General features: G+C 37.1%; 2 protein-coding genes, 2 long non-coding RNA genes and 1 pseudogene across 7 annotated transcripts; 3 read left to right on the forward strand and 2 right to left on the reverse strand.

Annotated features, from left to right (window-relative positions):
* Positions 1-8,086: 8,086 nt before the first annotated feature.
* Positions 8,087-129,034, reverse strand: TRPM7 (transient receptor potential cation channel subfamily M member 7). Of its 4 annotated transcripts, none has more exons than XM_067746824.1 (39): positions 128,903-129,034; positions 103,663-103,742; positions 99,469-99,507; positions 97,526-97,724; positions 95,194-95,407; positions 92,701-92,825; positions 91,721-91,892; positions 82,246-82,420; positions 81,042-81,165; positions 78,258-78,330; positions 76,370-76,470; positions 69,298-69,432; positions 65,884-65,937; positions 63,186-63,326; positions 62,762-62,896; positions 61,896-62,176; positions 60,644-60,872; positions 59,402-59,557; positions 59,181-59,324; positions 52,962-53,090; positions 51,207-51,485; positions 45,129-45,303; positions 42,653-42,779; positions 41,391-41,575; positions 40,247-40,379; positions 38,545-39,260; positions 36,467-36,534; positions 31,967-32,063; positions 29,606-29,676; positions 26,339-26,373; positions 24,374-24,399; positions 22,826-22,876; positions 22,674-22,739; positions 21,773-22,056; positions 21,565-21,647; positions 21,013-21,218; positions 18,352-18,403; positions 18,144-18,250; positions 8,087-9,575 (listed from the first exon to the last, which is right to left on the reverse strand). In XM_067746824.1, the coding sequence occupies exons 1-39, from the start codon at positions 128,903-128,905 to the stop codon at positions 9,445-9,447; spliced, it is 5,601 nt and encodes a 1,866-aa protein (XP_067602925.1). In that variant the 5' UTR covers positions 128,906-129,034; the 3' UTR covers positions 8,087-9,444. The 4 variants fall into 4 exon arrangements, with proteins under 4 accessions (XP_067602925.1, XP_067602931.1, XP_067602912.1 ...); XM_067746830.1 differs by lacking the exon at positions 128,903-129,034 and adding an exon at positions 128,724-128,814 and having other exon boundaries at positions 8,087-9,528; XM_067746811.1 differs by lacking the exon at positions 128,903-129,034 and adding an exon at positions 128,724-128,811.
* Positions 129,035-142,804: 13,770 nt separating this feature from the next.
* SPPL2A (signal peptide peptidase like 2A) lies at positions 142,805-195,495 on the reverse strand. Its single transcript, XM_067746923.1, has 15 exons — positions 195,276-195,495; positions 177,899-178,018; positions 176,986-177,168; positions 176,469-176,558; positions 175,850-175,983; positions 171,780-171,931; positions 167,206-167,302; positions 166,681-166,782; positions 165,618-165,699; positions 164,564-164,638; positions 160,673-160,729; positions 159,886-159,988; positions 157,285-157,359; positions 155,334-155,494; positions 142,805-146,603 (listed from the first exon to the last, which is right to left on the reverse strand). Exons 1-15 carry the CDS (start codon positions 195,342-195,344, stop codon positions 146,532-146,534), a joined length of 1,572 nt encoding a protein of 523 aa, XP_067603024.1. The 5' UTR covers positions 195,345-195,495; the 3' UTR covers positions 142,805-146,531.
* On the forward strand, positions 195,116-205,068 carry LOC137229282 (uncharacterized). Its single transcript, XR_010945618.1, has 2 exons — positions 195,116-195,355; positions 204,783-205,068. It is a non-coding gene; the product is annotated as an uncharacterized lncRNA (long non-coding RNA).
* A 30,276-nt stretch (positions 205,069-235,344) lies between these two features.
* Positions 235,345-236,277, forward strand: LOC137229278 (large ribosomal subunit protein eL32-like; annotated as a pseudogene).
* A 5,641-nt stretch (positions 236,278-241,918) lies between these two features.
* LOC137229286 (uncharacterized) lies at positions 241,919-252,245 on the forward strand. The gene is made up of 3 exons (XR_010945621.1): positions 241,919-242,004; positions 247,601-247,693; positions 251,565-252,245. It is a non-coding gene; the product is annotated as an uncharacterized lncRNA (long non-coding RNA).
* The last annotated feature ends 29,732 nt before the right edge of the window (positions 252,246-281,977 follow it).

Here is a 281,977-nt window from a genome sequence, read left to right on the forward strand (position 1 = left end):
GGTCAAGATTAATTAAAAATTGAAATGAACTTTTTAAGAAAAACTGTGGCATGAAAGTGAAGACTATAATGAACAATAGTACAGTTTGGTGCTACTGTCTTGATTCATGCTAAGGTCCAGCAGCTTTACCCATCAATAATTTTGCTACATCAATAAAACTTTCAACACATTGAAAAAGGTAAATAATAACTTAGAGTTATGAGGAGTTTTGACCTTGTACGCCCCGTGAAAGTGTCCTGGGGACTCTCAGGGTCTATGGTCCACTTTGAGAACCACTGACCTAATTAATACATCTAAGCAATGACCACCAAAAAGACAAGACCTGTGTCTCCTAGTGGAAGTACACACCACAACCAACGAAGCATCCTTCTCAAAACATCAATCTTGAATTTGACCAAGCCGCTAAACATAACAACTAGTTTATGGCATATACAGGAAACATAAACATAAAATGACAACTAAGGAAATAATCAGCAAAACCTTTTATGTGGGAAACTTTTTAGAATGAATGAGCTGGTTCTTCAAAAAATAAACTGGAAGAAAAAAGGTGGGAGGAGAAACCTATATATTAAAAGAAAATTTAAAGACAAATCAAGCAACTGCAAAACATGAATCTTATCTGGGTCCTGATTCAAGCAAATTATAAAAAATATTTTTTGAGAATGACTATATTATCTGATATTAAGTAACTTAAGTTTTTTAGATGTGAAGATACTACAGTTCCTGTATTTTAGAAACATATACTAAAACATGTAGTTCCATAATGCAGGACTCCAAACAAATTCCAATGAAAAAACAAGGGTGAGAGCTAAATGTGGGGTGGGACAGTGCATGAAAGAAAGTACCCTGATGAAAAGTACTGTTTACTGTAAACTGGCGCATGTCGCTTTTCTGAAGAATAACCATACCCTTTCCCACCCCTCTCATGCCCAATAAGGTAGAATCAAGAAACCCAGGAAGAAACTCTGCTTTGAGGAATTTCCAAAAGGCCTAGAAGGAGGAAAACATATTCCAGAGAGGATCAGAACCTTACCTTGGGATTTCTCCTAAGAAAAAGCTCACAGATCATCTAATATTGGAAATCTTCTGTGGTACTTCTTCAATACGTACTTATTGATTACCTATATTGTATGCTACAAAATCCAGCAAGGATCCAAGGGAAATACAAAAATAAGACAACTCTTTGTTGGTAACACAGACAATCTAGTTTTGAGAGACACACATAGTGGGTGAGTAGTTTTATTCCAATATAAAATTACTGAGTATTTAACTAGGTGTTTAACTGTGACAGATCTGAGGAACTGGGTTCCTCAAATACAGATGCCTTGTGTGAAATCTAGCTAGGAAACAATCAGAACAGATGTGGTAAACAAGGAGTACTCAAAAATCCCTCCCTGCCCATAGATGCGCCCCTTCCTGCAAATAATTATTTCATCTCTCTTGTGATAAACAGCTGGGTCTGCACTGGGTGCTTCTGCCTTGTCTACATAAATACACAAGATGGTATCATTTTGATCTATCTTCAAGAGAAAGTTTGATATTGTGGAAAAACACTTAAAAACTCAATTATTTTTACAAAATGTCTGTCACAAGGCCATGTGGTATACAAGGTGGTGGGTGCTACAGGAGCAAAAAATCTTAAGGGTCCTTTCCTCTGTGAATTGTACAGTCTAATGGGGTATAAAGACACATGGTAACTATGAAAGCAACATAGTTCAACTTAAAGGTCAAAAAGGAGGGTAATTCTATATTTTTCTTTACATTTAAAATTGTTTCCATATGTTCCAATACAATCAACGTGCATTACTTTTAAAATAATAGTGGCTCACATATACCACCAGACCAAGGAAGGCACATTATTAGAGAACATCTGCAGAAGATATTTTATGAAGTAATATTTGGTAAAGAGGTGGAGCTCTGTTCTAAGTAGGATGAGACTGACAAGAAATGTTAAAGAGATTAAAGTAAATGACACTTTCAGACCATGGAGTAATAATGAACTTGAGTAATCTAAAAACAACACTTCTTTGGAATGAGAAATGTGGTTTTCAGGTAAACTGTTACTTTCTACAATTAACAAAAAAAGTTAATGGAGTAAATCTGTTTCAGAAAAGTGACTAGGAACTGGTACAGAAATCATCATTGGTCATTACGCTTGAAAGTTAATACGGCACGGGGCTTAAAAGCATAGATAAAAGCCTATCTGCCGCTCATCCACCAGAGGGGAGAGAGCAAAAGCAAGAAGAACTAAAATCTTGCAGGCTGTGGAACAAAAAACACATTCCCATAAAGATAGACAAGATGAAAAGGCAGAGGGCTATGTACCAGATGAAAGAACAAGATAAAACCCCAGAAAAACAACTAAATGAAGTGGAGATCAGCAACCTTCCAGAAAGAGAATTCAGAATAATGATAATGAAGATGATCCAGGACCTCAGAAAAAGAATGGAGGCAAAGATCGAGAAGATGCAAGAAATGTTGAACAAAGACCTAGAAGAATTAAAGAACAAATAAACAGAGATGAACAATACAATAACTGAAATGAAAACTATACTAGAAGGAATCAATACCAGAATAACTGAGGCAGAAGAATGGATAAGTGACCTGGAAGACAGAATGGTGGAATTCACTGCTGCAGAACAGAATAAAGAAAAAAGAAAGAAAAGAAATGAAGAAAGCCTAAGAGACCTCTGGAACAACACTAAAGTCAACAACATTCGCATTACAGGGGTCCCAGAAGGAGAAGAAAGGACCCGAGAAAATCTTTGAAGAGATTATAGTCGAAAACTTCCCTAACATGGGAAAGGAAACAGCCACCCAAGTCCAGGAAGCGCAGTCCTATACAGGATAAACCCAAGAAGAAACATGCCGAGACACATAATAATCAAATTGGCAAAAATTAAAGACAAAGAAAAATTATTGAAAGCAGAAAGGGAAAAACGACAAATAACATACAAGGGAACTCCATGAGGTTACCATCTGATGTCTCACCAGAAACTCTACAAGCCACAAGGGAGTGGCATGATATACTTAAAGTGATGAAAGGGAAGAACTTACAACCAAGATTACTCTACCCGGCAAGGATATCATTCAGATTCGATGGAGAAATCAAAAGGTTTACAGACAAGCAAAAGCTAACAGAATTCAGCACCACCAAACCAGCTCTACAGCAAATGCTAAAGGAACTTCTGTAAGCGGGAAACACAAGAGAAGAAAAGGACCTACAAAAACAAACCCAAAACAATTCAGAAAATGGTCATAGTAACATACATATCGAAAATTACCTTAAACATGAATGGATTAAATACTCCAACCAAAAGACACAGGCTTGCTGAATGGATACAAAAACAAGACCCATCTATATGCTGTCTACAAGAGACCCACTTCAGACCTAGGGACACAAACAGACTGAAAGTGAGGGGATGGAAAAAGGTATTCCATGCAAATGAGAATCAAAAGAAAGCTGGAGTAGCTATACTCATATCAGATAAAATACACATTAAAATAAAGAACGTTACAAGATACAACGAAGGACTCTACATAATGATCAAGGGATCAATCCAAGAAGAAGATGTAACAATTATAAACATACATGCACCCAACATAGGAGCACCTCAGTACAAAAGGCAACTGCTAACAGCTATAAAAGAGGAAATCTACAGTAACACAGTAATAGTGAGGGACTTTAACACCTCACTTACACCAATGGACCAGATCATCCAAAATGAAAATAAATAAGGAAACAGAAGCTTTAAATGACACAACAGACCAGATAGATTTAATTGATATTTATAAGACATTCCATCCAAAAACAGCAGATTACACTTCCTTCTCAAGTGTGCATAGAACATTCTCCAGGATAGGCCACACCTTGGGTCACAAATCAAGCCTCAGTAAATTTAAGAAAACTGAAATCATATCAGCATCTTTTCTGACCACAACGCTATGATTAGAAATGAATTACAGGGAAAAAACTGTAAAAAACACAAACACATGGAGGCTAAATAATACTTTACTAAATAAACAAGAGATCACTGAAGAAATCAAAGAGGAAATCAAAAAATACCTAGAGACAAATGACAATGAAAGCACAATGAATCAAAACCTATGGGATGCAGCAAAAGCAGTTCTAAGAGGGAAGTTTATAGTTATACAAGCCTACCTCAAGAAACAAGAAAAATCTCAGTAAACAATCTAACTTTACACCTAAAGGAACTAGAGAAAGAAGAACAAACAAAACCCAAAATTAGCAGAAGGAAAGAAATCATAAAGATCAGAGCAGAAATAAATGAAATACAAACAAAAAAACAATAGCAAAGATCAATAAAACTAAAAGCTGGTTCTTTGAGAAGATAAACAAAATTGATAAACCATTAGCCAGACTCATCGAGAAAAAGAAGGAGAGGACTCAAATCAATAAAAGTAGAAATGAAAAAGGAGAAGTTACAACAGACACCGCAGAAATACAAAGCATCCTAAGAGACTACTACAAGCAACTGTATGCCAATAAAATGGACAACCTGGAAGAAATGGACAAATTCTTACAAAGGTATAACCTTCCAAGACTGAACCAGGAAGAAACAGAAAATACGAACAGACCAATCACAAGTAATGAAATTGAAACTGTGAATAAAAATCTTCCAACAAACAAAAGTCCAGGACCAGATGGCTTCATAACTGAATTCTATCAAACATTTAGAGAAGAGCTAACACCCATCCTTCTCAAACTCTTCCAAAAAATTGCACAGGAAGGAACACTCCCAAACTCATTCTATGAAGCCACCATCACCCTGATACCAAAACCAAAGACACTACAAAAAAAGAAAATTACAGACTAATATCACTGATGAATATACATGCAAAAATCCTCAGCAAAATACTAGCAAACAGAATCCAACAACACATTAAAAGGATCATACACCATGATCAAGTGGGTTTTATCCCAGGGATGCAAGGATTCAATATAGGCAAATCAATCAATGTGATACACCATATTAACAAGTTGAATAAAAACCATATGGTCATCTCAATAGATGCAGAAAAAGCTTTTGAAAAATTCAACACCCTTTTATGATAAAAACTCTCCAGAAAGTGGGCATAGAGGGAACCTACCTCAACATAATGAAGGCCATATAGGACAAACCCATAGCAAACATCATTCTCAATGGTGAAAACCTGAAAGCATTTCCTCTCAGATCAGGAACGAGACAAGGATGTCCACACTCACCACTATTATTCAACATAGTTTTGGAAGTCCTAGCCATGGCAATCAGAGAAGAAAAAGAAATAAAAGGAATACAAATTGGAAAAGAAGTAAAACTGTCACTGTTTGCAGATGACATGATACTATACATAGAGAATCCTAAAAATGCCACCAGAAAACTACTAGAGCTAATCAATGAATTTGGTAAAGTTGCAGGATACAAAATTAATGCACAGAAATCTCTTGCATTCCTATACACTAATGATGAAAAATCTGAAAGAGAAATTATGGAAACACTCCCATTTACCATTGCAACAAAAAGAATAAAATATCTAGGAATAAACCTACCTAGGGAAACAAAAGACCTGTATGCAGAAAACTATAAGACACTGATGAAAGAAATTAAAGATGATACCAACAGATGGAGAGATACACCATGTTCTTGGATTGGAAGAATCAATACTGTGAAAATGACTACACTACCCAAAGCAATCTACAGATTCAATGCAATTCCTATGAAATTACTAATGGCATTTTTTATGGAACTAGAACAAATCATCTTAAAATTTGTATGGAGACATAAAATACCCCGAATAGTCACAGCAGTGTTCAGGGAAAAAAATGGAGCTGGAGGAATCGGACTCCCTGACTTCAGACTATACTACAAAGCTATAGTAATCAAGACAATATTGTACTGGCACATAAACAGAAACATAGATCAATGGAACAAGATAGAAAGCCCAGAGATAAACACACTTATGGTCAACTAATCTATGAAAATGGAGGCAAGGATATACAATGGAGAAAAGACAGTCTCTTCAATAAGTGGTGCTGGGACAACTGGACAGCTACATGTAAAAGAATGAAACTAGAATACTCCCTAACACCAAACACAAAAGTAAACTCAAAGTGGATTCGAGACCTAAATGTAAGACCAAACACTCTAAAACTCTTAGAGGAAAACATAGGAAGAACACTCTTTGACATAAATCACAGCAAGATCTTTTTTGACCCACCTCCTAGAGTAATGGAAATAAAACCAAGAATAAACAAATGGGACCTAATGAAAGTTAAAAGCTTTTGCACAGCAAAGGAAACTATAAACAAGATGAAAAGACAACCCTCAGAATGGGAGAAAATATTTGCAAACGAATCAACGGACAAAGGATTAATCTCCAAAATATATAAATAGCACATGCAGCTCCATATTAAAGAAACGAACAACCCAATCCAAAAATGGGCAGAAGACATAAATACACATTTCTCCAAAGAAGACATACAGATGGCCAAGAAGCACATGAAAAGCTGCTCAACATCACTGATTATTAGAGGAATGCAAATCAAAACTACAATGAGGTATCACCTCACAGCAGTTAGAATGGCTATCATCAGAAAATCTACAAACAACAAATGCTGGAGAGGGTGTGGAGAAAAGGGAACCCTCTTGCACTGATGGTGGGAATGTAAATTCATACAGCCACTAGGGAGAACAGTATGGAGGTTCCTTAAAAAACTAAAAATAGAATTACCATATGATCCAGCAATCCCACCACTGGGCATATACCTAGAGAAAACCATAGATCAAAAAGACACATACACCCCAATGTTCATTGCAGCACTATTTACAATAGCTAGGTCATGGAAGCAACCTAAATGCCTATCGACAGATGAATGGATAAAGAAGATGTGGTACCTATATACAATGGAATATTACTCAGCCATAAAAAAGAATGAAATTGAGTCATTTGTTGCAACGTGGATGGATCTAGGGATTTTCACACAGAGTGAAGTAAGTCAGAAAGAGAAAAACAAATATCATATATTAACGCATGTATGTGGAAGCTAGAAAAATGGTATGGATGAACCAGTTTGCAGGGCACAAGTTGAGACACAGATGTAGAGAACAAACGTATGGACATCAACGGGGGAAAACCGTGGTGGGGTGCGGATCATGGTGTGCTGAATTGGACGATTGGGATTGACATGTATACACTGATGTGTATAAAATTGATGACTAATAAGAACTTACAGAATAAAAAAACAAACAAACAAAAAAGCCTATCTGCCTGTGTTCAAATTCTAGTGCTGCTACTTACTAAGTATAAGAATCTGAGGAAAGTTACTTTACCTAATGCTGTGATCTTCTAATCAGCATCACAGATAATAATAATACCTATTTCATAAAGGATTAAAAGGGTTAATGTATGTGAAGTACTTAGAATAGTACATGACACATATTAAGTACTAAATAAGTGTTTAACTACTATTATTATTATTTGTTTTTAAATTAATTAATTTTATTTATTTTTGGCTGCGTTTAGTCTTCCTTGCTGTGTGCGTGCTTTCTCCAGTTGCGGCGAGCGGGGGCTACCCTTCATTGTGGTGTGCGGGCTTCTCATTGCAGTGGCTTCTCTTGTTGCGGAGCACGGGCTCTAGGCATGCGGGCGTCCGTAGTTGTGGCTCGCGGGCTCTAGAGTGCAGGCTCAGTAGTTGCGGCTCACGGGCTTCGTTGCTCCGCAGCATGTGGGAACTTCCCGGACCAGGGCTTGAACCCACGTCCGTTGCATTGGCAGGCAGATTCTTAACCACTGAGCCACCAGGGAAGCCCTCAACTACTATTATTATCATGTGAAAATAATCAACAAAATATTAAATATCAGTAGACAATTCATATCCCTCTTTTCTGACATAACAAGAAACAGATCCAAAAATAAATAACTAAAAACACAGTAGGAAATCAAGATCACTTTAAACACTGTACAGGACAGGAGATCAAAATGCACAGGCATACAATTGGTTCATTTGAAAAGAACCTGATATTCTGAAAAAAAATTAACAGTGAAAATATTAATTTTTCAGAATGATTATACTCAGTAAAACATCTTTAAACAAGAATAAATTTATTTAATTTCTTTTAAAGATTTAATGACATACAAAATGTATATTGTATAATATCTTTAATACATTTTTTCTTTCTCCCCCCCATCAATATTAAACACTATTTGAACAGCTTATCTCTTTTTCCCTTGTCTGTATCTATGAGATACACTACTGAATACATATAAGATTTACACTGCTCCCTCCCAAATAAAAATTAAAATTAGTACCTAGGGGAAAAAAAAAGAAAGAAAAATAGTCAAAGCACAGTACTTCAGACAGATTGAAAGCTTTTCTTGTTGTTGAGTATTCAACAATATCTGGGGCAGTTAAGTTACATTTTATTGGCATAAAGTTGCATTGCAATCTCCCAACATCACAAAATGATAATCCAATTCAATTTCTTAAGTACCACAAACAATATTCATGTTCAGATGTTCCTACACAATTTTAAATATATGCAAGAATTCATGTTTACATTCTGATTTGATATACTGGTCAATAAAATCTTTTGAGAAGTATGTAACTTCCAAGTTGTAACTATAGTAGATATGATAAGAAAAAAGCACTTTAACTTTTCTCACAGGGTAACTTCTCTTGGACAGTGAGTTAAGTTTCTCCTTTGATATATTTAGGTTATACCAGTCTACCATGGCTTTCTTCTACTTAACAATGTTTAAAAAAAAAAAAAAACACTAATACTTTGCACAATTTGGGCTCTATTTAACGAAAAAACTGGCTCTACCTTTTAAATAGGAGCCTAACCCTGATTCATAAGGTCCCTCTTAGAAAATGGTTTTCTGCTTGGGCTTTCTATATCCCTGTAGATCTAGAATTGTAACAAGCCATCTCCTTTCCCATGAGATGGGAAACAACAAGCATCTAGCTGGGCACTAGTGACATCATCACTGAACACACTGAAACACACTGAGGAAGACACCTGACTGCCATTTAACCAAAAGACTGGGTGATTTCTTCATTTTGCTAGCTGAATGGCAGTAAACCAGCTGCCAATAAAATCTGCACGGACACCTAACTTTGGTTAATGGTATTGCACCACATGAAGAGAGGGTATTACCCTCATCAGAACAAAGTCAAATGAAATCCTCTGTTAAAAAGAGCCCTTTAAAAAGTTATAAATACTAATTTTTCTTTACCTTTAAAATTTAACAGCTGCCAGCTGTATTGTATAGGGAGTTCCCGACTAATCTAATCAGGTCAAAAGAATATTGACCTTTTAAATGTGCCAGTTCAGCATATTCAATTAGCACACGCTTTTCTTTATTACCAAACAGTTCCCTCCTAAATGAAAAGTGACAGTAACATTTTTGTGAGATGTAGGCAAAACCAATGATTCAGTAATATTATAACATCAGACGAATAGAATTAGTTGATTCTGATTCTTTGGTGGAATTTCCAGGCTGAAGAGTCAAATCAGAAGGCTCATCCTGAGGAAATATAATTTTGTCAGGTGTATAGTCATTCCTCTTCAGATCTATATTCATGACCCCCAACAAAAAAAGAAAAAAAGAGTATCGCTTAGAAACAAAAAATTAAGAACATTTTCTAAATCAATTTCCCTCTAAACATGCCAGATCTATTTTCTACAAGGTTGTTATAAATTCAAAAGTCACAAAATTTATACACATAAAAATGAAATCATTCAACAAATAATTATTACACTCCGACCATGAGTCAGTAACTCATGTAAGTGTAGAAATGCAGCAGTGAACAAGGCAGGTAAGGTCCCTGTTCTCATGGAGCTTATATTCTTGTAGGTGAAGAAAAACAAATAGAAAAATGACAATTATAAGTAGTAGCAAGTGCTTTGAAGAAAATAGTGTGATGAGGGTCAGGTGGGAGACGGTATGAGGTGATTCTTTTAGATAGGGCTGGGCAGAAAAGCCACAGGAGGTAACATATAAGACCTGAATACTAAGAAATGACCTATCAAAGTCCCAGGAAGAGTACTCTATGCAGAGAAAGTTAACTGCAGACTGCAAAAAGGAAATGGACTTGGTGTGTTCCAAGAATGGCAAGAAGCAGCATGGCTTGCATGTAGTGAATGAGGGAAAGACTAAGAGAAAATGAGGTCAAACAATCATTAACGGTCAGCAGTTGTCAAACTACAGCCTGTGCGCCAAATCTGGCCTACTTGTTTTTGTAAATAGTTTTACTGGAATGCAACCATAGAAATTTGTTTACAGATTGTCTATGGCTGTTTTTGTACTACAATGAGAGAGTTGGGTAGCTGTGACACAGGCCATATGGCCCACAAAGCCTAAAATGTATACTTCCTTTGTTTGCCTTTTACAGAAAAGTTTGCTGACCTCTGATTCATGGTTTGCAAACTAAGTATAGATTACGGTGAAAACCCACTGGAAGGTATTAAGAAGTCTTAAGGGAGGAATGTAATCAAATTTGTTTAAAATGACCATTCCAATCGTCACATGAAGTCATGTTAGAGGGCTACTGGTAAGAATCCAGGAAACAAAATGGTGGCAATGATGATGAAGAGAAATTGATAAATTCTAGGGAGATTTCAGAATTTGAGCAGACAGAATTTGACAGATTGGTTATGAAAAGTAAGAGAACAGGGCTTCCCTGGTGGCGCAGTGGTTGAGAGTCCGCCTGCCGATGCAGGGGGCGTGGGTTCACGCCCCGGTCCGGGAGGATCCCATGTGCCGCGGAGTGGCTGGGCCCGTGAGCTGTGGCCGCTGGGCCTGCGCGTCCGGAGCCTGTGCTCCGCGGCGGGAGAGACTGTGACAGTGAGAGGCCCGCGTACCGCAAAAAAAAAAAAAAACAAACAAAGTAAGAGAACAAAGGAACTGGCTAGCTTTTAGGTTTTGAGCCTGAGCAACTGGGTAACCATTAATGAGACAGGGAAGCAGAATTTCGTGGGTAGGGGTGGAAAATGAAAGTCAAGAGTTCTGGAGTGAAAGTGTTACTTAAAAGTAATTCAAGTAGCAATGTAGGAAACTCAATATAGAAACAGGAGCTCAGGAAAGAAGTTAGTCTTCAATTAAATTTGGTACTATCAGGATGTAGACTGCCTTTATAGCTATGGGATAGGATGAACTCAGGGAGTAATAGACATATATGACAATGGTTGCAGAACTGGAAAACAATGCAGTAGTATCAAATTTATACTTTATAAACAAACCATAGTCGTGTATATACCCTTATACTTTTATCTCCATGTAAAATAGAACACTCAGAATATGAACTGTTAATTTTAATTTCAGTAATAGTCTATATTCAATGATCCAAATACATATTTGCTACAGTATGAACAATTTTTTTTTTGCGATATGCGGGCCTCTCACTGTTGTGGCCTCTCCTGTTGCGGAGCACAGGCTCCGGACGCGCAGGCTCAGCGGCCATGGCTCACGGGCCCAGCCGCTCCGCAGCATGTGGGATCTTCCCGGACTGGGGCACGAACCCGTGTCCCCTGCATCGGCAGGCGGACTCTCAACCACTGCGTGACAAGGGAAGCCCCAGTATGAACAATTTTTGATAAACTTTAAATTCAAGACTTTGCCAGTAAGGCCTTAGGGAATGCAAATTAATTTGTAGCTGAAGTGTACACAAAGAACAATGGACAGAAACACAATTATAATTCAAACACAATTATAATTCAATTCACAATTATAATGCTGTTAACTAATGGTGTAACCATGGGCAAATCATGTAAACTCTTATTTTATGTTCTGTAAAACGATGGACTTGGACTGGGTTGCTTTTAAGGTCCCTTCCAAGCTGTAAAATCCTTTAAATGACAATTTAAAAAACAGATATGCTATTAAATATTGCATTGTATCAAAACCAAATAAAAATTATATCTGGGCTGCCTGTTAAATTCATCATTGTGTGTTCTACTTCTGGCTTAAATGGACTAAGCATATTTCATCCTCTCTCTCTCTCTCACTGATTACAAATAAAAACTGATTACAAGTAAAAACATGATACATAAAGCAACTATCTCAGATTTCTGAAAAGTAACAGCAGACATATAGGAGAAGGAAATCAGAACTTGAAGAACGATTTATATGGTGGTGAGCTTCCTGTTTTTTCCCATCTCTTATTTCTGGGCTTAGACTTGAAAATAGCTCAATCATAGAAACATACAGTGAGCATGGACACAAAAAGCTCCAAGACCTTCTGGCCACAGGATAAGGAAGGAGGACCCTGTGGGATGGAAAATGTTGAGGGGAATTCCCTCTTTTTAATTATTCTTTTTGCTCTTCTGCCCTTTACCTAAGCCCTGGTCATGAAGAGGCATTCCTACAGTGGTGGCAGTTGGGCAAGAACCTACAACTCCAAGAGAAAACCCTTCTCTCTGACCAGAAGAACTGAGAATATGTACCTCTATGATCCAAAAAGTATTATTTTCAGCACCAGAAACAGACCTAATTGCAGAATGTGTGTGACAGCACAGGGATGCCAAAATCCTGGCTTTCTAGTCAGTGTACCAAAAAAAAAAAAAAAAAGGAAAGAAGAGGCCCCCAGGAGTCACAAAGTTTGGAAGAAATCATGGAGAGGAGGAAAATGGAGAGAGAGATACCCTAAATTTATGTATGAAATCCCAGACTCAGGCTTGAGTGGCACATATATGGAAAGACGGCATAGCATAGGCTTTGAGAACTAAACTATGGTGCAGACCTTCACTTGTGTCCCAGACTTGCCCTTGTTTGACACACATGTGAAAGAGACCTGGTTAATAATGCAAAGCCTTTAAAAACTAAACTGACAGTAGAGGGACAGCCACACAGAAAACAGACTGGGACTTGTGAACTGAATTTAACTGAGTTGATTGCCTACTAACACCAAAAATCTCAAGGATTCAAAATTCAAAATTCTCTATAGAGGATTTTTAATAAGACCTCAAAAATCTTATAATATTCAAAATATCCAGGACACATTCTAAAATTACTAGAGATACAACAAACAGGAACATTTCAAAGATTCTCAAAGATTCTCAAAATCTTATAACATAATATTCAAAATATCCAGGACACATTCTAAAATTACTAGAGATACAACAAACAGGAACATTTCAAAGATTCTCAAAGAAAATCTTTGAATTCTCAAAGATTCTCAAAGAAAAATTCTTGAAAGAAAAACAATCTTTCAAAAGATTCTCAAAGAAAACCAAGAGAATCCAATCCCAAGGTTACTCAGATGGTAGAATAATTAAAAGACTTTAAACTACTAGAACCATACTCCATGACGCAGGACAAACAGACTTGAAATGAAAGGAAAAGTAAGTTTTCAGCAGAGAAATAATCAGTATAAAAAGACCAACAGGAAATTATAGTACTGAAAAATATAACTTAAATAAAAAATTCAGTGTATGAGCTTAATAGCAGAATGAAGGAATAAAGAATGAGGAGTCAGTGAATTTGTGTGTAGATCAATAGAAATTATCCAATCTGAACTAAAGAAAAAAATTAATTTTTAAGGAAGTAATCAGAGCCACAAGTTCCTGGGTGACAATATCAAAAGGTCTAACATTCTTTTTATGAGAGTCCAGAAAGAGAAGAGATTGATGCGGACAAATATTTGATGAACTAAGAGCTAAAACTCCCCAAATGTGATAAAAGTCATAAATTGGCAAATTCAAGAAGCTTAGTAAAACTGAAACAGGATAAACTCAGAGAAAGCTACAACTAGACATAACTGCTAACTACAGTTAACATAACCACAGAATCAAACTGCTCAAAACCAAAGATAAAGAATAAATCTTGAAAGAAGATAGATTATAATGATACATTATGTATAAGGGAAGAACAATTCAAATGACTGGAGTTTTCATCATAAATAACAGAGGCTAGAAGACAGCAGAACATTTTTTAAGTGCTGAAAGAAAGAAATGTCAAGCTAAAATTCTAGATCCAGTGAAAATACCCTTCAGGAATGAAAGCGAAATACATTCTTAGGTAAGGGGAACTAAGATCAACCACTAAAAGAACTAAACATAAAGATAAAACAGAATACTAAAACAGAGCAAGGGCTGTGGGGTGTGTGGGGGAGAAAACAACAAAAAAACCAAACCAGAGACATCAAACAGAAAACAATAAAACAGCAAATCAAAATCTAACCATATCAATAATTACATTAAATGTAAAGGGTCTAAAACAGCTATTATAAGATGGAAATGGTTAGATTTTAAAACACAAACCTAGGAACTAACTATACGCTGTCTACAAGAAAACCACTTTAAATAGAATTAATATATACAGGTAAAAAGAATGGGAAAAGATACCTGATGAAACCACTAATCACAAGCTATGTTAATATCAGACAAAGCAGACTGTAGAACAAGGAGAATTACCATGGCATTAATTTAATAAAAATTAAATCACCAAGAAGTCATAACAACTGTAAATCTGTATGTATCTAAGAGCAAAGCTTCAAAATACATGCAGGAAAAATTGATAGAACTGAAAGCAAAGCAGATAAATCAACAATTATACTTAGAGACCTTTCTTCTAAGTAATAAATAGAATAGACAGAAAATCAGCAAGGATATTAAAAACCAGAACAACACTATCAAAAAACTTTCCTTCATTGGGACTTCCCTGGTGGCCCAGTGGTTAAGAATCCACCTGACAATGCAAGGGACATGGGTTTGAGCCCTGGTCTGAGAAGATCCCACAGGCCGCAGAGCAACTAAGCCCGTGTACCACCACTGCTGAATCTGCGCTCTAGAGCCTGTGAGCTACAACTACTGAGCCTGCGTACTGCACCTACTGAAGCCCGCGCACCTAGAGCCCCTGCTCTACAAGAGAAGCCACCACAATGAGAAGCCCGCACACCGCAATTTAGAGTAGCCCCCACTCGCCAAAACTAGAGAAAGCCCGTGCATAGCAATGAAGACCCAATGCAGCCAAAAATAAACAAACAAAAAAGACACCTGTAATTAATCCATAGGTCAAAGAAGAAATCTCAAAGGAAATAAGAAATATTTAAAAAATAAAACTAAAACATACCAAAAAAAATTTTTTTTAAATACCAAAATTTGTGGGATGCAGCTAACACAATGCTTAGACGAAAATTTACAGCACTAAAATGTTTTGTTAGAGAAAAAGTCTCAAATGAATATTTTAAATTTTTACCCTAACAAACTAGAGAAAAAACAAACTAAACCCAAAGCAATCAGAAACATGGACATAACAGAGAATAAATCAATGAAACTGACAACAGAAAATAGAGTAAAACAATGAAAACAAAAAGTGGTTCTTTGAAAGTATCAATAAAACTGATACACCTTAGCCACACTGACCAAAAAAACAAAAAGCACAAATTACCCTAATGAAAGATGGGATTAACCACAGACCCCCCCACAGACAAAAAAAAAAAGATGATAGTATCATTGACTCTATGTCCATAAGTTAGACAATTTAAATAAAATGAAGACAAATATTGTATGATCTCACTTATACATGGAACCTAAAAAAACAAACAAACTCACAGAAACAGATGACTTGTGGTTACCAGAGGTAGAGGGGTGAGGGGAGGGAGAACTGGAGGAAGGTGGTCAAAAGGTACAAATTTCCGGGCTTCCCTGATGGCGCAGTGGTTGAGAGTCCGCCTGCTGATGCAGGGGACACGGGTTCGTGCCCCGGTCTGGGAAGATCCCACATGCCACGGAGTGGCTGGGCCCATGAGCCATGGCTGCTGAGCCTGCGCGTCCGGAGCCTGTGCTCTGCAACGGGAGAGGCCACAACAGTGAGAGGCCCACGTACCGCAAAAAAAAAAAAAAAAAGTACAAACTTCCAGTTATAAGATAAATAAGTACTACGGACGTAATGTACAACATGGTGACTACAGCTAACACTGTTGTATGATATACAGGAAAGCTGTTAAGAGAGTAAATACTAAGAGTTATCGTGAGGAAAAACATTTTTTTTCTTTCTTTTTATTCTATCTATACAAGAAGATGGATGTTAGCTTAATCTAGTGTGGTAATCATTTCACAATATATGTAAATCAAACCATCATGCTATCCACTCTAAACTTATAGATATGTATATCAATTATTTCTCAATGAAAGTGGAAAAAAAAAATAAAATGGACCAATTCCCCGAAAGACACACAGTACTAAAACTCACTCAAGAAACTGACATCTATTTTAAAAAACTAAAAATTAAAAAGCATCTGACTAAACTTCAGACTGAGATGGTTTTGCTAGACAATTCTATCAAACATTTGAAGTTGGGATAATATCAATTCTATACAATCTATTCCCCAAAACAAAAGAGGTATAAACACTTAAAACTTATTTTTAAGGTCAGTATTATCCTGACACCAAACAAGACAAAGACAGTACAAGGAAAAAAACCCCATAGACCAATATTCTTCATGAACATAGATATAAAAATCATCAACAAATATTAGAAAATTGAACCCAACAACACATAAAAAAGATAATATACCATGACAGGGACTTCCCTGGTGGCGCAGTGGTGAAGACTCTGCACTCCCAATGCAGGGGATCCGGGTTCAATCCCTGGTCAGGGAACTAGATCCCACATGCATGCTGCAACTAAGAGTTCACATGCCGAAACTAAGGAGCCCGTGAGCTGCAACTAAGAAGCCTGCCTGCCACAACAAAGACCCAGCACAACAACAACAACAAAAATATATATATATTATAATAATATAATATTATATATAATAATATTTTATATATATATATATATATATATATATATAAAAAAATATACCATGACAAAGTGGAGTTTGTCCTCGGAATACAAGACTGGCTCAAAGTTTAAAAAGTCAATCAATGTAATTCGATGTAATACTAACCAGTTGAAGAAAAACCAAATGATCATACAAACAGATGCAGAAAAGACATCTGACAAATTCAGTGAACATTTAGGATAAGTGTCTTCAAGAAATGAGGCATGGAAGATTAGTCTACTCTCACTACTCCTATTCAACATTGTACTTGAATTCCTTGCCATTACAAAAAGTCAAGAAAAAGAAATAAAAGGCATACAGATTGGAAAGGAAGTAATAAAACTGTCTCTATTGTCTACCCAGAAAATTCCAAGGAATTTACAAACAATAAACAAGAACCAAACAAACAAAAACCTCCTAGAAGTGAGTTTAGCAAGAACACAGAATACAAGGTCAATATACAAAAATAAATAATTTCTGTATCTATTAATAATGAACAATTTTTAAAAATTTACAGATAGTAGTATTAACATGCTTACTATGTGCCTGTCACTGTTCTAAGTACGTCACAAATACCAACTAATTTAATCCTCAAACAAACAAAAAACAACAAACCTCTATGATGTAGGTATTCTCTGAGGCCCTGGAGTCTGGCTCCCAGGTCCAAGCTCTTAACTACTACTATATTATTGGTCATAATGAGAGGGACTTTTAAAAATACAGCTCAAGGATGAGTGCCAGGCACGTGTAATTTTGAAAAAGTTCCACAGGGGATTCTGACACACACCAAAGGGTGAGAACAACTGGTTTGTGATACAACTTATGATTCAATAATAACTTGTAATTCTTCAAATATAAGATGAAGTTACTATCGTGAGAGACTGTATCTTCAGTTCCTCTTCCAGTTTCACAGAATACTCTTTTCCCAACTCTTTTCCAGGCTAACTTGAAAGTCTATTCATCCTTCAGTTTTAGGCAAATCTGTTAGTTCCCCAGGTAGCATTCCCTGACTTCTAAGTTTGTGTTAGGTGATCTGCTTACCTGTTCTATTTTTTCTGCTTGGCATTTATGATAGTCCTATAATTCTCTGTTAATCTTGTCAGTATCCAAGACCTGGGTAAACTCCACCGAGTGCAGGGACCATGTTTGTCTTGTTCACTGTGCATTGTTAATATCTAACACAATTCCTGGCATCCAGCAGACACATAATAAATATGTATTAAGTGAATGGACTTTGTGTTTTTATAAGTAATAAATGAAAGCACAGATCCACTTATAACCAAAAATATGTATTTATGCTTCTGGCCTTATGAAGTTCTGTAGTAATTAACTTTGCTAACAATTTATATATTATACTGATTAAGAAAATGCTTACCTGGAAGTTTAAGCTTTCTACAGCAAGAATTACAGTGATGTTTTGCTCTGAAGTTTTTTATTGCATCTTCTCCTAGGTTTGCTGGGCCAAAAACCATATCACAGGATCTGTGGAATTGGTAGTTAGAAGAAAAAGTCAGTTAATGAAAATAGAAATGTAGAATTTGAAATTACAAAAATGTCTTAATGAAATTATTAAAACTTATTACCTCTTTTCTTCTGCCTTTATCACAGATGGGTCAGTCAAATTTTCACCCACACCTTTATATGTATATATTAAAAAGACAATTTTATTATATAATTGATATAAATACATAAGTATAATAAAAAGTCACAAGAGATTCTATAGCATCATCAACCATTACATGATGTTAAATTATTCAAAAGAGGATAGGTTTTTCACTCTTGATATTTCATAACTTGACTTATGACCTCAACATTGCACTAGGAACAAACACAGTTCCTTTGACATGAACAACAGTTAAATGTCAGAATAGGTAGGTAGGCATGTAATCTCCTGGTGACACCAGTTTCTGATGCAACAAGGCCAAGCTGGAAGTAAATATCTCCTTATTTACAATTTGCCCTTGTTTCACCTTAGTTAGCGAAGAACAATTAGGTACATGAAGGCATGATCTATAAGTCATTTTACAAGTCTTTTGGATTTTTTAAAATCACAGGCTAATTACATTTTCTTGCAAAAGATTTAGATTACATAAAGAGTAAGATTGTGAACATCTTCCTTCACCTCCAGCCCTCTCCAGAGGTGTTAAAAGTGTGGTTAAATCTTTTCAGTCTCATCTATTCATTCGTATAAAGAACAACTACTGATATTTGAATAATCATAAAATATTTAACCCATTAGAATGAAACCTAATAAAACAGGTAGAATTTCACAATAGGAAAAGCTAGAATTAAAACATGAGTCTAATTTCTACTCAGATTGGCAAAAATTAAGTAAATATTCAGTAATGAAGAGATGGCGAAGAAATGGGCGCAGTGATGAGTGCTCACAGTGCTGAGTATGAATTCACATAACCTTTTGGAAAAGTAACCTGGCCATTGCTATTGAAATTGTACTATCTCTAAAATTAAAAATAGGATGACTGTCTCGTAATAGAGGATGTAAATCATGCTATGCCTCCATACTACAGCTGTTAAAAGGAATGCCTCAGATTTATCAATAATGATCCAAAAGATGGCCATCATGTATTATTAGGTAGAAAAAAAAAAAAGTGAAATACACACACACACATACATATATATAGCATGATCCCAGCTGAAGGAAAATCACAACACAAAATGATTAAAAGTAAGTTTAAAAATTTGTAATTTGTCTTCACAAAGGTAGAGGAACAGTAAAGATGGGAACATTTTGTTCTTTATATTTCTATATTGTTTAACTTGTTTGTAGTAACTGTCTAAAATATTTCTATGAAAAAAATGGCTCCATGAACACATTAATTTTGTAGAGAACATCACTATTACTCTGCTTGTTAAAAATAACTGCCATCTTTTAATTAACAGTTTGGCCTCACTTCCTAGGCATATTTTAAGATGGACTAGCCCGTCTAATAATATACATCAGAAATTTCACTATATATATCACTTAATCATTTATGTAAAATGATGAATTTACTGAAAAAAGGATAGCTATTTTTACAAAGATTTTCTTTCTTGAGTTGGTATTGAAAATCAATACCAACTGTTTGCTTTTCAACAAATTGTTTATATTTGGGAGTATCTATATAATGAAAGAAGTTATCAAGTGATAAATATTCTAAGCAATTGTTTTTATGTGATTGGAAATCTGGTCTTTGTTGACATTTGAAATTAAAGCTGCTCTTTAGGGGCAAAAAAAAATGGAACCTATAATGTGAAAGTGCCATCCAGGCAGAGCTGGCAATTTGCTCAATTTCATTTTTCTTTGACCCTGCTGTGAAGCTGCATAAATATTACTCTAAGCAAATCACTGCTCTCTCCTAGTCATAATTTCTTTTTTTTCTCCCTTTTACATGTATGAAGGAATCTGTCTACAAAGATGGCTATGCTCAGTTTTCCCCTCCTTGTATACATGCTGCTCTACCTTCCAAGTGCTTGAATCTATTCTCTACCTCTTAAATCTGAGCTGTCCTTATAACTTACCTTGACCGGTAAAATGTGGCAGAAGGGATATGGGCCCATTCTGGTCCTAACCTAAGAGTTTCTGCTTTCTCTCTGGAGGAAGCCAGCTGTCATGTAAGAAGTCTAATTACCTGAAACTACCATGCTACAAAAAGTCCAAGCTACCCAGCCATGTGGAAAAATCACTTTGTGGTGAACTGAGGAATTCAGCTGTCTTGAACAGAGACCTAAGACATTTGGCTCCAGTCAAGCTGTCCAAACTAGTCTCCAGCCATTCAAACCCTCCAAGGGGACAGTAGAGATGAGCCATCCCCAAATTCCTTAACCAAAGAAGTGTAAGCAAGCAAAATGGTTGTTTTAATCCACTATTAGGTAGTTTAGTTCACAGTAATAGATAACATAAACACCAGGAACAATACAGATAGTTGTTATTGTTTTAAAGAAATGGTCTTTATACTTTTAAAGAAATTAAGGCTACAGATCTATGAGTGGAATAGGGGATTTCACATGATTTTGCTTATTAAAACATCTGTATTACCTAAATAACAATTAAGATAGCATCTCACTCTTCAGGGCCCTGACAGCTATATACTATGGCTGTTATTGACTTGCTTTTTTAACAGCTTCTGCTGACCTAAGATTTTACCTATCCATAAATTAGCAGATTTCTGTATATTGCTCATAACACATGAATAGATGAGAACCTAATGCATAATTCCCTTTTAGCAATATTTTAATAAATTTACCTTGTAAATCAAGTACCAGTAACTCCCCTCTTGTATATTCATAAGTCCAATGGCTAAAGGCTAGCATGATCTCTTCCAGTGTATTTGTTGGAATAATCTCATCACCATTATTGTTGTTGTATTTTCTAAATTCTCCAGTCATACATTCTTCCACAGCGAACCACTGTCCTGCTGAATGGCAATACAGCAGGAAAACTTCAAGGAACCTTATGAAAAACAGTTATAGATATTACTAATAGTTTTTTTTTATGATAAACAACCGAATGACAATTTTTATTGATTTAATCTTAACCAATACACAATCTATGCCATATATAATTCTTTCAGCTCTGCAACCACCTACACTTATTCTCATTTTTCAACTCAAGTTCAGTGCCCTCAGAAAGGTTCCTGCTCAATTTAGTCATTTTATCCTATACTAGTTTTCTTAATAAAATTCTAATCCATCTTTAAAATGGGTAAATAATGAAATATTCAGCATCAATAATGAAGGTCAAAAGAGAATGCTATCCACATAACACTAAAAGATCTCAAAAATTTTAAGAGATTTACCTTGGAGAATATGGTATGGATTTGGGTTTCATTTGGTTGAAGGCAAATGTGAGCTTTTGTGCTGCTCTCTGTTGTTGAATTTCCTACAGAACAGAAAAAAGAAACCCTCATTCAACACTGAAATTAAGATTACTTGATTTATCATACTTTAGAAGTGAAAACATGAAGCTCAAATAATGCTTCACTGTATGCATTCACTAGCACTTACTCTAAGACAAAGATGCAGAACTGTATCTTCTTTATAAATACTTGACCATGTATTAACCACCTCAGGAAGAAAAGATTTGATAATATAAAGATGTCCTGATTTGAGGATATCATGTTCTGACCAAGTACACTGTACTTTGACAGCTCTTCGTAAACCTCCTCCCATCTCCTCTTTACTTAAAAACTCTATTTTGGCACAGAGGCCTAGCTGTGACCACGAAGACATGCTGTTATTCAGTATGTTGGGAGAACTCTCTTCCAAGCGATACACTGTGACAGGCTCACCTGCAACATGAACAGACATATTTTAAGGTCAAAGTATGACTCTGAAAATCACAAGGTAGAAATTGGCAGGTATCTTTGGTTAAGATTAAGTGAGGAATAGAATACGAGATGGACCAAGTTGTAGTTTTATAAAAGAAGTTTAAGGGCAAGAAATACTCAGAAACCAAGGATCTAATATCTCTAAATTCACCTGTATTTGGTAATAATAAGCATTTTTGAAATCATGAACATTTTCGAGAAAAACTTTTAGAAAGCAATTAGACGTCTAAACACTTCTAAACTTTTTAACAGGAGGTTAGATCTGTTCCACAAACCCTGTGATATCAATTTATTAATGCTTTCATTGCTAAACTACAGATCAAGAGCTTTTCTGAATTAAAATACACCACTGCTTCCGATATGCCAGAAAGAGAGAAAATCAATACTTCTGATGCTTCCTTCAGTTTAAACATACCTGAATCTTGTAGTAATCAGACTGATTAAAATTTATATGAAATTAACAATTCTTAATGTGATCCTTCCTCTTTCTGTCACCACCCATGTTCTATATTACAGTTAAAACCACATGTTAATTAAGGGTTTATTTTCCCTCTTATTTCTTTACTTTTTGGATTTACCTCTTGGAGGCACAGGTGTAAATGGAATGCTCTGGGATAATCTCATCAAGTTATTTCTTTCCACAGCTGCATAAAAATGAGAGAGAAATAATGAAATCCCTAAAAGCTCAAAGAGCTACTAAATTTTGTTTTTAATATTTACTATTACTAACCTGAGTAATAGTAATTTGTATCCATAACTGGTTTAAATGGAGAAGCAAGACCTAAAATGGTAAATAAACAAATGAGACCCTTTTAAAAGTACTAATGCAGCATAAATTTTTGTTCAAGCATTCTCATTTAATCATCCCAAGTTTCCTTCATGTAAGCTCTGTTCACAAAAACAGAAAAAAACAAGTAATAAATTATGTCCATCATGTGCTTTATTACCCTACTTCATTATGCCAGATTAGTGGTTAACTGTGTAGTATGACACCTGGAAGGGAAAAAGCACATGATGGTTCACACTCTCCTGTTATAAACTGCATTCTTCCCTTATTCCCTACTCAAAAAGAAAAGTGTCAGACCTTTGGGGTGTGGGGCTGTAGCCCTGTAACCATTTTAATGGGTTGACCATGAGAAGATATAAAATAACAAAAAAGCCCCTCTTCCATCTCTAAGTATATCTGAGGACTTTACTTTTTTTAATTTTTTTATTGAGGTATAGTTGATTTACAATGTTGTGTTAGTTTCTGTGAGGACTTCACTTTTTTTTTTTTTTTTTTTGCAGTACGCAGGCCTCTCACTGTTGTGGCCTCTCCCGCTGCGGAGCACAGGCTCCAGATGCGCAGGCCCAGCAGCCATGGCTCACGGGCCCAGCCGCTCCACGGCATGTGGGATCTTCCCGGACCGGGACACGAACTCTTGTCCCCTGCCATCGGCAGGCGGACTCTCAACAACTGCACCACCAGGGAAGCTCAGGACTTCACTTTTTTATTTTTTGGCCACGCCGCGCAGTTTGCAGGATCTCAGTTCCCCAAACAGGGATTGAACCTGGGGCCATGGCAGTGAAATCCTGGAATCCTAACCACTAGGCCACCAGGGAACTCCCGAGGACTTCACTTTTTAACTGTACTGAGAAAGATGGAGAATAAATTGAACCAGGAGAATAAATTGAACCTGCTACGTGTTAAGTTTCTAGAATATAAATGAAAAAGAACCTATCGTCTTGCAGAAGAAGAAAGCTAGTTAACAGTTGTATCATTGTGTGAGAAGTATAAAATATAGTGTGTGTGTGTGTGTATGTGTGTATGTGTGTGCATGTGTATGTGTGTTCTCACACATGCACACAATACAGGACTGTAGAGGAGGGGTACCAAATGTCTCCTGGTTGAAGAAAGGTTGAAGGATATCTCAGAGGAAGAGGGCTTTGTGAGTGCAAGGTCAAGGGGGTCAAGAATACCTCCTGCTCAGGTTTCACTTAGCTGACTGAAAAAGTACCATTCACTAACACACGGAATATAAGGGAAGAAGCAACCTGGGTAGCAAGGATAAAGGGGAGTGGGGAGACTTTTGTAAAACGATCATCATTCCCACGGTGAGTTCTTGTATTTGTGAAACACTTATAATGAAGAGAAACAAGCTGAAGGGAGAACTTTCTACTACCTTGGCTTTTTCAAATATGAAGTCTAAAATTTCTTCCTTAGGACAATGTAGTATTTGCTAAAGTATATCATATACAATCCTCAGTTTTTCGCATTAAATCTACCACACAGACTCACCATTCAACGTTCCTTCTTCAGATGGCCTAAAGAAACAACAAAAAATATAAGTTACAATTTTAGTAACTTAAAATTAGTTTTGGCTACCACAAAATTTTTTATTTTATGAAGTTACTGTTATTTAATATAACATTATTAAAGGAATTCTGAGATTCAGATTCACTTTTGTTTGAATATTTGCCACTTCCCTTAAGCTTGTACCAAATTCATACACGGATATGTATAAATCCATATGCATATACTTTATCAACAACTTTTACCTCCAATTTATGCCTACATAAGTATTACTAGTAGTTTGATGCCAAACTGAAGGTTCAGTACTAATACAGTAAAATATTCCATGACTCCTCTATTTGTGGAGATTCATTCCAGTACTTTAATAATGCCTTGAAATGACTTTGCAGGATTCTAAAAATACTTCAACAGAACTGATGGGCAAAGAACAGAGAGAACAGCAATTGTATATCATTTTGCAAAATTCAACTGCTAATGTTGAAAAAAATTTTTTTCCAGTGTGAATATGTTTATTTATAACAACATATACTGGTACCAAGTGTAGGTTCTATTAATCCCAAAGATTCCAGTGCAAATTAGAGACAAGTGTAGTGGAAAGGAAAGGGGAATGGGAATCAAGAAAAATAGATTAGAAGCTTAGCTCTCCCATTATACAGTTATGTGGCCTTGCTCAGGACTAGAAGGACTAGATCTAGAAAGAACCACTTGAGCAGGAGACATTGGTAATCTCTTTCTAGCTCTTACATTCTATCTGATCCTAATATTTCCCGTTGGCTTTCACCTTAGTAACATCAATATTTCCTATAGGAAATACTTTGACCCTAGCATCAGCCCTTTGTCTACTGCTGATAAACCACTGTTAGCACATCCAAAGAGTACTGACCAACTCCACCTTTCTGGGTACTTCTATGGGTCAGCATTCTGTAACTCAAAGTTCTCTTGTTAGCCGAATTAACATCAACTTTAAGTACTGATTCTGCATTTCCATCCTACAGTTCTACTTATAAAAGACATTATTCTCTGAAGAGGTCTGATTATAAATAGATTTTCCAAATGCCATTCAGGGCCAGGATACCTCCACAATTTGAACAACTGCATACCCACATAGCACCTGGTTTATTCTCTTCTCCATATATTCACATCTATTTCTGATACAGAGAAGGAAATAGGGAAAACACTATATAATATATGATAAATTCCCTCAAATTGGCCTCCCTTCTCAAGCAGTTCACATTGGAGAGTAACTTTACCATGCTTCTAGTATCAAATGGGTGTCAAAACAAGATTACTTTTTTAATTACTCTTTTTTAATGTCCTTTGGAATCCTAAAATACTAATTTCGAGGCTGGAAAACAGAGATTATCTTTGATTCTTCTTTATCGTTATGTTTAATCTGTACTGAAAATTTTCACTTTCTGGGGATGACTACTTGTAAGATTGCCTTTTGTTTCTACTTTTGGTTCTGGATTATCACATCAGCTTTCTCGTGGAGCTTCCTGTATGCAGGCTTTCTAATGTACACTGTGTATTACTGCTCTAATTATCAAAGTGCTTCCCAAAAGCAGAAGAAAGGCTTGTTGATTAGAACGATGGGCAGAGAAATTATTAGCTAAAGTGTCAAACTAAGTTGTTGAACAAGTTTCTTCAAAAGCAAGTTGGAAACAGGACTAAATAATAAAATCATAACTGTATCATTATAATGAAAATTTTATTTGAGTTGTGGTTATAATATGACTAATGTAACTATATAAAATCATAAATTAAAATATATACATTAACTTATAATAAATGATTCCCTAATCTCTTCTATGTAAAGACAGGAGATCACAAAATAAATAATCAGCAATAATTTCAAGAAGTGTTAAAAAAGATGATGCAAAGAGCAGGAAAAAAACAACATTCAATACCTATGATACTTTTCACACTAACGATGAGAAAAGGCTTACTTACATTTCTCTATTTGATGGTCTATCTTGTAGCCAATCCTTTAGTCAGAAACAAACAGAAAGTTAAAGAAAAAAGTCTCTAGATAAAGCATAACTGTTTATCTGTTTTGTATCCTACATGTTTGATGAATGAAGGGTTGAAAAGTTAATATGAATTTGTTTTATACAACTGAATAAAATAAAAAACTGGTATAAAAGCTACCATAAGGCCATTCCACAAAGTAGAATAAACAATTTCATGAGTGTTATTTCCTACAACATAACTGTAATTGTCTGCTGACAATTTTATTTTCTTAAAATACATATTTGTTTCTATGACTCTAAAAAAAAATATGTGCCTGGTGCCAAAACACATCAAAGTATAAAGATAAAAATTAAAATCATGCAAACTGTGACAAAGAAATCACTAATAACAGGCATATTTCATTGAAGCCCTTTTGTGTGTGTACGTGGTAGGCTTTATTCTGCAGTTTTATAATTATTTTTCTAGGTGTGGATTTATTTTTACCTCCCCACTTTGGGACTTATGCTTCCTGAATTTGAATCTTCATATATTTCATCAATTTGGAAAATTCTAAGTCATTTATAATCTCTTCAAATTGTCTACTCTCTCAAGGCCAATTTAGAGGTATTTTTCCATCTCTTTACGCTTAACACATTTTCCACCTAATTATAATTCTATGTTACATTGTGGTCCAATTTAGCAAAATTCTCCATTCAGCTGTGCCCAATCTGTTATTTTAACCCCCACCGAGATTTTTTTTTTTTAATTAACTTATTTTATTTTTGGCTGCTTTGGGTCTTTGTTGCTACGTGTGGGCTTTTATCTAGTTGTGGCAAGCAGGGACTACTCTTTGTTGCGGTGCGCGGGCTTCTCATTGCGGTGGCTTCTCTTGTTGAGGAGCACGGGCTCTAGGCATGCAGGCTCAGTATTTGTGGCACACGGGCTTAGCTGCTCCACGGCATGTGAGATCTTCCTGGACCAGGGCTCGAACCCATGTCCCCTGCATTGGCAAGCAAATTCTCAACCACTGCGCCACCACGGAAACCCCTGAGATTTTTTATTTTTTCCCAAATTTTCCAGTATTTCTGAGTAATATCTTTTCTTTTTTAGAAATATTTATAATACTTTTTAATGGCTTTAATCAGACTTATAATCTGTAACCAATAATTCTACTATCTCAAGTTGTCAGAGATCTAATATGTTTGTATAAGCTGGCTCCCACAAGTTTTGTAATTTGGCATCGTGAGGTCATCTTCAATGGAACCTTATTTGTAGCAAAACTGTGCAGCTTAGGTTCAGGATGAGTCCTTCAAGAAAGGAGGATTTGTTACTGTGAAACTCTGAGTTCACTAAACACCCTTCCCACTGAAATAATTTTTTTAATAAAATGATTTTTAATAATACAATCTATCTCCTTATAGCACACTGTAAGTTAATATGGTTAATATGTTCTTTTTTTCTTTTCTTCAGGCTTCTAAAATGTTTTAATAAGAATGGGCATCTGGGGGACTTCCCTGGTGGTCCAGAGGTTAAGAATGCGCCTTCCAACGCAGGGGATGCGGATTCGATCCCTGGTTGGGGAACTAAGATCCACATGCCACAGGGCAACTAAGCCCAAGTGCCGCAACTACTGAGCCCGCACGCTGCAATGAAGATCCCGCGTGCCTCAACTAAGACCCAACGCAGCCAAATAAATACATAAATATTTTTTTAAAAAAAAAAAAGAAGAGAAAAAGAATGGGCATCTGGGACAACCGGCAGGCAAGTGAGCAGGGCAAACTGGGATCACTGGGCGGCTGGAACTCCTTGCTGGACCCGATCCTCCTGGTGAGCATTTCTCCGCTCAGGGTCATAGACTGCAGACTGGGCAACACTTTTCTCAAATGTTCCTGGGCAAGGTACGACTGCCAGGGAGGGGATGGATTCCTCACTCCCCATGCTGGGCCGGTTATGGGCACTGGAATTCACTTCCAAGATTCACTGCTGGCTGGCCTCAGCTGGTGCGAGTGTCGAAAAATTTTTCCCATCATCTTCAGTAAACATTGCAACCTTTGTGCATGCGTGAAGAAAGTTTCCTCTCCCCCAACCCCCTTGCTGTCGCCACAACAAAGGAACATGCATAAATGAGATGAATAAAAATACAGTAATATTTTTTTTAAAAAAAGAATGGGCATCTGATGGACTTAGAAGATCCTCTTGTTTCCTTTCTGCATTAGATGATGGAAATGAGTGTAACAATAGCAGCAGCAGGTCAAAGGCTTCTAACAGGATAAGATAAAAAAAAAAAAAAACCTGGTGTACAAATACACTGACTGGAATATCCAAGGGGTTTCCCTTTCAGTTTATCACAGAAATGAATCCACATCCCATTCGCACACTGAACCACTTATAGTGCCCAGTTCTATGCACAACCTGGGATTTCTCCCCTGCCTGCTCTGGCAGCTTCCTGGAATCTTCTCCATCACCTTTGCTTGCCCCACCTGGGGCTGATAACACCTGGTTGAATGACTTCTTTGTCTTCTGAAGAACCTCCAGGCTCTCATGGTTGCCTTGCTTGCCAGGGTGGGAGCAAGCAAGAGGGTGTGAGTACATGTGTAGCGTTCAGTCCAGGGGGATGGGGCCAAGTTAATATGTTCTTGATGATCCAGGATCATAATTATGAGCACTAATTTCTATACTTGACTAGAAAGGAGCAACTGTTTTTGCTTTCTCCCAAGCTATTTGTCTCGGTTGCCAAAGTCTGCTTTTAAAGAGTGTTTGTAAAATCAAATATTACTCCAGTTGGCTGGGAATAATTTCATATCATTAGCTTCAATTCAAACAGAGATTCCTACCTTTCTTTCTTCTGCACACATTTTTCTTTAATAATTCCTGACTATTCACTACAGGAAGAAACTCTTTTCCATAACTGCTACTATGCACTGAGGTCAGTTTTCTAATGTTAAAAATTTTTTGAAAGCTAGATATAATCTCAGATAAAATATCACCATCTTTTAGCTCTTATCTAATAAATAATTTTTTTTTTTTGCGATACGCGGGCCTCTCACTGTTGTGGCCTCTCCCGTTGCGGAGCACAGGCTCCGGACACGCAGGCTCAGCAGCCATGGCTCACGGGCCCAGCCGCTCTGCGGCATGTGGGATCTTCCCGGACCGGGGCACAAACCCGTGTCCCCTGCATCGGCAGGCGAACTCTCAATGACTGCGCCACCAAGGAAGCCCTAAGTAAGTATTTTTAAATACGCATATGTTTAATTGAAATGTACAAACCGGTAGTAAAGCTGCTTTGGAATCTACTTCATGACTGTCTTCTATAGATGGCCTTCTACTGTTACTTTCCACTAAAAGAAAATTTAAAAAAATAAAAAAGTTATACAAGTAAAACAAATTTTTTTTAATACCAACTAACCAAACACAAAGTGTTTCGAGGCATAATATAACTTACCTAAGATAACTTATCCTCTCCCCAACACTGATGAATGTAAGAGTTATATGAGTCTCACGGGTCTCTTGACAGGATATCAAAATTATTCAATTTATTTTTGTGAAAAGGCAATATGAAATAAAAGAGTATGGGGAAAAAAAGTGTCTTGCTCTTCCTCTGTTCCCAAATTTCTTCTGTATCCTTCCAAAGATATTTTGTGTTTCTATATATACCCCTGAATCTTCTTTTTTAACATAAATGCTAGTATAATATATATATCCTCAGGTTTTTTGTTGTTGGTTTTTTAAATTTAAGCTTGGAGATCTTTCAGTATCAGTACACAGAGGATTTCTCTATTCTACTTTGATATTATGCTGAACTTCATACAATGGATATACAATACTTTATTTAACCAAACTCCTATTGATGGACATTTGGCCTGATTTCAATCTCTTGCTGTAACAATGTTGCAATTAATAATCTTAAACATCATTTTACAGTAATGGAAAAAAAATAGTTCATCTTTCCCCCCATTTAAGATGCCACTTTTGTCACATTTTGCTTGTTTATGCTAAACAAACTTTAGAATTAAGCCTATTTTCCAAAAAAAGTGAGGATGTTAAATTTTAAATTAATTTAGAATTTACAACCTCATGATACAATAAAGGAAAACCTCAGAAAGAACAGTGAAGAGAAATCTTAGAACGAAAGAATGAACGGTGAAAGGAAATCTTAGAACATTCCAGGTATAGAGGGCAAAAAGAGCAGATTGAGATATATTAGGGGACTCTGGGCAAAAGTTTTTCAAGATGATGAAACTGAATATTTTGAAAAAATTTATTCAAAGAGCAGAGAATCCAGTGTTGATCTAACCAAAATCATGACATAACTACACTGGTGGGACAGGGTAAAGACATCTGTGCATGCATGTGGGCTAGGGAATAGAGAGGGGTGGGGACTGCGGTAGGGAAGAGCTCAATCCTTGTCTTCTTTAAGTGGGAGGTCAATAGATACTGCCTAAAACTGAAATACGAGGATATAAAATTACAGGCATCCTAACTTTAGAAATAATATCCATGTTATCCAAAAATAGTGAGTTTTATTTCTTCCCTCCTAACCCTTCTACCATTTATTTTTCTTCCTTTTCTTCTTTGGCTAAAATGTTAAATAGAATCCTTGTCTTGTTCTCCTTCTGAGGTGTTCAATATTTCACTATGAAGTATGGTATCCGTGGCAAGTTTTTGTTAGATACCCTTTATTCAGATTAAGGACACTCCATTCTATACTTACTTTGCTAGGAGTTTTAATCATGAATGGATGTTGAATTTCATCAAATTCAGCCTTTTCTGCAGCTATTAAGATAACCATATGATTTTCTTCTTTAATTTGTTACTATCATGCCTTATATTTTTGAATGTTAAACTAATTTGCACTCCTGGAATAAACCCAACTTGAAGAGAATAAAAGGAGAAATGATGGTGAGGGGAATAAGGAAGTACTGCTTTTCTTAAGGAACCTTATAAAGATTAAATGTACATAACTGAAAAGTTAGATAACAATAAATTTATACGCATATAACTATGATCCCAAAAAAGCATGATATGGAAACATCTCCAGATCATCCAACTTTTTAAATGAAAAATTAAAGGTGCAGGACAACATGTATGGTATGCTACCTTTTGTGTAAAAGATGAACAAGTAAAAAAGACTACTGTCACACATGACTACATAAGCATGAAACCAGAGAAAAAACAAAAATAACAGTGGTTACACATGGGGTTGGTGTGAGACTGAGACTGATTTTCAAAGTGCTTGTGTGTGTATTTTAATTTTGAACCAAATAAATGTATTAATTATTTTTAAAGGTTAAAGCAGAAAAATAAGTTGATGAAATGACTATACAGATTAAAATACAACCGATTCATTTGTAAAAAAGTCAGCATATTTGTAAAAAGTGAGTCTTTGCCTTTCATCTTTTAAGTCTAAACAATCTGTTGAAAAATATTAGAATATTCAGATTATGTATTATTCAAGGTTAAGAACAACAATGATGGACCAGAATCGTCATTTTCTTACTTCTGCAACATTCACTGCTCAAGCGTGTGACATACATAAAATACATTTAAAGTTTAATGATGTCCATAAAATACCTGTAAAGCTTAAATGAGTATATTTGTTAGCATAATTCATGAAGTCAAAATACTCACCTTGCTCTGAATGAAGAGGAACAGAAGTTTTGTGACACTCAGTAAATCCAGCATGAGAACTCACATGTTTCAGAGTGTTTTCAGAAGGAATATCATTCTGCATATTATACATATACACAATTTTAAAACAATTGAACTAAATTTCAAATCATTGCTCTAAGTAGTATAAGAGCCTCTGGATCTATTTAGCTCAATATGCTTTAATCTACCTGGATTCCAAGGGGTATATTACAAATTACAGTTATTTTCTTCAATGTCAATTTCAAAAACTGCCATCAAAACACCTTACTTGCTTATTGTTCATAAATCCATCTGAATGAGTTCTTTTTCATAGCAATACAAGTTCATTTAAAAAATTGGAGGAAAATAGGAAACTGTAGGGAAAATAATAAAACATTTATCAATTCACCTTAAAAAGAAAAAAACTATTTTACACTAAAATTGAAACAGCAATACTTTCTTCTTTGGAGAGTAAAAAAGTGGAGGGGAAATTTATTTTGGGGAGTTTTGGTAGCTTTCTTATTGCTTTGTATAAGCTATTTGTATAACAAAGATCTATCTGGTCATTATTTGTCAAATTTCAATTTTTTTCATATTTGTTTTATCTATGCTTTTATATTTTTAGGTACTCATCTCTTTTCATCCTTCCCTTAATATTTGTTCTAAAACCCCTCCTGGCTTTACTGACTTAATATTTCTATTTTCTTAAGTTTGTTTATACTTTGAATTTTTATATTTAAATCCAGAATTCATCTGAGCTTATGAAGCGATATGAAACAGACGTTTCCTAATTTCTACCCAGTTGTCCAATCTGTGTGTTTACTGACAAAGCATTCCTTTTCTCATCAATTTCTAATCCAACTCTTATTAAATTTGTATTTGTAGAAGGGTTATTTTGGAGTCACCAAAATGTTTCACTAAATATTCATGTTTCAATTATACCACTTGTATAGATATTTTAGAATCTAACAACTAATTCTCCCCCATTTTCTTCTTTTTACCTATTCGTTTTTCCAGATGAACTAACGAAATTCATTAAACTAATGCAGAAGATCTGATACCTTCACCCTGTTTTTTTTTTCAGCTATACACAGGTCATACTACTATGTAACTTTAAAATATTTCCAAACCTCTACCACCGCTCAGAAACAATGAGTTTTAAAATGTTACTACCACAATAAGCTATTACTTTCATTAAATAAATTTAACTTAAACGTCTCAAGAAAATTAAGTTTTTCTACCTTTGATGTTTCACATTCTTCACATTACAGCTGATTTATTGATATATAGCCAAGCAAAAAGTGCTAACCTTTTTCCTATTGTCACAAAGCAACTCTGATTTCCTTTCTGATTTTAGTTGTTCCTTTTGGAACCAGTTCTAGCTATTTCTTGATTGTTTTACTTAAGTATTTTCCTTCATATATACTCTTTGATACAATGACACATCAATTTCATAGAACCGTCTTTGATAGAAATTCTAGTGTGGGACTGATGAGTGGGCTCCAAGGTATTTGTAAAACTCTATACTTTAAAAGAAAAAAGTTTGTATATGTGCATTTGCCTGGGAAGGTGGTCTGTAGTTTTCATTAAATTTTCAAAGGGATGTATAACCCACAAATGTTCAAGAACTCAAAACCTCTAACCGTCATGAGCTAGAGCTCATTATTCTATTATTACAGTTCTTTTCCTCTAAGTAAAGTACTCACAGTTGTTAAATTTAAAACATAGCCACCACTTTTCTTCCCACTCACAGAAACTTGTTATTTCTTCTTGTTTTTACCAGGAAGTTATTTGCTCACTTAAAAATTTTCAGCATACTCCTGTTTTAAGTTCATTTAATAGGTTCATTGTTAAAAGGTGCAATCTGTGGGGAAACCCTAACATCTACCATTTACCATTAGGAAATGTCCATTCATTATAAATGATTTCCCACCATATATCAAGTGCTTCACAACAGCAAAATGCCCTCAGAGTGTCATCAAATTCCTTCAACTACTGTTGTGACACCTTGTTAAAGATACCTTAAAAGTTCAATGAAATATAAATTAGAGAATTAACAGCCTAAGTCAGGGTAACTATAACTACTATAACTAAGGATTGAGAAAAGTAGAGGCACTAAAAAAGTATTTAGGAAGCAAAACCAGGTAGACTTGGCTGTTGACTGGAAGGGTAGGATGCTGATGCTATTAACAGAGGTAGGAAATACAGGAGGAAAAGAAATATGTCTGCTGAGAAGGGAGATGACGGTGAATTTGAGGTTTTGACATGATGAGTTTAACAACTCTCAGAGTTCCAGCTAGTTAGCAGTTCTAACCTTTTACTGTGGTGTCATGTCAATTCTCTAAGTCATAATCACTCCAAAGATTTACTTTCTCCATATCCATTCCTAGCCCTCAGAATTTTCCTGGCTAAAATTGAAGTGTACAGGTTTAGAGTCAAACTTGGGGTCAAATGCCACTTAGGCACTAATGCCCCTATTACTAAGTTTTATTACTAACTGCTAAAAGGTATCAATAAATATCTCTAAAATTCTAGGATACCAAGTACTCAACTATAATATTTAAACATTTAAAAAATTACTTTCACTAATAAAAAGTGAACAAATATACTACCCAAATTATCACGTACATCTCTCTTGAACAACTAATTATACTATAAGGAAGGACTAAAATAAGAGGCATTGGGCTCTCTTACACTGACATAAATGGACTCTACAATTGAGTAATATAACATACTGGGTCCATATTTTTAATTAAAGGGTATCTGCATATAGGAGAAAGAGAGTGTGATAGAAATTTTATTAAACTTAAATAATTCCAAATTACAAAAAAACTCTATTAAAAGTTACGAAGGTCCATAAAAAACTTCATTTACTATAAAATCCACTTCAGTTAAAACCTGTTCAAGAAAAACCCCATATGGAATGTAGATATATCACGTCTACATTTTAAGAATTATAAAACCAACTCTGGTAGAGCTTTGTCAGTTCTTCTTTCTACTTATTACTTTTTCTCATTCATTTATTCTTCCCTTGTTTTTCATCATCATGTGTCAGCTAATGCTACCTAAATGCATTCAACCTATTTATTTAGTTCTCTTCTTCTCTGTAAGGCATCATATATAATGGAAAATTCAGATCGTTAGAAGTATGTCACAGAATTAAAATGGTTAGAATACATCATGCAAATTAGTCTTATGGTAAGTTTATCTTACCTACTTCCTCCATCTAAATGTATATGTATATTTTAAGTTAACTTTTTGACTCCCACAAGTACTAAAGAGACTTTACCTGATATTTACGCATCTTTGAATACTCCATAATCGTTATTTCTTACATCATTCTGATGGTCTTATTTGAGTTAAGAAATACAAACTTAAAGGCAAATATGGAAAGAAAGGGACCTCATGGAATCACTACATCTCAATTTCCATATAGTCACCAATTAAATCCAAAGTTAACAAAATCTAGTTAATAGACATTAAATTATTCACTTTCATACAATAATTCAATCAAAATATATGCTATTAAAAATACAAATGTTGGGGAATTCCTGGCGGTCCAGTGGTTAGGACTCTGTGCTTTTACTACCAAGGGCGCAGGTTCAATCCCTGGTCAGGGAACTAAGATCTTGCAAGCTGAGTGGCACGGCACCCCCCCCCCCCTCAAAAAAAGTCGGCATTTATATTATAAAAAATGCACTTGAGTCTACCTTTTAGATGTAGGGTAATAAGTAACATGTCCTGACAGCAATTTCACAATTAACTATAGATCATATGAGAAATAATCATTTATAAAAGCTTATATTATATCATTATCATTTCCTTGACTCTAGTTTTAGGAAAAACTTTATTGCCGTTATATTTATCACTTGATCATTTCTACAACTTAAGTTCTTAAGGGATGGAGAAGCTTAGCACTTTTCCAGGTCTTCCTAATTATCTCGATGTAGCTGTTATTACCCTTAAAGCTCAAATTAGTTATTGGTAATTTATGAAAGCAACAGTTGAAAATTTTCAGCCAGGAAACACACCTTTTTGCTAGTTGTTCTGTATACTTTAAAACTCATTTAACCAACATTTACTGAACAGCTTACACTTGCACGCGATACTGTAGTTACTGGCATATTCAGCTTTTTATTACTAGACCACAGGGTCCTTGAGAAGCAAGGTTATATTCTAATGAATTTTGGGGCCTGGGAAAGAGTTGAGTTCAATGAGTAGTCTGTGGAAACCATACAGGGAGAAGCATTTTTTAAGAGAAATATTAAATAGGTGATTTTTAACTTCAGTTAAAAAATGCAAGCTATTTGTACATTTTTTCATATTCTTCAACTGTTTCTTCTTTTTTTCAAATTATGTATAAGCTTCAAATATTTGGAACTCTCATGTTGATGATGGTTTCTGCTAACACTGTATTTTTCCTGAAAAATATGTTTAATTCTATTTTGAACTAAACTCCAAAATAGCAAAATAATCGCACTGCTATAAGGATTTACTTACGGATAATATTTCTTTTATCTTGTTTGACGTTTCTTTAAACCTCTGTAAATCCATGCTATCTCTGTGTCCTTAAAAAAGAAAAAAGAAAAGATTACAACAAAAAATACTTGTTTTTTTTAGTTCTATCAAAATAATGTCATTGCCTAGTCTATTCAAACAAGTGACGTATGTTGTCTTGTGAGTAGTTTTGATGGCTCTGAAGTTTCCTGTAGCTTTCCTGATAAATACTGAAAATAGGTATCAAAAAGCTGGAGAAGATGAGTAGTTCAAGTTTACAGTAACAGGATCCTAAAAGAATCCAACATGTGATATGAAGTAAACTGCTTGAAATTTAGAAGAGGGGGAGCAGTCATTTTTACTCTCAATAAAAAAAGCATTATATATAATTATTATACATATATACATATTACATATAAATATAGACATCAAACATATGGATATCTATATCTACATATCCATACCAGTGGCAATATATTAACAAACAGACTAAAATATGTTTTTAAAAAATAAATTGGGATAGATTTTATGTAGGAAAAGTTGTCTCTATAAACCCACAGTGAACTCACATAGCCTAGCAGTAGAGATCAGCAGGCTCAGTACCTAGATAATCCATGGGGTTGGCCCTAATGTGGAGAATTTTACATGGACATAACATTCTGTGAACCATCTCTATACATGTTCTGTGACTAGGTAAATTCCTAGGCTGGGAAGGCTCATATAAGTGTTAAAGACAAGGTTGGGAAGCCACCTGAAGGAAAAATTCTAACTTGAAGAGACAGAGGGCCTTCTTCAAACCTTGGAACATTCTGGTTATGTCCACGAACAACCCAAGTTGTTTTCTAAGAATTCTTTGTTAAATACTTTTATCTTTAATAATCTAAGAGGAAGGCTGTTAGAACACTATATTCTACAAATATTTGGGGCTTAGCTAGCTCTACAAAGCATTCCCTCTTCATCTTTTCCTTCCACGTGGCATAATGTCAACATTTAAATAACAAAACATCATCATTAAAAACAAAACAAATAAAACCTTAAACATACAAACCACAATATTACTTCTTTCTTTCTGCCTTCATTGCCAAGCTTTTGAGTCGCCCCCCCATCACTCTCCACATTCACTCCCATTTGTACTTTATTTCACTATAATCAGGCTTCTTCCTCTATCACTTCCTTCACTGAAACAGTTTTCACCAAGGTTATTAACATGTTATCATTGCCAAAATAAATATATTTTCAGTCCTTATTTTACTTGAGGTGAGGTATAAGAATGAATCATTCCTTTCTGAAATGATCTCTAGGTATATACTCTCTGGGTATATAAATGGGTTGACCATAAATACTCATTTTCCAAGTAGAGTCTTGGCTTTCCCTATTATCCTAATGTAAATATCAGTAACATACCCTTTCACTCTCAAAAGCGTACTGGCTTGGATGAAAAACTATATGGTCAGCCTATTTATAAAACACTGTTCTTTTCCAGTTACTTCTAGCCTCCCCTATACCTTTGTCTTGCAACACTTACACATCACTCAAATTCTTTCAACAAAAGTTGATCAAATTCAAGAGACTATGCTTAAATTCAAAAGACAGAGCCCAGGGCTTCCCTGGTGGCACAATGGTTGAGAGTCCGCCTGCCGATGCAGGGGACACGGGTTCGTGCCCCGGTCCGGGAAGATCCCACATGCCACAAAGTAGCTGGGCCCGTGAGCCATGGCCGCTGAGCCTGCGCATCCGGAGCCTGTGCTCCGCAACGGGAGAGGCCACAACAGTGAGAGGCCCGCATATTGGAGGAAAAAAAAAAAAAAAAAAGTCCAAATAAGTTTTCCATACAATTGTTATTATAGTAAGTTGCACCAAAGAGGTATGTGCTAATATAACTAGTATAGCCCAATTCAACCTACTTCCCCGACTTCTGACTCCTTAAAAAATTTTTAGAACTATACTCTATGAAAAGGTAATCCACTTGTCACACAAGTACATGATTTTATTAATTAGCAATTTATTTTTATTTCTAAGGTGATAATTATAATTAAAAAATAAATAATATTGATATACAAATATCAGTTTGCCAAACTTACCTACGAATGCGCCAAATTCTACATTATCTCCTTCTGCAGCTTTAGAACAAACAGTTTCTTGATCTTTGGTTATAGTTTCCAAGTGGCTTTTGCAACTTGGCTGGGATGGTGTACTAACAAAAAATTTGGTTGGTGGGGATGATAAATGTGGTATGCTATTAGACGAACTGCCTGATTTTTGATTTTTACTAAACATTTTTAAGGTTTCTACTCCATGTTGTCTCTGTCGCAGTTCTGGAGGAGAGACAGCACTTGGGAATAAGGCACCACAAGAGGAAGCAGCCTCTGGAAAATTGAATTCTTTTCTCTGGGGTATTACAGGTAAATCCTGACCTGATATGTTAAATTGGGAATCTTTTTCATCTTTCATAAAAATATTACAAAGAAAAGGATTATTACTTTCAAGACCACCTTGAGGAAGAGAGGAGCTAAGTGTATTTACAACACTGTGCTTTTTCCATACAGAAGGTCTTACAGGACCATCATCAATAAGGTTTTGAGCCAAATGTTTGGAAATGCTCAATTCTCGTGTGATTTCATTGTGAACTTTGCTAGCTTCTGAAGCTTTCTGGGCAGTGAGTGTTTTTAATGTATCTACAGTCAGGGCCGAAAGATCTTGCAAATGGCCAATTTGAGAATCTAATGATTGTAATGATCTTTTGATATAGTTGACACGATCTCCAACTTCTTTAATCTGAATGGACATCTGCTCCACTCTGTAAGGGAAACACAGGAGTTTTACAAATGTTAAAAATTAATGGTTTCGAAATATCCGCCTGCCAATGCAGGGAACATGGGTTCGATCCCTGGTCAGGTAACTAAGATCCCACGTGCTGTGGGGCAACTAAGCCCGCGTGCTGCAACTACTGAGCCCACAAGCTCTGGAGCCCACACACCATGACTAGAGAGCCCACGCACCATAACGACTGAGCCCACACACTCTTGAGTCCGCACGCCTCAACTAAGACCCAACGTGGCCAAAAATAAATAAATAAATAAATATTAAAAAAAAAGGATCAGGGCTTCCCTGGTGGCGCAGTGGTTGAGAGTCCGCCTGCCGATGGAGGGGACATAGGTTCGTGCCCCGGTCCGGGAAGATCCCACATGCCGCGGAGCCGGCTGGGCCCGTGAGCCATGGCCGCTGAGCCTGCGCGTCCAGAGCCTGTGCTCCGCAACGGGAGAGGCCACAGCAGTGAGAGGCCCACGTACCGCAAAAAAAAAAAAAAAAAAAAAGGATCAAGTGCTAATCCTATTATAATAAAAATATAAGATTTTAAAACACACTTTTGTACCATAGGCTATTTATTCCCCCATCAGAGTAACACAAAACTGTGTATTCAGCTACATACACATAAACTACTATTACCATTATTGTACCTACACAAATACCATATACTTTTAGAACGTAGCAAAACTAATGGAAAGAAACATGTTTTAAAATAATTAAGACAGTTTAACTTTTCTCCACCAACTCTTTTCTGCCCTCTGTAACAAGGGTCAAAAAACAGTTAAGAGACTGACTGACTGACTTACATGAAGTCTTAGAAGTTAAGAACTGAACTGTCTCACAATATATTATGTAAAACCATTACTAAACTTACTTGTTTGACAAGCATAAATTGAACAATGACCATGTGTAAGAGACATAACTAAGAGAACCCACTCTGACATAAAATCAGTTATAATTAAAGAGTTTCTGAACCTTTCAAAAGTGACACGAATTCTCTCTTCACTCCCAGAATGGAATTTGTCATCTTTTTCATTAAAATACATCTCAACACACTGCTCTTCAAAATCATGAAGTTTCTTTTGATCTTCTTCTGTTAAAAAAAGTTCTAAGGAGGGAAAAGAAAAAAAAAAATCAACAGAGACATCAAGATAAACTTTAGCTCATGAGTTTTATGTTATTTAGAGTTCATAAGGCTATGTAAATCATCAGCATTTTTTTTTCTTTTTACTGGTGTGTTTCTAAAGCCCTAAACAAGTATTTCTACTTCTTTCTTCACTCACAGTGTGATGTTGGAAGAATAGTTTCCAGTATTTCCTCCTTTTCGAATCTCCTTTTCCTATAAAATACCCTACCCCATCTATCTCTCACACCTCTCCTTCGCATACCCAGGTACAAGAATATAAGAACTGATTTGATAGAATAAAAAGCCACTGTAAAATTTTAGGCAGAGTTTATTATGTCTCACGTAGTATACAGAATGTACTAAAAGTGTTATTGTTTACACAGCAGTCAAAATGGTTTGTAGAATGGCAAGTGTTATGGTTTACACTAGCATTTTAACAAAACCGAATTGAGATGCCATACCAAAAAGGAAGTTTAATGCTAAATTTACTTTTATAGATAAACATATTGCACTTTAAATTCTTTTATGTTTAGGCAAATTCAACAAAAGCCTTTACAATAACATTAACCAGTTAAGTCTTCTGAATAAAATTAATACTTAGCTTTCAGGGACTTCCCTGGTGGCACAATGGTTAAGAATCTGTCTGCCAACGCAGGGGACACAGGTTCGAGCCCTGGTCTGGGAAGATCCCACATGCCGCGGAGCAACTAAGCCCGTGCGCCACAACTACTGGGCCTGCACTCTAGAGGCCGCATGCCGAGAGCCTGTGCTCCACAACAAGAGAAGCCACCACAATGAGAAGCCCGCGCACCGCAACGAAGAGTAGCCCCACTTCACCGCAACTAGAGAAAGCCTGCGTGCAGCAACGAAGACCCAACGCAGCCAAAGATAAATAAATAAATAAATAAATGTATTTAAAAAAAATACTTAGCTTTCAGTGTGATACTGATAAGTGATAAAATAAAAACATTTGCCTTAATATATTTTACTTACTTGGTCCATCCGAAGTCTTGTCTTTTTTTCTTCTTTTACATATGCAGCAAAACAGAGAAACTATATGGCTGAGAATGATAAGTGGTGGAGGCAGAACTGGTTTCTCATGATAAGCCATAATAAAATGATAACGTTGGTACTTCCATACAATATTGGAAATTGCCTTCACTTGTAAATACACATTGCTTGAATAACAAAGAATAAAAATAAACAAACTTAGCTAATCACATTTTAAAATTTTAAATACTAAAATTTTATTGTAATTCTACTCTAAACAAGGATTCAAAGGAGTACTCCACCATAAACAAGACTAAAAGGTAAATGCGAAACCGGAAAAAAACACATGCAACAGTATAAGGCAAAGTTTGATACTGCTGAGGGTCTTAATTATAAACTCCCAGAAAAATAGGCAGAAAATATGATTTTAAGCTTTTTAAATTACATATAAATGACAAAAACAGAAGAAAATATTCAATCTGAGTAGTAACAAAATAAGTGCAAATAAAAACAAGACTCTTATGTACTGTCAAATTAGCAACCATTAAAAAGATAATACCTACTGTTAGCAGAGATTTGGAGACACAAGGCCTATTTTGACTTAAATAGAAGAAGTCTGAAATATACATATATTGAATAGTTCTGCTTTTAGGAAAACACTCTAAGGAAATACATAAGGATTAATAAAAAATTTAACCACAATGTGGTTTTGGGGAACAAAAAATTATAAACAATCGAATGGAGCAATATAACATATTGGCTTAAAAATTACAGTCTATATCATGGAATATGAGGTAGTCATTAAAAAACTGGAGAGGGATATTTATTAATGTAGGATAATATTCATGTTTTGCTTAGTTAAAAACAGTATACAAAATATAAGAAAATTATTTTTAAAAAGAAAAAGTGGTTCATATATATAAAAAGGATGTATACCAAAATACTAAGAATGGGATTACTGAAGAATTTTCTATTTGCCTTTCTGTTTTGTATACTGCATGTGTATTCCCTGGCCACCTTGTAATAAATACAAAATAAAGATTAAATTTATAAAAGAACTGTATGTTGAAAGATAGAGTCTCAAATTTAGAATTAATTTGATTTTGAAAATGCATGCTTTCTTATTTGTAATTTTCAAAAATAATTTTTAGTAGTTTAAGCCTCAATAAAATCTTTATATACTTTAAATTTTGTATAGTTCCTTCAAAAAGAGAACTATATATTAAATGATCTCATTACAATAAGCAACCAAATAAAATTCTTACTTGAAAAATGCAATAAGAAGATTGACCATAATGATATACTGTACAAAGAGGTAGACTGCTTGAAGAAATGGAGTCAACCATGTCCCAGGACCACAGATTTCAGTGATAGTGGAATCCTTTGCACAAACTTGAGAAAGAAAAAAAAAAAAAATTAAAACAGTAATTTACCAGTTACTGCTTCTAGTCAATATTTGTGTACGTTTGTTTGAAGGAAGTTTTGATTATGTACATATCTGTTTCACAGATTCTAGCAAAAGCTTCTGGGCAGGCAGCCATACAAACACCAACTTAACAGTATTCCAAAAGAGAAGAATTTTGTGAAGGATGTGGGTACTATTCTACGACTCTACTCCATACAAGGAAGTATATATTTCTGTATTATGTCTACCCTCCAAGGTAGGGTTTAGCCAGAGGAGCATTAAGAAGAATAAAACTCCCAGATTCAGCCACACATTTCTATAAGAAAAATAACTGAACCAGAATAGAGTATGATAAACTCATAGTAAATCTACAAACATAATGATTACTGACTTTAGCTTATTATGCCACAAAGGAGGGTTGAAGGAATGGTTAAAGTGCCTCTTAAATATACAATGATTAGATTTGAATTCCTTGCATTTCATTGCCTCCATCTGGAATGTTTCTGAAGCCATAACACAGCTGAATTAAGGAAGGGAAGAGCTTTAATACCCACCAGAGTTACGAGGAATAAAGTAAAATAAATTCAAGTAGGGCAAGGATTTGAATTAAATAGTCTTGAATTAGTGACAAGTTTTATACAAATATTTATAATACACTTAGCACCTGGTGTTTTGTAAGCATTGAAAAAATATACATCATTGAAATTCTCATCATGGCTGTATCATTCCTTTCACATAAAATGGTTTTACGGGCAAACTGATGCATAAGGTCCTTTCACTCCTAAAAAAAAATTTTTTTTTTTTTTTTGCGGTACGCGGGCCTCTCACTGTTGTGGCCTCTCCCGTTGCAGAGCACAGGATCCAGAAGCGCAGGCTCAGCGGCCATGGCTCACGGGCGCAGCCGCTCTGCGGCATGTGGGATCTTCCCGGACCAGGGCACAAACCGTGTCCCCTGCATCAGCAGGCGGACTCTCAACCACTGCGCCACCAGGGAAGCCCCTAAAAAATTTTATGAATCTATTTCCACTCTATTCAGATTAGTTTGATGAAGCAAATACCCAAGAAAGAGAATGCAGGAGAGTAAAAAACTATATCCAATGCTGTATAACTAAACTAGAGCCACATAAGAAAAAGCAGACAATAAAAACCTGGAAATGACACTAAACAGGAAGCCATTAAACACAAAATTTTACCAGGCTGGTAAAAACCTCACTGTTTTAACCAACATCTCATAACAACTGATGCCTACTATGTGACCATCCCCTGATCTAATCACCTATAAATAGGTGGGTAAGGAGCAACACAGAATGGGGGTGATGGAGGAGTAAAGTAAGATGGGTGAGAGAGAGCAAGAGAGAACATGAGCAAACTAACAAAATAAAGATTCTATAACTCAATGTGAAGGTCAGAAGAACATCCTTGAAAGTTGGCAGTATCAACTATGTCCACAAGTTATCTAGCCTTTTTAACTAAAACAACAGAATAGCTTTATGAAGAGAATGTATTCAGAGTTGAATTTTACAATTCAAGAATATACAATCCGGGCTTCCCTGGTGGCGCAGTGGTTGAGAGTCCGCCTGCCGATGCAGGGGTCACGGGTTCGTGCCCCAGTCTGGGAAGATCCCACATGCCTCAGAGCAGCTGGGCCCATGAGCCATGGCCACTGAGCCTGCGTGTCCAGAGCCTGTGCTCTGCAACGGGAGAGGCCACAACAGTGAGAGGCCCGCATACCGCAAAAAAAAAAAAAAAAAAAAAAAAAGAGTATATACAATCCAACTAATCAGTGTAATTCCGTTACCCTTGCCCTGGACAGGTAGACTGAAGCCAATCTGAGCTAATGAGATTAAAAAATAGGTTCAATAGAAGGCATCTGGGAAAGGGACTTTTTCCCCTGAAGAGAACCAATGGAAAACAGTGTCTCTTTCCTCCTGTTGCTTGTGACAGAGTCTTACAATTGTAAAGGAAAACCTGTATGAATCAGACACTTATTATAGAGGACTGGGATGAAAAAGAATGTGTCCTTAGCATGAATTAACCAGTCCCAAAGACCACAGACCACTCTACCTCTGAACTTTCTGTTATGTGAGCTAATGTATGTCCTTATTGTGTAAGCCAGTTTAGGCCAGATTCCATTATTTGCAGCTAAAAAGAATTCTGAAATACTTTTTTTTCAATTAATTTTTGTTATGTTTCTTCTGGGATTAACTAATGTATCATGGGAGGACTTAGGCTAGTTAACAGTTTGATTTGTGAAAATTTGTAATATTACTATAATGCAATTTTGACTTTGAAATATGAAATAACCAAAAGATATATCTGTACACATAAATCCTTACCATCAATTTCATATGCATAAACTTCACCAAAAATCATCCAGTATGGATGAAAAACTATGTCTTTAGCAAGAGTCCAAGATGGTGCTTCGCGAGGATAAAGTATTGCCTTTCTGGGAACACCAAAACTAAGTAATACAAGAGCCATAATCACTACAATGTAGAACATATTGGCCACCTGTTAAAAAATGAACACTGTTAAAATACATGGGAATTTAAACACAAAGACAATTCTTCATCTTAAAAAACAGTTTCTAATGTTCCAACAGATAACTTGAATCTTTGAGTTTCTTTTTATTCCTAGCCATTAGCATTCAAGAAACCTCATCACTACATAAAACTTAACATCCAGGAAATTATGTAAAAACTGATCTGAACATCAGGTAAGTCATAGGCATCTTCTACATAATGAACCATATCACAGGCTCAAACTGGAGTCTGCCTATCTCATGTCCATGAAGATTTTAAAGAAGTAAAGACATAAGGGGCAGATTCAGGGAACCAATTTCCATGAGAGTTCTTTCCTAAAACTGTTCTGTTCTTATACAGGAGGTGCAGACTATCTTTTCTACCTTCCTTTGATAGTCTCTTTTGCCCACTTCACAAAAGAAAGGCATTCTTCTCACCCATCGTGAACCCTACCATGGTGCCTTGTCTCCTGGGCTGTGAAAACCTCCTAGGAGGTAAATAAAACAACAAACTGAATTATCAGTATGGGTGTTGAAAAAATTAGTGATACACGTATCTGGTTAACAAATTCTTTTGCAAGTCACGTAGTTTGCAATTCTTTAATTTCAACAAAATTGAAAAAGAGCCTAACTGAACTATCACATAATAAACCATTAAAAAACAATTTTTATTACTAAATCACAATGTGAATTTTGACATCATCACTCAGGAATTCAAAGAATTAAGTGAAATGCTATAATGAAACTTCAATTTCTATCCACTTATTTATGTGTACAAGTGTTCAGCACTTACATCTAAGAAAGTGAATGTAGTGTCACTCTGGTAATATGTAATAATATTCATCCACAAATAATAATCTAAGGGGAAAATCCCATGGAGATCAAGAGACTACATTTACAATAAATCTGTACTTTAATCTACTATGAACTAACAATAATTGCAGTAATAAATCTATCTAAAAGAAATTACTAAGACATTTTCATATGTTTTGAACAAGTATATAGTGAGAGTAGAAATGGAAGGCAGGACTGTGAAAAGTAAAGAGGACAGTAAGTCTACACTAGATGGAGAAATTATAAAATATTTATTTATAAATAATCATTTAGTCTTGATCCTTTACCTTTAAAATTGTTAGATCTGCCAATAAATTTTTTTAAAATTAAGTTAGAGTTGAGTCCCTGTGACTTACAATAAAAAAATCCCATACACCGCCCAAGATTCAGTTTTTTTCTTTGTAAAATGGTTAAATAATGCCTTATTTGACCACTTAAGAGAACTACTAAAAGAATATATGTTTTCAATAAACAAAATCTTGGGATAAAAGATTTTTAAAGGCAAATAATTCATCAAAACATTACTTGCGGCATTTGCTGTAATTTGGAATCCAAATTAAATAAAGAAAAAGCCCAACTCAAAAGTTCAAATCAAAACCCAAACCTGAAATATTCTAAATTTATTCAAGGTCTGTTGGCTGATGATTCAGAGTTCTCTGGATTTCATACCTTTCGCATAAAGCCTATTTGACAATCTTCCTTATATTTGATCTAAATTTAACTAATTAAAATATCTGAATATTCCATTTCTTATATCTAAAATGAGGGTTCCTAGCTTGAATGTATAGGTATATGGAGTGAGTAGGACGAGTTCAGCATTTACCATGTAATTTTCATCAGTCTGATCTCTATTAAAGATGTCAAATGTGAAGATTTCTTCTACTTTAATCTTTCATATCTTTATGAAAGATATGAAGCTGTTTTCTCTGATTAGAAATTCCCTGCTCAGGAAAAATTCCTACCTATTTTCTAAACTTTTTTCAAATACCATGTTCCTTGTGAAAGCTTTGTCTTCACAAAACAGCTTATCATATCTTTCTCTATCTGCTCACATGCTTGTCTTATATACTAGACTGTGAATTCCATGAGGATCTGGACCACGTCTTATTCATCTTTGTAGTCTCAGCTTAGTATAATGCATAACATAACAAATACCCAATGATTAAAAAATGTTAAGTTACTCTAGGAATTTACTACATACTATAAAATCATCTCCTTTATTCATTAAAGCTATACTTTAATGAAGGATTTCTTATACTTTGCAGCATCTACTTTAAGCAGATAATTAGAACATTAACCATCTGAGAGTAATGAAGGAGGTAGAAAGGGAAGATGGCACTAGGAGAAAAGAGATAATGATATGATAAATAAATGGTTGACAAGGGGAAAGACATAATCCTGGTGGAGGGTGGTTCTAAAGAAGATCAAAGGTAAAGAAGAAAATGAAATATATATTTCAGCTCCCTATAATTGGGATGGGAGAACCGGTGGGAGTGTTGGGAGTACATTAGAGGTAAGATTCAGATGGAAATCCAGACAGCTCCACTCTCTCTTGGCTTCCTTACTTTTCCCATCTCCATCTGTTATTAAGATTGTTCACTTTTATACTTCCTGCACCTTCCATTTACTGTATATCACCATTAAATTAACCCAATAACACTAAGTCACTAAATAATCTGGTAGACAATGAGAGCTAGAGTGGTTTTTTGCCCTAAAACTTTAGGCTAAAACCAGTTCCTCCCCCAAAACCTTAACTCCCCTAACTTTTCCTGGAAATATCACTACTTCATGAAAGAATGCAAAATGGATAATAAGTACTTCTTTGATGTGACAAATAATAAACCAGTAATTCTTAACTGGGGAGAGTAGGATACACTCTCCTAGAGGGAAAATGTGTAGTGCGGAAAATCAAGTATAATAATGAAACTCTGTATTCAAAAAATGTAAAAATTTTGTCTTCATGATGCAAAGCAATGCTGATAATCCTGTGAGCTAGTGGGGTTACTTAAAAGATAAATTTAATCTAGAAGACCAATTTTAAAAAGAACTGAGAAACAGCATACACATAATGAGCCCATTTCGATAAAACTATTATATACATTTATTCGTGTGAAGTTTGACACAAATAAACACACGTATTCATATATATGTCTTGAAGGATGGAAAGGTATACATCAAACTGTTAATATTGGATGTCTCTGGAGGGTAGTTTGTCTGCACTTGCTAAAATTTTCTGCAATGAATAGTAATTTTAGAATAAGGAAAGAAAAGTTACGTTCACAAAAGCAACAGAAGCATAATAGAGTTTGCCTTTTTCAACTTAAAACCGGAAGTAATTTATGGCAGGAGTAGGCCCAAATTTATGGCAGGAGTAGGCCCAGTACATTTTAGATTTTTTCAGCTCAGTGCATAAAATACTGCACATTAAACCTGACATCTGTATTTTAAAAACAAAACCTGCCAGTTGGTTAAGCCTATGGGAAAGAGCAAAATATTGGGCATATTATATCAGGAAAAGATTAGATGTTCTGGATATAAATTTTAAAAACAGTCTGGGTCAGTAAAGATAGGAGGAAAGAGATACCTAAAGATATAAACCACTGACGGTATTTGTTTAGTTAGCATTATCTTGCAAAGTGCATTAATAAGGGACAAGATTAGTGTGGTGGGCTGGAACTGAGCATGAGGAACCCTTGTGAGACTTCTTCAGACTGCCCCACTGGTTGAAAATCATCATAATGAACAATCTGACTAGCTGCTTTCAATATCCATACACTGAAAAGTCACTCCAAGATGATAAGGAAAGACAGAGAAATGTCAACCTACTTCTTTTATGGTAAAGAAAAATCAAAAATTGGCGGGAAAACTCTTCAATGGTTTCCCCTATATTTTTCTTCTCTAAAGTCCTAGTTTTCAATGTTCTATATACTCCAAGCTACTACGCCCTGTCTAACCAATTTGCTAACAAACTATACCTCATCACAAAAAAATTTCCAGTCAGTCTGTTCCTTTTTACTCCCATCTCTCTCAAGCTTTCGAAGAATGGCTCAGATTCCACTGCTTTAACAAAAACCTCCACAAATTTCTCTCTTTCCATGAATCCCTATATCCCCTACTCATTAACTTAATCAATAAACCACATTGATAGTTTTACTAATATCTCATATAATTTCCTAAAATACTTTATGTAGGATAGGCTCCTCAAGCTAGATTATGTAACTGTTAAAAATAACTAGAGGACTGATAAAGTCAAAAAAGAGAAATGTGGTTTCACAAAGTTCAGGGACAATATCCTAATAACCAATCTGCACTGTCTTGCGTAACAGTGAAAATATAATAAACATTAAAAACTACTTGGTGAACAATTACAGTTTTTTAATTTATAATCTGCTGCTAAGGATATAAAAATAAGAGAAAAAAATCTTAACTACCAACCTATGAAAATACAATTAATGTTCAGTATTTTTATGTTGTTTTTTTCCTACTTGAAATGGCTTATCCACCCAACGAACAAATATTTACTAAGGAGGAATCTACTAAAGTGATAAGTATTGAGATACTAGAGATATAAAGGTGACCAACACCAGACAAGGTTTCTACTCCAAGGAATTTAAAGTCTAGAGGAGAATATAAATAATACAATAAGAATGTAGTTTAAAATACAGTTAGACACAGATAAATATTCTGAAGGGAAAAACATGGGTCCCATAAAATTATACAGCAAATAAACTTGATCTAGTTGAAAAAGATCAAAAAAGCTTCCCTGAAAAAAAACATGCTGAAGCCAAGATCTGGAGGACAAAACTAAGTTAATTAATGAAAAAAGCTAAGGATATGAGTGTAGATGAGGGTGATCATTTTACACAGAAAGAACATGAGCTATTCTTGGTTCTCTGATAGGGGCTGTGTTAAAGGAAAAAGATAAAGGTTTGTGTGACTAGAACACAAATAAGATGTCAAAAATGGTAAGAGGTGAGACTTAAGAAAGCAAGGAAGATGTTACTACTGGAGGAAACTAGGTAAAGAGTACACAGAATCGTTCTGTATTATTTCTTACAACTGCATGTTAATCTGTAACTATCTCAAAATTTAAAGGGAGGGAGGGACAGAAGAAGGGAAGGAGGGAGGAAGAAAGGAAGGAAAGCAACAGTCAAATTGGACAAGGCTTATGGGTTTCATTATTAAGTACACTGATTTCTAGCAGTAATGCAAAATCATTAAAAGATGTTTTTAAGAAGGAGAACTGACATATACAGATTTGCATTTTGAAATATTACTCTGGCTATAATATAGATTGAAGACAGGCCAGAGTGCTTGTGAGTAAACAGATTACTATACTACTGCCAGTGCCAGATGATGACAGATTGGGTTTAGGGTAGTGGCAGTAAAGATGAAAAGAAACTCATAGATTGGAGCTGGCAAGTTCATATTTTTCAAATAGCCCTAGCAAGTAACATTTAAAAATTAAAGTATTTCAAGAGAAAACAAATAAAATAAGGTATCCTAACTTTATCCCCTCAAATATTTTCTTCAAAAGTTAATATCCTGGGCTTTCCTGGTGGCACAGTGGCTAAGAATCCACCTGCCAATGCAGGGGACACAGGTTCGAGCCCTGGTCCGGGAAGATCCCACATGACATGGAGCAACGAAGCCTGTGAGCGACAACTACTAAGCCTGCACTCTAGAGCCCGTAAGCCACAATCACTGAGCCCACATGCCACAACTACTGAAGCCCATGCACCTAGAGTCCATGCTCTGCAACAAGAGAAGCCACCGCAATGAGAAGTCCGCACATCACAACAAAGGGTAGCCCCCGCTCACTGCAACTAGAGAAAGACCACGGGCAGCAACAAAGACCCAACTCAGCCAAAAACAAATAAATAAATAAATTTTTAAAAAAGCTAATATCCTTAGGAATGGGTCTATTTGCAATATGAGGCAAATAAACATGAACTATCATTCTCTGGTTCAAGTAAAACTATATTAATAACATATTTTTATGATTTTAAGAAAAAATATCAATAAACCCATGAGTATTGTCAGACACCTCTCAACTTACCATTTTTCCAATCATCATTACATAAGGTCCTGCCTGTTGATTTACAGCTAGAAAATCTAGCAAACGCACATACCAAAATATTATGTTAAGACAGTAAATTAATCTTCCAGCCACAAAAACATGATTATCATATGCATTCTCAAAGTTCCATTTTGCTCCAAATCTTAGTCCAAATCCAATGAAGAAAGAAATTACGGCAATTGTATCACTGATATTGAAGTAATCACTAAACCACACTTTAATCTTCTGGCTTATTTTTCCAGCTTCAGACATAAAGATCTACAGGTTTAAAAAAAAAAAAAAAAAAAAGGTTTCATCACTTTCTTCCTATTAAAACATATACCAGAATTCAATTATACTGTCAGAGCAGAATTTTATATATCATTTAATATTTCAAAGTATTTTGACTGTCTTGGCATTTGATCACCAAAACAATTCAATAAGATATCAAAGGCAGATACTTCTTATCCTCATTCTCTATACATAGGGGAAAAAAAGGTAAAAAAAAGACCCACAAATAAATGACCTGCTCAACCAAGGTCATCCAACTAAGACACTGAAAATCCTGGATTAGAACACAATTCTCTAGACTTGGAATGTGAGATACCTATCAAAAGTTGTTTTATTTTTCACTGAAACAACACTAGGATATCCAGGTAGGATCTTCCAAAGGTGCCTTATTTGCAGAAAGTAAACAACTCAATGGTTTAAGTAGCTATACTTAGCTCTTTAATATAAAAAATATTTTAAATTTTTTGTGGGGAATGGTAATACATTTAGAGCTTCAAAATCATAGTGTATCAAAAGTAAATACTGAAAAGTCTCCCTTCCACTCTTCAACCCAGCCAACTAATTCTCCTTCCCACTAGAGGCAATCACTTTTATTACTATCTAATAAATCCTTGCAGAACTGTTTTATGAATAAAAAAATTATATGCAACTTGCTTTCACAATTTAACAACTTAATTTCTTCAAACATGTTAGTAAAACAACAGATTTCATAAACATATGGGCTGTGGCACTCAAAGGCATTTAAAATGCATAAGCTATTAAATTCCTATTATACCTAAGTGGGAGGGAAGTAAAATGCCTTCTATTTTTGCAAGTTCATGTACTCTCTAAATGTAGAGACATGAAATAATTCATATGTATTTAAATAACTGTGTTATAAAACAACATTTATATAGGTACTAGATTAAACAGAAAGTATAGAACTTTTTTAAAAACGTTTTTTTCCAAAATCAGGATATTAGAAAATTTACAATTTTAAACTGAAAACTCTGATAGACATAGGGATCTAAATCTAAATGATAATTCAATGGGCAATACAGTACACTTTAGAGCAGTACAACCTAAGAGCAAAGTAAGAATATACTTATAATTTATCTACCTTATTGGCTATATGTATATTTAATACTTTTTGAGAATGGCAAAGAACACAAATATGAATGTTGAGGAAGTAAGACAAAAACAAATCTATTTTTTGAGACAAATCATTATCTTTGTAATTGTGACAAAGTTAACCACACAATCTCTATTCTTTGGCCATCACTTTTAGAACAGCAAAACCAAACAATCTATATACTTCAATAACATCACCTACTGGGTGATATAGGTGGGTATATGAATATACTCACCTACATCATGGTTATGTGTGTGGGTATGAATAACATATACCCACACACATAACCAAAACAAAACGTAACACCCTCCATATATACACTAAGTTATTGGTAGGAAAAACTAAAGACATACCTCACGGACTTTCTCAATAGCATAGGTAAAAATATAAGCAATAACAATCCATTCTTGAACTGAAGGTAATTGTTCCATTTGTACAAGAACGACAAATGTATAAAGCATCAGAAATCCTAAGTATGCCAACTAATAAAAAAAGAAAATACAAGATATGAATAAAATTTATTATAAAATACAATTTCCTATGAAAATTTCCAAGCATACACAAAAAAAGAGACGAAATGAGCCCCTGTGAAGTATCTCCCAGCTTCAATCATTAAAAAAGTTTCGGAAGTAACTCTTCTTCCATGCAGACATTTCATTTATCAATCAACCATTTATAAATGGTCCCCAGGGTAAAAGTGTGTTATTCTAGGCTTTAGTTGACTTTTTAGTACTTCTCATAGGAAGAATTTTATAATACCAGGTTTATGTTCTCAGTATAGTCCACATAATTCCACTTAACTTATATTATACCTCAAGTATCATACTATAGAACTTCATCACCATCAAGAAACACATAATATGTGGCTCCTCCTTCCCCCAACCAAGTAGTGTTCCTAAGAAAGACAACTGGTATTGGATTAGCCAAACAGTTCCTTTGGTTTTTAAGTAAAAATAAAAGACACATTTTTCATTTTCACCAAGAACTTTATTGAACAACGTAGTCACCCTTTTGTTCTACTACCTTCTGCCATTTTTCAGGCAACTTCATAATTCCATCTTCCCAAAATTTTTGTATTTTTGAGCAAAGAACTGTTCCAGATGCCTTTTACAGTCTCCCAGGGAATGGACATTTTTTCCATTAAGAGAAGTTTGCAAAGGCCAAAATAAATGGAAATCTGAATGTGCATGTCTGGTGAATACGACGGATGAATGAGAACTACTCAGCCAAGCCATAAGAGTTCTTGCCTGGTCATCAAAGAAACATGTGGTCTTGTGGTATCCTGATGGAAGATTATGCATTTTCTGTTGACTAATTCCAGAAGCTTTTCATTGAGTGCTGCTTTCAGTTGGTCTAACTGGGAGCAGTACTTGTTGGAATTAATTGTTTGGTTTTCTGTAAGGAGCCCATAATAGAGGACTCCCTTCCAATCCCACCATATACACAACATCGCCTTCTCTGGATGAAGACCAGCCTTTGGTGTGGTTGGTGGTGGTTCATTTCACTTGCCCCATGATCTTTTCCAGTCCACATTATTGTACAGTATCCAGTTTTCATTGCCTGTCACATTTTAAAAACGGAATATTTTCGTTACATTTAAGTAGGGAATCGCATGCAGAAATACGGTCAAGAAGATTTTTTCCACTTATGTGGAATCCAAACATCAAAGTGATTAACATAACCAAGCTGGTGCAAATGATTTTCAACGCTTGATTTGGATATTTTGAATATGTCAGCTATCTCCCATGTGGTATAACGTTGATTGTTCTCGATGTCTTGATTTGATCATCATCAACTTCAACTGTCTACCTGACCATGGAGCATCGTCCAGCGAGAAATCTCCAGCATGAAACTTCGCAAACCACTTCTGACATATTCAATCAGTCACAGCACCTTCTCCATACACTGCAAGAATCTTTTTTTGCATTTCAGTTGTTTTTATCTTTCTTGAAACAATAAAACATAATATGCTGAAAATGTTGCTTTTTTTCTTCCGTCTTCAATATTAAAATGGCTACACAAAAATTCACCAATTTTGATAAGCTTTTTTTAAATGCACGCTGATATGACAGCTGTCACAATACAGCCTAACAAAATTGTTTTGAATGAAGTTGAAGACAACTAAGTGCTACTACAGCCATCTTACAGAAAAGACCCAACGAATTTTTTGGCCAACCCAATATTTTCTTAGCTCCCAATCACTGAGGTTGAATCCCAAGAAATGTAAACAAATATGGAAAACATTCTCCCTAGGTAAGAGAACATCCCACCTTTGAGACTCTTAACAAGAAAGGTTATAAGGAGATGATAAGGAACAATATATAATAACATTTGAAGAGTCATTTCATTTCAGAGGAAAACCCAGACTCTCTGACCCTTGAACAATTGTGGCTGAGAATTCTCTCATCGTTTTCCTTGCCTCTACCAGTTTTAAAATAAGCCATATCTTTGATTTGAACTATGGTGGAGTAGAGAAGTAAACTGCAATATGCAAAGAAAGAAGAAAGAAATTCCTAGAGCCACCTGAATTGTCCATTTTTAAATAGTTGTTCATACGAATGCAAACATATGAAACCTATGTTATTTCCATTAGTGGAGACAGAATTTGGGGATTATATTAGGTAATTCAGATTTACAATTTCAACATCTGAACAAGATGGAGCAAGAAAATTTTCGTATTGGAAAGGAAGCGTAATGAATTAGTCTCAGGTTAATGGGTATGTGTGTAGGTGAGAAAGCAATGGTTGAAGGAACAAATTCTCAAGTGTTCATATTAGCATAAAGTTAACAGAGAACTAACATTTGCATACTTTGGCAATTCAAAAAAAGCCTGATAATGATGAAAATGAAACACAACAAACATGACAACAAAAACCAAAAACAACTTAAAAGTTTTCCTGGGGAGTAAAAACTCATTCACTCGGCCCCTGGAAAAAAGTAGGCACCAATCTCATGTGTTTCTCAGATGGAGTCCATTCCTCTATGGACATGTATGCTCTTTAACCTGGTAGTAAAATTTGTTCTTCCACTGGCAAGGGAAAAACCAATTATGTGACAGATAACCAAACATGTACTATGATTAAAGAAATAAGCTATCATACCACTGAAAAATAAAACTATATGAATAATCTAGATTACTTTTCACCATCAACTAACACTGCAGAAAGGTTTATTTCCAAAATTTTAACATTATCTGCAAAATCCAAAAGCACGAAGAAATTATAATTGTGTATCAGAGAACGTACTATTCTTTTAAGTGGAAAATGGATTTCCAGTGATCTAAGTTATATCAAGATTAGTATGGACTCTAAACCAAAGGTACCCTTAAAGCCTATCTTTTAAAAACATTTTGCTGGCTCTGCGGGGACCTGGGCTCCAGCTCCATTCCGGGCGGGGGGTGGGGGGCAGTGAGGGTGGGGCCGCTCCGCCCTCAGTCATTTGGGGGAGAGTGCAGAATGCATGGCCCCATCCCTAGAGGGTTCCTGGAGGGGGTGCCCCAAGCCGGAGGTGGGGGGCGGGCACCCACTGCAGCCACAGCCCCAGCCAAATAATACCTAAATGTTGGAGTTTGGAGCAGAGAAAGGTTTACTGCAGGGCAATGCAAGAAGACTGGTGGCTCATGCCCCCAAAAACCCAAACTCCTGAAAGGGTTTCAGCAAAGCATTTTTAAAGGCCAGGAGCTGGTTATTCCTGGGACAAAGGATGAGAGAAATTGGCCTTTTCAGCATTTCAAAGTCAATTATGAAAGTTCGGCTTGTGGGTAGGAGCTGGTGAGGGAGATGTGCTGACACCTTTGAAGGTATATTCTCAAGATGCTGATGTGTTTCTTCAACATAATATTGATGAAAAAACAACCCAGAGCAGGAGGAAGAACAGGAGGAAATGGCAGCTTCTCAGGGACTGCTGACATTCCAAGATGTGGCCATAGATTTCTCTCAAGAGGAATGGGAATGACTGGACTTTGATCAATGGGAATTGTACAGGGACAGATGTTAGAGAGCTATAGGGATCTGGTCACCTTTTTGGAGCAAAAAAAGGATCTCTAGGATGTAAAGGAAATGGAGACAGTAGCCACATACCCAACTATGTCTTCTTACGACACCCAGATTTTGATGACCACAAAGTAGGCACGGAAGATTTATTCCAAAAAATGCTGCTGGGAAAACATGAAAGTTGTCGACTTGGAAATTTAAACTGCAATAAACTGTGTATGGTCTTAACCAAGAGCTCTATTTTTCAATAACTACAACAGCATTTATAATGGAACAACAAGCTATCCCTGCATTGAATCAGACAATAACTTTGACCAAGACTCAAGTCTTATGAAACATCAGGGCACTGAATTTTCAGAAAACCATTCTAAAAGTAATAAATACAGGAATGTCTTTTATCAAAGCTCAAATATTACTACATATAAGAGGATTCATATTGGAGAGAAGACTTACAAATGTAGTGAATGTGATAAAGGTTTTAATCAGTCTTCAACATCAACTTACTCAACATCAGAGTATTCATACTAGAGAGGAATATTACAAGTGTAATAAATGTAGGAAAGTCTTTAATCAATCATTAAATCTAAGTAGACAAAGGAAAATTCATACTGGAGGGAAACTTTATAAATGTAAAGACTGTGGAAAAGCCTTCAAATGGTGCTCAAAACGTACTCAACATCAGAGAATTCATACTGGGGAGAAACTATACAAATGTAAAGAATGTGGCAAAGCCTTTACCCAGGGCTCAAATCTTAAGCAGCATCAGATAATTCACACTGCAGAGAAGACTTACAAAAGTACAGAATGTGGCAGTACCTTTAATCAGCATTCATATCTTATTCAGCAGAGATCTCATACTGGAAAGAAACCTTACAAATGTAGCAAATGTGGCAAAGCCTTTAACTGGCTCTCAAAAACATCAGAAAATAACAGTAGAAAAAGTAGAAAAAAACCATAATAGCAAAAAACATACAAATGTAGAGAATGTGACAAAGCCTTCAACCAGACCTGTTACCTCGCTCAACATCAGAGAATCCATAGTGGAGAGAAACCCTACAAATGTAATAAGTGATGAAAGACATCAGTCCTAAATGTATCCTTCAGAAAACACCTGAAGAGTTCACAGTGGAAAGAAACTTGAATGATGAAAAAAATGTGAAAGTACTTAATCAAAAATCAAATCTAAACAAATATCAGAATACATAGTAGAAAACATTAAAGTCAGTAACTTTTCTGGCGTTACTCTAATTGAGAATATTACAGAAAATAATCTAAAGTTAAAACACTTATAAAATTTGTTTGTGGTATTGATCACAGGATCACAGGGAATGATGTTTGGGCAGATGTAATTATTATCAGCATCTTTTTTATACTGGCATTATTTGAGATTATTTGAAAATAATATTAGGTAGGAATCATTTATTTTTACTACTCCATGGATGTTTAAAGAGCCTGTAATGTAAAATGTACAATGAAAATCTAAATGGAGATGACATCTGTCATTGATTTAAATCATTCCTATAGATCACCATTAGTTAAGTGTTCAGGGAATCATTCTTTGTATTAAAGACAGAGGATCACTGTAAATTTTAAATAGTTGTGACCATTTGCTTTTAGGATAAAAGGATGTTAATTCATTAAAATCTTGATAAACATTCATTAAATCAACAGAAAGTCATGAATATAAGTTGGCATATTTGAAACAAATACATCTTCATCAATAACTAAGAAAAATACAGGTAACCCTTCCATAAGAAGTTATAAAATTACTGTACATCCATGTTTACTAAATAACTAGGCTTCTTTGTGTAAATCAAAAAAATCACAATTCTCAGATCATTCTATCCAAAGAACAAGAATTCTTCTGAATTACTGTAATCTGTATTTTGATAGAGAATCATAGATGGATTGTTAAAGGTTTATTTAGACCATGTAGGAACTTAATACGTTAACTAATAAAACTGAATGGTTTTTAATGTGGTAAAAACAATTTTTGCTCAATTTTAAAATATACCATGTTACTAATTCAAAAAGATACATGCACCCCAATGTTCATAGCAGCATTATTTACAATTGCTAAGATATGGAAGCAACCTAAGTGTCCATCAACAGATGAATGGACAAAGATGTGGTAAATATATACAATGGAATATTACTAAGCCATAAAAAAGAATGAAGTTTTGCCATTTGCAGCAACATGGATGGACTTGGAGGGTATTATCTTAAGTGAAGTCAGACAGAGAAAGACAAGTATTGTATGATATCACTTATACGTGGAATCTTAAAAATACAACAAACTAGTGAATATAACAAAAAAGAAGCAGACTCACAGATATAGAGAACAAACTAGTAGTTACCAGTGGGGAGAGGGAAGGGGGGGAGGGGCAATATAAAGGTAGGGGATTAAGAAGTACAAGCTATTAGGTATAAAATAAGCTACAAGGATATATTGTACAACATGGGGACTATAGCCAATATTTTATAATTTTATAAATGGAGTATAACCTTTAAAATTGTGAATCACTATATTATACACTGTAACATATAGTATCAATTATACTTCAATAAAAAAAATCATACCGTGTTAAACCAGAATTTTACAATTGGTGCATGATAAAAGGCATAAAACTTCCGTGTGATTGGAAGCTTTTTTGATTTTATTTGTATCTCCAATTCATTCTTCCCTTCATTCCTGTCCAATATTCTTACTTCTTTAAATACTTCCTAAAATAAAAAGAACATTTATTGTACATTTATTCACAACAAATTTATATTTACTTTAAATTTTTTCTCCTCCTTACCATGGGAATCTCTTCTGTTATGTTTTGAAAGTTGTTCTCACTATCTTCCATTGTCATTTGATGAGCATCTTGAGATTGTGGAATATGAGACATTTCAGCCTTAGTTTTATATTCTAACATTAATATGGCAGGTGGAACTAAAATGCTTAGTATGACCTAAAAATTTTAGAAACACAAAAGTTTACATTTTAAAATTAATGGCCTTCAAGAATATAATAAAGGCAATAAAAAGGTATACAATCTCCTGATTATTAGTTAGCCATTTTTCCCCTGGTGGTGCAGGGAAAAAAAACTTCATTTTACTTATATATAAAGAGGCCAGGTTGAATTGTTTTAAAGAGTAACAAAACATTTGAGTATTATGATATAAGGGTATAGAAAAGATTTAATAATTATTATACACTTGTCCTGTTAAAAAATCAGGTTACAATTTGTTCAGAAAATACATTTTTGTCTAAATAAAATGTAAGCCTTATGAAGTTAATATGTGCTTAATTTTATCCTAAATCTCTCTGCAAGTGTTCCATGTCACAACGTGATTACTCAGCTTGTGCCTCTATAAACAAAAAGGTTTATTTCCAAAATTTTATGTATTACCTGCAAAATCCTCAAGCACAAAGAAATTATAATTGTGTGTCAGGGTTTCTATTATAATTGTATATCAGGGTTAATCCTTCACCATTATTTTTAGTATATGATCAGTATTTATTATCCACTTACAATGATCAGTGATTAAACTACTTGCCTGATTTCTGCCTTCTATATTTCTATACCTTTTTTCAGACATAAAATAACAAAAAGGAAAGTTTAAAGTAAAGTCTCTCACTAATGAAACTGAAAGTACCAGACAACATTTTACCCCAATTTTTAACCATAAAAACCGAGCAGATCCAATATACTTCAAGCAAATTAAAAGTAACAGATTATTAAGTTAGTAGATAGGTCCTGAATTTTAGAATTTGGGAATCATCTTTTCATAAAGCAACAACTTTTTTTTCATGGCTGCTATAAATGCCAATACTCCCATTTGTTGCTCTCATGCTCCTGGCTCAGACTGGGGAAACAATCACTATACACCACACCTGAAAAGGATTCAGAGTGAAGACTAAGAGGGATAAAATGCCAACACCGCAACCCCTACCACCCTCACAAATCAAGGCGTTTTACTATACAGCTGAGCTAATTCCTCTGTTCTTTTTTATCTAATCACACACTTTATATTAAATTATTTCTAAGGTATACCTTGTACCAGGAATTTTTCCTCATATTCAGCCTTCCCATCCACATATCAGATAACAACATTTGTGTACAGGTGTGGGCTACAAAAGGTCTAAGTCTTGAAGAAACTGCTAACTTAAGACAGGTGGAATTACTCCAATTTTTCAGTTCGTAAGTGAGCAATTTCATAGCCATGGTTTCATCTTGTCTGAAGGATTGCTCTAATAATTCAACTGCCAGTTGACCAAAATCACTATCAAAAGATAAAAGCCAAAACATATTCAGATTACCAAATTGCAGTTTTAAACCATTATCCTTAAGTCATTCATAACATGTTCCAGTTTTTAGTATTTTCACACACACACTTAGGGAAATGTGAGGCATCAGAATCATAGTAGCCCTACGTTTTCAGATATCCACTACTATGTGAAAATCACAAAATATTAAAATATGCCACATTAGGAACAAGACTGAAAATGTGACTCCGGAGCACTTTCCCCTGGTCCTAGAAATAAACCTATAGACTCACAGGAAACCAAAACTGACAATATTCAGATGCTCTGTTCAGAAAGTCTCTATATAATATTTCAAACACAGAAGAGGGTTGGTACCCAGTAGAGAGGAAGAATAATGTGAATAGGGACTAACCTAATATGAAGAACATCTTAATCTTAAATCCCTGGTAACATGATCACAGGATCTCTATTTGAGTTATTTCCAGTAACAACTCTTACTCTCTTCCAAAGACAGCCCATTTTTGGGGAATGTGGTCCTATTCTCTATTATAAAGCTTCCTACAAACTACCTTTCTAGCTTAATATTCTATTACTCCCCTAAGTAGACTGTAAAACTTGTGAACTATTTTATTCTTCTACGTATGTAGTCCCACCAGCTGAAATGCCCTTCCAGCTGAATTAAATTTATTTCCTTAGACTACAGCTCAAACCTCACTTTCTTCCTTTCCCCACCACTTCAAATGGAACTTTTCCTAATCTAATTGCTATTATGTACAACTAATTATTAAACTGATTTCTGGCATTTCTTCTTTCTTGTTGAGATATTTAACTCTTGAACTGCAAACAATATACATGCCTAGGCAGCAAAGTTTCTTTTTGAGTTTTTTAAAAAAAACTTAAACATTTAGAAAGTGGGTTTCTCTTAATTTTTCCAGTAAAATTATAATATGTAACCTAATTAGTGCATGGCACTATAATCTCCACTTAAACCCCCTCTATTTTGTATTTTAAAATGTTTCAAATGATAAAATGTAACTTACTTGGAATATTGTTTCAATTCCTCTGAAGTATCATCTACGAGGTCACTCTGCTTTGCTTCATATGCCATTGAACGATAGATCTTACAGGCAACTAATGCTTTAGCCATTGATTCTTCACCATGCTGCCACAAAAAACGGGCCATGACCTGCCTCTTCATAAGGCAAGCCCAAATTAGCAGTTCATTAAGTGGATAAGGAAAGCGCTTGGTTTCTGGATCATCAATATCTACAATTTCATCTTTGGTTCTTTTCTTCTTTCCTTCTTCCACAGCTGTATCAATCTTTAAGAGAAAATAAATGTTATAAGGCTCATCAAAATAAGGCCATAAGACATTCATGTGAGAATTTTAATAAAATACCCTTTATTATTCAATTTCATACAGCTGCACAAATCAAAATAGCATAAATTTTACACACTTGATTTTTATTATAGCTATTCATTTTGTAGAAATGTCATTTCCAAAAAAATGTCTTTGCAACGAAGTTTTCCAGGATTAAAGAAAGGGCCTAAATATTTCAACTAATATCCAATAAAACACAGTATTAATGAAAGGAAAGTTTGGATAACACCTCTGTCTTGCATGTTGTTAATCAAGTAAATATGGAATAAAAGGAGGCAGTTAAGCAATAATCAAAGCATCTAAAAATTCTGGTCATTATCATAGTTAAATACTAAAAAATAACAGAATTATTAACAATGAATATCTTTTGGCATATAGGAAAATGAAGAATCAAGGATATAATACCATATCTAAAAACAAAAGATAATTCTTACTAAAACAAGTAGTTTTTTGCTTCATAATACTAAGTAATTTAGAAAGAACAAAATGTGAAAGCCAGAAAGGGTAATATTTAAACAAATATACCTTTGGTCGGTAGGGCTGTGCTGTTTTAATGAAATGATTATGCCTCATTTTTTCCTTTTTATCTGCTCTATTGCCAAAAGATTCCTGACTCTTTCGCAATTGAGGAGTGCTGCTGGAGGTATTTCTGCCAGACCTCTGAAAACAAAAGCTTATTAGATTTTATAGATTTAAATACGCTGTTATGCTATAAAAAAATCAGTTTTTACTCATGTATGTATATATAAATATGTGTACGCACACCAAAAAAAATATATAGTTTCTTCAGGATTTCAATTACAAAATATTTCTAAGTACTCTTAGTTTAAAATCTCATATTTTTAAGGCAATCCCACTTTTACCATTCTAAGTAATTTTTAACTTTTAAAGTGTGTAAGTTCATTTTAAAGCACATCTATAGACTTCCCCCCAAATATTAATTACATACCCGATTATTTCCACCAAGACTATTATATATTAATCGAAAACGTTTCCGAGTGTAGGTGCATCTATAGGTTCCTCCCATAAGATATTCAATAACAAGTCCTATATCAATTAGAGTGATCTTATATCCTGGAGGAAGATTCCCCTGAAAACAAAGCATTAGTTTTAAAAAGACAAAATAGTATTTCTCAATATTTCCATGCCATGCCTAGAAATGTGCCTACTACTCTCCAAAATAACAAATGTTTACTTGTTACAGGAAGCTGGAGTTGCCAGCAGCTAACTTTACAGAAGAAGGGAGTGATTTGTTTCTGTTTCCTTTTGTAAGAAGAGAGATTCTGAAGTTTTGAAGTCCCAACGGTGTGGCTCAGGACAGGAGTATGGCTTACAACAGGAAGATAATTCGATCTCTCCACTGTACTAATACTTCACACACACAGGCAAAGAAACCTCTAAGTGCCAAGTATGCTGTTTCGCCGTGGCACATAAGTTGCATTTTCCTGCATAAATAATGCTATAAATGTTTCCTGAGGGGCCCATTAATACTTATAAATATTTTTAACCAAAATTATATTGGCCATATTGTAGATTACACGTTTTTATAGCCTTGACTAGAATTCAACTGCCGCCTATAACATTGTTCAGAGATAAAAATTCATTTTCCCAGGGTATCAATTTACAAATGAACTTTTGGAACATAATCCATTTGTGAGTTTGGAAAGACAGTTTCAGAATGAATTATTGGTTAAAGGGTTTAATCATCAGATGAGTTATATATGTTAACCAATTCTGCCCTCTTACACCATCCATCACCATTCTTTTCATTTCCCTAATTATAACTTCATGAACTTAGTACTTTTTAAAATGCTTATACTTTTTATATTTTGGCTGCATCTGTGAAGTTTCTAATTTCTAGATACCTATATTCTTTAGATCGCTAATTTAAAAACTAATCAAAAAACATATTTTCACCTTAAATACAAGATTTTTGTTTTTATTTCATCTTAAGCAATCTCAAAATATGCTCTATGATTAAGGATGTCAGGTATGATAGATATTTTAGTTTTATTTTTTTTTTAAATCTGACAAATACCCTTATGTTATGAATTCACTTGTATGGGAAATACTTAATTTAAGGAAAATAATGTGAGTTATCTAAAAAAAAGATAAGCAATTTCTCAAGCTATACAAATAACTCTTAGAAAACTCATTAATTTGAATTAGAAAATATTCAATTACTGCTTTTACTTCAGGATTTTTCACTTATGCAAGTAGAAAAACTGGGCTTATTATTATAGCCATCAATGTAAAAGAAGTTAACATATAACAAATCTCCTATGTGAGGTTCCCAGAATTAATAACTATAGTTCTGCTAAACCACATAAGTAAATCATAATGCAAATGTGTTTAAGAAATCCCTGGACTGAAGGTCTCCCTCATTATTCAAGCTTTCTGGGAAGAAAAAAAAAAAAAAGAAAGCTTTAGTTACTTCAACAAAACAAACAAAAATTAATGTGAACTGTCCAGAATAGGAAAATCCACAGAGATAGAAAAAAATTAACAGTTGCTTAGGGCGGGCTCAGAGGCAAGGAGTAGACAAGTAGCAGGAATGGGGAGAGACTGCTAATGGGTATGAAGTTACTTTGGGGGGTACTGTAAATACTCTAAAATTGTGGTGACGGTGGCACTACCCTAAATATAGAAAGTCACTGAACTATATATACACTTCACATGGATGAATGTTATGGTATGTGAAATACATTTCAATAAAGCTACAAAGAAAAGCACATGGAAAAAAATAAAAAAAATTTTAAGTATGACAAAGTCTAAGTTCTTTCTATGAAATGTTAGTTTAGTATTAAACATATTACAAAACACAGAAAATGACATTTCTATCAAGTTTTCCATTTTTTAATAGTATACCCACACTTAATGGCAAGTAAAACATTTGAATGAAGAATTCTAGAAGGAAAGCATTTCAGTTCAGAAACTTTAAAAATAATTCAGTTAACTAAATATGAGTACTTTTTCATCAAGGGAAATAAAACTATTGGATATCAATAGTTTAAATTGTTATAATTTTTAAATAAGCGTTTAAAACTATTAATTCACAGAGAATTCAGTAGAAAAGAAGAGGAATATCAGTGTATCAAATTTAGTCACCACAGAATGGCTTCAGACCATATGAGAGCCTTATATATGAAATCACTACCAATACTGAATATAAAAGAAGGGGGAAGAGGGAGAGAGACAGAGATGGTGGCGGGGGGCGGGAGAAAGACATACACAGAAAGAAAGACAGAACATTTACAGCCTTTTTATTGGCAAAATCTGCCATTGAAGATCACCAATCTGTGTTTCTCTCAATGTCCTTTACATGCCCAGGGAACAAATTTCTTCTTAACACAGACAAAGAAGACCTTCCTTTATGAACAAATGAGCATTAAGAAATTCATCATACTGTATCCTGGATGACTAGAAGCTCAGATTTTAATTTCATAAACTTTCCTTTCTCTTGATTTCTGATACATTATGCTCTTTACTCCTGTATTACTACAAATTTATCCCTTATTTTAATCTCGATCTAAAAAAAGTCACTTTATTGCTAATTTTAAGATGCACTGAAATGCTTTCTAGAAACAGATGAAGTATAAATGACTTTTTAAAAATAACATTTTTCGAAAACAAAAATAATCTTTTACCTGTTTGACATCTCGAACAAGATGAAATAGCATTGGATTAGTTGGGCCTTGTTTCTTTAAGGAGAAAATAATTAGAGCAAACTATTATTTTTCTTCTAAAATAACTTAAACAACTTCCTTTTTGTTACAGGACTTTTGTTCTTACACAAATTATATTGTTTTTGAGTTATACAAGTTCTGTTCATAAAATGGAACAAAGAAAAAGATGTAACTATTTCATGTTGTCATATTTACCTTTAACAAGATATATAATTTCTTATGCTCTTACATTTTTACTTATGCAAAACACAAAAGCTTTTCTTTTCTAAAAGTCATGCAAACATTGCAAGCTTCACAATTATATGTTAAATTTAATTTATATTTCATTGATAATGGAGGCATACATTCTCTTTCCTCTTGTTAAAATGTCTGTACCTCTGTTTCTGCCACTAATCATCAAGCTGTAGCAATACATTAAATATTTTGGGTAACAAACTTTTAACATTTATATTGGCCATCTTTTCCCTATTATCTTAATTCTATTTAAATATAATATTACAGTAGACTAATGACAAGTTTCATTTTTACATTAATCTTATTTTGATGGTATCCTGTATTTTGAAAAAATACCCAGGAGTATATGTTCCCCCATCAAAACTGAGATAAATGGGCCAAAAAGATATTCTTCTAAACTTTTTGGACAGTGCTCTGACCTATATGAAATTTACTGCAATTGATTCTATGTAGCACAAATCAAGAGAATTATTGTCAATACTTTAAATCTATTGTTTAAAAGAAATACCAAATGAGATTTTTCTCCCACCACTGTGTTACTGTTAATTTTTATGAGGTCATTGTAGTAATCAATTCAATGTACTTCTCCATTTTGATTACATATACTTGGTAATACATTTTCAAATCTAAGTGGGTAAACTTATTATTCCTTTGAAAACAATATTATTTTCTTTGATTTTACTGGCTTTCAAATTCTATATAATATCTAAAGATGGCTATAACTGATACTGCATTCTTTTTACAGTATTTAGTCTACAGACTTAAGAGCTGAGTTCCCTCAGCTCATTCTCCCCTGTAAGTTAATTTTTTTTATTTAAAATGTCATTTATTTTTAACATAAAGAAACTTAGTAGAAATATTTACAAAAAATTGGTAATATTTTAGTGCACTTAGCCTTACAAAATATTTACAGCTCAAACATTTCTGAAATGCAAAGGATTATAAAAAATAAAGACAGAAGGCCTGTAAGTTAATTTTTTAAAAATAAATGTGTCTTCTAAGTGAATGTGAATTATTTCATAGTTTTTAAGTATTACGAAGCTTCATTGTATTTTCTCTAATAATATATAATCAGAGAGAAATGCAATTTTTGTAATTCTATTTTATCTTAATTCATTAATGTTTATTCATTAAATATAACTTCTTAGTAAAAAATAAGTATACTTTAACACAGCAGTTCTCAAAAGTACAATCTGGGGACTCCTGAAGGCCCCCAAGACCCTTTTAGGAGGCCCACAAGATCAAAAGTGTTTTCAGAATCATGTTAAAATGTTATTTGCATTTATTCATTCTCATTCTCTCAGTGTTCAGTGGAGTTTTCCAGAGGCTTCATGATGTGTGATATTAAATTCAAAAGCAAACATGAGAATCCAGCTGCCTTCTATGAAACCAGACATTAAAGAGATTTGTAAGCCATAAAAGTATTCTACTCTCCTCATTAATTCTTTTTTGTTTTCTTGGGAAATGTTATATACATTAACATGTAATGGATTTATTATTTGTATTGAAGTACAAATTAATAAATATTTTTAAAATTTCTTGGTGTTACATTCCAATATGGTACATATCAACACACATAAGCAAAACCTCTCTAGAACAGCTCTTTGATGTCCTCAATAATTTTATGTAATAGGATCTTGATAACAAAAAGTTTGAGAACCACTGCTTTACCATGTTATATATAATCCCTTAAATTTAAAAAATTTTATCAATAATTGATGCTGAATGTTAACTATTATCTTAATAACTTTGAGTTATACAGTTAAAAAAATTACTTTCCTTGCTAATGGGATCAATTTTTATTTTTAGTGTTTTATATTTGCTTTACATTTCAGGGATAAACCTTACTTCGGCACAATGAATAATTTTTACATCTATTTGCTAGAGACAGTAGAACGCCAACAAATCCCTACTCAAAGGAAATTTACAATCCACAGTAGAAGACATAACTGTACTTAACAAACTGCACCACTGGGCTTCAATGTAGTACTGCCTCGGCATTTTAACTAGGTTCCAAACAAAGAATAAAATCCAGTAAGTGGGTAGTAGTAGCTGGAAGAAAAACACATACCAGCACTGTGTAAACAATTAATGCTTTTTTAAAAAGTTTATATTTTGGGGAAATAGTACGTAGATGACATAGTTGAAATATCCACTATGCGGAGGTGGGAGATAGGAATTAAAAGGCCAAGTGAGAGAGATAGCTGAGGCACAATTTCAAAAGCTGAAGAGCTCTGAAAATCAAGCGAAGGGTTTGAGTATTATTCTATACATACTGGGGAGCCATCAAAAGTTTTTAAACTGGGGAAAGATATGATAAAATATGTCACTATAAGAATATTTAGGTTAAAGATTTGAAAATAGACAAGGAAATGAGATTACTGAAGTAGTATAGGCTGGAAATGATTGAGTAGTACAAAGACATTAGGAATGAAAAGAAAGAGATAAATAGGTAGAAACTGATAAATAAAAGTAAACAGCTTTGCAGAGAAGTCAAAGTTAGAAAGCTAGGATTTGGTCCTAGTACTCCTCAAGGTATACTTCTATTAGTAATGAAAAACCATTAAGAAGAGTAGTATTTACCCTCTCCAATGTTAGTGATATGAAATTTGAAACAAAATGAGAAAGGCTTTGTAAAAGGAATAATTAGTTTTCAGGAGCTCTTTAAAAGAAAAATTGAAAAACAGTACGTAAGCTGAAAGTACGACACCACAAGGTCAAAATCATGAATGTAAACAACAAAAAGGAGAAAAGAAAAAGCAATGTGTAATTTCTCCATTGGTCAAAGGAATCAAAAGAAATTTGGTGTAACAAATGACCACCAAGAAAAAGAAGAAATATAATGACTCTATAATTAAGAACTTGATCTTATAGTTTTAAAAAGGGTTGAGGTGAAGGAAAGGGTTAACACTAACGACATCTCTTTCCTATGTGGCTATGGTGACAGAGAAGGTCTCCAGAAACAGGGAAAGGGTTTCAGACTGTCATATAAACAATCTATACTAAGACTGGCTGTAATTTTTCCATGTAATCCAGCAAAATATTAAAGGTTTTACCAATAGGAATGAATATACTCAGGTAAAATGACACTTTCCAAAGATGATAAAGCTTAGTCCACAAAGAATTTTAACATACACTTACAGTGTTGTAAAGTTCTTCCAGTCTAGGAATGGTAAGGAATTTATGCATGCTTACTCCATTTTCAATAAGAAGTTTTACAAATGCAACTCTATCCATTACAAGAGCATCAAGCATAGCTTGTTCCAAGGATCCAACCTAAAACAGTATCAAAATTAATAAAATTATACAAACAGTTCTACATGCAAGTCCTTAGGATTTATACATATTTGTTCCTAAACAGTTTTAAAACAAAATAAAAAAGATGCAAAGTAATAAAAGGCTAGGACTTAAGGTATATAGGGAATAGATAAAAAGACCTCACTAGGGTAGCATTCCCTAAAAAACATTCTGTAGGACAGCAAGGGTTACGTGGGGGTGAAAACAAGAAAGAATCCACCATCAAGTAAATTTTGGGAAAAATACCTTAGAGCAATGGTTCTCAGTGTTTAAGAAAGGTTTTTCAGAGGGATCATTTCAATAATTGGGGGCCACTACTACATTTAATGGACACGGTCAAAAGATACCAGAAATCATGCAATATGCCAGACAATGTCACTCAAAAAGGAATTGCCTTGTATCTCATACAACTTTCTATTATCCTGTTAGATTCTCACAAATGAAAATCCAGTAATTCTGCTTTACATATAAACACAAAGTATTCTGTCACAAACTTTCCAAAAATACAACTACTATGTAAGTCAGAAAAGATTGTACTTAGTTTTCTTTAGAACTTTAACAGAAACCATTCACCGTCAGAGAAAAATCATATCTCTTAACAGCAATACAACATGCGGTACTGCAGTTTAATATAACACGCGTATCAGTCAGCATTTGTAGCGCTCCCTTGTAAGTTTTTAGAGACACTTTTACAGACTTCAACAGACACTGAATCAAACACTCTAAAATCAGTAAAGACACAAATACAGAAATTTCACTGAGAAGCATTATAAAAGTCATCTTATTAATGTAATAATATTAGTATGTTTAGTATTACTGATATATTAATATTTTAATAATACCTCATTGCTTCTGTAAAATTTTAAATATTTTGGTATCATAGGATAAAAAACTTTGTGAAAATCAATACCAGAATCACTGGGTTTGGGCTTCCCTGGTGGCGCAGTGGTTAAGAATCCGCCTGCCAATGCAGGGGACACGGGTTCGAGCCCTGGTCTGGGAAGATCCCACATGCCGTGGAGCAACTAAGCCTGTGCGCCAAAACTACTGAGCCTGTACTCTAGAGCCCATGACCCACAGCTACTGAGCCCGCGTGCCTAGAGCCCGTGCTCTGCAACAAGAGAAGCCACCGCAATTAGAAGCCTGCACACGGCAAACGAAGAGTAGCCCCCACTCCCCGCAACTAGAGAAAGCCCGCGTGCAGCAACAAACACCCAACGCAGCCAAAACTAAATAAATAAACTAAATAAATTTTTAAAAAATCATTGAGTTTTTTCACCTCTTGTTTTTAAATCTTTATTGTCTTCAAAAGTTTACCATACAACTATACAACTTCTCTACAGCAGTTTCTATTACCATTTCTTTACCCAACCTACCCGATTTCCATTACTTTGCAAAGGATAGGGTCTCCAAAATCTTTTTAGCATACAGACTAAATGCACGCCTTATGCATGATGGATGATGATCAGACAGCAGATATGTTTTCTGTCATTTTTTTTTCACCACTCAGTTCTATTTCATAACAAGGAAAATATTTTGGCATTGCACTTAAAAACAAGGCACAACTAACTTATAAGAATGTAATACTTATTCAATTTCTCATATATTGACAGCCTATAATTGATCATGGCATGTTATTCCTATTTTAGTTAAGATTATCTCCTACTTTCTCGTATCACATACAAATCTGATTTGTTATTAACTTATTCTAACATTAACAACATTTACTCTATTGCTCAGTTGGTCTTCTCTCCTTTCTTTTCTTATCCTGTACTTGTAAGGGGTGTTCTTCTGTTCCCCATGGGTTTTAAGTTACTAACAATAACATTCCTGTATTAGTCTGGTTAATTAAAAAAATCATCACCAAAACCTATGTCAAGGATCTTACCACCTATGTTTTCTTTTAAAAGTTTTATGGTTTCAGGTCTTATGTTCAAGTCTTTAATCCATTTTGAATTAATTTTTTTGTGTGGTATAAGACAGTGGTCAAGTTTCAGTCTTCTGCATGTGGCTGTCCAATTTGCCCAACATCAATAATTGAAAACACTGTCCTTCTCCCATTGTATATTCTTGACTACTCTGTCGTAAATTAATTGACCATATGTGCATGAGTTTATTTCTGGGCTCTCTATTCTGTTCCACTGACCTATATACCTATTTTTATGCCAATACCATACTGTTTAAATTACCATAGCTTTGTGACACAGTCTGACATCAGGAAGCATAATGCCTCCAGTTTTGTTCTTCTTTCTCAAGATTGTTTTGGCTATTCAGGATCTTTTGTGGTTCCATACAAATTTTAGAATTGCTTGTTTTATTTCTGTGAAAAATGCCATTGGAATTTCGATAGAGATTGCACGGAATCTGTAGATTGCTTTGGGTAGTATAGACATTTTAGCAATACTAATTCTCCCAATCAATGAGCACAAAATATCTTTCCATTTCTCTGTATCTTCTTCAATTTCTTTCATCAACATATTATAGTTTTTAGTTCACAGATCTTTCACCTCCTTGGTTGAATTTATTCCTAGGTAATTTATTCTTTTTGATGCAATTGCAAGTGGGATTGTTTTCTTAATTTCTCGTTCAGATATTTTGTTATTAGTGTATAGAAACACAACAAATTCATGCATATTTATTTTGTATCCTACAACTTTGCTGAACTCATTTATTAGTTCTAACAGTTTTTTGGTGAAGTCTTTAGGGTTTTCTATACATAGTATCATGTCATCAGCAAAGAGTGACAGTTTTATTTCTTCCTTTCCAATTTAGATGCCTTTTATTACTTTTTCCTTCCTAACTGCTGTGGCTAGGGCTTCCAATACTATGCTGAATAAAAGTAGCAAGAGCGGGCATCCTTGTCTTGTTCCTGTTCTTAGAGGAAAAGCTTTCAACTCTTCACCATTGAATATGATGTTAGCTGTAGGCCTTTATTATGTCATATATGCCTTTATTATGTTGAGGTGCCTTCCCTCTATACCTGCTTTGTTGAGAGTCTTTATCATAAATGGATATAGAATCATGTGAAATGTTTTTTCTGTATCCACTGAGTTGATTATACGATTTTTATCACCGTTTTTCTTAATGTGATATATCACGTTGACTGATTTGCAGATCCCCGGAATAATCCCACTTGATTATGGTATATGGTCCTTTGAAAGTATTGTTGAATTCAGTTTCCTAAATATTCTGAAGATTTTCAAAAGATGTTGTCTGAGGGTATGGATTCCAGTCAGTCTGAATCTGGATGCTGAAATACTCCCCTTAGGGACCCTGATAGGTAACTGCACATTCTCCACTACTGGGAGCTAGTAAAAATACAATACGTTGCTTGAACAAGCAGAAAGGTTTGAGAGAGAACAAAAAGCTGAGTCAAGGTTGATTGACAAGGCTCATCCCCTACACAAGGCTACTTCTTCAAGACTGGAAGAGGTGGTTATTTCATCTACTGTACAGAAACCAAAACACAGTCAAGTAAAATGGAGAAACTGAGAAATATGTTCCAAATGAAAGAACAAGATAAAACCTCAGGGAAAAACCTCAATGAAATGGAGATAAGTAATTTACCTGATAAAGAGTTCAAAGTAATTATTATAATGATGCTCACCAAATTGTGGAAAAGAATGAACACAGTGAGAACTTCAACAAAGAGATGGAAAATCTAAGAAAGTACCAAATAGAAGTCACAGAGCTGAAGAATAAAAAACTGAACTGAAAAATACACTAACAGGGTTCAAGAGCAGACTAGATGAAGCAGAAGAAAGGATCTGTCAACTTGGAGACAAGGTAGTGTAATTCACCCAGAGTAGCAAAAAGAACTTTTAAAAAAGTTAAGTTAGCTTAAGGGACTTATGGGACAACATCAAATGGACTGATACATTTTAGGGTTCCCAGAAGAAGAGAGAGACAAAGGGGCAGAAATTGTATTTGAAGAAATAATGGCTGAAACTTCCCTAACCTGGGGAAGAAAACAGACATCCAGATACAGGAAGCTCAGAGAGTTTCAAATGAACCTATAGAGACTCACACCAAGACACATAATTGAAATGCCAAAAGTTAAAGACAAGGAAAGAATATTAAAAGCAGCAAGAGAAAAACAACTTGTTACATACAAGGGAACCTCCATAAGACTATCAGCATATTTTTCAGCAGAAACTTTGCAGGCCAGAAGGGAGTGGCATGATATATTCAAAGTACAGAAAGAAAAAACTTCCAACCAAGAATACTCTACCTGGCAAAAATTCTTATTCTGAATTGAAAGAGAGAAAGACTTTTCCAAACTAGTAAAAGCTAAAGAGGTTGATTACCACTAAACCAGCCTTTCAAGAAATGTTAAAGGAGCTTCTTTTAAGCTGAAAAGAAAGGGTGGTAATTAGTAACAAGAAAACACATGAAAGAAATCTCACTGAAAAGGTAAATATATAGTAAAAATAGTAGATTAATCACTTATGAAGTTAGAATAAAGGTTGAAAGACAAAAGTAGTAAAAATAGCCATGATTACAATAATTAGTTAAGAGATACTCGAGGTAAAAAGATGTAAACTGTGACATGAAAAACAGAAAAGAGGAAAATAAAAATGTTGAGATTTAGAATGGGATCAAACAAATGGTTATCAACATAAAATAGACATTACAGATATAAGTTATTATATGTAACCCTCATAGTAAACACAAAGCAAAAACCTATACACAAAAGACAAATACACAAAAGACAAAGAGAAAAAAATATAAGCATATCACTAAAGTCATCAAATCATAAAAGAAGAGAGCAAGAGAGAGAGAAAAAAGGAACAGAATGGAACTACAAAAACAGTCAGAAAACAATTAACAAAATATCAGTGAGTACATACTTATAATAATTATTTTAAATGCAAATGGACTAAGTTCAACAATTCAAACACACAGAGTAGCTGAATGGATAAAAACACAAGACCTATCTATACGCTGCCTATAAGACACTCACTTTAGATGTAAAGACACACATATAGACTGAAAGTGAAGAAATGGAAAAGGATATTCCATGCAAATGGAAACCAAAAGGAAGCTTACTTGTATCAGACAAAATAAACTTTAAAAAAAAGACTGTAATAAGAAACAAAGATGGATGGCACATAATGATAAAGGGGTCAATTCAACAAGAAGATACAATATATGTAAATATTTATGTACCCATCATAGGATCATATAAATACATAAAATAAACATTAACAGTCTTAAAGGGAGAAACAGACAGTAATACAAAATAATAGAGGACTTTAATACCCACTTACATCAGTGGAGAGATCATCCAGACAGAAAATCAGTAAGAAAACATCAGCCTTAAATGACACATTAGACCAATGGACTTAACAGATATACAGAACGTTCCATCCAAAAGCAAGAGAATACACATTCTTCTCAAGTGCACACAGAAAATTTTGCAAGATAGACCATGTTAGACCATAAAACAAGTCCTAATAAATTTAAGAAGACTGAAATCATGTCAAGCATCTTTTCTGACCACAATGGTATGAAACTAGAAATTACACAAAGAAAACTGGAAAATTCATAAATACATGAAGATCAAACAACATACTACTCAACAACCAATGGGTCAAAGAAGAAATCAAAAGAGAAATTAAGAAGTACCTTGAGAGGGCTTCCCTGGTGGCGCAGTGGTTAAGAATCTGCCTGCCAATGCAGGGGACACGTGTTCGAGCCCTGGCCCAGGAAGATCCCACATGCCACAGAGCAACTAAGCCCGTGCACCACAACTACTGAGCCTGCACTCTAGAGCTTGCGTGCCACAACTACTGAAGCCTATGTGCCTAGAGCCCGTGCTCTGAAACAAGAGAAGCCACTGCAATGAGAAGCCCGCACACTGCAACGAAGAGTAGACCCCGCTCGCCGCAACCAGAGGAAAGCCCACGCACAGCAACAAAGACCCAACGCAGCCAAATAAATAAATAAATAAAAAGTACCTAGAGAGAAACAAAAATGGAAATATAACATACCAAAATTTGTGGGATGCAGCAAAAGCAGTTCCAACAGGGAAGATCACAGCGATAAATGCCTACCTCAAAAAACAAGAAAAGTCTCAAATAACCTAACTTTACACCTCAAGAAACCACAAAAAGAAGAACAAACGATACTCAAAGTTAGTAGAAGGAAGAAAGTAACGAAAATTAGAACAGATATAAATGAAACAGATTGAAAAGACAACTAGAATGAAACTAGTTCTCTGAAAAGATAAAATTGACAAACCCTTAGCTAGACTCAGGAAGAAAAAAAAGAGAGGACTCAAATAAATAAAATCAAAAATGAAACAGATGTTACAACTGATACCACAGAAATACAAAGGATCATTAAGAGGTTAATATGAATAATTACATGCCAACAAACTGGACAGCCTAGAAGAAACAGATAAATTCCTAGAAACATACAACCTATCAAGACCAAATCATGATGAAATAGAAATTCTGAACAGTCTGATTACTAGTAAGGACCAGACAGCTTCACTGGTGAATTTAACCAAACATTCAAAGAACTAATACCAATCCTTTTCAAACTCTTCCAAACTCATTTTATGAGTCCAGCATTACTCTGATACCAAAACCAGACAAGGACCCCAGAAGAAAAGAAAATTACAGGCCAACATTCCTGACAAACACAGATGCAAAGAGCACTATTTCTAAAACTTTTTTCAGTTACAGGATTTTTAAAGATCTATACCCTATAAAAAACACAGTTTTTATCAAGAGGCAAATAGAACTTATTAAATCCTAAATGGATCTGAATGTTGCAGAAATGTTTGGCTACAGTAAGTTTGCACTTTTGACTGACAGGTAAATGTCAAGTTAGGTAACAGTTGCAGCAAATACTTTGATATTAACTTAGCTTAATTAAATTATACTGTTTATATAGATTATTTACATACCAGCCACTGCTGTCCATAAACAAATACATGATTTTTGGCAATGTCAACTCTATCCCATGCCAATGTAAGGATGAGCTGGTCAAATGCAGATGCATTAGTGCCTAATCAAATAAAGAAAACAGTCGACAAGTTCAATTAATTTATCTCCATAAAATATGAACACTTATTAATTCCCCTCCTCCCCCTTTAATTACACAGCTGGTGTCAGTCACTATTCAGAGGTAGCCTGCCTCAGAAAGATAAGGTTACCCCAGGGTTGAGGACTTTTATTTTCCAACTATAGAAAAGACACAGCCTCATCCATCGCAAACAATTCAGAATGCACAAGAATGAATAGAAAAGAAAGATGATCTGTTTCTATCACAGCGATAGTATTGACTGTTAATATTATGAAAAATATCCTTACAGGTGTTTTCTGTGCATATATAAGTTCATACATATACTTTTAATTGTTTATGCAAAAGCAGGTCATACTATACAAAATACTCAGCCTGCTTTATGTATCATATTTAGTTTTCAATAACAGTACATACAGATGTACCTTATATATATATAAATACCTTTTAAAGGTGAACTAAAATTTATTCAACAAATATTCTAACTAGTGGACATTTCACGTTATTTTGAATTTTCTGGTGAGTGTATCTTTGTGCACATATTTAACAGGATGAATCCGTAGAAGCCAAATTGCTGTGTAGAAGGGTATATAATTTAAAGCTTTGGATACACTGCCAAAATATATTACAGAAAGGTTATACCATCCATCAGGAGTATACAAATACCCAGTAGGAGGATAAAAAGCTTTTTTTTTTTAATTTATGTTTTTTTTTAAATTATAACATCTTTCCATCATTTCCACATTTCCCCCAAGTATTTGTATTCTGCTAAAATCTTTTACTTAAATTTTGACTCATTTTTCCATGAGGTATTCATCTTTTTATTACTAATTTACAACACCTTTTTGTGATCCTTCCACATTCCTGTTCTCAGTTTTCTCATCTATAAAATGAGGAAAATAATAGGAAATCTTCCTCTTAGGGCTGTCACAAGGGTAAACAACATAAACCACTAAAGCACAGTAGCTAGTACACAGAAAGTACACAGCAAATATTAGGTGCTCTCTTTTTATTTTTTATTTTTATGCAATCGCATTTATTGATCTTGCCCTTTATGGTTTCTAGGCTTCCTATTACTTATGATCTCTTATTCTCAGATGATGTAAATATGTTATATTTTATTATAGTATTTTTCAAATGTCTGATCTATTGGCAATTCATTGTAGTCTAATATTTGGGAAATTCTTGTGAATGATAAGATAGTGCCCTCTTGCTCTGCTTCTGCCACCTCACTGCATATTGGACTTTCAGGTACTCGGACAGAACAACATTTTAATTTCTAATTTTTGAAAAGATTTTTCACTACAGTATTGTTTGTCTTATCAGTTAGATGTCTTTGGAAAGATAATAAGAGGAAAACAATTCAACTGCATGTGCATTAACCCCTTAGTCCTAGAAGATACCATTAGTTTTCTTTCCAAATTTTCCTCCCTAATGAAAATAGCACATTTAAGAATGCTATCCTTAATTTCTATTAACTAATACTCTATTACTTTTAAACACTTATTTTTCAGCCAATTAAAAATGTGACATGTTTGACACATTCTTAACAGGATAATTAAATAGGTCTAATGGCATAAATCCTGGTATGAACTTTTTAAAAAGTTATAAGATTAAAAACAAAAGCAAATTTGTCAAAGAAAGTGAACACTGTGTCTTTTTCAAAGAAAAACTATTGAAAAATTCAGTTCTCAAACATTTAGTCAAATTAAAAAATCCTAACTTATATAAAAACACCATGAATGAAAGACCTAACAAATTTTAAGTCTTACCTTTAAGCAGTGCAGTAAGTATTGCTACATCTATATCTTGATGTTCCTCTGATCCAATGTGGAAAACAGTAATCTATTTAAAGATCAATTCATAATATTATGCCTTTATATTTTATAAGCTAAGACATAAGGCATATAAATCGCAAAGTAACTGCAAACTACTTGGCAGATATAGTTTTTTTGAGTCAGGAATAATTTCATTACAATCAAAACACAGAAAATTAAAGAATTTGTATCATTTACCAAATAAAATTCAAGTAGGGACTTCCCAGGTGGCACAGTGGTTAAGAATCCACCTGCCAATGCAGGGGACATGAGTTTGATTCCTTGTCCAGGAATATCCCACATGCCGCGGAGCAACTAAGCCTGGGCGCCACAACTATTGAGCCTGCGCTCTAGAGCCCGTGTGCCACAATTACTGAGCCCATGTGCCACAACTATGAAGCCCGCGCGCCTAGAGCCTGTGTTCCGCAACAAGAGAAGCCACTGCAATGAGAAGCCCACACACTGCAACGAAGAGTAGCCCCCACTCGCTGCAACTAGAAAAAGCCCACACGCAGCAACGAAGACCCAACGCAGCTAAAAATAAATAATAAATTTTAAAAAAATAAAATTCAAGTATATTCAAAATGTTTGGTTTCATATTATATTAATTTTTTATATATTTTATGTCCATTACTAGAATAAGCAATTTATGAGCTAAGGCTATAGATTACTAATCTGGGTAAATCCTGCTGTTTCTTCTGCAGAGTGGACACTTACTCAGTTCAAGTAAATGTATGTGTTCTTGAATGAGAAGTGTTTTGTTGAATCCTTTTACTGGAAATTTATTTAAAATTATTTGAAACATAATACCATTAGAGAGAGGTTTTCATTTAATAACCTTTTCATAAAATAAAAGTCTATTGTTATAACCCCAATACGAATTTTTCAACTAACTTCATTTCACAGTATACAAAAATGAAATGCATGAAAGAAAACAGCAGATCAAACCATGTTATCATCCACCTACTTAGAGAACTGTTAAAATTTTTTGTCTCTGTAAACTTAAGCCCATGTCTAGATGACTGAAATTAAGCAACACTGGTCTCTATTTTTTTTTATTGGAGTATAATCGCTTTACAATATTGTGTTAGTTTATACTGTACAGCAAAGTGAAACAGCTATACGTATACATATATCCCCTCTCTTTTGGGATTTCCTTCTCATTTAGGTCACCACAGAGCACTGAGTAGAGCTCCCTGTGCTATACTATACAGCAGGTTCTCATTAGTTATCTGTTTTACACATAGCATCAATAGTGAAGCAGCACTGATCTTTAATTTGAGCACTCACTCAGAGGAAAATAGGGTTTTTTCCTCCAAATATATTTTAGAGAAGCCAATAATAACTCTTTAGAGTTCTTCCTTGATCCTGAACATAATCTACTGAGGCTTAGTTATGAAACTTTTCCAAAAATAGAAGTGTAATACATGTCTCCACACCATATAAAAACTATATTCTAGGGGCTTCCCTGGTGGCACAGTGGTTGAGAATCCGCCTGCCAATGAAGGGGACATGGGTTCAATCCCTGGTCCGGGAGGATCCCACATGCTGCAGAGCAACTAAGCCCATGCGCCACAACTATTGAGCCTGTGCTCTAGAGCCCATGAGCCACAACTACTGAGCCCACGTGCCGCAACTACGGAAGCCCGTGCACCTAGAGCCCCTGCTCCACAACAAGAGAAGCCACCACAATGAGAAGCCCGCACACCACAACGAAGAGCAGCCCCCGCTCACAGCAACTAGAGAGAGCCCGCGCGCAGCAACAGAGACCCAACCCAGCCAAAGTAAATAAATAAATTAAATAAATTAATTTAAAAAAACTCTATAATCCTTCTATGCTATCTCTTAGCTTGAACAAAATTATAAATGACATCTTTACATGGTTAGAAAAGATTTTAAAATTTTAAATCCAAAGTTTTTAAAAAAGTATTTCTCCAATTGGGAATTCTCTGGAGGTCCAGTGGTTAGGACTCCATGCTTTCACTGCAGAGGGCCTGGGTTCAATCCCTGGTTAGGGAACTAAGATACCATAAGCCATGGGGAGCAGCCAAAAATTAATTAATTAATTAAAAAGCATTTATCCAGGGCTTCCATGGTGGCGCAGCAGCTGAGAGTCCGCCTGCCGATGCAGGGGACGCGGGTTCGTGCCCCGGTCTGGGAAGATCCCACATGCCGCGGAGTGGCTGGGCCTGTGAGCCATGGCAGCTGAGCCTGCGCATCCGGAGCCTGTGCTTCACAACGGGGGAGGCCGCGGCAGTGGGAGGCCCGTGTACCACAAAAAATAAAAAAAAAATTAAAAATTAAAAAAATAAAAAAGCATTTATCCAATTTAGAATGTATTTGAATGAAATAAAAAGGCTTATTCTGGGCCTCCCAGGTGGCGCAGTGGTTAAGAATCCACCTACCAATGCAGGGGGACACAGGTTCAAGTCCTGGTCCGGGAATATCCCACATGCTGCAGAGCAACTAAGCCTGTGCGCCACAACTACTGAGCCTGTGCTCTAGGGCCCGTGTGCCACAACTACTGAGCCCACGTGCCACAGCTACTGAAGCCCATGTGCCTAGAGCCCGTGCTCCGCAACAAGAGAAGCCACCACATGAGAAGCCCACTCACCACAACAAAGAGTAGCCTCCGCTCGCTGCAGCTAGAGAAAGCCCGCGCACAGCAATGGAGACCCAATGCAGCCAAAATAAATTTATATTAAAAAAAAAAAGGCTTATTCTGTGAAATGTACTTACGAGCTCCTTTCTTTTCATACATTCCATCAGTGTTTGAAATAAATGAACTGCTTCACTCTGGCCAAAGTTAAATGTTTTTTTGATGGTTGAAATAATATCAGGCTCTGCTGCATCATGAAGATTCCTAAAGTAAGAGGAAACATAACTCAATCCACTGATTTCAAATTCCATTATTTGCAGAATCTAATATCAAGTCCTAGTGGATCCAGGCAAGACATTTAAAGATACTGTATTAATATTAAATGCTTAACCCTGAGTGAAATTTTCTCCTTCATTAGACTCCTACTATAAGTCATAAGGGTGGAAAATGGAATGGAGTGATTTTTCTCTTTGAATTATTTCTAATTTTTTTTATAAGGCATGTGTTAATGTTATCAGTTATACAGTATCTTATCATGTAAGATATTGTATAAAGATAATTTTAAGATAATATGGTGTAAAAAGCAGTATTTTAACAAAATGTGTTAAATATCAGCCCATTTGCACTTTTATTTCTTTTTCTCAATACGGAATATATTTACATGCTCAAAAATATAATATAAAATATAAAACTGTGAAAATTCATAGTGAAAGTGTCTTTCCCACTGTCTTCCATCAGCCATTCCACCTCAACTGCTTTCAAGAAGCACTATTACTTTGTATAATGTTTGAGGATCTCTTTCAATACATACAATTATCTCCTTGTCTTTTTTCCTTCATAAAAGGTGCCAAAATCTACATGTTACTGTACATTTTCCTTTTTTTACATATATATTTTGGTAATCTTTCCAAATCTAATATACAGATACCTTATGTAACTACAAACTACTCCGTTGTGCAGAGGTACCTTAAGTTATTTATCTAGTCCCCTTGATATAAATGTTCTATTTTGTTCCAATCTTTTACTGTTACAAACCACACTGTATTGAGTAACTTTATATATGTTATTTCACATGTGTGCAAGTACATTTGTAGGAACAATTATCAGAAATGGAACTGTTGCGTCAAAAGATACGTGCCTCTGTCTATTTAACAGGTCTTTGAAAACTGTCCACTACAAAGACTTATATTTTAATTCATTCCAATAATGTATCAGACAGGCTGTTTCCTCAAGACTTAAGAAGGTATTTTCATATTATTAAAACACTGAAATGAATCTAATATTCTAAAAACCACAGCTTCTTTACATAAAATTATTAAAAATATGTTGTAATCATACACTTACCCTCCTTCTTCTGTCTGTTTATGAATATATGCTAGTAGATCTGCAGCCCTGCCTGTTCCTTCACATACGACGACTGGAACAGGAGGACTTTCCTGAAGGTATTCTAAAACTGTGAGGATAACGTTTGGCCCACCCTCAAATATAAGTGCCACCACAGGAACACCTTGACCAATTCCTTAAAAAAGGTAAAAGATTAATTATGATATTAGGCAAAATTCAGTAATTTAATCTTAGTTTTCACTCAATCAAAAATAAAATGCCAAAATATAACTTCTTATAAGACTGTGTTGACTTAATTTTACGTACTCAACATGATATATAGTCTGATATAAATAAATTAAATACTGAATAAATTGCTTTTGCACTGACTTTAAGTCTGTTCTAAATAACAAAATTAGAAAATCCAATATATAATGAGGCACACACTATAATTTATATATTCACTGAAAAGCAATAATTATTTTGTATATTTCACTAACTTTAACTCGACAAGAAATTAAAACACCAATTTGGTTTTCAGTTTTTTAATACTTTATGAGTTGAACTTCTCATATGTATTTGTCTTTAATCACTTTTAAAATGTCTATTGTTGATTCCAAATGCATTGAGACATTAATATAGAAATTAACAGAATCAGGATTACATAGACAAAACAGATCAAAAAAATCCAAGACCTCTATTAAGAGTAACAAAAAATTTAGTGAATACCAATTTTTGTTTTACAATAACTTGTACTGCAGTGAACGAATCCAAAATATAGGCATTCCCTAGTGGGGTATGAAGGATAATAAGATATTCCTAATTTTTAGGAAATGCTATGACTCCATCATAATCTGAAAATACTGTTCTGTAAGTTTGTATTTCTATTTCACTTTGTCATAGAGCTCACCTCCTTGGTCTCCTAAAATTATAAAATTTTTTTTTTGGAAATAAAAATCCAGATGTTGAGCCAGAAAGTTTGACCGTGGTCAGACAGGAAGACCAGAAGACGAGGGGAAGATGGCGGAAGAGTAAGATGCAGAGATCAACTTCCTCCCCACAGATACACCAGAAATACATCTACACGTGGCACAACGCCTACAGAACACCTACTGAACGCTGGCAGAAGACCTCAAACCTCCCAAAAGGCAAGAAACTCCCCACGTACCTGGGTAGGGCAAAAGAAAAAATAAACAGAGACAAAAGGATAGGGACGGGACCTGCACCAGTGGGAGGGAGCTGTGAAGGAGGAAAGGTTTCCACACACTAGGAAGCCCCTTCGCGGGCGGAGACTGTGGGTGATGGAGGGGGAAAGCTTCAGGGCCGCGGAGGAAAGCACAGCAACAGGGGTGCGGAGGGCAAAGTGGGGAGATTCCCGCACAGAGGATCGGTGCCGACCGGCACTCACCAGCCCGAGAGGCTTGTCTGCTCAACGGCCGGGGCGGGTGGGGCTGGGAGCTGAGGCTCGGGCTTCAGTCGGAGCGCAGGGAGAGGACTGGAGTTGGCGGCTAGAACACAGCCTGCAGGGGATTAGTGCACCACGGCTAGCCGGGAGGGAGTCCGGGGAAAAGTCTGGACCTGCCGAAGAGGCAAGAGACTTTTTCTTCCCTCTTTGTTTCCTGGTGCGCAAGGACAGGGGATTAACAGCGCTGCTTAAAGGAGCTCCAGAGAATGGGCGCGAGCCGCAGCTAACAGCGCGGACCCCAGAGACTGGCAAGAGATGCTAAGGCTGCTGCTGCCGCCACCAAGAAGCCTGTGTGTGCGAGCACAGGTCACTAACCACACACCCCCTTCCAGGGAGCCTGTGCAGCCCACCACTGCCAGGGTCCCAGGATCCAGGGACAACTTCCCCAGGAGAACGCACGGTGCACCTCAGTCTAGTGCAACGTAACGCCGGCCTCTGCCACAAGCTACCCACCCCCCCCACCGCACTCCGTACCCCCCCCCCCGGGCTGAGTGAGCCAAACTCCCTGAAGCAGCTGCTCCTTTAACCACGTCCCGTCTGAGCGAAGAACAGACCTACATGCAGAGGCGGGGCCAAATCCAAAGCAGAGCCCCGGGAGCTGTGAGAACAAAGAAGAGAAAGGGAAATCTCTCCCAGAAGCCTCAGAAGCAGTGGATTAAAGCTCCACAATCAACGTGATGTACCCTGCATCTATGGAATACATGAATAGACAACGAATCATCCCAAATTGAGGAGGTGGACTTTGAGAGCAACATTTATGATTTTTTCCCCTTTTCCACTTTTTGTCAGTGTGTATGTGTATGCTTCTGTGTGAGATTTTGTCTGTATAGCTTTGCTTCCACCATTTGTCCTAGGGTTCTATCCGTCCGTTTTTTTTCTTAATTTTTTCTTAATATTTTTTGTTTTAATAACTTTATTATATTTTATCTTACTTTATTTTATCTTACTTTATCTTCTTTCGTTCTTTTCTCCTTCCTTCCCTCGATCCCTCCTTCCTTCCTTCCTCCTTCCCTCCCTTCTTTCCTTCCTTCCTTCCTTTCTTTTCTTTCTTTCTTTCTTCTAATTCTTTCTTTCTACTTTTTCCCCCTTTTATTCTGAGCCATGTGGATGAAAGGCTCTTGCTGCTGCAGCCAGGAGTCAGTGCTGTGCCTCTGAGGTGGGAGAGTCAACTTCAGGACACTGGTCCACAAGAGACCTCCCAGTTCCACATAATATCAAACGGCGAAAATCTCCCAAAGATCTCCATCTCAACACCAACACCCAGCTTCACTCAATGACCAGCAATCTACAGTGCGGGACACCCTATGACAAACAACTAGCAAGACAGGAACACAACCCCACCCATTAGCAGAGAGGCTACCTAAAATCATAATAAGTCCACAGACACACCAAAACACACCACCAGACATGGACCTGCCCACCAGAAAGACAAGACCAGCCTCATCCACCAGAACACAGACACTAGTCCCCTCCACGAGGAACCCTACACAACCCACTGAACCAACCTTAGCCACTGGGGACAGACACCAAAAACAACGGGAACTACGAACCTGCAGCCTGCAAAAAGGAGACCCCAAACACATTAAGATAAGCAAAATGAGAAGACAGAAAAACACACCGCAGATGAAGGGACAAGATAAAAACCCACCAGACCTAACAAATGAAGAGGAAATAGGCAGTCTACCTGAAAAAGCATTCAGAATAATGATAGTAAAGATGATCCAAAATCTTGGAAATAGACAAAATGCAAGAAACATTTAACAAGGACCTAGAAGAACTAAAGATGAAACAAACAGCAATGAACAACACAGTAAATGAAATGAAAAATACTCTAGATGGGATCAACAGCAGAATAACTGAGGCAGAAGAACGGATAAGTGACCTGGAAAATAAAATAGTGGAAGTAACTAGTGCAGAGCAGAATAAAGAAAAAACAATGAAAAGAATTGAGGACAATCTCAGAACCTCTGGGACAACATTAAACACACCAACATTCAAATTATAGGGGTCCCAGAAGAAGAAGAGAAAAAGAAAGGGACTGAGAAAATATTTGAAGAGATTATAGCTGAAAACTTCCCAAACATGGGAAAGGAAATAGTTAAGTCCAGGAAGCACAGAGAGTCCCATACAGGATAAATCCAAAGAGAAACACGCCAAGACACATATTAATCAAACTGTCAAAAATAAACACAAAGAAAACATATTAAAAGCAGCAAGGGAAAAACAACAAAAACACACAAGGGAATCCCCATAAGGTTAACAGCTGATCTTTCAGCAGAAACTCTGCAAGCCAGAAGGGAGTGGCAGGACATATTTAAAGTGATGAAGGAGAAAAACCTGCAACCAAGAATACTCTACCCAGCAAGGATCTCATTCAGATTTGATGGAGAAATTAAAACCTTTACAGACAAGCAAAAGCTGAGAGAGTTCAGCACCACCAAACCAGCTTTACAACAAATGCTAAAGGAACTTTTGTAGGCAAAAAACACAAGAGAAGGAAAAGACCTACAATAACGAACCCAAAACAATTAAGAAAATGGGAATAAGAACATACATATCGATAATTACCTTACATGTAAATGGACTAAACGCTCCCACCAAAAGACACAGATTGGCTGAATGGATACAAATACAAGACCCATCTATATGCTGTCTACAAGACATCCACTTCAGACCTAGAGACACATACAGACTGAAAGTAAGAGGATGGAAAAAGATATTCCATGCAAGTGGAAACCAAAAGAGAGCTGGAGTAGCAATTCCCATATCAGACCAAATAGACTTTAAAATAAAGACTATTAGAAGAGACAAAGAAGGACACTACATAATGATCAAGGGATCGATCCAAGAAGAAGATATAACAATTGTAAATATTTATGCACCCAACATACAAGCACCTCAATACATAAGGCAAATACTAACAGCCATAAAAGGGGAAATCGACAGTAACACATTCATAGTAGGGAACTTTAACACCCCACTTTCACCAATGGCCAGATCATCCAAAATGAAAATAAATAAGGAAACACATTCTTTAAATGATACATTAAACACGATGGACTTAATTGATATTTATAGGACATTCCATCCAAAAACAACAGAATACACTTTTTCTCAAGTGCTCATGGAACACTCTCCAGGATAGATCATATCTTGGGTCACAAATCAAGCCTTGGTAAATTTAAGAACATTGAAATTGTATCAAGTATCTTTTCCCACCACAACGCTATGAGACTAGATATCAATTCCAGGAAAAGATCTGTAAAATATACAAACACATGGAGGCTAAACAATACACTACTTAATAACGAAGTGATCACTGAAGAAATCAAAGAGAAATTAAAAACACCTAGAAACAAATGACAATGGAGACATGACAACCCAAAACCTATGGGATGCAGCAAAAGCAGTTCTAAGAGGGAAGTTTATAGCAATACAATCCCACCTTAAGAAACAGGAAACATCTCGAATAAACAACCTAACCTTGCACCTAAAGCAATCAGAGAAAGAAGAACAAAAACACCCAAAGTTAGCAGACGGAAAGAAATCATAAAGATCAGAGCAGAAATAAATGAAAAAGAAATGAAGGAAATGATAGCAAAGATCAATAAAACTAAAAGCTGGTTCATTGAGAAGATAAACAAAATTGATAAACCATTAGCCAGACTCATCAAGAAAAAAAGGGAGAAGACTCAAATCAATAGAATTAGAAATGAAAAAGGAGAAGTAACAACTGACACTGCAGAAATACAAAAGATCATGAGAGATTACTACAAGCAACTCTATGCCAATAAAATGGACAAGCTGGAAGAAATGGACAAATTCTTAGAAATGCACAACATGCCAAGACTGAATCAGGAAGAAATAGAAAATATGAACAGACCAATCACAAGCACTGAAATTGAAACTGTGATTAAAAATCTTCCAACAAACAAAAGCCCAGGACCAGATGGCCTCACAGGCGAATTCTATCAAACATTTAGAGAAGAGCTAACACCTGTCCTTCTCAAACTCTTCCAAACTATAGCAGAGGGAGGAACACTCCCAAACTCATTTTACGAGGCCACCAATCCCCTGATACCAAAACCAGACAAGGATGTCACAAAGAAAGAAAACTACAGGCCAATATCACTGATGAACATAGATGTAAAAATCCTCAACAAAATACTAGCAAACAGAATCCAACAGCACGTTAAAAGGATCATACACCATGATCAAGTGGGGTTTATTCCAGGAATGCAAGGATTCTTCAATATACGCAAATCAATCAACGTGATACACCATATTAACAAACTGAAGGAGAAAAACCATATGATCATCTCAATAGATGCAGAGAAAGCCTTTGACAAAATTCAACACCCATTTATGATAAAAACCCTGCAGAAAGTAGGCATAGAGGGAACTTTCCTCCACATAATAAAGGCCATATATGACAAACCCACAGCCAACATCATTCTCAATGGTGAAAAACTGAAACCATTTCCACTAAGATCAGGAACAAGACAAGGTTGCCCACTCTCACTGCTCTTATTCAACACAGTTTTGGAAGTTTTAGCCACAGCAATCAGAGAAGAAAAGGAAATAAAAAGAATCCAAATCAGAGAAGAAGTAAAGCTGTCACTGTTTGCAGATGACAGGACACTATACATAGAGAATCCTAAAGATGCTACCAGAAAACTACTAGAGCTAATCAATGAATTTGGTAAAGTAGTAGGAAACAAAATTAATGCACAGAAATCTCTGGCATTCCTATACACTAATGATGAAAAATCTGAAAGTGAAATCAAGAAATCACTCACATTTACCATTGCAACAGACAGAATAAAATATAGAGGAATAAACCTACCTAAGGAGACAAAAGACCTGTATGCAGAAAATTATAAGACACCGATGAAAGAAATTAAACATGACACAAATAGACGGACAGATATACTATGTTCTTGGATTGGAAGAATGAACATTGCGAAAATGACTCTAGTACCCAAAGCAATCTACAGATTCAATGCAATCCCTATCAAACTACCACTGGCATTTTTCACAGAACTAGAACAAAAAATTTCATAATTTGTATGGAAATCACAAAAGACCCTGAATAGCCAAAGCAATCTTGAGAATGAAAAACGGAGCTGGAGGAATCAGGCTCCCTGACTTCAGACTATACTACAAAGCTACAGTAATCAAGACAGTACGGTACTGGCACAAAAACAGAAAGATAGATCAATGGAACAGGATAGAAAGCCCAGAGATAAACCCACACACATATGGTCACCTTATCTTTGATAAAGGAGGCAGGAACGTACAGTGGAGAAGGACAGCCTCTTCAATAAGTGGTGCTGGGAAAGCTGGACAGGTACATGTAAAAGTTTGAGATTAGATCACTCCCTAACACCATACACAAAAATAAGCTCAAAATGGATTAAAGACCTAAATGTAAGGCCAGAAACTATCAAACTCTTAGAAGAAAACATAGGCAGAACACTCTATGACATAAATCACAGCAAGATCCTTTTTGACCCACCTCCTAGAGAAATGGAAATAAAAACAAAAATAAATGGGACCTATGAAACTTCAAAGCTTTTGCACAGCAAAGGAAACCATAAACAAGACCAAAAGACAACCCTCAGAATGGGAGAAAATATTTGCAAACGAAGCAAATGACAAAGGATTAATCTCCAAAATTTATAAGCAGCTCATGCAGCTCAATAACAAAAAAACAAACAACCCAATCCAAAAATGGGCAGAAGACCTAAACAGACATTTCTCCAAAGAAGATATACAGACTGCCAGCCAATAAACACATGAAAGAATGCTCAACATCATTAATCATTAGAGAAATACAAATCAAAACTACAATGAGATATCATCTCACACCAGTCAGAATGGCCATCATCAAAAAATTTAGAAACAATAAATGCTGGAGAGGGTGTGGAGAAAAGGGAACCTTCTTGCACTGCTGATGGGAATGTGAATTGGTACAGCCACTATGGAGAACAGTATGGAGGTTCCTTATAAAACTACAAATAGAACTACCATATGACCGAGCAATCCCACTACTGGGCATATACCCTGAGAAAACCATAATTCAAAAAGAGTCATGTACCAAAATGTTCATTGCAGCTCTATTTACAATAGCCCAGAGATGGAAACAACCTAAGTGTCCATCATCGGATGAATGGATAAAGAAGATGTGGCACATATATACAATGGAATATTACTCAGCCATAAAAAGAGACGAAATTGAGCTATTTGTAATGAGGTGGATAGAACTAGAGTCTGTCATACAGAGTGAAGTAAGTCAGAAAGAGAGAGACAAATACCGTATGCTAACACATATATATGGAATTTAAAAAAAAAAATGTCATGAAAAACCTAGGGGTGAAACAGAAATAAAGACACAGACTTACTAGAGAATGGACTTGAGACTATGGGGAGGGGGAAGGGTAAACGGTGACAAAGCGATAAAGAGGCATGGACATATATACACTACCAAACGTAAGGTAGATAGCTAGTGGGAAGCAGCCGCATAGCACAGGGAGATCAGCTCGGTGCTTTGTGACCGCCTGGAGGGGTGGGATAGGGAGGGTGGGAGGGAGGGAGACGCAAGCGGGAAGAGATATGGGAATATATGTATATATATAACTGATTCATTTTGTTGTGAAGCTGAAACTAACATACCATTGTAAAGCAATTATACTCCAATAAAGATGTTAAAAAAAAAACTATAAATGTTTAAAAGAAAAAAAAAATTTAGAAACAATAAATGCTGGAGAGGGTGTGGAGAAAAGGGAACCCTCTTGCACTGCTGGTGGGAATGTCAACTGGTACAGCCACTATGGAGAACAGTATGGAGGTTCCTTAAAAAACTAAAAATAGAACTACCATATGCCCCAGCAATCCCACTACTGGGCATATACCCTGAGAAAACCATAATTCAAAAAGAGTCATGTACCAAAATGTTCACTGCAGCTCTATTTACAATAGCCAGGAGATGGAAACAACCTAAGTGTCCATCATCGGATGAATGGATAAAGAAGATGTGGCACATATATACAATGGAATATTACTCAGCCATAAAAAGAAACGAAATTGAGCTATTTGTAATGAGGTGGATAGACCTAGAGTGTGTCATACAGAGTGAAGTAAGTCAGAAAGAGAAAGACAAATACCGTATGCTAACACATATATATGGAATTTAAGGGGAAAAAAAATGTCATGAAGGACCTAGGGGTAAGACAGGAATAAAGACACAGAGCTACTAGAGAATGGACTTGAGGATATGGGGAGGGGGAAGGGTAATCTGTGACAAAGCGAGAGAGAGGCATGGACATATATACACTACCAAACGTAAGGCAGATAGCTGGTGGGGGGCAGCCGCATGGCACAGGGGGATCAGCTTGGTGCTTTGTGACCACCTGGAGGGGTGGGATGGGGAGGGTGGGAGAGAGGGAGACGCAAGAGGGAAGAGATATGGGAACATATGTATATGTATGGCTGATTCACTTTGTTATAAAGCAGAAACTAACACACCATTGTAAAGCAATTATACTCCAATAAAGATGTAAAAAAAAAAAAAAGAAAGGAAGACCAGTGTCAAAAATACCAACTTTTAAGACATTATCTACCAAAGAGTGATACCTACTCGTGTTATCAACTTTAAGCAAGGTGATTCTTACTTCACAATAAAGTATATTTTTCCTCTTCAATCTTGAATTTCAAAGTCGGGTATTGGAATATGTCATACATTAAGAATATTTCTGAATTCCTTGAGCTGCAGTGGGATTACAATAGCAACAAAGCTTCCAATGAACCTCTGTGTCTTTGGCTTTGTTATCTGAGTACCCTATTTAATCTCAGACTTCCTTTCCTAGATCTTATTTTGTGTAAGGTCAGTCATTCATGGTTGTTTTGTATGTTATCCTGCTACATAAGGAAATGAACACTTAAAGAACAGTCTACGTTTTTTAGAATGCTGCTGGCAATTAATACAGCCCAGGATAATTTCAGCAACAAAAAATTTATAAATTCCCTTACTAGCATGAATTCTTTGCTGATTAATAGTTTTTTCAAGTTCTCTTCTCAGTCTGACTTCTGCCCCATACTTTCCAACAGTGCCATCATCCACCAATATGAAATGGGAATGTAGATTATTCAGAACATTCAATTTGCTCAGCGGGTTCAATAACGTTTGGTAAGGAGCAACCACCTAAACAATAGCAAACATTGAGAGTTAGTGGGCAGGATTAAATTTAATATAAAGTAAAAACAAATTTTGAAATAATCTGTAAAGGCAAGTAGGAGGTAAGATTCTATTTATGCATAGCAACAAATAGAAAATGTAAAAGAATATATCAAAAAGCATGAGCTTTTAAGCAGCTGAAGATTATTCAATAATGGGTTGAACCACAGTATTGTATTTCGGCTATCATTGCAGAATATACCATATTTCATCATCCCATGCAAAGGAAACAGCAGCAAACAAGCAAATAAACAAACAATGTGAAGAAACTATTAAGTTATTACTGAATAAAGTGAAATATATAAAGGACACTGAATAAAAGCAATCAAATGTCATAGTTATTTTTCCAGTCATAAGTAGAATCTTTAAAATTGATGTCAGAAATTCAATTGCACTTGAAAGTGATCATTATAATTCAGTAATTCCTTTTTAATAATCTCTTGAAAGATATCTATAAGCAATTCATGTCTTTAACCTACTTGAATAAAACACCGGTATTTGATTACTACTCTTACAGACAATACAATTAATTCTTAATAGAATGTCACCATTAAAAATTTAATTACAAAGACTGGCATGACATGGAAACGGTGTGAAATAGTTATACAAAAGAAGGCAGAAACAATGTATTAACACTACTTTTTGTATCTATGAATGCGTTTTCGAAACGGTCGTGGTATGATCATGAATATTTTAGGTTGACTTCGCATTATTCTTGCTCTAATTTTGTTTATACATAAGTTTAAATGTAAGAAAATTTAAAAAGCACTCTTACATCTCTCCCAACAAGATCATTTCTGTTTTCAATCACTCCCCACGGAGCTATTCCGATAGTGCAAATCTTTCGAGATGATCTGGAAGTATGTTCTTTAAGGGCATCACCAACATGTTTTGCCACACCTGTTCATACAAAATTTAATTCATTCTATTTGGAAGTCTTTACCGTGTTCAGAAGAATCCTTTGCTCAATAACATTACAATTGGTGGTATTTTTCTTTACATACACTAGATAAAAGGCAACAAGGTCCAAAAGACAAACTTACAAAAGAAAATACAAGGACAAAAAAGAAAAAAAAACCCCACAATGTCAAATCACTACAACTGCCTGAAACACACATAAAACTAACTTTTACCATGTTGTTAGGCCTAGTCTCCTCTCTTAGATTCCTCATGTTAACTGTAGTTTTTGTTACTGCTCTAAACATCATCTTAAAAAAAAGAAGAGTATGGCTCAGGACTATAAGCAAAGCACACATGCTCACAAAAAACTACAAAAGTTTTCCAACTGAGTCAAAACTGGGAGGAAAGTAGAAAAGATAATTCAAAAGAGCACACAACTTCTCATTATCACTTGTTATGGACTGAACTGTAACCTCTCCAAAATTCCTATGTTGCAATCCTAATCCCAGTACCTCAGAATGTGACTGTATTTGGAAATAGGTTCTTTAGGTTATCATGTGAAAATGAGGCTGTTAGGGTGGGCCCTAATCCAATCTGACTGGTGTCCTTATAAGAAGGGGAAATTTGGACACAAAAAGAGACACCAGGGATGCACATGCACAGGGGGAAGGCCACAGGAGGACACAGGGAGAAGAGAGCCATCTGAAAGTCAAAGAGATGCCTCAGGAGGAACCAAACCTGCTAACATCTTGATCTTGGGTCTCCAGAACTGTGAGAAAATAAATTTCTTTTGTTTAAGCCACCAAGTCTGTGGTATTTTATTACAGCAGCCCTAGCAAACCAGTGCATCACTCGATTTGATTTTTATAATGCATTAGATCTCATTCCTAACATGGATTATGGAAACAGCACCTTCACTGTTCTTCCAAGTGATGCCTTGCCTGTTTACAGTCTATTTTTAAACCATCATTCAAGTGATCTTTGCTCTTGTCAACTCTCTGTTTAAAATCTCCCCTTCTCATTCGATTAAAAGTCATAGTGCTTATGATGGCCTACAAGGCCTTATATGATGATCTGTCTCTTGCCCATGCTATTCACCACCCCACCCCACGCCAGGCCTACCACCACCACCACTCACCCATGACTTTCTGATTTCATCATTTGGCACTCCTTGCTCATTCCAGTCAAGCTACACTGGACCTTTCTTACTATTCTTCCAACACTTGCCTCTTCTCCTTTAAATGCTCTGCCCCACATTATTCTTATCTTGCTCACTTCATTTCCTTACATCTCTACTCAAATGTCACCTTATCAATGAAGTCCCCTCGACCATCCCTCACTATCCCTCCTCTGTATTTCATGTGTCTCCAAAGCACTTATCATCTAATTTATTATACACTATTTAGTTATGTTTGTTGTTTGCATCTTCCCCACTAGAGTATAAGTTCCACGAAGGTAAATATTTTATTTTGTGGAATGATATATTTTCAGCAGCCAGAAGAGTGCCTGACACACAATGAGGTTCAAAACACAGTTGCTGATAACAAATTAGATTTTTCCAAGCTAATTTAAATAATAACTATGTTTTACTTTGGATATTAAAATTAATTTGCCTTCAATATATCCAACCTGTCTATCTGACAGGGAAGACTTAGAATGAAAGATTATAGTACATTAAAAATTAATTTGAAAAGCTATTTCTTACCAGTGTCTAGGCAATGAATTGCCATTCTTCTCTCAATTTACCAGTAGTCACAGAGAGACAAGAACAGCACTTCACTTTACAGTAGGGAGTCAACAAACTTTCTTATAAAGGACCAAATTGTAAATATTTTAGGCTTTGCAGGGCATACAGTCTTTGTCAGACCACTCAGCTCTGCTTTTGTAGCACAAAAGTATGATACAAATGAGTGTGGCTGCATTCCAAAAAACCTTTATTTACAAAAATAAGGAGTAGGCTGGATTTGGTGCATGGAGCCACAGTTTGCAAACCCCTGCTCTAAAGCATATTATTCTTGGGGATTCCCTGGCGGTCCAGTGGTTAGGACTTGGTGCTTTCACGGAGGGACGGGAGTCCCGGATTCAATCCCTGGTCCGGGAACTAAGATCCCACAAGCCGCACAGCATGGCCAGAAATAAATAAATAAATAAAGTCTTAATTAAAAAAAAGTGAATGATAAAGCATATTATTCTTTTAAAAGAATAAATGAAAACCAAATACTTTTTCAGTTAGCATTTATACTTAGGAAGTAGATTATTTAACAGAAGAATTGAATATATTTATATTCAGTGTTGACTTTTCAAATATCTAATTGATATTATGAAGAATTTACAAGCACATCAAATAAAATTGGTATAATCACATTACCTGTGTTTACTCCTCCTGTTAAAATCCAGGCTCCAGTTGTAACTGCAGCTTTAATAAGACCCTTTCCAAGCAACTGCTTGATTCGTGGGTGAAGCTCAAATTTCTGCATGCCACCGTGTACAGAGATAACAAGTTTGGGTAATTCCATTTGCCATTCTTTAAGCAGAAGTTGTAGAATGACTTCAGGTTTGGTGTCATATGATAGCCTCACATACTAATAAAAAAGATTTTAAAACAATAATTAACAATTGAATATTCATAGGTTTCAAAATGCAACATTATATGACTTAAGAAAAATTTTGTTTGGATCAGATTATTATAAAATAGATTTCACAGGCTACTTGCAATATATTTACACTTCTAGGAATAAGCAATAGCAAACGATTTTAAAGTTGGAAAATCATTCCATAAGAGCTACAGAAGTAGTGGCACTGTAATTTTTAAACCAAGACGTAAATTTTTTACCCTTTCTGTTTATATAAACTTAATTACCATTCATCTGATTTACAAATTTATCCACAGTACTCATTGCCTTGTTTAACTGTAAGTATGCATTGAGTGAGAAGTGTTAAGGATAGGTATGATGATGGGAAAAGGGAAAATAAGAGAAGAATGGTGAAAACATGGAGACTTCTACAACTCTTGCAACTATGAGAGGCAAATACTGAATTATCTGTTTGAAAGTTTGATCAATGATCTAATCCATTGATCAGAATTGTGACTATGCAGTAAAGTAACACAGATTTTTTTAATACAGATGATTGTTTCCTTCACTGGAAGTAACTGTGGATTTGACTCACAAATTGCTGAAAATAATAAATTTTGCTCAGTATTTCAAGGTGTTCAGATGGAATCACCACTTTAATTTTTGAAAAATCATTCTATAAGAAAATAAGCTATCATATCTGTGGAGTAAGTTCCTCTGGTTTGAAAGATTAAAAAAAGGATCTTTCTGGTAGGTGACATCACAAAATTTACTTGCTATGACTACTGTAATTCATTTTCTTTATCTAAAGCACCTATGACTTAGCTCGTAAGAAATCTAAAATATTCAGATGTTGGAAGAAAAACACTTTTTTTTTTGCGGTACACAGGCCTCTCACTGTTGTGGCCTCTCCCGTTGCGGAGCACAGGCTCCGGACGCGCAGGCTCAGCGGCCATGGCTCATGGGCCTAGGCGCTCTGCGGCATGTGGGATCTTCCCGGACCGGGGCACAAACCCGTGTCCCCTGCAACGGCAGGCGGACTCTCAACCACTGTGCCACCACGGAAGCCCAGAAAAACACTTTTAATCATCTCTAATAAAGGTTCTTTGCAAAACAACATATTGCCAATTCCTTTACAAATAGAGATCAAACACCAAGGAAAATTATCCCAAAATATCAGAATTATATAAAACTGAGAAGACTCCAGAATCCGTTAAGAATGATTTGTAATAAGATTTGTTCTGTACTAAGTCTTTCTGCATTAGTTCTGTTTAACTCATTATTATACTTGGGTACATTAAGTAGTGTTTGGAAAATAATCTAAAGTTAATTTTTTTTAAAAAAAGATTATGTTAGTAATAAATGAGGAATTCCATTTCCAACAATGATGGACTAGGTTGTTTTCGACTAACTGCCCCTGGGAACTAAAGAAACTAGAAACTAGATAAATAACACCTGTTGTTAAGCTATCAGTGAGCTACCAAAGCAGTGACAACTTGTGGGATCAGGATCCAAGAGAATAGAAAAAATGGAGAGACAGGCCCAGCATTTGGCACTGCTTATCAAATCAAGGCAGGGAGGGAGGCAGGTGGAACAATCTACGGGATAATATGTTGATACATCTTAATGAATAATAATTATGATTTGGAAGTTTAATACACGAAGAAATAAAATTCATGCCAACAAGAGCACATTAGTCATGAGGGAAAAAAATGTAGTCACAAGTATTCTAAAGTTTCTTGCATTGTCCAGGAAGTGGTAAAAGTACTAATTTATAATAGTAACAAGTTATAAATGCGTTTTATAGTATTTATTATAAGATTAATCTAAAGAATAGAAAAACAATGTATAAATAAAATGCTATAAAGAAGGAAAGCTTAATAAAAAAATACTTAATCCAAAAGACCAAAAAGAAAAGAAAAAGTGAGATAGTAGACTAAACTAAAAAAAAAGGTTCAATTCAACAAGATATAACAATTCTATATTCATATATGTACCTATACAAAGAACTTCAAAATAAATAAGGAAATGATTGAAACTAATTTTCTGACACAATATTATTGTCAGGTAATAAACGTACATTATTAGGTAATAAGGTAAATGAAGAAACTCAAATACATGACATACCTTAGCTCTGTAGGAATGAGAACCCCCTTGAAAATTTATGACTCCATAAGCATCCGTTGGGCTCTGTTCTGTATGTTTTTCCACAGACCACTCTTCTAATGTCTGATTAAAATGGTCACCCAATTTCACATCTGAGTATTTCATGGCAAGACTTGCAGTAAAACAAGCATGTTGCTTGACCAAGCGACCACAAAAACACCTAAAGGAAAAAAGTAATAAAATTTTAAAAAGACCTTTTAAAAAATTAGTCAATGAAAAACCATACGAAAATAAATGAACTCAGAGTATGAAAATTAATCTTTTTGATTTTAGGATATCAGTAAATTAATACCTTCACCATAGAATTAAAATAGTATAAATACATTAGTATTTGATGATACAGTCTTCTAAATTTAGTTTGGGGCATCTACTTCCTACTGGATGGGCAAAACAGCATTGGAGATTGCAGAAATAAGTGTTAGTGAACCTGAAGACAGATCAATACAAATGATCTAATCTAATAAATGGGAAAAATTATTTTAATTAAATAAAAATGAAACAGGGCCTCAGTGACTTGTGGAAAATATCAAGCAATCTAATATATGTATAACTGGAGTTTCTGAGGGAAGAGAGATAGAGAATGGGGCAGAAAAGTATTTTAGGAAACAATGGCTGAAAACTTATAAATTTGGTGAAAAATATGAACTTGCAGATATTTATGCAAGAAGTACAAAAAGAACCATTCCTAGGCACATCATAGACCTGCTGTTGAAATCCAGAATTACAGGGGAAAAAAAAATCCTTAAAATAGCCAGAGGAAAAAAAGACCCATTACACACAGGAGAGCAACTACACTAACGACAGCTGACTTCTCACTAGAAACCAACAGCTAGAAGACAATATAATGGTATCTTCAAAGCACTGGAATGAGAAAAGTGTCAACTCAGAATTCCACATTCAGTGAAAATATCCTTTAAAAATGAGAGTAAAATAAACATATTTTCAGATAAACCAAGCTGAGAAAATTCCTCTCCAGTATATCTGCATTATACCAAATGCTAAAGGAAGCTCTTCAGCCTGAGTGTAAAGACACCAGACAGAAAACTTCCCATCTAGAAGAACAAATGAACAGGACTGGAGATGCTAAAACAACTCAATATATCTAAATGAACATATTCTATGCAATTCTTTTCCTAGCCCACCACCAAGAGACCTTCTCATCTTCCTCTTGTCTTCTTTCATCACAGCTTAAAAGAACAACATTACTCTTTAATTAGTTGCCTAAGTAAGAAATTTAGGTACCATCCTCAAATCTTCCCTTTCTCCATACATCCACCAAATCCTACTGAATTTGTCTGATTAATCCCTTCAAATATGCCTACTTCTCCTTCATCACCATAGCCACTATCTTAATTCAGGCTCTCATTTTTTGCCAGAATTACTCCAAAAGTTTCTAAACTATTTTTTTCTCCCAATCCAATCTCCTCAAAATACCAACTGCTTTTATTGAGGAAAAAAAAAAAAAACTAAACATGTTACTTCCCTATATAATACCCTTTTAACATGAAATCAAAACTGTGTGGCATAGTACACAAAGAGCTTAAATGATCTCGCCCTACTTATTTCTCCAGACTCTGATCTCTCCAATATCCATCTTACATTCTACAGCCTGCAGTTTCCTGACAGAACCATAATCTTTTTCACTGCCAGGCCTTCCCACATCCTGTTCTCTCTTCCTAAAATCCCTTTCCCTCAATCTTTACCTAAGTCACATTCAGCTTTAGAACTCTGCTCAGATACCTACACTTGAGTTTCAAGCAGCTTTGCCTGATCCTTCACCTCCCAAGTCTGAGTAAAGTAACCCTTAAACATAATGGCCTGTGAATTTATCCCAATGTATTCTGATTTCTTTTATACATTAGTTTTATTTTTCAAAATTTGTGCAATGAAGTTATGAAAATTACCTGACGAGTTGCTGACAAATTTGACATCCTGGAAGGCACCTATAAAACAAGGTACATCTATTACTTAAAGGGAAAATTTTTTTTTAGTTTAAACTATATAAAATCCATTAAAAAATACAAAACAAAGGAAAAATTATGTATTTAGTTTAATTTTTCAGTAGATAGCACAAGACATTTATACCTTAATTTACATATTCAAATAACTACTTTTTAAAACTAACATGATTTTCATATTTTAAATATAATTAGTTGTGACTTAAAACCCAGAAACCATAAGAGAAAAGACTGACAGATTTAACTACATAAAAAATACAACATTTTTATGTGGCAAAAATATGTCACTCATAAAGTCTAAAGGTAAACTGAGAAAAAATATTTGCAGACAAAATGTTAGTTTTCCTAATATATAAGAGCTTCACTGAATCAATATAAAATAGGAAAATATATAAACAGATAATTCACAGTAAAAACAAACATGAAAAGGTATTTGATTAGAAAAAAAATTTTTTTAATCCTTTAAGACAATATCTTGGTGAGAATATAGAGGAAAGTTGCCTCGTATCTGCTGGGAGGAGTATAAACTGATAAACTCTCTATGGAGGGCAATTTGGCAATACTTATCAAAATGAAAAATGCAGACTCTTTCTCTAAGTCTAAAGTACTAAGAGTGAAGGTTAAAAAATATCTACAGCATATGTGTAAAATGATTCACTTATAAGGTTATTTACTACAGAATTTTCATTCATTCATTCATTTATTTATTTATTTATTTATTTATTTATTTATTGTGGTGAAGGAAAGAGCAGCATTTATTGTAAGGTACCAAACAAGGAGTCAGGGACGGCTACTGCTGAAAAACCCAACAGAATTTTTTTTTCTAACAGCAAAAAAAACAGAATAGCTAAAATGTCCTAAGGGAATACTAAAATTATGATCCAGATATATAATTAAAAAGGATGCAAAAATTAAGAGTAAAGTGGTTATTGCCAAGATAATAAACACGAGATAAACAGTATGTATTTAATAGGGAAGAGGGAGGAATAAATATACATCGGCTTGGTCAGACAAAGAGTATATCTATTTCTGAAAGGCATCCCAAGGAATAGGTAACACCACTTTCCTTTAGGGAGGGGAACTTATAGTTAAGGCACAGTGGTAAAAACGAGGCTTTCACTTATAATTTTTGGTACCTTGTAAATCAATGATTAACCTATTCATATTAAATTAATTTTAAAATCCAATTAGTGTAGGAAAAAATGACCAGCTAATGGTGTTTGTAAATTAGGTCTCATATGGATGGCTACAGGCAAGGGTATTTAATAACAGCTTGAGGTTTCTTTAACACCTAATGAGGACTTGTATTATTTCTACTGCAAAGTAAAATTAACAAAATTACAAGAAATAAGCTCCTTAATGATAATACAATCTATTTCTTAATAAAGCAAAACTATAATTTTCTCTAAATGGAAGAACAACACAGTCTTATTTAGAACTGGCAGATCTAAATTCTAATCCAATCTTTATGAATTATTAGCCATGTGACCTGGGAAATGTCACTTATGCTCTCTGGTTAAGAAATGTAATCTTATCTTGTAATAAAACCTATCTTTAATAATTTGTAAGAAATACAAATAAATCATAGAATAATGATTGGAAGAGACATTAAGGTTATCTATTTTAATGATCTAAAAAGACATTTACAGAAATTAACAAAAATTGGGGGAATATTAAAGAATATTAAAAATGTTTTCTCAACAGTAATCAAATAAATGCAAATTTAATACATACACTATTTTCTACTCATCACTTTTTCTTGAAGATGATGGATCATATTACTCTAGTCAATATTCAGGCAATCTCGTCACTATTGGTGATAATGTGTATTCTTTTATCTTTTGTAAAGTTTTTTGGCATTACACATACTAAGCGGGAATAAAACTTTAAACACAAAAAAGTTTTATCCACTAAGATCTCCATTGTGACCTAATTTTAATTTATAATGCTAAAAACTGAAAATAACTCAAACGGCAAAGAGTAGGATAGGTATATGAATTGTGATACATACACTAACAGAATATTAACTACCGTTCTTATAAAATATCTGTATCATGAAAAAATGTAATTCCTATAACATTTTGTTAAAAAGCAGATTCAAAGCTTTACGTATAGACTGAATTTAGCAATATTTTAAAACGAAAGCTATGCACTGAGAAAAGATTAAAAATAGGTGCAATGTTATTAATAATGACTGTCTTCATGTTTTGAAACTGAGTATTGTGCCTACTTTCTTTTTTTTAATGATAGAGTAACTTTTTTAATTAAATAAATAAATTTATTTATTTATTTATTTTTGGCTGCTCTGGGTCTTGGCTGCTGTGTGCGGGCTTTCTCTGGTTGTGGCGAGCGGGGGCTACTCTTCATTGTGGTGCATGGGCTTCTCATTGCAGTGGTTTCTCTTGTTGCGGAGCACGGTCTCTAGGCGCACGGGCTTCAGTAGCTGTGGCTCGCAGGCTCTACAGCGCAGGCTCAGTAGTTGGGGCACACAGGCTTAGATGCTCCGCTGCATGTGACAACTTCCTGGACCAGGGATCAAACCCGTGTCCCCTGCATTGGCAGGTGGATTCTTAACCACTGCGCCACAAGGGAAGTCCCTGAGCCTACTTTCTGCATCTCAAAACTTTCCAAAAGTTATTATGCACATTCCTCTTATAATGGAAATTTGTTTAAGTGAGAGATATATTCAAAATAGGTATTTTTTGCTGTTTAAAAAAAAAGAGAAATGTTGAATTCAAACAGCAGGTTTATGTAATGTAACAAACAAAAGGTTCAGAAATTCTATTCAACAAATATTTACCAAAAACTCACTATGGACAATAATGGTGACAGGTGCTATAATTTAAAATACATCAGTTAATAAAAGATTACCTACTTGGCTGTATTTTCATAAGAGCAATATAGTAAATGGAAGTAAAGTTGCAGAGAAGATTACTACATAGCAAACAGGGTTTAACAGGAGACAGCAAAGGTAAGAAGACTAAAAATCCCTGTAAATGCCTTTTTCAATTAATTTTTCCTAAATGCCTGTGAAAAGAGGTGCTCTGTAGGCCAGAAAATAACTGTATTTTTGATTTACCCTTTTAAGCTTCTTGCTATTTTTAGGTCTAAAGAAAAAGAAAAAAATTAGGAAAAATATTTCTTCAATAAATACCTCAACAGGTCTTTTTCTTGAATCCTAACTACTGTCCTTTACTTAAAATTTTTTCTATTATCAAAGCCATTTTAAAGACCAAAAGACAATCAGAGATGCCAACAGAAGCTCTGGTGACAAGTTTTCCACTAAGTGCTCATCATAGCTATATTTTGGCAAACAAAACCAGCAACTATTAGGTTCATATTGGTTTCTTCAGCATAAACCATAGTGTTGGGCACTCAGTAGATGCCCATTAAACCGATACACAAACATTTTTAAGTTCTCAGTATCAGTGAATCAATTAAAATAGAGAGCCTTAACTGTCTTTGTAATACACTAGTATGATATGGGGGAGATTAGGGATGGAACAACACTTTGAAGAAGAGATTAGGGATGGAACAACACTTTGAAGAAGATGTTGTGAAATGTCATTAAGAACTCCAGAACACTGATATTTTGCTATGATAGCTCCTTCTCCTAATCCTAAAAGAATAATTAACAGTAAGCACAAAAGTTAACAGTAACTACAAATAATAATTTAAATTTTTAATAAATAAATAGCAATATAATTTACATCTAAATTTCTAGAAGAGGGACTTCCTTGGTGGTCCAGTGGTAAAGAATCCGCCTTCCAATGCAGCAGACGCAGGTTCAATCCCTGGTCAGGGAACTAAGATCCCACATGCCGCGCGGCAACTAAGCCCACGCACCTCGACAAGAGAGCCCACGCACCACAGCTACAGAGCCCATGTGCACTGGAGCCCTCGCGCCACAACTAGAGACAAAAATCCCACACATCGCAACTAAAGAGAAGCCCAAGTGCCACAACAAAGAGACCGTGCTCCGTAATGAAAGATCCTGCATGCCTCAACGAAGATCTCGTGTGCCACAATTAAGACCCAACGTAGCCAAAAATATAAGGTAGGTAGGTAAATAAATTTATTTATTTATTTATTTATTTATTTATTTCTAGAAGAACCCAGAAGAAAGAGAAGTATGCTTACCTGTGAGGGTCTTTTGAACTTGGTATAATGTATACACATTCCCTCTTGGTCAAAGTGCTTTCTATCCAGGATTTCTGGGACTAAAACAGAAAGTTTAAAAAAGATGGTTTATAAATTAACCAACTAATATTACAAGGAAAAATTTAATGATAAATACATTAAAATAATTTAATTCACTAAATATTTACTATATACAAACATGTTGACTGACGACAGCACACCTAAAATATTAGAATCATTCCATTTAAGTCCAGTGAGATTGAGATTACTAAATCAACAGTGCTATGCAGATACTGTGGCTTCAAATAACCAGAGAGGAGGGAAATCGAGTTTCAGCCAGAAACTTCAAGAGGGGCTGGTATGATCCTGGGAAGTGGATCATTTGAAGGCCAATTAAAAGTGACTGTCAGGGCTTCCCTGGTGGCGCAGTGGTTGAGAGTCCGCCTGCCGATGCAAGGGACACGCGTTCGTGCCCTGGTCTGGGAAGATCCCACATGCCGCGAAGCGGCTAGCCCTGTGAGCCATGGCCGCTGAGCCTGTGTGTCCTGAGCCTGCACTCCGCAACGGGAGAGGCCACAACAGTGAGAGGCCCGCGTACCACACACACACAAAAAAAGTGACTGTCAGATTCAACTAAAAATAAAATAAAACCTAATAATAGCTATACTCTGTTTCTAAGACAAATACCTAAAGCATAGGCCATGGAATGGCTAATGGTACAGGGACAGAAAGAGATATCAAGCAAATTCTAATCAAAAGAAAGACAATACTAAAAAAAAAAATAGATGCTAAACATCAATAGGGATAGTGCAGGTTATTGTATGATTTCAAATATTCACCAGACTACTACAACAATCTTAAATATGAATCACCAAATAAAGTAGTCTCAAAATGCATAAAGTAAAACCATCAATATGGAGAATAAGACAAATCTAGGACGACAGTGGAAGATTAACACATTTCCGTCAATTACTGTAAACCTGAAATAATTTCAAATTTAAAAGTTTTTTTTTAATTACTTTTTATACCACCACTTAAGCTTCTGCTGGATCCCTAGACTCTGTATCCTGCTATTGGTGATTGATTAAAAAGGGATGAGGTGGACTTCCCTGGTGGCTCAGTGGTTAAGAATCCACCTGCCAATGCAGGGGACACGGGTTCGAGCCCTGGTCTGGGAAGATCCCACATGCCGCGGAGCACATAAGCCCGTCCACCACAACTACTGAGCCTGCACTCTAGAGCCTGCGAGCCACAACTACTGAGCCTGTGTGCCACAACTACTGAAGCCCACACACTTAGAGCCCATGCTCTGCAACAAGAGAAGCCACTGCAATGAGAAGCCCGTGCACAGCAACAAAGAGTAGCCCCCGCTCACTGCAACTAGAGAAAGCCCGCATGCAGCAATGAAGACCCAAGGCAGCCAAAAATAAAATAAAATAAATAAATAAATTTATTTTTTAAAAAAAGGGATGAGGCATTACATACTGAGATAGGTGAAACTCCATAAATTCGGACTGAGTAGATTGAAGATCTTGAGCTTCATCCTCCACATAATATATATATTAGACATATAAACATTAAATATCTAATATATCTATAGATATTAGATATATATTAAATATAGATATTAGCATGCGCTCTCTCTCAAAATCTCTCGCCCCTATCTCCCTCTTTCTTACCAGTACAGTACAAAAAGGAAGAGCCTGTATTCCAAAAAGAAACCTCTAGGGAATTCTCTGGGGGTCCACTGGTTAGGATTCTTCTGTGCTTCCACTGCAGGGGTCATGGGTTCGATCCATGGTTGGGGAACTAAGATCCTGCAAGCCACCACCTTCTTTTTCTAACTAAAGTCTGGTAGTATTCCTTTGAAGAATCTGCTTCCCTACATACCCCTCGGGGGGGGGGGGGGAATAGGTATCTCTCCAGTTTTACTGTACTAGGAATACACCTAGCAAACGCAACCCTGATTCAATCCAATTCCCCATCTATTCCATAACTGCCTATATTAATATGACTACGGAAAAAAACAAACAAAACAACACCCTCTGGTTTCACTTTAAAGCCCTGACCACAAACCTCAAATGTCCCTTCATGATGCCCAACAGTCACACCATATTTCCCTGGTCCATTTTCTCATTCTTCTGTATGATTTCACACCACCTCCTCCTCTCCTCAAACCTCCAACACTCCTTCACCATTCTTACTCTCAAGTGATGACCTACTTCCCATTTCACTCAGAAAATTGAGCAGCAAGAAGAGAACTTCTACAAACCTCTACCACATCTGTCCACCAATGAGTATCTATACCCACACATTCTGCCTTCCTTCCTGTGACTGTGTTCCTATTTAAGTCTAATCACTCTTGTGCTCTAGACCCCATACCCTTACTAACTCTCCACCAGTTCTCCCTGATTTTTCTCCTTCTTTATTAACTTATTCCTATCAGCACATAACATGCTATTATTCTTCCCATTTTAAACACAACAAATTTTGCATGACTCCATTTGCCCCTCAAGCTAACACATAATGTTTCTGTCTCCATCTACAGTAAAGATCATTGGAAGAAGTGTTTCCCTCTTTTCTTCTCCTCCTATGCTTTCTAAAACCCACTCCAGTCAGACTTTCAAGGCAAGCACTCTCCTAAAATAAGTTTCAACAAGATCATCAACGATTTTCTCTAAATCCAAAGGTCAACTTTCAGGACTCATCTTCATTGATCTATCAGCAGCATTTAACAATATCAACCATTCTTATCTTCTTAAAACATTTTCATCAGTTAGTTTGATTTTCTTCCCTTCACTGGCCACTCCATTGCTGATTTCTCCTCTTCTCCTCAATCTTTAGACTTCTTTTTTCCAATTATATTCACTCAGACTTTGGACTTCTTTTTTCCAGTTATATTCACTCAGACTTTGGACTTCTTTTTTCCAGTTATATTCACTCAGACTTTGGACTTTTTTTCCAGTTATATTCATTCTTTTAGTGCTCACATCCAGTTTGCCATCAATACACTGGATAACTCTCTAATTTGTATTTCCATGTCAGATCTTTCCCTGAACTCCATGCTCACATATCCAACTGCCTACTTAACAGCTTCATTTTGATGTCTAACAGGCATCTCAAACATAACATGGCCAAAACTGAGCTCATCTTTCACCCAAACACTATTTCTCATAAAGTCTTCCCCATCTCAGTAAATGGTAACTCTATTCTTCCAGTTGTAATTCGTTCTTTTTTTTTTTTAAGGCAAAAAATCTTTTTCTTTTTTTTTTTTGGCTGCATGGCATGCAGGATCTTAGTTCCCCAACCAGGGATCGAACCTGTGGCCCCTGCAGTGGAAGTGTGGAATCTTAACCAATGGACCGCCAGGGAAGTCCCTTAAGGCAAAAATTTTAATGTCATCTTTGATTTCCTCTTCCTATGTACTTCATATATAATCCCATGGCAAAACCTGTCAGCTTGCCTTCAAAACCCATCCAATATCCAACCACTTCTCACACCTCCACTGCTACTATTCTGGCCCAAGCCATCATCACCTCTTGCCTGGCTTACTGCAGAAACCACTCATGCCATCCTTGCCAAAAGAAATAAAATAATCTTTTTAAAACATTTTTATTTTATTTATTTATTTTTGGCCATGCCACACAGCATATGGAATCTTAGTTCCCTGACCAGGGATCGAACCCATGGCACCTGCAATGGAAGTGCAGAGTCTTAACCACTGGACCACCAGGGAAGTCCCTAAAGTAATCCTTTTAAAATATGTCATTATGTCACTTCTCTGCTCAAAACTCTCCAGTATTTTCACATTTTACTCAAAGAAGTTTTATAAAAGCCAAAGTCCTTACAATAATCTTTAAGGTCCTAGTGCTCTGCATCTCTGCATCCTGACTCATTACTTTCATTCTATCACCTCCTTCAAGTCTTTGAGCAAACATCACCTTTCTCAATGAGACTTACACTATTTAGGAATGCAATCTCCATCACCCCCTACTCCCTTATGCACCTGTAGAGCAATAGAACCATCCCCAGGATCACATTTAGAGCATTCTCCTGAGAACCAAAAGATCTGGCCATGTCAGTTAGACTGCTGGTATATTATTGCTATCCTGGCCCCTTCTCCCACTCCACAACCATAGTACACTGAAGGTAGGCAGAGCATCTGGACCTGAAGACATTTATTCATGTGACTTCTGCTTGTAACTTGAAAAAAATACCATTTGGTAGGCTGCTCTGACACGTGATAACGTGAGGTTGAATTTCTACCAAAACCAACTTAACCTACTGCTTTAAACTCATGAAATTTTCATTAAGCTCCTATTATTAAAAATGCAGGGTTTAGGGGTAGCACTAAAATTATACTGTAATTTATCATTTAAAGGGTTGCTTCTCTCTTCTAGAAAAAATTGGAACTGGTTTGAGAGGGAAAAACAGATTAGTGGTTGTACTTGCTGCTATATTTTTACTGGTTGTTAAAGCAAGACAAAGATTTGTTTGGAATTTCTCCCTGTGAGCTTCTTTGCAAACAAATGGCAATGACCACAGCTCAGTCTCATGCTATGGTAATGAAGTCCACCAAAATCAGATTCTAGAACTAGACGTTTAAGATATGCAAATAACCTACTAAAATAATGGCAATATACATGCATGAGAAGCACTCAGACTACTCCGGTACGAATTATATATATATGTTTTTAACTAAATCATTTGCAGTTCATGAGCATATGTCTAAAGCCTACAATATGAATGAAAGATGGGCAAAAAGGGAACACAACATGAGCAAATTTATTAATTAACAGTGGACCTTTCTAAGGAGTTCTGTCAAAGACAACCACTTGACAAAAGAGGAAAACATCTTAGGGAGAACTTGGAAATATATGGGCATAGATAAATGCTATGAAATGCAATCCTGTACAGTTCATATCCTCTTTTTTTTCTTTTTTTTTTAACCTCGTCTTTTTCTTGATAGGAAAACTAGAAAGAATAGAGTAGACTTAAACAACACTGTCAATCAATTTTACCTGATGGAACTTATAAAATACTCCACCCAAAATAGCATATACTGATTTAGGACTTATTTGCAAATAAGATAAAGGAGTCAGAAAACTCAACATTAAAAAAAAAATCCAATTCACAAATGGGCAAAAGACATGGAGAGACATTTCACCAAAGAGAATATGCTTACTTTACCAAATAAGTATAAGAAAAGGTGCTCAATTTCACTGGCTATTAGGGAAATGCAAATTTAAAACTACAATGCAATACCACTTCACAACCACTAGAAAGGCTTTAATCAAAGGCTGACAATACCCAGTGCAAGCACAGATGTATATACTGGAATCTCATACTTTACTAGTCGGAATGCAGAATGGTATCAACACTTACAAAGGAAAAGTTTGGTTGTTTATTGAAATGTTAAACATAAACTTACATATGACTCCAAGATTCCATTCCTAACTATCTTCCCCCCAAAAATGAAAACATGTCCACACAAAGATTTGTATTTGAATGTTCTAGAAACATTATTCATAATAATCAACAAAGTGATATATCCATGCAATGATATATACTACTTAACAATAAAGAGGGACAAACTAAAGATAACACGCAACACTGCTGGACCTCAAAAACATTATGGTAATGGAAAAACCCAGACATAAGGTATTATGATTTCATTTACATGAAATTTCTAGAAAGGCAAAACCATAGAAACAGTAAGTTTAGTAATTACCTGGGGCTGAGAGTGAGAGCAGGGATAAACTGCAAACAAGTACAAGGGAACTTTGTGAGGTATCTAAAACTGGATTATGTTGGTTATAAAAGTAAATAAATTTATTAAAAACCATCAAATGAAAAAAAAGAAAAAAACCCCACCAAATGGGGAACTCCCTGGCAGTCCACTAGTTAGGACTCTGTGCTTTCACTGCCGAGAGCCTTGGTTCAATCCCTGGTTGGGGAACTAAGATCCCACGAGTCACACAGCATGGCCAAAATCAAACAAACAAAACAAAAAAACCCATCAAATGTGTATACTTACAAATGGCAAATTTTATAGTATGAGCATTATTCCACAACAAATCTGTTAAAAAGGAAGGGGAGGGTTACAAGACATGTAAAACAGAATAAGAAGATCAAACGTAAGTTTAATCAGAGCTCCAGAAAGAGAAAAGACAAGGTATGGGCAGAGACTTAGACATGAAAGTTACAAGACTGTCCAAAGTCACACAGCTAGTAGTTTACCCTGACTCCAAAGCCTCTACTAGCTTTCTTTTTTTAGCTTTTTAAAAGAAATTTAAGATAAGCATTTCAAAATCGTTTGATGATATGCTTTAAATAAGCACCTTTCTTACATCTTTTTTTGAAACCAATGAGTAGAAATATATTAATTACTTTCAAAAGTAGAATTCCTATGTAATCACTATGTATAGAATTTTCTGAACATGGAGAAAAATAGAAAGAACAGAGAGTTAACATACCTCTCCTAAAAGGTATTGTTAATTGCTAACTACTGCTAAGCAGTATTAGCTTTTCCCCTTTTCTTTCTCCAATTCCACTCCTCAGCAACAGTCTACCTGAAGCAACTCTAACTATAGCTATTCAAACCCAAGTGGCGATAGGGATGGAAGAATAATATCAATAGATTTCAAAATGACTGTTCTACAGCAACGAACTAATGCCCCAGTTAAGTCTAAATGCTGGCTTGTAAAACTTTGGATAGTTATTAATTGAAATACTCATAAAAGTGAAACACAGGTATATATACTTTTCATACCTTATGCCTTCCTATTAAATGTAAATATAAACATTTTCATTGACATTTTAATTTACATACGGAAGAAAAATGAATCCCAAGTAGCATTTAACATAAGAAATCATCAGAGCTCTCTTTAGGAAAATTAATCAGGGAGATAAGTAAAAGTAAGCTAGAGCCACCAGTCTTTTGGGGAGGGGCAATGGGAGCCTGGACTAGTAAAGGAATGGATACAACAGATAATTTCCAAATCCTTTATAGTTTAACACAATGCCTTACAAAAAAATAAACACTACAGATCAATTATTAATATAGTCCTGGTTTCTCATCCTTTCTTCAAATTCACCTCTGCAATTATTTGTCCAACAACAGACAACTCATCAGGGCCCAAAGGAACACCTTTCCCCTTAAACTGATGCTTCCTTCAACTTCCCCGCTTATTAGAGAAGTATGGCTATACTCTAAATAGGCAATCAGTAAATTTTTTCTATTAAGAGCCAGATGGTAAATGTTTTAGGCTTTTTGAACCACATACTGTCTCCATCACCTATTCTTTGTTTTGTTTTTTAACCACTAAAAAACATAAGAACCATTCTTAGCTCAAGGCCATACAGAACAGGCCTTGGCCAGATTTGGCATACATAACATAGTTTGCCAACTCAGGCTCTAAATCCCACAAAAGCTTCCCACAAAAAAATCTCACCATTCCACTGAGTCAATTCAATCTAACAAGTACGTGCCAAGCCCTTCAGATTCTTCCCCTACACTGTTTCTTGGATATTACTAATGTCCCTTCTACCAGCCCTACAATCCCAAAAGATCCTTGTATTAAGAGTTGCTTTCTAGAGGAGGAACCAAGATGGCGGAGCAGAAGGACGTGCTCTCACTCCCTCTTGCAAGAACACCAAAATCACAACTAGCTGCTAGACAATCATCGACAGGAAGACACTGGAACTCACCAAAAAAGATACCCCACACCCAAAGACAAAGGAGAAGCCACAATGAGACAGTAGGAGGGGTGCAGTCACAGTAAAATCAAATCCCATAACTGGTGGGTGAATCACAGACTGGTGAACACTTATACTACAGAAGTCCACCCACTGGAGTAAAGGTTCTGAGCCCCACATCAGGCTTCCCAACCTGGGGGTCCGGCAATGGGAGGAGGAATTCCTAGAGAATCAGACTTTGAAGCCTAGGAGGAATTGATTGCAGGACTTCGACAGGACTGGGGGAAACAGAGACTCCACTCTTGGAGGACATACACAAAGTAGTGTCCGCATCGGGACCCAGGGGAAGGAGCAGTGACCCCAGGGTAGAAAGAGACCTACCTGCTAGTGTTGGAGGGTCTCCTGCAGAGGCGGGTGTGGCTCTGTTTCACCGTTGGGACAAGGACACTGTCAGCAGAAGTTCTGGGAAGTACTCCTTAGCGTGAGACCTCCCAGAGTCTGCCATTAGCCCGACCAAAGACCCCAGGCAGGTTCAAAGGTTGGGTGGCCTCAGGGAGGGAACCCAGCCCCACCCATCAACAGTCAAGTGGATTAAAGTTTTACTGAGCTCTGCCCACCAGATCAACAGTAACCTCTACCCACCACCAGTCCCTCCCTTCGAGCCTCTTAGATGGCCTCATCCACCAGAGGGCAGAGAGCAGAAGCAAGAAGAACTACAGTCCTGCAGCCTGTGGAACAAAAACCACATTCACATAAAGATAGACAAGATGAAAAGGCAGAGAGCCATATACCAAATAAAGGAACAAGATAAAACCCCAGAAAAACAACTAAATGTAGTGGAGATAAGCAACCTTCCAGAAAAAGAATTCAGAATAATGATACTGAAGATGATCAAGGACCTCGGAAAAAGGATGGAGGCAAAGATCGAGAAGATGCAAAAAATGTTGAACAAAGACCTAGAAGAATTAAAGAACAAACAAACAGAGATGAACAATACAGTAACTGAAATGAAAACTACACTTGAAGGAATCAATAGCAGAATAACTGAGGCAGAAGAACAGATAAGTGACCTGGAAGACAGAATGGTGGAATTCACTGCTGCAGAACAGAATAAAGAAAAAAAAAATGAAAAGAAATGAAGACAGCCTGAGAGACCTCTGGGACAACATTAAACGCAACAACATTCTCATTATAGGGGTCCCAGAAGGAGAAGAGAGAGAGAAAGGACCAGAGAAAATATTTGAAGAGATTATAGTCGAAAACTTCCCTAACATGGGAAAGGAAACAGCCACCCAAGTCCAGGAAGTACAGCAAGTCTCATACAGGATAAACCCAAGGAAAAACATGCTGAGACACATAGTAATCAAATTGGCAAAAAATAAAGACAAAGAAAAATTATTGAAAGCACCAAGGGAAAAATGACAACATACAAGGGAACTCCCATAAGGTTAACAGCTGATTTCTCAGCAGAAACTCTGCAAGCCAGAAGGGAGTAGTATGAAATACTTAAAGTGATGAAGGGGAAGAACCTACAACCAAGATTACTCTACCCAGCAAGGATCTCATTTAGGTTTGATGGAGAAATCAAAATCTTTACAGACAAGCAAAAGCTAAGAAAATTCAGCACTACTAAACCAGCTCTACAACAAATGCTAAAGGAACTTCTCTAAGTGGGAAACACAAGAGAAGAAAAGGACCTACAAAAAAAAACCCAAAACAATGAAGAAAATGGTCATTGGAACATACATATCGATAATTACCTTAAACGTGAATGGATTAAATGCTCCAACCAAAAGACACAGGCTTGTTGAATGGATACAAAAACAAGACCCATCTATATGCTGTCTACAAGAGACCCACTTCAGACCTAGGGACACATACAGACAGAAAGTGAGGAGATGGAAAAAGATATTCCATGCAAATGGAAATCAAAAGAAAGCTGGAGTAGCTATACTCACATCAGATAAGATAAAATTGACTTTAAAATAAAGAATATTACAAGAGACAAGGAAGGACACTACATAATGATCAAAGGATCAATCCAAGAAGATATAACAATTATAAATATATATGCATCCAACATAGGAGCACCTCAATATATAAGGCAACTGCTAACAGTTATAAAAGAGGAAATCGACAGTAACGCATAATAGTGGGGGACTTTAACACTTTACTTACACGAATGGACAGATCATCCAAAAATGAAAATAAATAAGGAAACAGAAGCTTTAAATGACACAATAGACAACAGAGATTTAATTGATATTTATAGGACATTCCATCCAAAAACAGCAGACTACACTTTCTTCTCAAGTGCGCACGGAATATTCTCCAGGATAGATCACATCTTGGGTCACAAATCAAGCCTCAGTAAATTTAAGAAAACTGAAATCATATCAGCATCTTTTCTGACCACAACACTATGAGATTAGAAATGAATTACAGGGGAAAAAACGTAAAAAACACAAACACATAGAGGCTAAATAATACATTATTAAATAACCAAGAGATCACTGAAGAAATCAAAGAGGAAATCAAAAAATACCTAGAGACAAATGACAATGAAAGCACAATGAATCAAAACCTATGGGATGAAGCAAAAGCAGTTCTAAGAGGGAAGTTTATAGCTATAAAGGCCTACCTCAAGAAACAAGAAAAATCTCAAGTAAACAATCTAACCTTACACCTAAAGGAACTAGAGAAAGAAGAATAAACAAAACCCAAAGTTAGCAGAAGGAAAGAAATCATAAACATCAGAGCAGAAATAAATGAAATACAAACAAAGAAAACAACAGCAAAGATCAATAAAACTAAAAGCTGGTTCTTTGAGAAGATAAACAAAATTGATAAACCATTAGCCAGACTCATCAAGAAAAAGAGGGAGAGGACTCAAATCAATAAAAGTAGAAATGAAAAAGGAGAAGTTACAACAGACACCGCAGAAATACAAAGCATCCTAAGAGACTACTACAAGCAACTGTATGCCAATAAAATGGACAACCTGGAAGAAATGGACAAATTCTTAGAAAGGTATAACCTTCCAAGACTGAACCAGGAAGAAACAGAAAATATGAACAGACCAATCACAAGTAATGAAATTGAAACTGTGAATAAAAATCTTCCAACAAACAGAAGTCCAGGACCAGATGGCTTCACAACTGAATTCTATCAAACATTTAGAGAAGAGCTAACACCCATTCTTCTCAAACTTCCAAACAATTGCAGAGGAAGGAACACTCCCAAACTCATTCTATGAGGCCACCATCACCCTGATACCAAAACCAGACAAAGACACTACAAAATAAGAAAATTACAGACCTATATCACTGATGAATATAGATGCAAAAATCCTCAACAAAATACTAGCAAACAGAATCCAACAACACATTAAGAGGATCATACACAATGATCAAGTGGGACTTATCCCAGGGATGCAAGGATTCTTCAACATATGCAAATCAATCAATGTGATACACTATATTAACGAACTGAAGAATAAAAGCCATATGATCGTCTCAATAGATGCAGAAAAAGCTTTTGACAAAATTCAACACCCATTTATCATAAAAACTCTCCAGAAAGTGGGCATAGAGGGAAACTACCTCAACATAATAAAGGCCATATAGGACAAACCCACAGCCAACATCATTCTCAATGGTGAAAAACTGAAAGCATTTCCTCTCAGATCAGGAACAAGACAAGGATGTCCACTCTCACCACTATTATTCAACATAGTTTTGGAAGTCCTAGCCACGGCAATCAGAGAAGAAAAAGAAATAAAAGGAATACAAATTGGGAAAAGAAGAAGTAAAACTGTCACTGTTTGCAGATGACATGACATTATACATAGAGAATCCTAAAAATGCCACCAGAACACTACTAGACCTAATTAATGAATCTGGTAAAGTTGCAGGATACAAAATTAATGCACAGAAATCTCTTGCATTCCTATACACTAATGATGAAAAATCTGAAACAGAAATTATGGAAACAATCCCATTTACCATTGCAACAAAAAGAATAAAATACCTAGGAATAAACCTAACTAGGGAAACAAAAGACCTGTATGCAGAAAACTATAAGACACTGAGGAAAGAAATTAAAGATACCAACAGATGGAGAGATATACCATGTTCTTGGATTGGAACAATCAATATTGTGAAAATGACTACACCACCCAAAGCAATCTACAGATTCAATGCAATCCCTATCAAATTATCAATGGCATTTTTTATGGAACTAGAACAAATCAACTTAAAATTTGTATGGAGACACAAAAGACCCCGAATAGCCAAAGCAGTCTTGAGGGAAAAAAACAGAGCCGGAGGAATCAGACTCCCTGACTTCACACTACACTACAAAGCTACAGTAATCAAGACTGTTGCGCTGTTGGTGGTAATGTAAATTGATACAGCCACTATGGAGAACAGTATGGAGGTTCCTTAAAAAACTAAAAATAGAATTACCATATGATCCAGCAATCCCACTACTGGGCATATACCCAAAGAAAACCATAATTCAAAAAGACACATGCACCCCGATGTTCACTGCAGCACTATTTACAATAGCCAGGTCATGGAAGCAACCTAAATGCCCATCGACAGACAAATGGATAAAGAAGTTGTGGTACATATATACAATGGAATATTACTCAGCCCTAAAAAGGAACGAAATTGAGTCATTTGTTGAGACGTGGATGCATCTAGAGACTGTCATACAGAGTGAAGTAAATCAGAAAGAGAAAAACAAATATCGTATATTAACACACGTATGTGGAACCTAGAACAATGGTACAAATGAACCGCTTTGCAGGGCAGAAGTTGAGAGACAGATGTAGAGAACAAACGTATGGACACCAAGAGGGGAAAACCACGGTGGGGTGGGGGATGGTGGTATGCTGAATTGGGCGATTGGGATTGCCATGTATACACTGATGTGTATAAAACTGATGACTAATAAGAACCTGCAGTATAAAAAAAAAACAAAAAAACTAATACTAAACTCTCTTTGGGTTAATTTGTATGGAAATATGTTAATATAAATGTTTCAGACATTACATGAAATTTCTAAAAATCTTATATGTTCTGATATAATGTTATAAGTCATAATTCTAGTTATTACTTTAAAATGTATATCTCAGAAATAACTAAATTTCCTTGTCAATTATTATGAACTTTCACCAAATCTTTAACCATGGTCATTTTTAAGTCTTTCTTCATTTACAGACAGTTCTGGATGTACTCTGATGCTTTTCCAAAAATGTTCCTGTAAAAGGGTTTCATCTTCAAGGAATTCATGGAAAAGACTCTGACAAGTACAGGTTTCTGGTAACTGACTATACTGCTGAACTGAATGAATAAGCATTTTCAGAACTCTAATGGAAAACTGATGAATTCATAAAAGTGCTAACAAAATATCAAGATAAATAAATTAATTACATGGGACTGAGTGAACTGATTAGGATGATTATAATTTTTGTGACTTTCTGTTTGAATAAAAAAAAAAAAATCCCGTAAGGACTCAGAGGCAAAAAACATACAAATCAATTTTCACTGCAAAGTAAAGGAGCTGTTACAGTAGAGGATTACTGGACTGAATGTCAATATTATGACATAGTATGAGTGTGTTTCGTGTTTGGTAAACTGCAGTCATTGTTGCTTTTGTTGTGGTCAAAAAAATAAATAAAAATAAATAAAAATATTTTTAAAGAAAAAAAAAGAGTTGCTTTCTAATGAGGTGAAAAAAGAGGTGGGGCTAAAGAGTTTTAGATGTAGATTAACAAAAGTTATTTTTCCTGCAGGTTTCCTATAGCTGATAGTCACATATCCCAGCTGATAACTGCAAATCCTTCCCAATGACTGGTTTCTGCAATTTTTGAAATTCTGAGTTTCTGCTCTACCATCAGGTATCCAATCAAATGTACCCTGGATTACAAATATATGTATATTTATATTCCTGATTTTACACTTCTTTTGCTAGACTGTATTACTGAATTTTACCAAAAGGTGGCACACTACAAACACAAATCTGAAAATTCCTAACTTAGGAACTTTTACTAGGTAAAGTAAAAACTAACTATATCCACAGAACATTAGCAAAAGAGGGAAACTTAGGGATCACTTAGTGATCTTCAGTGGTTAAAGAGCACAGATTCTGGAGTCAGATTAACCTGTTAGAATTCTAGCTTTGTTGTTTATACTGTCGATGCAACCTTAAGCAAGTTTCTGAACTTGTACCCTCACCTATAATATAGAAAAATAACAGTACCTAATTCACAATGTTGCTCTGAAGACTATGGTCCGTGTTTTAGCAAAATGCCACACACACAGTCATATTTCAACAATTCTTCAAAATTCAGTTATAAATTCTTCCTATCTGTCTCCTAGCAATAAGGGGCACATCTGCTATAAATAAACCTTCTAACCACATACGACTCTTCAAACAAGTCAGTAATAGCACATCCTTCTTGCCTATATGCTGAGAACAAAAATTGGGGGAAAAAAAGATTGCTTTAAAAATTCTACTTTCAAGGTAACATGTGAAAATCAATCTATTTTTACAACTAAATACACTCTATGGTTCTATATATTAATATTAGAAAGGAGCTTTCAGCTATGGAGGTTCTACTGGATTAACCCTCCCACAGATAACCATAAACTCTGGACAAAATAAAAATTAAAAAAAAAAAAACAACTACTTAACGGCACTGGAGAGGCAACCAAAAGCAAGCAGAAATCAGATGAAGTCTGTACTTAAGATAAAGGGACAGCACTGAGGGAGTTTCCCATTTTTTGCCTAAGACAGTCCCCACTCCACATCTACTAAGTAGCTAAAACTCCAATAGAAATCCCACAGTCTTACTCGCTTGAAGAACCAGAACAGCAACTTCAAGGTGACAACAGCAGCTGGAAAGTGATGGGAAAAGTGATTCTGCAAAGGACAGAGTCACAGAAAGGGAAGCTTAAATGCTGCACAATAACTCTGTTCAAATCTAGCTGACCCATGAAGTACGTATACATGGGGCAGATTTCAAGCATGTCAGTTAAGAATAAAATAACTGAACAGATATTTTTGCTGCCCACTGAAGGAGACACAGTTTGGAATTTGAGTACAGTCAAGTTAATCAACTACTATCCTAGTCTGCTTTGACTGCTGTAACAAATACTGGAAGACCTAACTGTGGTTTCAACAACCAAAATTCATTTTCTCACTTCTAGAGACTGGAATCCAAGATTAAGGTGCTAGTAAGGTCTGTGTCTGGTGAGAGCCCCCTCCTTGGGTTGCAGACAGCTGTCTTTTCACTGTGTCGGGGAGAGGGAGCAAGCTCTCTGGTGTCTCTTCGTATAAGGACCCTACCTTCATCACCTCATCTAACTCTAATTACCTCCACAAAGCCCCATCTTTAAATACCATCAACACTGAATTCTGGGAAGACACAAACATTCAGTCCATAACAACTACTTTAAAAAACAAAATCAGTAGTCTTCAGAGGACTATAACAGAACCCAGAGTCTCTCCAAAGTAACATTCACAACACCTATGATAACAATCCAAAATTACTAGATATAAGAAGAAACAGGAAAATGTGACCCATACTCAAGAAAAAAGGCAATCAAATTAAGAGGAAGTTTGCCTACTAATAAAATGCAATAGCTTAAAAAAGTTAAATGACACTACAGATCTAGAAATTTTGAGTTACATGATAATTTTGTACATAGGTCAACATGCCTGCCAGCAACAGCACAATGACAAAGAAAAATTAAGGTTAGCCTGAAGCAAAATGTTGAAAACAGCTGGCACTCTTTGACTTCCTCTGTCAAGTCCAATTTATTTGATCTCCTGGCACTCCTACAGGCCCTTACGCTAGAGTTCTGCTCCTGTGCTTAATTGGCTGCCAACCACTTAACTAATTAATAATTACATATTACTGATAATTCAAATATGAATCCTCTGAACAGGTTTTTAAGACACTGTTGAAAAGCTTCTGTGGAATGATAAACAGTTGGGGAAGTTTTATATATTAAAAAATAAACAGGGCTTCCCTGGTGGCTCAGTGGTTGAGAGTCCGCCTGCCGACGCAGGGGACACGGGTTCATGCCCTGGTCCGGGAAGATCCCACATGCCGCGGAGCAGCTGGGCCCGTGAGCCATGGCCACTGAGCCTGCACGTCCGGAGCCTGTGCTCCGCAATGGGAGAGGCCACAACAGTGAGAGGCCCGTGTACCGCAAAAATAAATAATAATAAAAATAAATAAATAAACAGAATCAGATTCAGACCATGACTATGTTTGTAAAGAGTCCAACTACTACAACCCATCTTATTTTCTGTTGGTTTTGCTGTCCTGCTGACCTCGTGGAGATTGCTACCCTGACTGCTTACCAGTCCAATACTGCCCTCAATTTAAGGGATAGAAAATGTTTGATAAAGATAAGTATGAGCAGTTGCCATCATGCCATACCATCGAGTCCAAGACATTAAATAATTGAAGACTAGACATTGAGTCTAAAAAGTGACCAACCTCCACTTAGCTCAAACAGCAGTAATTTTTTCCTCAGGTATTCCAGATAAAGTCTTACCCAGAATAATTCATTTTTACCATAAAGAATTATTATTAAAATGAAAGGGATCAAAATTCATCATTTTAGGAGAAAAAAAGATAAGTATGTTGGCAAAAAAAAAAAAAATTAAATTTCTTACACTAACTCAAGAAATTTTACCAGACTCCTAAGATTGCTAAAAAATCCAAATAAATATATTGACACAAAAGACAAACAGAACAACTGAGTAAATCACTTAGAAACTTGCACTTAAGGAAACTTGGTGTGTGACAGACACAGCAATACAAATCAGGAGATAATACCAATATACTATATGTATATGAACTATCACACTAGAATTCAAAATGAATACTAGATGGGTTAATAAAGTCATAACTTTAAAACTTCTACCAAAAAATAAATAACTTTATAACCTCAAGATAAGAAAAAGCACATGCTATAAAGAAAATACTGATAAATTATTACACTAAAATTAAAAACCAATGTACACCAACAACCTAAAAATAAGTAAATAGCCCACCATTAACAAAGTAAAAATTTTAAAAGCTAGAGACTGAAGAAGGTATTTGTAGCTCATAAAACAAACAAACAAACAAAAAAACAAAAATTAGTATCCAGAATACATAAAGAACTTCTAGAAGTAAATAATAAAGAAGAAAAAGATAATCCATTAGAAAACTGAGCAAAGCAATTCATCAAAGAGGAGGTAACCATAGCCAAAAACTTGTAACCTGAAATGATACACAACATTATCGGTGGACAGGGACATGCAAATTACAACAATGAGGAACTACTACACATTCATGAATCTGGCAAAATAAAAGAACCGCATCAAAAGTGCTGGCAAAGGCGTTGGGGGAAAGAAAAGAATTCTCATATATTTCTAGAGGGAGTGGACACTGCACAACTACTTTGGTCAACACTTTGGCAATATCTACAAAGATGAAGATGCACCTACCCTATGACCCAGCAATTCTACGTCTAGATATATACTTCCTAGAAAAATTCTCACATGTGTACATAAGACGATACATATAAGAATGTTACATCATTATTTGTAAAAATACTGGAAACAACCTAAATGCCCAATAACAGTAAAATGGACAACATACAGCATATTCCTATCGTGGAATAATATATAGCAGCTGAAAGGGATAAACTAAACCTCACATGTATCAACATGAATTAATCTCCAAAACCGAATGTTCATTAAAAAGAAAAAAAAAGAGGTCTTCCCTGGTGGCGCAGTGGTTGAAAGTCCGCCTGCCGATGCAGCGGACACGGGTTCGTGCCCCGGTCCGGGAAGATTCCGCATGCTGCGGAGCGGTTGGGCCCATGAGCCATGGCCACTGAGCCTGCGTGTCCGGAGCCTGTGCTCCGCAACGGGAGAGGCCACAACAGTGAGAGGCCAAAAAAAAAAAAAAAAAGCTATAAGGATATACTGTTCAGCACAGGAAATATATCCTGTATTTAATAATAACTTTATTTTTTTAATATCTTTATTGAAGTATAATTACTTTACAATGTTGTGTTAGTTTCTGTTGTACAACAAAGTGAATCAGACATAAATGTACATATATCCCCATATCCCCTGCCTTATAATAACTGTAAATGGAGTATAATCTATAAAAATATTGAATCACTATGTTGTACACCTGAAACTAATATTGTATATCAATTATATTTCAGTAAAAAAAGAAAACGAAAAAAAAAGATCCATAAAAAGATGTACATAATTCTATATATATCAAACATAGGAACACTATATAGTATACATACTCTTGGTAACAACATTACAAAAGCATCCAAAGGAACAATAAAGGCTAAATTTAGGATAAAAGTTATGTCTGAAAAAGTAGAAAGTGGAATGGGATTTTGATGGGGTACATCAAATTTTGTCTGTAATATTTTATTTCTTAAGCTGGGTGATAAGCACTGTCTGCTATATTATGATCTACACACCTGAATTCCATAACAAAAACAACCAGCGAAGAACTCAAATTATATACATTTATTTTAAAATATTATGTACTTTCAGTCAAATAGTATACAATTTAAATTCTACACCTTTCTTCCTGGCTCCTTATTACCTAATAAAATATTTTTTCAAAAGCAACAGCATCTGTTGAATTAAATGGATCTATCACATATACCTAATTCAATGACCATTGATTGATATGTTTTCAGATGATACCACAAAAATTAATCTGAAAAAGAGAAATCTAAAGAAGTATTGGACATTCTCTATTACAAATCTTGAGCCTTCATATTGGAGTAAACCATAACAACCTATTCTCTTTCCCTGAGTAGTGTGATGATACTTTGTTGATACACTCATTATAGGCATCTATGGTTTTTATTAATGAGTTCTACCTATAACAAAATCTATTTAGTTTAGTTAATGACTTTTCCAATCTATTAAGGATTCCCTCAGAATAGTAAATCTCTGCACTTCGTCAAAATACCATGTAAACAACTGAGTTATAAATAACCTATCCTAAAGTTATTACATAGAAATTTGGTAGTAAAGGAAATTCTACTAAGCTTTATAGCATTTAAAGAAAATATGGTACGACAAAATTTTTTTAAAGGTGACACATCTTTTTTTTTTTTAAAGGATGCACCTTGCCTTTATTGAAGAGTCTTTAAAGAATTCAGTAGCTTACTTCATATTTTTTTTAACATCTTTATTGGAGTATAATTGCTTTACAATGGTGTGTTAGTTTCTGCTTCATAACAAAGTGAATCAGTTATACATATACATATGTTCCCGTATCTCTTCCCTCTTGCATCTCCCTCCCTCCCACCCTCCCTATCCCACCCCTCCAGGCGGTCACAAAGCACCGAGCCGATATCCCTGTGCCATGCGGCTGCTTCCCACTAGCTATCTACCTTACGTTTGTTAGTGTATATATGTCCATGACTCTCTCTCGCCCTGTCACAGCTCACCCTTCCCCCTCCCCATATCCTCAAGTCTGTTCTCCAGTAGGTCTGTGTCTTTATTCCTGTCTTACCCTAGGTTCTTCATGACATTTTTTTTCTTAAATTCCATATATATGTGTTAGCATACGGTATTTGTGTTTTTCTTTCTGACTTACTTCACTCTGTATGACAGACTCTAGGTCTATCCACCTCATTACAAATAGCTCAATTTCGTTTCTTTTTATGGCTGAGTAATATTCCATTGTATATACTACTCAGCCATAAATGACACATCTTTTTAAATGACCTTAACTTTTTTACTTAACAGTAACACCTGTCATCTGACATCTCGCTAATAAAGATCCTTCTCCAGGTTTCTATAATTTGGCAAGTCAACACCTACTATTCCACTTATAAGCCTTATGACCTCTGGTGAGTGATTCTGCTTCTCTGTTCTTTATACAAATAATGGAGGGCGGAAAAAGTGTCTACTTCATAATGGAGTCTTGAGAGTGATATATGTAATTGATATATGTAAAGCATTTAGAACGATGGCCACAAAATGCTAATACATGTTAGCTAACATTGTGAAAATTTGTCTAAAGCCTATAACACACTTTGTTTAGTCAGGAGTACCTTCTGGGTAGAGCACCTTCCAGGTGCTGGGTATGGTAAATTATACTCAAAAACAAGGAAGACTGCTAGTTCACATACTGAAGGGTAATTTACAGTCCCATCTTTCTATTCTAGTTAATGTTTCTCCAGTCTCCTCCTTATAGTATTAGTCTGCTTCCCAGATAACTTTCCTTCTATCATTCCTAATGTACTACCAAACTGTCAGAGAAAAGTAGGTAACTAAGCCTATTAAATTTCACTTTGCACATATTTTTCAACCAGTGAACTCTGGGCTTAAGGGTGCTATATTTCTGATAATGGCTTGGCTCAAAAGCTTTTTTTCTTTCTATGAGGAGTTGGGTTTCCAAAGGATGAAGTTTTCAGAAGTCTGGCAGCTGGGATAGTTGAGGTGTTAAGTTATTAACATGTTTTCATGACGCAAGGAGGGACAAATAGTGTTTCACAGACTTTAATCCTAGTACTGCTCCAGAGGTGAAGTAGAAAAAAGATTACCATCTGTCTTTCACAGAGTAACAGTGTGACTTGGCAAAGATGCTTAGGTGAACAGGCAAGTCTATCAATTTCAAAGAACTGCTTACCGCCATACACCAAAATTTCTTCAACAGGGTTCTAAAACCTTTAGATAGTCAGGAAACTAAACACATATTCCCCCAAAAGATCCAGAGTAATTTTCTAAATCCTAGGTGAACCGAACCAAAGGGTCAACAAAATATCTAAAAGTAGTAACTTAATTCAAATTAAACCAACATTTTTATAAAGATAAACTAGAAGAGGTCCAATTCTCCAAGTCACACATTTCACTTATATTCAAACTAATCTAATAATTACAAAGCCCCTTCTAAGACTGACACACATCTAAGTGTTTTTATACCAATTCCTATAAATGACTCAGTTCAAATTCCCATAGATAACCAAATGTTCCTCATGTTCTAAACTAATCTCAACCACTCTGAACTTTGCCTCCAGGCAACAAACTTAAAACAGGCATTTTTAAGACTGCTCATTTTAAGAGCAGTCTCTTAAAAACAAAAACAACAACAACAAAAAAAAACTGTAAAATTTAATCATATGCTGAAAGGTTCCCCCAAAAAGAAAGGAGAAACAGAAACCCAGAGTGAAATAACTGAGCAATGGCAATAATCATCAATTGCTACTATTATGTGAATGTATGATGGGGAACGTCACAACTCAAATATCAGGCAGCTGACAACACCAACCCACTGGTCAATCTTAACATCAAAAAAAGAAAAACAACCAGACAGCATGTGCCTCTTAATGTAATGCAATAAAAAGTACACAGCACTACCTGTGAAGCAGTCTTGCCAAAACATCCAACTAGAATCATAGAGTCTTTAGATTAACCACTCGTTCACAGGAAATACAAAGGAGAAAGGAACATGTTACAGGATGCTATATGGATACATTCAACAAAATCCAAACTGTGGGAAATTCTACAGGGCAAATGATCTGGATTTTTTTTTCATTAAATAAATGTTAAATGACAAGACCAAAAAAGGGGGGGGAGGGGATACAAGAGACTGAGATTTATCAACCAAATGCTGTGTGGACTTCTTTGGATCCTGATTCAAACAAACCAACTGGAAAAAAAAACAGGAGAAAATTAAGGAAATATACTGAATATTTAATGATATCAAAGAATTATTAATTTTAGGTGTGCTAATAGTACTGTGGATATGTTAACGTTTTAGAGATACACATAATGAAGTACCTGTAGATGGAACATGTCTGGGATTTGCTTTTAAATTATCCAGTTGAGGAGGAATGAGAGGGATAATAGCAGAAACAATATTCACATGTTTCAAACTGTTGAAAAGGGTCATGGGTATATGGTGATTCATTGTACTATTATACCTTTGTAAGTTTGAAATCTCCCACATTAGAATGTTAAAGAAAGAGATTATCAGAGTACTGTATCAAAAATATCTATGGTTGGCAAAACTCTCAAACTTAAATTTTAGAAGTGTTTGCTTCAATAGACCTTCATTTAAAAATCAAAACCAGGGACTTCCCTGGTGGCAGAGTGGTTGGGAATCCGCCTGCCAATGCAGGGAACAAGAGTTCAAGCCCTGGTCCGGGAGGATCCCACATGCCACGGAGCAGCTAGGCCCATGCGCAACAACTACTGAGCCTGCACTCTAGAGCCCGCGAGCCACAACTGCTGAAGCCCGCATGCCTAGAGCCCATGCTCTGCAACAAGAGGCCACCGCAGTGAGAAGCCCATGCACTGCAACGAAGAGTAGCCCCCCACTCACCGCAACTACAGAAAGCCCGCGCAGCCATGAAGACCCAATGCAGCTATAAATACATAAATTTGTAAAAAAAAAAAATCGAAGTCAAAAATACAATTTTAAGTACTGCCTTTAAGTATTATATTTGCACATATTAAGTAATGACTTCAACTATTACATGTTTTCATTTTATGTCTGGTTCTTCTTACTGACATTTGCTAACACACACACACACACCTCCTCGAAAGGAACCAAGTTCTAAATATTCTAACGCCTAAACATCTCAATCAGTTCCTTCTTTTCTTCTACTACTTCTTTACGTCAAGCCCTAAATATTTTGGTCTTGCTACAGCCTCCTTATGGACTCTCTTTTCAGCTTAAACACACAGCAAGTCACCCTCCATACTGATTCCTTCAGTGCACCCCTCATCTCCAGAATAAAATCCAAACTTCTTTGCATAACATACATTGCCCTCAGAAATCTGGTCCCTGCCTATCTTTATAACACTCCCAGACTAGTACCCCATATATCATCCCATACTCCACTCCTTCTAAACTACATACAGTACTCGTACAACAGATCTTAAGATAAACTATGGATGCTTTTTTTTTTTTTTTGGCCGCACAGCACAGCTTTCAGGATCTTAGCTCCCCAACCAGGGGTCGAACTCAGGCCCTCAGCAGTGAAAGCGCCGAGTCCTAAACACTGGACTAGGGATTTCCCTGGATGCTCTTCTCTTCTAAAGCTCAGTTCCCTTAGACTAAAACCACCAATACCAAATTCTACATACCTTCTATTTCCAGGTTAATTAATTCCTATTGCCTCTACGACACTCACTTCTCCTATCAGCTCCTTTGCAAGCCTAACCAGACTTTCCTTTCTCTCTCCCTGACTAGCCTATACATTCACAGTAATCTATGCAGTAATATCAAACTACCTTTTTGCTTTTTGCATATCTATACTGCCCTTCAAGACAGAGTATCACAGAGCCTGCTAGACACTAAATGTTTGTTTTGTGATGTATGCATCTCCCATTGACAATAGACAGGTAGTTCTTTTATAAATAACTGGAACGTAAGCGGTTTGGAAGTGGGAAACTTGTCTAACACATCTTTGCCACTCCAGTGCTTGGAATATATTAAACACTAAGTGTTTACCAAATGAATGAAACAAATATTTCTAATAGCCATGGTTTTTAATTTTGTAACAAAATTTATTCGACTGCAGTTTCCCTTGTGTTTCTTGGTATTTTATTTGTTTTGTGTTGTTTTTTGGTCTGTTGGCTGATTAGTTTTAAAGCAAAGGCCTTAAACAAGAGTTTACAATAAGAATTATACAGTGTAGCTACAACATACTTAGGGAAACTTTCAGGTCACAGTGTTTACCTTAAAGTTGAGGAGGCTCAACGAATTATCATTATTGGAGAACCTCAGTATTAGGTTATCCTAAGGTTTCACTGTAATTTAATTGGAAATTGTAGGGAAAAATCACAAAACTCAATAGCAGTCAGGACCCAAGCAACGTAAAAAATAAAATCAGATTCTTAATTTCAAATTTTAAAGTGAAAACTTCTCCCTGTAGAAACAACAATGCTGCATACAAACGTTGTTTCGGAGGCGGGGGGTGCATCTGCCACAAAAATCGAAAGACAACAAACACAAGAGAAACTCTGACCACGTCAATTTTTGAAGGCTAGATTTCAAAGTGTGTAGATAGCGACATTAAGAGGCTGAACTTAAGAACAGCACCTGAGGTAAGACTAAGAAATTGACTTTCACTAGAATGTCACTAGAAACAAAGTCATCTGGTTGCTTTAACCAAACAGTAGGAAGCAATGGCTTTTAAGATGATGAATCGTCTTCACTTCCATTTTCTAACGTATCTAAATTTTTTTCTAAATACTTAAGTGGCATGTTCAAATGTATGCTATTTACCATATAAAAAAAGGAAAACTAGACACATCACTGAACAGTATTAATGGTTTGCTTTTTTTTTAATGAAAGGCACTTTGATTCAACTTCCCCCCCCAAAATAGATTCCCTTAAAATCCACTTAAGTAATAAATGTTAAAATTTAGCGTCGGTAGAGGAACTTAACAAATCCTTCTTTTAAAAATTACGAAAAAAGGTAAAATGACGTTTTTATTGACTTTACCGAAAAATGTGGAAAATAATGGAAAGGTGTACTATTTATTCAAAGCATAACTACTTTCGTGGTTTCAATTTGTATGGTACTTGAATTAGTTTCTAGAGAAAAGTAAACCTGCCAGACTCCAGCAAAGACAGAATTGTTTGCATGAAGCCTATCTAGTTCAACTACTGACCAGGAATACCTACCCGCTCGTCAAGTCTCTGATCTAAATGACTTTCTCTGTGAGAAATCCTCTCATTTTATTCCTGGCCTTAACAAAAACCTCCATCAGAAGGTGAAATGCGCCGCATCCCTCTCACAACTTTGGTTTAAAACACGACCAACCCTTCTCTGGGGCAACGGATGAGGCGGTTCGACACAAATCCAGACAACACATCGCCTCGGTACCTACAGCAGCGCCCCAATAAAACCCTTAAATCTTGCTAAAGAAAATTCCAAACCAGATTTAGCGTCAATATCGTCTAATCCCTCCTCTTGGGCTCCAGAGGAAAATGGACCTGTGGAGTACACGCTGCGCAGCAAACAAGGCACAGCTCCAAAGCCGTATCCTCTATCCCGTTTTTGCTCCCTCTCAGCCCTCCCTCTGCTTCCATGCAGAACTTGAGCAGAGCATTTGGCTGCCTTATCTGCCAGCAACAAGCGCCAGGAGGAACGCGCTCCCGGGAGATGCGGAGCTTGCAGGCTGAGCGCTGCCTCTGGCGCGCTGCGGCCGCTCAGCTCTGCCAGGTCCTCCGCGGCTCCCGCCTCTGCCGCCCCGAAGAGCCCTCGCTTGAGCCCGGGCTCCGCTCAGGGGATTCCCGCGACGAGGTGTCGCGCCAGATTTGCTACCTGCTTCCTGCTCCTCACCCGCGAAAGAACTGCACTCCCGTCCCGCCACGGCAAGTCCGGAAGCCTCAAAGCAAACCGGCGGTGCATAGCCCCAGGAAGAGCGGCTCCGCGCACACACTTGCCAGCCGAGTCCTCCCCCTTCCCTGCCCGCAACCCCCAGGGCCATTCCCCCGCCTGGGCCTGCGTGGGTCCAGTACCATTCTCCTCACGGGGCGGACTCCGGAAGGGCAGCAACTCCACCTCCTCCTCCTCCGCGGCCTGTAGCCATCTATCGGGAAGCGTCTCCGGAGGCGGCAGCAGAGGCCGCCGGACAAGGACAGCCCAGGGAAACCTTCTCAGAACTAACTCAGCTCCGGCACTAGCAGCAGAAACTGAGTCTTTCATAATTGTGCGACCAACTCCGCCGGGTGACTGGCCACAGGGACGCGCCCGCGCCCGCCTCCGCCGGCGACGGGGCTGGAGACAGACCACGTGAGAGGCGCGTCGTGTGCGTAGCCGCCCGCGGCCCGGGTCACGTGAGAGGCGCGCGCTCCCTCACTTCCAGGCCGCCTCCATGCGCGCCGCGCGTACGCGTCGGGCACGAGCGCCCCCGTCCCAGCACCTCGGCTATGCCGAGTTGGGTGAGGTGTTCTCCCCAGATCTCCGTGGGATACCTAGGCGGGACTTGCACAAACATCTGCCTCAGCTCGGGGAGTGGAACTTAAGGAAGCGATAGTTGAGGTTTAAGGTTTCAGGCCGCTGGGATCCCGCCGGGAGTTGTGGCGTGGTCTTGTCTGTGTTAACTGGGCCTGGCGTCTGCCTGCAACCCCGTAGCTGTGCCTCAGCGAGGGTGGAGGCCTTCCATGTTTTTCTCTCCTAGTCCAAAATGGAAAATTATCTTGACCCAAATCATGTTCTTCCTCTAGCTTCCCCTGTTTGTGCCAGCAAAAATTCTTCTGGCTTTAACTGTGGGCACTAGCCTTTCCCTCCAGAGATATCTCCCCCCGGCGCAGACATACCACACACCTGAACCTAAGACTGTGGCTTTTCTGTCTTTCCTTTTCCTTTGCTCTCACACCAGCCCAGGTTTGACCATTAGGGTTGCTTTTCACACTCCGGAAAAACGTCAAGAGTTCCTCTGTCTGATGCTAATCTTATCTCTTTTTTAAAAACAGTTTTATTGGAACTTCCCTGGTGGTGCAGAGGTTAAGAACCTTCCTGCCAATGCAGGGGACACGGGTTTGAGCCCTGGTCCCGGAAAGTTCCACACGCCAGGGAGCAACTAGGCAGGTGCGCCACAACTACTGAGCCCGCAAGCCTAGAGTCTGTGCTCTGCAACGAGAGAAGCCACCTCGATCACCTCGATGAGGCACCTGTGCACCGCAACTAGAGAAAGCCTGTGAGCAGCAACAAAGACCCAATACAGCCAAAAATAAATAAATAAAGTAAAATTATTTTAAAAAACAGCTTTATTGAGGAATAATTGACATGTCAATTAAGTAACCTATGCCTATTTAAATGTACAATTGGACAAGTATTGACATTTATACACCCATGAAATCGTCACACTCAAGACAGTGAACGTATTCATTACCTCACACTTTCCTTCTGCCCTTTATAATTCTTCCATCCTGTCCCTCCCCATCTCCATCCTTTAGCAACTACTGATCTGCTTTCACTCACTATGGATTAGTTTGCATATTCTGAAGTTTTATGTAGTGGAATTATACCATATGTACTTTTTTGGGGGAAGGGAGAGGAGGTCTGGCTGCTTGCACTCAGCATAGTTATAACCTTGTAAACCTTTTAAAACACAATTCACTGAAGTAGGATCTTCTCTTCAACAAAACTGATCCACCCATTTTCCCGAACAAGCTTTGGCCATACTTGTGAACAATCTTCAATTACAGACATACCCTGGAGATATTTCAAGTTCCATTCCAGACCACTGCAATAAAGTGAATATTGCACTAAACTGTGTCACATAAATGTTTTGGTTTCCCAGTGCATATAAAAGTTATGTTTACACTATACTGAGGTCTATTAAGTGTACAATAGCATTATGTCTAAAAAAAACCACATACTTTAATTTAAAAATACTTTATTGCTTTGAAAATAGTATCTTTGGGCTTCCCTGGTGGCGCAGTGGTTGAGAGTCCGCCTGCCAATGCAGGGGACACAGGTTCGTGCCCCGGTCCGGGAAGATCCCACATGCCGCAGAGCGGCTGGGCCCGTGAGCCATGGCCGCTGAGCCTGCGCGTCCTGAGCCTGTGCTCCACAACGGGAGAGGCCACAGCAGTGAGAGGCCCGCGTACCACACAAAAAAAAAAAAAATAGTATCTTTGAAGAGCAATAAAATGAAGTGCAATAAAACAAGGTGTGCCTGTATTGTATATTCCTTCCCCATCTGGCAGGTCCAGCAGGACCAAGGTTTAAAAAATGTTTTTTTTTTTTTCTTTTTGGCGGTATTGGGTCTTTGTTTGCTGAGCGCAGGCTTTTCCCTAATTATGGAGAGTGGGGGCTACTCTTCGCTGCTGTACGTGGGCTTCCCATTGCGGTGGCTTCACTTGTTGCAGAGCACAGGCTCTAGGCGCTTGGGCTTCAGTAGTTGTGGCATGCAGGCTCAGTAGTTGTGGCTCGCAGGCTCTAGAGCACAAGCTCAGTAGTTGTGGCTCACTTAGTTGCCCCGCGGCATGTGGGCTCTTCCCAGGCCAGGGGTTGAACCCATGTCCCCTGCATTGGCAGGCAGATTCTTAACCACTGCGCCACCAGGGAAGTCCTAAAAAAATGTTTGAAAACATGTGTCATACCTTTCCTACTAGATTGTCAGCCCCTTGGGGCAGGGATCTAAATGTTTATTTTCTAGATCTCAGCTGGGCCTATGCACTTTCTGCCTTTAGGGAGTTTATAATCTAGAAGGTGGAAACAAACCAGAAAATCAAAATAAAATGAGATAAGAGTGCTCTGTTCTCCTTGGTCTTTGTGTCTCTGGCCTTTTTGTACCCACAAGTCCCCTTGCTTGGATGGTGTAGAAAAGAAATAAGAATATCTCAATGATAGTTGGTCTCCAGAAATATTTGGTAAATTGGAGCATTTAGTGTAGAGTTAGAAATGTTGCTTGCCATTTCAGTAAACAGCGAATGTTGCCCATGATCAAGCCATCAGCCACTATCACCTTGTGCTCTGAGGGGAATTCAGGATAGAGAAAGACAGGATACTGGCTCTAGATAGTTAAGATGCATATCAAAGGAATAATTTCAATGAGCCCAGACCCTTATTTATTTATTTGGCTACATCAGGTCTTAGTTGCGGCATGCGGGATCTTTCATTGCGGCACACGGGCATCTCGCTAGTTGTGGCGCACAGGCTCAGTAATTGCGGCATGTGGGCTCTAGAGCGCTCAGGCTTAGTTGCCCCGCGGCATGTGGGATCTTATTCCCGCCCCCCCCCCCCCCCCGCCAGGGATTGAACTGGCATCTCCTGCATTGAAAGGCGGATTCTCAACCACTGGACCACCAGGGAAGTCCCTCAATGAGCCCAGACTCTTGCATCTTCCCATACATAGAAAAGCACTAACATCATTAACTTGAGATATCTGTTTTTTTGTAATTAGCAGTAATGTTTTGATGTTCGACTACATGTCTTTTTCTAGTAAAGACTCCTACATAACCTGGCTCCTCCCTTACCTCTTTGAAACAGTTTCTCAAAGCTATCTGAGAGTCTGTTTCCAGGCTACAGTACTCAGTAATGTTCTTGAATAAAACATAATTCTCAGCTTTTAGGTTGTGCATTTTTTCCCACTGACACCTTAATTGAACTACTGAAAATAAATTATTTAATTTACAGGTGATCAGACAGCCCTGAAGTTCACATATGCTGACCTTCAGTGAGCAATCAGTTCTGGAGGATGAATATATTCATTCAAAAAAAGGTGTTGGGACTTCCCTTGTGGTCCAGTGGGTAAGACTCCGCGTTCCCAATGCAGAGGATCCGGGTTCGATCCCTGGTGGGGGAACTAGACCCCACATGCATGCTGCAACTAAGACACGCCTCAGCCAAAGTAAATAAATATATTTTTTAAAAGACACTCAAACAGCCTCTGAAGAGGTACATGTGGCAAGGGGCTGAGACCTCCCAACAGCCAATACCAAGTTACTGGCAAGAAATTGGAGCAACGGGAACTCTCATTCATTGCTTGTGGGAATACAAAATAGTAGTGACACTTTGGAAGATAGTACAACAAAAACTAAACATACTCTTTTGATAGGATCCAGCAAATGTGCTCTTTGGTATTTACCCAAATGAGGTAAAAACTTTTGTCCACATAAAAGCATGCAAATAGTTGTTAATAGCAGCCTTATTTATAATTGCCAAATATTCAGAGCAATCAAGATGTCCTTCAGTGAGTGGATAAACTAACTGTGGTACATCCACAGAATGGAATATTATTCTGTGATAAAAGAAATGAATTATCATGCCATGAAAAGACATGTAGAAAACTTAAATAAATATTTCTAAGTGAAAGAAGCCAATCGGAAAGGCTACAAACTGTGTGATTCCAACTGTGTGACACTCTGGAAAAGGCAAACTATGGAGACATTTAAAAGATCCGTGGTTGCCAGAGGTTTGAGAGGAGGGAGGGAGGGAGGGATGTACAGGTGGAGGACAGGGCATTTTTAGGGCGGTGAAACTAACTGTATGATACTGTAATGTGGATACATGTCATTATACTTTTGTCAAAGCCTGTAGAATGTACAACGCAAAGAGTGAATGCCAATGTAAATTATGAACTTTAATTAATAATAAAGTATCAATATTTGCTTATCAACTGTGACTAATGTACCACACTAATGCAAGATGTTAATAATAGGGGAAACTGGGGGGAGGGGGGAGGGTTGTGAAAGGGGTATACGAGAACTTTCTATACTTTCTCACTCAAATTTTCTGTAAATATAAAACTGCTCTAAAAATAAAGTGTATTAATTTTTTTAAAAGCATATGGGCAAAGTAGAATAGAAACACAAGTTAAGGACAAAAAAAGAATAATGCAAGATTTCCTATTCTTGAGAAGGTTACCTTTCTTAAATGAATAATGATGGGTATCAAATCATATTTAAAATCTAAGTGATAAAATTTACATTTTAAAGTCTATAAATTTTTAATATTCTGTTAATTACATTTATTGCAAATATTTTAAATTATGATAAAATATACAAGGGTTACATAGTATTTTTTACACTGATACATATTTTATTGAGATATAATTGACATATAATATTATATTAGTTTCAGGTGTACATCATAATGATTTGATATATGTATATATTGCAGAATGTTCACCACAATAAGTCCAGTTAATATCCATCCATCCATAGTAGTTTCTCAAAATTATTTTAAGTGGTATGTAAACAAAAATACTTGAAGACCATCACTCCAAGTCTCTTTCATTATTTTGGAAGAAGATAGATACAGCCATAGTGTTTTAGACTTCACGTTTCATAAGGACATTTAAAAAAATAAGATTAAGAACCATGAGAAAAGAAATGGATTATATAACTTCCAAACTGTAGAGGAGAAATGGATTAAAACAAAAACAAAAACTCAGTCAATCTAAAAAATGTCAGTGATTAGTCCACAATTTCCTCTTGGTTTTTGTAATTTAAATTTGTTAACTAAAATATACAATACTTGGTGTTGTATTTACATTTAGAATGTTTCAGAAGCACATTTTGCTGTTTTAAACACATAAACAGCTGCAGTAAGGATGTGGCAATTATAAAACAACCGTTTTAAACATTAGCAGATTCTTTGTGGTTTTAGGGTATTTAATAATAAAGAGGCTAAATTTTAACCTAGGAAAAGTATTTTTAGAATGCTGCAAGTTTATTGTAATTTATATTTAAAGGGACCAATAAATAGTGCAGTTTATGAGTGATGACTATCTCTGACACTAGCCAGGTTTTATGACTTCCCACAATTATTTAAAACATGCTTCATCTTGATGTCCACACAAATGTGTATAGAGGTTTACATTCAGATAAGTAAAAACAGGCTCCATAGTAAAACAGTTGGAAAGCATCAGAGTCCTTACTTCCTAACACTGAAGAGCAAGCATTTATTGAATGGTTTCTCTCTGCCAGGTATTATTCTAGTCACTCAACTTGTATTAACTTAGGTCCTCTGAACTCTATGAGCTACATACTATTATTATCATCCCTATTGTACAGAGGAGGAAACTGAGGCACAGGGCAGAACCACAGTTTCAACCAAGGCAGCCTAATTCCAGAGTTTATGTCCTTAACACTTCTTCTATATTACCTCTTGTGACAGTAAAACACATTGAGAAAGCTGTTACTAATAATAGAGAACAGATTATATATGATTCAGCCTTTCACAAAATCTTTTCTTCAAACTATTTAATCAGCTAATCAAGATTCTTTGTTTACTTCAGTAGGTCCAAATATTTGGCTTATATGATTGTTTTCACATTAATCATGCTCTAACTTCTCCCTAAACGGATTTGCCACCAGCATTAAGTCCCTGAGCAACCTGAGAAGGGGACACTGTGTTGAAAACTGAAGAACACTGGCAACATTAAAACAATTAAAATTGATTAAAGCATCAAAACAATTAAAAAGAGAGCCAATATATGAAGTATATGTTTTATGATCAATTTCCCTGTCACTTAAAATTAGACCCTCATAAATGTTTGGCAAATCCTTTGTATAAGCAGAGCTATTAAACCAGTTCCAAGAAATCTTGCAGTAATTTGGATTGAGGATTAATGGATTTTCTTTCTTAGGCATTCTTTCAAAAGAATTAACCTGTTTTGTAAGAGGAAAGCTAATAAAATGGCACCAAAAATACCTGGAATCTTTCAAATATTTTTTTAAATTAATTTATTTTTGGCTGTGTTGGGTCTTCGTTGCTGCGCGCAGGCTTTCTCTAGTTGGCAGTGAGCTGGGGCTACTCTTCGTTGTGGTGTGCGGGCTTCTCATTGCGGTGGCTTCTCCTGTTGCGGAGCATGGGCTCTAGGGCATGTGGGCTCAGTAGTTGTGGCACACTGGCTTAGTTGCTCCGCGGCACGTGGGATCTTCCCAGACCAGGGCTCGAACCCGTGTTCCCTTCATTGGCAGGGGGATTCGTAACCACTGCACCACCAGGGAAGACCCTCAAGTATTAATCTCTAACCCCAATAGTTTAGTACAGTGCCTGGTATATCATAAGTATTCAATAAATAGTTCTTGAATAATTGAGAGGATGAAAATCAGGCTTCTTGAATTAGAGTGTATGCATATATGTTATTTATGCAATATACAAGTAATAAACATTTTTTATAACTGTTTTCTTTGCCCCTAGTTTATTTTTAAAATAAATGAAAATCATAGGGCTTCCCTGGTGACACAGTGGTTAAGAATCTGTCTGCTGGTGCTGGTCAGGGATGATCCCACATGCTGTGGAGCAACTAAGCCCGTGCACCACAACTACTGAGCCTGCACTCCAGAGCCCTCGAGCCACAACTACTGAGCCTGCATGTCACAACTACTGAAGCCTGCACACCTAGAGTTGGTGCTCTACAACAAGAGAAGCCACCGCAATGAGAAGCCCGCGTAGCACAACAAAGAGTAGCCCCCGTTTGCTGCAACTAGGGAAAGCCCATGCCCAGCAACAAAGACCCAATGCAGCCAAAAATAAATAAATAAAATTAATAAAATTATTTTAAAAATAAAATAAAATAAATCATAGACATCATGCCATTTTGCTTCTCTATACTTCAAAATACATCTGTTTAATAAAATGGACATGATGTCATTATCACATCTAAAAAAACAATATTATTTGGTATTGTTTTATATCTGGTTCATAACCAAATTTTCCCAGTTGGCTCACAAATGTCTTGTTTAATTGGTTTATTAAATTGGGATCCAAACAGCATCCACACAAGTGATTTGGATGTCATGTCACAGAAAAGTCTTTTAATTTAGAGCAGCCCTTCCTTCCACACTTTTTCCCCCTATGGTATTCATTTATTACAAGAACCAATTCAGTTGTCCTTGAGAATGTTGCATATTCTGTATTTGTAAATTTGCTCCCTTGAGTGTCATTTAACTTCTCCCTTCATCCTCTATATTTCCCATAGTTGGAAGTTTGTGCTGTAGATTTGATGAGATTCCAGGTTATCTTTTTTTTGGAAGAACACTTCATGGTGCTTTGTGCTTCATACTATACCATGTTGAAATGCCTACAATGTCTGGTTGTCCCACACTTAACAATGCTAAGATTAATCAATGATTTCAGGTGCTGACAGATTTAGCCCTCCTCTCATCTAATGGTTTTATACACTGATGATCATTGCCTAAACCAATTATTTCGTGTGGGATTACAAAATTGTTATTTTCTAATCCTATCATTCATGAAGAATCACAAATCTCCTCTTATACTTCATGTAGCTGGGCAAATTTTTTCCCCTGACTCTGGCAGAAAACTGGAGCTTTGTTCTTTGGAGAGAGTAAAACAGGGGTTTTACTGACTGGGATGATACCAGTTACAATCGAGGGTGTGCATGGGTAACAGACTGAAAATTGTGTTTGAGTGAATGTTTGCATGTAGAATGCTGAGACCCTCAACACTTTCCCAACCACATGACTCCAAAAGATTTGGAGACATTTTTCTGAGAAATCTGATCATCCCAAGAGAAAACATTTAAATATACTGGTATTGGGGTTTCCCAGCAGCAAAGCCAGATCATCCTACAATGTACCTCACATTTAATAAGCCCATTTATGTGCTCAGAGTGTCCAACTGTATTTTTAGCCTCTCACTCTTAAACATGAGCAGAAAACTAAAGATTACCTTCTCTCTGAAGAAAGCTTCTAAGAAATAACACACAAAAATGGAGTTGAAAGAAAACGGTGGTTATACACAGAGGACAATTTCAAAAACAAGCAAACAGAAACCCTACGATTAATATTTTCAGAGCGTTAAGAGAATATATGGCATCAATGAAACAGCAATAGAATACAATAAAAAAAATGTATCAGAGAGCAAAAAAGAGCTCTTGGAAATTTTTAAATGTTAGCAGAAATAAATTCAATAAAAGGATTAGATACTGTTAAGGAAATCTTCCAGATAATGGGCAAAAAGACAAGAGGTGGAATATTTGAGAAAACAGGTAAGACAGGAGGTACAACATCAATATATTAGGGATTCCAGAAAGAAAGAACAGAGAAAATGAAGGGGAGGAAATAACCAAATAATTTAAGAAAATATCCCAAAATTGAAGGACAGAGGTTACTAGGCTGAAGGGTCCCATTGTAAGATCAGCATAATGGATGAAAATAAACCCTTTCTAAGTATACTTTGGAACATACTTATACTAAGAAGTATCCATTGTTTATCTAAAATTCAAATTTAAATGGGCATCATGTATTTGATCTGGGAAACCTACATTGACCTTATCATTACCAGTAATGGCAATTCCTCATAATTTCCACTTCTAACAATCATCTTGGACCACCACTTTCCATCTATTGAACTTTTTCTACTATTCCAAACCCAACAATCATTCAGTTCCATAGGTATCTATAATGCATTTATCCTAACACCTTTTCACCGTCATTTACTGCCCCCCAAACCCTCATGTTCTTCTTTACCTAGCTTAAATTTCATGGTTAATAAGTTATATTCACTCCTTCACACACATCCTAAATTCCCTTGCTCCTCTTTTGCTTTTGAATTTGCTTGGCTAAGTCACAGCCCTGGTTCAATTCAATATTATACCTGTATAACTGAATGTGGCTGGGGAAACATACACACATAAACAGAAAGTCCAATTTAAATTTAAGACTACGGACCTCATGATATGCCCCTGATGCAACTATATCATACTATATTTCCTTAGACCAGTAGTTCTCAAAGTGTGGTCCGCTGGCCAGCAGTACCAACTTCATCTGGGAACTTGTTAGAAATGGAAATTCTTGGTTGGGTTCCACCCCAGACCTGAATTAGAAAATCTGAGACTGGGGCCCAGCTGCCTGTGGTTCAATAAGCCTTCCAAGTGAGTCTGATATGCCTGGTCTCAAATTTTAGCTTGTAAAAGAATCACCTGTAAAGCTTGTTAAAAACCAGATTGCTGTGCCCCACCCTTGGAGTTTCTGATTCAGGTCTGGGTGGGGACCAAAATTTTGCATATTTAACCAAGTGATGCAGTTGCTGAGCCAGGGACCACACTTTGAGAACCTGTCCCTATACCAATCATTCTTACTTTTGAAAGATTAACTTTTTTCTTTCTCTTCAAACTTTCTGCATCTGCTCCCGAAACTGACTCAGCTGATGACCCTGATTAGCACTTCATTGTCAGAATATAAAAGCAATCAGAATAGAACTTTCCATGCCCACGCCTATCACATCTACCTCCCTATTATGCATTTATACTTACATACACTACCTTATCTCCAGTTACTGGAGGCGAACGCTCCATATTTCTATTTAATGCAAGCCCTTCCACTTGGGCACTAGATCCCATCACCTCTGGCCTACTTAAGGAAATAAACTTAGTTAATTCTCCAATCTCTTTCCAACATCATCAAAATATCCCCTTTTATTGGATCCCCATTAACATTCACAAATGCTGTTATTTCTTCCCTTGTCAATACCCCACCCCCATTCCAAACTTCTTTTTTAAAAAAATTTTTAATTTTTTTAAACTTTTTATTTTATATTGGAGTATAGTTGGTTAACAATGTTGTGACAGTGACAGTTTCAGGTGTACAGCAAAGTGATTCAGTTATACATGTATCTATTCTTTTTCAAATTCTTTTCCCATTTACCAAACTTATTTCTTGAGCCCATTTCTCATCTTCCTTTTTAATAAAACTCCATAAAGGAATTGTATTTGTTCTTTCCACATTTATCTCTTCCCATTCCAAACAGTGATACCTAAACTGAGATTTGAAGGGGATGGCTGGGTGTGGGAGGTGGGAGTGTGTTTAGAAGAGCTTCCTAGGAAGAGTGTAAGGGGGCAGGAATGAAGGAGAGGAAAATAATGGGAGATTAAGTTGGAAAGAAACAGGGACTAGAAAAACCACATTAAGGTATCTAGACTATTCTTAAACAAATTTGGTGCTATTAAAGGTTTTTTTTAAAGTGCTTGAATTGCATGATTAGATTTTCATCTTGGAAAGATCACTGGCTACGATATGGAAGGGGGATTGATAGTGAAATTAGTATTTGGAAGACCAATTAAAAGTCTGTTACAGTACAGATGAATTAAATTGAGTTAGTGGCAGTGGGGATAGCGAGTACCAGGATTCTTTGAGAGACGTTTAGAAGAGTATGGAGAGGACTTGGCACTTGAATTTGTCTATTTTATTTCTCTGCACTGAAAGGGGCTGGGGTAGATTTTATAGAAAAAATAATAATACGTGAGGCTTCAATCAGTGTTCCAAACACATATAATAAATTTTTGGATGAAGCACTCTTCATTTGTAAAAAATTACTTGGTTTTCCATAGCTAGCAGAGCCTGTTAACACGTAACTATTAATTAGAATCCAATTGATAACCTTTCCCACTTATCTAAAGAAGTGACCCTATGATCTAAACTGGAAAGTTGTTTTTAACATAAGGACATGCCAAACCATAGACTTTCATTTACAGCTAAGGTTAAGAACTATTTACAGTAAACTTTCAAGTTGTGAACTTTCAAAGATGCAAACCTGTGTTCACGTGTCCAATCACGTTAGTTCACATGTCTGGCATACATTGTCACGTGCATGCATCCTCTACAAGTGGTTGTGCTGTTGTGGACTTACCTTGTGTAGCTTACTAATGAAGACCTGATGGAATTGGAAGCCCAGAGAAAGGATGAAGAGAGACAAGAGGAAGAAGTAATTGAAGAACTAAAGAGATTTGCTATGCAGGAAATGGCAAGGGGATAGTCTTTATTTGAGGAGGCACTATTAGTTTGTTTTTGTTTTTGTTTTAATTTATTTTTGGCTGTGTTGGTTCTTAGTTGCCGCATGTGGGATCTTTTGTTGGGGCACACGGGCTTCTCTCTAGTTGTGGTGCCTGGGCTCAGTAGTTGTGGCATGCCTGCTTAGTTGCCCTGCTACATGTGGGATCTTAGTTCCCTGACCAGGGATCGAACCCTCATCCCCTGCATTAGAAGGCAGATTCTCAACCACTGTACCACCAGGGAAGTCCCGAGGCACTGTTAGTTTTTGAGGCACAGGACCAGAACATAGAATGGTACATGAAGTTTGCAGCAGCCGTTCAGAATGCAATCCAGTGCTACCGTGTCATCTATGACGAGAAAAAATGAGCTACTACCCAGACATCACTGGATCGTTTTTTCAGGAGGGTAGATAGAATTGAATCCAGCAAGGAAACAGAACCTGTGCCATCAACGTCAGGCATGAATGAAATTGCAGCTTGCCCTCCTTGTCTCCTATTGCTGACAATCCTTCAGCTCTACCACCTCCCACCTCCTCTCCCTCCATCAGTCAGTAACTCTTCTTGGCTCTTCACTTGATGCCAGCCCCTGTATGCCAGCTGTTGCATTGTACTACTATACTTTTCAAGGTACTGTACTGTAAGATGAAAAATGTTTTATTTTTTGTGTTTGCGTTTATGTATTATTTGTGTGAAAAGTATTATAAACCTATTACCCTATATAGCCGATTGTGTTAGTTGGGTACCTAGGCTTTGTTGGACTTACAAACAAATTGGACCTACGAACACGGTCTCAGAATGGAACTCGTTCGTATGTAGGGGACTTACTGTACCCATAACCTCCTAAGAGAGCTGTTAAGAATTAGTGCCTTACTGCAATTTACAGAGCTCTCTCTCCAGAATTCTGCTGAGTCTGGCTATTGCTGCAAGTGCCAAGTGTCTATTCTAAGAGCTCATATGCAGGTAGTTGAAATTTCCAAAATTTTTAGGAAGGATACTTTGTTATCATTAGTGTTGCCTGGAATTGGACATTGTTTTCCATTGTCAATGCTTTTCAGTGATTCATTATTTTTACTTTTTATTTTTTTTTGGCCAGGTCACACAGCTTGTGGGATCTCAGTTCCTGGACCAGGGACTGAACCCTGGCTCCAGCAGTGAAAGCACTGAGTCCTAACCACTGGACTGCCAGGGAATTCCCACTTTTGCTTTATTTTTAATTTGTGTGGGTCATTTGGTTAAGGGCCACAAAGAAATATTAAGTTGAGAACTTCTGATCTCAATTCTAGAGTCTTTATGGGATTATAGAAATGGGAATGAGCTCATAAAATTTAGTTCTATTCTTATTTTCTAGCAAAAAATGAACTTCAAGCTAATAAATTTGTACAGAACATAAATTTCAAGACAAAAAACATGACAACTGGTTATTTCTCCCTCTTCTCCCACTATACATATTAGACTGTTTCCAAGGCTTACTATCTTAAGAAAAATGAGTAATTTATTAGTTAACCATCTATTAGTATGAATACCTATTAAGAGGAAAATAATTCAACAGATTTTTATGATTTGTATTTTGAATCTTAATAGAAGTATATGATAGAAAATGTAAAAGGTACTAAGTCTCCCTCTCACTCCTGTGCTCAACCCATCTTATCCCCTCTCTTCTTAAAGAGAGCCTCTCTTTCCAGTTTCTTATGCATCTTTTCAGGTATATGGGCCTGTGGGATGAAACAAGCTTCCTCTGAACAGGACTCCTCAACATATGGTCGAGACAAAACCACTACAGATACATATCTGGGCCATCCACATCTAAGTTTAAAAAAAAAAAATACCCCATACAATGGCAGCAGGGATCTTAGTAATTTGTGAGAACATAAGCAAAGCTGCAAATGTCAGGGATGTTCATTACAACAGGTAGGATAGTTTCTTGGTAAAAAAAAGTCTATAGATATATCAATTCAATAAATATTTATTAAGAGCTATTATGTGTCAATATAAATTTCCAGTAAATGACACTTATGGAATCTAGGTTTTATGGATAATTTGTCAGATTTAAAATAACCACACAATTTCATAAGTGATTATTATCATTTTCACCTTATGTGAACATGATCTAGTAGCTTTTAGTTCATTTTCAATTATTTTTCACCATTCAAAATAAAACAAACTCAAATTTTATTTTAAAATAGAATTTATTGAATACCATAGTGAATTCAATACATTAAAAAAACTGTTTTTCTTGTCAGTATTGGCACATAATGAAGAGTTTTAAAGCACTGCCAGATTAACACTTCAAAAAATTTTAAATCATGTTCCATAAAAAAATAAAGCCTAGTAGTGCTATTAAAGTACTAATTTACACTAACATATCAAAGTGTTAAAAGAAAAGAATTTCACACTCAAACCTCCATCTAAGAAGTAAAAATTCAGTCATGTACTTTAAAAAAGGTTCTCAAATGATCAAAAGACAACAGAAGGTATAAAACAAGCAAAACCCACGTAATTTACGTTGACTTGTCTCATTGGGAAATCTCAAGGCTAACCAGGTAAACTTTAGATACTGAAAAAAAAATCCATATTCCAAAGCAAAATAAGTTGTTTACTTTTTATGCCTAATCAAAGAAACAAATAATGACATTAAATATTCCACATTTTTTTCTTCTAGTTGCCCCTTAATTGCAAATAATGTAGGACTATTCTAAAAAATTTAGTTAAAAAAATTTTCCCCAATGAACATTTTCTTAGATACAAAAAGCTGTCCTTATGGAAACATTAAACAAGAAAATTTACATATATGATTTTCACTGTAATATGGCCTGTATATTACTCTTATAAATCATTTTGTTTACTCTGAAAATTCAGTAACCCAAATTGTGAGTACTACATAATTTCTTTCAAATTCCAAAAGGTTAAGTCATTTGATTCAGATCTCTTGAATTTATAGAGTATTTTTCTTCCAGGAAGCATAAACTGATTTTTACTCAGTATTTTGATTTTATTTTCATTACCCTCCCCTACCTCCTTTAGAATTACCTCTGAGGTAAATAGAGCACTGAAAATAAAATTTTTAAACTGTAAAACGGGTTGTTTGGCATAACAACTTTTTTCCTTGTTAATGGGAAAATATAAAGCCTTTCAAACTAGTACAATCCACTAGTCTGAAAAGCAATTCCTGTTTGTGAAGTCTCATTAGCTGAAATCAAGTTGACATTTTAGAGACCAAACTTAAATAAATTAGTTTCTGCTTATATCTAAGGCAGAAATTAAAAAAACAAAGGAAAACTGGAAAGCTCATTTGTATTTACTCTAAATGTACCATTTCATCAAAATCTCTATGAACATGTAACTAAAATCAATGAATGCCAACAGCAGATGGGTTAAAATTTTCTTCCTTCAAAAGAGAAATAAATTGCTGAGTCTACTGATAAGGTATTGCTAATCTAAAAAAAAATCTACAAGCTAGAAGGAAACATAACATCGTAAAATATCAAAGTCCTTTCCCACAAACCTCATATTTATCTTTGCTGAACTAAACTGAAGTAAAAATCATTGACTTTACAATTTGAGGTATTTAATAATTTGTTTGATAAACTACAAAAATGTTCATAGGGAATTTCTCAGACTTTTTTTTTTTTGCAGTAAGTAATCTCCTACAATATTTCTTATTGTTTTAAAGACATGTTTAGGAAAAAACCAAACTTCTCTTCCCCTTAAAGTTATTGGTGGTGGGAGGGCAAGAGAGGAAGAAATGATACAGTCTTCTAAAGCCAAATTTCCATCTCCGCTATCTTTTGCTTATATTTTGATTCCCCAAATATTTCTGCACTTTATTGTAATTTCTATAAATATTTTCAGTTCAGTTGCTAGAAGGACTAAGTACAATATAAAGTTGATATTGAAGATGGAGAAACTTAAGAAAGTTCACTTTTTATGTTATTTCTATTTAATCTGTAAGATTTAAATAGCAAACTAGAACAAGGTTATACCTTCTTGATAACTAATGGTTGGATAAAGTAGAATTTGCATCAAAGAATTACGATTCCAGACTTCTAGATGTAAAATTTTCTCTTAACATTCTTCATAAAATGTGGTTGAGGCTTTTGAATATTCTAAAGCTAGGATAAGAGTGCAGATAATTTTACTTAAAAAAGCTGTATTTTGGCAAACATTTTATTGATATTATAAATGAAAATATAGTTGGAGCTTTAACATGGCACTTAATCTGTTCTCTCTATCAGAGTCTGCCAAATAAATTAAATTCGCTGGAAAAAATTCAAACTTTATATTATAGAGGCAAAATTAACATGAACTCTTACTTGTCAGATACTTGTCATTTGCCATAAACCAAATGACCCGTAAGTGTATTAAGTAGAAAGAAGGGCTGACTGTCAAGGGAGCTTCTACATCTATAAATTACGTAACTTAACAATTAACAATTAATCAAAAGCATCTAATTCCCTCAAATACTAAATTTAGTTCAAACATCAAAGGTCTGATCCATTTTTAAAGGCATTAGCTTTATCTTTTAATCAGTTAAACTGGCCTTAGGATGAAAAATCATGGATTTGTTCACATATCTTGTACATTATTCACAGAGAAATACAAAATCCTGCTGTCTTTGCAATCACTTTTCATTTGGGAATTTCTTAGAGAAAATAAAAGAAAATGGAAAGATAATGTGACCTATGACTCCCAGGATAATGTTCAAGTCCACATCTGAGATTTAGCAAAGAATGAGAAAGATTTTTTCAAGTTGGAAGATACCAAAGTGATTAGTTGGTCTAACATACTCATTTTGCAGATGAGAAAGCTGAGATACAGTTTTATTGCGCTAATAAAATTTACTCAAACTCTTGTAATTAAATTGAGACTAACACCCAGTCTCCTGTCTTCTGTCTCCAATCCTTTTCTCTGAAGCACACTTTGTATATTAGTAAACCACTCTCCATCCAAATTTTAAAAAGTTAACAGTGGTTTCCTATGAGAAAGGAGTAGGGATCAGGGGAAAAAAGGTAGGGGAGGGGATTATTAGGGATGTTAACACTCAAACAATGAGTCATATGTATTAATACATAATTTAATAAGAAAAATAATTTTTACAAAATATTAAGTCTTAACATTAGCAGAACCAAACTTCAGAGATCAGAAATACCATAGTGGAATTAAATGTTAGTTTAGAAATTTAAGCTACATCTTCAAGGAAACAGCAGAACTGAAAACTGTGGATTTCAGTTTTTGTTTCCTTTTAATGACTAGTTCTATATATTATGTTTCTCTATATCTGGAAAAATATTCTAATATAATACATATGTAGTCTGAAGTAATTTAGGTTCTCAAGTTTAAAAAAGGATTGGGATTTTTTTAAACTTACGCTACAAAAATACACATTTATATATATTCCCAAATTATATATTTCTAACCTCTGCAGTGATAAAAGGTCTAAAATTCCATTGCTGAACTGCCTTCTTACATGGTCTTAAACAGTTGTTTCTATACAGCATAAAATTTGCATAATTCTTTACAGTAAAATCTGCTCAGAAATTCACTTTGACAAATACTTTTAACTATCATTAGAGTTGAAAGAAAGAGATTTCAGTAAGAAAAGTACAGGGGTGGGTGAAGACTTTTTTTTTAGAAAAATATACTGTATATATTACATCTTAAAAATTACACAGACCATATGCTTTTATTTAATGTGAAGGCACAACTTTAATGTAGTTAAAAGCAAATGTATTTTAATTACTTATCATGTAGTCGTCAGTACCAGCTCTTAAAAATACATATTTGCAAGCACAGCATTGAAGTTTCTTTCAGATTGTCAATTCAAAAGCCAATTTAAAATGGCCAACTCTATTTGTAGAAAGTCAATTGACACATTATTGCAAGTCCACATAATATTATTATTGGACAATCTGTTCACCAGCAGTCACAGGGTTTTCTTCATTTGTTGCATAGTCCAGATGGTCCATCATCTAGGCATAAATAAAAGATGTTAGGAAATGCAAATTTTCAACTTGCCCCTAGCATTCACTAATTTGGCAAAAGGAGTCCCAGTTTTTAAGAGACACAGAGTGCTCCATGGAACTGAGCACTCCTTTTGGAGCAATGTACTGTTTCAACATCCACACTCCTAAGGAAGGACATGCTCAGAGTCATTACTCTTTCAGGAAGCTTAATCATTAGACTAGGGCCAATCTGATAAGTGCTTTCTCTGGATCTTCCACTATTTCCATCTCCCAATATGAATACTGCCCTGCATGGCAGTGGGAATATCCATCACAAGATATTCCTGATGCTTATTCCAGGACACTATTCCAAGCAGTGTCCACTCCTACAAGTGGAAAAACTAAAAATGGCACCACAAATCACTGTGAGAATACTAGCTGGTTCAGGGACAGTATAACCTGGTTGACACCTTGAATTGACCGTAGGATCATATAAAAATGACACATGAAATATTAAAAAGACTGTATGACAAAAATTTCTACTAAGGGCAAAGAAATTAAAGTCAAATGATATCTGAAAACAAAAACAAGAATATACTTGCCATAGACTATTTTAGGGGAATTACCAGTTGAACTTCTCTCAAATGATCACTTCAGTTCCTCCCATATTCTCATAAAAATCTTTACATGTTTGGGAATGAAGGAAGAAACACTTAAATGTTTTCAGTGTTTTTACCCTGTTCTTCAGATAAAACTAATTAAAAATAGGAAAAAAGGGACTTCCCTGGTGATGCAGTGGTTAAGAATCCACCTACGAATGCAGGGGACACAGGTTCGAGCCCTGGTCCAGGAAGATCCCACGTGCCACAGAGCAACTAAGCCCGTGCACCACAACTACTGAGCCTGCACTCTAGAGCCCATGAGCCACAACTACTGAGCCCACGTACCACAACTACTGAGCCCACGAGCTGTAACTACTGAAGCCTATGCACCAAGAGACCGTGCTCCGCAACAAAGAGAAGCCACTGCAATGAGAAGCCCGAACACCACAACGAAGAGTAGCCCCTGCTCGCCGCAACTAGAGAAAGCCCACGTGCAGCAACGACCCAATGCAGCCAAAAATTAATTAATTTAAAAAAATAAAGTGTGACCTATAAAAAAAATAGGAAAAGAAAAAGTACTTAATGTCTTTCTGAAGATTGGCAAAGATTTTTAGATTGGTGATTAAATTTACGTATTGTGATGTAGTTTTTCCCTTCTCCTTTACTAAGAAGTAGAAGACAAGCAAGATAAATGTTCCCATTTTTATAAACTGATTCTAAAAGCTTTAGTGTTTTTTGGAAGAGGAAGCAGAGAGAGCAATAATTTTCAAATGGGGTCTCTGGACGTGCCAGACAAAGAATACAAACATGAGCTGAGGCTTTCAGCTGACAACTGTCTCAAGTGACGGAGACACCTTATAAAACCCAAACCTGCTGATACTCTGAGTCATTTCAAGCCCCTAAACAATCAGTTTTGAGGTCCTCTATTTGCCAAAGATATCCCCTAGATTAATGTAGTTGCATATTCATAGCGCTTCTGCAGCAGGTCAGTGGCGGGGGGGGGGTGGGGGTGGGGGGGTGGCGCATAAAAGCCAAATCAAGATAGGTAACAAAAAGACGAAGTTGTTGAAGAGCTGATTTTAGTCACAATTTAAACGAGAGAGGGAAAGAAGAAGCACATAAGATATATTTAGCCTCCCTCTTTTTCTATAGACACTCCAGTGTAAGAGGCTGGAGCTGTGGGGACAGAGAACTGCAGAATGGATGTTGGGGAAAAACCCTCTTTCTTCCCCAAGACCTGCTGATCCTGGTAACTATAACCTAATGAAATAATAGCCTACATAACTCTAAGTTATAATGTGCCTCTTCTTTCCTAATCCTCTGGTACCTCATTGGCACTGTAATCTAATCTCTAAATATAGAAATATATTAGTTAAAAAGAAAAAAACTTGCAAAATCAACCTATTGAGAAGTGACATCTCTACTCTGTATTTACTTTTCTTTACTGACTTTTCAAAAAAAAACAACACAGAGAAATAAAGAGCAAACTTGAAACAGGATTTTAAAAACACAACAAAAATTAACATAGATAATAAAATTAACCAGAAAATTCATGTAAATTTTTTTCTTAATATTTGTAAATAGGCAAGGTCAATTTAGAAAAGATGTTCTCTGAAACTGGGTCGACTAACCTGGCATTACTGATAGCTCTGAACCAATCTCCAGAAACAGCCTAATAAAATGCTCATTAAAGTGCAGGAACTGGAGAGTTGTTGATAGTACAGCAAAGTTGTTCTAAGTATTTCTGTATTCTGACTTGTCAGTTACAGCTTGTGACTTCTAAAAATAATTAGAAGCACTAGTGACATTTAACAGAGACAAACCCACTGTTTACTGGATCTTCACAAACTGAAAACTTACTTCCCACCCAGAGTAAAACAGCCCATTGGAGGTTGCTGCATAAATCTAACTCCACTGATTTAGGATTAGAAACAAAAAAAATTCTCCCCAAAGGATGATTTCTATTAATTGTTCTATATGCCAAAGTAATTATGTCACCGCTTAATTTTTCTCCTTAGAGAAAAAACACCTTAACTTTCTCTACACTCATTATAAAATAAGGGAAACTGAATATTGTAGCTCTTAAAGCACTCCAGAAAAATAGTTCATAAAAAATATAGTGTAAGTAGCTTTGAGGTACAGAAAAGAATATACAATTAAGATTTCCAAACTAGTATCATTTAATGAAATCCTATAGGAAACTTTACTTTTTTGATTAGAGAAATTCATGGAAGGGCTGAATGACTCCAAGTAAAATACTAAAGTATCTCTATGAAGTCTCTAAGTTTCAGCAAAAAACAAGGTATAATTTGCCCTTTGAAAACAGTATAAAAAGGCTATCAGGGCTACCCATGACTTTTAAAAATCTCCAGTGGAAAAGTCCTGCTTTCTGCTACTCTTACACTCAATGCTAATATCAGGAATTAGAATGAATCAAATGATAACAGCATAAACAAATGTGCTGTTAGATTCTGATTTTAATTTATATTATTTGCTTTACATTTGATTTTTTTTTCAAAACAGTAGCAAAAACTTTTGGTACTTGCATAAAATGGTTATATATAAAGACTGTAGAGATATGTCTAGTTTAATGTTTCAAAAGTGCCACACTTTTACAATACCTTATTAACATTTTTGGTAATTTTATGAAGGTTGCTTAAACACAACCCAGAAGTTTACACACATACACAGAAGTGATTAAAGGTCAGTGCCTTAAGGACTGAACATTATAATTGCTTTGCATGAAGAATTTCAATAACATAGACTGAGAATTTACAGTGTATAAAAACACTGTTATCAGCACTGTGGGTTCCTAACACCTAGGAGCTAATAACTTAAGTGAGGGAAGCATACACAAATATCTACACTACAAGGCAGGTGTCAATAAGTATTTAAAGTCAAAGTCTAAAGAAAATATGGGGAAAGGTGAACCTGATTTCAATTGGAGAACTCTTGGATATCTGCTTGGAGAAGGTAGATTTTGAGTTGGGAGTTATATAAGGGATATTCTGGAAAGAGATACTGAGGTAGGGGGAGAAGAGGGAAAGGATTATTATACTGTTAGCCAAAGAGATGAACCAGTAATGGCCTGAGGGTTGTCTTCAGGGCTGATTCTCAGGCCTCTCCTACACTAAGGCCATACCTAGTCTCCCTTTATTTTCCCAGGCTTGTTGAGGTTCCCTGTTCTACTTCCAAAGCCTCTGCTAGCCTTATGTGATTTCAACATCCACTTGCCTCACTAAGCTTTGGGCTAACCTACCTCTATAGATTAGATTCTCCTACCTCCCTGTAAGTCCAACCTCATTTTATGAACGAGGAGTCTTCAGAGATTAAATAATTTGCCAGAACTGATGCCAAAGCTATAATATACTGTCTTCCACAAATGACAACATTTGAGCTAAATTAAGTTGGACTTTAAAGGTTGGACAAAAGGAATGAGAGATTTTCTTTTTCACATTAACAGAAGGCATTACATTCTATAACTTTTAAAAAGGCTAGTTTTTTTGAAAAATAGACTCTCTCCTGGCAGCAGTTTATAATATTCTGCAACTAGCTTGCCTAAAATTTCAGGAAATGTCCATGCTTAATATTTTCTGTGGGAAAATGACCATGTTTAACAAAATCTTTTCTCTGAGGCTTCTGATGGCCTTTTACAAATAAGTTAAAAGGAAACAGATTTAACAAAGACCCAAAGTTTTAATATCCAAACCAGGAAAGTAGAAATCAGTTAATGAATTGAAAAATAACCACCAAACCAACAAATAAACCAAAACAAGAAAACTCAATTCCTACAAATAATAATAGCAAATACATTTATAGTGCTAACAACGTGCCAGGTACTGTACTAAGCAATTTCCGTCTATTACAGCAACATTCTGAAGCAGGTTGATTATTATCCCATCTTACATTGGAGGAAACTGAGGCACCGAGAAGCTAAGTAACTTGCCTAAGGTCACATGGCTAATAATTAACAAAATCAGAATTCAAACTTAGGCAGTCTGGCACCAGACTCCATGCTTTTTATTACTATGTGGTATTTTATATTCTGAATGTCTTATGTAATAAAATTATGATACCACACTACAAAAGTGAGAAGTGTATTACCAAAATTGTCTTATTTTTTGACACTTTAAGATGGATTTTCCTACAATCAACTGTCTTATTTACTGTCTCTGTCTTAGAGTGAAGGCCCTGGAGACCATCCTTCTGTAACTATTTACTATGGCTTTGTGTCCAGCTGCAATGATCTTTAACTTTATATGTAGCTGTTGTGAATCAGAATCATCATTTCTTTCAAGGTCACAATTGTTAAGAATGAAACTTGAATGGTCCAGGGCAGAGCACTTATTCATAGGGAATATAAATGCATCCCTTGGTTGAAGTCCATTCTTACCTACCATCCCCATTCTCCTCAATAAAAAGCATGGAGAGAGAAAGGTGCTATAATAAACCACTCGACCCTTAAAGCTGCATTAAAGGGGAAGGAAAATTTTACAAGTAAAAATAAAATGCTGGTGATGAAAATAACAACAAACATACTTAATTCTGTAAGATAGTACCATGTGCTCTCATTAACTGTCCCAAATTTAAACTTTAACCCTCAACAAAGTTTCCCCATGTTGCTCATCCTCTTTGTCCTGATTTGCCTCATAATCAGTTAATAAGATAAGTGCCCCTAAAAGGAGAAACCTCTTGGCCACAGTTCTGTCCTGAGCCTTTTCTTCTCCCTCTACATTCTCACTCACGGAGTATGCTAGTGACACTCCCAAATTTCTGTCTCTAGCTAGGCCTGTCTCCTGCATATCAGGAGATGTTTATTCAACTGCTTACTTCTCTTTTCCTGGTAGTCCCATAGGTATTCTGAAATGTCCAACATTGAATCATCATCTTATCTCTCAAATCTGTTGCCCTTCTTAATCTCAGTGAGTGGTGTCACCATCCACCCACTCAGCTACCCAAGTCAAAAATCTTGGACTCCACTTCCTCTCCCTACACTGAATCTATCACCAGATCACATTAATTATGCCTCTAAATTTCTCTTGACCTTGTTCTCTTCTCTCAATCTCACTACCTTTCTAACTCTGGCTACCACTGCTTCTAATTGTAATAGCTACCTCAAGTTTTGCTCCCTCCTCCAGTCCATTTTCTAGATTTCTTAAAACTCTTAAAATGGTCTCCAATATTCTTAGGATAGAGTCCAAGCCCTTGAACGTGGCTTACAAGACCCTACAGATTCTTTCCCTTGCTTCCTTCTCCAGTTTTCATCTCCTACTGCTCCCCTATTCTTACTCAATAGGATAGCCATCCTAAACTTCATTTCGTTCCTAAATCTGTCAATGCTCTTCCCTCCAAGCCTTTTTTTTTTTTTTTTTTTGCACTACACGGGCCTCTCACTGCTGTGGCCTCTCCCATTAAGGAGCACAGGCCCCGGATGCACAGGCTCAGTGGCCATGGCTCACGGGCCTAGCCACTCCGAGGCATGTGGGATCTTCCCGGACAGGGGCACAAACCCGTGTCCCCCCGCACTGACAGGCAGGCTCTCAACCACTGTGCCACCAGGGAAGCCCCCTCCAAGCCTTTGAAGTTATGGGTCTCTCAATATGGAAAACATGGCTCAGTCTTAAAGTCTCAACATAAACTTAACATTCTTTTTTTTTTCTTTTTGGCTGTGTCGGGTCTTTGTTGCTGTGCACGAGCTTTCTCTAGTTGTGGCCAGCGGGGGCTACTCTTTGTGGCAGTGAGCAGGCTTCTCATTGTGGTGGCTTCTCTTGTTGCAGAGCACAGGCATGGGGGATTCAGTAGTTGCAGCACATGGACTCAGTAGTTGTGGCTCGCGGGCTCTAGAGCGCAGGCTCAGTAGTCGTGGCGCACAGGCTTAGTCGCTCTGTGGCATGTGGCATCTTCCCAGACCAGGGCTTGAACCCTTGTCCCCTGCATTGGCAGGCGGATTCTTAACCACTGCACCAACAGGGAAGTCCCATAAACTTAACATTCTTTAAGAAGCTTCCCTTCCTCAAATCACCTTTGACTGTCTCAAAACCATAAGCACTGGGTGTCCCACTTCTAGTTTTCATGGCACCTGCCATAACTAACATTCATCACACTTTATTGTTAGTGACTCTATTTGTATCCTCCACTAGACTCTAACTTTCAAGAGGCCATGAGAGTAGGCCTGCTTCTAACTTGTTCATCTTTTATCAACAGCACATACAACAGTACTTGGCTCAATAGAACTGCTCAATAAACATTTGCTAAGTGAAGAAATAGAAAACTATTTTTAAAACATGATGACAAAGAGCACTTCTTGGGATGTGACTTTCAAAAACTAGTATTAGGGACTTCCCGGGTGGCACAGTGGTTAAGACTCCGTGCTCCCAACGCAGAGGGCATAGGTTCGATCCCTGGTCAGGTAACTAGATCCCACATGCATGACACAACTAAGAGTTTGCATGCCACAATTAAGGAGCCCATGAGTCACAACTAAGGAGCCCACCTGCTGCAACTAAGGAACCTGCCTGCCACAACTAAGACCTCAAGCAACCAACCAAATAAATAAATAAATATTAAAAACAAAACAAGTATTAGAGTATGTGTTGTAGGACATACTTTTACTTTTCAAAATCTATAAAACATTCCATGTGGGTGTCCTCTTTATGGAAGTTACAAGCTGTCTTACTAGTTTAGTCAAGGACCTTGTGGCCATAAACTAATTCTATGTGTATAAATACAAGTTGAGACAATGGCATTGTGAGGTAGGAAAGGCAGGTATTTATCCTAATCTCAAAGAAATTATAAGACTTAACCCAAAGAATTCTAAGCTGGTGCTTTTTTCAATTATAGTAGTCTAACTTAATGTGCTAATCACCTCTTGTTAAATAAAGATGACACTACAGGGCTTCCCTGGTGGCGCAGTGGTTGAGATTCCGCCTGCCGACGCAGGGGACACGGGTTCGTGCCCCGGTCCAGGAAGATCCCACATGCCGTGGAGTGGCTGGGCCCGTGAGCCATGGCCACTGAGCCTGCGCGTCCGGAGCCTGTGCTCCGCAACAGGAGAGGCCACAACAGTGAGAGGCCTGAGTACCGCAAAAAAAAAAAAAAAAAAACCAACCACAAGGTGGATATGAATTTTGAACTGTTTATCTACTAACAGAATTGCAGCCATCTACCCAAAGTATCTCTATTTTTGTTCATGTGATCACTGACATGCATGCATGAGGGTGGATGACAGAGGGTAGTTTGTTGTAATAGGGCAAAGAAGAGCTAACTGCCTCATGAAGGGATCAATGCCACGACCATGACCTCAACAGGCAAGGGTTTCCCAACCCTCTTTAATTTCGAAGCAAACAAACAAACTTTACAGGAATACCAAGAACATTTAGGAAAAGAAGAAAGGGGTTTAACTTCAATGAAGAAATAACTCAAACATGATAGATTCTGGTATCTGATATTCTCTGTTCTAGGAATTTTACAGAAAGGTTAATCTTGATCAATTTAAATCTGAGGGGCTTCCCTGGTGGCGCAGTGGTTGGGGGTCCGCCTGCCGATGCAGGGGACATGGGTTCGGGAGGATCCCACATGCCGCAGAGCGGCTGGGCCCGTGGGCCATGGCCACTGGGCCTGTGCGTCTGGAGCCTGTGCTCTGCAACGGGAGAGGCCGCAGCAGTGAGAGGCCCACATACCGGGAAAAAAAAAAAAAAATCTGAAATGAGTGCCCTCTTTCATTTCATTAGGCCCATTTAGATGCTGGAGAGAGTACTTTTTACCTGCAAAATCTCAGGACTCTTACTATAAATAGCTAATGTCAGTATCAAAATTTATTACTTAAACAAGGGTTTTATCTTTCACGAAGGAGACTTTTGTGTGGATTTTGAAAACTCATGTTGAAATGCCGTTTTGATTTTCCCTGATGCCCTCCCATGCTTCTTGGTAGTTTTATCTTGAGTCACCAGAATTTTGGCATCAGATTGCAGTGGGGATGAGAACTGATGATGCAGCAGGTGAATAGTAAGGGGGTAGTAGTGGAAAAAAATTAGGACATCCTGACAAATTCAAGGCAACTTTTTGGCATGTAAAAGCTTTGATATATACAAGCAGTTCCCATCCAAAGTTAGGCAGTGTCATAAAATAACTTGGTAACCAAGATAAAAGCACATACCTGATAGCCGCTACCTTTCCAGAACTTTTTCATTTCCTTACGTCTCCAAGCAACAACTGAGGCAGTAATAAGTGTGCAAGGTACTAAATAGAGGAGAGCAGGTTGCCCCTTTTTCATCAGCACCAGAACAACAAATGTAAGTATCATACCGACGGCATAGGCTGCAAGAATAATATCAAGTATCAGCAATTTCTATATGCTATCAAAGGTGGATTTTAATTCTGTCACTAAAGTACTGGTTTTCGAATACTTCTAAGGACGTTTTTGCCCTATGACTTCTTTTCATAATTTAATTATTTTCCTAGATAGTAGTTAGGAGAGACATTCTACAGAGCTTTTGAAAAATTTGGAAACTGGTTAGTGTTTTCATTATAATTACCCTAATCGTTAATCATTGATAAAGATAATAATTCAAGGAAGCCTCAATTATCTGCCACTATTAAGGATGTTGAATTGTTCCACATTTTAGGTAACTAAAATCTGTGCCTCTAGGTACTAAAGTTTGCTTTTAAAAATCTTCCTAATATTGATTATATACTTCCTGGTCTTCTTCAACAAGTGCACACCAAACGTCATTTGATCTTTTATTAATGATTGAGGGTCTCATTATGAACACAGGACCTCAGAATATTGGAGCTAGAAGGGCCTTTATGGACAATGCAGTCCACATTCTTGCTTTATAGATGAGACAATGGAGGACCAGTGAAGTTAAGTGAGTTGCCCAAAGTTACACAGCAGAGTTGACAGTCCTATTATCTGTCTTTTCATTGAGTTCTTTTATTCTATCACACTGATTGGTGCTGGACTCTAATATGTTAATACCTTTTGGGAGTACTATACTTAATGGCCTCAGACTGCTTTTCTTATTCCTTTATAATTTCCCCTTTTTCATCCTTTCACTTACTTAGCTGTTCTTTCTTACTGTCAGGGTAACTATTTCTAGCAACACCCTTTTCTACCACTAATGTACACTTTTAATTTACTAGATTTAATTCCACTGTGGAATTGAAAACCTTGCTAGAACAGTATCTAAATGGCTCTGGTGCAGGCCATTTACCTAAGAATAAAGAACTTTGGTGTACAGACTTTGAGATATCTATTTGATATGTTCAGAAGCAGAAAAGTATTTTTTGGCTTACAGCCTGTTCCTGTCTGTTTTCGATAACAGAAATAAAAGGATGAGTGACAACTACCGCTGCTGTCCCAGGTGAAATGTTATTGTGCCATAAATTTATTTATATTAATACGTAATTATTGTACCGTATTTTTAAAGATTTATTATTTATTTATTTACTTAATTTTTGGCTGCATCAGATCTCAGTTGCGGCACGTGGGATCTTCATTGAGGCACACAGGACCTTTCGTTGTAGCACACGGGTTTCTCTCTAGCTGTGGCGTATGGGTTCTCTCTCTCTAGTTGTGGCACACATGCTCCAGGGTGCATGGGCTCTGTAGTTGTGGCGTGTGGGCTCTGTAGTTTGCTGTAAGCAGGCTCTCTGAGGTGAGTGGGCTCAGTAGTTGTGGCATGTTGTTGTGGCATGTGGGCTTAGTTGCCCCACAGCATGTGGGATCTTAGTTCCCTGACCAGGGATCGAGCCCATGTCCCCTGCATTGGAAGGTGGATTCTTTAACAGTATAGGGACCACCAGGGAAGTCCCTATACTGTATTTTTTAAAAATCTAGTATTATAGAATTTATTGACTACTTATGTGCCATGTGCTTTAATAAGAATTTTATGCGTAGAACCTAAAGTTTTTCTTTCACATATAATTTCCTTTTTAAACCTCCAAAACCTTGTGATATAGGTAGTAAAGTATAATTATCTTTTTGATGGAAAAAATATGTCTGATTCATTCATGGTGAAGAACTAGAATCCAGGACTCCTTATTTTTAGACCTTTTCCTACAGACAGTACAATTCAATATAATAAAAAGAAAAAACAAAAACTTACCAACTGTGGAGGAAACATAGTATATAGAAGAACCAGCCTGAACATCAAATCTTCTACAGTATGCAATCAACAGGCCTAAAAAAACACTCTACATTATTTTCTTAAAACAACAACAGTAATACAAATTCAACTGTTAACTATGGCAACAGAACATGTTGTATTGTATCTAACCTTCATTTTTGCATCATTAGAACATTAAACTACCTCAAATTCTGGACAAAATTTTACATGCTGATTTTTTTAAACTTAATACCATATATTAAACATTTTCCTAAGCCATCAAACAGTCTTTAAAGATATGATTTTTATTAGCTGCTTAATATTCCATCTCATGGAGAAATTTTTCTAATATTTCTGTGGTATCACTTGTAATGTCTCCTCTTTCATTTATAACTTTACTGACTTGGACCCTCTCTCTTTTTTTCTTGGTTAGTCTAGCTAGAGTTTTGTCAATGTTGTTTATCTTTTTAAAGATTCAACTCTTGGTTTTGTTAATCTTTCCTATTATTTTCCTGTTCTCTATTTATTTTTGCCCTAATCTTTATTATTTCCTTCATTCTGCTAACTTTGGGCTTAGTTTGTTCTTCTTTTTCTAGTTCTTGTAGGTGTAAAGAAAGGTTGTTTATTTGAGATCTTTCTATTTTCTTGATGTATATGCTTATCAGTGTAAACTTCTTAGAACTGCTTTTGCTGCATCCCATAAGTTTTGAAATGTTGTGCTTCTCTTTTCATTTGTCTCACAACACATTTTTACTTCTCTTTTAATATTTTCTTTGATCCACTGGTTGTTCAGGAGTGTGTGTTAATATCCACGTGTTTGTGAATTTTCCAGTTATCCTCCTGTTACTGATTTCTAGTTTCATTCCACTGTGGTCAGAAAATATACTTGGTATGATTTCAATCTTCTTAAATTTGCTAAGATTTGTTCTGTGGCCTAACATATGATCTATCCTAGAAAACGTTCCCTGTGTGCTTCGAAAACATGTGTATTCTGCTGTTGCTGGATGGAATATTCTGTATATGTCTGTAGTCTATTTGGTCTCTAGTGTTGACAAAAATTTTTAAATGTATCATCAAAAAAAATGTATTGAAAGAGCATCAAGGAAGACAATTTCAAATTGTGATCAAAGAAATCTCTTTTCCAAGGAGAATAAAATAATTTGGAATTTTAATACAGAGAGTTCAAATGGCAATGAAATATAAGGTTTAATTTGTAAGCATGCAAGTGTACAGGAAAAAAAAATTTATTACCTATTTAAGAAATGTGTTGAACCTCTCCAAAGAAGAAATCTCAGAATGTATTTATTTGCTAAACACTACTATGAAACAGTAAGAATGACATTCAACTGCTTAAAAATATCAGAAAATAATTTTACTATCTTTATTAGTTGTTTCAGTTAATTAGTTTTGGTCCTTACATAATTAATCAAATACGATTCTTGGTAGTTCCTTGTTATTTTTTTTACTATATTTGCTGTTTAATCAACATTTCCACACATTAAAAACAGTGATATCCATCCCCCCAAATTAGAATTTAGCTTTTAGAATTAAGTCACATATTATAAAACACTCTGCTTTTTGGGGAAATATTTGTTAGTGACCTTTGTCATTTACTTCAAGAATGCAGTATTTACATACGATCACACTATTTTCACCAATTCTATGCTATATGCTTTTTATAGCACATGGTGTGGGACTGGTAAAGTTGGGGATAAGTTTAAAGATATTCAAGAAACCTTAAGTTTACTCAACAGAATGCTTTCCCTACTTAATCAATTATGTGAATGGAGACTCACTGAGCTAAGAGAGCTGCTACACTGGTCTTTGCGATCCAGCTCACACGGCAACACTTTTTGCTTATTTCTCTATCCAGCTTTACTATGTCAATGAAAGGGCTTTTTCAGAAGAGCCAGTACTCTTTACCCAGCCACAGGCAGTTAGTACATAAGGAGACTATAAGAAAAGTGAGGAAGGAAAAACTCTCAGCTGATTGAGAAACATTATTAATTATTTCTACACTATATTATTCCTGGGCTGGGATTAACTTTATTCTACAGGTAGCCCAGTGAGGAAAATAATGCAGAACTGCAATAACTGTCAGAGAAGACATGCTAGGAGAAGGTGATCAATTTCCACCACATGCTGTATTTTTTTTGCATTACAGTGCCCTACAAGCTATTGTTGTTCTACTATGTTTTCCACTTGGTCATGACCTTGCTTAGTATTCCTAAACCACTTTTCCTAGAATATAACTATTATTTTATTATGATACATTTGGTAATATTAAATTCAACTTTTAAAGGGGGATTTGTTATATACTTTCTTGGGAAAGAAGGTCAAACTGATACTAGTTACTTCTCCTAAGACACTTTTTGAGCCATGGAAAATATACTTTGGTTGTTACTATTTGGGCTTTATCTTCTACCCCCCAAAACACCTTTTCTCCACCTCTGTCTCTGTGGCTGACCCCAGCTCTAGCTATAGCCAGAAATACTTAATACAGAGTAGGTAACTTTTAACATTTGACATTTGATACTATACATATGACAATGTTAAACCATCAGTATATTTCCACTCAAATTGTTACAAACAACCGCTTACCTGGTACAATAATGTCTCCAAAACCCAATATTGAAACTGGCATGAGGCACACACTCATTACTGAGAAATAGGCCAGCTTTGGTACTCTGATGACTACTGGTAACTGTAATTACAAAAAAAAAAAAAAAAGAGGCCACCAATAAACCTCTTAGGAATCTTTACCCATATCTTTAGAAATGGAAGGAATGATATTAGAATAATTGTTTTAACATTTGAGAATTAACATTTTAGGAAAGCTTAGAATCAGAGAACATAAATTAGGCATATATATACTCTGAATTTATAGAAAGCTTGAAAGAAATAGATATGTAGTTTTGGAAAAATAAAACCCAACACACATGTAGGGTTAACAGTATTAATCCAGTATCCGCATATCTAACCTTTTTCTCTTTCCTTTTAACCAAAAATAGGACTCAGGCCTTGAAACTTTTTTTTTTTTTTTTTTGTGGCAATCTGGATTTTTTTTCCCCAAAGAAGAGTCTTGTCTCAGAGGGTATGATTTAAAGTCCAATGAACATATCTGAAATACAATCCTTACTTTCTCATGGGGAGCTGAGGGTTGAGCAGTGGCTTCCACCAAGTTTCCATCATTCTAGGATGAAACCCAAGTCAATAGGTATTTAATAATTTAGAATAACTAATAAAAGGGCTATATTTTGTGAGAAATAAAGTTTTACAATACCTTAACATGCACTACGTGACCAATGAATTACACAAGAAGGCAAAATTATTAACTGGACACACACACATACACTGGCAGCCATTTGTATTTAATTGCCATCCCTACCTTTTCATTATTTCCAAAAGGTCCAGCTGCAAGTTCAATCATGATACTCTCACCATTCTAAAATTGAGAAGAAAGGTGAAAGAAATTGTTCAATCACTTAAAGGGAACAATCTGCCAGTGTTCAAGACAGATTTGACCCCATGGCTCATGGCCTACTGTAAGCTGATGAAAAATGGGTTGTAGACTGATTTTTTCCTAAAACGGTCTCTGTAGATAGCAAAACTTGGAGTCATCTAAAACAAATTTCATCTAGCATGCTGTTCCACTTTATCAGAGCTCAACAATTATCAGAAACTTACAGATAAACCACACAAAGATTATCCAATTGAGTTTGAGCACTGATTTATGCTGACAACTAATATCTAGCATTTCTAATGGGCTATAAATTTTAAGTGCTTTTAATTACATTTGTCATATACTATGTGTCCTTAGTCACTCTTAGCAATAACAATGAACAGAGACACAAGAAATATTGAAATTTTTTATATTTAGATTTGTAATAAATATTGGTAACTTTATTCACATTTGAACTTCCGACTACTCACCACAATAACAATGAAGCCAAACTTGAAAAGACCCAGCCCTAAAGAACTTGAGAACATTTCTCTATCCTGACTCCTGTCCAATTTCAGCCCTGCCTGCTTTTTATGCACCAATCAAAATATTAACCTTAGCTGAAGTTTTTCTTTGTGTATGCCTAAGGTCTTTTTATGTGGGCTGTGTTTATTAAAAAGTTATTTCCTGACAGCCAAATCTACTGGGGAGAAGGAAAACATTTAGATGTAGCTAAGACTGCATGAGCACCCATCTTACACTTCACATTATGATAAAAACATGCCCCAAATAGGCAGTCGGAAGATAAATAAATGCTGAATTTTAGGAAAATTTGATTGATTAGCTATACTATTTGCCATGTGGGTGCGGTGCATAGGAGAAATTACTTGAGTATTTTTAAGAAGACTTAAAAATATTTTTAAGACTCACTGACACCTGAGCTGAGTAGAAAGAAGGCTAAAATCCTTAGTTACAGAAATCTTTTCCTCATGTTAAGCTTCGGGTTACAGAAGGGTTAAATCACAGGAATTTATGAAAATAAACTAATATTAAATACAGTTCTTTACAGCAAACTCCCATGATATGATTCAATTTCCAGATAGAGTTCACGTTGGTTCATTTTTGAATTGCTATTTAAAACATTTAACTGAAGACCATTATTAACATCCTCTTATACATTCATAGATATCTACCTGAGTAACTACTATTTGCAAGATACTATACCTAGTATGGTGGTGGATGAAAAAAAAAAATGAAGACAGGCTCTTATTACTGGTACTCCTATGGCTACCTGTCCTGCCAACTCATTAACAGTCTACTAATACCAGGGTCAAGAACATGTTTAGAATGTCCAATATTTAATCCTTGAAATTTTCAGTGAAAACCACAAAAATCAGAAATTACGTATCTAATTTTCATTTTGAGTTGCCTAACAAACAAACCAGACCGAGAAGAAGGTGTTAAGGTAAATCTACAACAGTGAACACTAAAGAGCACTTCAATCTTTTCTAGTGGATCAGATTACTAGAAATCACATTCCTAGTCACTGGGAACAAAGAAGGAAAAAAAGAAGATGAAAAATTCCCTAAGCACAGAAGAAAGAAGACTCAAAGACATCTTTATTATGACCATATACCTTTAATATACTAAAACTTTTTATGTGTAGCGAATGGACATAGTTTGCTGGCAGACAAGTTTGGCATTTATAAAGTGATACTAGTGTTAAAACAGAATGGAAAAATTATTTTTTAAAGAGTTTAGTTAGGGGCTTCTCTGGTGACGCAGTGGTTAAGAATCTGCTGCCAATGCAGGGGACACGGGTTCGAGCCCTGGTCCGGGAAGATCCCACATGCCGTGGAGCAACTAAGCCTGTGTGCCACAACTACTGAGCCTGCGCTCTACAGCCCGCGTGCCACAACTACTTAGCCCACGTGCTGCAACTACTGAGCCCATGTGCCGCATCTACTGAAGCCCGCACACTCTAGAGCCCGTGCTCTGCAACAAGAGAAGATAACGCAACAAGAGAAGATACCGCAACAAGAAGCATGCGCACCGCAATGAACAGTAGCCCCCACTCGCCGCATCTACAGAAAGCTCGTGCACAGCAATGAAGACCCAATGCAGCCAAAAATAAATAAATAGAGAGTTTAGTTATAGTTTATAGCTATGCCCACTGTGCAATATATGTATCATATGGTATAACTACGTGTTGACTTATGGAAATGCCTTTGTAGAGAGAGTGCTTTACTTTCATTATGAGATCTCTGATGGAGTGACTTATAGAAACATTTTTTTAACCAAATAAATTGACACAAGCTAGAACAGCTTTCGATAGAACTTTAAAATATGCTTTAGTAAATTAACAATTTTGTTATAATCCATAATACTAGTGCTATGCTTTTTTAGGTTACTATTGCAAATGAAGTCAGTGAGCCAGATGGCTCATCATTAAAGCATGGAAAGGTGCTAATGTTTTGGGACAGTTAACTACATTTGTTACCTAGTTGCAATTTTAGCTCCCCAATGGAGCACATGTTTGTCTTATGCCATTATAGCAAATATCAGAAATGCAGAGATTTCACAGATAGTAGGGGCTAAAGAATAAAGAACTACTAGGGAAAAACGCAGTGATTATAATATCAATCACTAAATATATGAGAGTGACAAAGGATAAAGAAATGATATAAAGTTACAAAGCAAGACTCAAAGTGGGGAAAGTGGAAGAATTAAGCAATAATTAAAAATATGTTCATGAGACAGGAATAGGCACAAGGTAGAAAAACTGGGCAACGAAGGACTACCACACTCATCCAACACCTCTCCCTTATTCTAAGAACAGCACGAGGATTTTATTGAGGAGCTAATGGTAAAGCTGGGAATAGATGAACTATTTTTTTTTAATTTACTTTCATTTATTCCAAGGATATTTATTGATCACTTATGAGGGTCAAAACACATGAGAAAAGTAAAAATACAAATATGAGAACAAATATAACTTATAAGTGAAGGGACTATTATTTGTGTTACAATAATTACTTTCAAATTCATTCATAGCAGAATTTATTAAGATTTAAAACGTGACAAGTGATTCCAGATTTTTGATCAGTCAACATTCAACAGATATTTGAGTGCTATAATTCTAAACTCATGGAAAAAGCCAGTCTGAGACAATGAACATATGGACAGAAGCAGAAAGGAAGAGCATGTGCCCCTGAGTCTAGTTTCTCCTGAGGCCAGGCCCAATCTGGCCTTTGCACATGTCCTGGGTAGATGGGACCTCTTTCATATAGAAAGGTTAGGTTGGGTTCTGGCAGTGGCAACCAAAAGAATCCTACTGATGGAAAGAGAGGATGGAATGCTAGCAATACTCCCTCACCTAACTGATTAGGAAACTGAGGGCTAAGTGACTAGCAGCCCAGGGTTATAAAGTTACAGACCTACACTTGAGGTCTTCAGACTTTCAGTGTGGTGGTCTTTCTTAGTCTCACACTAGGGTTACAGAAATGAAAGTAGCAGTGACACTTTTTTTATTCTTTTTGCTGTCTATATTCTCTATAGCACATATTTATAGTTTTACAATAATAAGAAAAGTTACTTTAAAATGGGTAGGAAAATTTATATTCTCATGTTTACATCAATCAGGACAGATATTTTTATTTAGCAGAATGGCTTAAAGGCTTAAAACTATCCTCTACTAAAAGGCCAATTTCAATGATAATTCTCTTAAGAGAATTAAAATTCAGTCAGTGGTAAACATCTGCAAAATCAATACTCTAAGAGCATGTTTAAGATTCTCATCTTTTAGCATGTTTCTCATGGATTTCAAAAATATCATACCTTTGTGATGAATGGTGTTATGAAAACAAAAAATACATCATAGAGGAGGAGAAGGCTTAGAAGTATCACACATGACTGTTGAAGAAAGAAACAAATTTAAAGGTCAAACTTCCCATATCTAAATTAAGAGATATTATTTTACAAATACAAATAAACATGTAACATACATTTGAACACTTTTTAAAGGCATTTAATGTTATTACTATTTGTAGTTTTATTCTACAAATCACATTCAAACTTTTATCTGCTTTAAGTCATTCTTTTTTTTTTTTTTTTTTTTTTTTGCGGTACTTGGGTCTCTCACTGCTGTGGCCTCTCCCGTTGCAGAGCACAGGCTCCGGACGCGCAGGCTCAGCGGCCATGGCCCACGGGCCCAGCTGCTGCGCGGCACGCGGGATCCTCCCAGACCGGGGCACAAACCCGCGTCCCCTGCATCAACAGGCGGACTCCCAACCACGGCACCACCAGGGAAGCCCTAAGTCATTCTTTTAAAAAAAAAATCACTGAAGGACTTCCCTGGTGGTCCAGTGGTTAAGACTCCGCACTCCCAATGCAGGGGGCCTGGGTTCAACCCCTGGTCAGGGAACTAGATCCCACATGCATGCTGCAACTAATAGTTTGCATGCCGCAACCAAGGAGCAGGCAAGCCGCAACTAAGGAGCCCGTGAGCTGCAACTAAGGAGCTGCCTGCCGCAACTAAGGAGCCCACACACAAAAAAATCACTGAATCAAAGAAATGTTCTTCCCTGATATCTAGTCTTGCACAGATTATATGAATTTGGCATATTATATGAATGATTAAAAATATTTTAGCTAGCAAATTAGTGGTTGCTTGGGGTTGGGGATTAGGATTGACTGCTAAAGGGCATGACAGAGCTTTTGAAAAGATAAGAAATATTCTCTGATTGGGATGGTGGTTACAAAGTTACATATTTGTAAAATTTCAACAATCTGTACACTTGAAATGGGTGATTTAATTCTCTGTAAATTATACCTTAATAAAGTTGTTTTAAAAAGAAAAAATTATTTTAGCTAGCAAAGTAGTATACTTTACCTTGAAGTTGGGTAACTTCAGTGTTTTAATTAAATTCAGACAGAAAGCAATCCCTAAAATATCCTGTAAAATCCAAGCCCACCTAAAATCAAAAGAAATTACTCTATTGTTTTACTCAGTTATTTTTAAATGGAACATTTCAAAAGAAACAGATCACTAAAGTAATACTGTTCAATTACTATGATATGAGTATTCAATTATTAAGCAGCAATTATAACAACAGAAAAACCTCTTATATTCTCCATATTTAGTAATTTACTGCCTTAGTAGAATAATGAATACTACTACTACACTAAGAAAAAGTTGAAAGGCTACCTCAGAAGAATGTATATCATGTAAGTGCATATTTATCTTTAATCTTTGATTTTATACATGTCTCTTTTAAGAAAGGTAGCTCATAACAAAGGACATTGATGTTAATATACATCCAGATAGCTAAAACATAAAGGAAATGAGAGCTATACAACATACTCTACCAGAAACTGACATGAATAATTATCAATTATCATACCTGAAGCTGCCTAAAATTGTATGAGCTTTGCTCCCAAACTTTAGGCTGTTAAATCCTTTGGGGTATTAATAATTTTATTAATAAACTGTTAAATTTTTTATTCTTCCTGCAAATGGACAGATACCTATATATTTTCTGATATTTCCTTTCTCATATGAAAGGTAACATACTCTAGATATTCTTTCATATTTTGCTTTTTTCACTTAAAAATATATCCTGGAAATCACTGCATATTAATTCAGAGAGATCTTCATTCTTTACAGCTGCATTGCACTCCACTGTGCGGCTATACCATAATTAAGTATATTTTTGAAGCATATTTCAGCTTAGATGTTTAAATCCTAATTCATTATTTCCTTCTCTAGACAACCTCAAATCCATTAGCACAAGATCTGCTTATTTAAGAATTTATTTAGCATGTTTCAAGACTATGATGTTCTGGGATAAAAGCCAAAAAAATCCATAATAATCATAATGAACAATTATCAAGGCAAGATATAAAGTAATCCATCCTTAGACTAATCTAAAAGTAAATACAATGAGTATTCATACCTATCTTCATTTCGAAATACAGCCCAAACAACAGCTATTGCTATGCACAGTCCAGAGAGAAAAATAAGTCTCACTTCAATGCTTTTGCCACGACACATAATCCTAAAAGAGAGAGTGAAATAGGTTAATTCACCCTGCAGATGAAACACAATGTTCAGTTAATGTAACAAATCAATGTTAGCCACAGTGACAAGAAAACTTCTGAAATATCAATTTAAAAGTCTTGATTTTAAGTATAACAAATGATACATAATAAAATATTTATCAGTTCAGTAGAACTGTGATGATGAAAATGCTTTATATCTGTGCTGTCCAATACTGTAGCCACTAGCAACATGTGGTTATTCAGCACTTGAAATGCGGATAATGAGACTGGGCAACTGAATTTTTAATTTTATTATTTTAAATTAAAATAGCGACATGCATATTGGACTGCACAGGTTTAAAATAACGCTCCTGTTTTTCCTTGTATTATTTTAAATTACAAAAACCAACATTATAGGCTTCCTCATAAGAGATACATACATGCATTGTCCACATGGTATCTTCTGAATTAGTGCAGCAAGACAGTTGTACAGACTCATCGCTGATGCTATGCAGAAAATTGCTATCATAACATAAACTAGAAAAAAAAAGACACTAAATTACATGAGAACAGAAAGAAACATGATAAGAAAATATTTATACAATCAATATTAATTCTTTAGCTTTTTTACTGGATCATAATACTTTCAATGCAGAGACCATACCATAATCTGAATTGGTTACTAAACTGAAAATATTTAGATCTTGAGCTTTAAGGGTGGGTATTTTATGTGTTATTTTAGTTCCATTACACACTGGTAGGATTTCTTTAGGGGCTGAAGCTGGCTCCACATTTTCTTTCTTTTTGAAAAAATTTACTATTTTTTTAAATTGAACTATAGTTGATTTACAATATTGTATTAGTTTCAGGTGTACAGCTTCAGATTCTTTTCCATTATAGGTTATTACAAGATATTAAATATAGTCCCCTATGCTATACAGTAAATCCTTGTTTATCTTTTTAATATATAGTGGTGTGTATCTGTTAATCCCATACTCTTAATTTATCCCTCCCCCTTCCCTTTCCCCTTTAGTAACCATAAGTTTCTTTTCTATGTCTGTGAGCCTGTTTCTGATTTGTAAATAAGGTGATTTGTATTATGTTTTAGATTCCACATATGTGATATCATATAGTATTAGTCTTTCTGTCTGACTTACTTCATTTAGCATGACAATCTCTAGGTCCATCCATGTTACTGCAAATGGCATTATTTCATTCTTTTTAATGGCTGCATAATATTACACTGTGTGTGTGCGTGCGTGTGTGTGTGTGTGTATATATATATATATATATATACACACCACATCTTCTTTATCTATTCATCTATAGATGGGCACTTAGGTTGCTTTTATAATTTGGCTATTGTAAATAATGCTGCAATGAACATAGGGGTGCATATATCTTTTCTAATTAAATTTTTTTCTTAGAATAAATACCCAGAAGTGGAATTGCTGGATCATATGGTAGCTCTAATTTTAGTTTTTAAGGAACCTCCATACTGTTTTCATAGTGGCTGCACCAATTTACATTCCCACCAACAGTGTAGGAGGGTTTCCTTTTCTCCACATCCTCTCCAACATTTATCTGTAGACTTTTTGAAGATGGTCATTCTGAGAGGTGTGAGATGAAACCTCATTGTAGTTTTGATTTGCAGTTTTCTAATAATTAGCGATGTTGAGCATCTTCGCAAGTGCCTATTGACCATCTGAATGTCTTCTTTGGAGAAATGTCTATTTAGGTCTTCTGCCCAGTTTTGGATTAGGTTGTTTGTTTTTTTGATATTGAGTTGTATGAGTTGTTTGTGTGTTTTGGATATTAACCTCTTGTTGGTTGCATCTTTTGCAAATATTTTCTCCCAGTCCATAGGCTGTCTTTTCATTTTGTTTATGGTTTCCTTTGCTGTGCAAAAGCTTATAAATTTAATTAGGTCCCATTTGTTTATTTTTGCTTTTATTTCTTTTGCCTTCGGAGACTGATTTAAGAAAATATTGCTACTATTTATGTCAGTGGCTCTGCATTTTCTATCATTCAATGATTCAAACTCACATGCTTGCTAAAGATGTCTATAAAGTGAGTTGTAGACATTTGTATTTAATTTAAATGTAACGAATGGAGCAATTAATAAAACATTATAAATGCTTTTTAAATTGCAGCTTAAGGATGAGAACTGACACCTACCTTAGACGTTAATCATGATGTCTATATTTTCCTACAGTGGAATTTATCTCTAACAACTTTATATGTGTAAAACTAAATCCACTTAAACAAACCTCTTTGTCTAGATACGATACTAAGGTAGTTAAAATTCACAAATGTTTTTCTATATTAGCTATACTTATTTGAGAATTATTTAAAATTAAAAACATTTGATCTCGCTATTGTTAAAAAGGGGGAGAAATTATTGTACTCTAAAAGTGTTTGTTTTCTGAACTTTCTCAAAATTTCACAATGGAAATACAAATTTTAACTGAATTTTGCAAATTCCACTAGATTTCAGAAAACTATAACTCTGTTTTGTATGTGAGAAAAGAGAGTAAACTAGAGACAGTAAATAAGGGATAGACACTTTCTAATTGGTGACCTTGGACAAATTATTTTTTCGTTCCCTTATTATTCGTTATTGTTATTATTGGATACATATGGTAATCTGAGTAGTAAGATTGACAGTCAAAGATTGCCAAGTTGAGTTTGGTTAGTCATCCACCAAAGGTCTCCAACCCAAGATTTAAAACTCTGGTGGAAATCATGCTCTGGAGGCCCTAAGAGAGTTTTAAGGTGTCTCATTCAATGTCATACTATACCGAAGAAAATGATTTGACATGAGAAAGAATTTGGTTAATATAACTATCTTTAGTTACTTTCTTGTGTATGACAACATAAAATGGTAAGGAGAACCTGCAATTTCGTACATTGAACATATTAAGAAATGGCAGCAATTTTAGCCATAACGAACCATATGAAAGTATATTAAATCTTGCAATATCACACACCGTTGTCAGAGTCATAATTAAATCCCATGTCCTAGGATAACCATGAGGTTAATTGATTTTCCTCCTACATTGAAAATTAGTTATAAGCAGGGTTAACTTTTTAAATACGGATGAGTTTAAGGAAATTCCTTACCAAAAATGAAAACATGCTTTAGGGTAAGGTAGAAAAATCTCTTTTTTCTGTCAAAGACCTCTATATATATCAACTGAGGGTCAGACACAAACAGTTGAAAGCTGAGAATTAAATCAGAAAAATTAGCTGTGCAATGATGACCTAATACAAATATCACCCTGGTATCCACTCTCCCAGCAACATATTGAAATATGAGTGATATTCAAAGAAAATTTTTTCTAATTGGAAATATATATCTTAAGTATAGTTTTAAAGCTGCTGCCATAGGACAGGAGAAATTGAACAATAAGCTGAAACTAACCTTGGGGCCTCATTTTTCTAATCCAGAAACTTATACTAATATTCTCTAAATAAGCATTATAGCCTGTGGTGGTTTTTACAAAGGGTTTTTAATTCTCATCAGGCACACTCTCTCTTTCCCTAGGCTCCCTCCTCTTTTTGCTATATGTTGGCCACAAACAGCAAATTTCCATCCTATCAGACCACTAAGAAGACAGGCCAGGGGATGGGCAAGCCATTATCCTACCTTCTTAAAGGAAAAAGTATAATTTATTCTCTAGACCACAGGCAAGTACCTGTGTGTTTTTAGATGTAGTATGATCTGAAATGTTTATATAAGTAAAACAAAATTGGAGCAATACAACATCTTGGTTTGCAAAATGACAAAAAGAACAAACAACACTTTGGGGGTAAGCAGAAGCAATAAATCCATAATTTGAATAATCTTCTATTTCATATAACTATATATAGCCACCAAGAAATCCTTAGTCTGCTGCTTAGATACTGGCCTATTATGCTTTAACTGCAGAGAGGGAAACTTAAGGGCCATAGCAATTCTTTCAAGTCATCCATGAAGAAGTGTTCTTATTTCAAGACACTGTATATTTTTTTCCTTTTTTTTTTTTTTTTTAAATTGGGGTATAGTTGCTTTACAATGTTGTGCTAGCTTCTGCTGTATAGCGAAGTGAATCGGCTATACGTATACATACATCCCCTCCTTTTTGGATTTCTTTCCTATCTAGGTCACCACAGAGCATTAGTAGAGTTCCCTGTGCTATACAGTAGGTTCTCATTAGTTATCTATTTTATACATATTAGTGTATATATGTCAATCCCAATCTCCCAATTCATCTCATCCTCCCTTCCCACCTTGGTGTCCATACGTTTGTTCTCTACATCTGTAGGACACACGATTTTTAAATTTTTATTATTTAAAAATTTCTTTTCTTTTTATATAATTTTTTTATTGGGGTATAGTTGTTTTAAAATGTTGTGTTAGTTTCTACTGTACAGCAAAGTGAGGTAGAGTTCCCTGTGCTATACAGCAGGTTCTTATCAGTCATCTATTTTATACATATTAGTGCATATATGTCAATCCCAACCTCCAAATTCACCCCATCCTCCCTTCCCACCTTGGTGTCCACACGTTTGTTCTCTACATCTGTAGGACACACTATTTTTTAATTTTTACTATTTTTAAATTGTTTTTCTTTTCTTTTTTAAAAATTTTTTTATTGGGGTATAGTTGTTTTAAAATGTTGTGTTAGTTTCTACTGCACAGCAAAGTGAAGTAGAGTTCCCTGTGCTATACAGCAGGTTCTTATTAGTCATCTATTTCATACATAGTAGTGCATACATGTCAATCCCAACCTCCCAGTTCATCCCACCACCACCCCCACACCGGACACAGTATTTTTTTAATTGGAATATATTTGTTTTAATCCCAGAGTAATAGGGGCCTAACACTTCTGACAGTTTAAAAAGTTCATATCACTCTTTAACTATTCACTTAAGTTTTCCAGGTAGAATGCCTTAAAGGAAAAGATAAATCTGGCAAAGTAAATAAAAAGATGTATGCTAAAAGTAGCAAATATAAAATATGATTTCTTACCCAACCATTTGTAGAAGAAATAAAGTAAGACCATCATAACACAGCAGATGACCACAAATATTACAACTGTTAGAGGACTAAAAGTAAAATATTCTTCCTTCTTTTTCCTCATTTCTCTATCTTCAGTGTTTGTCACTGCCTTCATGCTTTCCCTGCATAAACATACACAGGAACTTCAGCAAATCTCTGCCAAGTATAGCTATTTTAAAAATCTATCTCTAACACCAACTTAGATTTGTTTCTGATTACAAAGTAATATACTTAAAAATTACACACCAAAAAGAAATATTTAATCTAGAAAGTAAAAACTCCCTATAATTCTACCATCAAGAGTTGATCTGTTATTAACCACTAACTTTTGAAATAGCATTTTTTTCTGGAGGCAAAATTGTTGAAACAGATGACATTTATTACATAAACAAATTAATGTGTATATTATCTAATTTGGAAACTACATTGGCGTAATAAGTTTCAAATGATAACCAATTCTTTTTACACACTTAATATTACCAATTTGCAGATAGGAAAGTACTTTTAAAATTAGCTTCTCTTCAATGTAAAACACTAAATTCTTCTCTTAGTCAACTCAGTATTTTCTATATGTCTGTTCAGGGCTCACTGACATACTATGAAGGATTCAAAAGGAGTTCAAGACATAGCTTTGTCCTACCTTGATATAAGATAGCAAAATAGTTTCTAATTCTCCCAACAACATTGCTGGGTCACACAGCTAATAAAAGGCAGACACAGGAGTTGAAGAGGAAAGGGTCACAAGCTTCTTTTGTTGAGCAGTGAGTCTCTGTTCTGTCACCTAATTGTCTCTTCCCAGTTATATGGAACCCACTACATACTTTTCCAGCTCCAGTTCCTTCAACTCTGGTCTACTAAATTCTGTTCCCTTTTCGTATATCCTGACTCTTTTCATCAGGTCTGGGCTCAATACAAACTTTAGGTTAAAAAAAGATTTATTTCTATGAAACTGTACATTTGCCAAACTGCTTATTTACCAACATGCCACTTTCTTATTAGAAAACTGTGGATTGGGATGGTTACTATTCTAGGCATCTGTGACTCTAGGGAGGCTGCCTGGGAAAAGAGCTGGGAGAGGGTCTGGGGAGAGACACACAGTACCTCCCTGAAACTGTAGAGCTGGATGACAGGGTATTAACAAAAGTTTCAATGAAAGTAGTACCTGAGTGGGAAAACATGCCAACCTTTGGTATCTATCATTGCAAAGAGATTCATTTAAAGACATTTCTATCACAGAACATATATAAGCCATAATAATCAAAGAGTCATATATTCATATTCAGTGTACTAAAAAGCACCAGGCAATTTCTTGAAGGAAAACATACGCTAGATTTAAATCATGTTAAAATAATATAATTCATCTTTTTAAAAAATCGTACTCTTAAATCAGCTCAAGAGCCACATGCAATGAAAAGCTAAGCTTTCTTTCCTGCCATCTTGAGTTTATGATGAGAACCAGTTATAAGAAGGACTCATTATAATAGACTTTAACTCTCTATAGAAAAGTCTTTATACGGAATCAAGGCATTTTTCCCTTTTGCAAAAAGTACCTCTTTCATTTGGCAGGGTAATTCTGGGTTATGAGATCCTGTTCTGATAAATTTTCCATTCCCTAAGCCTTATTCTCTTTTCCCTTTTCTTTCAGTCTAACTCTCTTTACTTGCTAAATAACAGTTCTTGTGTTATTTTTTAAATTAAGATATAATTGACATATCATATTAGTTTCAGATGTATGACACAATTTGATATTTGTATATATTGCAAAATGATCACCACAATAAGTCTAGTTCACATCCATCACCACACAGTTAAAACATTTATTTTATTGTGATGAGAACTTTTAAGAACTACTTTCTTAGTAACTTTCAAATATGCAGTACAGTATTATTAACTATGGTCACATGCTGTACATTACATCCCCAGGACTTATTTATTTTATAACTGGAAGTTTGTACCTTCACCCATTTTGCCCCCTCCCCACCTCCCCACCTGTGGTAACCACCCATCTGTTCTCTGCTCTATGAGTTCTTTTTTTTTTTTTTTAAGATTCCACACATAAATGAGATCATTTGGTATTTCTTTGTTTGACTTATTTCACTAAGCATAATGCCATCAAAATCCAGCCATGTTGTTGCGAACAGTCCTTATGTCCTCAATAATTCTACTTTTTATGAAACTTTCTCCATTTTATTACTGATTCATACTCTCTTTCTCTATACTGTCACCCCCACCCCCACCACCACACACACTTAGTTCTTTCTATCTTTATCCTGCTCTTAGAATCAGCCTCCTCAATTTCAAAATCCATAATCCTGCAGGTAAAGGACATCTCCTCTCCCAACCCAGCTACTGAAGGCAACACATTCTTTGCTTTTGCCCATCATGTTTTATGAATAAAAGAACTTATACGTGCTGCTCTCCCACCTCCAATTTTCTTGAGGAGGAGCCTGCCCTGACATGTATATGAAGCTTGCCTTGCTAACTCAAAGTGTGGTCCACGGGCCAGTCTGTCAAAAATGCAGAGTCTCAGCACGCATCCTAAGCCTACTAAATCTGAATTTTTAAAAATTTTAATGAGCTCTCAAGACAGTTTGTATGCACATTACAATTTGAGAAGCACTACTCTAGAGAAGAAACAATTTACATTATAATGTAAGTATAGTGAAGATATATGTTAAATGGAAAAACATTTTCAATGAATCAGTAGCTTTTGGGAAATTATTTATAAAGTTTCACCATATAATCTAGAAAATGATTTCGGAGATCTTACATACTATGCTTTATAAAGATTAATAATGAAGAAAAATAATGCTTACTCATGTGAAATCATGTGACTAATACATGATGAAATGTGTTTTCCAAATATGTAAAATATTTTAAGCTCAATACTCTAGGAATCTACACCTGTTAAACCCTAGACTTCTCTCTTGATGAAAGTCAATCAAATTTTAGTACTTTAAGAAATTACAAATAAGCTTATTAGCTTCGGCTAGCGTCAAGTAAGCCCTTTTTAATGGAATCTATAGATCAATTCACAAGTGAATATATCGTCCTTTATGCATAAAATAATATGCTCTGAGCACAATTTTTTACTTAGAGTTATAAATATGAACTGATCCTTCTAAACTACATTGCTGGGACTTTCCTGGTGGTCCAGTGGTAAAGAATCTGCCTTACAGTGCAGGGAATGTGGGTTCGATCCCTGGTCAGGGAACTAAGATCCCAAATGCCGCGGGGCAACTAAGCATGTGTGCCACAACTACTGAGCTCACGCACCACAACTAGAGCCCGCATGCCGCAAACTACAGAGCCCACGTGCTCTGGAGCCTGTGCGCCACAACTAGAGAGAAGCCTGTGCCCCAACAAAAGATCCCGCATGGCTCAACGAAGATCCTGCGTGTCACAACTAAGACCTGATGCAGCCATAAATAAATTAAATACATAAATAAATAATAAATAAATCTTTAAAAAAATAAACAAACTACATTGCTTGCTTTAGTCTATAGCCAAAGGTACGTAACTGTAAGAAGACTGGGCCTAGGTTGTTATTAAATAGAGAAATCTAAATTTCACATACATTTGGCATTTCTATATTTAAATTAAAATATGGACATGTTTAATTAATATCCTTAGAATTACTAAAGCATTAAATAGAATGGTGAGGTCACACTGTAATGACTCAACTCAGGAGGAGCTGAAAAACTTCCCACCTTCTCTTGTTTATTTTCTTCCAATCTAAATAGGCACATTAGAATGTTAACTATCTCCACCTTTTCTGGGAGAGGTAATTAAACATTTTAATTTAAGAGTCTCTGGTGAAATTTCAATGTTTCCTTCCCAGCAGAAGAACAAGAGGAACCTATGACTCCCTTCTTCTCAGTGAAAAGTTAAAGACCTGTATGAGGACAAACCTGGCAATCTAATGGTCAGCACTATATTCTAAGAACAAGCAGAACTTTATGTGTTGTTACACGATAAAATGATTAACAAACAATTTTTAACCATTTATCTTAAAAATAATGAAGTTTAATTAAGCTTACAATTCAATTAGCCCACTCCAGTATCCTCCTAATGCCACAGTGAACACAGCAATTACAAAAATAACCACCATCGTATAGTCAAAGTTAGGCCACGATGGAGAATACATTTTCACAGTAATGTTATCTCCGAGAGTCTGAAAGGCAAAATAACAGTTAATACACTGGAATTAGTTTTCTTTTTACTATAGCATATGGCAGCAATATTCCAATTTCATTCTGGAATGGACACTATACATAAGATAGCCAAGAATAATATAACTGTTTTGACAACATGATATATAGTCTCTTGTCAAAATTATGAGGCTATGCTTTGGTTTATTAAATCTTGAAAGTGCAATGTTCCACACATCACATTTTGTTCAAGGATTTAAAGTTAAATGATACAACACAAAGATTTTTAAAGAGGTCAAAGTAAAGAAATATCCCTTCTAAAGTCAGGACTCTGAAACACCTTGTGCTCAATGGGGGGGTGCATACTTTCCAAATAAAAACTTGATAGGCCTTTATAACTTCCTGTTAGCAAATGGAACATATATAATAATTTAAATTAAATATCATGGTTAAAAGTAAAAAGCTGTACTATTTATAAACTTTATCTAATATATAATTACTAATTTACCTGCTTTGTATCTTTAAAGTCTTTGTGGTTTATAAATGCAATCAGTATTTTCACATCATGAAATTCAGATTTGTTCCCTGAGGGAGGAAACTAAAAGAAAAAAACATATTGTGAAGACTTATGAACTACTAGTGTATTTACAGAATAAAATACAAGTTATTCATTAAGTACAAACATTACATCTTTTTAAAGTAATAAAACGAAGTTTCATGTGTTCTTAATGTTATAGTAAGAGTTCTCAAACTGGAATCCTTTTAGCATAAACTTAAACTGATATTTTACACACACATACACACACACACACATTCCTAACATAGTCTTGTCTACTTTAGGAATGGAAAAGAAACAAAATTTTCCAATTAAACACCTATCATAACCAGAATGTTTATTTAAAAAGAATCCTACCATCAGATTATTCAAAACTCAGCCCCTAAACCACACACAAAGAAGATAGTTCAATTCCTGTGAAATTTGATATCATGAACTCAAAAGAAGTTATTATAGTTTTATAACTTACGAGGACACTGTTATTGGCAACCAACAATGCTTCAGCACCTCCTGTTTGTGCAATTCTGGCTTTTTCAAGAAAATGGCAGGTTCCCCACTGTACCACAACTGCTTTGTTCTTTATTCCATCAGGAGGAATATCAGAAAGGTTGCACAGTGGTGTGGTAGTCAGATTCATCAAACTAATGGAAGTCTGGAAAGAAGAAATGTCTTTAATATTATAAATATCATATTTCACCCTAAATGCATTCAATGACAAAGTGTCAACATTGGTTTAATACAAGGTTCTTTTTTTTTTTTTAAATTTTATTTATTTATTTATTTTTGGCTGTGTTGGGTCTTCGTTGCTGCACACGGGCTTTCTCTAGTTGTGGTGAGCAGGGGCTACTCTTCATTGCGGTATGTGGGCTTCTCATTATGGTGGCTTCTCTTGTTGCGGAGCACGGGCTCTAGTCACGCAGGCTTCAGTAGTTGTGGCACGTGGGCTCAGTAGTTGTGGCTCGCATGGCTCACGGGCTCTAGAGTGCAGGCTCAGTAGTTGTGGAGCCCAGGCTTAGGTGCTCCGTGGCATGCGGGATCTTCCCAGACCAGGGCTCGAACCCGTGTCCCCTGCATTGGCAGCTGGATTCTTAACCACTGTGCCACCAGGGAAGTCCCAAGGTTCTTTTAAATTAGAAATATTTGATGACAATCAGGCTTTGAGGCAAGTATTTTTATTTTTATTTATTTATTTATTTATTTTGAGGCAAGTATTTTTAAATTCTCTAACTTGTTTTTCTCACAGAGAGAAATACTTAAGCAAAAGCAATAAATATTTATTAATCATAATATAACTAGTTTACATTCTAAAACATAATAATCACTCATTCTTACCATTCAATATTTTTATGTTTATAAATAAATAGAAGCTGTGATTTACTTACTGCATTTTCTAGGGTACTTGGAAGAGCTGTCCAATGAGGGTTATATAGCATGCAGTAGTCCTTAGATGGTGAAGGCATGCCATTTCCAGATGCATGCAGGATTGCTTCCTGAGCAGCTGTCTAGGACACAAACAATAATTTTCACAGTGGCAATAATTCGGCTTGCCAAGAACTAAGGATTTTAATAAAGCTATTTATATACAGGTTTGACCACATTTCCTTAAGGGGGAAGGTCCTCCAATAAATTGATTTCTTCTTGTTTGAGGAAGTGGTAAAACTGTACATGGTTGCCCAGAACACATTCTTTAAGGAAGATAAGTCACTTTCTTACAGGCCCTTGTTATAAGGGCCATATCCCAGGGAGGAATCTTGTTATGATTTTATAAGTTCAATACTCCCTTTATAGTCTGAAACTTTATTTCCCAATCTCTTATGAGTTATTATTCCATTGTTCATATTCTATAAAAGAAAACGAACTTGAAGTCCCTCAACCTATATTACCTTCCATATTCTACGAGTAACTGGGGTAAAAAAAAAAAAGGTATCATTATTTCTAAGTGCTATCTTTGGAAGAGAACCAGAGCAACTGGAAATCTCAAGTTTTCAGGACCCTGCAACTGCCTATTCCAAAAGACCAGTCTAGAGTTTAGAGTGGAAAAAGAAGATATAGAAACATGTTCGTTCCTTTTACCTCATTTCTCACTACCTAGAAAAGAGAGACAAGAGGTAAGAAGTGACTAAAAAGAACATCCATTGTACATGGGGGTGGGGGGTGGGAGTGAAGCCTATGACATGAAGAAACAGCCTAAGATAACTAGAATACCACTCCACATCCCAATTCCCTTCAAACTTGGATCAGTCCAGATCCTTCCCCTCTCCTCCTTTGAGAAAATCTTACTCTACAACATAAGGGAGAAAAATGATTGTTTGGCAGATAAATATGTTGTACTACTAAGCCTCTGCCACTAAAGCATGCATTAGGTCAAGCTACAGGAAACTGCTGATATTTGATCATTTTTGATCTATAAAATTGTTTATTACATAGAAGTCAATTTACGTGTCTAAGAAGTACAGAAATGCTCTAATCCATGCTCTCCTACCTGAAATCTCCCTTGAACATTCGAGATTAGAAAACTTTCTAGCATACTTGGGACTTTATTAGCTTATGGATCTAAACAAGTATAGGGAATTCTTGAAACATGCCATCAGATTACATAAAGTAATTACATAAGGAATCTACTTCTGGAGAAAAGAAATGTAGTTTTCATTCAGCTATATACTTGGTGGCTATGAATGGATTCTGACAGGAGAGGTAAACTGATATGTTAAATTCTTACTGTACACAAACTATTTTTAGGTGTAAACAAACTACACAAATTCAACAAAGTATATTTATGTTATTGTCATACATTTATTTGATTCATTGTCACTGTTTTATAAATGATGGCTCTGAGACTCAGAGTAGTTACTAACAACGTACGTAAGGTCACACTAACATCATCTACAGTTCTAACTATTGCTGGTAATTTTACAGATAATCATAAGGGTTGATTAGACCCTTATGACATTAAACATTTTTTAAAGAATACTATGTAAGTGAATTGGGTACTTCTTATTGCACCCAACAAAATGGTGCATGATATCAGGATGTCCCGCTATTAGCAATGTTGAGTTTGATTATTTGGTTAACATAGTAACTGCAGGGTTTCTCCAGTGTAAAGTTAAATATTTTTTCCCCTTGTGATTAGTAAGTAATCTCTAGCACAATGTGAACAGTTCAGCAACTTATCACCTAGTGTTTTAGCCTCCATGCCTGAATTTAATTTTACATATTATGCTGGGGGTTGTGAAATGGTGAATGTCAATCCTCTATATTTATTAGCTTGTACTCTTCTTTTTTTTTTATAAATTTATTTTATTTATTTATTTTTGGCTGCGTTGGGTCTTCATTGCTGCGTGCGGGCTTTCTCTAGTTGCAGCAAGCGGGGGCTACTCTTCGTTGCAGTGCGCGGGCTTCTCATTGCAGCGGCTTCTCTTGTTGCAGAGCATGGGCTCTAGGCACGCAGGCTTCACGAGTTGTGGCACACGGGCTCTAGAGCACAGGCTCAGTAGTTGTGGCACATGGCCTCAGTAGTTGTGGCTCGCAGGCTCAGCAGTTGTGGCACACGGGCCCTAGAGCACAGGCTCAGTAGTTGTGGAGCACGGGCTTAGTTGCTCCGTGGCATGTGGGATCCTCCCAGACCAGGGCTCGAACCCGTGTCCCCTGCATTGGCAGGCGGATTCTTAACCACTGCACCACCACAGAAGCCCTTGTACTCTTCTTTTCTAAAAAAAAAGAGCTTTACTCTCTCTCTCTACCACCTTTTGTTTACTATCACTAGAGATTAATTGACTTTTTAAAATTCAATGTAATGCAATTACAATTATTCATTTGATGTTCAAATTACCCCAAATTTGGCCAGTAGAGCCTCTTCCACCTTGCTCTTTGTATCCTTTTGGCAAGACCCCATTAGTCTTTGAGGACTTCCTTGTTTTAGGCTGACTTTATCCTTTATCTGCCATAGATTGGAACCAGTAATTCTACTAAGCTCCTTTTAGAGAGAACTGTATTTAAATTAGGATTTGGGTTTTAACAATGCACACTGCTGAAGTGGTATAACCTTTACAATAGACAATTGGCAATATCAATCAAACTTTTTTAATACTTATAATTCTCTGATTCATATCCTACAGATGTATTACATAATGCACAAAGGTTATACAAAGATAGATGTACAAGGATATTCACTGCAATATGTTATAGCAAAAACAAAAAACATCTTCCACAGATAAGAATCCATTACATTATGGTATGCATAGTACACAGCTATTAAAAAGAAAGAACTAGAGGACTTCCCAGGTGGTGCAGTGGTTAAGAGTCTGCCTGCCAATGCAGGGGGCACAGGTCCGAGCCCTGGTCTGGAAATATCCCACATGCCGTGGAGCAACTAAGCCCGTGCGCCACAACTACTGAGCCTGAGCTCTAGAGCCCGCATGCCACAACTACTGAAGCCTGAGCGCCTAGAATCCGTGCTCCACAGCAAAGAGAAGCCACCGCAATGAGAAGCCCACACACCACAACAAAAAGTAGCCCCACTCGCCACAACTAGAGAAAGCCAGTGAGCAGCAATAAAGACCCAACACAGCCAAAAATAAATAAATGAATAAATAAATTTATTAAAAAATTTAAAAAAAGAAATAACTAGATCTACCTGTAGAAATAGATGTCCATGGTGAGAAAAGCAAGTTCCAGAAAGATATTTATAGTGTTTTCTAGTTTTATAAAAATGACCCCCCCTCAAAGCTCCCTATATGTATTTGTACTGTAATGTGAACTTAAAGAATGATGTGGAGAGAGATCAGGCTATTAAAAAAAAAGGAGAGGAAAACAAAAGCAAAGATGAGGGTGTAAAAAGATTGGAATGAGAAAATTTAAAAAGGAAAGAAACAATCAAACAAAACAAAAAGGTATGAAGTCCCTCTCCTCTCATCCTGGTTCTCACAGTCACCCCTTAGGGGCTTCTCTTATGTCTTTCCAGATACTATCTATGAATATTTAAGATAGATAGATATTGGGTTGGCCAAAAAGTTCCTTCGGTTTTTGAGTAAAAATAAAAGACACATTTTTCATTTTCACCAAGAACTTTATTGAACAACGTACCCACCCTTTTGTTCCACTACCTTCTGCCATTTTTCAGGCAACTTCATAATTCCCTCTTCCCAAAACTTTTTATATTTTTGAGCAAAGAACTGTTCCAGGTGCCTTTTACAGTCTTCCAGGGAAAGGAAATGATGAGCAAAGAACTGTTCCAGGTGCCTTTTACAGTCTTCCAGGGAAAGGAAATGATTTCCATTAAGAGAATTTTGTAAAGACCAAAATAAATGGAAATCCAAAGGTGCAATGTCTGGTGAATATGGCGGATGAATCAGAACTTCCCAGCCAAGCTGTACAATTTTTGCCTGGTCATCAAAGAAACATGAGGTCTTGCGTTATCCTGATGGAAGATTATGCATCTTCTCTTGACTGATTCTGGACACTTTTCATCAAGTGCTGCTTTCAGTTGGTCTACTTGGGAGACGTACTTGTTGGGATTAATCATTTGGTTTTCTGGAAGGAGCTCATCATAGAGGACTCCCTTCCAATCCCACCATATACACAACATCACCTTCTTTGGTTAAGACCGGCCTTTGGTGTGGTTGTTGGTGGTTCATTTCACTTGCCCCACAATCTCATCTATACCACATTATTGTACAGCATTTCACACTTTTCATCACCCATTACAATTTGTTTTAAAAACAGAAACTTCGTTACGTTTCAGTAGAGAATCGCGTGAGGAAATATGGTCAAGGAGGTTTTTCTCACTTAACTTATGTGGAACCCAAACTTCAAAGTGATTAACATAACCAAGTTATTGCAAATGATTTTCAACGTTTGACTTGGATATTTTGAGTATGTCGGCTATCTCCTGCACGGTATAAAGTTGATTGTTCTCAATTAATGTCTCGGTTTGATCACTATCGACTTCAACTGGTCTACCCGACCATGGAGCATCGTCCAGTGAGAAATCTCCAGCATGAAACTTTGCAAACCACTTTTGACACGTTCGATCAGTCACAGAACCTTCTCCATACACTACACAACTCTCTTTTTGCATTTCAGTTGCATTTTTACCTGTCTTGAAATAATGAAGCATAATATGCTGAAAACGTTGCTTTTTTCTCCCATCTTCAATTTAATAATGGCTATACAAAAATTCACCAATTTTGATTTTTTTTAATGCACGCTGATATGACAGCTGTCACATTACAATCTAACAAAATTGCTTCGAATGAAGTTAAAGACAACTAAGCCCTACCAGAGCCATCTTATGGAAAAACCGAATGAACCTTTTGGCCAACCCGATAGATAGATAGATAGATAGATCTCAAACATATACATTGTTGTCTGTTTTACACATATGGGATCATACTATATATACTACTGTGTAGCTTTTCTAAAATTTTACTTTTTAAAGTTTATTTCTTTGAAGTATAACCGATTTACAATGTTAGTCTCTACTGTATAGCAAAGTGATTCTGTCATATATATATTCTTTTCCATTATGGTTTATTACAGGATATTGAATATAGTTCCCTGTGCTATACAATAGGACCTTGTAGTCCATCTTATATATAATAGTTTGCACCTGCTAATCCCAAACTCCCAATCCTTCCCTCCCCCACGCCCCTCCTTCTTGGCAACCACAAGTCTGTTCTCTATGTCTGTGAGTCTGTTTCTGTTTCATAGATAAGTTTGTGTCATATTTTAGATTCCACATGTAAGTGATATCATATGGTATTTGTCTCTTTCTGACTTACTTCACTTAGTATGATAATCTCTAGGTCCGTCCATGTTGCTTCAAGTGGCATTATTGCATTCTTTTTTATGGCTGAGTAGTATTCCATAGTATATGTGCACCACATCTTCTTTATCCATTCATCTGTCGATGGACATTTAGGCTGCTTCTATGTCTCTGCTACTGTAAATAGTGCTGCTATGAACACTGGGGTGCATGTATCTTCTTGAATCATAGTTTTCTCTGGATATACGCCCAGGAATGGGATTGCAGGATCATATGGCAACTCTATTTTTAGCTTTTTGAGGAACCTCCATACTGTTTTCCATAGTGGCTGCATCAATTTACATTCCCACCAACAGTGTAGGAGGGTTTCCTTTTCTCCATACCCTCTCCAGTATTTGCTATTTGTAGACTTTTCAATGCTGGCCATTCTGACTGGTGTGAGGTGGTACCTCATTATAGTTTTTTGTTTTTTGTTTTTTTTTTTGTGGTATGCGGGCCTCTCACTGTTGTGGCCTCTCCTGTTGCAGAGCACAGGCTCCAGACGCGCAGGCTTAGCGGCCATGGCTCACGGGCCCAGCCGCTCCGCGGCATGTGGGATCTTCCCAGACCGGGGCACGAACCCGTGTCCCCTGCATCGGCAGGCGGACTCTCAACCACCATGCCACCAGGGAAGCCCTGTATGTCTTTTTGGAGAAATGTCTATTTAGCTCATTTGCCCATTTTTCAATTGGGTTGTTATTTTGTTGTTGACTTGTATGAGCTGTTTGAATATTTTGGAAATCAAGCCCTTGTGGGTTGCCTCATTTGCAAATACTTTCTCCCAGTCTGTAGGTTTGTCTTTTCATTTTGTTTATGATTTCCTTTGCTGTACAAAAGCTTGTAAGTTTGATTAGGTCTCATTTGTTTATTTTTGCTTTTATTTCTATTGCCCTGGGAGACTGACCAAAGAAAACACTGGTATGATTTATGTAAGAGAATGTTTTGCCTATGTTCTCTTCTAAGAGTGTTATGGTGTCATGTCTTATATTTAAGTCTTTAAGCCGTAAAATTTAAATTTTATATGTTAGATTTTCCATATTGATACATATACACTACCTCCTCTTACACAACTGTATAATAGTCAGTGTTACTTTTATAATTACAAAAGCTAAGGGATTTTTTAAAAAGCTTAAAAGTACAAGGAAGTACAAAGGTATCCAACTATGAGTAACATTTATTGCTATAGACAGATTACAGTCTTTTCTACAGTGGTAGAAAATTTATCATTGATATAAGCAAAATTCATTGATATGGGAATTACTAAGGCAAAACAAATTTTAGTAGAAGATTAGTATGAGAGAGGAAAGTATAACCATATATAATTGTAGAATAGTTCATATTGGATGTGCAACATGCAGCAAATTTCATGAGCAAGCTAATATACCCAAATAACTTAAGCATTTCCACTACATTTTAACATCTTAGTAAAATTTCTCATAGAGATGATATAGTTTTGAAAATTCAGTTTATCAACAATAGATATCGTATGTTCTGGAGTTAGAGACCTGGGACAGAATGGCAATTTCACCATTTATTGGCTATGTTACAAGTCATTTAAACTGTTTAAGCGTCAACATCTTGGTTTTTTTGTTTTTTGCTTTTGGTCCCGCCTCGAGGCTTGCGGGATCTTAGTTCCCCGACCAGGGATTAAACCTGGGCCCTGGCAGTAAAAGCACGGAGTCCTAACCACTGGACCTCCAGGGGATTCCCTCCTCAGCTTTGAGATGACAAAAAATGTCCAGACCTCACAGAGCTGTCATGATGATTAAGTCAGATGATGCAAATGTTTACACATATTAAGCTCTTAATAAATGGTAACTATTATTATTAATAATACATCTAGCACCTTGCCAAGTACTTGCACAATGCAGAAGAAATACAAGATGATTAGTGGTTGCTTAGGGTTTGGTAGGATGTGGGGATGGGGGTGCTAGCTACAGAATATGAGGTTTCTTTCTTTTTTTAAAATAGACCTTATGTTTTAGATCACCTTTAGGGTCACAGCAAAATTGAGCATGAAGTACAGTGTTCCTACATATCCCCTTACCACACACACGCATAGCCTCCCTCCAACCTCCATTATTAACGTTTGTTACCATCTATGAACCTACACTGACAATTCATTACCACCCAAAGTCCACATTTTACATTTAGGGTCTCTCCTGGTGTTTTACATTCTATAGGTTTTGACAAATATGTAATGACATGTATACACCATTACAGTATCATATGGAATATGAAGTAGTTTTATTGCCCTAAAAATCCTCTGTGCTCTACCTATTTGGTTTCTTTTTGAGGTGATGTAGATGTTTTAAAATTGACTATAGTAATGGTTGTACATATCTGTAAATATACTAAAAGCCACTGAATTGTACACTTTAAATGGGTGAATTTTATGGTATATGAACTATATCTCAATAAATCTGCCCCCACCAAGAAACACTAAACAAGAAATTATAGTCTTACTGGGAAGATTAAAAAGAAACCTGAAAAAGATAATGACAAACAGAATATGATTTAAGTCAGTCTCTAGTAAAAGCTTTAGTAGTTCTTAGGGTGTTGGAAATGCAAATTTTTGGACCCTATTCCAGACCTACTGAATCAGAAACTCTGAGAAGTTTATTTTTAACAAGGCCTTATGGAGATTTTGATGCTTGTTAAGGTTTGAGTACCATAGCTATAGGAGCAGTGCTTCTCAAGATTTAACGTGCATACAAATCACTTAGTGATCATATTAAAATGGAGATTCTGATTCAGTTGGCCTGGGTGGAATGTGGGATTCTGCATGTCTAACAAGCTCCCAGGTGATCCTGATGCTGCTGCTCTGTGGGCCCAACCTTGAGAAGCAAAAGCTATATGGGAACAAGAGCACAGTCATCCCTCGGTATCTGAGGGAGACTGGTTCCAGGACAGATAACAAAATCCAGGTATGCTCAAATCCCATAGATTTGATTCCACACAAATTCAACAAATTGTAGATCATAAACAACGTATATGTATTGAAAAAATCCAAGTATAAGTGGACCCGCGCAGTTTAAACCCATGTTGTTCAAGGGCCAACTGTAGTAGAAACCACATCACTGTGGGCCAGTTAGGTTGGGAAGCACAGAGGCCTGAAGCTCAAGTGTCCCTTTAAACATTACAAGTACCAAATCAGGAAAGACCTGTGGTCTACCCGCGCTAGTATTAGATCATCTGACAAAGGCCCTACGGTGGATGGACAGGATACCTTCCTTTATATTTTTCAAGTTAGAAACATGCTTCAAGACATCTGAATTTTCCTTTGTAATCAACTGTGGTCTGTTCTTCTATGACTTTACTCAACCCTTAAAAAATATCTGTTTATATTTTCAACCAATAATGAAAATATTCTCTTAGTAAAAAGCTTAGTATCAAGAGCTTGAAGGGATTTAGGGATATCTAGTCCCTTCATTTCACAGCTCAAACAGGTCCAAAATGATCAAAATGAGGTCTCAGGGGCCAGATTAGAATTGAGCTCTCTAAAACCCAGACCAGCAGTCTTTCAGCTCTGCTATCACTTCAAGTTCCCTTATGCAGCTAGATCTGCCAGCACCCCTTAGTACCCAATCATCACCCTCCAGTTTTAATATTGGTCATATATATCTCTGCATTAGCTGTCAACTCCCTCTCTGCTGTGATTCTGGGCATGGGTCTCCTACCACCACTCAAATTCCTCTAATACCCAATTAGTTCCTCCCACACCCTAAACATCCCAAACTCTAACTCCTTTCCTTACCCTCTTCCAAGTACCCCCACTTCTAGGACTCTAGAGTTTCATGGAATTCCTTTCCCTATGACAAGTGCTCCTTACTGCTCACCCCAAATCCTGCCTCTTAATGGCAGTTCCTACAACCACTGGCGGTGGAATCAAGTGCTCTTCATGGCCATCAAATCTTTATATTCCACATCTTGCTTGATCCTCACATGCAAGGGAAGCAAGTTTACTAGCCCACAGTGTGAAGTAGTACTTCCTGTTTTTCCGATTCAAATATACCTCACATAAAAATTCATCGGATGCCTTTTGTTTGTGAACATTTCCAAATTTACTTTACCCAGATCACTTGACTTCAGTCTTATTCCATATCATCTTCTTTTTAAATCAATGTTTAAGTCTATCTTAATGTCAGAGTTGCCTATTCGTTTGATCATTTTTCTCCTAAATAATTTTTGGTATGATAAGTGCCAAATGATTACTCAAAGTCTAAAAACACCTCAACTGTAATGGAGTACACTATACTCACATCCTTGCAGGTGTCCCATTTCCTCATTTTCCCAAACCAATCAGAGCTTAAACAATAGGACATATATAAAGAGCTTTATTTCGTCAGTGTACTTTCACTGAGTCAGTCTTGCACTGACCTTCACGTCCCTGTCTCTTGAGGCTATATCTATGCTTTATACTCCAGTCTCTTGGTAGTCCCAAGCATGGGCATTTGTATTCCTGGCCTCTGTTCAAACGGCCTCCTGATGCTGACTCACCAGCCCAATATTAACCTAGGAAACAGGCCTTTCTACTCCTGTCCAAGCTAATAGCACAGTTCAATTCTTCTGTGACTTTGTTTCACAGGTTTAGTTTGCCTTCTACTCTTCTTTCTCCTTCAAAAGGTATCTACCAGCACTGGATCTACTTTCCATATTTAAGTCTTCACACATTCCTTTTGAAAATAAAAATTCTTTAGCTAAAAATTTATCTAATATACTACCCCCTACCCTGAATCCACGCCATACTTTGGGTCTGCCAGGACTCTGTATCTTGGCCCATTTTCACCTCATCATGATGGAGCTCTGACTAATACAATGCTAACTTTTACCCACGTATATATTTAATTCCCTTTAAAAACCTTAAAAGATTAGTCAAGCATGGTTCTTCTTTTTTATTAGAGATTATGGTGAGTAATCTGGGCAACAATTTCTTACCCTTTATTATAAATCAGTGCTTCTTGAATTTAATGTTCTGTTAAAATCAGATTCTGATCCAGCAGGTCTTAGGAGGAGCCCATGATTATACATTTCTAACAAGCTTCCAAGTGATGCTTTGATGTTGGTCTGCAGAGTACATGGTTATAGACTTCATCATGAATAGCAGTGAAACTCATCAGATTTCCAGACATTACTCGGGTTCTCCTAGGAATTTTCTTAAGAGGTGAAAGTCACACTGTACCTGCAGTATGCTGGTATAGCCAACGTTCATGTATTGGCCAGCAGTTCCCCCATTTCACCCATAAGTTCACTCAAAACTCTTCAGCATTTGTATCACTGGGTCCCAGCTTCCCCACCCACCTCCACAGTCTGTCAATTAAACATGGTTCACATTATTCATATTGTTATCCATTAGATATACTTAATCCTTTGGTTTCAAGGGACAATGTGTGAATATGATGAACTCTCTCTCCAATGAACCCCCCTTACAATCTTTCTTCATAAAATCTACAAATTAAACTACTCCTCTATCTTTAGATACCGAATATGAGGGCTGGGGGTTTGGGGCAAGTTTTGCTAATAAACAGAATTTATTTAAAATGAGAACTAGCAATTAAAAAAAAATTATTTCTAAACCAGAAGGTAAAAAGTTAAAATGTAATCACTGAGTGCTAGATACCAAAGAGTAATAGTCATCTACCCATTACCCTTATATCATAGCAATGTAGGAGGTATCCTTTTCTTTACAAACATCTTTCTCCTCACACAGATTGAGTTTTAAGTCAATAGCAATACATTAAGAGTTGAAAGCAGCCTCTACAAGAAAGGCAGAATTGGGGTTATATGTCTGAATGACACATGTTCCAAAGCCAGGTCTAAATAACTTCCAGATTCACTATTCACTATTATATTTTCTATGCCTCTTTCCTCACGAATAAGTTAGACAATCAAGACAATCTATGTTCTTTCTACTCCTACTTCCAATATTCAAGGTTTATGGAAACCATGCACTGAAACTGACTAGACTCAGACCCTCAGAGATGAAGTGAAATCTTGATTACTTAATTAGTGGCTCAGTGGGAGCTAGGGCACCAAACAGGGATTTATAGAGAATCAGAGGAGTCTGTGGGACATGGGGAAAGTAGATCCCCAGGATCATTCCTTACACTTGGAGAATCTGGGGCATGTAACAGGCTAAGATGTACTAGGGTGGAGGGAAGAGACAAGGTAACCATTCTTCATTCAGTACTCTGCAAACTATGAGGTGCTAAGGGAGACAGCAGAGAATGAGTCAGGTAGCTTCTCCTTCATGGGGCCTATATTCTACGTTACCTAGATCCAGCCCTCTCCCTGGGTTTCCTTAAGTAATCTTACTACTTAACTATTATAGAATTTACGATTTACACTAGAATTCATAAACTCAAATGCGTAAAAGGCCAGGCAGGTAAATAAGAGTTGATTTAAGACCATAGGACATGGTAACATTTGGCAAATTCTGGCCTAAAGGCAATGAAATTTTTGAAAAAAATTTAGTATCTTGGGGTAAGAATCCATACCTGGAGACTTTATGGTCTAGATTTCTGTAAACAGAACCAATTTCAGGTAAATTTTTAACAAAGACAAATTATTAAATATATAATAAACATGACTTCTATCTTTAAACCTTTTTTCATGAAAATAAATTCACAAACTTTTCCAATCAGTCTTGTGATCTATTTTTGATCCAAAAAAAAAAAAACCACTTAGTGGAAATGTATAAACAAATGTCTTAGAAACTCTGGGTTCTAGTCCTCTTTTTCATGACTTTCTATCTGGTCTAGGACAAATTGTAATCTTCCTGAAACTTCTCTCAGGATCATTTTGAGATTCTAAGGAGATGTATGTTTAGGTGTTGTATTTTGAGAAGGAGATAAAACAGCAATTAGTGCCTTAAAAATTGGACAACGGGATGCAGAATCCACAGAGACAGCTCTGATTGTGAAGAATCTGACAGTTAAAGGAGGAATGTGACATAACCAGCATGTCTAAGCTTGGGCTTAGACATGTACCACAGACTAGGTGGTTTAAACAACAGAAATTTATTTTTCACAGCCTGGAGCCTAGAAGTTTCAAGGTGCCAGCATGGTCCAGTTCTGGTAAGGGCTCTCTTCCTGGCTTGTAGAGAGCCACCTTTTCACTGTGTCCTCACATGGTTGTGGGGGGCAGAGGGAGAGAGAGCAAGGCAATAATCCCATTGTAAGGGCCCCACCCTGATAACCTCATCTAAACCTAATTATCCTCAAAGGCCCAGTCAATCTCCAAATACCATCACACTGGGAGTTAGGGCTTCAACATGAGAATTCAGAGGCACACAATTCAGTTCACAGCATTTCTCCCCTGGCTCCCAAAATTCATATCCTTCTCACATGCAAAATATTTATATTCATTCCATCCCACAGCCCTAAAAGTCTTAATTCATTCCAGCATCAACTCTAAAAAGTCCAAAAGCTCATCTAAATGTCGTCTAAATCTGATATGGGTGAGATGCAAGATTCTTCATGAGGTAAGATTCCTCTCCAGCTGTGAACCTGTAAAACCAGACAAGTTATGTGCTTCCAAAATATAATGGTGGGACAGGTATAGAATAGACATTCCCATTCCAAAAGAAGAAATCAGAAGGAAGAAAGGGATGAGGGGACCCAAGGAAGTCCAAAACCTAGTAAGACATAGATCTTAAGGCTCAAGAAGTATCCTTTTTGGCTCTATGTCCCACTTTCCAGGCCCACTGGGGAGGAAGTGTCACCCCCATGGCTCTGTGGGGTAGCCTTTGGTTCTGTGGGATACCACCCCCAAGGCTCCTGGTAGAGGCCAAAAGGCTTGTTGAAACTGAAGTTGTGGCCCTGATGATCTCTGAATCACCTTTGGGGGTCATTTCTCCCTCTTCTTGAAGAATAATGCACGTTCACAGCCTAATAGCTCTATCATCCCATCCTGTCAGATCCAAAAGGTCCAACAGCCTTTCTTCATTTCATCCTGTCTCCTTCCCCCGGAGTTAAAAGTGGCAGTGTTTTTGCTCATAGAATCCCATAAGCTACTTATCAAGTGATTGTTCAGCCACACTCTTAGTGTTCTTTCCAGAACAAACTTTCTCTCTCTTTTTTTTTTTTTTTTGCAACATGGATAGGCTGAGAATTTTCCAAATCTTCAAATTCTGGTTCCTTTTTGCTTAACAATTCCTTCTTCAATTCCTCTGTCCCCTTTGCATTTCACTAAAAGCAGTTAGAAAGAACCAAGCTGCTCCTCCAATGCTTTGCTTAGAAATCTCCTCAGCTAAATATATTTCACTGCTTACAATTCTTCCTTCCACACAACACTAGAACATAGTTCAGCCAAGTTCTTTACCATTTTATGACAAGAATTGCCTTTCCTCTAGTTTCCAATAAACTGTTCCTCATTTCCATCTGCGTTCTCACCAGAATCACCTTTAATGTTCATATTTCTAGCCTCTACCCATTACCCAGTTACAAAGTTGCTTCCACATGTTTAGGTATTTGTTACCACAGAACCCCACTCCTGGTACCAAAATCTTAGTCAGCTTGGGCTGCCATAAAAAAATATGATAGGGAGAGGGGGAGGGGGCAGGGAGAGCAAGCTCTCTGGTGTCTTTTCTCATAAGGGCACCAATCCCATCACAAGGGACCTACTCTCTGACCTCATCTAAACCTAATTATCAATATCTCCCAAAGGCCCCATCTCCAAATACCATCAATACTGGGGGTTAGTGCTTCAAGATATGGATTTTGGGAGGACATGATTCAGTCCATAGTACAGTAGCTCAGCATGTCTCTGATAGGTTGGGTAGCAGAACACTACTAGTTTCTGCAGGAGGTTGAGGCAGGAGGACAGAAGAGAAGGAATTAAAGAAGACTCTTTGAGTTGGTGTAGTATACCAAAGGAATGCAGATTTCAGTAAGAGATTTTCCTGTTGGGGATTCTGATTACCACTTCATTTTCATAAGCTCAAGATGTGGCTATATGACACTTCAAATTCTTTGAAGTAATGAAAACATGAATACAACTTTTATAAAAACATTATGAGAAAGACTCAGGATTCTTCAGAGAACTCTGAAGCAATTTTAGAAAACAGATCCAGGCTAAATTTCACTCATTGTCTTTGAAACAGAACCCTGTGACTCGGTCCGAATAACACTAAAATAAAGGTCTAACAGTTGGGGCTAGCGGTGGGAGTTGGACTAGGGAAGGACAAGTGTGATATGGAAATATGTCAAAGCCAAGAGAGAATTAATTACCCGCCAGGCACTCTTTTCATGTCTAGACTTAAATGTTTAATGGGTTTAGAAGTTATTAAAACAGCCAGATGTGCTGTAGTTTGTGTTCAAGATACACGGTAAGGTCACTCTGATGTGATGAGGACAAACAGAGTAGGGTAGGCTACATGATGTTGAAGGGGCTTTCCAATGCTAAATACTCTGCCTCTTCTACAAGGATGTGACTCTTTCTGGAGATTAAATGCTGCTTCTACATGAGGATGATGACCCTTATTTTTTCTTTTAATTTTTGGCTGCGTTGGGTCTTCGTTGATGCACATGGGCTTTCTCTAGTTGCGGTGAGGGGGGGCTACTCTTCGATGAGGTGTGAGGGCTTCTCATTGCAGTGGTTTCTCTTGTTGTGGAGCATGGGCTCTAGGTGCGCAGGCTTCAGTAGTTGCAGCACGCGGGCTCAGTAGTTGTGGCTCACGGGCTCTAGAGTGCAGGCTCAGTAGTTGTGGTGCACAGGCTTAGTTGCTCCGCGACATGTGGGATCTTCCCAGGCCAGGGCTCGAATCCTTGTCCCCTACATTGGCAGGTGGATTCTTAACCACTGCGCCACCAGGGAAGCCCATGATGACCCTTTTCTAACATGACCAAGGGGAAAGAGGCTCAGTAGGGCCAGCTTCCAGAGACCAGAAAGAAGAAATGAAATGATTAAGCTGGCATCATTCATTCAAATGAACTCAGAGAGGCCACCTAGGGCTGTAAGAGTAGGGAACAGGAGTAAACAAGGGCTTCAGGGAGAAAATGGTTAAAATAACAAAAAACTTAAAATAGTGGAGGAAAGGAACTAGGTAGCTAGTAAACAGAAGGAAAGAGAGAGCTCCTGCTGAGAAAAAGGATACCAGATTTATTTGAGTTCCTCAGAAAAGGAAAGGAATGAGAAAGAGATCCTTTCATGAATTTAAAGGAAGAAAGAGTGTAGAAGAAAAAAATCCACTATGGAATCACTAAGAAATAGAAAATCAATAATACTAGTTAGCACTGAAAAAGATCTTCCCAATTTCGAAACATCTTGTCAGTGTATTCACAGTTACCAGCACAGCTCCTGGCATATAAGAGATACCACACTAAATATTTGTGGAGTGAAAGAATGCTACTGAGTCCTCACAACAACCCCGCAACCGGGGAATATAGAACTCAAGATTAACATGGTGAAATATGACAAAATATATATGTGCAATATAAAAAGAATAAAATCTAGAATATGGGAGAGACAGACTAGCTACAATTTAGAACACGGACAAACTTTAGACTTGTGAAGCACTTGAAATTACATGAAAATTTTGCTTCCATTTTTCTAGTGAGAGGCTTCAGAGCTTTTATTAAGAATTTCAATAAGAGTTTTTGAGCAATTGATGTATTATTAGGTTAATTATTAATTTGTGTTGAGAAAGGACAGGTGGGAATTTATACACACATGTATATATTCTTACAATTAGCTTAAGAAGTTCAAATGAAAATGAGTGCAAAAACACTCAAAAAATTTCATACCTAGGTTATAGTTTTATGTGTATTTACATACTACCTGAATTATCTTCTGGACACGTCTGATTACAAGGTAAACAACACCTCAAAGATTCAGACCAACACTGCCACTTTGCTATTCTCTTTATATCCTACTCCTCCCCCCGACCCACCTCAAGCCATTTTTACATACATTCTTCCTAATGCTGCCTAGCAAAGTTATGAATACAAGGAAGGCACTTAACCACTTCAGGCTTTGAGTTTGGTTTCTCAATAAATGTTAAAAACACTTTCATATTGAATATATTCACTGGTAGTAATCATTTAAACTGGAGAGTAAGCAAAATATACTCTTTCAGAGAAGTTACACATTCTAATGGAAAGAACTAGACAGGCATACACCATACCAATTCTGTATAAAGCTCATAAAAGTTTCCAACCTGAAACTCCCTAAGTGAAATTTACAAGAAACAAAAACTGAACACTGGCGTCCTTATCACCCATTCACTGAACCTTCTGCTTGGTGTTGAATTTTAAGACATTATTACTTTTCTCTAATTACGAAAACAAACTTGTGTACACATATTTGTTACTGTTACTTAACCGGCTCTCCTCCCCTTTAAACTAGGCAGAGAATTGAAACCCACTAAAACCCACTGAAAGAATTACACTTTGGTGTGTTCTTTAAGAAATTATTTTAAATTATTACTGTTACCAGAAAGCCCCAAAATGGAATCAAATGAGCCCTAAGGCGAAACAGAAACTAGAGAAAGAAAAAAATCTGTATGAGAGCAATTAAACTAAAGCGCAGTCCTTGAACCGCTAAACATCCAGGGATCGCGTATACGTTTTTTCCTTCTTTCGGGGTTGGGGGTAGTGCGGGTTAAGCAGCGGTAAGAAAGACTGGACAATAAAATTCAAAGGTCAATTCAAAACGCCTGGAACAGTGAAACTACAGAGGAGAAGCACCAAAGTCCGAGTCGTATTAAGGGCTCGGCAGGTAGCTTTCTCGGGGGTAGGTACCGGGACTTCAAAGGACGGGAATGGGGGCTGGACCAAAAGGGAGTAGTGGGACAGGGATGGGTATGAAAGCAAAAACCCAGAGCAGGCCGCGTAGGCGCGGGAGAGGGCAGGCCGGCAGGGAGCCAGTGGGGGTGAGGCGGCAGCAGCAGCGGCGGCGGAAGGTGGGGGGCCCGGCCCCGCCCCGGGGAGGCCCGAGCGCCCGCCCGTCCCCCTTACCAGAGGGAGCAGGAAGCCCCACAGCAGGGCGGCGGCGGCGGCGGGGGTCAGCGGTTGCTGCAGCCCCATCAGACTGCCTGGTGAGCGCCCGGCGGCGCGAGGCGGGGCGGGTTCCGGGGTCCCCTCGCGGCGCTGCTTCGGTGGCTGGGCCGGACAGGGGCGGGCAGCGGGGTTGGGTTGGGGCCGCCGCGGCTGCTGGAGCCGCCACTGCAGCGCCGACTTCCTCTTCCGGCCCCGCCCGGAGGCCGCGGAAACCCCCACGGGGCAAGTGGAGGCTGGGTCAGCGCGCGCCGCCCGCCGGGCTCTCTCAGGCTCCCGGCGCTGGCGAGCACCGGCAGCGGGTCTGGGCGTGTCTCTTTACAGCTGCGTGACCTGAACTGTTCCCCGGTCCGGGCAGGCGAAGGGACTTTTTCAAGCCCTCCTTCTTCCTAGAAGCGGCGGAGCGCCTGTTCAGTTCCCCACCAACTACCCAGGTGCTCGAGCCAAAAACCTACATGCTCTGAGTCTTAATTCACCTGCTCATCAGCCGTCCTAGGCTCTCTCACATGTATGTCCCCAAAACGCCCACCTTCTCCTAAACCGCAGTGACCACCCCCAGACCACCGTTGCTTCTCTCCTCCAAACTGGTTTCCGTTTCCACTCCCCACAGCCCATTATCCACACAGCTGTCCTGGAGAGATCTTTTTGAAAATGTAAATCAGATCATGTCACTCCCAACCACACTTAGAATAAAATCAAAGCTCTACTCCGGGACTTCCCTGGTGTCCCAGTGGTTAAGAATCCACCTGCCAATGCAGGGGACAGGCGTTTGAGCCCTGGTCCCAGAAGATCCCACAAGCCATGGAGCTACTGAAGCCCACGCGCCTAGAGCCCGTGCTCTGCAACAAGAGAAGCCACCGCAATGAGAAGCCTGCCACTGCAACAAAAACCCAACACAGCCATAAATAAATAAATTTATTTTTTTTAAAAAAACGGAACACTCTACTCTGGAGGACAAAGTTTATATAACATGGTCCGTGCCTGCTTCTCTGACCCCATCTTCACTGTTTTCCCACGCTCGTTTCAAGCCACATGGGCCGCCTTCGGTTCTTCCGGCCTTTGTACTGGTAGTCCTCCCAGCTGGAACGCTCCTCTCTCTGAATACCTGGCACGCTGGCATTCACTTATCAGCTTAAATGTCACTTCCTCAGAGGGAACTTACTTATTTACTTTTTAAGTTAATTAATTAATTAATTTTGGGCTGCATTGGGTCTTCGTTGCTGCGTGTGGGCTTTCTCTAGTTGCAGTGAGCAGGGGTTACTCTTTGTTGTGGTGCGTGGGCTTCTCATTGCGGTGGCTTCTCTTGTTGCAGAACTCGGGCTCTAGGTGCGCGGGCTTCAGTAGTTGTGGCACATAGACTCAGTAGTTGTGGCTCACGGGCTCTAGAGCGCAGGCCCAGTAGTTGTGGCACACAAGCTTAGTTGCCCCACAGCATGTGGGATCTTCCCAGACCAGGGCTTGAACCCGTGGCCCCTGCATTTGCAGGCGGATTCTCAACCACTGCGCCACCAGAGAAGTCCCGAGGGAACTTATTGACATACCCAATCTAAAGTAGCCACCCAGTCACTTTCATATCACATGATTTAATTCTCTGCACAGCACTTTTCACTCTTACTTATTTATCTCATCATTTATTTATGATGTAGATTCCCACTTGATAGAAAGGTGTATCTTTGCTTTGGTCACTGCTGTATCCATTACAACATTTGGCTTAAATTTGGTCCTCAAATATTTGTTGGATGAATATTCAATACCAAACACTGAATAGAATGCTGTCCCTGCCATCCCACAGCTCATGGTTTAGTGAAGGACATAGATGTGTGAGCAAACAGTTCAGGGTGAGTAGTGACCCTTTTGTTTGCACAAGATGCTATGGGAGTATCAAAGGGACATTTTAAAGGGGTGCCAGGAAAAATTTCAACCTAAGCTGAGTCTAGAAGGCTGAGTTAATTTTAGCCAGGCAATGGGTAGGAGAAGGGGGAGACTTCCAGGAAGAATGAACCATTAGTGTCAAAGCCAAAGGTGACATTGGAGGAACTGCAAAACTTGGGCTTGGCTGAAGTTATGAGTGATGATAGATGAAGTGAGAGAAGAAGGCAGAGGCCAAATCACAAATAGATAGGGGTATCCTGCTTGGAACTTTAGGCTTCGTCTAGTTGGTGATGGAAAGCACAGTGACAGACAATTTTTGTTTTAGAAAGCCCTCTGTGATGGCAGGAGGGGTGGCAGATGGATTGAAACAGGGCAAGAGTAGAAGCCAGGAGACCTATTGGACAACAGTAGTAACCTAACCCAGGCAGGGATAGTGAGGGCCTGAACTGAGACAGTGGCAGAAGAAATGGAAAGGAGGAGGAGGTGGTGGATCTGAAAATTCATTGCAGAATTTGGTATAACTGAGGGTACATGAGAGATGAAGGAGAGGGATGATTCCCAGGATCCTGCCCTGGGCCCTTTATTGAGATGATCATCCCAGGAGATGGAGGAGGTGGGGGTTGGGTGAGGAAGAGGAAAGAATTTTGGACTTGAGTTTGAAATGTTTGTGGGACATCCAATTGCAAATGTCTGTAGGTTGATGGCTAAGTGGGTTGGTCTGAAACTTAGTGGCACAATGAGACCAGAACTCAGGTCTCCTGCCTGTCAATCCGAGACCTTTCACACTTTCTAGCTGCCTAGGGCAAGCCAGATTTCCCTTTTGTGAAATGACTGTGATTAGATGACTTCATCTCTAAATATTCCCTTCTGTCCATAATGGTCCTTCGCCTAGTGAATCTCCAAGGTGGCTCCTGAAGCTGAAGATCTCTGGTTTTCCTGTCTAGAGTTATGCCCATTTTTTCTTCCCCTCAGTCGGAGAAAATTTTGTACCTGCAGTCAAAGAACCTGTGTTATAGGCTAGTTCCTTGTGCAGTCTCTCTTTGCCTGCTTTAGTTTTCTCAGCTGAAAAATATGGAGAGTAATACCTGTTCTGCCTGTCTCAGATGAGTATTGTAAAAATTACATGACTTGTAATTTGGGTATAATTACTCTGAAAATTTTTTAAAAAAGAAAAAGAGGGAGAGGAGAGGAAAAACAGAAGACTGTGTTATTGCTGTAGTCCAGTGTCAGCACTGTTTGTCATAATTCTTCTGCCAGAATTTTTTCTTCTTGGTCAAAGTCCCTGTGCATGATGAAGGAAAATGGGAGGGTTAATGGAATATTGAAAAGATTCTTATTTCATGACTTTACTGTTGGAATGGCTGTTAAAGGATATTTGGAGTATACCTCTATTACACAAGAATTTCCCTGGAAGTATTAGGTAGGATAAAATTTACCTGCATAATTTTTAGTCGATATTTTTCTTCTCTAAATAAGCTATGTATAAAAACCCAATTATGGAAAATAACTATCATTAAAGATTGTTTTAATTTCTAAATATATTTAGTTAATGGAATTTTTTCCCCAATGATGAAAGATAGAATGTTATTGGTTGTCAGAACCTTTCTATAGTCTAAGAAATGGTCAAGAACTATTGGCTTCATTTTACAAATGTGTTAGATGACAGCAGCAGAGGAGGAGCTAAAACTCAGTCTCCTACCTTAGTACACTAACAGTAAGTAAACCTGTTGTTTGCTGTACTTCCACAGTGTTTTTTACTCAGAGGACATTGATGAAGTGTTAGTAATGAGCCCCAAAGACTTTCTTGCGCAATCTAGATCATTACTTTAGTATAGAGCAGTGATTCTTAGTCTTGATTATTTATTAGAGTCACATAGGAGAGCTTAAAGGATACTGATGCCTGGGTCCCACTACTCCCCTTTCCCCATGCAGATCCTAAATTTAATTGGTCTGGATGTAGCCTGTGTATCATAATTTTTAAGGCTCCTCAGGTGATTATAATATGCAACCGAGGTTGAGAAAGTGGCTTAATCAGTGATTTTTAAAATGTGGCCTCGTGGACCAGCAGTATTGACACCACCTGGGAACTGTGAGCAGTGCAAATTCCTCCAGACCTATAGAATCAGAAACTCTGGTTCTTCTGACTATAGAATCAGAAACAAAAGCAATTTGTGTTTTAATAAGCCCCCTAAGCAATTCTGATGCGTGCTAAAGTTTGAGAACTATTGGTTTCAGAGCAACATTCCTTAATTCTGCCTGCATATTAGAATCAGATGCAAAGTTAAAATAAAAAGCAAACCATTTGCTCCAACACTAATCAAACTGAAAGGAAAAACAGACAAATCCACAATTACAGTTAAAGATTTCAACTCTTCTCTTTCAATAATTGAAAGAATGAGTAGGCAGAAAATCAGTAAATACAGAAGACTTGATCAACATTATCAACCAATTTGACCTAATTGGCATTTATAGAACACTCCACCCAACTTATGCATGATACACATGATTTTCAAGTGTACATGGGACCTTGACCAAAATAAACCATTTGGCCATAAAACACGTCTCAATAAATTTAAAGTTTCCAAATCATACCAAGTATGTTCTTTGCCCACAACATAATTCAATTAGCAATTAATAACAGAAGGATATCTTGAAGATCTTCAAATAATTAGAAACCCAACACACTTTTCTAAATTACCGATGAACCAAAGAAGTCACAGGAATTAAGAAAATATTTTGAATTGAAGGAAAATGCAAACATGACATGTCAAAAGTTGTGGGGTGCTTAAAAGAAATTTGTAGCACTTACAATAGAAAGGTATAAACATTTAAAATCAATGACTGGGACTTCCCTGGTGGCGCAGTGGTTAAGAACTCATCTGCCAATTCAGGGGACGTGGGTTTGAGCCCTGGTTGGGGAAGATCCCACATGCTGCAGAGCAACTAAGCCCGTGTGCCACAACTACTGAGCCTGTGCTCTAGGGCCCGCGAGCCACAACTACTGAGCCCATGTGCCACAACTACTGAAGCCCGCGCACCTAGAGCCCGTGCTCTGCAGCAAGAGAAGCCACCGCAGTGAGAAGCCCGCGCGCCATGACAAAGAGTAGCCCCCACTCGCCACAACTAGAGAAAGCCTGCGTGCAGCAATGAAGACCCAACACAACCAAAAATAAATAAGTTTAAAAAATAAATAAATTTATTTATAAATAAAATCAATGACCTAAGCTTCTATCCTAAGAAACTAGAAAAGAAGAGCAAATTAAATCCAAAGGTGAGCAGAAGAAAGGAAATTAAAATATCTGAGAAGAAATCAACAAAATAGAAAACAAACAAACAAAAACAATAGGAGAATTGGTGAAGCCGAAGACTGGCTTTTTGAGAAAATTGATAAGTGTTGGGAAAACTCTAGTCAAACTGATTAGAGGAAAAAGAGAAGATCCAAATTACTAATATCAGGAACAATAAAAAAAAATTACTAAACATCCTAAAGACATTAAAAGGATAACATGTAAGTATTATGAACAACTTTATGCCAATAAATTTGACAACCTAAGTGAAATGGAGAAAGTCCTTGAAAGACAAACTACTTAAAAAGAAATAGATATTAGTGATAGATTATCTATTTAAAAATTTGAACTTGGGGAATTCCCTGGCGTTCCAGTGGTTAGGACTCCATGCTTTCACTGCTGAGGGCCTGGGTTCTATCCCTGGTCAGGGAACTAAACTCCCATAAGCTGCATGGTGCAGCAAAAAAAAAAATTAATTTGTCATCAAAAACCTTCCCACAGAGAAAACTCTAGGCTCACGTGGCTTCAAGAGTGAATTTTACCAAACATTTGAGGAATAAATAATATCAATTCTACACAAACATTTTCAAAAACTTGAAGGGGGGTAATACTTCCCAATTCATATTTTGAATCTAGCGAAATAAAAAAATGATATATCAGTTCTAATTAAGATTCATCCAAAACATGCAAGGTTATTCAACATTTGTAAATTAATCAATGTACCTCACCATCTCCACACTACTACAAGGTCAATAATAAAAGAATCAACTGTATTTCTCTACACTAGAAACAAACATTTGGAAATTGAAAATACCATTTACTATAACATCAAATAATATCAAATACTTAGGGATAAATTTGGCAAAGATGTGCAAGACTGAAACATCAAAACCTACAAAACATTACTGTGATCTCTTGATTATTAAGTAGTGTATTGTTTAGCCTCCATGTGTTTGTATTTTTACAGATTTTTTCCTATGTTCATTGCAGCTCTGTTTACAATAGCTAGGACATGGAAGCAACCTAGGTATCCATCAACAGATGAATGGATAAAGAAGATGTGGCACATATATACAAGGGAATCTTACTCAGCCATAAAAAGAAATGAAATTGAGTTATTTGTAGTGAGGTGGATGGACCTAGAGTCTGTCATACAGAGTGAAGTAAGTCAGAAAGAGAAAGACAAATACCGTATGCTAACACATATATATGGAATCTAAAAAAAAAAAAAAAAAAAGGTTATGAAGAACCTAGGGGCAGGACAGGAATAAAGACACAGATGTAGAGAATGGACTTGAGGACATGGGGAGGGAGAAGGGTAAGCTGGGACGAAGTGAGAGAGCGACATGGACTTATATATACTTCCAAATGTAAAATAGATAGCTAGTGGGAAGCAGCCGCATAGTACAGGGAGATCAGCTTCGTGCTTTGTGACCACCTAGAGGGGTGGGATAGGGAGGGTGGGAGGGAAACACGAGAGAGGAGATATGGGGATATATGTATATGTATAGATGATTCACTTTGTTATAAAGCAGAAACTAACACACCATTGTAAAGCAATTATACTCCAATAAAGATGTTAAAAAAATTACTGTGAAGTGTTAAAGGGGGACCTAAATAAATAGGGAGATACACTATGCTCATGGATTGGGAAAGTCAAAATACTGTTAGGATGTCAGTTCTGGGACTTCCCTGGTGGCGCCGTGGTTGAGAATCTGCCTGCCAATGCAGGGGACACGGGTTCGAGCTCTGGTCCTGGAGGATACCACATGCTGTGGAGTAACTAAACCTGCGAGCCACAACTACTGAAGCCCGCGCGCCTAGAGCCTGTGTTCCACAACAAGAGAAGCCACTGCAATGAGAAGCCCGGGGAACACAACAAATAGCAGACCCCACTTGCCGCAACTAGAGAAAGCCCGTGCGCAGCAATGAAGACCCAACACAGCCAAAAATAAATAAATAAATTTATTTTTAAAAAAGTCAGTTCTTTCTAAATTGATCTTTAGAAATAATGCAATTCCAATCAAAATCACAGCCAGATTTTTGTTGTTGTTTTTGAAACTAGGATGCCAATTACAAATTTATATGGAAATATAGAAGAGCTAGAGTAGCCAAAATAATTTTGAGGAAAAAAAAAGAACCAAATGGAGGACTTAAATACATGATTTCAAGACTTTTTAAAGCTCGACAGTAATCGAGTGGGGTAGTGGATATATATATATGTGTGTGTGTGTGTATATGTATATATATATATATATATACACACACACACATACACACACATATATACATATAGATCAATGAAAGAGCATAGAGAGTCTGTAATTAGACCTACACATATATAGCCAATTGATTATTGATAAAGATGCTAAGGCAATTCAATGGGGTAAGGATAATCTTTTCAATAAATAACTGGGTTATTTGGTCATGCCTCCCAAAACAAAACTTCCCCCAAAATGAAACTCAGTTCTCACCTCATAACATATTCTAAATTTAACTTGAAATAGATCACAGACCTAAATGCAAAGGCTAAAACCAAAAAATTTCAAAGAGAAAACATAGGAGAAAATCTTTTTCTCCTTTTTCTCTGCTACCTTTTGTTAGGCAAAGATTTCTTAAATAAAACACAAAAACCAGAAACTATAAAAGAATAAAAATTGATAAACTGGACTTCATCAAAATGAAAATTTTCTTTTCTTTGAAAGATAATGTTAAGAGAAGTAAAGGCTAGCCACAGACTGGGAGCAAATATTTGCAAAACATATCCAACAAAGACTTGTATCCAGGATATATAAGAAACTCTCATATCTCAATAATTAGAAGACAAAAAACGCAATTGAAAAAATGAAGAAAATATTTGAAAAATATAATCTTACAAATAGTCACCAAAAGCAGATTCATCGTTCCCTGGGGAGGGTATGGATGGAGGGATGGGATATGAGAGTACAAAAAGAAATTTTGGAAGATGATAGAAATATTTGTTATCTTGATTGTGGTGACGGATTCACAAATGTATATTTACATCAAAACTTGTCACACTTTCAATATGTACAGTTTACTGTAGCCATATATACCCCAATAAAGCTGTAAACACACACACACATACACACACACACACACACACACACACACACACACTAATAAACGATACCAAAAAAGATTCTATGCCCAAACCTCATCCCCAAGAAATTCTGATTTATTTGGTCTGTGGTAGGGCCAGTCGTCGATATTTTAAAAGCTCCCTAGGTGATTCTACTGTGCAGCCAGAGCTGGGAATTACTGGTAGAGAGAAATCAACTCATTATTACTAGGAAACTCAGACTTTCTAGGCGTTTCCAATAGAGGAGGCTATAGGCCAGATCTCATTCCTTCCTTCTTCTCTAAGAGTGGGAAAAAGTATCCCACGAGTTTTCATTTAGCGTTTTGTGTTGTTGGGGTTGGATACATGTGTTGCAATCTATCTCTGAGCGCAACTTATAGGAGACAATCTTTTTTATTATTTTATTTTATTTTTGGCTGCATTGGGTCTTCGTTGCTGCGTGTGGGCTTTCTCTAGTTGTGGTGAGCGTGGGCTACTCTTCATTGAGGTACACAGGCTTCTCACTGAGGTGGCTTCTCTTGTTGCGGAGCATGGGCTCTAGGCGCACAGGCTTCAGTAGTTGTGGCACATGGGCTTCAGTAGTTGTGGCTCGCGGGCTCTAGAGCGCAGGCTCAGTAGTTGTGGCGCACGGGCTTAGTTACTCCGGGGCACGTGGGATCTTCCCGGGCCAGGGCTCGAACCCGTATCCCCTGCCTTGGCAGGCGGATTCTTAACCACTGTGTTACCAGGAAGCCCAATCTTATTTTTTCTTAAACAGCTCTTTTGAGGTGTAATTGACATACAAGCATTGTATATGTTTAAGGTGTACAACTTAGTGGTTTGATACATATACATTGTGAAATGATCACTACAACAAGCTAATTAATATATCTATCACTTCCACATAGTTACCATTTGTGTGTGTGTGTGTGATGAAAAAACTTCATTTAAGATCTACCCTTTTAGCAAATTTCAAGTATTCAATACAGTGTTGTTAACTGTCATTACCATGCTGTATGTTAAATCTGAAGAATTTATTCATCCTGCATAATTGAAACTTTGTACCCTTTGACCAACTTCACCCCATTTCCCCCTTCCCCCAGTCCCTGGCAACCACCATTCTATTTTCTGCTTCTATGAGTTTGACTAATTGGATTCACATATAAGTGAAATCATGCAGCATTTGTCTTTCTGAGTTTGACTTATTTCACTTAATATAATGTCCTCTAGGGCTTCCCTGGTGGCGCAGTGGTTGAGAATCTGCCTGCCAGTGCAGGGGACACTGGTTCGAGCCCTGGTCTGGGAAGATCCCACATGCTGTGGAGCAACTGGGCCCGTGAACCACAATTACTGAGCCTGCACGTCTGGAGCCTGTGCTCCGCAACAAGAGAAGCCGCGATAGTGAGAGGCCCGCACACGGCGATGAAGAGTGGCCCCCGCTTGCCACAACTAGAGAAAGCCCTCGCACAGAAACGAAAACCCAACACAGCCATAAATAAATAAATAAATAAATAAATTTTAAAAATAAATAAATAATGTCCTCTAGGTTCATCCATGTTTTTGCAAATGGCAGGATTTCCTTCCTTTTAAAGGCTAAATAATATTCCACTGTGTATCTATTTTATCTATCTATCTAAATGTGTATGTGTGTGTGTATCACATTTTAAAATCCATTCATTCATTGAAGGACATCTGAGTTACTTCCATGTCTTGGCTATTGTGAATAGTGCTGCAATGAACGTGGGAATGCAGGTATCTCTGCGAGATCCTGATTTCAATTCTTTTGGAAATATACCCAAAAGTGGGATTGCTGGTACACATAGTAGTCCTAATTTTAATTCTTTTTCAAGAATCTCTGTAGTGTTTTTCATAGTGGCTTCATCATTTTACATTCTCACTAACAGTGTGCAACTCTTCTAGTGTCTCCACACTTGTTATCTTTTGGGGTTTTTTAATAATGGCCATCCTAACAGATATAAAGTGATACATCAATGTGGTTTTGTCTTGTATCTCCCTGATGATTAATGATGTTGAGCATCTTTTCATATACTCGTTGGCCATTTGTATGTCTTCTTTGGAGAAATGTCTGTTCAAGTCCTTTGCCCATTTTTAAATTAGCTTTTTAACTATATAGAGTTTTAGAAGTTCTTTATACGTTTTGGAGATTAACCCTTTATCAGATATATAGTTAGCAAATATTTTCTCCCATTCCATAGGTTGCTTTTCATCTTGTTGTTTGTTTCCTTTGCTGTGCAGAAATTTTTTAGTTTGATGTAGTCCCACTTGTTTGTTTTTGTTGCCTGTGCTTTTGGTGTTATTATCTATGAAATCATTACCAAGCCTGAAGTCCTGAAGTTTTTCCCCTATTTTTTCTTCTAAGAGTTTTATAGTTTCAGGTCTTATGTTTAAGTCTTTAACCCATTTTGAGTTTATTTTTGTGCTTATAACTCTTTCGATAGGAATAATCAATGTTGCCACCTCAGCCTCAGTAATTATCCTGTCTGCAGATTAAAAAGCTGCTTAGTTTTCCTGGTATTGTTTTTCTGTAGCAACTACGTGGCTTTGGTTAAACACTTTCCTCCTCTAATACCTGTTTCTGAGGTATTTATCCTTGAGCAGAACATGTGATTTGAATGCTTCCTGGGTCATAGGAGGTGACTAGGAGCAGAGACGCAAGCTGACAGCTGTGGTTTTATCACCAGATCTTCTGTTTACCTGTGCAACATATATACTCTTCTTGACGGAGCTGCCTCCCAGTTGGAATTTTGTCAGTAAGTGAAACATAGTAGACACTTTCTACTGAGAGGTGAATTTACGTATTAACTTGAATCTTAGGGCATGCAGAAGAGAAATATGCAATGGACGGAAATACTCTGAGAAAAAATTCATGAAGCTCACAGTTGTGGGGGAGCAGGTGACCCAAGGTGACAGGACCAAAATGCAGGCTCTGGTCACCTTCTCTTGGGAAATCTTTGTAAGCTCTTAGCAAGGGAACTTCTTGAAGGCAAAGCAATGCAAAGTTTAATAATAATGTCTTATAAACTACTTTATTATCATTTTAAAGCTCCTATTTACTTCTGGGTTAGATGCTTTGTATACATTATCTAATTTAATTAATTTGAAGCAATTTTATGAGATAAATTATTGCTCCCATTTTGCAGATGAGGAAATTTAGATATCAAATTATGCATATGAAATCTCCCAGCAAGTTATAGAGCAGGAATTGAAACCAATCAGAGAGGATTCTGGAAAGATAGCAGAGTAGGAAGCACCGGGAATCTGCCAGTTGGATTCCTATGTATATCATTCTAGGTGCTCAATAAATGTTTCCTAAATTAGTAAAATTTGTTAATAATTAAGAAGCCTGTATTCTGGTTTTGAATATTTTTGGATTCAACTAAAGCATCATCTCAAGCTTAAAGAAATCTAGTCTTTTGAGGAATAGCCAGATCTAATTTTTCAAACAAAATCAGTTCTTTGAATTTTGATTTGCCTGGAAAATCTGAGTCTCCTCACTGACTGGTAACAAGGAGGAAGAAAATTAAGTTGCATATTCAATATTAAGATGAATCATTTTGACAGTTAAGACTTATTAAATCCCAGAAATTTTTTTAAAGTTTTGTAACTTTCTGAACAATTTAAATTTACCAAGTGAGTCCCTAATAATAGCTTTGATTTTTTTCCTTCCAAGACATATTTCCACACTAAAAATGAAAAGATAACCTGATACATACATAAGATAATCTTAAAGATTATAGAATACCCATATGTGTATATATACTTTTGTACATATTTGTATGAATGAATTTTTTAAAGTAAACTTTCTGAAAGTGATAACCTATTGTTTTGTAAACTAGAGTTATATTGTTCTTGCTGTTGAGGCATAACAAGAGGTGCTATTGTCTGTATAAATCAGTGTGAGGAGCAGTGGTTGATTTTAGATGTTTCTGGGAAAGACAAAGCCTAGCTCGTTCCCAAGCTTCTCAGGCAGAGCAGATTGACTCACATGTTGCTAAAATCCCCCTCTGGCTCCAGATGAATGAATGAATCTATGCGGTATTCTTGCTTGGGCATTACAGTATTGTCTATTGACATGTTGAGACTACTCTGGACTTTTAAAACCAAAGAAGCTTATTTATAGGAGCCTCCAGATTAATAACTTATCACCCTCAGCAAGTAAATGCAACTAGATGCTCTTTGATACACAAGGATGCTTTCAAACCTCTAAGGTGCCATACATTATACAACAGAGTATTTTCCACATGACTTTTCTGGCTCTATTTTGCTGTGATTCTATGAACTATTACCTGCTCAGAAGAAAACGGACTCAGGACTTTTTGGCTAATAGTGCAATTCAACAACAAAACTGTATTCAGCCTCTATTATGTGCAAGATGAATAAGGGATATTCTGGGTCATAAACCAGTACCCTCCCCACTGCCAGATAAAGGATGACACAAACTCACAAAAATAAATTAACATTTTAAGTCAATGTTTTATCAACTGTCTGATTTAGTAGGAAGATTATTACATTCATCCCAATGTGTAGGCTGACCTCCATGAGTTATTTGCTGAAAATGCAAAGTATATAATTATATTCTCTAATTAACAAGCCTTGACAGTATTGAGCTTTTCCCCCGCCTTTCCTTGTTTTTCATTAACCTACACCTGCCATTCTGTGTCAGGTGTACATGCCAGAGATCCCGATGATAGGGCCATGTGATATTGACAGCCCAGTCTAGGGATTAGTGTGCAACCCAGTCAGCAACTGCAGCTGGTCATTTCCAGCCACTTGGATCAGCTGAGATGAGAACATCAATTTAAATGAAAGTGTAATTAGAGTGGTGACCCACTGTCATGAGATACAGACTTAAGGCCAGGAGTTTAAAATTCAATAACAAAAGTGTGGAGAACAGGAAATAGGAAAGAGTGAGAGAAGTATTTTACAATTTATGAAGATGAAAGAGCTCTCTATACTTTTAAATTAACTTTTTCTTCAAGTACAATACAGACAGGAAAGCACACATATTGTAAGGGTTCACCGCAGTTCTACACATCTGTGTATCCAGCACCTAATCAAGAAACTGAACATAACTAACTCCTGAGAAATCCCTGTTGTATTTCCTTCTAGCTAGTATTCGCTCCCAAGAGTAACTGCTTTCTGACTTCTTTATTTCCCCAGTGTTATTGAGATATAATTGACGGACGTACAGCATTGTTTACCTTTAAGGTGTACAATATGATGGCTTGGTATTTCTGTATATTGTGAAATAATTACCACAATAAGTTTAATTAACACATACATTTCCTTACATAGTTACCTTGGGGTTTTTTGTTTGTTTGTTTGTTGTTTTGGTGGTGAGAACATTTAAGATCTTCTCTCTTAGCAACTTTCAAGTATACAATACAGTATTGTTAACTATAGTTACTAGGCTGAATATTAAATCCCCAGAACGAATTCATTTTATGACTGGAAGTTTGAATCTTTTGAACAACATCTCCACGTTTCTGCCACCCTCCAGCCTCTGGCAACCATCAGTCTACTGTTTCTATGAATTCAACTCTTTTAGATTCTACATATAAGTTAAATCACACAGTATTTGTCTTTCTCTGCCTGACTTATTTCACTTAACATAATGCCCTCAAAATTCATGTTATCACAAATGGCAGGATTTCCTTCTTTTTTTATGGTATTGTATCATATTCCATTGTATATATATGCCATATTTTCTTTATTCATTCATGTTTTTCTTTTTTTTTGGCTGCGCTGGGTCTTCACTGTGGCACGCAGGCTTATCTAGTTGTGGTGAGTGGGCTCCAGAGCGTGGGCTTAGTAGTTGGGGGGCTCAGGCTCTCTAGCTCTGGCACGCGGGCTATAGAGCACACTGCTAGCGTGGGCTTAGTTGCCCCGAGGCATGTGGGATCTTAGTTCCCCGACCAGGGATTGAACCTGCATCCCCTGCATTGAAAGGCGGATTCTTAACCACTGGACCACCAGGGAAGTCCCTATTCATTCATCTGTTGATGGACACTTAGGTTGTTTCCATGTCTTGGCAATTGTGAATAGTGCTGCAATGGACGTAGGAGTACAGATATCTCTTCAAGATCCTGATTTCATTTCCTTCAGATATATACCCGTAAGTGGGATTGCTAGGTCATATGGTAGTTCAATTTTTAATTTTTTGATGACCCTCCATACTATTTTCCATAATGGCTCTATGAATTTATATTCCCACCAGCAGTGCACAAGGGTTCCCTTTTTTCCATATCCTTGCCAACAGTTGTGATCTTTTGGGTTTTTTTGGTAATAATCATGCTAACAAGTATGAGGTGATACTTCACTGTGGTTTTGATTTGCATTTCCCTGATGATTAGTGATGTTGTACACCTTTTCATGTACCTGTTGGAATTGCTTTCTGATTTCTATCACCCCATATTTAGTTTTGTCTCTTCTTAAACTTCAAATAATCGAAATCATACAATTTTTACTCTTTTGTGTTTTGCTTTTCTCTCAACATTGTGAAATTCATCCACATTGTTGCATATGGTTGTAGTTCAGTCATTTGCACTGCTATATAGTATTCCATTTTATAAATGTACTACAATTTTTTATCCATTCTTTGCTCATGAGTATTTGGGTAGTTCTCTACATTTGGTTAATACAAAAAGGAAAAACACATATCTTAAACAATGAAAAACTTGATCTTACAAGGTCCTGGTGACCTGGCCTGAACTCATTCCTCCAGCCTCAGGCCTTGTTATTTCCCTGGTCTCATTGAAAGTTCCAGTTATACTGAATTTTCTGTTGTAGAATCCATCTCTTGCTCATTTCCTGGCCTTTGAACATTCGGTTCTTTCTTCCTGGAATACGTGTTTCCCACCGCCTATGCCTTAACCTGGATAACACCCACTCCTCCGCTGGGTCTCAGTTTGGATGTCTTTTCCTCTAGAAAACAACCACCTCCCTCTAATTGACTAATTAGGTTATCCTCCTGCATTGCCAGTTTACTCGAATATGTCCCCAGGAGACTGCGGAGAGAGGCTGCCTTATTCTCTGTGTATTCTATCTCTGGTGCTTAGTGTAGAGTGGGCACAGGTTTGGCTGGATACATTTATTTATTACAATCTAATAAGTAATTAATCCAGTGATACACACTCATCACTTTAAGACCTAGTAAACTTTCATAGAAACAGGACATGATGTGGTTATTTTGTAATTTCTCCTCAGTTTTGATGAATACAGAAATCGAATATGCACATTTTCAAAAGGAAAATATGTTTCTTTTCAAACATCATTCTTGAAACACAGCCTCCTACATATCCTGCTGTTTCAATGGTATTTTATACTTGTTGGTTAGAGAACTGGGACCATTGTGAAGCTAGATTCAAAACATGTCTGCAGTACTCTCAAGTCTCCATGTTCTCTGGAAAAAGAGGTGTGTTGAAGGTTTGTCAGGAGTTTTCCCATCGAGTCTCTGTATTTTTGTTTGGATGATAGGCTGGTTTCCCCAAATTCTCTGGCCGAAGGCTAGTTTTCAGCTTTGGAAGGAATAACCTGAGTTGGAAGGTGAATGTGGATTGGGCTACCTTGACGATAAGAAGCACGTAGGGTATTTGTTAAAAATATAAATTCCCGGGACTTCCCTGGTTGCGCAGTGGTTAAGAATCCGCCTGCCAATGCAAGGGACACGAGATCAAGTCCTGGTCCAGGAATATCCCACAAGCCGCAGAGCAACTAAGCCCGCACGCCACAACTATGGACCCGCATGCCTAGAGCCTGTGCTCTGCAACAAGGAGAAGCCGCTGCAAGGAGAAGGCCACGCACCGCAATGAAGAGTAGCCCCCACTCGCCACAACTAGAGAAAGCCTGCGCACAACAACGAAGACCCAATGCAGCTTTCTCTTCGTTGCAGTGTGTGGGCTTCTCATTGTGGTGGCTTCTCTTTGTTGCAGAGCACAGGCTCTAGACACGCAGGCTAATTTATTTATCTATCTATCTATCTATCTATTTATTTATTTATTTATGGTTGCATTTTATCTTCATTGCTGCGCAATGAAGCAATATATATATATATATAACTCCCAATGTAAATTGGTGAAAGCACTATGGAGAACAGTATAGAGGTTCCTTAAAAAACTAAAAATAGAGCTACCATGATCCACTCCTGGGTATATAGCCAGAAAAAAATGAAAACACTTTTTTGAAAAGATACATGTACCCCAGTGTTCATAGCAGCACTGCCTAGAATAGCCAAGATATGGAAGCAACACAAGTGCCCATCAACAGACGGTTGGATTAAGATATACACATATCTGTCTATATATATATATATACACAATGGGATATTATACTTAGTGAAATAAGTCAGAGAAAGACAAATACTATATGATATCACTTACATGTGGAATCTAAAAATAAAATAGAAATGAATGTATATGCAAAGCATAAACAGACTCTTAGACATAGAAAACAAATGTGTGATTACCAAAGGGGAGAGGGAAGTGGAGGTGGGACAAATTAGGGGTATAGGATTAACAGATACAAACCACTATATATAAAATAGATAAATAACAAAGATATACAGTTACAGCACAGGAAATTATACCCATGATCTTTTAAAAACCTATAATGGAGTGTAATCTGCAAAAATACTGAATAACTATGCTATACACCTGAAACTAACACAACTTTACCTCAATTAATAAAATCAAATTCTCAGTTCCCATCAGAGCCTCTAAATCAGAATCCCCAGGGGAGGGGATTAACTAGGTTTTACCCTGTTTTAAGAGCCCCGGGTAATTCTTATCAAGAGCAAAGTATAGGAAATGCTGTTTGACAAATTCCAAGTGTTTTAGGAATTGGGGTATAGTTAATGGTGTGCTAGAGCTGGCTTGATTTGCAAGTTGATTGTGCATATCTCTTCCCAGATCCACGTTGGGTAAATTCTTGTTGGTAAACTGAAATTGTTCATAGTAGGAGTACTTATACCACAGAAATTGGCAAATGCTACAAATCAGGGCATTTCCCTCCCAAAGAGCCAGTTTTTAAACATTTATGTGCATACCACTGACTATAGAAGTAAACAAACCAAGGAAAATCCTTGCCCTCGTGGAACTCACATTCCATTCTAATTGGGCAGACGGACAAAATAAGTAAGTGAATTATGTTAGAAGTATGTTAGAAGGAGCTAAACACTAAAGAGACAGAGTTGCAGAAAGAGATAAGGAGTATGCATGATGATGGGCATTGCAATTCTAAATAAAGTGGTCAGGAAAGTTTTCACTGAGAACATAATATTTTAGCATTAATTTGAAGGAGAGGAGGGAGTAAGCCATGCATATAGCTAAGAGAACAGTGGTTGAGACAGAAAGAAGCATCAGTGGGAAGGCCCTGAAACAGGAATGCTGCAAGGGGCCCACTAGAGCTGGAGCTAAGTGAGGAAGGGGTAGAGTACTAGGAGCTGAGATCCTACAGGTAATGGATGAAGAAGCAGGAGAGGGGTGGAAGGCCAGAATATGAAGAGTCTAGAAGGCCATTGTGAAGACTTGAGATAAATTAATAGGAGCAATTGCAGATTTTTACAGAGTTAAAATATATTATCAAATGTTAACTTGTTAGATTCCCTGCTGAATTCAAAGCTGACTTCCGAATTGCTTTCTTTCCGCTGGTTTAACCTCTAGACTTGCCTTGGTAGCATTAGTCACAGATGGCTATTTAAATTTAAATTAATTTAAACATTAATTACTAATTTAAATCTATTAATTTAAGTTAAATAAAACTAATTTAAATTATTAAAAATAAAATGAAACTAAGTATTTAGTTCCTTGCTTGCAGTGGCCACATTTCAACTGTTCAACAGCCACAGGTGGTTAATAGTGACCACGTAGGACAGCACAGATGTAGAACATTCCCATCATTGCAGAAGGTTCAATTGGATGGGGCTGCTCTAGGCAGTAACCTTGGTGAGATTAACTATAGACTGGGCACGAAGAAGAACTACAACCTGCAGCCTATGGAACAAAAACCACATTCACAGAAAGATAGACAAGATGAAAAGGCAGAGGGCTATGTACCAGATGAAGAAACAAGATAAAACCCCAGAAAAACAACTAAATGAAGTGGAGATAGGCAACCTTCCAGGAAAAGAATTCAGAATAATGATAGTGAAGATGATCCAGGCCCTCAGAAAAAGAATGGAGGCAAAGACCGAGAAGATGCAAGAAATGTTTAACAAAGACCTAGAAGAATTAAAGAACAAACAAACAAGATGAACAATACAATAACTGAAATGAAAACTACACTAGAAGGAACCAATAGCAGAATAACTGAGGCAGAAGAACAGATAAGTGACCTGGAAGACAAAATGGTGGAATTCACTGCTGTGGAACAGAATAAAGAAAAAAGAATGAAAAGAAATGAAGGCAGCCTAAGAGACCTCTGGGACAACATTAAACGCAACAACATTCACATTATAGGGGTCCCAGAAGGAGAAGGGAGAGAGAAAGGACCAGAGAAACTATTTGAAGAGATTATAGTCAAAAACTTCCCTAACATGGGAAAGGAAATAGCCACCCAAGTCCAGGAAGTGCATAGAGTCCCATACAGGATAAAACCAAGGAGAAACACGCCGAGACACATAGCAATCAAATTGGCAAAAATTAAAGAAAAGAAAAATTATTGAAAGCACCAAGGGAAAAACGACAAATAACATACAAGGGAACTCCCATAAGGTTAACAGCTGATTTCTCAGCAGAAACTCTACAAGTCAGAGGGAGTGGCATGATATACTTAAAGTGATGAAAGAGAAGACCCTACAACCAAGATTACTCAACCCGGCAAGGATCCCATTCAGATTCAATGGAGAAATCAAAAGCTTTACAGACAAACAAAAGCTAAGAGAATTCAGCACCACCAAACCAGCTCTACAACAAATGCTAAAGGAACTTCTCTAAGTGGGAAACACAAGAGAAGAAAAGGACCTACAAAAACAAACCCAAAACAATTAAGAAAATGGTCATAGGAACATACACATTGATAATTACCTTAAATGTGAATGGATTAAATGCTCCAACCAAAAGACACAGGCTTGTTGAATGGATACAAAAACAAGACCCATCTATATGCTGTCTACAAGAGACACACTTCAGACCTAGGGACACATACAGACTGAAAGTGGGGGGATGGAAAAAGATATTCCATGCAAATTGAACTCAAAAGAAAGCTGGAGTAGCAATACCCATATCAGATAAAATAGACTTTAAAATAAAGAATGTTACAAGAGACAAGGAAGGACACTACATAATGATCAAGGGATCAATCCAAGAAGAAGATATAACAATTATAAATATATATGCACCCAACATAGGAGCACATCAATACATAAGGCAACTGCTAACAGTTATAAAACAGGAAATCAACAGTAACACAATAATAGTGGGGGACTTTAACACCTCACTTACACCAATGGACAGATCATCCAAAATGAAAATAAATAAGGAAACAGAAGCTTTAAATGATACAAGAGACCAGATAGATTTAATTGATATTTATAGGACATTCTATCCAAAAACAGCAGATTACATTTTCTTCTCAAGTGCGCACAGAACATTCTCCAGGATAGACCACATCTTGAGTCATAAATCAAGTCTCAGTAAATTTAAGAAAATTGAAATCATATCAAGCATCTATTCTGACCACAATGCTATGAGATTAGAAATGAATTACAGGGAAAAAAATGTAAAAAGCACAAACACATGGAGGCTAAACAATACGTTACTAAATAACCAAGAGATCACTGAAGAAATCAAAGAGGAAATCAAAAAATACCTAGAGACAAATGACAATGAAAATACGTCAATCCAAAACGTATGGGATGCAGCAAAAGCAGTTCTAAGAGGGAAGTTTATAGCTATACAAGCCTACCTCAAGAAACAAGAAAAATCTCAAACAAAAAATGAAACCTTACACCTAAAGGAACTAGAGAAAGAAGAACAAACCAACCCCAAAGTTAGCAGAAGGAAAGAAATCATAAACATCAGAGCAGAAATAAATGAAATACAAACAAAGAAAACAATAGCAAAGATCAATAAAATTAAAAGCTGGTTCTTTGAGAAAATAAACAAAATTGATAAACCATTAGCCAGACTCATCAAGAAAAAGAGAGAGAGGACTCAAATCAATGAAATCAGAAATGAAAAAGGAGAAGTTACAACAGACACCGCAGAAATACAAAGCATCCTAAGAGACTACTACAAGCAACTGTATGCCAATAAAATGGACAACCTGGAAGAAATGGACAAATTCTTAGAAAGGTATAACCTTCCAAGACTGAACCAGGAAGAAACAGAAAATATGAACAGACCAATCACAAGTAATGAAATTGAAACTATGATTAAAAATCTTCCAACAAACAAAAGTCCAGGACCAGATGGCTTCACAGGTAAATTCTATCAAACATTTAGAGAAGAGATAACACCCATTCTTCTCAAACTCTTTCAAAAAATTGCAAAGGAAGGAACACTCCCAAACTCTTTCTATGAGGCCACCATCACCTTGATACCAAAACCAGTCAAAGATACTACAAGAAAAGAAAATTACTGGCCAATATAACTAATGAATATAGATGCAAAACTCCTCAACAAAATACTAGCAAACAGAATCCAACAACACATTAAAAGGATCATACACCATGATCAAGTGGGATTTAACCCAGGGATGAAAGGATTCTCCAATATACGCAAATCAATCAATGTGATACACCATATTAACAAATAGAAGAATAAAAACCATATGATCATCTCAAAAGATGCAGAAAAAGCTTTGGACAAAATTCAACACCCATTTATGGCAAAAACTCTCCAGAAAGTGGGCATAGAGGGAACCTACCTCAACATAATAAAGGCCATATATGACAAATCCACAGCAAACATCATGCTCAATGTTGAAAAACTGAAAGCATTTCCTTTCAGATCAGGAACAAGACAAGCATGTCCACTCTCACCACTATTATTCAACATAGTTTTGGAAGTCATAGCCATGGCAATCAGAGAAGAAAAAGAAATAAAAGGAATACAAATTGGAAAAGAAGAAGTAAAACTGTCACTGTTTGCAGATGACATACTATACATAGAGAATCCTAAAAGTGCCACCAGAAAACTACTAGAGCTAATCAATGAATTTGGTAACGTTACAGGACACAAAATTAATGCACATCAATCTCTTGCATTCCTATACACTAATGATGAAAAATCTGAAAGAGAAATTAAGGAAACACTCCCATTTACCACTGCAACAAACAGAGTAAAATACCTAGGAATAAACCTACCTAGGGAGACAAAAGACCTGGATGCAGAAAACTATAAGACACTGATGAAAGAAGGTAAAGATGATACCAACAGATGCAGAGATATACCATGTTCTTGGATTGTTCTAGTATAGTCATTTCTTGTGAAAATGACTATACTACCCAAAGCAATGTACAGATTCAATGCAATCCCTATCAAATTACCAATGGCATTTTTTTTTTTTTTTTTTTTTTTTTTTGCGGTACGCGGGCCTCTCACTGTTTCGGCCTCTCCCGTTGCGGAGCACAGGCTCCGGATGCGCAGGCTCAGCGGCCATGGCTCACGGGCCTAGCCACTCCGCGGCATGTGGGATCTTCCCGGACCGGGGCATGAACCCATGTCCCCTGCATCGGCAGGTAGACTCTCAACCACTGTGCCACCAGGGAAGCCCTACAATGGCATTTTTTATGGAACTAGAACAAAACATCTTAAAATTTGTATGGAGACACAAAAGACCCCAAATAGCCAAAGCAGTATTGAGGGAAAAAAACGGAGCTGGAGGAATCAGACTCCCTGACTTCACACTATACTACAAAGCTACAATAATGAAGACAATATGGTACTGGCACAAAAACAGAAACATAGATCAATGGAACAAGATAGAAAGCCCAGAGACAAACCCACGCACCTATGGTCAACTAATCTATGACAAAGGAGACAAGGATATACAATGGAGAAAAGACAGCCTCTTCAGTAAGTGGTGCTGGGAAAACTGGACAGCTATATGTAAAACAATGAAATTAGAACACTCCCTAATACCATACACAAAAATAAATTCAAAATGGATTCGAGACCTAAATGTAAGACCAGACACTATAAAACTCTTAGAGGAAAACATAGGAAGAACACTCTTTGACATAAATCACAGCAAGATCTTTTTTGATCCACTTCCTAGAGTAATGGAACTAAAAACAAAAATAAACAAATGGGACCTCTTGAAACTTCAAAGCTTTTGCACAGCAAAGGAAACCATAAACAAGGCAAAAAGACAACCCTCAGAATGGCAGAAAATATTTGCAAACAAATCAATGGACAAAGGGTTAATTTCCAAAATATATAAACAGCTCATGCAGCTCAATATTAAAGAAACAAACAACCCAATCCAAAACTGGGCAGAAGACCTAAATAGACATTGCTCCAAAGAAGACATACAGATGGCCAAGAAGCACATGAAAAGCTGCTCAACATCACTAATTATTAGAGAAATGCAAATCAAAACTACAATGAGGTATCACCTCACACCAGTTAGAATGGGCTTCATCAGAAAATTTACAAACAACAAATGCTGGAGAGAGTGTGGAGAAAAGGAAACCCTCTTGCACTGTTGGTGGGAATGCAAATTGATACAGCCACTATGGAGAATGGTATGGAGGTTCCTTAAAAAACTAAAAATAGAATTACCATATGACCCAGCAATCCCACTACTGGGCATATACCCAGAGAAGACCATAATTCAAAAAGACTCATGCACCCCAATGTTCATTGTAGTGCTATTTACAATAGCCAGGTCATGGAAGCAACCTAAATGCCCATCGACAGACAAATGGAAAAAGAAGATGTGGTACATATATTCAATGGAATATTACTCAGCCATGAAAAGGAATGAAATTGGGTCATTTGTTGAGATGTGGATGGATCTAGAGACTGTCATACAGAGTGAAGTAAGTCAGAAAGAGAAAAACAAATATTGTATATTAACACATGTATGTGGAACCTAGAAAAATGGTACAGATGAACTGGTTTGCAGGGCAGAAGTTGAGACACAGATGTAGAGAAAAAACGTATGGACACCAAGGGGGGAAAGCTGGAGGGGGGTGGGGATGGTGGTGTGATGAATTGGGCAATTGGGATTGACATGTATATACTGATGTGTATAAAATTGATGACTAATAAGAACCTGCTGTATAAAAAAGTAAATAAAATAAAATTTAAAAAACCCCGAAACCAAAAAAAAGCTATAGGCTGTGCACTTGTTCTTAGCCTTTTCATGGATGGTGCATTTTTTAAAAATTGAAATATAGTTGACATACAATGTTATATTAGTTTCAGGTGTACTACATAATGATTTGACATTGTATACATTATTAAATGATTACCATGGTAAATCTAGTAACTATCTGTCCCTATACAAAATTATTATAATATTATTGACCATATTCCTTATGTTGTATATTACATCCCTGTGACTTACTTGTTATATAACTAGAGGTTTGTAGCTCTTAATCTCTTTCACCTATTTTGCCCACCCCTCACCCTTTCCTGCTGGCAATCGCCCATTTGTTTTCTGTATCTATAAATCTGTTTTTATTTTGTTTTGTTTGTTTGATAGCCTCTAGATCTAGCCATACTGTCATAAATAACAAAATTTCTTCTTTTTTATGGCTAATGTTCCTCTGTGTGTGTGTGTGTGTGTGTGTATGTGTATATACATACCACGATTTCTTTGTCCATTCGTCCATCAGTGGACACTTAGGTTGCTTTCATATCTTGGCTGTTGTAAATAATACTGCAGTGAACATTGGAATGCACATATCTTTTTGAATTAGTGTTTCTGGGTAAATACTCAGAAGTGAAATTTCTGGATCATATGGCAGTTCTACTTTTAATTTTTTGAGGAACCTCCACACTGTTTTCCACAGAGGTTGCACCAATTTACAATCCCACTAACAGAGGGTTCCCTTTTCTCCACATTCTCACCAACACTTGTTATTCCTTGTCTTTTTGATGATAATCATTCTAACAGGTGTGAGGTGATATCTCATTGTGGTTTTGATTTGCATTTCCCTGATGATTAGTGGTGCTGAGCATTTTTCATATGTCTGTTAGCCATCTCTATGTCTTCTTTGGAAAAATGTCTATTCAGGTCCTCTGCCCATTTTTTTTTTTTTTTTTTTTTGTAAAAGAGAAAATTCGGTTGAACTTCTTATTTATTTATTTTTTTTTATTTTTGCTGTGTTGGGTCTTCATTTCTGTGTGAGGGCTTTCTCTAGTTGTGGCAAGCGGGGGCCACTCTTCATCGCGGTGCGCGGGCCTCTGACTATCGCAGCCTCTCTTGTTGCGGAGCACAGGCTCCAGACGCGCAGGCTCAGTAGTTGTGGCTCACAGGCCTAGTTGCTCCGCGGCATGTGAGATCCTCCCAGACCAGGGCTCGAACCCGTGTCCCCTGCATTAGCAGGCAGATTCTCAACCACTGCACCATCAGGGAAGCCCCCTCTGCCCATTTTTAATTAATTTATTTTTTTGGCTGCACCGCGTGGCTTGTGAAATCTTAGTTTCCCAAGCAGGGATCGAACCCAGTCCCTTGGCAGTGAAAGTGTGGAGTCCTAACCACTGGACCACCAGGGAATTCCCTTTGCACATTTTTTAATTGAGTTGTTTGTTATTTTGATGTTGAGTTGTATGAGTTCTTTGTATATTTTGGATATTAACTGCTCATCAGATATATCATTTGCAAATATCTTCTCCCATTCAGTAGGCTGCCTTTTCATTTTGTTGATGGTTTCCTTCATTGTGCAAGAGCTTTTTTAGTTTGATATTGTTCCATTTGTTTATTTTTAGTTTTGTTTCCCTTGACTGAGGCGACATATCCAAAAAAATATTGCTAAAACTGATGAACTGATTACTGTAGCTTTGTACTATAATTTGAAATCAGGGTGCATGATACCTCCAGCTTTGTTCTTCTTTCTCAAGATTGTTTTGGCTATTCATGGTCTTTTGTGTTACAAATTTTAGAATTATTTGTTCTGTTTTGTGAAAAATGCCAACAGTATTTTGATAGGAATTGCAATGAATCTATAGATTGCCTTGGGTAGTATGGTTATTTTAAATATATTAATTCTTCTAATCCATGAGCATGGTATATCTTTCCATTTGTTGTATTGTCTTCAATTTCTGTCCTCAATGTTATAGTTTCCCAAGTACATGTCTTTTATCTTCTTGGTTAGGTTTACTCCCAGATATTTTATTCTTTTTGGTGCAATTGTACATGGGATTGTTTTCTTAATTTCTCTTTCTGATAGTTTGTTGTTAGTGTATAGATGTACAACAGATTTCTGTATATTAATTTTGCATCCTAAAACTTTACTGAATTCATTTATTATTTCTAATAGTTTTTTGGTTACATCTTTAGGATTTTCTATATATAATGTCATGTCATCTGCAAACAATGACAGTTTTACTTCTTCCTTTCCAATTTGGATTCCTTTTATTTCTTTTTATTGTCTGAATGCTGTGGCTAGGACTTCCAATACTATGTTAAATAAAGTGGCAAGAGTGGGCATCCTTGTCTTGTTCCTGATCTTAGAGGAAATGCTTTCAGTTTTTCACCACTGAGCATGATGTTGGCTGTGGCCTTTTTTTATGTTGAGGTATGTTGCATATATACTCACTTTGAATTTTTATCATAAATGGATGTTGAATTTTGTCAAAAGCCTTTTCTGCATCTATTGAGATAATCATGTGATTTTTATTCTTTGGTTTGTTAATATCATGTATCACATTAATTGATTTGCAAATACTGAGCCATCCTTAATTCCCTGGAATAGATCCCACTTGATCATGGTGTATGATCCTTTAATATACTGTTGAATTTGGTTTGCTAATATTTTATTGAGGATTTTTGCATCTGTGTTCATCAGTGGAATTGGCCTGTAATTTTTTTGTGGTGTCTTTGCCTAGTTTTGGTATCAGGGTGATGTTGGCCTCGTAGAATGAGTTCAGAACTGTTCCTTCCTCTTCGGGTTTTTGGAATAGTTTGAGAAGGATAGGTGTTAACTCTTCTTTAAATGTTTTATAGAATTCACATTCTAAGCTGTCTGGTCCTGAACTTTTGTTTGTTGGAAGTTTTTAAATTGCTGTGTTAATTTCATTGCTGGTAATCATTCTCTTTGTATTTTCTATTTCTTTCTGATTAAGTGTTGGGAGATTGTACATTTTAAGGAATTTATCCATTTCTTCTAGGCTATTTTATTGGCATAATTGTTTGTAGTAATCTCTTATAATCCTTTGTATTTCTGTGGTGTAGATTGTAACTTCTCTTTCATTTCTGATTTTATTGATTCAGGCCTCTTTCTTTTTTCCTTGATGAGTCTGGCTAAAAGCTTATCAATTTTGTTTATCTCTTCAAAGAACCACCTCTTAGTTTCATTGACCTTTTCTATTTTTTAGTCTTTTATTTATTTCTGCTCTGATATTTATTATGTCTTTCCTTCTACTAACTATGGGTTTTGTTTGTTCTTCTTTTTCTAGTTCCTTTAGATGTGACATTAGATTTTTTATTTAAAGTTTTTTTGTGTCCTGAGATAGTCTTTTATTGCTATAAACTTCCCTCTTGGAACTGCTTTTGCTGCATCCCATAGATTTTGGATTGTTGTGTTTCTATTTTCATTTTTCTGCAGGTATTTTTGATATACTCTGATTTCTCCAGTGACTTATGGATGGCGTAGTTGCCCTAGCAGAACTTTTGGCAAGGACAACTTGGTACAGGCATCCTGGAGCCATTTGATTTCTGCTCAGATTGTAAGTTTCTATTTCAGGACCTTATTTCTGAAAGCAGCTTTACATAAAACCTGTAATCTTCTCCAGAGACATCCTCCAGTTCATTTATATATTCATAAAATGTGAGTGGTCACTGGCTATTACCTGGCTTGTATAACCTGTTGTTGTGAAAAGCAAGGATGAGGTAGATGCAAATTACTGGTCAAAAATGGCCCAAATTATAGCCTAGAGACTTTAATTTATTCATTTATTTATTTTGTGGTTGTTTTCAATACTAAGGATTCACATTAAATAGTGATTAAATCTAAGATGTATATTGCTCAGAGTCAAGAAATGCAAAACAACTCTTTAAAAGAAAGGATGTTTTGGAGGGTTAGCTCAGGGTTCTTCACCTCCTACTTCTCCAGTGCTTCCTGAATTGGGAATAGAACCATCAAAACTTAGTGGTCTGACCAGAGACTTTTCTCTAGCTGGCTCTGTGTGATGAAGGGAATGCAGTCTCTAAACTTCATAAAAATGGCAGTTATCCTGTGAGTGTCTAAGCTGGCTTATTTGGAGCAAGGTGATTCATAAGCAGCTGGGAGCTCGTCCTTTATATTCTGCTAGAAATGAGATCTTTATATTCTGCTAGAGATGTGTCCCCTGGGGCTAGGTGAGCATGGATCCTTTGGGCCAATGAGGCTTGCCCGGCCTTGTGGTTCCTTGTGGATATTTCTCTGAGTTAAGACTAGGTCTTATGGTCAGGGTCATCCTCAGACTTCTCCACCTTCCCTCATGCAGTGTTCTTTCCCTTTTCCCTCAGCCAAATACAGTCCAGAATTCAACAGACTGGCTTTTCCTCTCCCTCCAAGCTTGCCCTCTGGGAAGAATCTGAAAGGTTTATTCATGTTAAAATATAAATTACTGGACTTCCCTGGTGGGGCAGTAATTAAGAATCTGCCTGCCAACGCAGGGGACACGGGTTCGAGCTGTGGTCTGGGAAGATCCCACATTCTGCGGAGAAACTAAGCCCATGTGCCACAACTACTGAGCCTGCACGCCACAACTACTGAGGCCCACACACCCTAGAGCCCGCACACCACAACTACTGAGTCCATGCATCACAACTACTGAAGCCTGCAAGCTCTAGGGCCCACGTGCTGCAACTACTGAGCCCACGTGCTGCAACTACTGAAGCCCACGTGCCTAGAGCTCGTGCTCCTCAACAAGAGAAGCCACTGCAATGAGAAGCCCACGCACAGCAACGAAGACCAAAAGCAACCAAAAAAAAAAGACAAAGAAATAAAGCTCTAATTGTGGAATTTCAGACATCAGCTGAGGATCTATCTACTTCCTCAGAAATAACATCATGGTTACAATTAGAGGAATTATATACATCTGATTTGCTTGGGACAGTCCTGATTTATACCTATTACTCTTGTATATTTATTAACCAGTGTTCCCTTTCACTTTCAAAATATCTGCATGATAAATTAGTTACCTTATTTATAACCCTTTCTCTGCCTAAAGCCTGAAGAATAGGTGCAAGGCAGAATCTTCTCAAAGTTACTTCCTTGAGTTGGCTGCCCCTAATAATCTCTAAGCCTTTCCCTCCTTTTTCAAATTTCATATTCAAATTGGAAAGCACCAGGAAACAAATGACAGCATGTGGAGTATTACTTTTTTTCAGCAAGTGGTTAAATAACGTAATAAGTCTTGATCCTTGAATAAAATCCTAAAGGGGCACATCTTTTCAAGGCTACTCATCAATTTAGTAATCTTGATTTCAAATATTTTCCTTTCTGCTTGTCTACGAAAACATGATTCCTCTGAGAACTCCCTTTTTTGAATTATTTCCTCATATTAGCATTGTGATTGGATTGATTCCACTTTCTATTTTTAGAACTGCAGTGACTTTATTCACAGATTTTTGTCTGAAGTGTACACAATTAGAATTTGTTATAATCTTGCCTTTGGGCCCCACATCTTATCTGAGATAAGAGCCTGGAGTATCCGGCATTTTCAAAATTCATTACCAGCTAGACTAGCCTAGAGGCAAACTGGAACACTAGTCACTAGCATGAGTTACACCTGCATGCATATAAATGGCATTTTAAGAAGAAGAAAGCATAAAGCCACAAAGTCATAACGTTAATTTACAGCTGGACTGTAACTATAAAAATCACACCATGTAGGCACTTACATTTTTAGCTGTTCTAAGTTCTCCACTGGTTTTTATGAAAGTAAATGTGTATTCATTTGGATTTTTATATCAAGGAAATAGTCTGACAGTTCTCTTTGCTCGTGCAGCTATTTTCCTTAAAAATTTCATTATTTATCTTTATAAGCTAGGCCCAAAAGGATTTGTCTTGACACTTTCCTTAGCACTTTAGATTATAGAATTTCCAAATGCAAGCATGACCTAAGCATTTTCATAATTTTGCCCCTGTAACCCTTGGATTCCAATTAGTTAGAAATTAACCTATTTAATGTCCTTGGGAGCAAAGGGTTAAATCCTAGCATCAAAGTTAATTTAAAACAACAGTTGGCCTCTTGTGCAAATAGTCTCTTCCACTTAAGGACACACTCCCCCCCTTTTTTTTTCCATTCCAAATGCCAGTTTACGATTCAGTGAGCTACTTTTCTATTTATAGTCTCCTCACCTTAAATGTAGTCCCTCAAATAGTATCAGGAGTTATTTCTAAAACACAAGAAAGGGATATCTATCCTCATACCAAAAAAAAATCTATCTTGGCCAGGAAAATCATCTGGGTAGTAATAGCAGTGACAATATGAAAACTATTAGTGCAAATGAGAAGATATTAACAGTCTAACTTGTTCCATTAACCGAAGAACTTAGACAATGAAACAGTAACTCAGTAGAAATAAAAATGAACTTTCTATCTGAAGGAAAGGGAGGATGCATTCTAGCTAGACAGAAAGGTGATATCCAACTTTAATAATTAGAATCTCCAAACTTAAGGTTATAGTTAGAGAGATGTGCTGGTTGTGGACTACGAAGGTGGATTACTCAGGGGAGCTGACTTTGATGTGGGTCTTTAGGCCTTGGCTCAGACTCACCACAGGCCCTGAGACTCGTTTTTGTCAGGACATCTACAAGAAATCACAAGAAAGGGAATGAGCAAACAAGAATCTTCATGTGTTCATTTTTAACTTTTAATAATTTGTATCAATATATGTATATATAAATAACTATGTCTGTGTATGTGCTTGCCTGCAGGTGCTAAATTATTTATTTGGATCTCAGGTGCAGAAGGTTCAGTTAATGACATTCTTCAATTACTGGCATGTTATCATTATCGGTACCACTGAGACCACTCTGTCCTATTTATATATCTATCTATCCATCCGTTCATTTTGTTGATCATCATACTCTACTCCCATTCCCCATCCCCATAGGTAATTTAATGTATTTAATGTGTATCTTTTTTTTTTTTTTTTTTTTGAGGTACGCGGGCCTCTCACTGCTGTGGCCTCTCCCGTTGCGGAGCACAGGATCCGGACACGCAGGCTCAGCGGCCATGGCTCACGGGCCCAGCCGCTCTGCGGCATGTGGGATCCTCCCAGACCAGGGCACGAACCCGTGTCCCCTGCATCAGCAGGCAGACTCTCAACCACTGCGCCACCAGGGAAGCCCTAATGTGTATCTTTTTATTTGAATGTGTTATGCAAACTGTATATTATGTGCTTGTATTTTTAGTTTATATGAATAGTATTGCATTCTATATCTTTTGTCATTAAGTATTATATATTAAAGACCTATTCTTGTTGTTATATGGTACCTCTAATCCATTGCATTCAACCTGTTCACTCTCTCAGTGATGGCCACCCAGGTTACCTTCAACTCTCCAGAACCATAATCAAAGCTCTAATGAATGCCCTCCTGTGTGTTCCCTAAGAGACCAGTCTAATTGATGTAAACTTGATGTCTCATTGTCTTTGTGAAATTTTGTTTAAAATTTTTCTCCCAAATGGGGAGCCAGTTTTCCCAACATCTCCTAAACAACTTGTTCCTTTTACAGTGATTTGTGTTTCCACTTTTATTGCATAATAAGTTTCAATTTGGACATGGGTATGTCTCTGAGCTCTTCTCTCTGTCCAAGTGCAAGTATTTATTTCCAGTGGGAACTCTGTACTCTCAGAGAAACAATAATGCCTGTAGACTCACCAGGGGAGCTCCCTCTCCCTTCCTCGTTTCTGCTTACTTGGCAGATCAAATGAAGAACCAGAAAATTTCCTGGTGAGCATGGAGTCAAGGGAAATCATTTTAAGGGATGTTTTTATGTGTACATGTAATCCAGCTGAACAATCTCTGCCCCATAGAAGAACAGTTCTCTGCTGAGCCGAATCTTTGTGAATTGTGCTTATATGGCTCTTCATCTCTAGGCTCCAAACAAATCCATTCCCTTTTTTTAGATAGCATACTCATTCTTCAGGCTGCCATGATACAAGTAATCAAAGTTGAGCATGTTTAGAACAATGGCGTTCCAGGTTTGCCTTCTGAGATGACTTCGGGTCACCTCAGCTACAGTTAATTCAACAGATGCAAAGTAGTATAGCTTTGGATACAGATGGGTTGAATCTTGGCTATACTATTTCTTAGCTATGGCATACATGTTTAATGCCTTTCCCCACTTCCATTCCCCACTTACCTCCATGTCTTCCTTGCTAGATTTTTTTTTTAAGCTGGCAATGTGTCCAGTCTCAGGGGGAATGAATTGTGTTTCTAGCCACATACAGATGTGACACTTGCAGCAGAGATGACCATCTTGTGACCATGAGGAAATAGCCTAAGATAAAAAACTTATTTATGATGGCACATCAGATAGATGGAAAGAGTCTGTGTCCTGAAGGACACTGTAGATCTGTTGAATAAATTCTGGAACTGCCTACCTCCAAACCTCTCACTAAGTAAACAATAAGTGTTTTTGTGGTTAAACACTTGCTATTCACTGTATGGTCTCCAGACCAGCATTGGCATCACTTGGTTGCTTATTGAAAATGTAGAATCTCACCCCCAATTCTCAACCTACTAAACTAGAACCTGCAGTTTAACAAGATCCTAGGTGATTCTTATTCACATTAAAATCTGAGAGGCACTGGTATTAGCCACTCCTCATAAGTTTTTATTTCTTGCAGCCGAATTCATCCTAATTGACACACTGTGACATTGACCAAGTTCCCTAAAGCATCTAAACCTCTGTTTCTTTATCTGTAAAATAGGAGGGATAGTAATAATCATAGCACCTACCTTGTAAAAATGCTGCAATGAGTAAAGGAGTATGTAAAATGTGCTGCCCGATATCTGGCATATAGTTCACACTCAGTGTTAGCTATCTCACTGGATTCTGCAAACATCCTTAGTGTAGATAATAAAGTTTGAGTGAAAATGCAATTCTCTGCCATTCTAGGATGGAAACTGGGTGTTTCCAGAACAACTGTAGGGCAAGGCTTTTATTGTCATTGTTGCTGCCAGGAGTATAGGACAGACTGCTTCTAGTGGCTGCTTTCCCGAGAATTGACTATTGGCAATTTGTACCTACATGTAGCAAGTTTGATTTTATTTTTTAATTTCCTTAAGCTCAATAATAAAAGTCATTATTTAGAAATGACTTTGTCTATTTAGCTGGACAGTAAAAATATAGGCCAGCAAACGAAAGCAAGGCACATTAGAAAAGACTGTAGGACAAAAATGAGATTAAAGAAGAAAGGCACTTTAAATGCTTGGGTATTTGGTGACTGTGCAATAGGACGACTGGCTAGGACTTTAGTAAACTTGCATATTAAGTCATTAACTGTTAAGCTGAGGTACCAGTAGACTTGATTTAGTGCAATAAAATAATGTTTGCATGCCAAGCATGCCCTAAATGTAATGTAGTGTATCCATATCTCATAAAAATATAAGGCTCTAAAACCATTAACCTATTTGCTATACTCTAAAATTAAAGTATATTTATCACAATATAAAACATTCACTGAAATACTAAATGCAATGAAAAACAAAGGACCTGATGACATCTGAACCGTGCTAATCTCAGAATGTGAGGCTGCACTGCTTACTCTAGGCTGGAGAGGAATGTCAGGAGGATACTTTGCCCCAGACCCACCCATCCCAGGTGGTGAAAGGAAGGTGTGGGCCCAGCTGAATGTAAAGGCTCTGACAGCTCAGCAGGGCAAAGGTGCCTCAGTGAACTGCAGGAGAAATAGACATAGTTTAAGCAAATGTTTGGTCTGCAGCTAGGTCATCAGGGCAGAGCGAGGTTTCCCAGCATAAGTTATGAAGGGGGTAGGCAAAACTCAAGACTACAAACAGACAGAAAGCCAACTTACCATGCTCACCATGGTTAATTAACATGTAATGGCCTCTGGATTAGGGGGCAGAGCTCTGGTGCAGGACCCAGCAAAAGTGAAGCAAGGTCTCATTCTTAGGAACTCCTGGGATATTAAGCTAAAAAATCCAAAAGCAGGACTAAGCTTTATAAACAGTGTTGGAACCCAGCCTCAGAAAGCAGTGCCCATTACCAGAACAGGGCACCTCATGGGCATAAAGAACTGCAACTCCTTAGTTCTCCGCTGGCAGCACTGACCAAGTCCCATTCTAGATCTCAGTCAGGGAGGAAGTGGTGGAAAACACAGGAGCCAGGGGTCAGCACTGCAAGAGAACCTGCTTCTTTCAAGTACTTACAGATTGGGGCGGATGACTGGTGTGTGCCAGGCTACTTAAGTGCTTTTTATCCCAGCCCTGGATGGGTGAATATAAGGCTCTGAAGGTGATAAACAATCCAAAATCCCAATGCCTAACAGAATAATCATTTCTTATTAATCTCATAGTCCAATTTGATTGGTTGGGATGAAGGAAATGAAGTAAGTAGAAGTTTACTCCACACAGTCATTCAGGCACTCAAGTTCCAAGCACTTTTCATCTGGTGGCTCCAGCATCTTCTCAGGTATTGGTATCCTCCATTGGTTTCTCTGTATCCAACAGAAGGGACCAACGGATAGGGAGGATCTCAAGGAAGGTATTTTATGGGCTCAGCTTGAAGGAAGATACATCATTTCTGCTTACTTTCCATTGGTGAGAATTAGTCACAAAGCACTGCCTAGTTGCAAGGGGAATGACAAATATTTTCCAGAAGTATGTTATGGAAGAGGACACAATTTTAATAAATAGGTAGCCAGTCTGCCATGAGAGAAGAAAGCAGCAGGAATGAGATGAGGCTTATAGGAAGTAGGTTAAAATGGTTCTCCTTTGAAAAAGTCAGTTTACTTATGGGGAAAGGCAAGAGATAATCATTTATTCATTAATTGATTTATTCATTGCTCTATTCATCCAATCAATAAAAATTTATTAAAGATGGACTGTGCTGAGCACATCAAGAAGAGTTTACTTAACAAATATTAGTAGAACACTTCTTATTGCCGAACAGAGTGTTCTAGGTGCTGGGAATAGAACTGCAAACAAAATCAGACAATGCCACTAACTTCTAGTTATTCATAGGTTAATGGGGAATATAGACATGGATGTAAAAAAATATAATGGAAGACAGTTAATGTTATAATAGAGGCACTATGGAAACCAAGAGGAAAATGCATCTGAATTGAGCTGGGGTGGTGGAGGCCTGGAAATAATAATACTGCTAGTATTTTTCCTATGTGGTAAACATTGCACTAAGCAATTTATACCCCTGATGTTATTTAATCTCACAAATATCCAATGAAGTTATTTTCCTCACTTTGTAGATAAGGAAACTAGAGCAGAGAAAGGTTTAATAACTTTTCTCACGTTGCCTAGCTTTTAAGAGATGGAACCACATTTGAACCTGAGCCTAGCAAATTCTGAAACCCATACTCTTTCCTCTGTATGTCATTCTGCATTTCATTAGGCACAAGATACTGGGGCTGGATCCTGAAATAAAGAGCTGGCTTGATGGTTGAGGTGCCAGGACCTTTCAGGTATTGTGAACAGCATGTGCAAAAGCATGAGGAGTGAAAGAACAGGTTGCATTTAAGGAAGTATTGTGAATTGGGACAGACTAAATTAAATTATTGTAAAAAACAACCCCCAAAGTTGCAGTGGTTTAAAACAACAAAAATTTATTTCTCTGACACACTGTTCCAGGCTGGTAGGCAGTGGGTTTTACTCCACATTGTCACTCAAGGACCCATGAGGCCACTCGAGTCAGAGTGGAAAGAAGGAAATCTAGAGAATCAAGCACTGGCTTTTTTCTGCCTTGACCTGGAAGTGACACACATTATTTCCCCTCAAAGCCCATTGACCAGATCTAGTCACATGGCTCCAACTACTTGCTATAAGCTGGGCAGAAGTGGGAGAAAGTGTATGAGAGAAAATGAGTATTGTGTGAGTATTACTGTCTGCTGCATCTTGCATTTACTTAAAAAAATATATTTTAGGTAATTTTTAAAAAATAATTAAGGTAGAATGCATCAAAGTGAAAAATTCTCATCCCCGACTTAGACCTTGGTCTGATTTTAACTTGTTTTAGGTAAATTCTCATTGGAGGATTGCTGGAGGGACTAGTTCAATTCTAGGCCAAACCAAGGTTTTGAATCTCTTTGAGCTGGTAGAGAGGTCCAAATTTTCAGATCAAACCTTCCTTAGGTCCAGAACTGAACCACTATGCTCTGTGCAACACAGATTAACCTGGGCTGAACTAAACCTCTTAGCACTTGAACGAGATAAAAGTGTATTAAATTATAACTTCAGTATATTTTATATAATTTCATTGAAAGCTTTTCTTAGAATATGACTGCATGATAAATCAGTTTTAAAATGAAAATAGCTGTATAAAAAAGAAAATAGAAATGATTTTTCAAATTTTAATGTTTATAAAATCTCTCAATAGGCTTTCTGTTTAACAGTAAACAATTGGAAAAAATGCAAGCAATCCCAAGATTATAGTTCCTTAATAATATGGAACATTAGTATATTTTGATAAAATATTTCATATTCCAAAACTGTGTGTATAAACTTTTAGTATTAGAAGGGTGAAGGGGTTAGTGAGAGGTTAAGGAGATTAATAAATTGATTATTTGTACTAAAATCTCCTGTTACCAGTCTTGTTTTTGTTTTTTTAAAAATATTTTTCTATTTATTTATTTTTTGCTGCATTGGGTCTTTGTTGCTGTGCGTGTGTTTTCTCTAGTTGTGGAGAGCGGGGGCTACTCTTCGTTGTGGTGCGCGGGCTTATTGCAGTGGCTTCTATTGTTGTGGAGCATGGGCTCTAGGTGCACAGGCTTCAGCAGTTGTGGGCATGAGCTTAGCAGTTGTGGCTCGCAGGCTCTAGAGCGCAGGCTCAGTAGTTGTGGTGCACGGGCTTAGTTGCTCCGCAGCATGTGGGATCTTCCCGGACCAGGGCTTGAACCCATGTCCCCCACATTGGCAGGCGGATTCTTAACCACTGCGCCACCAGGGAAGTCCCCTGTTACCAGTTTTGTGATTAATCCCTCAGGAGTTTTTAGATTGGTATACTTTATTCCAAATTTGTATCAAAACCTGGTTCTCAATCTTTTAACAACAAAGCACAAAACAGTTCCTAGGTATCCACCATTGGTCAGTGCTATTATGTTCTTATTTTACAGATTAAGAAAGCAATCACCTGAAAAGTTCAATAATCTGGCCAAGGCATAGCTGGAATTTGTATCCAGGCTGACTGATTTCAGAGCCTATAGCTTTTTCCATGTTTACTTGTTCAGTAGACAAGGTGAGAGCAAGCAACAGGATAATTGGCAAGAGGGTGAATGAAAAGTGCTCTTTATCCTATGGCCCATATTTAAACCTGGGCCATCAAGCAAATTTGCAAAAAAATGTTCTTTATTTTCCCAATCTGCTCATGCAAGAAATGTTCTTGCTGCATACCCTTGGGATCCTTTTTTAATTCCCTGAACCATTGTGGGTAGGCTGGACACATTAACAAGTCATAACATGAAATCAGCCGTGACAGGCCTTTATCTGTCCTGTCATCAGTTTCCCAAGTGTCAGAGAGGTGGCTCAATCTGAGCTTCAGTTTATGTTGTCACCAACTAGAGAAAAAAAAAATGTACTGGGAATACCCTGTGCCAATCATTTCAAGATAAAACTCTAGTAATTTCTTTTTAATAACATAATTATCCCATTAGAGAAAGTATTTATAATTATAAGTTCAATTCAGTAATGGTGAATAGAATTTTTAATGGACTTTATTTTTTAGAGCAATTTTATGTTCACAGCAAAATTGAGTGGAAAGTACAGAGAGTTCCCACACGCCCCATGCCTCCACACATGAATAGCCTTTCCTATTATCAACATCGCTCACCAGTGTCATACATTCGTTTTTTTTTTGTTTGGTTTTTTTTGGCCACATTTTGTGGCCTGTGGGATGACCAGGGATTGAACCCCGGGCCCACGGCAGTGAAAGCGTGGAGTCCAAACCACTAGACCACCAGGGAATTCCCACCAGAGTCATACATTTGTGACAATTGATGAAACTACACTGACACATCATTATCACCCAAAGAATAGAATTTTTTAAAATTAATTAATTAATTTTTGGCTGCATTGGGTCTTCGTTTCTGCGCGCGGGCTTTCTTTAGTTGCAGCGAGCAGGGGCTACTCTTCGTTGCGGTGCGCAGGCTTGTCATTGCGGTGGTTTCTCTTGTTGCAGAGCATGGGCTCTAGGTGCACGGGCTTCAGTAGTTGTGGCTCATGGGCTCTAGAGCGCAGGCTCAGTTGTTGTGGCGCACAGGCTTAGTTGCTCCGGGGCATGTGGGATCTTCCCGGACCAGGGCTCGAACCTGTGTCCCCTGCATTGGCAGACGGATTCTTAACCACTGTGCCACCAGGGAAGCCCTGAATTTTTTTTACTTGAAAGATTTAGTTGTGTCATTTCAAATGACCCAACCACAGCTGATGAATTCATTGCGAATATTAAGACTAAGCATTATCAAATGTCACCTTTAGTTAGAAATACATATTTCCAGTATGATATTCAGAGATTTTCAGAAGTTTTTTTTTTTTTTTTTTTGCGGTATGCGGGCCTCTCGCTGTTGTGGCCTCTCCCGTTGAGGAGCACAGGCTCTAGACGCACAGGCTCAGCGGCCATGGCTCACGGGCCCAGCCGCTCTGCGGCATGTGGGATCCTCCCGGATCGGGGAACGAACCCATGTCCCCTGCATCGGCAGGCGGACTCTCAACCACTGCACCACCAGGGAAGCCCGTTCAGAAGATTTTGATTTTTTATTTTTGCAATGGCAATAGCTTTATAAATTTTTTGTTGCTGTTTTTCCTCCCTGGTTTTATTTTATTTAAAAAAATTTTTTTTTGGCCGTGCAGCTTGCGGGATTTCAGTTCCCCTACCAGGGACTGAACCCAGGCCATGGCAGTGATAGCCCGGAATTCTAACAACTAGGCCACCAGGGAACTCCCCTCCTCCCTGCCCCTTTTAAGTCCCTAGGGGCAGGGAAGAATGGATTGACAGGACACCCAGAAAACAAGGTCTGTGTGCAGACTGACTCTAACCCTGACTAACCCTGAGCCATTCTCATTCTCATTATCATAAGGTAATCAGAGTGAAAGGAAGCACTGTCTTTTCTCCTCTAACACAAGTTGGAAAAACAGAAATTCAAAGTTTTGTTTGGAACCAGCAGAAAATGTTAGAAATAATAACATGAAAAGTTAATAGTATTTATTGATTAAATAGCATTTATACTATGTGCCAGACACTGTGCTTAGTCCTTTGCATATGTTGTCTCATTTAATTCTCACAAGCATTCTGTAAGATAGGTATTATTATTATTTCCATCATAAAAATGGGTAAACAAAGGCTAAGTACCACACAGAAAGTCACACTAGACTGGTGGATTATAGTGCTGGATTTTAATCTCAAGTGTATTAGGGTAGGGTAACTGGTTTAGCAATCCCAAAATCATAGTAATGTAACACAATAAAATGTGTTTCTTGCTGGGGCAAAGTGCAGCGTGGATGGTCCTCATCAGGTGGCTCTCTTAGGCAGCTCACCTCTAAGCAGTGACTCATGTACACAGGCCCCTTCCATCTTACGGCTTAAGCATATTGTAGCTTCAAGATCTCCCCATCATCAGTCAGCCTGGAGTGATGGAAAGAGAGCATGGAAGACTGAATAGGATGTTTCAAGGTCAGACCTGGAAGTAGTGACATCACTTCTGCCCACATTCCATCATCTAGAACTCAGTCTCGTGGGAATCTAGGATGCAAGGGAACCTGCGAAATGTGGTTTAGCTCCATGTTCTGGAAGGTGAGGCAACCTGTATATTGGTGAGCCCAAGAAATCTCTCCACAGCAGGTTTGTCTGACTCAGGACCCTTAACCACTAGACTCTGTTGTAACTCTAATCTCCACCCCTACTCTTTGACCAGAGGGAAAGTATCAAGTCTCTCTGAGACTTAACACTACATGAAATAAATCCATTTGGGAGTTTAAACAGCAAGAAGAAATGGCATAGTGCAGCCATTATGAGCCTGGGAACTAATGCTAAATCTGATGACCTGTTTATTAACTAGGTGACCTTGGGCACGTTTCTGAATTTCTGCTTTTCCTTATCTATAAATTGAAAATAATATTTTCCTTTGCATGTCTTGCAGATTGCTGTGAGAGTCAAAGGGAATAGTTTGTGTAAAAATACTTAGTAAAAGGTAAAATGATACACAAAACACAAATGTCAGAGGTTGTTGGTGTTATTATTGTTACTTCCTAAGTGTCAATATGATTGATATAGGTAATAATCACTCTGTAATATCGGAGAAGAAATCACTGTGAGTTGGGCTGGTCAGGGAATGCTTTACAGGAGAGTGGAATTTGAATCTGATCTAGAAAGATCAATAAGATTTACATAGTAGAGGAGTAAGGAAAAGGCATTCAAGGCAGGGAGTATTGGACCACCAAAGAAGTAGAAGCCAGAATGAACAGAGTGCTCCTGAAACACTGAAAAAACTGTTTGCTCTTGTAGGCTTCTGAGATTGGGTTGGGCAGGAGCAAGTGAACTTCAGGCTGCTGCCACCTCTGCTTCACTTCAGCCATCTGTTGAGACATTTCTCCGTGGGTCATTCCCATTTCTGCAAGTCCTGTAAATGAGGCACCAACTGCACTTTGTTCCAGACTACCTTTTCAAGAATGTTTGATGGCAACAGGGTGTCCTTCTGGAGTAAAGGGTAGGCATATTTACTGCCCATTATAAAAGATTCAGGGGAGGTAGCAGCCATCTCCAACCCAGCATCATGACTGTTCTCAGACACCTTATGAAGCCCAAAGTGATCAAAGAGAAGACCAAGAAGTTCATCCAGCACCAGTCAGGCTGATATGTCAAAATTAAGTGTAACTGGCAGAAACCCAGAGGCATCGATAACAGGGTACAGAGAAGATTCAAGTGCCAGATCTTGATGCCCAATATTGGTCATGGCAGCAACAAGAAAATGAAGCACATGCTGCCTAGTGGCTTCTAGAAGTTTCTGGTCTACAACATCAAAAAGCTGGAAGTGCTGCTGATGTGCAACAAATCTTGCTGAGATGGCTCTCATTTCCTCCAAGAACCTCAAAGGCATTGTGGAAAGAGCAGCCCAGCTGGCCGTGAGTCACTGATCACAATGCCAGGCTGCACAGTGAAGAAAATGAACAGTTCATGTGCAAGTTTTATTTGTGTTAAATAAAACCATGAAAATTCTGCAAAGTAAAACAAAGATTTTGGCTCCCTAAGCTCAGAGTTCTTCATGTACAGGTGTTAACTGGCCCTATTCCCATTGCCCTATGGAAACTAGGTCTTGGGGAACTGACTTTAAAAAGGCAGATACTCTAGCTATTACTATTGCTATGAGTAATAAACCATTTTTGACTCTGACACAGGAGTCTCATGTCTTCTACCAGCAACCGTGAAACTATGACAGACTAACTTGTTAACTTGCAAGTAGGGTAAAACTCAGACTCTTTACAGTTCTTGACAGAATCTATCTCTAGGAGGGATTTCACTGAACAGTACTACATACCAGGCGGGGTACTAAGTGCTGGGGATACAGAACCAAAAGGCACAGTTCTTGCTTGCAAGGAGCCTCCAGTGCACAAATTAGGAGCTTACTGAGCTTGGTACTAATAGAGTTTCAGAGTAGTTAAATCGCTAAGCTAGTGAATACACACAGAAAAAGGTCAAACTCAGACTAATAAAATTCTAGCCATGATTGCGACTATATCCCAACAACAGGGTGGAGACCATATGGTTTTTCAGTCCTCTGAGAACAGGTGTATTCTCTATAGATGGCAGAAGCTGAGAAACACAGAGGTACATGGGGCCTTACAGAAGGCTTTAAAACAATACCCTTCAGTCCTCAGTGCCAAGAAAGAAGGTTGCTTTTAGATGGACTTGCCCTTTCTACAACTCTTCCCTAAATAAATTGCCCTGAAGGGTGACAGTAGAAGCATCACATTCTGGCCCAGAGATCAAAGGGTATCTCTCGTGTGGATAACTGGTGGTGTTGGTAAGGGAATTTCTAACTTTGGGATTGTATCTAGGATGGGAGAGAAGGCAGGTACTATGTTAAATGTGGGCACAACCAAGGAACAGAACTATACTATGAAGGGTGGAAAAGTTGCATATAGATGGAGAAGGATCTAGAGCCCTAAGGCTGTGGTCTCTGAAACAGAATTGGTTTCACATACAGGGCCAAAGAAACCCTGGATTTATGATAGGGGCTCCATCAGAAAAGTGGGATTAGGACTTAGGAAGGGAGTGAGGAAAACTGGCAGGCGAAGTACTTAGTTGACTGTGCATAACAGACAGTGCTAAAGGTGCTAAAACAATTTAATAAATAAACAGGGTGTCCTAGGCTCATCTGACACATTAGATACAAAGATGTATTATATGGCATCTGGCAAAAATGAGTGCCTGACACTGACACCTAATATGTGACAGCACAAAACCAGGAGCTTTACACAATGTGGCAGGTGGGAGTTTGGTCCTTGGCACTGGAAGCAAGAATCCATTCATTCAACAAAGTGTATTGGCACTGTTCTAGGTGCTAGGGATAAAGCAGTGAACAAGATAGAGAAAAATCTGTGCCCCTATTTTGTTCTAAATGAAGTTAAATCTGGCTCTGAGCCACCTAGGTCAAGGGAGATGAGAAATTCAGGATCTGTCATGTTTACTTTAGGGGGAAGACAATTTATTAGGGGTTTCTATACCATCCCAGGGTCCTACACATTCCATAATATTCTGAGATGGGCTTTCTGTTCTTCAGACCACATTAGCTACCACTGTTGGTTGTTCATGATCCAAGTCCTTATGGCCCCTTTTCCAGGCCACCCCAAATATTTACAGGGCCTAGGACAAGAATACAAATGGAGGTTCATATACCATATGTTAAATATCTTAAAATTATAAATCCAGCCGAAAAATTGTTAAATAGGTTCTATCATTCTATCTTGACACATACAATTTTGTAACAAGCTGGCCACCATCAGAGGCCCTGGATCCTGCTACTGTGTGGGAGTATGGCACATGTCCCTGACTCTCTTGAAATCCATAAATGCATCCCCTCTAAACATGGGGAGGTGTTTCCCAAATAGTTTACTGTCTAGTGTTGGTCCACTTCTTCTCCCAACCTTTAATGTCTCCTGCCATCTGCAACAATCTAGCTGGATCACCTTCAGGACTAGACCAAAGGTTATGCTCTGAGTGTCAGACAACTTTTAATTTTGGCCCTGCAACATTAAAGCCGTTAACTACTCCTGGAGGCAGACATGGTTGCTTCCCTTGGATCGGGGAGGCAGAAATACTTATAGCAGCCTGAACAAGATATAAATTAACATCTCAAACAGCTGCCCCACCAACTACATATTATCTCATTCATTTCTTTATAACAGTCTTATTAAGGAAATAAAACTGAAGCTCAGGAAGATTAAACAAACTTGCTGAATGCCATAAAAGGAAAAGAACAGGAATTCAGTCCCAGAGTTGTCACCATCCACACTTCCATCTACCACACCTAAGAGCTTTGAAGAAATTCAGAAACAAATTTGTGAAACTGCCTGCCAAGGTGTACAAACTTGTATAACTGTTCCATTCACTAGAATAGATCCTGAGATTTGTTTTTGAGACTCCAGAGTACAGCAGTCCCCCTTATCCATATGGATATCTTCCAAGACCCGCAGTGGATACCTGAAACCTCAGATAGTACCAAACCCTAGGTATGCTGTTTTTTCCTATACTAACCAGTGGGTAGTGTATACTCCATGGATATTCTGGACAAAGGGATGTTTGCGTCCCAGGTGGATGGAGCAGGATGGCACAAGATTCATCACGCTACTCAGAATGGTGCCCAATTTAAAAGTTATGAATTATTTCTGGAATTTTCCATTTAATATTTTCCGACAGTGGTTAACCACAGGTAAAAGAAACCACTGATAAGGAAAGACTACTACATTATAAGGGATGCAGTGAGAGAGAAATCAGAGCCTATTAAAGGATGCATTTCTGTTATGTGATCTTGCAGCATTTTATCAAAATGTCGATCAACTCATTTTGCACTACAGTTTTAGTTCCAAAAGGCCACTAGGAAGCTCAGCAAAAAAGCCAGACATTGTCAAAAATAAAATTAGATAAATATCACTTGTAAATAAAATAAAATCAATTGTGAAATGCTGTTTGGTCAGTTCTTATTGTTTGCTGTTTTTTTGTTCCCTTATTCCTATTATCCTGCTCAGGGCAGAATGTGTCCTCCTAAAGGGCAGGGCAGAAAGACTCTCCAGTCTTGGTTTTGTTGATGGATTTATATTGCTCATTATGAGTTTCAAGAATATACACCCAGGGTGAAGAATAAACAAACATTTAAATCTTGGAACACAAAAGTTTTTTTCCCATTATTTTTATGAAAAACCTCAGACACTATCAAATTCAGATCCTGTCTCGAAGACGCACTTTTTTAAGGGTGTAGAAGGAGTAGGATAGGGATGGAGTAAATGAAGCAAGCAGGGTGCCGGTGCCTTTCATGAAGCCCTGGCCTTGGCCTGATCCTGTGAGGAGCTCTGGAGCATAAATTATACCTCAGGGTTTATCCAGCCTTGAGGCAAAGGTGGTGGGCTTTCTATTCAGGCACCAATCAATCAGTGGCTATGGTTCCCCCAGGGCAATTCTGAATTTCTGCAAATACTGACAAAGCATCTTCTTTGGAAGCAAAGCAAACATAAGTTAGGATATAGACACCAGAAGTGATCAAAAGTGATCAGAGGGTCTGTGAGTGATACACCAACAGCGTCAGCTATGCTAGTGACCATCTATTCTGCAGTTTGTAATTCTTTCACTGTAGGTTTGACTCTTCTGATCAGCAAAGGGTCCATTAACAATCAGTAAGTGGTGGAGAAAGAAATTCTAAGTGATTTGAATTGTTAGAGCAGCGAAGGATTTTTTTTTTTAAGTTCTCCAACAATTTATATATTGTATTTTTTTGGCCGTGCCACACTCTTGTGGGATCTTAGTTCCCCAACCAGGGATTGAATCCAGCCCTGGGCAGTGAGAGCACAGAGTCCTAACCACTGGACTTCCAGGGAATTCCCAAAGGAATTTTTTAAAATCCACTACTCAGAATTCTAGGGGAGTCAGATTGGCAGGAATATGGTCATATATCCTTGTACAGTGTAAAAAAAAAAATCCCTTTAGGCAATTGATCACTAAGTATATACCACGTCACCAGCCCTGTAGGGAAGGCAAATTTATCTGACTCAGTCCTTATCTTGAGATGCTTACACTATAGTCGGGTAGATGAGGTTCACATGCATGAAACAAGTATAAGCAACATCAACACTGTATAATTAAAGACTGTTGGATTCTGAGAAAAGAGAAATAGAATTCCCTTGGCTACATTTTTTTTCAGATACTCACAGTAGGAGTGGTGAATAAGGTCAGATCAAGCCCATGCATGCATTGATTCCATCAATCTAAGTGACCTCTTTGTGCCAGAAGATAAGCATGTTAGGCCTGGGGAAAGAGATGGTAAGATAATGTGATAAATACAATAATAAAGGGTGTACTTTGGAGGATTATTTGGGTGCTATTAGTATTTTTTAGCAGAAAGCTCAATTACTCTATTTCATTGAATTTAAGATGCCATGAATTTTAAGATTTGCCATTATTTTATTTAGCATTAAGAAAGAAAAAACCCTGCTAGTTAAGCAGTGTAAGATGTATCCCTATTGCAGCGGTGTTATAATGTGAAATAAATGTTCATTTTAGAATTGATGAACTGGGGCTACAAGAGACATGACTTGGCTTAATCCTCTTCTCTGACTATCCTTTGCTTTCAGAGGACAGACAGAAGAGTGCCTGCTTTTCCCTTTCTATAGTTCCTAATGTTGTCAGTCTCTGCATTTCCTAAGGAAAGAGGGAAAATGATAACAGCAAGGCCTTTGATTTCTTTCTCTTATTTCTAATTAGAAATAGCTCGATAGTGTAATGGAAGCCAATAACAGTATTTGAAATAGTTGCTAATATTGATCAGGTGCTTAATATGGATCCAGGACTGGGCTAATTGCTTTTTACCCATTACTTAATTCTTACTTAATCCATTGGGAAAAGGTATTAATATCTCTATTTTACTGATAGGTAAAGTGAGATTAAAAGATGGTAAGCGGCGCCTTTCCGGCTCTGCACGCGACGCCGGGGGAGAACCCTGGGGGCGCTGTGCTGCAGCCTCTTGGTCCCTGTTACATCTGTTCGAGCCCTGCACTCAGGGGTCCGTCCCTTGCCACCCCGGTACCCTTACGTCTCTCAGCCCCCAGCTTTTGCTCTGAGAGGCCCTGACCGGGCGCCGAGAGGGGGGCAGTGTTGTGTGCTACCGCCCCTCTCCCCCGAAGGCAGCGTCCTGTGCTAAAGAAAGGACTTGAGAGGAAGAATCACCGTAGGATGGTGAGCTGAAAGTGAGAACCTATAGGCAAAGTGTAAAGGGCAGCTTCCCAAGTTTATTGCTCCCTTGTATCTCCACAGCAATTAAAACACTGGAGGTGAACTGGAAAGATCTGGAAAGACCTAGATCCTACCACCTCAGATCAGAAGAAATGTCAGCAGCAACCCCTGCTCACCAGAAGGAATCAAGAAAGGACAGCTCTCCTGCTCACATATTTGTCCTGCTCTTTTTACCATCCCAGTCATCATTGCACAGAGTTTACGTTTAATACCAAATGCTTGTAGGGCTACCAGGTCCCATCTCTTTTTTTTTTTTTTTTTTTTTTTGCGGTAGGCCTCTCACTGTTGTGGCCTCCCCCGTTGCGGAGCACAGGCTCCGGACGCGCAGGCTCAGCGGCCATGGCTCACGGGCCCAGCCGCTCCGCGGCATGTGGGATCTTCCCGGACCGGGGCACGAATCCGTGTCCCCTGCATCGGCAGGCGGACTCTCAACCACTGCGCCACCAGGGAAGCCCCCCATCTCTTTTTTAATTGTAATCTATTTGTATCTTTAAAGTGCTTCTCTTATAGACAATACGGGTATGCACTGCTTTTTGAAAGTTTGCTTTACCTCCTTCACTTTGATGAAAGACCTACATTGGTACCTGTTGTCGCTAAATGAAAGAAATCTGAAGAGGATTTTCACTTTTACGAAAAAAGGTGAAAACCGAAAATAGCTTTCAGTGTTTGTTGTGCAGTGAGCTGCTTTAGAGGCGGTGCAAACCCTGAGCATCAAGAGCGGCACCTCCAAGCTCCTTCCCTGGGAACTACACTCAGCATCTCAGCATTAGGCCGCCATAGCTTTGAGCATCTGTGCTTTATCTTGATTTATTTTGTGCATCTATTAACAAGATGTGTCCTAAGGTAATTGCTTTTTTGCTTTATGCCATTTTGGCTTACAAAAGTTTTCACAGGAATCCTCCACTTTTGGATAGTGAGGGAGACCTGTATATGGTTGAGTATTACTTTTTCATACAAATTAACAACCTGTGTCTTTTAACTGGAGTCCATTTACACTTAATGTAATTACTGATATGGTTGGATTTAAATATGTCATCTTGGTATTTGTTTTCTAATTGTTCCATCTGATCTTTAGTTTCTCCTTCCTTTCCTGCCTTCTTTTGGGTGAATAGAATATTTTTAGCTATGCTTCTTTGTGTTATTTCACATAAAAGTACTACTTATCCATAAAAAATTTTTTTTAAAGTAAAAAATAAAATAGAATAAAAGATGGTAAGCAATTTGCCTGAGGTCACACAGCTACTAAGTATCTGAGCTGAGATTGGAATGCAGGTTTGCCTACCAGGCAAGTTTTTAACCACTATGCCTGTAGGTGACTTGATAAGACCTGATTTCCTGCAAAGGAAAAGAATTAAGACAGTTTCAGTCAGCATTTACCAGAAACATCTTTTCTCAAGGATCTTTTAGAAAGCAAAACATGGTTATACAGACTAAAAGAAGACTGAGTGACCTATCTTAAACTATGACTATATTTCTGATGTCACTATTTTATAACTAGTCTTTATACAGTCTTTGCGAATTATATGCTGGATAATGAATTTTAAATTGTATGTCTAAGTAGAATAAGAACTCTAAAATTAGTGGGTTATATTTAAGTGACCACAAAATAGATAAGGTGCACAATTAAAAAGTACATTTCTTTCAAACCCCTAATTTGTGTTAGAATATTCAACTGCCATCCTCTATGTGCAGGCATGAATTTTGATCCAGTAGCAATAAAGTCAGGCCCAGAAGTTTGCAGATTCAGAATTATTTATCAGCAAGTAGTATTACTTAACCCACATTTGACAAAACTGTTTATGTTCACAGACAATTTTGGGTTTTATCTGAATCTAGAAGAGTTTGGAGATTAGCCTGATTAACCTGAGGTAATGGGTAAAATTTTAGGTGAGAAATGTCATTTTGCTAGTATCTTAATGGGTTTGTCTGATCACCCTATAAACTAGACCAGCAATTCTCAAAATTTGGGGTCTTGGGACAACTTTACACTCTTAACAATATTGAGAACCCCAAAGTTTTTGTTTGTGTAGATTTTATCTATCACTATTTTCCATATTAGAAATTAGAGAAAATATTAAAATACTTACTAATTCATTTAAAATTATAATAATCCTATTACATGCTAATGTAACAGGGAAGAGCCAAATCTGACTACATGTTGGATCTGTTTCTTTTATTTAACCTTTGCTTCCCGTTGCTTTTCTTCACTAAAAGAAGGAAAGCAACGGGAAGCTTGCTTATGTATTATGTGTCGGGGAACCCTGCCCCTCTGCCTGAATGTTAAACCAAAGTGCCTTTGTTTAGGGAAACATCTGGACCCTGTCCACCTGTAGATGTCTGTGAGAAAGAAGAAATTAACACATCCCCTCCCTGAGGCTGGCCATTCCAGGGGATATTTGCAAAACTTATGGCCTTTTTACTTTACTTCCTCATCTCCTCCCCCTCTCTGTGCTATAAAAGAAACTGGCATCCAAACCCCATAAGATGGTTTTTAGGAGACTAGTCTGCCATCTTGCTGGCTTTCTGAATAAAGTTGTATTCCTTGCCTCAGCACCTCCTCTCTGATTCATTGGCCTGTCATGTGGTGAGCAGAGAGAGCTTGGACTTGGTAACATTAACATAAATAATATATTTTATGAAAATAACTATATTTTTGGAGACAAATTTGTCAGACAAAAATATGTCTGATTTAATAGAAGAGAGTAGAATTCTCCTTGCTGCTTCTGAATTCAGTTTTTTGTGATAACATATGTCATATGACCTTTGCAGAACTCCAATATTTACTCATGAGAGAATGAAGGTAAAAAAACACAAATAACATCTTCGTATTGCTATGAAAATAATTTTGACTTTATGAGTTTCCTGTAAAGGTATTGGTGACCTCCAAGGGTCCCCAGATCACACTTTAAGAGCCACTGAACTGGGAAAATGGGTTATTCAGAGTTCAGAGCTACAAAATAAAGAGCTAAAACAATATCAGATACTTTCTAATGACCAATATTCTTTAAAAATTTTTGTCAACATTTTTCTTTTTTTATTGTGGTAAAATATATATTACATAAAGTTTATCATTCTAACCATTTCTAAGTATATAGTTCAGTGGTTTTACATACATTTACATTATTGTGAACCATCACCACCATCCATCTCCAGAATTTTCTCATCTTCCCAAACTGAAACTTTGTACTCATTAAACAATAACGCCTCACTTTCCCTTTTCCCCAGACCCTGGCAACCATGGTTCTACTTTCTGTCTCTAAATTTGACTATTTCTAGGTACCTCTTTTAAGTGGAATCATACATTATTTGTCTTTTTGTGACTAGCTTATTTCACTTTCACTTAGCACCGTGTTTTCAAGGTTGATCCATATTAAAGCATGTGTCAGAATTTCGTTTTTTTTTTTTTTTTTTTTTTAGTATTTAATTATTTGGCTGCATCGGGTCTTAGTTGCAGCATGTGGAATCTTTAGTTGTGGCATACGGGATTTTTTAGTTATGGCATGTGAACTCTTAGTTGCGGCATGTGGGTTCTAGTTCCCTGACCCAGGAATCGCACCTGGGCCCCCTGCATTGGGAGTGCAGAGTCTTAGCCACTGGACCACCAGGGAAGTCCCAGAATTTCATTTATTTTTAAAGCTGAATAATATTCCATTGCATGTATATACCACATTTTTTAAAAATTCCATTGCATGTATATACCACATTTTTTTAAAAAAATGGATTTTTTTGTCATTTTGGGTTTTTTTTGTCATTTTTTTGTCATTATAGACAACATAATGTCTATGTTGATAGACATTATGGGTTGCTTTCACCTTTTAGCCATTGTGGATAATGCTGTTGTTACAGGGAAGAACAAAATCTGGCTACAAGTCAGATCTGTTTCTTTTACTTTAACCTTTGCTTCCCACTGCTTTTGTTCACTAAAAGGATACTGTCTATACATAATGGCCTGCCTTGGGGAACCCTGCCCCTCTGCCTGAATGTTAAATCAAAGTGCCTATATTCAGGGAAACATCCAGACCCTGTCCACCTGTGAATGGCTACAAGAAAGAAGAAATTAACACATCCCCTCCCTGAGGCTGGCCATTCCAGGAGATATTGGCAAGACTTATGGCCTTTTTACTTTACTTCCTCACCTCCTCCACCTCTCTGTTCTATGAAAGAAACTGGCATCCAGACCCCGATAAGATGGTCTTTTTTTTTGTTGTTATAAATTTATTTATTTGTTTTTATTTTTGGCTGTGTTGGGTCTTCATTGCTGCATGCGGGCTTTCTCTAGCTGCAGCAAGCGGGGGCTGCTCTTCGTTGTGGTACGCAGGCTTCTCATTGTGGTGGCTTCTCTTGTTGCAGAGCACGGTCTCTAGGCACGTGGGCTCAGTAGTTGTGGCTCATGGGCTTTAGAGTGCAGGCTCAGTAGTTGTGGTGCACAGGCTTAGTTGCTACGCGGCATGTGGGATCTTCCCAGACCAGGGATCGAACCCGTGTGCCCTGCATTGGCAGGTGGATTCTTAACCACTGCTCCACCAGGGAAGCCCAAGATAGTCTTTTTGAGACACTAGTCTGCCATCTTCTCACAGTGTGCCAGCTTTCCGAATAAAGTCATTATTCCTTTCCTCAATACCTTGTTTCCCGATTTATTGGCCTATCGTGCAGCAAGCAGAGTGAGATTGGACTCGGTAACACTGCTGTGAACACTGATGTACAAAGATCTGTTCGTGGGCTTCCCTGGTGGCGCAGTGGTGGAGAGTCCGCCTGCCGATGCAGGGGACACAGGTTCGTGACCCGGTCCGGGAAGATCCCACATGCCATGGAGCGGCTGGGCCCGTGAGCCATGGCCCCTGAGCCTGCGCATCCGGAGCCTGTGCTCTGCAACGGGAGAGGCCACAACAGTAAGAGGCCTGCATAACGCAAAATAAATAAATTAAAAAAAAAAAAAAAAAAAAAAAAAAAGATCTGTTCGTGTCTCTGCTTTCAGTTCTGTTGGGTGTATACCCAGAAGTGGAATTGCTGGATCATATGGTTGTTCTATATTTAATTTTTTGAGGAACCACCATATAGTTTTCTCACATCAATATTTTTAACACTACTTATTTCTTGCTAAAACTTTTAAAATACATTATTTGTAGTACAGAAATATTTTTTATTTTCATTGGATTTTGTCCAATAACTAACATTCAATGGATTTTATATACATTGTAAAGAATGATGAATTCTCTGGAAGATAGCTTTCCCATAGCTCTAGCTTTCAAGGAACTCTCAAACTACATTTAGAACACGTAAATTAAATTCCACTAGTAAAAGAATAAATATAAGAGAAGAAATAATATTTATTGGGCACTGAGTATATTCCAAATACAGTTCTAAGTATTGGGGATATAAGCAGTGAACATGATGGAGTCCTTCCCTCAAAGGTGAGCTGTAGTTTATCACAAATGTTCTGGAACAGTGACCCTCAGACCACAAGTGATCAATGTACCTTCAGGTGGTCTGGGAGCTGTCAGAAAAATCAACAGTAAATCACCATGATAGTGTGTATCCTTCACCAGTGGTGCAACACTGGGCAACCTTGAGAAACAATCCCAGTAGCATAAATCCCTGTCCACCAAGAATTCAGGGACAGACAACCATGAAATGCTAAATATCTATGCTTGCCAACACCCAGAACTCCAAGGGTCAGAGAAGTTTTTAGAAGCTTTTCTAGAAAATGCAGAGGAACAAGAGAGGATAAAGAAAAAACTTGTCAGAGGGAAGGAGTGGGCAGTAGTTCTAGATGTGTTTGTGCTCCCTCTACCTTGAAGCTCTAAGTCTGGTGGTCCTTAGGTGAGCCTAAGCTGTGACGTCTCTCCAAGATCTGGGCAGCTGGGGAATAGTGTGGGCTCAATTGACTGTCCACCTATCCTATCCTTCAAGGAGTTCGGCTACGGCTAAGTAGCAATGGCGTTCACAGCAGAAATGGTGTCTTTATCTGGTCATTGTGGTAAGAGGAGAAGGTGTTAAAAGTATCCACATATATCTTCCTCTTTCCGCCCCATTTTTCTTCTCTTACTAGCTTTCTTGTCCCCTCAAATTATCAGTTGCTAATGTGAAATTGCATATTTGAGTGCGATGACTTTTTGTGCATATATTCTGCTATAATTACTCATGTCAAAATATCCTAGTTCAGGACAGATTTGCCACAGAAGAACTTTAGAGTAAAAAATATGAATAAGATTGATTTATATTTGTTTGTTTCAAGTGCAAAGTCAACAGGATTATGTGAATTCCAGGAAGGTGAAGAAACAGTCAAGTATGAAAACTATGACTTCTGATTTGGTATCCTTCTGAACAGGTGAGAAGCAGATCCCAGCACTCAATAGATTCTGTACTGTGAAAAGTTATCATTATAAAACAATGAAGCACTGCCTTAACTGTGACAGTTTATATACTCTGATGAAGTTCATTCAGTCTTGAACCTGAACACAAGGAATACATTGGAATGATACAAAAACCTCCCACACTAAAAATACACATTAAAAAAATCCATAAAAGAAACGCTTGATTGCTTATTTTTTCTCCTGGAAGATACACTAATGTTACACAGAATAAGAAGGAGGTACCATTGATAGTAATAAATGATGCAAATCACAATGCAGGAAAAAAAAAAAGAGTACTGTATTTTAATACAATTAGGGTAAAGAACACCACAGAAAAAATTTTGAAATACATTCTATAAGATCAGTAAGATTCATGGCTGACAATGTAGAATGTGAGCACTTCACAGGTTATTGTCAGAGACTGTGCATTTCATTTTTCTCCACATCTCCCTTAATACAGAGGCCGATGGTTCTAAGTTTCTGGTCTATTTTAGCTATTCATGGTCAGGCTATAACTGATGGCTATTCTGCTGGCCATAATGTGCACCACCATGATAGGAGAAGCGATTCTCAAAGAAAACAGTAGAAAATCAGTTCAAACAATTTAGCGTTAGAATAAATTGTGCCTTAACAAAACCCATGAGTTGGGTTATTGGTAGCAGTGAGCATTCATTCATTCATTCTTTCTTTCTTTCAACATTTATTGGGCGCCTGCTATGGGCCAAGCACTGTGGTAAGCACTGGGTATAGAGTGGTGAGCAAAATAAACCTTGACCCTGTCCTTAGATCTGTTTCTTGCTGTTCCAAATTTATTTATTAATTCTGTAGTGATATTGTTTTGGCCCTTGTGCCAGTTTATAAATATCATCTCTCACCTCCATACCCACCCTTCATTTCTCCTGGTTTGTGATGCTGGAGCTGGGACCATGCAAACCACATTTCTCCTTTGCCAGTTTCCCTCTGTTAGGTGCTTCTAATAGGAAGTGTCAGAGAGAGACTTAAAAGCTGGAGGAGGGAGGAGGGATTTCCTCATTTCTTGTTTTCCTGCTCTTTTCAGTGGCACCTCAGCCTCACTTCTTCACTAGGACAGTGTTGCTTTGATCCAGGAGAAGCATAGTCAGTTACAAAGTCCAATTTACAGTCACTGTTTGTTTAACACTTGCAGAACCAGCCTCATTGCAGCCCCTCAAAGACCTCAGCACCAGCTGGTCAGCACCTCTTCCCTACAGGTCTGGGTCACAGTTCTACTGAGCTCCTCTTCTAAGAGACCACAGAACCAGCTAAGCAACACTCCCTTCTCAGAAGCCTGGTACTCAGTTCATTGGGGCCCCTTCTCAAAGTTGCAATATATCTATATCTATATCTATATCTATATCTATATCTATATCTATGTTTATCTATAATCTTATTGTTCCTTTTTTCCCTTTCAATTCTTCAGTACTTAGTTAACAATTCTTCAACTCCCTTGGTTAAAATAGCTAGTATGGTTTCTGGCTCCTGATTGGATCCTGACTAATACAGTCTTAATTTGTTTCCTAAATTCTATGTTCTCTCTTTTACAAATCTCATTTTGTTGTTTTATCATTTTATAAGTTCTTATTTTATCATAAACATGCCAGCAGAAAGAACTCTTACATTTTTTCTATACTTTGTGTTGTTTTCCAGACTGCATTTGGTGTGCCATGTTCCTTTCCTTGTTACTCGGTTGTTTTTTTTGTTCTGTTTTGTTTTGTTTTGTTTTATGAGTATATTTGCAGAGTTGCTATGTGTTTCTTTCATCTTGCCCATGCATAACATGGTCAACTCTTTTCTAGACATGTTTTGCTCTGACAAAAAACAGGTAAATCTCTCTTGACAGCCTTTCTTCCTACCTGACAAGTGTTTGTCTTTTCCTATAGCTACGGTTTGAGAATTTGTATCAGGAAGAGATTAAGACCTATGAAATGAGAAATAAATATACCATATTTTCTTATTATAGAATCTCAGTAATTGTTACATAATGAAATCTCTCCCTGCTGGACTATGACCTTTTCTAATTTCAGAAGTCACTCTGCAAATATGAATCATGCTGAACAGAGTACGGTCATATTTTTATTGTATTTTTAAAATGGACAATTAAGGGCAACTTGTATTAAGTGTATAACTAAGTAATGTTCATTAAGAAACTTTTAATTTTGGCTTTCAAGTTGCAAAAATAATGTAACCTCAAGATTAAAGAAAAAAAGCATATCATACAACCTTGCTATCCTTGCTGCTATTAACTGGACTAGGGCTGTGGACATTGGATCCTGGTCAGAGGTCTACAGTGTGGTCTTGTGTAAGAGCTCTGCTGAAGAAAGACTCCCCCCCTCACACCCAATATCACATAGCAAATGTCAAAAACAAACAGATACTCTTTTTGAGGGCATTTGAACTTGAGACATAAGAGAAATAGTTTGGTAGTAGTAGGAATAGTAGAAGTAAAGTTAAAGAGTATCTAAATCTCCTTAAAAGCAGAGTACCAGAGTTGGGACTGAGAGGTTATCATTGTTTGATGATGACAATACAACTTAATGTCTTATACTTTAAGACTTTCCAGTTCTGGAACTGTGACATTCCTATAAGCCATGCTATTATCTTTCAATAAATCACCATTATTTAACATGGCTTGAAACATAAAAGAGTATAACTTATAATTTGTTTCTAGTTTTTCACTCTTCTATATAAACAGCTTCATGTATACAATTTTAATCTTCGGTTAAATTATTTCCATAATATAAACTCCCAGATGTGGTCTTAATGGTTTCAAGAAATAAAGATTATGGTTTTTGCTACCTATGTTGCCATATTACTTTCCAAAACTATTGTAGGAATTTATCAGCAAGATTTGAATAAAGTCTTAGGTATTGATTTTGTATTTATGCTAATTTTATAGGTATACAATTGTACCTCAAAACTTTCTTAGTTTATATTTATTTCTTTGATTTATATCCAATATTGTTGAGAAAATTTTGATGAACTTTGTGCAGACCCCCTAGTCCACATGCCCTATGAACCAGCAGACACAACTTCAAAGCTGCAAGTTGATGACATTTGAGTCAGCAATGTGTAGATCTTAGATTGAATTCTAGCATTTGTGCATTTGAAAACAAAGACTTGATTAAATATAGACCACAATGTGAGATCGACAGGCTTCTGCTTGGACTAGACATGATCTCATCATCAGTGCTTCAACAAAAGACCACTATTCATTGCATTAATTTTGATGTGAGGATTGGCTTTTATTCTCTTTCCTTTTGGTCTTAACTAACAGGAATAATCAAAATGAAATCTCAAAAATTTGGGGGTCCCCAGATTGATTTTCCACTTGAACTCATGTATAATTGCCAAACCAATGCTTTCATATACTTCTATTATCATATAGCTGTCACTTTTAATAGGATGTCTTCAGATTTCATTGTGGTCCTGAAATTACCTACTCTGAATAAAGAAAAACTCTTCTGATTTTGTTTTGATGGTTTTGATAACTAAGAACTTCCAGCATGGAAGGGCAAACAGACAGAAAGCACCAGTTAATACCTGCTTTTGGATCCACTCTCTGGTTTCTCAAGATAATCTGTACCAAAGTAAAAGAGATAATGTGGAGGGATTCAGCCAAGATGGTGTACTGAGTAGAATCGTTTTACCCCATTCAACATACAGAAATGCTAGATTAAAAAATAATTAAAAAAAATTTATACCCAAGTTCAAAATTCGGGAAAAAAAATTCTCCAGAAACCTATAGACATAGAGGGGAGAAGGAGTTGACACTTTGCTGCCTGTAGGAGGAACCAAACTGACCTATGCCTTTGGGTTGGACAAATCTAGGCATGGAAGCTGAGGCTGCTGGTCCTGCACCTGCAGGGAGCTGTGAAATTACTGCACTGTCCAAGAATGGGGACCAGGAAAGCCCAAGGCCCAGAGTTCTTGCAAATGTGAGCCAACTAGCCATGGATGAAGACAGGATGACATGCAAGTGATGGAGATCTCACGGACTACTCTGAGTGAGAGTTACCCTAAATTTGGACTGCCCAAATCAAGAAACAAACATAAAAATGTGTGAAAACCATAGTACTCAGGCATAAGTAACAGTGAAACCATCCCATAGGGAAGCTTCCATCACCCTGGTACTCATGGGACACCATGTAATTCTAGCTGAAGAGAAACTCTCAGGCAAAAAATAAAAGTTTGAAAACAGCACATTGATGTTTGAGCTGGATTTAGAAAACAAATTAATACCCAGATATCTGTTATTGAACAGACTTTTTCATATATACAAATACTAAGAGAGTTTATTATCCATAGACACCTGATGAAAGAACTACCAAAGAATGTACTTCAGCAAGGAGAATGAATACAGGAGGAGTGGACCTGGAGAAGCACTGAACTTGGGAAAAATCACAACTGAATTTTAAAAGTGTGTAACTTTTGGTTTTGCCTTGGGAAATACATTTCTATTCAATGTCAAATATAATGTTGAAAGAAAAATTCTTGCTTCTGCAAATTTTTCCAGTAGACACTGAAGTTATAGCTGTCATCAGATAGATCAAAAACATTTGGTTTCCTTAACATAATGCCCAGACTTGTACCACAAGTATCACAAACTCTTAAAAATGAAAATTATACATTCAACAGTCATAATTAAGTCTATAGCTAGGGGCTGAGAAAAAAAGAAGGGTCAGCTTTTAATTTGGACTTAACTGTTATAAATTCCAGTAAGTGTTAATGCCTAAAGTGAGATGGAATCCCCAGTATTAATCAAGAATAAATGACATCAATCTTTAAACATCCTATACTTGGTCTGAGGTGAGTCTATCCTTTGACTTTTTGTAACCTTTCAACTTCTTTCTTGAATTAAAGGGTTTGAAGAAGACTACAATACTTATTACTGTAAACCTGTATTTCTGTGGTTGTAACGGGCATATTAGCAGTTCTGAGGCTGACCTCAACTTTTAAATACCTTTTCATTTGATATCTCATTTTGAACATGTTATTTTCTACTTGCTTCTGCCATTAGTATTTTTCTTTGTGTGAGGTCAGGTGAGTTACTCCAAGGTGAAAAGAGTTGCTCAAATGAATTTTAGCCATTTCATGTGAGGCATGGAGCATTTATTCAAATAGTTCAGTAAATTTTAGTTGACTTTAAGAAACATAGTGTCCTATTTGCCTGGTGCTGCAGTTTTTAATCATGACATTTCCCAGGATGTTGATGAGGAGGTATGAGTGTAAGACATGGTACCTATATATATGGAATATACAATCTGCTGGGGAGATGAGAAGTGGGAAACTGAATGAGGCCAGTTTACAGGTTTCTCTACTGACAGACTTGAGCAGTTGGATTTGATCTGATAGGGAATGGAGACCTGTTGACTTTCCAGAGTAAGCAAGTGATGTGCCAAAAATAATGTTTCAGAATGATATAAGTATAAATCCAAACATTATTTTATGATCTTCACAATTACTGCCAGTTTTTTATGATCCATATCAAGGTCATCTACCTATTGTGAGAATTAACTTCAGTAGATATTTAGACTAAAAACTGGAATCAGCCTGTCATTCAGCATGACTGTGGTCTGCCTTCCCCACCATCTGTTAACATGCCCTTTGGAATGCAAATTTTAACATTTGCCTTTCTAAAACATAATTAGATAGATAACATTGCTGTCAAATTATAAAACCTAATATAAATTTCCACTATAGTCATCTTTTTTGGCTAAAATCTACATTTTTGGCATCATAAACACTCTCTCTTTATGGCTTCTTCATGACACAACACCATCCTGTTTTTCTTTTTTAATTATAAAAATAATACCAGGAAAATATCATTGTGATCTAGTTGTGGGGAAGGACTTTTTAAACAAGATACACCAAGTGCAATCCACAAGGCAAAAAATCAGGGCTATGTATGGCTGTATACATTATTCACTGCACAACTCCAGGGGGACCATGTACACAGATCTTCATGTGAATTCCCCTCCCAGAGTTGTATAATGTGGTAGTCAGGTGAAAAATGGATGGATTTCTTGAAAGAAACTATAAACAAACTTAAGATGGAGGACAAAGTGAGAGACAATATTTTCAATGTTTAAAACCAAGTAAGAGGGCTTCCCTGATGGCGCAGTGGTTGAGTCCGCCTACTGATGCAGGGGGGACACGCGTTCGTGCCCTGGTCCACGAAGATCCCACATGCCGCGGAGCGGCTGGGCCCGTGAGCCATGGCCGCTGCCTGCGCGTCCGGAGCCTGTGCTCCGCAACGGGAGCGGCCACAACAGTGAGAGGCCCACATACCGCAAAAAAAACCCCCCAAAAAACCAAGTAAGAATTAATATCTAGAATAGCACGTCCAATAGTAATATAATATGAGCCACGAATGTGAGCCACTTATGTAATTTTAAGTTTTCTAACAGCCACATTATGAAAAGTAAAAATGAATAGGTAAAATTAATTTTAACAATATATTTTGTTTAACACAGTTTATCTAAAATACTTTCAACATATAATCAATACAAAATTATTAATGAGATATTTTACATTGTTTTTGTATGAGTCTGAAATTTGGTGTGTAATGTACACTTACATTACATGTCAATTTTTGTGCTTAGAGCAACATAATGTGGTGAGAGAAAAAAATAACCTGATGAGTTCTACAGCATAATACCATTTATTTACATTCAAACACACAATTCCACAAACCCCACATATTTTACAGGAATATATACATATTTAAGGAAATATGATTAGAGTGGATGTCTGGGGTAGAGGAAGAAACTGGGATCAGGAATAAAAATGGAAAAATGTAATACTGTTCACGGTAAAAAGTTCTCACTCTAAATTCCCAAAACCTCTTCTACTGATTCCTTTTTTGGGAGGTTCTCTTTTTTTCTTACAGTTTGGAGGAGAGTTTTCACCATTTCTGCTCACCATTTTATTCTCTAAGAGAGCCTGATCTGACTTCAGTTTTCTTCTCTATGCCAAATCCTCCTACATCTATATTTCCAACCAAATCCTCTTGTACTACCTAGTCTTCTCACTCCCTACTGCACATTTTCACCATCAGCTAAACTCAACGCCATGAGCATTAGCTTCACCTCCAACCTAGATACTGCTCTTTCTAAGATTTCTTGCTTCTACCACCATCATTCCTTCAGTCTCTAACAGGAATATTTATAGTCATCTTTGACTCTCTCCTCTCCTTTTCCTTAATATCTAGTCAGTTATCAGGACTTACTGCTTTTACTTGGAACATCATTGCTATCTTACTCTCATTGCCACCCTCTAAACCTGGAGAACTCACCAACAGTCATGAGATTTTTTTAAAGATGATTTTTTAAGAGTAGTTTTAGGTTCACAGCAAAATTGAGAGGAAGATACAGAGATTTCCCATATACCCTCTGCCTCCACATATACATAGCCTCCCCCATTATCAACATCCCCTACCAGAGTGGTATGTTTTTTATAATTGATGAACCTATAATGACACATCATAATCACTTAAAGTCCATAGTTTATATTAGGATTCACTCAGTGGTGTACATTTTATAGATTTGGGTGAGTGCATGTATTCATTATTATAGTATTATGCAAGGGTATTTTCACTGGCTTAAAAATCCTCTGTGCTCCACCTATTCACCCTCCACCCACCACCTTCAGATTTTCATTCCTCTGGTTCATTTGCAAATTGCCAAATCTCCCTGTAGCACTATTTTCATCACATTGCTACCTTGCTCAAAACCTCCAGTGGTGCCAATAATGAGGTTTCATTGTCTTTAGGCTGCTCAGCATTTATTTCTTTTACACCTCAACTCCCTTTGGGGAATTATCTCTTCCCATTGGATATAATTTGGAAAAACTGTTAATCTAGTACTCATCTTCAGCTACGAGAAGGGAATGTGACCCAAGCTAGGGCTTTGGACCAGTCTATCCCTCTATTTGAATCGTTAGCAGTGTGATAAAGAGATCAAACATGGTTGGGTATTCATTCACACTAGCATGGTGCTTGGCCTGCTTTAAGACCACTATTTTGTTTCCTGCATTTTAGCCCTTGGAGGCCATCTTGCTTTCTAATGTTTCCAAACCTGTTTTTCTAGCTTTCCCATTGATTCTGGGAACTCCTGTTATTTTTCCTATAAACTCCTCTCTTGAAGTTTGCCAGAGTTGGTTTCTGATGCTTGCAGGCAGAACCTGACTGATTCCTTCTCTATTATACAAAGTATATAAACTTCTTTCCTGGTTTCATATTCTCCATGATCCCACCTCAGCCTATTTTGTCTTACTCACCAAATCCTTAGCCAGGTCCGTCACTTCCTGATACTGGAAAATGCCATGTTAGTCCTGCTTTCATGCTTTATGACATCCTGAAATGACCTATTCTCTTTCATGCATCTATATCCATTTACTGATTCTTCAAGGTTCTGCTCAGGATTTGTTTTCTCTATGAAAACAAATATTATGCTCTATATTGTTTTCCACTATCTTTGAAATCCAATAATACTTAGTTATTAATTTTCTAGTTAGAATAAAAATAATTTTGCATTTGTAGGGACATTTGATGGACCAATCTCCTACTCTCTCCCAAATTTTTTTGACTGAGAAGGTATTGCCTAATTCATCGTTGGGCAACTGTAATTAAGAAGTCTCTCTTACGTGGAACTGAAATTTCTCATCCTATAACCCATTAATTCCTTTGCTCATTTCAGCTTGATATTGCAAACTAAGAATATGTTGAATATAGATTCTGTGCTTTAGCTAGTGGCTAGTCCTTCCATCTTTGTGTCATCTGAGAACTTGGCAAGGTTGCCTTCAACGTCTATATCTAGGTTGTTGATAAAAATAGGAAAGAGAACAGGGCTAAAGACTAGCACTCTATTGGATACATATGTCCATATATATGAATATGATATTTAACTATGAATCACTTAATAATCTGCATTTCATAAATTTTCCAAAATGATTTTGTGAGAAAATTTGTGAGAAGTTTTGCTGAAATCAAAATACACTAAGTCGGGCTTCCTTGGTGTCGCAGTGGTTGAGAGTCCGCCTGCCGATGCAGGAGACGCGGGTTTGTGCCCAGGTCCGGGAAGATCCCACATGCCGCGGAGCGGCTGGGCCTGTGAGCCATGGCTACTGAGCCTGCGCGTCCGGAGCCTGTGCTCCGCAACGGGAGAGGCCACAACAGTGAGAGGCCCGCGTACCGCAAAAAAAAAAAAAAAAAAAAAAAATTAAGTCTGTGATATTCCCCTGAGCTACTAATCTAGTTACCCTACCAAAAAGAAAATAGATTATTTTGTCATGGTTTGTTCTTAGTGAATCCATGTAGGCTGCTGATAATCACCACGTGCCTTTTAAAATGTTCACAAACCAACTGTTTAATAATCCATTCTAGACTTTTACTGATCAGTCTCTAGCTTTGTGGTTTGCAATTTCCAGAAGCTATTCTTTACTCCTTTCTGGAAATCAGAACCCTTGACCATTTTCAGCCTTCTGCCACCTCTCATCTTCTCTGTGAAATCTTAAGGTTGTTGATAATAGACTGTGAGAACTAAACATTTTTGTTCCTCCCCTTGGTGCGTGCTTTGTCTGGGTGCAGGCGTCAGAACGACTTTAAGGCAATTACATTTTCTCTGACTCTTTACTAACCTCAGGCTGTAATACCCTGACCACCTCTTTTTCCCCTTGATTTGCACTTTAGTATGTATTTTAACATTATGGAAATGATATATGCTTATCATAAAACAATTCAAATATTATGGAAATTTACAAAGGAAAAATAAAAGTCTCCCCAGTCAATCCTGGTGTTAACTGATTGGAATGTATCCTTCTAGACATCGTTCAGGCACTAACAAACATATTCTTATATAATTTTTAGATGAGATCATACCCTGAATACTGTGCTGCAACTCAGTTTATTCACCTAACAGTATATCATTAACACCATTCTATGTGTGTCATAGAGAGTTATCTTATTTTTGCAATGGGTACATGGTATTCCTTTATAAACACTGAAAAAACACACCCTTGTATGTGTGTGTATATATATATATATATATGACTCTCTTTCTCCACCTCTTTTTCTACATGCTTTCCCTTGAGACTAAAGGAAAACTTCATAGGGAGCTACCTAGAGAAAATAAGGGGAGGAAGGGCTCTACTCTGTCCCAGGGGCTCTGAAGTACACAGTCATGCTGTTATCTTGACATGGCAATTTATGATTTACAATCGCTTTGACATTTCATTTGAACTTCATACAAGTCTGTGAAGTAGATAGGCCAGACAGTTAAATCATCCCATTTTATAAAGTCTCAGAAATATTAAATGTCTTGCTTCATGCCTCACAACTAGTTAGGGGCAGAGTGAGGTTAGAATCCACGTCTTCTGTCTCCTAAATCCTCTGCTTATTACAACGTAGACAGCTACCCGCATGTGGGAAGAAAATAGGACTGACTGAAAAAACCTGTGTAGTGATTCACAGGGATCTCAGGATATGGTTGTCAGGAATGTGCTGCATCAGTCAGCTAGTGTCATGCTGAGCAGTGTTGGTTTGGGGAGTTTTTTATATGATGAGAAACAAAGAGAATGAAAGTCTCTCCGTGTGTTTCTTAGGTTGATCGATGATTTCTGCTTACGCAGTAGAGACAGTTGTAGTATGAACTTATTCTTATATGTAAGGCTGGGATTATTAACCCTGTCTGCACATTGGAATCACCTGCAGAGCTTTAAAAAAATAACCACCTTGGGGGCCTCAAACCCTAAATAGTCTGACTCACTTGCCTGGAAGTGGAAAGCTCCTCAGGTGATTCTAATATGCAATCAGGGTTAAGAACCACGGAGTGGGAGGGCAGCCTGAATTGTGAGTTAAGCTTTACTAAGTCTCCGGGAAGTAATTTCTTCCTCCTTCCCTGCAAGTTTGCCCCATCAGAAGGGTTTCCAACTCCTTGAATTTTTAGACATCCTTCCAGCGTAGGACCATATACATAGATGTTGGTTGATCAACTGGCCTGATAGGTAGAAGGTTCAGCTGTCAGCAAACAGAAGAGACAGGAAACAAAAAGCCTCTATTTTGGGAATGGGGGAAAATAAAATAAAATAAAAAGGAAGTATCACAGAGTGGAAAATCAAGATTTTCTTCCTAAGGGAAATTCCATAAAGTAGTGTGACTTGATCCTTTGAGTAGACAATAGCCAGTAGTGTCAGGAAGAGTCAGGGAGGTTGTTGGGCAATCTTTCCAGGAAAGGGGGCACTTATCATTCCCAGGGCCTCCACAAGTCCTTAACCCTATGTTCACCTTCAGGGCTAAAACAGTAATGCATCCCAGTTCAGCTCCTGCTTATAGTTCTGGAGTCTTAGACACTGTGGTCAAATCCAGAACCTCAGAATAGGACCTAGAAAACATGGCATCCATTTAGAGGATATTCATCTTTTAACTAGGAGCCAACACCCTGGAGGACACAGGTTGAGAAGGCTGAAGTCACTCTATACTTATGGTGACCCTTAAAGCAAGTTTGTTATTCTGTTTATCTACACCAGAAATAATCAAGCAACTTTTAGACACTGATCACCCTGGATGAATGGTCACTCACTGATCCCAAGAAGGGAGGTAGCAAGAAAATGACCTAGATTTTACTTCCATAAACATTATAGACTTAAGAAAACATCTTAAAATGTTACATGGTTTATATCACCAAACAGTTACTGTGTATGACTTCTTCTCACATTGGAAAACAGATACCACTCGGGTATGAAGGCACAAACACCAAGGAACAAAGGCACTGAATAGAAATAGATGGAAAAAAATCTTACAGAAACCAATAGCTCCCAAGATAAAATCAGGATAGATAGAGAGGAGCAAACATTAAACAAGTAGTTCAATAAAGGAGTGATAATTATCTGTACCCAGGAATTTTAAATACTAGCATGTGGTTAAATATCATATTAAAAGACAAATGCAAGTAGGGTAATTAACCATCTCAGTTTTATTGGGACTGTCCTGATTTTAGCACTGAAAATCCCTTGTATTGAGAAAGTACTCAATCCTGGGTAAATTGAAAGGGTTGGTCATCCTATGTACAGGTCCATCTTCTTGGAGAATTAATGAATATAAGAAAGTCTGTTAGTTAGGGTCCCACTGTACACTCAAGTTATGATAATTGGAGGAGAGTTTAATAAAGGGACTATTTTAAAAGCTGTGGGCATATCGCAGGAAAATCACAAGGGAGAGTGTAGTACCCTATGACTGATAACAGCAGGACTCCCTGTACCACTTGGAGGCTTAAAGTGGTGAGTGAGAGAGGATCTGGAGCTGGATGGATGCTAGAGATAGAGGGATATATGAAGAGGGCCACTTGACTGAGGCTGAGATTTTAGATGGAAGGACATAGCTGATGCATAACAATCCTTCAGGGAGTGCGCCAGGGCATAAATATCCTGATGTCTCTCTCCCTCTTCCCTCTGACATGTGGGTGCTTCCCATTGGCCAAAACCAACCAGAAATTAGAAGGAAGGAAGCTGTTGATCTGCCTCCTGGGGTACAGAGCAGGGTGATAAAGAGTGGAGGGTGTATCTGAAGGACAAATAAAACCTATCCGGCATAGAAAGAAAGAATGAATAATTATGTTTATCTCTGAAAAATAAGGTGGATAGTACAATGGTTGCTCTCCAAAGATTCAGGTTTGGGGAGAGAAAGGTGAACAGAAGGAATAACAAAATTGACCTTGACCTTCAAAACGGCTAAGAGTCAAAGGCTCCAAATTGTTTAGATCAATGCTGTTCAAGAAAATTTTTTGTGATGACAGAAATATTTTATATCTGCCCAATACTATGGCTGTTGAGCAATTGAAATCCTAGCTAAAGTTACTGAGTATGTGAATTTTAATTTTTATTTAATTCTAATTAATTTAAACTTAAAGAGACACTCATGGCTTCTAGAGACTGTAATGGATGGTGCAGGCCTATATGCAGAGGTCAACTATGCCAGTGTACTGTTGCAGCTGGATAGAAGCCAAAATGAATTGGATTTCACGCACTCTCAACCTTGTCCTAACTGCTTTGAAACATTTTACACTGTTGACTGTTTCTTTTTAAACTATTCTTTGTATTTGGCTTTCATGATACTACAATCTTCTGGTTTTCTCCCTGCTTCTCTGCTCTCATTCTCTTTCGAAGGCTGGTCTTCACTTTCCCCTTAAATGTTCCTCAGTATGTGAGGACACTTTGGTCTGCAAGCAACAGAAAATCCAACTCAAAGAAATTTGAAAAATAAGGAGTCCCAGAATCCAGTTGATTTAAGGGTTGCTTAATTCAGTGGCTCAATTAAGTAACTGAAGTCCCAGATTCTTTTCATGTATTTCTTCTTTGCCATCCTTAGTTTGTCAGCTTTGTCCGTGGACTAACTCCTTTCATGGTTGCAAGACAGCTGCTGCAATTCCAGTCATAATGCTCAAAGGAAGAGGATGTATATTTTCCTATAACTCATTGAAAGCTGTCCCAGAAAACCTAGGCAAACTTCTTACATCTTATTAGCCAGAGTTGCACGTATGCTCATGCCTAAATCTGTCCCTGGAAAACTAACAATGATTAGCTCAGTCAGTGGTTATAAAGATTTGCTGCACATTTGGATCACCTAAGAAGTTTTTAAAAAATCCTGATATGCCTCAATCCAATAAAATTGCAATCTCTGGGGATAGACCCAATAATATATATAAATATATGGCAGCTTTATGGAGATATAATTCACCTATTTAAAGTAAACAATTGAGTGGTTCCTAGTAGTATATTTTCAGAGTTGTGCGACCATCACCACGGTAAGTTTCAGAGCATTTTTGTCACCTCCGAAAACTCTCACTGTCATTCCCCATTCCCCCTAAGACTCCAGTCCTAGGCAATCACTAATCTTTCTATCTCTATAGATCTGTCTATTCTGGACATTTCATATAAATGGAATCATACAATATGTGGGCTTTTGTAACTGGCTTCCTTCACATAGCATAATGTTTTCAAGGTTCGTCCATGTTGTAGCATACATCAGTACTTAATTCCTTTTTATGGTTGAATAATTCCATTGTATGGTATGCCACATTTTATTTATCTGTTCATCAGTTAATGGACATTTGGGTTGTTTCTGCTTTTTGGCTATTATGTATAATGATTCTATGAACATTTGTGTACACGTTTTCGTGTGGACATATTTTTCATTTCTCTTGGGTATATACCTAGGAGTAGAATTTCTGGGTCATGTGATAACTCTAGCCTTAACCTTTTGAGGAACTTCCAGACTGTTTTCCAAAGTGTCTGCACCACTTAGAATTTCCATCAGCAGTATATGAGGGCTCCAATTTCTCTACATCCTTATAAATAATTATCATCTGCCTTTTTTATTGTAGTCATCCTAGTGGCTGTAAAGTGGTTTTGATTTGCATTTCCCTGATGGCTAATGATGCTGAGCACCTTTTCATGCGTTTACTGACCATTTTTATGTCTTCTTTGGAGAAATGTCTGTTTATAACCAATTTTTCTCATTTTAAAAGTGGGTGGTTTTCTGTTTATTGAGTTGTAAGAGTTCTTTATATATTTTATTTTTTAAATAAATTTACTTATTTTTGGCTGCATTGGGTCTTTGCTGCTGTGCGCCGGCTTTCTCTAGTTGTGGCGAGCGGGGGCTACTCTTGGTTGCGGTGCGCGGGCTTCTTATTGCGGTGGCTTCTCTTGTTGAGGAGCACAGCCTCTAGGCGTGCGGGCTTCAGTAGTTGTGGCTCACGGGCTCTAGAGTGCAGGCTCAATAGTTGTGGCACATGGGCTTAGTTGCTCCGCAGCATGTGGGATCCTCCCGGACCAGGGCTCGAACCCGTGTCCCCTGCATTGGCAGGCAGACTCTTAACCACTGCGCCACCAGGGAAGTCCCTTTATATATTTTAGATACAAGTCCCTTATCATATACATGATTTGCAAATATTTTCTCCTATATTGTGGGTTGTCCTTTCTTTCTTGATGATATCCTTTGAAACACAAAGGTTTTTAATCTCTATGAAGTCCAACTTATCTATTTCTTTTGCCACATGTGCTTTGGTGTCATATCTAAGAAACCTTTGCCAAATCTGAGCTCATAAAGATTTATTCCTTTATTTTCTTCTAAGAGTTTTATCATTTTCGCTCTTGTAATTATGTCTATGATCCATCTTCAGTTAATTTTTGCATATGGTGTAAGGAAGAGGTCCAATTTAATTCTCTGCATGTGGATATCCAGTTGTCCTGGCACAATTTGTTGAAGAGGCTATTCTTTCCTCAATGAATTGTCTCGTCATCCTATAGCAGATCATTTGACTATAAATAAGAGGGTTTATTTCTGGGCTTTCAAGCCTATTCCATTGATCTATATGTCTATTCTTTTGCCAGTACCACACTGTCTTGATTACTGTAAATTTGTAGTAAGTTTTGAAATCAGGATGTGAGTCCTCCAACTTTGTTCTTTAACAAAGATTGTTTTGGTGATTCTGGATCCTTACATTTCTATATGAAATTTAGGATCAGCTTGTCAATTGCTGTGAAAAAACCCAACTTTGATTCTGATAGGGATTGTGTTGCATCTGTACATCAGTTTGAGGAGAATTGCTTACTCTTAACAATATTAAGTCTTCTATCCATGAACATAAGATGTTTTTCCATTTAGTTAGACCTTTTAAAATCTATTTTAACAATGTTTTATAGTTTTCAGAGCATAAGAACTAGTGCTAGGATGGTGGAGAGTGGGTTGTTGTTGGTTGTAGGATGCTTAGCTTTCCCTAAGGCACGTGAGTTGCATGGGGGAGACTAACAAATAAAAACCTAGATTCTCTTCAGACAGAACAAAAGGACATACAGTGAGAAGTAATTCCTTAGGCTTGATTGGTGCCTTGGGAACCACACTAAGGAAGGGGAGGTGTGGCATAGCTTATTTTTCACTTTTCTTGCTCCTACTCTTTTTCAGTTTCTGACTTCTCCAGGGCAGGGAGGGGTGAATGGATGACAGGTCAATGGGCACAGGTTGGTGCTATTTGTAGTTTTCTCTTGGCTGAGGAATGCCTTCTGTAATAGCAGGTGACCAAATATTTGTGGGACACCTTTATGTGTTCTTTGGCAAACCTGTGGTGGATCTCCACATACCTTTCTGTGCCAAAGGTGATCTTCTCTCTGGGTGACCTTTGGTGATCTCCCCTCCCCTTTTCTGTCCTCTTGTTATACATCCCCTCTTTTTGGTGAGGTGGGGGCTGTCACTCAGAGATCAGATCTCTTAGACAAGGTTCTTTCAGACAGCTCACAGCTGGCTACCTGAAGCCAAGGTGTCCATTTGGCCCAGGGAATTCATGTATTCTTGCCATGCCTAATGGTGGAAGAGCAGTTTGACTAGTTCTGACTCTCTTCCCCTTGTCTTGCTGTCATAGTAGCTCTAGCCAGTCTCCTGCCTTCAGACCTCTCCAGATAGAGAGCAGGCATCAGGCTTAAGACTCCTGGGACACTTATCAGATTCTCCCAGGACTCCCAGGCTCTGCTCTGATAGTAAACAGCTTGGTGCGGCCTAAGAGTTTCTGTAACTCAGCCAGCATTCATTCAGGGGCTGATATATTAGTCTTTCCTGTCACAGGCTATCCCAACTTCTGTGAAGATTCTCTTGGAACTCTACATTCTTGGCTTGGGGGAGGGTGTAGAGGAGAAGAAGGAAAAGGAATAGCGCCTTTCCTAGCACATATGACCTTGTGTGAATTAGGAAAAGTACCTTACTCCTCAAGATACTTTACTGCCATCTGCTGGAAATTTGGTAAAATACTATACAAATCTCCAATGACTGCGGGGTGAATGGTGCCCCATGTAGTTGTGCAACTTACACTTAGCACAGCTGTAGGGAGTGTTCCCAAGAACAAAAACCTCCACATCTTTTGATTCTATGAATTCCTTTTCTAACAAACTTTATTTTCTCATATTTAGATTATGTGTGCATAAGGGTTTTATCTTTTCGTAAATCCTGCATAGATGTATCTAGCACCTTTCTTCCCAATGTGGGAGTATTTATTACCCTTTGTTTTCAACTTTATGGCCTTAAATGAAATTCTGAGAAAACAGAAGAATCTCATTTTACTTCTTGTTATTGCCAGCTGTTAGTCAGAATGCAAATGTAACTTCTGCAGAATCCAGAAGGTGACAGCTCTTTTGAAGTACAAAAATCACTTCCCTGTTGTCAAGGGCTTTGTAGTTAATAGATATTGTTTAATAATCATCAGGAGTATGTGGCGTCTATGCTCCGTTAGTTCCCAAACAATGATGAAGACTTTTGCTGGCGTATTCCCGGTGCTCATCAGACTCGTTACTCATTCAGTCATCTTGACTGAGGAACGCACTTCCTGTTTCCAAGCACGTACCCCATACCCTAGGTTAACTGTAAAATTGTCCCAGTAGGCCCTTGGCAGAATGCAGCTGCAAATGCTTCAGATCGTTGTCCTTCCAATCCCACTCTACGAGTAAGCTACCCTATCGTAAATTGATCCATTGATTATATGGAGCTGCCTGCCTCCTTTTTTGGTCTCAAGATACCATCTCAGTTTGATGGGTACTTTTCATTCCCTCCATCGTCCAATAATTACATTCACAGGTACCAGGATTAGAACTTAGAAATCTCATTTTGGGGACTATTATCCAACCCACTACACCAGTGAAAATCACTCATACTACGGTCCATACTTGTGTTCTGCAATACAAGTGAATGATTTTTTCCACAGACACTTTCCAGCAGACAGTAGGATTCTATTTGTTCAGTGCAAGTGTGGCTTTGACTTTCCACCAATGTCACCATCAATCATGAGGAACACACCCATCACTGCACCCACACTAATGAGGTCATATTAGGTGTCTGGACCTTGCATGATAACAAGCTAAGGGAATCACAGATAGAAAATCATCTGTCTTTAATACTCTGAGAGGTACAGTCATCAAATAAATTGAGATGTAAAAAATGACAGTCTCTTTGAAAATACAGAGAAATAAGAGGCACGCTAGAAGATTCCTTCCTTGTTAGTTCAATGGTTTTTCCTGATATTAAAATTTTTTAGAGTATTCAAATTTCTCAAAAGCCTCTACTACAAAAATGAAGTAAGAAAAATCTTGTTCTTCAGCAGATATGTATAACCATAGCTTCTGAACTAGAATGAACCCACCATAATACATTTTTTTCAGATATAGTATCTTTTGGTGAGCATGGAGGCCTTGTTTCTTCTCACTGAATTGCAGTTGAAGGTGCTTGGCCACCATGCCGTTCATCATGCTGAATGCGGATCTGTACTGCTCTGAACCAGAATCCTATTAGTCCTTACAGTCCACTAGGATTCCTCCATGAATAACATTCATTGTTTCTTGCTAAATTCCTTCTTTCTGAAGAATATCCTTTGTGTTCAAATAGACACAAAGAGGGACTTCCCTGGTGGCACAGTGGTCAAGAATCTGCCTGCCAATGCAGGGGACACGGGTTCGAGCCCTGGACTGGGAAGATCCCACATGCTGCAGAGCAACTAAGCCCATGCACCACAACTACTGAGCCTGTGCTCTGGAGCCTGCATGCCACAACTACTGAAGCCCGCGCGCCTAGAGCCCGTGCTCTGCAATGAGAGAAGCCACCGCAATGAGAAGCCCACACGCGCCTCAACTAGAGAAAGCCCGCACGCAGCAACGAAGACCCGGCGCAGCCAATAAATAAAATTAAAAAAAAATATATATATACATACACACACGCACAAAGATACAGGGAACTCTCACAAAGCCATCACCAAGATTCTAGAATTATCAATATTTTGTTATACTTATGTAACCTATCTATTCTCTCTCTCTCTTTTTCTTTGCTGAGATATTTTGAAGAAAATCCTAGACATCATGCCATTTTATCCCTACATACTTTGGTATGCATATCTAAAAATCAGAGACATTTTCTTACATACAGTACACAAGACTAGTATCATGGCCAACAATAATTCTTCAGTATCATCTAATACCCAGTGTATATTCAAATTTCCCTGAGTGTCTCAAAAATGTCTTTTTGTGGTTTTGGTTTGTTTAAACCAGGACCCAAATAAGACCCAGACACTAAATTAGATTGTTGTGTCTTTTCAATCTCCTTTAGTACAGGCTTTCTTAACAGTGGCACTATTGACATTTCGGACCAGATATTTATTGTAGGGGTGGGAGTAGGAGCTGTCCTGTGCGTTGTAAGATGTATAGCAGCATCCTTGACCTCTACTCCCTAGATTCCAGTACCACTGCTCACACTGTGACAATCAAAAATGTCTCCAGACATTGTTAAATGTCCCCCTGAGGATAAAATCACCTCTAGTTGAGAAAACTGATTTAGTACAGTCCTCCTTCTTTTTTTAAAATATGACATTGACTTACAGAATAAATTAGATGAGTTGTCTTGTACAATGTCCCACATTCTGAATTTGCCTGCTCCCTCATGGGATCATCTAACTTACTGCCCTATCACTTATTCCTGTCACTGGAAACTAGGTTAAGGGAGACAAAGTTAGGCTCAATACTTCTGACAAAAATACTTCAGAGTTGGTGCCATATTCTGGACTTCATATTGTATCAAATCAAGAGGCCTAGCATGTCTGATTGTATCATTATTAGTGATGCTAAGATTGATCAGTAGGTTCAGATGGTGACAGTCTGATCCCTTCCTTGTTCTCCATCAACCTTCTATCTAGTGGTTTCATCCACTGATGAGCTTTGCCTGTATCAGCTATTTGATTAGGCTGAAAATTGGAGATTTTCTTATTCTATTTTTGCTTTATATTTATTAACTGAAGTTCTTTTGTGAAGAAAATTCTCTCATCAACAATTTGGTTATTCTGAGGCATAGCTCCTTCAGGAAAGGCAGGATAAATTCTTAATTATTTTTAATTGCCAATTTTCAAAATAAGTATTTGTACCCTAGTTTTCAATAATGACCAACGTGTGCAAATTGTGTGTACTTGCTTTCTCTTGTTTGCTTTTTGATTCTGTAAAATTATGAACTTGGGGATTTTCATATATTTAATGTGTCTTAATCTAATAGTCAATTTTCTATTTGATGCTCACTTTTTCTCCTATATTTGGCCAATGGGAGCTTCTTCATGTTTTTAATTTTATTTTTCCCAAATAAGAAAGTTTAGTAGTTCTTTCAATGAGGGTCTGGGCAGTAAATTGCCCTGGTCTTTAAGTGTCTCAAGAAGTCTTTATTTTGACTTCATTATTAATTAAGGTTACATAGATTACGTTACTATTATTTTTCCTCCGTAGTTTGAAGATATTAATCTACTGCTTTCTGAAATCTACTGTTTTGACGAGGAGTCTATTATCTCTCAGGTGACATTCTCTTATAGGTATTTTCTTTTTTTCTCTATGGTAGTTTTTTTAAAAAATAAATAATACATTTTATTTTTTCAAGTATTTTAGATCTATAGTGGAAAGTACAGAGAGTTCCCATATATCCCCTGTCCCCACCCACCCACATCCTCTCCTACTATTGACATCCTACACCATGTGATACATTTGTTACAATCTATGAACCACAACATCATTATCACAGAAAGACCATGGCTTACATTAGGTTTCACTCTCAGTGTTGTACGTTTTATAGGCTTTGGCAAATGTATCCACCATTGTAATATCATACAGAATAGTTTCACTGTCCTAAAATCCTCTGTGCTCTGCCTATGCACCCCTCCTTCCTCCCTAACCCCTGTAACCACTGATCTTTTTACTGTCTCCATCTTTTTTTACTGTTTTACCTTTTCAAACCTTATCATACAGTTTGAATTACACAGTATGTAGCCTTTTCAGATTGGTTTCTTCCACTTTGTAATATGTACTTAAGGCTCTCCATGTCTTTCCATAGCTTGATAGCTCATTTCTTTTTAGCACTGAATAATATGCCATTGTGTAGATATACTACAGTTTACTTATCCATTCACCTACTGAAGGACATCTTGGTTGATTCCAAATTTTGGCAGCTATGAATAAAGCTGCTATAAAAATCTGTGTGTAGATTTTTGTGGACATGTTTTCAACGTCTCTGAGTAGATACCAAGGAGTGTGACTGCTGTATCGCGTCGTAAGACTATGTTTTGTTTTGTAAAAAACTGCCAAACCGTCTTCTAAAATGGCTGTACCCTTTTGCATTCCCAACAGCAGTGACTGAGAATTCCTGTTGCTCCATATCCTTGTCAGAATTTGGTGTTGTCAGTGTTTTGGATTTTGCCCATTCTAATAGGTGTGTAGTACTTTCTCACTGTAGTTTTAATTTGCAATTCCCTAATGACATAACTTGTTTAGCGTGTTTTCATATGCTTACTTGCCATCTGTATTTCTTCTTTGGTGAGGTATCTGTTCAGGTCTTTCGCTCATTTTTTATTTTGATTGTTCATTTTCCTAATGTTGAGTTTTAAGTGTTTCTTGTATACTTTGGATAACAATTCTTTATCAGATATGTCTTTTGCAAATATTTTTCCCACATTCTGTGGATTGTCTTCTCGTACTCTTGACATTGTCTTCTTTTTTCTTTCTTTAAACTAAATGCCTGGCCTTTATAGTGTTTATTTTTTCCCACATTTATTGAGATATAATTGACATATATCATTGTGTAAGTTTAAGGTGTACAATGTGATAATTTGATACATGTATATATTGTGAAACAATTACCACAGTAAGATTAGTTAACATATTCATCACCTCACATATTTACAATTTTATTTTTTTGTGGTGAGAACTTTTAAGATCTACTATTCTCTTAGCAACTTTCAAGTCTTAATACAGTATGGTTAACTATAATTATCCTGCTGAATGTTAGATCCCCAGAACTTACTCATCTTATAACTGGAAGTTGTACCCTTTGACCAACATCTCCCCATTTCCCCCATCCTTCAGCCCCTGGCAACCACTATTCTATTCTCTGCTTCTATGGGTTTGGCTTTTTTTTTTTTTTGATAGATAAGAAGTAGATTTATTAATATAGGATGCTTGTGAAGGATACAAGCGGGCAGGCAAGAGGGCTCTGCCCCAAGAACTAAGTGGGCTACATTTTTGCAAACAAAGGAAAAGTGGGGAGGGAGAGAAGACTATCCTCCTTCTCTTCCTTTGTAAAGATGTTGCAGGAAAATGGGGCATGAGAGGATGGTCATGTCCCAGGTCTTGGGCAAGTTCCTGGGATGGGCCACCAAGTGACAGTCCTTGGCTTGGCACAAGAAAGAATTCAAGAGTGAGCAGGTAAAGTAAAAGCAGGTTTATTGCGAGAGATACACATTCCATAGGCAGAATGCGGTCTGTCTCAGAAGGCAAGAGCAACCTGGCTTATTTTTTTTTAAGGTTCCACATATAAGTGAGATCTACAGTATTTGTCTTTCCCTGTCTGACTTCTTTCACTTAGCATAATGCCCTCATGGTCCACCCATGTTGTTGCAAACAGCAGGATTTCCTCTTTTTGTGGCTTAACAATATTCCAATGTGTGTGTGTGTGTGTGTGTGTATCACAACTTCTTCATTCATCTGTTGATGGACACAGGTTGTTTCTATGTCTTGGCTATTGTGAATAATAATGCAATAAACATGGTAGTGCAGATATCATTTGAGATAGTGACATTGTCTATTGCAGAGCAGATGTTTTTAATTTTAATGAAACCTAGCTTATCAATTGTTTCTTTCCTGAATCATGCCTGTGGTATTGTATCTAAAAGGTCATTGCCATAGTGCTCCAGCTGTTCATCCCTCCTGCCATGGATCTCTTTTTATATGTATTTTTCTACTTAAGGTTCTTACAACTTGCAGGTAGATCTTGCACTCATGAATGGCACAGGTCTGGGTTTCTAATTTCTTTTGATTCATGGCATAGGCTCATAGCAGGATTCCTTGATACTTCCACTGAAGTCCACAGTACTTTAAATTTACTTCATGGGCAGCCCTTTTTGGCTCCTGGCATTATGTAAGGACTTAGGTTTCAGCTCCTTTTCTTGTATTAATATTATGACCTTATTTTAAAAGTTTGTATTTATTTATTTATTTTAAAATAATTTTTATGTAAAAATTTTGGTAAAAATACACAAAATTTTACTATCTTAACCATTTTTTTAACATTTAAAAATTTATTTATTTATTTTTATTTTTGGCTGCGTTGGGTCTTCATTGCTGCGTGTGGGTTTTCTCTAGTGCGGCAAGTGGGGGCTACTCTTTGTTGTGGTGCGCAGGCTTCTCATTGCGGTGGCTTCTCTTGTTGCAGAGCATGGGCTCTAGGCGCGCGGGCTTCAGTAGCTGTGGCATGCGGTCTCAGCAGTTGTGGCTCGCAGTCTCTAGAGCACAGGCTCAGTAGTTGTGGCACACGGGCTCAGCTGCTCTGCGGCAGGTAGGATCTTCCCGGACCAGGGCTCGAACCCGTGTCCCCTGCATTGGCAGGTGGATTCCTAACCACTGCACCACCAGGGAAGACCTGTATTAACCATTTTTAAGTGTACAGTTCAGTGGCATTAACTATGTGCACATTGTTGTGCTACCACCACCACAATCCATCTCTAAAACTTTTATCTTCCCAAAGTGAAATTCCATCCCATTAAACAATAACTCCCCATTTTCCTCTCCCCTAAGCCCCTGGAAGTGACTATTTTACTTTCTGTCTCCATGAATTTGACTATTTTAAGTACCTCAAATAAGGGATCATATTGTATTATGTTTTGGTGACTGGCTTATTTCACTCAGCATAATGTCCTCAAGGTTCGTCCATGTTGCAGCATGTGTCAGAATTTCCTTTCTTTTCAAGGCTGAAATACATTCTATGTATGTATATATCACATTTTGTTTATCCATCTATCCCTCAATGGACACTTGGGTTGCTTCCACCTTTTGGCTATTGTGAATAATGCTGCTATGAGCATTGGTTTACAATTAGTTCCCTGATCTCTATGACTTAAGACTTAGTGTCCTTTCCTCATAGACGAATTTAAACTCTATCTCTCAGCCCCAAAGGCCTATTTCCAACTTCAAAACACGTCTAAGTGATGTAGTTTCTGTTCCCACTTGTCAGGGCCACTGGGTACAGTTGTATGGATTATATCCTACACAAGGGCACCTGGGCAAGGTGGTGCATCGGGGTGAAATCAAGCTTGAACTCCACTCACCAAGTCCTGCAGCCATGAGGATGAATCTACTCAGAGGGTGATCCATTTTCTGATTTATGAAAAGACACCTAAAGGGTTAGCTGCCTTGGCTCTCACTTGCCTCGGCTCTCACTTGCCTCTTCTTATGGCTTTTAGTTTCTGCGTCCGTTTTAGCATCCAGAGATTTCCCTGTCTTGCTTTTGAACTTATTTATGTATTGCATTTAATTTTTTGTGTTGTTATGTGTGCTTTATTTCTATACTTTTGGAATGGGAGGAAAGGTCTTTTCATTGACTGGAAGTTATGACCTTTACTGTTATTTTAAAGTAATGCATTCCTTCTGTATACTCCTTATTCTTCCAAATTTAAATGGGGAGAGGATTACAATAAAAGAAACAGGAACAGTTAAATTCTAACCTATTAAGAGCTAAAAGATAAAGTGTCAAGTAATGAAGTGTGGATGTAATGCTAGGAACATATTTGTGCTAAGGGGAGATACTGAAAATAAAACCTAGCTGCCTATTTCAAATATAAAGGGAAGTATGATGGGCTGTATTTAGGGCATATTATTGGTAATTGATATGTACACAAAATATTTGTTATTCTTTAATCTTCCCATACAAACAAAAGGATAAACCCTTCTTATCCCCATAACGTAGAGGTTCACTGTATACTAGTTATTCTGAATTTGAGTGTTTATAAGTGTAAGATTGGCTCTCCTTTGTTTGCTTTCCCATCTCAAGAAATCAAACATTCCTGATTTATACATAGTAACTGTCCCTGCCTTCCCTTGTTACAACACCTAGCAGGTAGCAATGGAAGATGTTCTCTGTTCAGTCTCACTGGCTGTATTCACAGTGGAAGTTGAAGGGTTTGCACTCTAGGCAATAATTCTCCCTCTGTGCTTTCTTTTACACAATGACCTAGAAAAATGGAGAGTTGAATGTTGCTTAACTTGTTTGAATGGGATGTGAATGTAGAAGCCACAGCTTTAGGATTCTGAACCTGCAAGTGAGGTCAGACCTCAGCTGTCATCAAATCCTAGTTTTGAAGCCAATGGAAGTAGCCTAGAATTTTTTGTGTGTTTTCTCTTCTTGTTGGCCACAGAGCATAAGCAGATAATTTATGGCTGTGAACGCTCCCTAGAGACCTGGTGGCAGAGGTATATACCTGAATCATATGAGAAAAAAAGTCTAGTCTCCCCAGCCAACAAAAGATGGCCTCACTTTTCAATGGCGCCTTATTCAACCTTTAGATAAGGCACTTACATTCAATTTTGCTTAAGGTGGGTAATTTCAGAGCAGCCAAAGCAGGAGTGAAGTTAACTTGATGAATCTTAAAACAACACTCTATGAGAAACCCACATTCGTGCTCACAGTGGGGTAACAGAAGTTCGATTTGCCTGAGATGGATGTAATCAGAAAGAGAAGGACTAATCAAGAAAGAAGAATGGGGGACTTCCCTGGTGGTGCAGTGGTTAAGAATCCGCCTGCCAATGCAGGGGACATGGGTTTGATCCCTGGTCCGGGAAGATCCCGCATGCCGCGGAGCAACTAAGCCCGTGCGCCACAACTACTGAGCCTGCGTGCCACAATTACTGAAGCCTGAGCGCCTAGAGCCCATGTTCTGCAACAAGAGAAGCCACCGCAATGAGAAGCCTGCGCACCACAACAAATAGCCCCCGCTTGCCACAACTAGAGAAGGCCTGCATGCAGCAAAGAAGACCCAACGCAGCAAAAAAAAAAAAAAAAAAAAAAAAGAAGAATTGGATGAGTCATGGGATACTTTTGGAATGTGAAACAGAAATAGTTTACCTCTGTAGTTTTTTGTTCCCTGGGGAGTTTGAAGATGCAGAATATAATTCTCCCAACCTCTGCTCACTAACCTGTTGCTACCCCTCGTGTTAGTTTCTGAAATAGTCTTGGTGGGGATAGGAGACCAGGGCATAATATGGTCTGCTACTGTCTTTCCCCAGGCTCAGAGAAAGACATCTTATATATGTGTCAGAAGAGATCGAGTATTGGGTGGTGATATTTTCATAGGAACCTAGGTCTGCAAATGGGCTTGTGTAGCTCCCTTAAATTATAGGCAGACTAGGTATTAGCAGTTTGCCTGCTCAAGAAATTCCACTAGAAAGAGTCTAGTCCTTAATAGGATTGCTGATCCATCTAGGCCGCTATACTTCTGTGAATCCCAGACCACACCTAGTCGTGATTCCTCCTCCAATTCCTTCATTCTTCCAACTCCCACACCTGGTGTCCATCAAAAACCTGTCTTCCTGCTTCCAAGTGATTGCAGAGTGCCACTTGATGCTTTAGAGGAGGGAAGCAGGCAGATGGGAATGTGTGTTGCTCCAAGTTCATCTCCCACATTCTCTCTACCATGTGGATAGAGTGTAAAAGCATGAGTCCTAACCACATTTAAAAACTTTTTTTATTGGAGTATAGTTGAGTTACAATGTTGTGTTAGTTTCAGGTGTACAGCAAAGTGATTCAGTTATATTCATTTTTTATATTATTTTTTATATAGGTTATCTAAGAATATTGAGTAGAGTTCCCTATACAGTAGGTCCTTGTTGTTATCTATCTTATATAGAGTAGTGTGTGTATGTTCATCCCAAGCTCCTGATTTATCCCTGCCCCCCCACCATATTTCCTCTTTGGTAACCGTAAGTTTTTCTTTTTGGAATTTTATTTATTTTTTAAAATACAGCAGGTTCTTATTAGTTATCTATTTTATACATATTAGTGTATATATGTCAATCCTAATCTCCAAATTCACCTCACCACCCCCCCGCCCCGCTTTCTCCGCCTTGGTGTCCATACGTTTGTTCTCTACATCTGTGTCTCTATTTCTGCCTTGCAAACTGGTTCATCTGTACCATTTCTCTAGATTCCACATATATGCATTAATATACAATATTTGTTTTTCTCTTTCTGACTTACTTCACTCTGTAAGACAGTCTCTAGGTCCATCCACGTCTCTACAAATGACCCAGTTTCATTATGGCTGAGTAGTATTCCATTGTATATATGTACAACATCTTCTTTATCCATTCATCTGTCGATGGGCCTTTAGGTTGCTTCCATGACCTGTAAATAGTGCTGCAATGAACATTGGGGTGCATGTGTCTTTTTGGTTTTCTCTGGGTATATGCCCAGTAGTGGGATTGCTGGGTCATATGGTAATATAAGTTTGTTTTTGACATCTGTAACTGCTTCTGTTTTGTGAATAATTTCATTTGTATCATTTTTAAAAATCAGATTCCACATATGAGTGATATCCTATGATATTTGGCTTTCTCTGCCTGACTTACTTCACTTAGTATGATAATCTCCAGGCCCATCCATGTTGCTGCAAATGACATTATTTCGTTCTTTTTTATGGCTGAGTAATATTCCATGGTATATACATACCACATAACCTTTATCCATTCCTCTGTCGATAGACATTTAGGTTGCTTCTATGTATTGGCTATTGTAAACAGTGCTACAATGAACATTGGGGTGCATGTATCTTTTCGAACCATGTTTTTCTCCGGATATATGCCCAGGAGTGGGATTGCTGGATCGTATGGTAGCTCTATTTTTAGTTTTTTAAGGAATCTCCGTACTGTTCTCCATAGCGGCTGTACCAATTTACATTCCCACCAACAGTGTAGGAGGGTTCCCTTTTTTCCACACCCTCTCCAGCACTTATTGTTTGTAGGCGTTTTGATGATGGCCATTCTGACTGATGTGACGTGATATCTCATTGTAGTTTTGATGTGCTTTTTGACCATTTGTATGTCTTCTTTGGAAAAATGTCTATTTAGATTTTCTGCCCATTTTTTGACTGGGTTGTTTTTTGTTTTTTTTTTTGACATAGAGCTGCATGAGCTGTTTGCATATTTTGGAGATTAATCCCTAGTTGGTTGCTTCGTTTGCAAATATATGTTCCTATGCTGTGGGTTGTCTTTTTATTTTGTTTATGGTTTCCTTTGCTGTGCAGAAGTCAACCACACTTTAAGCAAATATGTTTTCTATATTCCACTGTATACTTTTACTTGCAATATAAAATATGATAGTGATTTATATTACCTTCCAGTAATTGGTAGGAATCACATACTCTTATTAAACTATTCTCAGCAATTTATACTCTATCATAACTTCAGTTTATCACAGTACCTACCTGCAGTGCTACCTGATACTCTCCTCTCTGAAAAGAATTTCCTTCTCTTGTGCTGACTTTGCTCTTTTCTGTATAAACTCCCTTTTATAGAGTTTCTCAGTTTGTTGGAATAATGCTGTCCTTCTCCCTTCCTTTCCCAGCTGGGTTCAGGGGCTTGGGGGGATGTTGAGTTCTCTGCTCCTCCATTTCTAGTGGATTCTTTCCTGCTTCCTTTATTCTTCTTCTCTCCTCTCTTGCTCTCATCACCAGTGTCTCCAGTCTGCTTTTTCCTCTCTTTCCTCCTTTGCCAGTCTTATAGCGCCCTCCAAGAAATGTGATTAGCAGGAAGGTTTCTGTACACTGGTATCAATTTCTTCTTTGACTGAATTTTTAGCTTTTGTGTAGTCTCTGAGATTTCTGGTACAGCAACATTCATGGAGGAGAGCTGGACACTAGGGAAAGGAGAGGGGAAGGCAGGCAAAGAAAGAGAGGAGGGAAGGAGAGGGGCCCTGGGAGGACCCCAAACAAGCTAACATGGAGCATTTGGGAGTAAACCCTAAAAAGAGGCACACTTTTGCAATATTTTTCCAGTTACAAAGTACTTTTTACATTTGTTACCTGATTTATCTGGGGCATAGGTATGCTTCACATTTTGCAGATGATGAAATGGGGCTATAACTTAAGAATAATATAAACTATGATGCAGCTTGTAATAGGAGAGTTGGGGTTTGAGGCTTCTGACTTCAGCTCTATTTCTCTGTCTACCATTCCATAGTTCTAGGAAAGGTAAGGGGGGTGAACTCAGGGAGAATCCAAGTCACCTTACAAAAGGTTATGCTCTTCACAAATTCAAAAAAACCAAAAAGTCAAGACTTAAACCCTAGATTACCATGATTAGTTTTTTTGGGGGTAACAAGATAATTTAAAAATTAGGTGTGTTTGTTATAGCAACAAGGAGTGAATTACCTTCCAAACTGGAAATATCCCTTAATAGTCAATAGAAGAATGAGTAAAAGTGTGGCAGAGTAAATCTGCTTAAAGATAAATATAAGATCAACTTTAAAAAATTACTGAGGCATTGACAGAGCATGAGACCTAATTTCCAAGTGGGCAGAAAGCTCTCTTTCTGAAACAGCTTTACTTCAGTCCCATGTAGATGTAGAAAGATGGACATGGAGACCATTCAGGGTCCCTTCCAGCAAGGCAGGGATGATGGACATATTCATGGGCCTTTTTCACTTTTCATGATTTCAGAATCTTACAAGATTCTATTATTCTCCATCCTTTCTGTGCCTTTGTGAACCACTTGTTCTACCTTAAAGCACCTCTGGAATATCCAGGGTAAACATTCTTAGCAAGGAACTTATTGAGTGTAAGGTCTCTAGAAAACAGACTGCTGTGTCATTGCCTTTGGAAAGCAATCATTTTAAGATAGTTTTCAGGTAGGTGAAAGACCAGTGCAACAAACTGATAAAAGCTCTCTGTCATCTGATCTTCTGCAGCCATTCTGATGAGAAGTGTGTTCCTGTTAGGAATCTGAGCAGAAGCTCTGGCCAGGAGGCCTCTATTTTGCTAGAATCCTACCCCAATTTAAGGGTCAGATTGCAGCTCTCCCAAAAAACTGCTCTGTGCTAGGCTGTATTACTTAGAAAATTCCAATAAAGCACCAGAATGTCTGAGATAAAAGAGCTCTTTGTAAATTAAGGAGAAAAATAAAGGACATCAGCATAATCCTATCTCTAAGCTAAATCTGGATAATGTTAAAGTACTTCCAAATAACACCATTTAACTCCTTCTTTGCCAGAAATACAAGAATCTGCACTGGGAAAAATGTCTCTCAGCAAAGCAACACCTCTTGAGCTTACTATTTAAATTATGGAAAGGAGAAGGAAAAAGTGGGAAAGGGTAAAGTGGGAAGATGTCAAGGAAATGTCCCACTCTTAAAACACCTAACAAAAGGAAAAAGATTTTAATGCCAAGATTTGCTTAAAGAATTTCCTCAAGCCCACTAGGGACCTAGAATCCATTGACCCTGACCTCTTTCATCCCCCCTCCTCCCATTGTGTCCTTACTTCCCTCCTTATCCAACTTCCATTGACAGCCCTTTCATATACCCCCAATTTCTTTGCCCCTCTCTCCTTTCACAGCACTTGTCTGGCAAACTCTTAACTCTAATTAATACCAGCTCTGCCTACTTCACACTTAAAAGTGTTGGGGAGACACACACAACCATGCTAACTGGACTCAATTTAAATTTGTGGTCATGGACATCACGTGCCCCCCCCCTCCATTCTGCCTGCCTATTCCATCGCATCTCCCACTCCCTTAGATGCCTAGTTCACACCTGCCCACTTTTACTGTGCTCGTCACCTTGCTTACTATTTCCTTATATGCAAAAGTAGAGGAAACTTCCATGTAATCCCGTTATCCTAATTCCTCCACAACTCATATCTGTTAAACCTTTGGAAGATGGTGCTCAGCATCAAATTCATGCTCTTAGTTGTCATTTACTTAAAGGCAGTTACTGGAGGTTAAAATAATCAGAGAGCATCAAGATAGCACTGTCCTGGGCACACTCTCTGGCAGCAGTGTCCCTTTGCCTTGTACTGCTGTGTGTCTTCTGTTTGAAGTTTCAATAAATGAATGCAAGCCTATGTAAACTAGGGACCGAGCATATACCCCTTGCCTACATTTCTGCTGAACTGCAGGTCACATGTCTCCCTGGGCCAGCCCTGGGAGGACCTAGGAGTACAGACTACTTTTGTAGTGAACCCTGTCCAACTGCCACACAGAGCCCTGCCTAAGGTTTTCAGGTGCATGTCGCAGGGGTAGGGTGGGACCATTCAGGCCAGCACCTGTATAGTGCTGCCCTGCTTTCTGCCACATCCCGTGATGTATGCCAGATGAAGAGACCATGGTAGGACTTGGAAAACAATCTTGGGCATTTTCAAAATAGCTACTATTTGTCGAGTATCTGTTATGTGCCAGGAGCCTTACACGTATTAGCTCACTTAATTCACACAACCACATTCCAAGGTAAGTTTCATTGTCCTCACTTTCTAGATGTAAACACTCTGCCATCCCCAGGGCCTTAGTTTCAGATTTCTGGATAGCACCTTCTCCTACAAGAATACATGTTTCCCCAGGCACAAGCAACAGGGCTGCCCTGACCCATTTGGATTCATATGAAAATAAAACCAGCACTGTCTCCACCTCAAAAGTGACAAAGCAGGCAGAGAGACAGCATAGGTTTGGAAGCTAAAAGCAATTGTGTTACCAATGAGAATACCTAGCCAGGTTCTCCACTGAGAGCATCGGTGTTTAGGTTTCCTCAAAGTGCTTTCCACCACCCAGGGAGTTACGAGTTTTACATTTTGTAAAGGGCTTAGTTGGGTCATTTCACCAGGACAAAGGGTGACAACAATGAGTAGTCAAGTTTTTACCTCTTTCTAAACTGAAAAACTCTCTAGCTTTGAAGCAATAGCTTTTCTAGATTCTTTCAATCGACTGCCAACCCTCCCTCACTTAAAAAAATCTTGTAAGTTCTGGGCATCCTGCTGAAACAACCCCATTTAAAAGATTAGAAAACTGAGATCTAGAGAGGCTAGATATCCTGCTCAAGATCAGGCAAGATGTGCCCAAATTTTAGATATAAATTCCATGTGTTTTCCATTGTAGAACACTGTAAAATTGAATACTATAAACTCACAAAGAACTTGAGAGATACTGCTTAATAAGGTCCCAAGGTTGAACATGCCCCTATGTATTTTTTTCTGTGGAAGAGAAACTAGCCCCAATCTCTACATGACTATAACTGGAAAAATAAATATTGATCCCATTTCTTCCTGTAATTCTAAATTCTAGATCATAGGAATTTAAAGTTGTAAGCAAATTTTAGACATTAAAATCCATCATAAATTTTAAGTATAAGGGAAAACCCAGAATAGCCTTATTTAAAACAAAAAAAGCACCTTTAGATAAATGCTTTTTCACATACACATTATTGATAAATGAACCTATTGAGACAAAAATATTAGAATAAGCTATCTCTGAGGCCACAATACAGGTCTGGTCCTTTTTATGTTAATGGTAAAATTACAGGCTTAAAATATATACGTTAGGGGCTTCCCTGGTGGCGCAGTGGTTGAAAGTCTGCCTGCCGATGCAGGGGACACGGGTTCGTGCCCTGGTCCGGGAAGATTCCGCATGCCGCGGAGCGGCTGGGCCCGTAAGCCATGGCCGCTGAGCCTCTGCGTCCGGAGCCTGTGCTCCACAGCGGGAGAGGCCACAACAGTGAGAGGCCGCGTACAGGAAAAAAAAAAAAAAAAAAATATATATATATATATATATATATGTTAGGATGAAGGTGAAAAAAGTTATTTTACGAAGACCATCAAAGTACAATGAAAGTTTTGGCTTTCATACAAGGTTTGAATTTGTTTTGTAGATTCTTCTTTGTAATTAGATTTAGGGTTTTGACTATCTCACACGACTCTCTTATAAAAACGGAGGTTTTAGCCAAGCACTGACATGCAAAATAAAAACAAAAAATGGTTTCCTTCAAGGACTAGCCTAGCTATAGTTTTAGTTGTAAGTTCAGTAATGCATCTACACATACATGGTAATTAAATCTAGCTTCTAACAAACTTAAAGTTAAATTTTAATGACCTTTTATAGCTGGGCAGTAAATTATATGTAAATGAGTCATGGATATAGACCTTAGTTTATAGAAAATGTCAAAAAACAGTACTGATTGATACACCACAAAGAAAAGAGGCTGTTGGAGATCTGCGTTCTAAATCTAACTCTGCCACCAGAGGTCTTTCATCAAATCATTTAGCTTCTCTGGGCCTCAGTTTACTCATTGGTAAAACATGAGGGTTACATTTGGTTAATTGTAACTAATGTGTGTATAGTGTATAGTATAGTATAAAGCTCTTTTCTGTGCATGGTCTATCTTAATTCTTTTAACTCTATGAAGTAAGAAGGACAGATACTGTTACCCCCATCATACAGATGAAGAAGCTGAGGCTCATAAAGGCTAAAATATAAGACCAAAGTCATGCAGTTTGTAAATGGTAGAGCTAGGATTCAGATGCAGCCCTTCAGACACACTTCTGTATAGGAAGACACCATGCCTACCACCTCTAAGTGTCCGATATAATAAAGTCATGTTTAGTCATCACTCAAGTATAACCAGACTTTTAAAGTACCTTAAACACAATTCAGCAAGAACAACATGTTCTCTAGCCTGCAGGACTGAATGCTTTTATGATCCACTGTAGGAGGATCCAATTAGGTGCTAAGTTAATAGCCAACTTTATAGCCAAGCTAATAGAAAAGCCACATTACACTGGCTCCTTCTTGTCAGACCAGCCACTTTTAAGACTTTGTGCTGATTTATGTCCCCTGATATTTATTGGAATCTCTAGGTTACTGTAAAATAAAAATGCTCCCTATTTCTCTGTTACTAAAATGTGTTAAGTCACAATTGTAGCCAGAACACTTGTAAGTAAACAATGTAGAGTATTCAACCAGTTTAAGAAATAATGCTAGTTATGTCTCCAAACTCTTTCCTCAGATGTTTGACCCCAAGCATTTGGTAAATCCTAATAAGCCATTTCAGCTTGGTTTCCTCTTCAAGTCAAGCCAAATATTACATGTGCATAGCATGCTTCTGTATTTTTCAAAGGGCTTTCATGTTCATTATTTTGTTCTAGCCTGATATAACACTAATGTGTAGGTTGAAGCTGTTCTCTGTGGTCTCCCAAAACAGCTATTTATTTAGTCTCTGATTTTCTGTCTGCTTTTAACCCACTGGGGCATTGCAAACGTTAAAGAATGAATAGAACAGGAGGGTCACAGAACTTTTATGAAGATAATAGAATGAAGAACAGGAGCGTGTGCTAAGTCCACCTTAAGTTAGCAGTGCTTGAGACTAAGGAAGCAACAATAATAAAATAG

This window comes from Pseudorca crassidens, chromosome 1, assembly GCF_039906515.1.
Source record: "Pseudorca crassidens isolate mPseCra1 chromosome 1, mPseCra1.hap1, whole genome shotgun sequence".
NCBI lineage: Eukaryota > Metazoa > Chordata > Mammalia > Artiodactyla > Delphinidae > Pseudorca > Pseudorca crassidens.

Bases quoted from the DNA above. Each gene is read 5' to 3' on its own strand.
- TRPM7 (XM_067746811.1), bottom strand. From the start codon at position 128,792: ATGCACCGCCGGTTTGCTTTGAGGCTTCCGGACTTGCCGTGGCGGGAC. The intron at 76,471-78,257 runs GTAAGACTTAAA...TTATTTGATTAG, and splicing joins ACTTACTGCACTGCTTAAAG to GCACTAATGCATCTGCATTT. The intron at 65,938-69,297 runs GTAAGTGTATGT...TTCTCCTTAAAG, and splicing joins TGGAAGAACTTTACAACACT to AAACAAGGCCCAACTAATCC.
- SPPL2A (XM_067746923.1), bottom strand. From the start codon at position 195,344: ATGGGGCTGCAGCAACCGCTGACCCCCGCCGCCGCCGCCGCCCTGCTG. The intron at 175,984-176,468 runs GTAAATTAGTAA...TTTGCCTTTCAG, and splicing joins ACTTTAAAGATACAAAGCAG to ACTCTCGGAGATAACATTAC. The intron at 146,604-155,333 runs GTATGTGCTTTT...ATTTATGCCTAG, and splicing joins GGAAAGGTAGCGGCTATCAG to ATGATGGACCATCTGGACTA.